The 288,358-nt window shown below is 36.9% G+C and overlaps 3 protein-coding genes and 1 pseudogene across 6 annotated transcripts; all 4 read right to left on the minus strand.

Annotated features, from left to right (window-relative positions):
- Positions 1-39,964: 39,964 nt before the first annotated feature.
- LOC131902645 (vomeronasal type-2 receptor 116-like) lies at positions 39,965-108,563 on the minus strand. Of its 2 annotated transcripts, none has more exons than XM_059253655.1 (6): positions 108,367-108,563; positions 90,659-90,950; positions 89,592-90,389; positions 88,034-88,261; positions 82,299-82,422; positions 39,965-40,653 (listed from the first exon to the last, which is right to left on the minus strand). In XM_059253655.1, the coding sequence occupies exons 1-6, from the start codon at positions 108,561-108,563 to the stop codon at positions 39,965-39,967; spliced, it is 2,328 nt and encodes a 775-aa protein (XP_059109638.1). The 2 variants fall into 2 exon arrangements, with proteins under 2 accessions (XP_059109638.1, XP_059109636.1); XM_059253653.1 differs by lacking the exon at positions 108,367-108,563 and adding an exon at positions 93,348-93,547.
- A 7,482-nt stretch (positions 108,564-116,045) lies between these two features.
- LOC131902646 (vomeronasal type-2 receptor 116-like) lies at positions 116,046-198,013 on the minus strand. Of its 3 annotated transcripts, none has more exons than XM_059253657.1 (6): positions 197,817-198,013; positions 159,910-160,165; positions 158,797-159,594; positions 157,121-157,348; positions 121,705-121,828; positions 116,046-116,950 (listed from the first exon to the last, which is right to left on the minus strand). In XM_059253657.1, exons 1-6 carry the CDS (start codon positions 198,011-198,013, stop codon positions 116,046-116,048), a joined length of 2,508 nt encoding a protein of 835 aa, XP_059109640.1. The 3 variants fall into 3 exon arrangements, with proteins under 3 accessions (XP_059109640.1, XP_059109641.1, XP_059109639.1); XM_059253658.1 differs by having other exon boundaries at positions 116,046-116,800; positions 159,874-160,165; XM_059253656.1 differs by having other exon boundaries at positions 159,874-160,165.
- A 7,382-nt stretch (positions 198,014-205,395) lies between these two features.
- Positions 205,396-260,643, minus strand: LOC131903372 (vomeronasal type-2 receptor 116-like; annotated as a pseudogene).
- A 7,379-nt stretch (positions 260,644-268,022) lies between these two features.
- LOC131903382 (vomeronasal type-2 receptor 116-like) lies at positions 268,023-272,455 on the minus strand. Its single transcript, XM_059253925.1, has 2 exons — positions 272,332-272,455; positions 268,023-268,927 (listed from the first exon to the last, which is right to left on the minus strand). The coding sequence occupies exons 1-2, from the start codon at positions 272,453-272,455 to the stop codon at positions 268,023-268,025; spliced, it is 1,029 nt and encodes a 342-aa protein (XP_059109908.1).
- Positions 272,456-288,358: the final 15,903 nt, after the last annotated feature.

Consider the following 288,358-nt stretch of genomic DNA (forward strand, 5'->3'; position numbering starts at 1 on the left):
TTTGGGTTGTTTATTGATGAGCAGGTTGGGAAAATAGGGGAGAAGATTCAAAGCTTTGGTCTGATCCACTTCTTCTAGCCCTCATAAAATATTCATGGTAACGTTTCAGAGTACATACAAAAGAACATTCAAAACATTGTTGAAATACTCTTTTTCCACTGGCCACGGCACTGCTGCCAGGGAGAAGACACAACCTGCACCACGTCTCCATCCTTCTCTTCTTTCTGCTTTCTTCTCCGGGAGCAACTGCGATGATTGAAATTGGATGCAAGAAGTGGAATTCTCATGAGCAAGAAGAGGAAAGTCAAAATGAACATATTTGTCCAGCTGTATGCCTAAGCAGTACCAAATCTGACATGCCATGCAGATAAGCACATCAAATGGGCAGTCATGTTTGCCCATCTGCTTTTCTTTCTGTGGATGAAGAAGAGACACCTGTGCATTTATGATGCTTTTTGTTTTTGCTTATGTTTCCTCACTGCTTGAGCAATCTCTGACACTCTCTTCTCTTCATCTGATATAGTCAGTCCACGTGATTAAATTTGGTTGATAAATATATATGAGGAGAGTTCATGCAGTTTCATGACATCACTCATCTTTGTGATAATTAATGCCCCTGGCAGGATGCCATCTTGGGAAAATTTGGACCATGACTGCCTCAACAACCCATTAATGTTAATGCCTTAAATGGGTTGTCATGGAATTTAATAGATGATCCACAGTGAGACATGCATTATTAGTTCAGGAGGACTACTCAAAAAGTCAGAATTCGTGGTTACACACTGGGCATTGTATCACAAAGTTCTTGTCAGGGTAAAGCAGCTTCTTATTTGTAGCAATTGAGTTCCACAGAACATGTACAGTGGGGCCTCTGCTACAAAAATGACAGGTACAGAATATTTACTAAATCCTGTGTTTCTACCCTCTTGAGAACCAGTAATCAGGCCACATTCAGAAATTTCCTGAATTCTGCTGTTCCAAAACTATCCAGGTCATCAAAGAATCACAGTTCATTTTACATTAAATGTTGATTTTTAAATATTCAACAAGATCCAGAGAAAACACCAGACCACTCTTGCTCATTTCATGTATTATATAAGACATAGCATTTCTCCTCCTCCCAATCAAACATTATTAATGAAAAGACAAGCTGAATATTTGATTTCTAAAACATGATATTCCTCCACGATCCTCAGTTCTCACAAATGCATACTTTTCAAAAAATCAGTTTCATCTTCTTTATCTTTGATTTCCTACATTGTTTTTGCTCATTTTACAATCCAGTGGTGGCTGCAAAGAAGACTATTTTGAGTATCTGATGAGCAAATAGGAACTGGTATGTGACCTCCTTACACCATTTTCCTAGTCATCTACTAAGTCTGCATTCTAGAACATGTACTGCCCGTGGGAGAGTATTCTGATGAGCATGGAATGATGAGCCTCTTTCAGTGGACATGGACTGCAGGGAAAGTAGGAATATATGGGTCAAGTCTTTGCTGTGTGTGGTGATAGGTCTTATTTAGTACTTGAGATGAGGCAAATGGGACTACTGTCCTCTTCTAGATCTTATTGTACATTCAAATAGAAATATTTAAAATGTACATGACCTCTGGTCCTGGGATGAGCTATTGTCCTAAGATGTGGATATGGAGGAATGTGAAGGGAAGATTCTTTCATATGAAGAGAGAGCAAATTCACCTTTCTTAAAGGGTGCAAATTAAAATTCCAGTGGTCCAGATTCAGGATCGTATCCAATTTTGTTTTTGGTGTAATAATGATTTTTAATTAATATACATCATAAATGCTTTTATTGTGGCCATTAACACATGTGTAGCATGTCGTTTGTTGGTATTTGCCCCTCCGTCACCCACATCTATTGCTCATGTAAATACTGATTTCATTTCTTAGTTAGAACACTTTTTTTCACTTTATGATTATGAGTGCTTGTTTAGTTTGTGAGACGTGTGATATTTTCTTCATACTTACTTCATGTAGTATACCAGTACCAATTTCTTCAGGCCTTTTGTTCTCAAATAATACCTCTCCTACTTTCTTTATGCAGTCATGTGTGTATATATGCACACCCAAATAGAGATGCACACTGACACATCTATAATCTGTGAAAAATCTGAATCTCCAGAGTCTGTCTCTTTAGTTAACACAACATCCTTCTCCATCCTCAATTCCTGCTAATGACATAATCTACTTATTTCAAATTGGGGACAACTACACTATGTATATTTAAATCTTTTGAGACTTTCATCTGAATTTGTGTATGCCTAAGAGTATTCTGCACCCAGTAATCATATTTGTTAATTTTCATCACTGGTTTAATCATTATGAATTGCATATAAGCTATTTATTTAAAGTTCTCTAAAATCAATGTATATGGTATAGCTTAAAATCACTTGGCCAGGTGGTAGTAGCACACTCCTTTAAACCCAACACTCTGGAGGCAGAGGCAAGTAGATCACTGTGAGATCAAGTCCAGCCTGTTCTATAGCATGAGTTTCAGGAGACATAGGACTGTTACACAAAGAAACCCTCTCTCAAAAAGGCAAAAAAGAAATCACTGTGTATATATTTAATTGTGCTAATTAATGAAATGAAACATTTCAAATTCTATGAATGAATTGGAAATAGCAATAATGAATCCTCGTTTATATGAAATAAAAACAAAATTTTATAGGAAGTATTTTCTTTATTTCCTCTTCTGTTAAGGGGCATCAAAGGTTGATTTCATATCTTCTGTATTCTGAATAATGCTGAAATAAACATGGGCAGACAAGTGTCTATGTGCTATGCAGATTTATCTACTTTCAGAATGTTCCATAGAGGGTGTAGATGGACCTTAAGATATTGCTGCATTTACTGACTGAATTAGATGTATGTACTTACCACAATGAGGACCTTAGTTTTTGCTCATACTAAAAACAAAAAAAACATGCTCATTAATTTATTTGGTCTTTTCTTTTTTTTAGTTTTCTGAGACAGCGTTTCTCTGTGTAGCTTTGCACCTTTCCTGGAACTCACCCTGTAGACAAGGCTGGCCTCGAATTCACAGAGATCCACCTGACTCTGCCTCCCGAGTGCTGGGATTAAAGGTGTGCACCACCACTGCCCGGCTTGGTCTTTTTTCAACTATTCATTCTCACTGTAAAGTGGGATATCTTAACTGTGGTTTTCCATTATTATAGCTAAAACATTGAAATGTACTTTCACACTCATGTTGTCTCATATAATTTTAAAAAGGGAAGTAAAAAATACGGTTTTAAAGAAATCAGCATTACTAATTTTAGCGTTGGCCATATACTTGTTGTAAATCGCATTCATCATGTTGAGGAAGATCCCTTACATCCCTATTCTGTTCAGGACTTTTATGATGAAATGGTGTTGGATTTTGTCATCTAATGAGATGATCATGTGTTCTTTCCTTTTTTCATTTTGTTTATATGGTTGATACCTTAGTAGGTTTCCACTTATTGAACCATCCTTGCATCTCTGGGATGATCATTTTGATGAGATATTGAACTAGGTTTACAAGTATTTTATTGAGTATTTCTGCATTGATGTTCACCAGGAAAATTGGTCTGCCATTCTCTCTTTATTAGGCTCACGTGTGGTTTGGTGATCAGGGTAACTCTATCTCATAATATGAATTAGGTAATATTGATTTTGTTTCTGTCTTGTAGAATAATTTTAAAAGAATTTATGTTAACTCATCTTTGAAAATCTAGTTCAATTTTGCTCTAAAACCCTATGACTGTGGCTTCCTCCTCCCCTTGGGAGACATATAATGACTGCTTCTATTTCAGTAGGATTTATATGTCCATTTAAATTGTATATCTGATATTGAGTTAAGTTTGAAAGGGAGATCTACTGAGAAAATTATCCATTTATTTTAGATTTTCCAGTTTGGTGGAGTATATGTTGTAAAAGTATGTTCCTATGATTCTCTAGATTTCCGTGGTGTCTATTGTTGCACCCCTGTCATTTGTCATTTATTTTTTAATCTGATAATTCTCTGTCTTTCTTTTAGTTAGACTAGACCATGATTTGTTTATCCTGCTAACTTTTCCCGAAAATCAGCTCTTCAATACATTTATTTTTTTTTATTTTTTTCACTTTGATGCTATTTTATTGATTTCAAATATAAGTATGATTATATATTTTTTGTCTTCTCCTCTGGGGTAACATTACTTCCTTTTGTGCAAGAGACTTTAGGCATGTTGTAAAGTTGTTAGTGTGAGATCTTTCCAGTATTTTTATGTAGACAATTAGTGCTATGAACTTTCCTCTTAGTACCACTTTTTTCTTGAGTCTCACAATTATGGGTATGTTGTATATTCATTTTAACTGAAGTCTAGGATGTCATATGTTTTATTTGTCCCAATGTACTTTTCATTCACTAGAGAGCTATTCAGTTTCCATGAATTTGTGAGAATTCTGTTGCTGTTTTTTATATCTTGCCTTAATTCGTGATGGTCTGATATGATGCAGAAAATCATTTCAATTTTCCTCTATCTGTTGAGACTTGCTTTGTTTCTGAGAATGTAGTTAATTTTGGAGAAAGTACCATGATGCACATAGAATATATATTCTTTTTTGATTTGTTGCAATGTTCTACAAATATCTGTTAGGCCCCTTTCATTTACAACATTAGTTAATGCAGGTATTTCTCCTTTAAGTTTTTGTCTGGATGACCTATCTATTGGTGAGAATGGGTAATCAATTCTCCCACTATCAATGTGTGTGTTCAATATATGATTTAAGCAGTATTGGTGTTCCTCTGATGAACTTTGGAGACTTTCTCTTGGGGGCATAGATGTAAAAAATTGAAATATCATTTCTGTGGATTTTTCCTTTGATGAGTATGCAGTGGTCTTCCTAACACTTTTGACTAGTTTTGGTTTGAAGTCTTTTTTTGTCAAATATTAAAATGTCTACACAACCTTGTTTCTTAGGTGCATTTACTTGAAATAACTTAATCCAACAACTTATCCAGAGGTAATGACTATCCGTGATGTTGTGGTGTGTTTCTTGAATGCAGTAAAAGGATGAATTCTGTTTTTCCATCCATTCTGTCAGGGGTGTGTCTTTTTATTAGTGAATTGAGACCATTGATAGTGAGAGATATCAATGACCAATGGTTGTTGATTCCTGATATTTTGTTGGTGCTGTGTGTGTGTGTGTGTGTGTGTGTGTGTGTGTGTGTGTTTCTTATTTTATTTCTGGTCTGAGATTATTATACCTTGTGTTTTCATGAACATAATTAAATCCTTTGGTTGGTGGTTTTATTCTAGAAACTTCTTTATGCCTGTATTTGTAGAAACATATTATTTATATTTTGAATTATCATGGAATATCTTATGTTCTCCATCTATAGCAATTGAATCCTTTGCTGGATATGGTAGCCTGACTGCCCTCTCTGGTCTCTTAGAGTCTACAGCACATCAGTCTTGGCCTTTCTGACTTTTAGAGTCTCCCTTTGCAAGTCAGTACTGTCTGTATATGTTATTTGGTATTTTACCCTTTTGCTTTTAATATGCTTTCTTTGTTTTGTATGTTTGGTTTTTTTATTATTATGTGCTTAAGGAAGTTTCTCTTCTGGATCTAATGTTGGTTTTCTATTGGTTTTCTGTATGCTTCTTGTACTTGAGACGCATCTCTTATTGTAGGTTAAAAATTTCTTCTGATTTTGTTGGAAATATTTTTCTGGGCCTTTACTCTGCTTTTTTGCATTTAGATTGGTTTTTTATAGTGTCCCAAATTTACTCAATGTTTTAGTTGGTAGTTTTTTCAGATATAATATTTTCTTTGACCAATGTTTCCATTTCTTCTACCATATCTTCAATGTCTAAGATTCTATTTTTCATCTCTTCTTTTTTTTTTAGAATCTTGCATCTGTAGTTCCTATTCAAATTCCTAAGTTTTTTATTTCCACAATTTCCTCAATGTGTGTTTTCTTTATTATTTCTCTTTTCATTTTCATGTTGTTAACAGTTATATTATTTTCCTTCACCTCTGTATTTGTATATTCTTGATTTGTTTATGGGGTTTCTTCACTTCCTCCAATTTTTCTTTGTGTTTTCCTGGGTTTCTTTGTCATGTTTATTCATTTCCTCTTCATAGATCTCTATCAACTTTATATAGTTTATTTTAAGGTACTTTTCATGGGCTTCATCTATCTTGAAATATTTAGAACCTATTGTGGTAGCATAACTGGGCTCTAGTTGGAGATTTATCTCGCTTGCCTTTATAGATTGTTTTTGTACTTGCTTCTGGGCATCTTGGTCTAGAAGGTTTACAGATATGGGTGCCAATTTCTAGATTTTATCTTTTTAGGTGAGTGTTTTGTTCCTTGGTTTCTCTTTCCACTCTAGATTTTTGAGAAGAAAGATGGCAGTGTGCTAGTTGTTTTTGTGACATGCTCAGTCTGTTATGTTCACATGGAATGACTGCTTGTGTTGGAGGCCAGAATACTGGGATAAATTGGGGAAAAGAAATTTGGACGAGAAAAGTCTTTGTGATCTCTTGGGTAGAGGGCCCAAGAGGAAACTAGAGACAAAAACAAGTTTTCAACAATGTTGCAAGAACTAGACCTAGGTGATTGGATGTCAGGAGCAGTATGAGAGTTGTGGGTCTGCTTTCAACCCACTTATTGCCCTAGGAGAAGCAGCCCTTGGTTATCTGGGGATGCCACACAATGTTGCGGACTGACAAAATGTAACAAGTTAGGGTTTGGAGCTTATAAGTGAAAGATCTTTGGGGCCCCTAGTTAATAAGGGCAGCAGACCAGGGAGCAGGCTCCCAGAAGTGTTCTGTTGCTTGGGCTGAGTCTGGGCAATTGGATTATAAGGAAACTGTGAGAAAAAAAAGCTTTATGGGAAGCCTTACTGGTATTCCTGAAGGTGTGGACCCTGCTGTATTTGGGTGCTGTGATACAGCAGTGTGTGGTGAAAACAATGTTAGAAGGGGACTATCTGTGGGATTCAAAGGAAATGGGAAGAGTCGCGTTGTGAAGGCTGCCAAAGGAAATCTGTTGCAAAGCTTATGACCAGAATTGGGTTGGATCTGGAAGAAAGAAGAGAAGTCTGTAGGTAGTCTAAATTGATTTCTGGCAGCCATGGCCTATTGGTTAATGGAGAATTTCTCTAACCTTCTTTCTATACTTTGGATATTAGCTTCTGTCAGTTGTGGAGTTGATAAAACATTTTCTTTTTTGTAATCTACTTTTTTGTCAGAATAACAGTGCTATTTACCTCAGAGAAGCATTTAAGATTCCTAAGGTCCAATTCATGAATTGTTGATCTTAGTGCCCTCCATATAATCAATCTGTGCAAAAAGTCATCTCTTGTGCCAGTGACTTCAAGGCTATACCCCACTTCTTCCTCTATAAGGTTTAGTGTAGCTGGATTTATTTAGAGGTTTTCATCCATTTGTACTAGACTTTGTAAAGCTTAATAAAGATGGATCTATCTGGCATCTCTGGGATGAAGCCTACTGAACATGATAGTTAATGTCTTGATGTATTCTTGGATTTGGTTTGGATTTATTTTAATGAATATTTTTGTATCAATGTTTACAAGGTAAATTAGTATGTAATTCTCTGTCATTGTTATGTCTTAATTTGGTTTGAGTATCACTGTGATTATAGATTCATAAAGTAAATTGAGCAATGTTCCTTCTTCTCTGTTTTGGTATAATTTAGGAATATTGGCATTAACTCTTTTTGAATGTCTGGTAAAATTCTCTATTAAAATTACTTGGCTCTGCATTTTTTTAGTTACGAGAATTCTAATTCTATTTGCTTCTATTTCACTATTTCTTTGAGTCCTATATAAACTGCTTATCTGACTTTGATTTAAGTCTGGTAAGTGAAACAAATGCATTGAGAACATTATCTATTTATTTTGGATGTTATATTTGGGGGATTGCAAGTTTTTGAAGTATGTCCTTATGATTATCAGGACTTTCTCTTTATCTGTTGTTAAGTCTCCTCCCCTTTTATTTCAGATTTTGTTAATTTGAATATACATGCTTCACATTTTACATAATTTGGAATATGGATGGTCCATACTGATTTTTTCTTTCTTTCATTGACTCTTTCTGTATTATTTTCTTTGATTATGTTTTATTGATTTCATCACTCAGTTTGATTATGCCTTCTGTCTACTACTCTATGGTGTCATTATTTCTTTTTGCTCTAGAGCTTTCTAGTGTGCTGTTAAATAACTAATATGAAAATAATTCTTTTTATGTAGGCACTTAGTGACATAAACTTGGCTCTTAAAAAGGCTATCATTATGTCTAATGTGTTTGTGTACACTGTGTGTTCATTTTCATTGAATTCTAGAATGTCTTCAGTTTCTTTTTTCTATTTTGATCCATTTTTAATTCATTAGAGAACTGTTAAGTTTCCATGATATTGTAAGCTTTATGCTGTTGCTGTTGTTTTATATCCAGCTTTAATCCATAATGATCTGACAGAATATGGTGAGTTTTTTTTAATATTCATGTATGTGTTGTGACTTCATTTTTTCTAAGCATATCATCAATTTTGGAGAAATATCATTGAGGTTCCAAAAAGAGTGTATACTATTTTTTGGTTTTGTGAATGCTCTGTAATATCTGTTATGTCTAATTGGTTTACAAATCCTGTTAGCTCCAGGATTTCCCTGTTTATCTTTTGTGTGACTGACCTGGCCACTGGTAAAAGTGGGGTATAGAAGTCTCCCACCGTAAGTGGGTGAGGGTCAGTATGTGAAACTATAGTAGTAATTATTTTGCAAACTTGGATATCCTTGTTTTGAGGCCAAACATGTTAAGGATTGAAATGTCATCTTGGTAGGTATTTCCTCTGATGAGTATGTTATGCCATTTCTTATTTCTTCAGAATAGTTCTGATTTAAATTCTGTTTTGTTTTATATTGAAGTGAATACACAAAGTTGTTTTTTAGGTCTGTTTTCTAGGAATATCTTTGTCCAAGCTTTTACCCTAGGGTAATGCCAATCCTGGATATTGAGGAGTCTTTATTGGATTCTACAAACACATGGGTCATATTTTCATATCCATTCTGTTATTCTGAGTATCTTTTTAAGGGATTTGAGACCATTCCTTTTGAGAGATATGAATAAGTAGTGAGTGTTGATTTCTGTTATTGTAATTTTGCCATTGTAGTTTTTGGAGGCTGTGTGTTGCCTGGTAGAAAAAAATTTGACATCCTGATAGAACTGTCTAGTGAAGTTCCCATGTAAAATATATTTTTAGATATTGGGAGCTGAAACTGATTAATGAAGATGGGACATGTAGGGGGGATCTGAAGGGATCCATTGAAGCAAAGATATCAGGTTTTCCAATCAGTATTTCTTTGTCCCATAGGAATGCATTATAGAGTCAGGAAAGTGCAGATCAGAATGTCTGTTATAAAACTGAGTTTGGTAATGGGTAATTTGAATGGGAAGAATGGAAGAAGAAGTAAATATCTATGGATAGCCAGTAAGCTTCTCTGGCCACAGTGTCCTGAGTGTTTCCTAGCATTAGTTGTTCAGGTTGCATGACCGGAATAAACCATAGAGTATAGAAAAGGAGGTTTGGTTGGGAAGATCTTTGTGAACCACTAGAGACGTTGATGTGGCTAGCAGAAGAGGGTATTCAGCTACAGAGCTGGGCACATGACATGGCATTGCATTTTTTGAGGAGCTGAAGGAAAGGTGAACATTTACAGTTACCTTTTATATTTCCCTGGCTGGAGTGGGCTGTGAGTATCCAGGAAACGTCTCCTGGAATTTGGGGCTGTGTTAATGCAATGAGTGATAGTAGGGAAGTTATAATTAGAAGATTTCTGTGTTCAACTGGCAAAAGGGCCAAAGGTAGAGAACTGAGTCCACAGCAGGTAGGGTGCTGCTGAGCTGGGGAAAGAATTGTGAGATTGGATTTGGTGGAACAGAAGGAAGGTAAAGACCCACATTTCATCAAATAGCATGCAAGGTTTGATGGAACACATGGTGTAAAATACACTTGATGTGTGTTTATAATAGAGGTTGCAACACAGGCCCATAAAGCAGCTGGGGAAGCAGTATAAGGCGCATCTGAGTACTTTTACTTTTAATTAATTTGTACTTAATTTTTTTCTAATTGACTGTTTACAAAGTCTTGTTGTTGCCACATGTGTTTTGAACATTGTGTGAACATTTCCTGGGCAGATGAACATATGACTATTCACCACAGATAAAGCACCAGTGACAGAACAAGTCAATGATTCAACACAACCCTACACTTGTCAATCAAGTCTCTACCCTTTAATATGCCTGCCAACAAAAATCTATGTAGGCCATTTGCATGGTGAACAAGTTCTTTCATTTTCTTGATGACTGCCTACCCTATTCCCACTTTTCCATTTTTCCCCTTTCAACGATATCACAGGTCCACCAATGTCAGATTCTCCCAGCTCTACCAGAGACCACAGTGGCCCCCAGAATTCCAGGTAGGCCTTCCTTGAATCTCCCCCACTTTCCTTGTCCACAAAATGCTATTGCCCATCCCCAACACTGCAGACCACAGTGCTTCAGTCCAATAACACTGTGGGTGTTTACCTACTCAACCAGAAAACATGCATGATTGTAAAAAGTCCACATTGTTGGCCATCCTCTAAACTATCTCACATTTTGGTGCCCCCACCCATATCATATCCACAATCTCAATCATCTCTGCTTAAAAGTGTTCATGCCCAACTTGGGGAGAGTCCCCCCTCTAGAACAGAAGCCAATCTGGCCACCAGAAGTTTTTCCCACAAGTTGTGTGGAGATGCCTTGAAGAACCTTAGGCCACACTGGCCAGAAGACAAAAGAGAAAACAGAAACAAAGGAACCAAACACATATACAAATAAGAAGAAATTATAAATAAGCATCTAGACCTATAATTACCACAAACTCAGATGACTAGAAACAAAAGTGTAAGTATACTATCAACAACAGCTGAGGCAGTATGTCACTCCCAATGCCAGCTATCTTACTACAGCAAACCATGACTATACCAACATAGATGAAGCATAATAAAAAGACCTTCAAGCCAAATGGTTGAGGATCTTAAAGAGGAAATTAATAAATCACTGAAAGAAATTGAGGAAAAGACAAACAAAAAATGAGTAGGAAATGAGTAAATCCCTTAATGAAAGGAAAGGAAAAACATTCAATTGAAAGAAATGAATAAGACTGTATGAGATTTGAAAAAGGAAACAATCTGTGAAGAAAACACAAACTGATGAACTTTTAGAAAAGAAAAATCTAGGTGGCAAACAGGAATACAAGAGATGGAATAGAGAATCTAAGTCATTGAGATACAAGAGACAAGATAGATACAATTATCAAAGGAAATGTTAAATCTAAAAAATCCTTGACACAAAACTTCCAGGAACACTCAAACACTATGACAAGGTCAAACATAAGAATAATGGGAATAGAGGAATGAGAAGAATCCCATCACAAATGCCCACAATATATTTTTCCCAAAATCATAGAAGAAAGTTTTCCTAATTTAGAAAAGGAAAAACCTACAAAGGTACAAAAAAGTTTACAAAACACCAAATCGATTGTAACAGAAAAAGGATGCCCTCTCAATATAATCAAAACATTAACTACACAGAACAAAGGGAGAATATTAAATGGTATGAGAAAAAAGGTGAAGTAATATGTAAATGTAGACCTATCTGAATATCATCTGATTTTCAATGGAGGCTATAAAAGCCAGAATGATGTGGTCAGTTGTCCTGCAGATGCTAAAAGAGCTCAGATGTCAACCCATACCACTATACGCAGAAAAACTTTCAATCCTTATAGAAAGAGACAACAGGATACTCCATTATAAATCAAATTTAAATGATTTCTATCCACCAATACAGCACCACAGAAGGTAATAGAGGGAAAATCAAACAAGAAAAGTTAACTTCATCCATGAAAACACAAGAAACAAAACAATCTCTTACCAGAAAAATCAAAACAAGGGAAACACTCACAAACATCACCATAACCAACAAAATACAACAACAAAACAGAAATTTACAATAATTTTCATTGATGTCTCAGTAGTATCAGATCCAATATAAAAAGTAACAGACTGCCAGAATGGATGTGAAAAGAGTATCTACTCTGCAAATAATAAATATACCTCAAAAACAAAGATAGTCATACCTCAGAGTTAATGACTAGAAAATTTTTTTAGGTGTATAAATATTTTAATAAATTCTTGCTTCCAAAAAATGCCATTATTTTTCCATCTCACGTTCTTTCCCTGTATGTTTTAAATATTCTAGAATGGACATGATTTACTTTGATAATGAAATTTTCTCCTCTGTCCCACATTTTTTGTCTAGAGACAGTTTAGAAACTTATTATTTATTTGGTTCTCCAGGTGATTCCTTAATCACTTAGAGTTGTTTTATGATATTATGAATGAATTTCTTATTTCTTCAAATTAGCATCCCAATTGCTTAGTATTATTTGTTAAAATGTACCGGTTCGTCAGGTATGACAGCACTGCCCTTAATCCCAAGGCTCAGAAGGCTGAAACACAAGGCCAGCACAATAGAACCCTATTAAAAAACAAACAAACACTCACCCAAAAAACAACAGAACCCAGGGATATGTATAGACTCCCCCCAACTTCATGCTTCTATTGTAAGATAGTGATATGTTACGTGCTTGATTGTGCTTCTCAACTATCACTTCTATGCCCATCATCTCTCCTATTCTTGAATCAATCACACACGGGTATAACCTCTGTAGTGCTATAGTGTATCTTTTAGTGTCTCACTCTTTAAAATAGATAGACAGACAGAGTCAAGTCCTTTTTCTGTCCTGGGTTAAGTTTCTAGTATCATAGAATGTAACAGAGAGACTAATATGACTAGAAAATTTTTTAAGCAAAATGATTTAAAAAACAAGATAGGGAAGCATTTCTAACATCTAACAAAGTACACTTCAAACCCAAATTAATCAAAGAGGATGAGAAAATATACTACATATTTATATAAGAGAAATCCATAGAGATAACATTTCACTTCTCAACATCAATGCTCTAAATGCAAGGTCACTCACATTACTAAAAGAAACATAACTTAAAAAGAAAGAAAAAGAAATGTGACTAAAGCTTAAATCACACATTGACTCTTAGACATTGATAGTAGGAGATTTCAAAATCCCACTCTCTCCTGAGGACTAGTCATCAGGACAAAAGCAAAGCAGAGTAACACTCTTGCTAACAGACGTTATAAACAAAATACCTAACAGATAGCTACAGAACATTGCACTCAAACACGAAAGAGTATTTCTTCTTTTCAGAACTTCATCGAACTTTTTCCAAAATTGACCAAATACTTGGTCACAAAACAAGTCTCAAACAATGTGAGAATATTGAAACAACCCCTTGAATCCTACCAGACTACCACAGATTAAACCTAAACATCAACAATAAGAGAAAAAACAGAGAAGTTTCAAACTCATGGAAAATGAACTGCTCTCTAATGAATGACTAGGAAATTAAGACAATAATAAAGAAATTAAAGACTTCATAGAATTAAATGAATATGAATAGAACATACACCTAAACTTATAGGGCAAAGTGAAAGTGGTGGAAAAATAAGGTTCATTTATGGTGATATTTTATTTGCACTAAAATGTGATTTGTATGTTAATAAATAAAGTTGCCCGGGGGTCATATCTATTAGAGCTATAGCAAAGGCTGGGCAGTGGTGATGCACACCTTTAATCCCAGCACTTGGTAGGCAGAGCTAGGTAGATCTCTGTGTGTTCAAGGATACAGCCAGCATTGGAGACACATACCTATAATCTCAATACCAACCATAGAAGACCTGGAGGTCTGTACAGACAGGCAGTGACGAGGCAGTCATGTGGTTGGATTTACAACCAATGAGAAGGCAGAACAGAAAGTCTTTATAAAGACAAACACACAGGAAGTAGGTCTCTTGGCTGAAGAGGATAGCTGCAGAAGTGACGGGTAAGGCTCTTAGTTCTGACCTCTTGAGCTTTCATCTCTGCATTGGCTCTGTGTTTCTTATTTCATAAGATAGTTACTTCTACATTCATCTAGCTTTTTACAAAATAAATTGGAGAGATCTGATATTAGCAATTTTCAACACACCTGAATGCTCTAGAACAAAATGAAGAAAGCATGTCCATAAGAATAGACTCTAGTATAATCAAACTGATGTCTATAATCAATAAGACAGAAAAAAATAGAACAATAAAAAGATTCAATGAAACAAAGAATTGTTTGATAAAATCAACAAGATAGACAAACCCTTAACCAAGTTAAATAAAAATAGAGTAGTCAAATTAACGTAATCAGAAAAGAAAAAGGAGACATAATAATAGACATTGAGTGAATCTGAATAATCATTAGGTCATATTTTTAAAACTTGTAATTAACAAAATTGGAAAATGAAACAGAAATGGATCATTTTCTCAATAGTTACCTCTTACCAAGTTAAATAAAGAGCAGATAAATAATTGCAACACACCTATAACCCCTAAGGAAATAGAAACAACCTGTAATACTCTCCCAACCAAATAAAACTTAGAGCCAGATGGTTTTAGCACATAGTTTTACCAGGAATTCCAGTCAGAGTTAACACCAATTTTCTTCATATTATTCCACGAAATAAAAACAGAAGGAAGACTGCCAACTTCATTTTATGAGGCCACAGTCACCTGATTCAAAAACCACAAATAATCCAACCATAAAATAAGATTACAAATAAATTCCCCTTATGAACATAGATGTAAAATATTCAATAAAATATTTTCAAGTCGAATCCAAGAAAACATGAAAAAGATCATCCATTATGACTAAATAGGCTTTATCCCAGAGATTGAGATATGGTTCAATATCAGAAAAATCTGTCAATGTAATCCATCATATAAAGAAACTGAAAGAAAAACACCATATAATAATCTCATTAGATGCTTCTAAAAGGCCTTTGAGAAAATCCAACAGCGCATTATGTTAAAAGTCTTGGGGAATGTTTTATTTTTCTTTTAAAATATAAGTATTAAAATGGGTGTGAATAAATAAATAAGTAAATCAAACTTGGTGTCCAACAACAGAGAATTGAATGAGAAAAATATAGTATACAAGCATGAAGTTTTTCAGTAGTAAAAAAATGAAGATAATTTTTGTGGGGTTTTTTTTGGTAGGAAATTAAATGCAATTGGAATATTTGTATTAATTATATTAAGCAAATAACAGAATAAAAAACACATTTTTTTCTCAAAAAGAAGTCTTGGGGGAAGTAGGAATACAGGGAACATACTTCAACATAATAAAGGCAATTTACATCAGTCCCATAGCCAACAGCAAAGTAAATAGAAAGAAAGGAAAACAAAGTAATCCCAATAAAATCAGGAAGAAGACAAAGCTGTCTATTCTCTTTCTATTTATTCAAGATAGTATTTGAAGATTTAGCAAGAACAGTAAAATTACTGAAGGAGATCATGATGTTACAAACACACACACACACACACACACACACACACACACACACACACACAAACACTGCTACATACAGACATACTGGCATCCATACAGAGATACATAAATAATACAAGCATATACTCATTTCTACATACTCAGGTACATGCCCAGACAAACAGATAAACATACTGGCACACACAGACAGAGAGACATACACATTCAAACAGACACTCAGAAAATTAAACACCCAAAATACATCCACAGGCCGACACAAACATGCATAATCGCCGAAATACACAGAGTGAGAGATATGCAAATAGAAACAACTACACAGAGAGACATTGACACAGACAAATTTATGCCAACTTCCAAAGACATACCCACAGACACACACATGCACAGCAACACAGAATAGTGGGATAACTTGGTATTAAGAAAGTTGGAGGAGAAAGCCTTTGTTATATGTTGAGGGTGAGGTCCAAAAGAAAAACAGAGACCAAAGCAAGTTTTCAGCTCTATTGCAGGAACAAGTCCTGGGTGATTGGATCTCAGCAGTAGTAGGAGAGTTATGAGTCTGCTTTCAGCCTACTCACCCTGGGAGAAGCAGACTTTGGGTTATCTGGGGATACCACATGAGGTTGGGGGCTGATGAAGAACAACAAGTGGGGTTACAGAGATTATAAGTGAAAGATCTCTGGCTTGCATAGTTGGCAGGAGCAGAAGGTCAGTGAGCAGGCTCCTGGGGATGTTCTGCTGCAGATCTTAGGCTGAGTTGGGGTAATTGGATATGGGGGAAGTATGGGAGGAAAAAGATTTATGGGAAACCTTGCTGATATTTGGGGAGGTGTGGACTTTGTTCAAGCAATATATGCCTGCTGTATTTGGGTGCTCTCATACAGCAATGAGCTGTAAAAGGAATGTTAGAAAGGGAAGATCTGTGGGATTCACAGGAAATGAAAACAGTGAGGCTGTGAAGTCTGCCACAGGAGATCTGTTGCAAAGCTTATGACCAGAATTTGAGGGTTGGATCTGGGGCAAAAAAGGAGAAAAATAAGGACTGCAGGTAATCTACCTTGATTTCTGGTAGGCATGGACTGTTGGTTACCTGGGAATTTGTAGGCTTCTTTCTACACTTTGGACACTAGCTTCTGTCAGATGTGGAGTTGATACAACCTTTTCCCCATTCTGTAAGCTACTGTTTTGTCTGAATAACAGTGTTATTTACCTCAGAGATGCTTTTATTTTCCTAACGTTACATTTATGAATTGTTGATCTTAGTGCCTGCCATATCATTATTCTGTTTCAAAACTCATCTCCTGTGTTAGTGAGTTCAAGGCTATACCCCACTTTCTCCTCTATCGGGTTTATTGTATCTGGTTTTATTTTGAAGTTTTAATTCATTTATTCTTAGACTATGTGAAGGTTGTTGAAGATGAATCACTATTCATTCTTCTACATACAAATACCCAGGTTGATCAGCACTATTTGTTGAGGATGCTGTCTTTATTTCTGTTGGTATTTCTGACTTCATGATTTGTTTTAAAGAACTATTTTAGCCAACTTGAATTTTCTGTATTTTTTAAAATTTTATTTTATAATTAATTTCATTTTACATATCAGCCACGGATTCCCCTGTCCACCCTTCTCCTACCCCACCACCACCTTCTCCCCCAATACACCCCCCATTCCCACCTCCTCCAAGGCAAGGTCTCCCCGGGGATTTCAGCTCAGCCTGGTAGATTCAATTGAGGCAGGTCTAGTCCCCTCCTCCCTAGACCAAGGATGACAAAGTTTCTCAGCATAGGCTCTAGGTTCCAAAAAGCCAGCTCATGCACTAAGGTCCCAATCCCACTGCCTGGGGGCTTCCTAAATCGTTCAAGCTGATCAACTGTCTCACATATCCAGAGGACCTGATACAGTTCCATGGGGCCTCCTCAGCTACTGGTTTATAGTTCATGAGTTTTCACTACTTTGGCTATTTGTCCCTGTGCTTTTTCCAATCATGGTCTCAATATTTCTTGCTCATAGAATCCCTCCTCTCTCTCACCAATTGGACTCCTGGAGCTCCACCTGGGGACTGGCCATGGATCTCTGCATCTACTTCCATTAGTCACTGGATGAGAGTTCTATCATGACAGTTAGGGTGTTCAGCCATCTGATCACCAGAGAAGGTCAGCTCAGGCTTTCTAAAATCTAAATTTTCCTCTTTAGATCTGGAAACAATTGTGTCAAAATTTTGATGGGCATTGAATTGAATCAGTAGATTGCTTTCTGTAAGCTGTCAATTTTTATGTTAAACTTTTTATTTCATGAGCATGTGAGATCTTTTTAAATTTTGATTCATTCTTCAATTTCTTATTTCAAAGACTTGAAGCTTTTATTATACAAGTCTTTCACTTGCTTCATTAGGGTTACTCCAAGAAATTTCAGGGTTTTTTTTTGCTATTGTGATAGTTATTGTTTCCCTGATTTCTTTCTTAACCCCTCCTGGGACTCATTTGGTATTTGTGTATACAAGGGCTACTGATTGTTGCGAAATTTGTATGTCACCTACTTTGCTGAAATTGTTTGTCAGAGGTAGGAGCTCCCCAGTGAAATTTTCAGGGTCATTAACATATTGTTTCATAGCATTAGCAAATAATTACTTTAATTCTTCTATTTGAATTTTTACCTCTAATCTCATTCAGATCTCCTGTAGGTCTAGGTAAGACTTCAAATACTATTTTGTATGTAGAAATTGGACAACTTTGCCCTCTTTCTGATTTTAGTGGGAATTATTTTATTTTCTTTCCATTTAAATTGATGTAGGTTATTGGCTTGCTGTAAACTATTATTATTGTGTAGAGGTATGTCCCTTGTATCCCTAATTTTTCCAGGACTTTTGTAATGAAGGCGTGTTGGATTTTGCCAAAGGTCTTTTCTACAACTGATGCAATGAACTTCGGTTTTTTTACTTTTGTGGAATACACTTATTGATTTTCATATATTGGAACATCCTGGAAGCTCAGGGAAGAAGCCTACTAAATATAATAGTAAATATTTTTTATGTATTCCTAGACTTGTTATGGTATTTTTGTATCAATGTTCATAAGGTAAATTAGTATGTAATTCCTTTTAGTTGTTAATGTCATAATATAATTTGACTATCACTGTGATGGTGACCTCATAAGGTGAATTGAGCAATGTCCCTTCTTCTCTGCACAGTTTAGGAGTATTGGCAATAACTCATTTTGAAAGTCTGGAAGAATTCTCTACTAAAATTATTTGGCTCAGCCTTTTTTGATTATGAGAATATTAATGACTGCTTCTATTTCACTAGTTCTTTAAGTCCTGTATAAATTTTTTATATGAATGTATTGAAGAAATTATCTATTTTGAATTTGCTCTTTGGTGGTGTACAGATTTTTAAAGATTGCCCATATGATTATCTGGATTTTTCTCATTATCTGTTGTTAACACCCCTCTACTTACATTTCTGATTTTGTTAATTTGAATATACACTCTCTATATTTTACATAATTTGGAATATGTATTGACAATATTGATTTTTCTCTTTCTCTTGATTCCTTTTGTATTATTCTCATTGATTACATTTTACTGATTTCATCTCTCAGTTCGATTATGACTTTCTGTCTACTACACTTTGGTGTCATTATTTCTTTTTGTTCTAGAGCTTTCTAGTGTGTTGTTAAATAACTAATATGAAAATACATATTTTTTAGGTAAGCACATAGTGACATAAACTTGCCTCTTACAAAGTCTATCATTATGTCCAATATGTTTGGGTGTAGTGTGTGTTCAGATTCATTGAATGCTAGAATGTCTTAAATTTCTTCATTTCTATTTTGATCCATTTTTCATTCATTAGAGAATTTTTCAGTTTCCATGATATTGCAAGGTTCAAGTTGTTGCTGTTGGGTTTTTTTTATATCCAGCTTTAATTCATGATGATCCATAGGAATGTAATGAGTTTTTTTTTTTATTTTCTTGTAAGTACTGTGACTTGCTATATGTCTAAGTATATGGCCAATTTTGAAGAAAGATCTCTGAGGTGAAAAGTAGACTTCATATGTTTTGTTTGTGTGAAATGTTCTGTTAATATCTGTTATGTCTATTTAGTATGAAAAGTCTGTTAGTTCCAGTATTTCTCATTTTTTGTGTGACTGACCTGGCCATTGTTGAGAGTGGGGTATTGAAATCTCCCACTATAAATGTGTGAGGGTTAATATGTGAAACTATAGTAGTAATTATTTGGCAAACTTAAATACCCTAGTTTTGGGGGCATACATGTTAAGAATTGAAATGTCACTTTCATGGGTATTTACTCTGATGAGTATATAGCATCCTCCTCTATTTCTTCAGATTAGTTCTGATTTGAATACTATTTTTTATATATTGAAGTGAATAAACTAACATGCTTTTAGGTTCATTTTCAAGGAATATCTTTTTCCAACCTCCTAACCTGAGGTAATGTCTGTCCTTGACATTGAGGAGTCTTTGTTGGATGCTGTAATTAGATGGGTCTATTCTATTATTCTGAGGCTTTTTATTAGGGATTTGAGACCATTACCATTAAGAGATATGAATGAGCATGGTTTTTTTAATTAAAATTTTTTTCCATTCTTTTTACACATGAATCAAAGATCCCCCTCTTCCCTGCTCCAGCCCCCTGGCCTCCCTCTCACAACCCACTCCCCACTCGTCCCCACAAGAAGGCAAGGCTTTTCATGGGGTGGCACATGCAGTAGAAGCAAGTCCAAGCCCCTTCCCCTGGGTCAAGGCTGTGCAATGTCTCCCATCATAGGTATTGGATTCCAAAAAGCCTGCTGATGCCCCAGGAATGTATTTTTTTCCTGTTACTTTGATTTTGTCATTGTTTTTGGTATGTTGCTTGGTAGAAAAATTTCTGCTGTCCTGAGAGGCCTGTTCACAGAGGTTCCCATGTGAAATATATTTTAGGTACCAGGAGGTGAGACTGATTAATGAAGAAGGGCCATGTAGGGGTATGGGAAGGGTTGGTTCCTTCCAAGCAAGGAAATTAGGTTTTACTCCAGTGTGTCTTAGTCCCCTATGAATACAATAGAGACTCAGGAAAGGCCAGAGTAGAAAGTCTGTTATAAAACTGAGGATGGTAATGTGTGATTTGACAGGGGAAGAATGGAAGGAGAGGTGAATATCTGTGGATTGCCAATCTGCTTCTCTGGCCATAGTTTTCTGAGTGTTTCCTAGGTATTGTTGCTCAGGTTGCATGACTAGGATAAAAGCATAGAGTATTGACAAGGAAGTTTGGTGGGGAAGAACTGTGTGATTCACTAGAGAAGTTGATGTGGCTGGGCTGAAGTAGGTGCCTGGCTACATAACTGGGTATATGACATGGCATTGGTATTTTGAGAAACTGAAGGAGAAGTGAACATTTGTGATTAGGTGTTATACTTCCCTTCCTGGGAAGTATAAGTACACCATAAGTATACACCATAAGTATCTAGGGATAGTCTCCTCAAACTTGGGGCTGTGTTAAAGCAATGAATGACAGGAGGAAAGTTAGGAGGGGAAGATTTCTAAGTTCCACTGGCAACAGGGGCAGAGGTAGAGAACTGATTGCCCAACATGTAGCCTGCTGCTGATCTGGGGAATAGATTGTGGGATTGGATTTGTTGGAATGGAGGAAAAGGTAATGATCTGCAGTTAGTCTATTAGCATGCATGATTTAAAGGAGCACATGGTACAAAGTAAACTTGATGTGTGTTTATAACAGAGGTTGTAACATAATCCCAAGATGCAACTTGTGTAGCAGTGTAAGAAGCATCTGAGTAATTTTGCTTTTAATATTTCCTTACTATTTGCTAATTGACTGTTCAGAAAAGTTTTACGGTTTTCACATGTACTTTGAACATTGTGGGTTCCTGGGCAAATGAACGAATGACTGTTAACCACAGATAAAGCACCAGTGACAGAGCAAGTCAATGATTGAACCCAACCATACACTTGTCAATCAAGTCTCTACCCTTTAACACGCCTGCCAGCAAAAATCTATGTAGGTCACTTGCATGTTGAACTCTCCAGGTCTCTCTCTCAGTGACGGCCTAGTCTATTCCCTGCTTTACATATCTGTTTCTACTTTATCCCAGCCCCCAAATGGGGTAGATAACCATCTCTACCAGAGTCAACAAAGGTCACCAGAATTCTAGGTAGGCCACCCATCCTTGAATAACTTCCACTGTTTTTGTCCCCCAAATGCTATCACCCATCCATAACTGTCCAGACCACAATGCCCCAGACTCCAAAGCTCTCCAGACCACAAAGCCCCAGGGACTCACTGTGAGTGAGTATCTGCTCAACTGGAGAACATGAAGGACTATAAGATGTCCATATTGGAGGCTCACCTCTATACTATCTCACATGTTGGTGTCCCACTCTATCCACGATCACAAATCCCTGTGCATCAAAGTTCCCCAGCACCAACTTGGAAAGAGTCCCCCCTGATGGACCAGAGGTCAATTCAGACACCAGAATTTTTTCCTCCAAATCAAGTGGAGATGCCTTGAAGAACCTCAGGCCACACTGGAGGGAAAAAAAGAGAAAACAGAAACAGGAAGAAAACACATGCAAATAAGAACTTATAAATAAGCATCTTGTCTTATATTCACCACAAACTTAGATGCCTAGACACAAGTGTAGTATACAATCAACAACAGCTGAGGCAATATGTCACTAACAATGCCAGCTATCTTAGTACAGCAAGCCCTGACTATTCCAACACAGCTGAAGTAGAATAAAAAAGACCTTAAAACCAACTTTTTGGAGTTGGTTGAAGACCTTAAGGAGGAAATTAATAAATCTCTGAAAGAAATACAAGAAAAGACAAATGAAGCAGTGTAGGAAATGAGTAAATCCTTTAAAGTCAAGCAAAGTCCGAGCTCCAGGAGACTAATTGAAGAATGAGAAGAGGGATTCTATGAGCAAGAGGCATCATGGTCATGATGGGAAATCTACAGAGACTGCCAAACCAAGACAAACTTTAAACCAACACCTGTAGATCCTCCATGGGAATCAACTAGGCCCTCTGCATAAGCAAGGCAGTTGTGTACCTTGATCTGTTTAAGAGGCCCCTTGGCAGTAGGATCAGGATGATCCGTGATGCATGACCAGCTTTATGGAGCCCACTACCTACAGTTGGATACCTTGCACATCCCTGATGAAGGGGTGGGAGAGTAGGACTTGCCTCAATTGAATGTACCAAACTCTGCTGACTTCCCATAGGAAGCCTTACCTTGTCAGAGGAGGGAATGAGAAATGAGAAATGAGAAATGCTGGAGGGCAGAAAGAAGAAAGAGAAGGGAATCAATGGTATGTAAAATGAATAAATAATTTCTTTTAAAAAATCTGAAAAATGAATTAGAAATAATAAAGAAAACACAAACTGAGTTAATTCTGAAAAAGGAAAATCTAGGTAAGCAAACAGAAACTACACACATAAGAATCACCACAGAATACAGGAGATGAGATGAGAATCTGAGGCATTCAGATATGTTGGAAGAAATAGATACAATTATCAAACGAAATGTTAAATCCAAAAAAATTATTGACACAAAACATCCATGAATACTTGAACACTATCAAATAGCCAATCATAAGAATAATAGGAGTAGAAGAATGAGAAGAATCACATTACAAATCTCCACAATAGTTTTTTTTTCAAAATTGGAGAAGAAGATTTTCCTAACTTAGGAAAGGAGAAGCCTATAAAAAATTTAAAAAACACCAAGTAGATTGTAACAGAAAACGGATGCCCTTGCAAAATAATCAAAACATTAAATATACCTAAAAAGAAAGAATACTAAATACTGCAATGAAAAAGATGTAGTAACATATATAGGCAGACCTATCTGAATTTCATCTGACTTTTCAATGGAAACTATAAAATCCAGAATGATGTGGTCAGGTTTCCTTCAAAAGCTAAGACATAACAGATGATAAACCATACCACTATACCCAGCAAAACATTCAATCCTCATAAAAGGAGAAAATGTGATACTCCATAATAAATTCCAATTTAAACAATATCTACCCACATATACAGCACTACAGAAAGTAACAGAAGGTAATAGAAGAACTCAAACTAGAGAAGTTAACTTCACCCATGAAAATACAGGAAATAAGTAATCTCTTACCAGCAAAGCAAAGAATCAAAACACACACAAACACTACCATCAACAATAGCAATTTAAAAATTAGCAAAAAAATTGGTCGTTGATATATCAGTAATATCAACTCCGAAAAAAAATATACAGACTGACAGAATGGATTTGGAAAAAATTATTCATCCTACTTCTGGAAATAATAAGTATACCTCAAAATCAAAACAGTCATACTTCAGAGCTAATCGCTAGCAAAATATTTTAAGCAAAATGACTTAGAGTACAAGATAGTGAAGCCATTCTAACATCTAACAAAATGCACTCCAAACAAAAATTAATGAAAGGATATGAGAAAGGATACTACATATCTATCATATGAGAAATCCACAATGATAACATTTCACTTCTCAACATCTACACTCTAAATGCAAGGGCACTCACATTTGTAAAAGAAACATAACTGAAATTTAAAGCACAAATTCATTGTTAGACATTGATAGTCAGAGATTTCAATATCCCACTCTGTCCAAAGGACAGGTCATCTAGACAAAAGTTAAGCCGAGAAATACTCAAGCTATTAGACATTATAAATCAAAGGACCTAACAGATATCTACAGAACATTGCACTCAAATACAAAAAGTATTTCTTCTTTTCTGGACCTCATGGACCTTTCTCCAAAACTGACCACATGGATGGTCACAAAACAAGTCTTAATTGATGTGTGAAAATTGAAATAAGACACTGCATCCGATCAGACTAACATAGATTAAAACTGAACCTCAACAATAAGAGAAAAAACAGAAAGCTTTCCATGTCATTGTAACTGAAGTCTTAAATGAATGACTAAGGGATCTAAGGCAAGAACAAAGAAATTAATGACTCCTGAGAACCAAATGAATATGAATAGAGCATACACCCAAACTTATGGGACAAACTGGCAGTTCTGGTAAAAAAAAAATTCATTTTTTTTTTTTGCTGTTTACAAAAAAAATGGAGAGAACTGATTCTAGCAATTTATAACAGACTTGAATGCTCTAGAACAAAAAGAATTCAGCCCTGTCCAAGAGGAATAGACACTATTATAATCAAACTAAAGTCTGAAATCAATAAGATAGAAAAAAAGAGAACAATAAAAAGAGTAAATGTAACAAAAATTGGATCTCTAAAAAAATTTAAAAAAATCTTATCAAACTAACAAAAAGATAGACAGCATATCCAAATTAACAAAATCAGAATTTAAAAGGGAGACATAATAATAGACATCAAGGAAATCTGAATAATCATTAGGTCATACTTGAAAACTTGTAATTAAAAAATTGGAAAATATAAAAGAGTTGGATAATTTTCTCAATAGACACATCTTCCCAAATTTAATCAAGATCAGACAAACAGTAGAAATGCACCTAAAAACCCTAAGGAAATAGAAGCAGTCTTTCACAGTCTCCAAAACAAATAAATCCCAGATACAGATGGCTTTAGGATAGATATCTACCAGACATTCCAGTAAGAGCTAACATCAATTCTCTTCAAATTATTCCACAAAATACAAACAGAAGAATGATTGCCAATTTCACTTTATGAAGCCACACTCATCTGATACACAAACCACAAATAATTCCACAATGAAAGAAATTACAAACAAATTCCCCTTATGAACATAGATGTAAAACACTCAATCAAATAAGTGCAAACTGAATCCAAGAACACATCAATATGATCATCCATCATGACCAAATAGACTTTATCCCAGATTTTGAGGAATAGTTCAACATATGAAAATCAATCAATGTAATCCACCATATAAACAAACTGAAAGAAAAACACCACATGGTAATCTCATTAGATGCTGAAATAGCCTTTGACAAAATTCAACAGCCCTTCATGATAAAAGTCTTGGGAAAAGAAGGAATACAGGGAACGTACCTCAACATAATACAGGCAATTCACATCAATCCTGTTGTCAACATCTAATTAAATGGAGAGAAACTCAAACCAATTCCACTAAAATAAGGAAGAAGACAAGGCTGTCTATTCTTTCTATATCAATGCAATACAAAATTTGAAGATTAAGTAAGATCAGTAACACTGTTGAATTAGATCAAGAGGTTACAACTACACACATACACATACACACACATTTCTACACACAGAGATACTCATATCCATACAAAAATTCATACATAATACAGCAATATACTCATTTACACACACTTCCATACATACTAAGACACACAGACAAACGTACTGGCACATGTAGACAGAGAGACATATACACCCAAATAGACACACAAAAAGAGAAACAATCAAAACATACCTAGGCCCACACAAATATGCATGTTCTCAGAAATATACACACAGAGAGAGATACACAGATACAAACAACCACACTTAGAGACACTGACACAGACAGATTTATGCCCACATCCAAAGACATACCAACAGACACGCACATAAACACCCATATACACCAACACAGACATACGTATGTGCAACCACTACACAGAAACATGCAAAATACCTATACAGGTACACGCAGACATATACACTGACAAATACAGATACACAGGTAGACACAAACCTACATATATGTAAAGCAATACAGATACATACACAGACACACAGGAACACACAAACATACATACATACAGTGAGAAGCATCCATTCACATACATGAATATGCATGTACTGAATCACAGCACAATTTCATGCATAATTACTCTCAGAGATCTAAGTGAGATCCCCAAAGCCTAAAAGGGAGTAGAATCAGATAAGGACACTTGTAAAAACCATTTCCTAAACTGATTACAACATATTGGAGAGCATTAATAACTAAGGACTGATATATTTTCAGTATTAGGATAGGCTGATATTATTTGAGGCTTTGTAACATAATCACTAATTTCCATTGATAAATTGTTTCTTCCACTTAATTGGCTTGGCAGTAGAGACTTACAGCACACTGTTGATTTATTTCCTCAGAAAGACAAATGTCCAGAAGTCTTTCTATTTGGTGAATATTTCTTAATACACTAGATTTGAGCATCTGAGAAACTCTTAAGCACAACGACATTGATGAGACCAAATATCACCCAATAGAGGAAACACTACCTTAATACAGTTAATAACAGGTTTTTTGCTGTTGTCCACTGGCTGATTATCTTCTTATTAAAGAAGCATCGCATGCAGGGCAAGGGACACAGCATGAACAGCATTGTATACAGTGTCATTGCCACAACTAAAGGCCATGTCAATAGTCCTGACCATTAGCCATTCCAACTAGGCATTGGATGAGCAGCTTTTCAGTTAGATTTTCAATTAGATTCCAAGACCTCACAGTTAAAATTAATCCACCCAGCCTTTCCAGGTAATCATCTGAGTATTTGAGATGGATCAATATCTTGACTAAATTTTAAAACCAGAAATCTCAGCATAGTGGTGTGCAAAAGCTAGAGTCCCAAGAGATGAGTCAAGTGTGAAACTTCTCTTACTTGTAGTGAGATCCCACTGTGAAGTGGTAGCCCATATTCTTTGTATACCTAGAGATCCAACATTCTAAGGCTCACAGCTAGAAAACTGTTTGTGTCACTATAAATGACAACTGCATTTATGGATATGTTATGATTTGTTTATAACACACTTCAGCTCTTGACATGTAAAATTACTTCTTGCCCGGGATCATGATCACAAAGGTGAAACAGAACATATTTTTCATGTCTGTTCTCAAATGTGAAAGAAATAAAGTAATCTGATCATTTTCTAAGATGGACAGTCAAATCCAGAGCCAGTTGAAGTAAAGCATCAAAGAGATCATGGCCTCTCCTAGAGCTGTGTCTTTGGGAGGCATCTGACACAGACAGGAAAAGTGATCATGATCATTCAGGATAGGACGGAAGGGTCCATAAGTAAGCTAAATGACCTAGGACACAGGAAGCAGCATAAGTATCATGAACACCTAAAAACATGTAAGCACACTTCTGCTGAGTATTCTAGAAAATCCCCTTACTTCTTACTTTTTCCATCATCTGTTTCACACAAGGAATTGTGGAAGCACCATCAAGTCTCTGAATTGTACCCTTGAACTACAAAGTTGGACATGACTGTGAGGTCAGTCTCCTCCTCACGTTCTTCTTGGCATCTGGGAAAGCCACCAGTGAATACAGGGTTTCTTACAAAATCACCCCAAATAAAACTCACCTGCTGAGATTTGTAGATTTCTAGGAATGTCCCAATGATGACAGATGCTGCCCGGTAAGGTTCTTTAAGTACCACTGTACACCTGATGTCTTTGTTAGAGACATAATTAGGGGGAGTTTCACAATTTTGTTCAAAAAAGAAAAAATTGTGTAATTGTGACACAGTATTATACCCCTGTTGGTATGGAAATAATAGAGTCATATTTTATAAAAGCTCAGGGTTCCTGTTGACTTCAACAACAGAAATAGTCAAGGCCAGAACAAACTTATAGTCTACAGTTGGTGCTCTGTAAATGGAACACTGTTTATTTTGGACAGAAATCTAGTGATGATCATTTGTAGTCAGAATGAGGCTTATACTGTACTGGATGGTATTCCCAACCATCTACTATGACTGAAATAAATATATTGTGTTGTGAGATTGCAATGACAGAGAAGCTGGAAGTTTGAAAAATCATTAAAAGTTCATGAGAGTGCATCTATCAAACATAAGATGAGACTTTGCATTTTCCACAGAGAGGGATGCCCATCTCTGGTTTTGCATACTTGCTCAGAAGGTAAATACATGGGCACAGTCTTTGACAAAATGGATAATCTGATCATGAATTCATTTTGAAATTATTGAACAATGTGAAAAATATATATGGTACATGAGCAAACTTTCTGGTAATTTTTATGAAATAAACTCAATTGGATATGGCATCAAAACATGACAGTTTAATGCACAATAGTCTTTCTGAGATATATTTGGCTCAAGTCCTTATAATTTATTATAATTATTTGGTAACATAGTTAACATTTTCCCTCATGTCTATCCCTATCTTGTTCTTTTTTCTTTCTTGTTTGTCGACTGCAAGCACAAAATTTTGAAAAGATTTATTTATTTATTTAAAATAATAATTTTAAATATCAGAGTATGTCTGGTAAATATATGCATCTATGTGTGTGTGGATGTGACAACTACTCATCTAGGCCATAAAGAGGCAACAGATTCCATGCTTTTGAGTGACAATTGGCTTTAGACTGGCCTGGCATCAAATGCACAGGGATACCCCTATTCCATTTCCCAAATGGTGATATTAAGAGCATGTACTCCAGTACTGTTCACCTATTTTATGTTTATACAAGTATGTTCAATGTAATCATACTTGATATATCTGACCAACATAAATTATCTCATAGAGAGCACATTTTGTATACATTTTTAACTTACAAATGCACAACACTGGCATTGTATTGAAAACTAGGGACTTCTGGAAATTGAAGTGAGAATTATTTGTGTCAGCATTACATTTTTGTATACTAAAAGATTATAAAGTGTGCAATGTATGGGAAATATTTACGAATTTTGAAAATAAATATCGTTATAAAGTTAGTAAGCATAGAACAATATCATTTTGTGCTTATGTGTATGGAAGAAGAGTAACACTCTTGTCTTCTAACTCATTTCGTATTATCTGACCAAAAAGCTTCAAACTCAGAAATACTCTTTTATTCAGAATGATTCACTCAGAGATAAATACAATCTGTATCCCACTTAGAAATTGTACCACTGTGGTATCTTTGGGTACAAATACAGACATACATCTATGCATTTTTAAATAAAAACTATCTTATTATATCCTTTATTACTATATGGAAAAATATAATTGAAATTGTCAGTAACACTCAACAAGAATTCGATATTGTGACTTATGAATCTCAAACACTAACTCCTGCACACTAAACACTAAGAAACATCAATTACTTGAACTGTTAGAGCAAACTACTGGACTAAAGTGCTACGTTAAAAAACTATCCGCAGTACACAAAATCAAAATGTGTATATTGCCCAAATTGGTAAACTATGCAGCCAGCTATAACTAGTAAAATTACAGAAAGAGAAACATATGAGTTAAATGTGACATAAGTATCACAGAATAAACAGCTTAGACATAAGGAGAAGAGACACATGCTTCTTAAACAATATCAAAGATGGACTAGTAGGTAACTGTTCTCAAGTGTGGCCAAGTATCACATGCCACTGTTGTCATTCAGGCCAGGGACAAAGAAAGTAAGTAATCACCACTATTACTCACCCTACATTCCAAAGAATGCAAGCATGTCATTTTCAGTCTACACATTCCTTCTTTACCCTAAAGAGAGAGTGAAGAACTAGACTTTGAAATTAAAGGCCTGTAGTTATACATGTATATGGGTGAAGAATGGGGAACAGGAACCCATGTGAAGTTCACAGTGGGCAGGTCTCCTACTTTCATTCTTGATGCAGCTTTAGAAGGCACAATGTGACCACATGCAGAGCATCTTAGAGAGTAACTGAATAGCTATGGAAAAATTCTCTGGAGCTGGGGGTACCACAAATATTAGTTGTCCTAGCACATGCATTAGGAGTGACACGGTGATCAAATGGTCATCACAGACTCTACTTGACAGTCATTTACTTACATTTAGAATAATAGTCATTGAATAGATTGGGGTTTCCTTCAGTAAGACACCACCAGCTACTGTGCTGTGGAAACTGTCAAGAGGAGGGCTACATGTGATGGAACAATTTAGAGAGCCCTTTCAGCCTGTTAAGTAGGAGGATAACTGGGAGAATAACAAAACTCTCTGGACAAATTAAAAGTAGAAAAAGAGTCTCTAAAAGAATCTGGGGTTGTTTCTTGGTTTGCAGATTGAGTAACAGAACAGAGACTCAAAACGTTCTCTGATTCTCATCTTACTACCCACCATGAAATATTCATGATTACGTACATAGAAAATAGAAAGAAACTTACAGTGTATTCAGAATGTGGTTGAAATAATCTTTCTCCACAGGCCACTGCACTCTGAAAAGGAAGAAGATACAGCCTGTCAACAAATCTCCATCCTTGTCATTATTCTGCTTCATTCTCCAAAAGCACTTGGGATAGGTGATACTGGACACAAGAAGTGGATTGTTCAGGAGCAAGAAGAGAAAAATCAAAGTGAACATCTTTGTCCAACTTGAAGCCTGATCAGTGTGTATTGTGAAGTGCTGTTAAGATCAGCACATTATATGGCCACCTGTATATTCCAACCTGTTTTTATTTCTGCAGCAGAGACTATTTACGTGTTCATGATTCCTTTCTTCCAGATGATTCAGCCCCTCTGTAGGAATCTATGACAGTCTCTTCCCTGGGGCTCTGCAGCTGATGTCCATGTGATTAAATTTGGTTTATAAATATATATGAGGAGACCTCAGGTAGTTTTATGACATCACTCATATTTGTAAAATTTCAAGGTCTTTGGAGGATGTCATTTTGAGAAAATTTGGTCCCCGGATTGTCTGAACAATCTGTTTATATTAATTCCTTCAGAAATGATGTCAGTAGATTTTGGCAGATGATCCACATTGAGATAAGTAACAATGTTCAGAGAGAACTCACAAAGTTAGAACTCACAGTTACATAGTGGGAATTGTAGCACAAAAGCCCTGTAGGGAAAAGCAGCTCCATGTTACAGCAAGTGAGTTCCACACAGCTTGCATAGTGGAGCCTATGCTACACCTGTGACAGTCACAGGATAGCTAACGAAATCCTGTTATTCCAATCTTTTGTGAACCAATAATCAGGCCAAATTACAAAATGTCCTGAATCCTACTGTTCTACAACTATCCAGCTCTACATAGAGCCTTTGTTACATTTACAGCATTGTAAAAATATTTTTAAAATATTCAATAAGTTTCATAAGTTCTGTCATATATTTCAAATACAAAATAAAATCTATCACCGATCCTCCAATGCAAACATTATTAAACAGAAGATAAGGCAAATATTTGATTTCTAAACATTATCTTCATCTCAAGCCTCAGTTCTAATAGTTTAATTCCATGTGTTGACCCATTTCTTCTGCTTCATCTTTAATTTCCTACATTCTTTTTGTTCATTTTAAAATCTACTAGTGGCTGCATAGAAGTCTTTTTTGAGTATCTTAGAAGTAAATAGAAACTCTGAAGTGATCCTCAGTTTAATTTGTAAATTGCTCTTATAAAATTTTCCTAGCTTTCTGTTTTTGTTTGCATTCTAGAACCTGAAATGCCAGTGTGAGAGTGTTCTGATGAGTGTGGGCTGATGAAGCTTTTTCAGTGGTTTGGGACTGCACAGAAAGCAGAACAAAGTAGAGCCAGTGTTTACTGGGGTTAGTGATGTGTCTTATTTAGTATGGGAGACAAGGCACACAGGTTTAGTGTTCTATGTGGATCTTATTGTTCATTTAATAATAAACATTTAAACACTGTATGACCTATGTTTCTATGATGAGGCATCCTGGGGGCCTTGGATGTGAAAATACAGAAATGTGACTGGAAGAGTCTTTTGTAGGAAGACAGATAATTCACCTTTCATGGAGAGTGCAAATAAAAATTCCCATGCTACAGTTTTAGCATGGTATCAAATAATTATTATTTTAAAAAAGTAATATACTTTATATTCTGGCAAGCGACACATGTAGCATGTCCTTTTTGTGGTATTTTCCCCTCTTTCACTCACATCTGTTGCTCATCTTACCACTCATTCCATTCCTCAGTCTACATAGTTTCCTTCTGAATTTATGACATGTGTTTGTGTTTATGTGGGTGCATCTTGCATTAATGACACAAATGTGATATTTTCCTTATATTGGATTCACATGGTACCCTATCCCAAGTTCCTTAAGGCCTTCAATTCTCAAAAACTACTTCTCCTTCATTTTTGAGTAAAATATTTGCATATATGTGAACATACACAAAAACATGCACATGTACACATTCAGTTGAGCATTATTAAGTTTCCATGAGATTGTAGGCTTTCTGTAATTTTTGTTGTTGTTGAAATCTGACTTTAAACCAGGGTGGTCTGATAGAACACAGGAGGTTATTCCAATTGTTTTGCATCTGTTGAGATTTGCTTTGTGGCCAAGTATGTGGTCGATTTTAGAGAAGATTCCGTGGGGTGCTGAGAAGAAGGTATATTCTTTTTTGTTAGGATGGAATGTTCTGTAGATATCTACTAAGTCCATTTGAGTCATAACAACAGCTAAGTCCCTTATTTCTCTGTCAAGTTTCAATTTGGCTGATCCGTCCAGTAGTGAGAGTCAGGTGTTGAAGTCTCCCACTATTAATATGTGGGGTTTTATGTGTTATTTCTGCTTTAGTAATGTTTCTTTTACAAATGTGGGTGCCCTTGTGTTTGGAGCATAAATGTTCAGAATTTAAAATTCATCTTGGTGGATCTTTCCTATGATGAGTATGTAATGTTCTTCTTGATGTCTTTTGATTGATTTTAGTGTGAAGTCTATTTTGCTGGATATTAGGATGGCTACAACAGCTTGTTTCTTATGTCTGTTTGATTGGAAAGTCTTTTCCCAGTCTTTTATTCTGAGGTAGTGTCTATCTTTGAATTTGAGGTGTGTTTCTTGTGTGCACCAGAAAAATGGGTCCTGCTTTTGTATCCATTCTGTAAGCCTGTTTCTTTTTATAGGTGAATTAAGTCCATTGATATTAAGGGATATTAATGACCAGTGATTGTTAGTTCTTGTTATCTTTTGGTGGTAGTGTGTGTGTACTTCTCTCCTTTGGGGTTTACTGCTGTGGTGTTATCTATTGCCTGTGTTTACGTGGGTGTATCTGACTTCCTTAGGTTGGAATTTTCCTTCTAGTGCTTTCTGTAGTGCTGGATTTGTGGATGGGTTTAAACAACACCTATCTGCTGTGGGATGGTCTGTATGTCAAGTGTTTTGCTGATTGGTCAGTAAATAAATCATTGATTGGCCATTGGCTAGGCAGGAAGTATAGGCGGGACAAGGAGAAGAATTCTGGGAAGTGGAAGGCTGAGAGAGAGACACTGCCAGCCGCCACCATGACAAGCCGCATGGGAAGATCCCGGTAAGCCACGAGCCATGTGGCATGGTATAGATTAATGGAAATGGATTAATTTAAGATATAAGAATAGTTAGCAAGAAGCCTGCCACGGCCATACAGTTTGTAAGCAATGTAAGTCTCTGTGTTTATTTGGTTGGGTCTGAGCGGCTGTGGGACTGGCGGGTGACAGAGATTTGTCCTGAGGTGGGCCAGGCAGGAAAACTCTAGCTACAAATGGCGTCCAACGTGGTGACAAGAGTTTCCACTTAAAAACGGAGAAAAAAGATTCTAAAACAGAGCTAAAAACAGCTCCTAGTTGTCTCTTTCAAGCTAGTGGCAGCCTGCATGTTTGAGCTACTATGGCGGGTTCCTGGCGTGCATGCTCGACCTGCAGTATGGCGGGAATGAAGCCTCTGCAAGTGGTACATTAAGCTGTGTGGTGGATTTAGCCTTTGCTAGTACAAAACAGAACAACAAAAAAAAAGAGGTTTCTGCGCTACACGCTGCTTTGATAGAAACATAGACCCACTATTTCTGAGAGTTGATGGCTCCCAGAGCTGGTGGAAAATGTAGCGCCGCCATGTTGGGAAGCTGAAGTGGGCAGAGCCAGCAGCCATAGCGCCAGCACCATTTCAGGCTTAAAAGGCTGCAGTTTAAAGCAATAGGCTCAAGATAATATAAAAAAATAAGCCACGTAAAGATGGCTACCACACAGAGAATCTGGATTATGTTCTCTTTGATATTCGCAACTGAAGAAAAACATTTGATTACAAAAGATGTTGAGTTATGCCAAAATGTATATTTTAAAGGTACCTTGACTTCAAAATTTGGATGTAAGGATATGTTGCTTTGGAAAGGAGGCTCTGATTTTGTTTCCACAGAAAGCCAGAGGCTATGGATTTGTTCAAGATTAAGATACATCAGGTTTGACCAGCCAAGACCCCCTGAAAGGTCTCCGATGACACCATGGCCCTGATGATCCAACATCCAGAATGGTTTCAAGGCAACTGGCTCAGACGACATACCCTCATGGACTATTCCATAATTCTAAAATTTTCTTTGTATCCCCATAAGATACAGCGCCCCCCTCCAGCAGGAAGTAGTAAGAGAAACTACGCCCAAATTCCCAAATATACCAAGTTGACTTTGGAGATATGTAAAGGTTAAAACCTTCCTTTTTAAGAAAAGAAAAGGGGAAGTGCTGTGGGATGGTCTGTATGTCAAGTGTGTTGCTGATTGGTCAGTAAATAAATCACTGATTGGCCATTGGCTAGGCAGGAAGTATAGGCGGGACAAGGAGAAGAATTCTGGGAAGTGGAAGGCTGAGAGAGAGACACTGCCAGCCGCCACCATGACAAGCCGCATGGGAAGATCCCGGTAAGCCACGAGCCATGTGGCATGGTATAGATTAATGGAAATGGATTAATTTAAGATATAAGAATAGTTAGCAAGAAGCCTGCCACGGCCATACAGTTTGTAAGCAATGTAAGTCTCTGTGTTTATTTGGTTGGGTCTGAGCAGCTGTGGGACTGGCGGGTGACAGAGATTTGTCCTGAGGTGGGCCAGGCAGGAAAACTCTAGCTACACCTATCCACAAGTCCAGCACATGTACATACAAACTCACAATCCCATACACACAAACACACAGATTGTCATATAAATTTATATAGAGTCTGTGAAAAGACTGAAATTCTAGAGTCTGTCTGTTTAGATAACATGGTGACTTCCCAATTCTGCCCCATTTCTTGCTAATGACATCATTTAATATTTCCAGGCTGAGGATAAGTCCATTGTGTGTAAATAAATCCTGTGAGATTTTCCTCTGAATTCCAATGTGTCTAAAAGTAGTCTGAACCCAGTAATCTTATTTGTTTAATTTAACTTTGGTTCCAAGCATTTATGAATTATATAGAATCTATTTACTTAAACTTCTGTAAAATCTGTGTATATGGCTTAGTTAAAAATCACCGTTTATATATTTAAGTATAGTAATTGATGGAATAAAACTATCAAAATTCTAAGAAATCATTGCAAATAAAAATAATGAATTTCTGTACAGATTAAAATAAAAATAACAAATTTTTAGCTGAAATCTTCTATTTCCTCATCTTTTGAGTGGCATAAAGATTGATTCCGTATCTAGAATATTCTGAATATTAATGAAATAAACATGATGAGACAAGTATTTATTTGCTATCCTGTTGATACAAATGTAAACTATTTTTATGTTCCTGTTTAAGGTAATTTGTATATTGATATAAAGACAGAACTATATTTGGTATAATGTACATATATTTCTAGTCTTATTTGAAATATATATACATTGATACAAATGTAATTTATATCTGTCATACTGTATGTGTGTTCTACTTCTGTTTAGGATTGATATATATTTAAGATTATTGTCGTATTGCATATCACACTATACATTCCTACCTTTGTTATGAATATCTTGTGTATTGTCACAATTTTGTAGTCATCATCCTTTACTGTGCATTTGCTTATAGACTGTTTACATGGTTTACATGAAGCCTTAGTCTTTAGGTTATTTCGGTAGATAAGACTTACAGATTTATAGTCACCTATGCTTGTCATCTCTATAGTTACATTAGGTTATCCAGATTTATAGATACATAGGTCAGATGGAAAGGTAATCTTCAAACACCTCATAGACCTAGAGGATACGGCATTTAAATAACTTAGAATTCTGTTGACATGAGACACAATTGCTCCTGACAGCACCAATTTGATCCCGAGAGAACATTGAGCTTCTAAGACATTTCCATTTGGAAGTTTGTCTTCTTGGCACAAAATGGCCTATTGAGCAAAGAACTGTCCTTACCTCAACTGCTGATATACGAGTGCTGTCCTTCTGGACAAGGGGGACACAAGGAAAGTGACTTCTGAACTCTGCCAAGACAGGGTAAGATGGTCTTTCAGAATTCCTGCTTCTGAAAATGGTCTGTCAGATACTCTGGGCCTGTAGTCAATTTCAATGCACCAACAATGCTGAGAAACATTAGGTGACTGTCCAGGCTGCCAGCTGTCTACAGTTACAACTTAGTATATATATAATCTTAGATAGAACATATTAAGTATTAGATTCAGGTTCTTTAGGATAGGGACACCTTTTGGAATGATCTTTGTAATATACCATTTACCTACACTCTAGACTTCTCTGGATTATAGTATGTGTTTCTTGCATGATATTGTTCACATTTTTTGCAGTTCCATTTTATGTAGGTCATTATCCCTCATTATTCCTGGACAATATTTGATAACCATTCCTTTGTATATAGTCTTGTATTAGGTTAGAGCCTTCTTATTTAGACAAAAGGAGGAGATGTAGTGGGTAGTGATTCCAACTTTGATCTGGAAGTTCCAACCCCGATTTAGGCTTCGGTAACTGTCAGACCTACAAGGCAGGGCTAAGAGAGGACCCTGAACACCCGAGATCCAGATGCGCCGCCTTGCTTGGTTCCTGGACCCTGGACACTGGAGGTAGATCGAGCAGAATTCTCAAGAGAACACCGCCAGACTGTGCTACATCTTTCCCAGACACTGCAACCTACCTATCCCTTCATTTGTAGGTTATGCCACTAAATAAACCTCCCTTTTAACTATGTGGAGTGGCTTAATAATTTCACTGATACTTCATGGTGGACATTTTATAACACTGAGGAAAGAAACTGACAGACAATGCAAACTATCCTTCATGTTCTGGATTGATATAATTAATAATGTTTGAAAAATACATGCTTATACCATGAACAGTATGCTAATATTTTGTACAATATCTATCAAAATTCCACCATAATATAAAGAAAAATCAGAACTATGACAAAACATCATAAAATTCAAATAGAAAAACAGACTCTGGATGGATCAAGCAATGAAGAATAAAAACAACAAAGCTGGAGTTATTATAATAATTATGTTCGACTACACTCTAGTGTTATAGTTACAGAGGACCATAATATACTGATACTACACTATTTCAATGGATAAGAAAACCCATAATTAGGGTGCACAGATATAGCCAACTTATCTTTGACATAAGTGTAAAACACACCAATGGAAAAGACACAGCAGCTAAACAAATACTTTTGGCACCCTTCGAATGAAAGATTAACATATCTATAATGGAAAAGAATGGAAAATCTCAACAAGAAAAAAATTAGCTCAATTTTGAAAAGGTGCAAACTAAGAATTCCAAAAAGATGAAACACACATGGTTGAGCTAAAGTCTTTAGCCACCAAGGAAGTGCAAATTAAAACAAGATCAAATAGGGAGGGTACTGGGAGGAAGGAGGAGTGAGAAATATATGGAAAGATGGCTAAAATTAAGGGCCACTTGATGAGCATTGTGTAAATCTAAAACAATAGGAGCTTCATAAATTATATACATGCCTAAAGAAGATCTGAATGAATTCACTAAGTAATAAGGGAGACAGAGCCCCAACTGGCCACTTCATCACCAAATGAAGTTTGGTTCACATCTAATCAAACTGTTGCCTAAAAAGATCTCATGGGAGTCACCAGGCAACCCAGGCTGTGGCCAGGATTGTAGATTGTCCTCCACAGACTGATGACAAGGACCCATTAATAAAACCTTCACAACTTCACTTTCACAACAGATTGAACATGCAGATGTTGAAATGGTGTCTTAATTGAGATTTTACCCAGTATTCTAGTGTCTTTGGTACTGAAATGTACTCTGGACATTACCAAATGAGAACTGAAAATGCCAACACATCCAAAAACCCTTTGATCTAAAATAATATCCTGCCTGAAAGATACCTGGGAAAATTGTTGCACCAAATCCCAGACCTGAAAGTAGAAGTGATCACAAGCCTTATCTCTAAATAGAAGCAATCTCCAATTGATAACCACCAGCTAATGAGAATTTACTTTCCATCAAAGGAGTCTCAGTAGGGAATCAAACTACTTTTAAGAGTGGACTGCATGCCCAGAAATAGATGGGAACAGAAAACACAGTTAACTTCATTATTGGAGGACTTTGTCTCATAGTATTGTGTCAGAGTTCCCCCTTCGTCCCCACTTTTACAGGTTTGTCATGAGATGTATAGATAGAGATAGAGATATTTCTACTCACTTTTAACCTATACATTGCTTGCATAAATGGTATGGGTTCAAGGTAAGATTTTAGAGGGATTCCTGGATGTACAAACACATGTGTTTAATTCTCATGCCTTCTCTTGGGCTCTTTTCCTTATGTTTGCCTACTTGGACCAATTCCAATGTGTTAGATTTTCCTTATCATAGCATATTTTTTTATTTTTATCCCCTAGAAACCTGACTGTTTTCCAATGAGAGATAGAAATGAGGTGGATTCAGATAGGAAGTGATGTGAGGAGGATCTTGGAGGAACTTGGAGAGGCTTGGAGGAGAAACCATAATCAGGGGATATTATGGGAAAGAAAATCTATTTCAGTGAATGGGGATGAAAAGGAGAAAGAAAACCAGTGTTCCATTGTAGTGGTATGAAAACTTCAATTTAAAACTTTCATTTAATTCTATTAAGTGTATGTGTGCTTTTTGAGTGTGCTCTTATGTGCACACCTGTATGTAAGTGTTCTTGGAAAACAGAAAAGGCATCTGCTCTATTGGCACTATTGTTAGAGGTGCCTATGAATTATAAGATATTTGGATTTAATAGTGAACTCATCTCCTCTGAAAAAGACATATATGATTTTAAATGCTGATACATCTCTCCATCTTTCACAATATTTTTTCTATATATTTAACAAAATATCTTTCTTTCTCCTAAATTTTACTACTCTAACTCCCAGGATGCAACAGGCTTCTCTTGTCACTTCCACAAAGGGTAATTAGTCTCATCATCTGAAAATATTCATTCCCTCTAAAACAAACTTTCTCTGTTTTCTCTTACATTAAAAGGCACTAAGAAATTCAGTTATTAAAAGAATTCCTTGGAGTTTATTTTAAATACTACTTTGCATTGGAAAAACATAAGAACATATCCCTTATGCACTTATATCCAAGAACCAGGTCTTGTAAAATATGTGTCTGAGTGGAAGACTGTAGAACACAATATACAGTAAAGTAGTATACATGACATTTCAGGGCATTATCATTAGAAGAAACAATGAGAATCACTGGCTAATTCTGCATCTTGCTTTATATCACAACAGGTACCATCACTAGTTTTCAGTAACAATTTATGAAATGAGTATTCAGTAAGATGATTTCTCCCTTAACTTTTGAAGAGAATTTCTCTCTGGTCTTAACAAAATTATGCATCACTTTGGGATAAAGATGCATCCCAGCAGACCTGCACTTGAGGACAAAATGGAGAAGACCTCCACTACCACCATGACCTTGCCCTTGGTGCTATGGTAGACAGGAAGAAAAGTGACCCACACACTGCAGAACAACAACATGCTGAAGGTCAACAACTTGGCTTCATTGAACTTGTCAGGGAGATTCCTGGCCAAGAAAGCCACAATGAAACTCCCTAAGGCAATGGAGCCATGGTATCCCAAGACACAGTAGAATGCAGTAACTGAGCCCTTGTTGCACACAATGATTATTTGGCCATGCTCAGAGTGTGCATCATTGTCAATAAAGGGAGGAGAAATTAGTAGCCAGATTGTACAAAGAATAATTTGGATGAGGGTACAGATGGCAATGATGTAGTTGGGTGCCCTTGAAATCATAAAGAACCTCATCCTTCTTCCAGGGGCCGTGACTGTGAAAGCCAAAAGGACAGTCACTGTTTTGGCCAAGACAGTGGAAACAGCCACAGTGAATACAACTCCAAATGTGATTTGTTGCAGGACACAAGTAGCTGCGTTGGGTTGGCCAATAAAGAGAAAGGAGCACAAGAAACAAAACATGAGTGAGATGAGCAATATATAACTAAGATTCCGGTTATTGGCCTTCACAATGGGTGTGTCATGGTGCTTAACAAAGACCCCAAGAACAAGAACTGTGAATGCAGTGAAGCACAAGGCCATTGAGGCAAGAGTCATCCCCAAGGGATCTTTGTAGTTCAGAAAGATCACAGATTTGTGAATGCACTGCTCCTGCTCTCTGTTGGCATACTGGTCCTCTGGACACCTCACACATTTATCCACATCTGATGGAGAAAGAAAAATATGATTAATGCAGCTTCAGTCATTTCTTGACATATTACAATTAAGTGTGTTGAAGAAGCATTGCAATATCTTCATTTGTTTCTGATGATGTAATTGAAGTACATTGCTGCATACCAATGCTTCCATTTCAAAATACTCATTCATTATTTTATGAGGATTTAAATTAAACAATCATTATGTTGTCTATTTAACTGTGTTGATGATGCCATTTGCTATATTATCAGAAAGCACATGTCATTTCAGTACATTCTGAATGCTATGATGAAAATATTCAACTGGTAAATTGACAGAGAGTAAAATCATTAACCATTATTTTGCACAGTGTGTATTGTAAAGTCTTAGATTCCATGGTTGTAGTGCCTCCTGATGTCTTTCTGTCTGTTTTATGAATGCTGTTCTTGTAATTGATGGAGACTGTGTTTTCTATTTGGACATGTCAGGAGAAGAGTCTAAACAAAAGGAGATTATATTTAAGGTTCTTGTTTGAAAAAAAAAGAGGCTGTAGATAAGATGTGGATTATTGATTCTACTCTGAAAAGAAAAAAGAGAGGATATAGATATGATAGAGATGAAAAGTTAGATTATTGAATGATTTTTTTGAAAGCAACAACTAGTTTTAAGTAGTTTACATTGCCTTGGATTTTTGTATATTGTATACAAATTATGTCTATTGATACAAATTTGAGATTGATATTGTTAGAAAACGCTGTACGTATATTTCTAATCTTGTTCAGGATGTTGTACCTATACAGTTCATTTAACAATGTAATATAATCTGCTAATCCTTGAATGTTATTATTACCATCTATTAGGATATAAATAAATGAAAGTTAGAAGTTAGACATTACAATCAAACTTGTAGTCATACTAGATATGTTTTCAAGGTTAAACAGAGATATATTTCAGATTGACAGGTCATCTTAAAAACCCTTCAGAGATCTACAGAATATGGCATTTATAATGTTTTAATAACATAGATTTTTTTCATTTTTATGACTATGAGACATGTCAGCTCCTGGCAGCACCAATTTACTTCAGAGAAGATATGGGCATTGAAGAAACTGCAAATGGAGTTAACTTTCACTGTGGCAAAATTTAGCAACTGGGCAAGGAAGTACCCTCACATTGACTGCTAACTGTATGCTGTCCAAAATTGACAAACAGGATACAAAACAAAGGACTACCGATCCTGTATGGTTGCAGCTTTGGCAACAGGTGTCATCTGAGGCCAGGACAATATGACACCATCGCTGAAGTGGCTTTGCAATCTGGAAAAGGTACAGTACCCCTTTCTTTGAAGGCAGCTGAACAGGCAATGGACTGATGGCTTCTGGTGTGCAGTGGAACAGTAGCTGAAACATTTACTCTTGAAGGAGTAACTAGGCTGAGGGAGTCTAACCTCTCAATGGTATACTGGTATTTAATAAAGGAGCTGAAACCACCCACAAGCTGAGAAGAATGGGATGCCAAGATGAAGCCACCCACAACCTGAGAAGAATGGGCAGCCAAATTCCAAAAACACCAGCAATTTCCAGAATTTAAAATCCGGAATCATAACAGGACACTGATGGAATTCAGGTTTATCTGGTACATGGAATAACTGCACCAAATGTGAGGTCGAGCTGTAGGCCTTGCGTACATCCTACTTCATAAATGAGTCTGTCAGATATGCTAAGCCTGTAGGCTGAAGATGATGACCCAATGTTGCAGAGAAACCTCGGGTGACTCTCCAAGCAGCTGGCTGTTTCTGCCAACTCATATTTTTTGAGAAGTCTCTTGTTTGCACTTCTTGTTTAACTAGGTAATATTATTTTCTACTTGCATCTCTGAGGGAATTGAAGATTAGATAGTTATAGTTTTAATTTTCATTGTTAAGAAATTTCAGGAAAGAAACTCACTAAGGAGGTATAAAATGTAAAAATTTGAAAGACATTATAAGATAGTTTTCTGTTGGTAATGTAAGTTAGGATAGAAAGTGAATCAGGTACATTTTGGATTCACCAAAATAGGATAGTTAATGGAATATTTTCACTGATTTTACCAAATACAAATAAACTAGATCTTGTAACTGTAATTCTTGCTTGGTAACTATTCTATTATATGTAATTTTATTATGCCAAAGTTAAACCTTCCTTTTATATTAGTCAGAAAAGGGACAATGCAGTGGGATAAAGCTCTTGCACATTGGTTTAATAAAATGCTGATTGGCCAGTAGCCAGGCAGGATGTACAGGCAGGGAGAGAAGACTAAAAGAATTCTGGGAAGAGGAAGGTCAGAGTCAGGCGTCACCAGCCAGACACAGAGGAAGCAAGATGTCAAGGCAGAACTGAGAAAAGGTACCAATCCACCTGGCTAAACATAAATAACAATTTTTATGGGTTAATTTAAATGTAAGAGTAAGTAATAAGCCTAAGCTGGTAGCCAAGTGGTTATAATTAGTATAAGCCTGTGATTACTTGGAGGATGTGAGTTGGAGAGATTTGTTCCAAATGCTGGCCAGCTGGGACACAGGAAAACTTCTAACTACAGACTCTGAAAGCTAAAATGTCCTGGGCAGACATAATGCAGACACTAAGAGACCATGGATGCCAACCTAGACTATTATACACATCAAAACTCTAAATTGCCATAGACGGATTAAACAAAATATTCCGTAATAAAACCAAATTTAAACAATACCTATTCGCTAATCCATCCCTACAGAAAGCACTAGAAGGAAAAATCCAACCTAAATAAGTTAGATACAAACATGAAAACATAGGTAATAGATAATCGCACACTAACAAATACCAAAAAAGAGAAACACACAATACCACCACCAAAAAAAACAGGAATTAATAGTCACTGGTCATTAATATTCCTTATTATCAATGGACTCAATTCAGCTATAAAAAGACACAGGCTAGCAGAATGGATACAAAAACAGGATCCATCATTCTGCATACAAGAAACACACCTCAATTTCAATGACAGACAATAACTGAGAGTAAAAGCCTGGGAAAATACTTTCCAACCAAATGGAATTAAGAAGCTAGCTGGTGTGCGTATCCTAATATTTAATAACATAGACTTTAAACTAAAATCAATCAAAAGAGATCGGTCAGGCCATTACATATTTATCACAAGAAAAATCCACCATGATGAAGTTTCATTTATGCCCCAAATTTATTTATTTACCATAGAAGTTCATCTGAACATTTATGTCCCAAATACAAGGGCACACACATTTTAAAAAGAAACATCAATAAAGCTTAAATCACACATGAAATCCTACACACTAGTAGTGAGAGAGTTCAACATCCTACTCTCACCGATGGACAGGTCTGCCAGACAGAAACTTGACAGAGAAATGAGTGAACTAACAGATGTTATGACTCAAATGGACTTAATAGATATCTACAGAACATTCCACCCTAAGAAAAAAGAATATACCTTCTTCTCAGCACCTCATGGAAACTTCTCTACAATTGACCACATGCTTAAACAAAAAGAAAATCTCAACAGATAAACAAAAATTGGAATAACCTCCTGTATTTTATCTGACCACCATGCCTTAAAGTTAGATTTCAACAACAAAATTACAGAAAGTCTACAATAACATGGAAACTGAATTATGCCCAAGTCAATCACCATTGGGACAAGGAAGAAATAAAAAAAGAAATTAAAGATTCTCTAGAATTCAACTTAAATGAATATACAACATAGCCCAACTTATGGGACACTACAAAAGAAGTGCTAAGAGCTTGGCTGAAATTCTTGGCCTCTATGGCATGAAGTTCCTAAGTGAAAAACTAATGTGGCATGTAATCTCTCAGATTGTGGAGCTGAAGAAGCTGGTAGTGGAAAACATGGATATACTGGTTCAGATCAGATCCAACTTCAGCAAGCCAGACTTAATGGCATCTCTGCTGCCCCAGCTGATGGGGGCTGAAAATGTGCTGAAATGAATGACCATCATTGGAGTGATTCTCAATTTTAGGGCCATGTCCCAAGAGGGACTTCAGGAGGTTTTTTCTTCCCACTGCCCCATTCTCATGGGCTCTATTGAGTGCCTGAAGGAGTGTGTCACTCCAGATACAGACATCAAGGTCACCCTGAGTGTCTTTGAGCTGGCATCTGCTGCAGGGGTGAGCTGTGACATTGATCCAGCCCTGGTAGCTGCCACTGCCAATCTGAAAGCTAATAACTCATCTCCTGAAGAAAAGTGCAACGTGGCATGCCTACTCTTGATCTTTCTTGCTGTTTCCCTCCCACTCCTTGCCACTGACCCTTCTTCCTTCTATAGCATTGAGAAGGATGGCTACAACAACAACAACATCCACTGTTTGACCAAAGCCATCATACAGGTGTCTGCTGCACTCTTCACTCTGTACAGCATTGAAATCCACCTCAAGGAGTTTCTGGTGGTGGCTTCTGTCAGCCTCTTGCAGCTGGGACAGGAGATTGACAAGCTCAAAACCAGAAACTGTGAATCCATTTCTCTGCTCATGCGATTGGTGGTGGAGGAGTCACCCTTCTTGACTCTGGACATGCTGGAGTCCTGTTTCCCTTACGTCTTGCTATGCAATGCCTATCAGGAGGTTTCTTGGGCCTTCTACCTGAACTGTCTGCCAGCCAGTACCCACTGAAGGGCCGTTTGGAGGTGCCAAGAGCCACACCACAGTGAAAGTGGTAGCCATTTCTTCAAAAGGGGAGACAAGTGGGAGGGTACCCAGGGAGAGACAGGGTCAGACCCTACAGCTGATGACAGGGATATGGAAGAGTGTCTAGGACTGAGGAATCATGGAGAAGTAGAATAGGCTGGGGCCATGGCAGACAGTTTATGGACAAGGGTGTGGAACCACATGTATGAATTTTTAACAATAAAAAAAGCCAGTGACCTATAAAAAAGAAGTGCTAAGAGAAAAATTCATAGCACTAAATGCCCACATAAATAAGATGGAGAAATCTCACACTAGCAACTTAACAGCACATGTGAAAGCTCCAGAACAAAAAGAAGCAAATTCAACCAGGAGTAATAAATTCTAGGAAACAATAAAATTGAGGGTCAAATCAATAAAATAGAAACCAAGAGAACAATACAAAGAATCAATAAAGCAAATAGTTGGTTCTATGAGAAAATCAAGATAGACTAGACGTTATTGAAACCTTTTGAGGCAGAGAGAGAAAGAACATCCAAATTAATAAAATCAGAAATGAAAAGGGAAACATAACAACAGACAACAAAGAAATCCAGAGAACCATCAGGTCACTTCAAAAACATATACTCCACAAAAATGGAAAATCTAAAAGAAATGGACAATTTTCTGGATAGGTACCACATACCAAAGTTAAATCAAGACCAGATAAACAATTTAAATAAACCAATAACCCCTAAGGAAATAGAAACAGTCATTAAAAGTCTCCAAATCAAAAAGAGACCAGTACCAGATAGTTTCAGTGCAGAATTCTACTAGACTTTCAAAGAAGAGCTAGTGCCAATATTCTTCAAATTTTTCCACACAATAGAAATAGAAGGAATGTTATCAGACTCTTTTTGTGAGGGTACAGTTACCCTGATACCCAAAACACATAAATATGCAACAAAACAAGAGAATTACACACCAATCTCCCTCATGAACATGGATGCAAAAATACTCATTAAAATATTGGCAGACTGAATTCAAGAACACATCAAAAAAATAATCTACCATGACCATGTAGGCTTCATTCCAGGGATGCAAGGATGGTTCAACACACAGAAATCTGTCAATGTAACACACCATATAAACAAACTGAAAGAAAAAATATACATGATCATGTCATTAATACTGAAAAACCCTTTGACAAAAACCAACACCCCTTCATGATAAAGGTACTGGGGAGATTAAGAATACAAAAAAACATACCTAAACATAGTGAAGGCAATTCACAGCAACCTGACAGCCAACATCAAATTAAGTGGAGAGAAATGCAAAGCAATTCCACTAAAATCAGGAACAAGACAAGGCTGTCCATTCTCCTCATATTTATTTAATATAGTACTTGAAGTTCTAGCTAGAACAATAAGACAACAAAAGGAGATCAAGGGGATATAAATTGGAAAGGAAGAAGTCAAACTTTCACTATTAGCAGATGATATGATAGTATACATAAGTGACCAAAAAATCTTACCAGGGAACTCCTACAGCTGATAAACACCTTCAGTAATGTGGCAGGATACAGGATTAACTCAAAAAAATCAGTAGCCCTCCTATATACAAATGATAAATGGGCTGAGAAAGAAATCAGAGAAATATCACCCTTTAAAATAGCCACAAGTATTATAAAGTACCTTGGGTAACTCTTGCTAAGCAAGTGAAGGATCTGTATGACAAGAACTTTAAGTCTTTGAAGAAGATATCAAAAATGGAAAGATCTCCCATGCTTATGGATAGGTAGGAAAAACATGGTAAAAATGGCAATCATACCAAAATCAATCTGCAGATTCAATGCAGTCCCCATCAAAATCCCAACACAATTCTTCACAAACCTGGAAAGAACAATACTCAATTTCATATGAAAAAAAAACCCAAGATAGTTAAAAGAATCCTGTAGAATAAAGCAACATCTGGATGTTCACCATCCCTGACCTCCAGCTCTACTATAGAGCTATAGTAATAAAAACATTTTGGTATTGGCATAAAAACTGACATCTGGACCAATGGAATGGAATTGGAAACCCTTACATTAATCTGCACACCTATGAACACCTGATTTTTGACAAAAAATCCAAAAATATACAATGGAAAAAAGAAAGCATCTTCAACAAATGATGCCAGCATAACTGGATGTCAACATGTAGAAGATTGCAAATAGATCCATAATTATTGTCATGCACAAAACTCAAGTCCAAGTGGATCAAATACTTCAACGTAAATCCAGCTATACTGAACTTGATGATAGAAGAGAAAGTAGAAAGTAATATTGAATGCATTTGGCACACTAGACCACTTCCTAAATGTAACATCAGTAGCACAGACACTGACAGCAACAATTAATAAATGGGACCTCTTGAAACTGAGAAGCTTTTGTAGGGCAAAGGACATGGTCAATAAGACAAAAATGACATCCTACAGAATGGGAAAAGATCTTCACCAACCCCACATGAGACAGAGGTCTGATACCCAGAATGTATAAAGAATTCAAGAAACTAAACATCAAAATATTGAACAATCCAATTAAAAAATGGGCTACAGAGATAAACAGAGAATTCTCAACAGAAGAATCACAAATGACTGAAAGATATTTAAGGATTTGCTCAGCATTCTTAGTCATCAGGGAAATGCAAATCAAAACAACTCTGAGATACCATCGTACACCTTTCAGAATTGCTATGATCAAAAACACTGATGACATCTTATGTTGGAGAGGATGTGGAGCAAGGGGCACACTCCTTCACGGTTAGTGGAAGTACAAATCTGCACAGCTACTTTGAAAATTAATATGGTAATTTCTCAAAAATCGGGAATCAATCTTCCTCAAGACCCCGCTATACCATTCTTGAGCATATTCTCAAGGAATACTCAAACATACCATAAGGACACATGCTCAACGATGTTCATATCAGCATTATTTGTAAGAGCCAGAATCTGGAAGCAACCTAGCTGCCCCTCAACTGAAGAATGGATAAAGAAAATGTGGTACATATACACAATGAAGTATTACTTAGTAGTAAAGAACAATGGCATCATGAGGTTTGCAGGCAAACAGATGAAACTAGAAAATATCATCCTGAGTGTGGTAACCCAGACTCAGAAGGACAAACATGGTATGTACTCACTCATAAGCAGATATTAGATGTAAAGCGAAGGATAACCATACTACAACCCACAGCTCCAGAGAAGCTAGCAAACAAGGAGGACCCAAATAGGCATGCATGGATCACCCTGGGAAGGTGAAATAGATGAGATCTTCATGAGCACACTGGGCATGAGTGGGGAGGGCAATGGAGGGTGTGGATGGGGGATGAGAATGTAAGGGAATGTGAAGTTTGAGCTGGAAGAGGGACAGAGTGGGAGAGTAAGGAGAGAGATACCATGATAGATGGAGACATCATAAGAATAGGGAGAAACAGAGTGCTAAGGAATTTCCCAGGAATCCATAAGGATGACCCCACCTTAAACTACTAGAAATAGTGGAGGGAGTGCCTGAACTGACCTACTCTGGTAATTAGATTGGTGTATACCCTAACTGTCATCATAGAGCCTTCATCCAGTAACCTATGGAATCAGATCCAAAGATTGGATCTCAGCCAAGCACCAGGCTGAGCTTCAGGAGTCTGTTTAATGAGAGAAAAGAGGAATTCTGTGAGCAAGGGGCATCAAGATCATGATGGGGAAACGTACAGAGACAACAAACCAAACTAGTGGGAACTCATGAATTATGGACCAAAGGCTATGGAGCCCCCATAGGACTGGACTAGGTCCTCTACATAGGCCAGACTGTTGTTTAGCTCGAACTATTTAAGGAGCCTCCTGAAAGTGGGATTAGGATCTGTCCCAGGTGCATGAGCTGGCTTTTTGGAGCCCAGTGCCTATGGTAGAACACCTTATACAGCCTTGATGTAGGAGGAGGGGCTTGGACCTGCCTCAAATGAATGCAGCAGTCTCTGCTGACTCCCCATGGGAGGCCTTGCCTTGGAGGAGGTGTGAATGGGGTGTGGTTGGGAAGGGAAGCCTAAGTGTTGGGAGGAGGGAGGAGAGGGGGACCTGTGGTTTGTTTGTAAAATGAATAGAAATTTTTAATAATAAAAAGAGGAAATACAAACCAAACAATGCAAAAATAAAAAATAAGAATACTTTGTATACCTAACAAATCTCCCTTAGAGAAAACTAGTTTTCTGTTTCCCACTGGGTTAAGGATGGGGACTTGTGATAGCCTTGCGATATTTTCTGAATTAAAAATGGGAGCTTGTGTCTACTTCCCTGCTCAGCACAGGCACTGCATCTGTCTTATACTGGTACAGGTCCTGGGCAAGTTTCTGTTTATCTGAGTTCACATGTGCAGCAGTCCTGCTATGTTGAGATGGCTTTGTTTCCTCAGTGTTGTCCATCTTCTCTGGCTCTTACAATCTTTCCACCTCCTCTTCTGCAGCATTCTCTGAGACACAAGGGAATGGGTTTTATGAATACATCCCATTAGGACTGACTGTGCTACTCTCGCAGGTAACTTCTCTGATGATGGCTGAGTAAAACATGTATCTATGTATATAGCAGAATGCCCTATGGAGTCATTTTATTTCTAAATTCCTATAGCAAAACAATAGTATTTGGCTTCTCCCTAGGTCTGTGGCCTATCATGTCTCATGTTCTTGGCCACCTGAACAGTGTTGCATTCCATCTCATTGAGTGAACTTTAAATCCAATCAGATGTTGGTTGGTTGTTCCCACAAGCTTTGTGTTGCTATTGTACCAATGTATCTTGCAGTCAGGGAACCATTGACAATCAGAGCAGTCATAGCTAGGTTGGTATTTACCTTTCTCCTTTGGTAGCATGTAGAGAGTCCTTTCCAGTACCTCGAACGCTAGTCCATAGGAGTAAATACTCTAGGTTGGCACCAGCTCAACTTCTGTGTTCAATATGTCATGTCAATGTTGTCTTCAGCATTAGGGCCTAACCTACATTTTGTGTAGAGTAACCAATAGCCTTGGCAGTACCTGGGGTGTTTGAGCATTTCCATAGGACACATTTGGCCAACAATTCAATTAACCTATTCCCAGATCTATAAGTTTCATTTTGTGTTAAGAAATGTCTAGTTGTGACTGTGTCTCCCCTTTTATTTGTATGTATGTATGTTTTAAGAAGCTTCTACTGTGTTGTTTCCATATGACTAAAATGGCCCTTTGTTTCATTTCTTTAGGATGTTGTAGAACCCTAGGCTCTTAATAACTTGAGCTCCAAGAGGGAGTAATGTTGCTTTGTTTCTGTGATAAATTCTGACCAAAAATTGAGATGAGATCTTCAAATATCCTGATATTCAACTTGCAATCTTCTCAACTACAAGAAATAAATGTTTCTTTGTCAAGCCACCAGTTACTAAGGCACTGCTCAATTCAAGAACATCAGATTATTCAACATGACTGAACAACAGTTGACATTTCTATAACAGTTCATTTTTATATGAGTGTTTGTGTAATATTTATACTTATTACTCTGTGTGGTGTGTGTACACAAATGGATGCTAGATCAAAAACAACTTGATATGAGCATCATCATCATGCACCTTATTTAATACTATGTCTTTTTGTAGCTCATGGGATGGCAGGAAATCTCCTGCCTCTGTCGCTCATTTTACCAAAAGAGCAACAGGTTTACACAAGTTCACTGCAATGCCCTCCTCCCCATTTGCAATCTGCAGATGTAAACTCAGTTCTCACATTTGGAATGCCAGAGTGTTACCTTCTGATCTATTTACTCATTCTCTTAATATAGTCACTAGGAAAGAAAAGAACTTGCACTCTGTAATGACCAAATTTCCACACACATGGGGGAATATTATGGCATTTCATATTAAAAATGTAATAGTCATAAAGTTTTGTTTTATTGGGGTTGTATTTTGTAAATAATTCTTTGATTTGTGTGCCAAAGTTCATTCCCATACTTTTATATACTTTTAGTGATTCATGAATATGCAATGCTATTTTCTTCATGTTGGTAGACTCTGTAGAAAAGGAGATGAATAACTTCTTAAACTCATGAGACAAGAAAGCAGGCATGGCATCTGTGTGTACAGAATGATTCAGGAGGAGGAGGAGGAGGAGGAGGAGGAGGAGGAGGAGGAGGAGTAAATGTCAACTGTGTCAGCTGGACCAAGTACTTTCTTCCATGTGATTATGGGGCAACTAGACCATAACAGACAAAGTTGAAATTTATCCCTAGTTTCTCACCCCATGGTAAAAATCAACTCAAAATATGTCAAAAACATGAACATAAAAGTGGGAAACATGCCTAGACATATTTTGTTCACTTTTGTAAAATTAAAAGTCACAGGAAACAAAACAGGACTTGACAATGGTTTTCCAGTAATCTCAAAAAGTCTTTGGAGTTGAGTGAGAAGGTACTTAGACAAGTGAACACTTGCAGAAAAGGAAGTGCTTTGCAAACTCTTCCTCAATTAAAGAATCGTATCAGAGTCCCTAACACAGTTAAAATACCCAGTAACTAGAATCCCCAAATAGTTTAATTGAGAAGATGTTATGTGAAAGAAAAGTTACCAAAGTAGAAACTCAATTGTTGCACCAGTTTTCAATCCCACCAGCAGTGAATAAGTTTCCCCTTTCCCCAAATCTGTGGTCCTGTGTCCTCATTTGTTTTTAGGAGTGTGCAAAGCAACTTTTAGCATTATGAAAGCTAGCCAGCAACGTTGCAGCTTCCTGTTCCTCTCAGTTTGATTTTTCTATATTCATTCACTCAAGTATGTTTTCTTCAGAAATGGGGCCTTACCGTTAAGTTCTTGATGGTAAACAAGAGCAATAGTAATACCCTGGAATAGTTGGGTCTTATGTTGAGGTCCCTGATACACAGAATTTTAGTTTGCATAGGTGCAAATACAGGAATAAATTTTCCTTATTCTACTCAGTAGTGATTCAGTATGGCTGGCACTTCTTAAAAAAATTTCCATGTTTTGACCAGTAGTATTATTCTCTCTTTGACAAAAATCAGGTGACTGTATGAGTGTGGGTATATATGTCTTTATGTATTCTCAATTCTATTCCATTGGTCAATGAGTCAGTTTTTATGCCGTTCCCACTCTGTTTTTATTGGTATAGCTCTAAAATATAACATGAAATCTGGGATTTTGACTCCTTCTGCAGTGTTGTTGATGGTCAGGATTGCTTTTGTCTATATTTAGTCTTTTGAGCTTCCACAGGAAAATTAAAATTATTCCTCAATTTTGTGATAACTGACACTGGAAATTTTGATGAGGTTTTCCTTGAATCTGGAGATTGGTTTTGGTAGGATGGGCATGTCACAATAATTAATGTTACCAATCTATGAGTTTAGTAGGTCTTTCATCATCTGGTATTGTAACAGGGCCCCAGAATTTAGTAGGCCTCCAGACCTTAAAACAACTGACTCCATGATGGAAGTGCCATTCAGATCGTAAAACTCACCATGTAGACAACACCACCCACCAAAACTAAAGCAAAGGCCTCATCCATCAAATCCATAAAGTCCTGAGAAAGTCTCAAAATTTACTAACCTTGTTTTTTTGCCCCTGTGGTTCTGCTTCTGACAAATTGTTCTTGTTACTTAAGTGTGTCAATTGAAAACATGGTTTTGTGCTTAAAAGTTCACCAGGAGAAGGCTTGGGGCTGCACTGTGATCCCCAATACCTGGTGCAGTCCTGTCCAGCTAATAAAGACTTCATTTGGCTTAAACCCGTGTCTGAGAAGACTTCTCTAGTGAATACCACACAACAGTATCTTTTTTAAAAGTCTTTCATTGTATTGAAGATTTTATTGCATCTGTCTTTCACTGCCTTGGTTACACTTATCCACTGATAGTTTATTTGGGGAGTTATTTTTAGAGGGATTGGTTTCTTGATTTCTTTCTCAGTATGTTTAGCATTTGTCCATCACATTTTCTGTGAGGCTTTTGTATCCTGCTGTGCTACTGAATGTCTGCATGAAGTGTGTAGATTTCTGAGACAGTCTTCAGGATCTTTTCTTGTATTTCACTACATCATCTGCAAGTAAAGATGCTTTGATTCTTTTCCTATCTGTAACCTCTCTGTTTCTATTATTTCTCTTCTTTCTCTTGGTAGGAATACAAGTCCTATGTTAAACAGAAGTGGTGGGGATGGACATCCTTGTCTTTTTCAGAAGTTTATTGAAACATAATCAGTTGTTTTTTATTTCTGTTTATGCTGGCTATGGGTTTATTATATGTTACTTTTATAGTGCTAAGGTACATTCTCTGTATCTCTCTTTTCTCCTGGACTTTTATCATGAAATGGTGTTGGATTTTATCAGAGGCCTTTAACCCATTTAATCAGCTGATCAATTTTTCCTGTACTTTAGTCTGTTCATATGGTGGATTACATTAATTAATTTAGGGATGTTCAACCAGTCTAACATGTCTGGGATGAGACAAGATTATGGCATATAACCATTATGGTGTGTTCTCGAATTTAGTTTTCAAGCATTTTATTTGTGTCTATGTTCTTCAGATATTAATCTATTAATTTTCCTTTTTTGGTAGGGTCTTCGTATGTTTTTGAAATCAGAGTAATATTGCCTTCATAAAGTGTAAGTTCCTTCTACTTTTTTGATATATTAGTGTAAGATCTTCTTTGAAAGCTTTGTACAATTTTGCACTGACTCCATCTGATCTTGGGTTTTTTTTCTTAGAAAATTTTTAATTAATGTTTTGATCACACTGGATGTTATGGGTCTATTTAACTTAATAATGTCATCTTGATTTAATGTTGGTAGAAAATATGTATATCTGGAAGTTTATCTATTTCTTTAAACTTATCAAATTCAGAGGAACATATACGCTTTTAAATGTCTCTTTACAATTCTCCAAATATCCTCAGTGTCTGTTATAATGTTTCCCTTTCCATCTCCAATTTTATTAATTGTGGTTCTTATTATGCTATTATTATTATAATTATTATAATATGTAAAATAATACAGTTATTATTATAAAATTCATTAATTTTGATTGTTTATGTTTTTGTTAATTGGCTCAAGTTTTGTCAGTCTTTTATCTCTAGTTTCATTCATTCTTAGTATTGATTTTTTCATTTGTAGGTCATTCATTTCTGCCCTGATTTTGATGATCTCTTCCCACTTGCCTTTATAAGTTGCTATTTGTTCTTATATTTTCAAGGCTTTCAGGTGTCTCATCAAGTTATTAATTTGTGATTTCTCAAACTTTCTGATGTGGGTTCACAGTGCCATAAAACTTTCCTCTTATGACCATTTTCAGTTTTCCCACAGGTTTTGGTATGTTGTGATTTAATTTTCACTCAACTCTTAGAATTTTACAAGTTCCTTTTTTATTTCTTCCTTCAATTGAGTTTGCTTCAGTTTTTATAACTTAACTTCCATAAATTTGTTTTCATTCACCTTTTCTTTTGTTGTTTCTATCCTGATCTAGTCCATGGAGGACTGATAGAATGCAGGATGTGATTTTAATTTTTCTGTATTTCAGAGACTTCCTTTTATCTTAATATGTGCTCTATTTTGCAGAAAGTCTCATGAACTGCAAGAAAGAATGTGTATTATTTAGCTTTTCATTGTAATATTCTACAGGCATATGTTGCATCTATTTGATTTTGCAGAACTCCAAATATAGAGGACCACAAAAAAGCTTTACAATGTAATAAAATAGTAGTGACAGTATACAGGGCCACAAAAGGATGCAGAAAGCTGCAAATGAGAAAGATGAAGTCACATTTAAAGGGAGACCCATCAGAATATCAGCAGATTCTTTCAGTAGAGACTAGAAAGCCAGAAGAGATGAATGTACTACAAGTCATGAAACAGCACCAGTGCTCCACCAGACTAATATAAACAGCAAAACTGTCAGTCATATTAAAAGGGAAAGGTAATTTTTTCATGATAAAAGAGGTTGAAGGAAATTATCACCACTAAACCAGTTCTGCAAAGGAAACAGGAAGGAATAGTTAGGTCTGAAGAAAAGGCTAAATATATGCAAGACGGCAGAGAACAATGAACAACTCTAGAACACTGAATAATACACATCTAATAGAACAATTAAAAACAACAACAAAAAAATGACAGGAAGTAATACATACCATCCAATAGTAATTCAATATTTATGATAGCATGGACAACACAAATAGATTGAATGAGAAAACAATACTCAGGATTTTTCTGTCTCCAAGAAACACAATTCACAACCATGATAGACCTCAAATTAGAGTTAAGGGTGAAAAAAGGATCCCAAGCAAATGCAAGTAAAAACTTAGCGTGCATAACTCTCTTAAGGTGTGACAACTAAGACATCAAGCAAAACCTACTCAGAAAAAAACAGTGAAGCATACTTTCTCCTCATTAAAGGAAAAAATCCAACAATAGGGCATTACATTCTAATCATGTACACATTACACATAGGAGTCCCCAACTTCCTCAATGAAGTATTACATTCAAAAGCACAGATCAACCCCAAAACAGAGATGGTGAGTGACTTCAATTCCCCATTTTCAGAAATAGACAAGTAATGGAACAAAAGACCTAAATATAGAAATTCTAAAATCGAACATCATAATTCAACTCCACCTTTATATTGAACACACCTAGTGCATTTCTAATCCTCTAGATAGCTGATGAGTTTACAGAAATTACTGTTTGTCCACTATGCATATAGCAGCCTTCAATAGCACACCCACATGAAACAATACCTTCAGAATGTCCTCAAAATGTCAGCGTTCTGTCCCAGAAACTTTATTTTATACAAACCAATGGCCTTTGATTCTCAAAATCTTGAGAAGATAGTTTCAACACAAAACATATTAGTTTAAAAGCTTTAAAAAACTATAGAGATCAGATGATGTAAATAAGGACTCCTTTATGATTCTATGCATTATGTACACATCACTGCAAAATATGGGAGAACGTTTCTCTGTTCCACTGTAAGCACACAGATGTGGAGCTTTACATTATGTTCTCCTTGAAAACAAGATACAAATACACTGTGAGCAACTACATAGGAATTTATATCTTCCCCCCAAATTATTAAAAATAAAATTTTTATTAAAAGGTATTCACAAACTGTGTTGTTTAATTAGGTCTACTTACAAAGTATTTTTTGTACTTAAGAGTATCAAGAAAGATTTTTCTAAAAGAATGCTATTGTTAAATATATAAGTATTTCTTTGGGTTTTCTTAAACTTTCGCTATAAACCAAGCATGCCTTGAAAATTTGTCTGTGCCAAACAAATGATCAGATTATAGGTGTGTACCACCACAAAAATCCAGCAACATACTTGGTTTGGATAGTACATGGTTCATAGCTTGCCAGAAAATGTATAATTATTATGATTAAATTTGAAAGGAGGACATATTAAACTCCATAATTTAATCATTGTACATGTTTACATATGATGAATTATCATCCTTTACCCCATAAATAGATATTGATGTCATGATTATAAATATATTCAAAAGTTGCTTAAATTTTTATGAGCTTGTATAAGATTACTGAGAACTATGGCAATTCAAAGCTTAAAGAAACCTGTGCAAATAACTGAGGATTAAACAGAAAAGATGTGTCATTACTGAAAATATAGTTTTGAAAATTGATAAATATTAATATTTTAAGAAATGTGACAATGGTGTCAGAATTCATAGACTGGTCAGCAGGAAAAGTGGGAAAGGATCGACATCCTGTGTGGGTTGCTAAGTGTTTCCAGCCTCACATCACTTGCACTCTATAGCAAAAGAGATTCAATAAATATTCATTCTTCTGGATGAAGGTAACTCAGTGTACAACTTGATATTCACCTAATCTTTTTATTTTTAGAGAAAACCCAATCGTTAAGAGTATGAATTATTATGGAAGGAAAATGTTGTAATTTAGTTAACATGATTTTCCCCCTGTTATTTTAGATGACGGATTCATGATCAAAGATGAACAAGAATAAAAGATAAGCAAATTGGTGAATACCCTAACTGTCATCAAAGAGCCTTCATCCAGTAACTGATGGAAGCAGATGCAGAGATACAGAGCCAAGCACCAGCTGAGCTCCAGAAGTCCATTCGAAGAGAGAAGAGGGATTCTATGAACAAGGGGCATCAAGATCATGATAGGGAAACCTACAGAGACAAACAAGCAGAACTGGTAGGGACTCATGAACTTTAGACCAACAGCTGTGAAGCCTCCATGGGACTGGACTAGGCTCTCTGCATAAGCTAAACAGTTGTGTAGCTTGATCTGCTTAAGGGGCCCCTTGGCAGTAGGATCAGGATCCATCCATGGTGCATGAGCTGGCTTTTGGGAACATACTACCTATGGTGGGACACCTTGCACAGCCTTGATGCAGGGGAAGGGTCTTAGACCTCACTCTATTGAATGTACCAGGCTCTGCTGAATTCCTATGGGAGGCCTTACCTTGTTGGAGGAGGGAATGGGGCGTAGGTAGGAAGGTGGAAGGCTGAAGGAAAAGAGGGGAATTTGTGGTTGGTATGTAAAATGAATTAAAAATTCCTTAATAAAAAAGATAAATAGACTTTGTAGAATTAAAAGTTCTTGTTTTTTATACCTTCAGAATGAAATATTGTAAATATTTAAAATAAACTTTAAATTCTAAAATATTTTCAAATAATCTGTAACCAGATATTTATGTCCTTTGATTTGAAAAAGACTGAAAAATGGTGAATATCCACAGTAAACTAGAAAAAAAATCTTAAAATCTGACTTTTCATATTCATCTAGTACATGAATTGTTTCAAGTTATTAATACATAAATGCACATATAACTGATGCAATGCACCTTGGGCATACTAAGTCAGCCTTATTTCTAAGTTAGTGTTAAAGAAAAGCACAATCATACACAGGGAGAGAAACTGTCTGTAATTATTAATTTGCAGGGAAATTAACCACCATGCATTAAAAATTCTATAATGTGCATCAACATGTGCTTATGTAGATTAATCTGCTTTAATCAGATGGTAGACATGTTTTTACCTATTAGACATTATTCTGTACCTATCAAATATTTATTTATGATCTTTCAACAAGAAAGTAAAATCCAGTTAGATAATTAGTCCACACAAAGACTAGTAAAATAGAAAATAATGCTAGCCCCAAAACTCATGATCTTTTTTAGTTATGGCAATGTAGACAAATACAGTGCTACCATCAGAACATGAGGAAATTAAACTGGAGAAGGACAAAACAATACTCTTTTCTAATTACATACATACTTTCCCATACTTGTGTAAAAAGTTTATCAAAAGCATGAAAGCAGTTGTGATCCTTGCAGTGTATATAGTTGCCTGTGCCTCACTCTCCATGAAAAGCATAATTTGAAAATGTGTTGTCTAAATCAAACATATTGGTTTTTGTAGCTTTTAAAATTGCAAGTTTATTTTAGTTTTATTTTTTTAACATCATAAGATATTAAATCAACCCTGTCTCAAAAAAACAAAACAAAACAAAACAAAAAACGTAAGATATTAAATCAAACGTACACAACACTCTCTTAATTTACATATTAGACAACCCAGCCACCAAGAACACACATTTTTACAGTCCCTTTGCAGGTATGGGGTTGCTGCTATGTAAGCTGAAGAGAGACTTAGGCTGATAAACAGTGGTGCCTGAGATGCTGAGATTGGAGAGCAGAGGAGAAGGGGGGAACAGGGAAGAATAGGGACATCATCTGATGTAAAGCAGATGCATCTCCTTCCAGCACACGAGGTCAAATGTCTGGTAGACCATAGAGATTCTTAACCTTACTTGAAATAAGCAATGATCCCTGGAGCCAGTACACTCTTCCACAGAATATTTTATCTAGATGCCAATTTTTAAATTTCCCCTGCTGCCTTTATGGTATCAATTTCGAATTAACCTATTACAATACCCTTCATGTAAAGTGATATTCCATGCTTGAACATTTTTTCCTCTTCCACGTTGATTTGATTACTTTCTCCACAGCCACAGCTCAGCAGAAACAGTATCGCCACACTGATAATTATCCATCCTGTCTCATGTTTATTTTAGGTGACTTTCCACCCATTGCCTCCAACCTAACTCTTGAATATGTATTTTCATGTTGCCATTGTTGAGTTCAGACTTGAGAGCAAGCTGCCCTTTTCATTTTCAGACACTTATTGTGTGGTTACCTATAGCTATGAACATGTCAATCTGGGATAAAACACACTTGACTTCATTTAAACCCTAACACACATGATTGTTTCTCTCTAGCGGGACCTAAGATACTCAATTAGACTTGTCTGACACTATGTCTTAATCTTGTGTCTTTGAGAATAACTTAAAGCAGTAATCAGAGGTCTCATCACAATTAAGGGACACACAGAAACACATTCATAACAATGAAGAAGTATACACTGTATTTTCATGGAGCAAACAGTTAAGTATCTAAGTTATCAGATAATACAAATATGAGAGGTCAGATAAAATAATCTGAGACAGATGAAGGCATTTCTAAAGCAGAAAGTTGGTCTGCATGTCTATTTCTGACATCCCTACTCCCAAATCTTGAGCAGCAAAACCAGATAATGCTTGTCACTCACACACAGCAAAATCGTTAATCATTAACTTCAGTGGCATTCATTTCTTCTCACAGGAGCACAGCCAGACTTCTAGAATCCCACCAAATACTCTATCACACATTTATTATCTAATCCATCTATAGTAGAGCTAATATTGAAAACATACAAATCCTGAGGAGTTAGAGGCTTAGCTGAGAATATGGGGGATATTCACAGTGTCTACTGTGGAAAAGAAAATGAATAAAACCAAAATTACCATTACCCCCTTGAAAGCACAAGATGAGTCACTAAGAAGACAGCACCACTAAAGAGATCTAGGAATGGAAAAGAGGAATAATGATGTTGGAATCCATACTTCCCCAAAGCATATGAATGCCAAATTTAGGTAATGAATAAATGAAAAAAAGACGTACTCAACCATAAAATCTCTGTTAAATTTAGTCATCCACCAATCAATTGTTTTGTTGAGTGGATAGATAGCATATACAGGAAAAAAAACAGTAATAACCACATTTCCTCCACCAGTTAAACTGTAATTCATTCTGACTAAGCACTCACTGCTGTAGTAGGAGCACACAAGAATAGGAATCTGCAGAAAACAAGAGATAAAAATCCAACAGAACAGCATATTAACAATGTATCTGGCCAGACATGAGCATTTTAGCATGAGCTCCAAGCATCCAGTGTAGATGTGCACAGCTCATATGTGAGTGCATGTTTGTTTAGAATTACCTTGGTGACTGGAGCTATCCCTTGAATCATCCCAAGTTCTTCCTGACAAGACTCTTCCCTCCCCTGTGGAATTATCCAGTAATTTCCTCCCTTGGGCTTTCAATCTCAGGCCCCACATTAACAATCACAAGGCAGATGATAAATTTTTTTTTTATGATCTTCTCCAGCCACAGGCAGTATGACTTCATTCAAGATCATAGAGAACTGTCCCAAGGCATGAAATTCTCTTGTTGGATTTGGTCCCCAATGTGAACCAAGAAACTTCTTTTGAGAAAGCCATTTATGATGATACAAACATGTGAAACCAGATGAAGCAATAGTAGATGAAAGGGAAAAGGATCAAAAAAGGCCCATGACAGGCCTGACCTAGTCACAGGTGTGATGCTCTGTAGACTAGAGACTGTAGCACGAATCTTAAAAGTTCCTATTAATGAAAACAAACCTGGGGCCAGGTATTGGGGTGAACACTGGAACATCAGAGAAGCAAAACAAGCTACAGCCACCTCACCTCACCAATACCTCAGCTGATGCTGTTTCCTCACACTGGAAGCCTCTGTGTCCTCATCCAAATGAATCTCTGCTGAACTGCTGTTCAAAAGCCTAAAAGCTTAACCAGGATCTAGTTCCTGGTTTTCACACCTTATATACCTTTCTGCTTTCTGCTATCACTTCCTGGGATTAAAGTCTCTTGTTACCACACCTTGCTGTTTCCAGTGTGGCTTTGAACTCACAGAGATCCAGACGGATCTCTGCCTCTGTAATGCTAGGATTAAAGGCATGCATGTCACCATTTTCTAGCCTCTATATCTAGTGGCTGTTCTGTTCTTTGACCCCAGATAAGTTTGTTAGGGTTCATAATATTTTGGGGAACACAAGAGACTATCAATTGTTTTGCCTTCCAGGGTTCCATGAGTCACCGCATATTCTTGATTCCACAAATGTATGTCTGAATGAATATATTATGTCCATGGATGACTCTAAATACTTTCTGTCTTTTTCTGATTAAAATAATGGTTCTGTTGAATTGATTTCTAAATGATTAACTTTATGTCAATGAAGAAATCAAGTTTCCTGATGGAATCTGAACTTTGACTTTCTGCAATATTCTTTTATCCACTATGAATCACTGAATCAACATACTGTCATGAAACACTTTATTCCTTGAACATTGGTTCCACTGTGGTGATGTATTGTGTCCCTCAATATACAGTGTCTCCCAATAAAACATGTGGAGATCACAGGAAAAAGCCAGTCACTATATAGAAGTTAGGTAATGAAAGCACAGGCCTTCAATCCTATCACTTGGGAGGCAGGGCTCTGTCTGGTTCTCTGTGAATACAAGGACACACTGGGAACAGAGCCCAGCATGGTGATACATGCCTTTAATCCCAGCACTAACCATAGAGGTCTGGACATCTGTACAGACAGACAGGAAGTGATGTATCTGGGCTGAGAGAGCAAATGAGAGAACAGAACAGAAAAGCATATAGGGCCGGGCGGTGGTGGCGCACGCCTTTAATCCCAGCACTCGGGAGGCAGAGCCAGGCGGATCTCTGTGAGTTCGAGGCCAGCCTGGGCTACCAAGTGAGTTCCAGGAAAGGCGCAAAGCTACACAGAGAAACCCTGTCTCGAAAAAAAAAAAAAGAAAAGCATATAGGTATGGGTAGACAGAAAGTAGCTTGCTTTGGAAGTTGTAGAGTTGGTGAGGTGAGGTTAGCTGTGGCTTTTCCTATTACTCTGACCTCTCTCAGGCTTTAACCCCAATTTCTGGCTCCAAGTTTTTATTAATAAGACCATTTAGCAATTCATCTACAACTGGTGCTAAAACAATTGTGGCAAGAATTCAATAAAAAGTTGCTGTGGCCTCACAAGCCCTGTGGCTCAGGCCCATGCTGCACCTGCTCAGACTGGAGCTGCATGTAGCTGGATCTTCATCCCACATGGGCCAGAGGAGTCTCTTTCACTTTCTTTTCTCCTGGTTGGTGGTGGGCTCTGTCTGAATTTCCATCTTGGACTGCTGTCACACTAAGTAGCTGCCTTGAAATTTCCTCAGACTTCTACTGTTGTATGCAGGCAACAGACTTGGTAAGTCAATTAAGATATCTAAAAGGGAAACATCAGTGAAAAGAGTTTTTTTTCTTCCACATTAAAAAGTGGAAAACATTTGTACAATGGTAGGAATTTAGTCTCTGTTTGAAAACCCATTAGGCAGTCTGAAAAAGGAACAATTAAATGAGAGAATAGTTAATGTTGATGGGATATATGTAAAAATAATTATGAGTATTATTTGTTTGCTCATTTTTATTATAACATTAAAAATGTTGGTAATTTGAGTGCCAAAACAAAAGCTTCATAAAACCTGTTCAAATGAATTATAAAGAAATTCAGGCCCAGATAGAAGAATTTAAAGGTGAACCTATCTCAGGAGTGAGTTTTTAAAAACTTGTTCAAATGAATTATAGAGAAATTCAAACCCAGACAGAAGAATTTGAAGGTGAACCTATCACATGATTGCATTATACAGTTACAGAGAAATATCCTGTTTTCAAACAACCAAACTTAATCTATCCACTAACCTGACAGGAACTCTCAAATGTACAAGGGTGTATATGAGTTTACTGGACACCAGTGGAAATGTTAGATTTAAGGAGATTTAAAGAAGCTACAGTATCATGGCATGCATTCTCCATTTGTAAAGCAGATGTTAAATTCATGGTCAACTTGTAATAGAATTATGCCTCAAAACTTGAAAGAATTAGTTATAGCCATCCTAGAGGCCAGACCACAATTACAGTGGAGAACATGGTAGAAAGAGGAGGCTAAAACTATAGAACAATGATGTAGGACTGGAGGTGTGGAAATTTTCCAGGATCAACCTCTTGAAGTAGGTGATTATGCTGATATACAAAGAGAATGTTTACATAATAACCAAACCCCCATTCTATGCTGCATGGCAGTCATGAATGTGTGGGTCAGAATTAAGGAAGCAGGGAAGAAAATTAAATTATTTACAAAAGTTATACAGGACCTCAAAGACTCCTTCATGGTTTTCTTGCAGAGGCTCTCTTCAGCAGTAAATAGAATAGTACCAAATTCAGAAGCTAGACAAGTAATAATTGAATCTTTGGCTTTTGAGAACATGAATGCAGTATGCAAGAGTGTAATCAGGCCGTTAAAGGCATGATCAGCCTCCTTGTAGGATTGGGTCAGGGACACAATTAATATTGAGTCTCATGACCATGACTATATGTGCATAGGAGAAGTGATTTCAAAAGCTTTGAAGAAAAATAATGTCAGATGCTTTAATTGTGATAAATAAGGTAACCTGAAAAGGAATTGTAAACAGGGCATTCATAGAGACAATGTTTATTTAAGGAACAATGGCAAAAGAATAACCCTCCCTTCTGGATTATGCAGAAGGTGTGGTAAAAGTAAACATTGGAGTAATGAATGTATATCAACAAGGAACAGACAAGGTAATCCTTTGCCTCTGCCATCTGAAAACTCCCTGAGGGGCCTCATCCATTAACCACTACAGATTCAGTTCAGTCCTTTCCTGCCATCATAGAAGAAACCCCTTCTAGGAACAATTAATTAACCAAATGCCTATTGTAAAAACCCATACTTCTCAGGGTGATAGAACAGCTATATCGGAAAGAACAGGAAATTCAGGAGAAACCATAAAGCGAATTTTTGTCAAAATTCTACTAATGAACAAAGACCAAAATTAAAAATACCAATAAAGGACATTCTCTTGGAAGGTCTTGTAGACACAGGTGCAGACATCACAATAATTGCAACAAATTTTGACATTACCTCTTCAGGAGGTAAGTGTTCAGCTGTGAGGGGTTGGAACATTATCTCAAATAAAACAGAGCACAAGATGGGTCCAATGTATGGAGCCAGAAGCACAGAGAGGAAAATTAAAGCCATATGTGGCTAATATAGCTATGAATTTATGGGGCTGTGAACTATTAAACAGTGGAATACACAGATTACCATTCCTCTGACCTCACATACAAACCACAAACTAACACATGTTTCTGAGAGATATATTAGGAGGTATTATTATAAAAAAACAGTCATTGACCATCCAGATTGTACAAGACTGGGCACAACAACTGCTGATCTTTGAAAGACACCAACACCAGAAACCTCTTTGTTTTGTCTGTATTAGTAATGGCTAAATCCACCATGCACTACACTGTGCAGTATGGAGATGCCTCTGTGTTCTGTGGCAGGAATCCACAGCCAGCAGCCATGCTGCTTAGCTCATGGTGAATGGCAGCCAGCTCCATCTTGTAGGCAGCTGCTGGGAGATGAGTCTGCACTGCTGCTAGCATGAGACTATGAGACTAGAAAACCAAGTATGACTCCATTTCTGAGCATTCAGAATCTTTAAGCTTTCTTAGGTCTATGTGAATCAATGCCCAAAAGTGAGGCACCAATTGTAGCTGGAAGTTTTCCTGTGTCTCAGCTGGCTGGTTGTCAGGAAAAATCTCTCCCACTTGCACCCCCCAAGTAAGCACACAGAGGCTTATATTAATTATAACTGCTTGGTCATTAGCTCAGAATTATTGCTGACTAGCTCTTATGTTTAATTTAACCCGTAATTCTTATCTATTTCAGCCATGTCACTTGATACATTTTCTCAGTTCTGCCATGATTTCTTGCTGCCTCTGTGTCTGCCTGGCTGCTGTAGATATCTTTTGCTCTGTATGCTGTGAATATGTTGCTCTGATTGGTTAATAAATAAAACACTGATTGGCCAATAGCCAGGCAGGAAGTATAGTATATGTGAGATAAACGGAGAGGAGAATTCTGAAAGTGGAAGGCTGAGTCAGGAGATGCTGACAGCCACTGCTGCCATGAGAAGTAAGATATAAAGATACTGGTAAGCCATGAGCCATGTGGCAAGGTATAGATTTATAGAAATGGGTTAATTTAAGATATAAAAACTAGATAACAAGAAGCCTGCTACAGTCATACAGTTTATAAGTAACATAAGTCTCCATGTGTTTACTTGGGTCTGAGCAGCTGCAGGAGCTGGGTGGACACAGGAAAACTCCAGCTACAGCTGGCAATTCCTGACTCAGCCTTCCTCTCCCTAGAATTCTTCTTGGCTGCTTATCTTGCCTATACTTCCTGCCTGGCTACAGGCCATTCCACATTTTATTTATCAATCAATCAGAGCAACACACATTCACAGCATACAGAATGACATTTCATACCATCCTCTAAAGCTAAGAGAAAATTGGCCTTGGTGGAAAAGAAATTACAGAAAGGACATGTGAATCATGTGGATCCAAAGCTTGATAGCATTTTGATTAATCCACTTTATAAGCATTCTCCTACAGGAATTTTAATACAGAGGGAAGATATTATGTTGGAATGGATATTTCTAAATAAACAGAGTAAAAAATTAAAAACTTATGTGGAATAGATCTTTGACTTGATTTTAAAAGGAAAATTGAGACTTAATAAATTAGCAGGAATAGACCCAGCAGAAATTGTAGTAACTTTAACTAAGGATGACATTGACAAATTATGGGCAGAAAGTGAACCTTGGTAAAGAGTTTGCAGTAAATTTTTTTGAGAGATTAACAGCAAATATCTCAAAAGTGATAGAATTCAACTTATAAAGAGAGATGATTGGATTCTGCCTCGTATTGTTCAGTAAAAACCCATATCTGGAGCCCATATATTTTATACAGATGCATACAAACAAGAAAGGCAGGTTACAAATTAGGAAATTTAAGTAAAGTGGTTCAAAGTTTTTATAATTTGGTTGAAAAATCAGAATTGTATGTTATTCTGATGGCATTAATAGATATTTTGGAAACTCTCAAAATAGTTACTGACTCTCAGTATGCTGAAAGAGTGGTCTTACATATTGAGACTGCAGATTTTATCCCTGATGAGTCAGAATTAACATTGTTATTTATTCAGTTACAAGTTAATCATAAATAGGAAGCATCCCTTATATATAACTCACATCTATTCCCATATGTCTCTGCCAGGCCCTCTGTTATAAGGTAAGATTGATAAACTATTGATAAAAACTGTGCTGGAGGCTTCAGAATTTCATAAAAACATCATATCAATAGTAAGGGTTTAAAAAAAGATTTTCATAACCTGGCAACAAGCCAAGGAAATTATAAGGTAATGTCCTACTTGTTCTTTTTATAATCAGACTCTACTACTAGCAGGATGTAACCCAAAGGGTACTCAGAGGAATGAAATCAGGCAGATGGATGGGTTTCACTTTGCAGAGTTTGGAAAATTGAAATATGTATGCCAAACTATTGATACTTATTCAGGATTTCAATGGGCAACTGCTCTGAGTTCAGAAAAAGCTGATTTTATAATTACACATTTGCTAGAATTTATGGATGTCATGGGTAAACCTGCACAAATTAAAACTGACAATGCTCCAGCATATGTCTCTGGTAAAATAAAGCTGTTTTTTGCTCCTTACAATATAAGGAATATTACAGGTATACACCATAATCCTACAGGTCAAGCAGTCATTGAAAGGTCAAATTGAACTCTAAAGGATATGCTAAATAAACAGAAAGGGATAACAAAAACCCCCAGAGATGGGTTACATAATGTTCTATTAACTTTGAATTTTCCAAATGCTAATGGAAAAGGAAAAACAGTTGTGGAGAGACATTGGATAATAGAAAAACCTATAGAATTAAATCAGCCTATATACTTTAAAGATGTGCTGACCTCAGAACAGAAACCAGGATATGACTTAGGTTGGATATAAGGTTTTCCTTTTGTTTCTACAGGAGAAGAAAAACTATGGACACCATCAATATTGATAAAGGTTTGATTTGAACAAGAGAGACCTCTTGATTAGAAGAGGTGATAGTTCATCAACCAGCATGACAATCAATTTTAAATTAACTTATACAACTAACAAATGATTTTCATTTAATCAGATATAACTTGCCAAAAGGGAACTTCCCCAAAGTTAGGGTTGGGGAAGAATTTTTTGCTTTGTCTTTCAGAAGTATGAAGGCTAAGAAATTTGAAGAACACTGGACAAATGAGACATTTAATAAAAAAAGGACAAATCATCCAGAATAAATGTCCCAAAAATGAGTAAATTGACCTATTGGTATATCACATATCGAACCGAACAATATTTTATAAGTCTTCCTAAATGTTTGTTTCTGTTCTTCTCTACAGTCACATAACACAAATGGTCTTCATATAGTCCCAGTTCAATTAAAAATTAAAGCTGGCTTTGGAGTTGGAGAATAGCTCTCTCCTCTAAACCCAAGTATGTTTGTGAAAATGAAAATACAAAATCTCTGTGTTACGAGAGAAGAGCCATCTGATATGGGATAGAAGAAAACCAAAATTAAGGGACTATTCTATTGCCACTAATGTCATAACTCTTTGGTTCTATTTTGCTTCTTTAAAACTTTTCTTAAGGTATAAATTATATATCAAAATTTATAATATATATATATTATTTATATTTATATTTATATTTATATATATATAAATTTATATTTATATATATATAAACTTTCATCATGATGATTAACTTAATGGTCCTATAGAGTACTAACTCATTTTAGAAAAAAGTCTTTATTTAGCTGCCTATACAAGTTTTGTGTGGGAGTCTCTATCAGTTTTATGTAGAGAATCATGACCACACCTAACAGCAAATTTGAAGTCTCCAGAAAGATGATGGGGCCCCAAAATGATGATTCCACATGGACAATAATAATAATACCACTAAGCTGACAAACATCACCCAAAGATCAGCTTTAGACTACAAACTGCTCAGGACAATTTCAAGATGGCTAGCTGTGATGATCAAGCCTCACAGATTACTCGAGCAAGGACTTGAGAAAAGCCCTACACTTTTGTATTATGTAGAGACTGGACAACAAATGATATAGCTACCTCTCCCAGGACTTGACAATTAACCCAAATTTTTTTCTTTTCAGGATCCCCTAAAGATGCCTAAACCCCCAACCAGCAGGAAGTAATTTAAGAACATGATACCCACATTTCCAAGAGTTGGAGTGGGTGGTTTTTGTTCTTTCAATGGGTTTTGGATAATTGTCATTGTTTAGGATGTTTGGTTACAAGTTGTTATTATTAATGGTCAGGAAAAAGTCTAAACAAAGGAGATCAGATTTAAAGTTCTTGTTTGAAAAAAAGAAAAAGGAGGATATAGATAAGAGGTACATTATTGATTCTACTCTGAAAAAATATAGAAATGATAGAATAAAGGATAGATTATTGAATCTACTCTAAACGAAAGAGGTGCATATAGATATGATATAGATAAAAAGGTAGATTATTGAATCTACTTTTAAAAGGCAATAACTAGTTTTAAATATTTTCCATTGGATTGGATTTTTGTATATTATATATAAATTATGTATATTGCTACATATTTGAGATTGATTTATATACACATGATAAGATAAAAAGGAAGATTATTGAATCTACTTTCATAAAACAACTACTAGTTTAAAATATTTTGCATTGCATTGAACTTTTGTATATTGTATATAAATTATGTATATTGATACAAATTTGAGATTGAGTTTGTTAGAAAATACTGTATGCATATTTTTAATTTTGCTCAAGGTATTGTAACATGGAAGCAAATGTAGAACAATTCTTGATAAAAAAAAAAAAAAACAGAAATAGTTCTACTTAAAATATCCCAAGTCTCTAAAAATCCAAATTTTTGTTTTGATTGCAGATTCACATAGGTGAATTCACATAGGTATCCCTTTGTTTAAAATGCTTTTTGTTTATGTGCTTGTCTCTGTTAAAATATGGAATAGTTGGTCCCAGTGAGAGTCAATGCAATGGTTTTGCTTATGTACAGTGTCTCCTCCTCTTGACTTCAGAGTAGCAGACCTGGCCATTGCTTCACAGAAAACTCACAAAGCTGTAGCTGTTTATATATTACCTTTATCTATATGTAAGACTTTCTTATTCTTCTCTCATATATTACATCTGACTATAATTTTTGATCCCTCCACTCCCTCTGTCTCTCCACTCCAGTGCCCCTCTTCCCCAGATCTGCTCCCCCTCTGTCTTTCCTCAGAAAAGAGCAGGTTTCCCAGGGACATCAACCAAACATGGTTATACATGTTACAATAAGATCAGACATGTACCATCACATTAAGTCCAGATGAGGCAATCCAGTAGGAGAAAAATGGTCCCACGAGTAGGCAAAAGAATCACTGACAGTCTCTGCAACTACTGTTAGGAATCCCATAAGAACACCATGCTACTCAGCCATAACAAATATGTGGAGATCTAGGTTAGACTTGTACAGGTTCCCTGATCCCTGTGAGCCTATGTGAGTTCAGGTCAATTGATTCTGTGGGCCACGTTTCCTTGGTGTCCCAGATTCCTTGATTTCTCCCATTCTTCCTCCCCCTTTTTCACAGGACTCCTCAAGTTCTGCCTAATGTTCTGCTTTGGGATTCTGCATATGCTCCCATAACTTGCAGAATGAAGTCTCTCTTATCTCTTGATGATGATTTTGTTAGGCTCTGGTCCCAGAAAATTCTGGATGCAGGTCCAACTGTAGGTTGAATGTTTTGCAGGTGTGTTCATGTCCCAATCCCTCCACTTGAGGCCTTTATCTAGATGCAAAACCAGAAAGATACACAGTGAAAAGAAAATTGTGGATTTATTTTTCTGGTGAACATAGGCAAATAATATAGTAAAACACCTTTTAACATATTTCAATAACACATCAAAAATGTAACTCATCCTTGTCAAGTCAATTTTAATTGAACATGCGGGAATGCTTCAACATGGATCAATCAATAAATATAATTCACCACACAATGATCTCATGATTAAAAATTTCATGATTGTGTCAATAGGTATGGAAATCCAGCATCCATTTGTATTTAAAGCCCAAGAGGGATTACAGATTAAGATTGGAACATATCTCAATATATTGAAGGCTATGTATGGCAGACCTATAGTCAAACGTCATGCTAATGGAGAAAAATATTCCTAAAGGCATCATAACCAAGACAATGGTAATCAAAAAACCTTTCACCATGCCAAGTAACCAAGGGTTGGAATTTCTGGTAGATAAACAAGGCAAGTGAAGGACAAATACAAGTAAATAAGAGAAAGTCAGAATATTCATCTTTGCAGGTAATCTGAATAAATACTTAAGATATTCAGATTTCGTGGAACACTTCCTAGAGCTGATAAACAATTTCATGTAGGCAGAGTTTTCCTGTCCCAACTGCCTGGTTGCAAATAACCACTCAGAGGCTTGTGACTAGCTCTTACATTTAAATTAACCCATTTCTATTAATCTATGTTTTACCACATGGCTTGTGCTTGTGGCTTTACCTGTCCTCTAGTATCTCTTGTTCCCTTGGTGGCTGGCTGGTTTCTCCCCAGACATCACTGTTCTTCCAGGTCCTTAGTTTGGTTTTTCCACCTAACCTTACTCTGCTCAGATATTTGCCAATCAGGTGGTGAGAGCAGGGAAGAGGTGAGATCTGTGGGTGATATGTGAAGTGAGTAGAAAATTTCTTAATAAAGAAAAATGAAAATAATGAAGTTTACTTTAAAAAAACACAATAATTTATAAATAGGTTCCCATGACACTGAAAATCTTCTCTAAGAAAAGCACACCATCATTCAGAGAATGTAGAAGCTTACATAATGGGAAAAGATAATTATTAACTCCTAGTTTGATAGAGGATTGTCTTATTTAGAGTTTCTATTGGTATGAAGAGACACCATTACCATGGCAATTCTTATAAAGGAAAACATTTAAATGGAGCTGACTTACAAGTTCATAAGTTTAGTCCAGTATCATCATGGGGGTGTGCAGATAGAAATGGTACTGGAGAAGGAACTGAGAATTCTATATCTTGATCTGAGGGCAGCAGAAAAAGCTGTGTCACTGTGCATGACTTGAGTGTATATGAGACTTCAAAGCCTTCCTCCATAGTGACACATGCCTCCCGCTTCTCCAAAAAGACCATACCTGCTCATAGTGCCACTCCTTATGGCCAAGTATTCAAACACATGAGTCCACTGAGGGGGAATCATTCCTATTCAAATTACCACATTCCTCTCCATGGCCCCACAAATGATTGTAACCATAATACAATGCAATATGCACTTAGTCCAACTTCAAAAGTCCCCATCATAGTTTCAACAATGTTTTAAAGTCCAAAGTTCCAAGTCTTTTGAGAGACTAATGCATTCTCTTAACTGTAATTCTATATAAAATAAAATAAAAAAGGCAGGTCATATTCTTCCATCTTATAATGATTCAGGATATATGTTAGCATTGCAAAAATGGAGGAAATGGGGGATACTGAAGAAATACTGGACCAAAGCAAGACCAAAACCCAGCTAGGCAAACTTGAAACTCTTCATCTCTCAGTTCCTTCTCCAGCACCATTTCTACTGCATACTACCATGTCCTGTCATGATAATAATGGACTAATCCTCTGAAATTGTAAGCTAGTCCCAATTAAATGCTTTCATTTTTAAGAGTTGCTATGTTAATTGTGTCTCTTCCTATCAATAGAAACCCCAACTAACACACTTTGGCAGCAAAAAAAAAAGTTGTACCATACATAAATCAGTGAGTATAATAAATTGCTTTAATAGATAAGGGCAGAAATTATTCTTCATCACACTAGATGAAGAAAATACTTCTGGAAATCTTCAGTATCCCTAAAACACTCAGTATAAAAGGAAAATAATGTAACAGGATGGAGGAAAATATCAAAAAAAATGGCAAGAATTAAATCAAAGGAGAAAAACTGAGAACCTTTCCTTTGAAACAACAAAGGATGGAAGATAATCATTTCCCTGGAATAAGAGCAGGACACTTTGGATACTTCTAGAGTTTCAAGTCAGTAGAAAGGAATGGGAGTCAAATTATGTCTATGTGCTAATGATGTTGTACTTGTAAATGAGATCCTAAATATTCATTGTGAAAATTCTTCAATATAATGAATACTATCTAGAAAGTAGCAGCATGTAAAATCAGCACACAACATGAATTGCTCCTCTATGTACCAGGAAGAGCAAGACTTGCTGCAAGTCACAATTACATGAAGTAGTATTTCAGCTGATTATGACAAGCTAATACCTGGATGAAGCCAATGGCATTCCAGAGGTCAAGCCAAGGGTCAAGGAGTCTTGGTGATACTAGTCTTTGATTATTAGCTGTTTCCTGCCATGAATTTCTCATGTGCTATTGTAGATATTCTGACATTCATTGGTCACAACTTACCTTCTACTAATTGAATATTTAGAAAAACTTCTGTGCAGTAACACAGCCAGGATCGCTAATCTCAGGCCTTTCTGTAATTATTGTCATTAGAAGCATCCAGCCGGGACCATTCCTGAATGGACAAAAATGCCTTATCTGAGATACTTCACAGATTCTCTAAAAACAGACTTAAGCATCCAGACTATCTGTTTGAGAAGGCCTGGTGTGTTGAGAGCCCGTTCTCGGGTTCCTCGTGGATTTACCCAGCAGGTCCGAATAGAGGATGATTAGACCACGGGCCTGAGTGAGTGCAGGTGTCTGGGATGGTCTGCACTTGGCTGTGCTGGGAGAGGAGGTCTTTTGCTCCACCCCTTGGCGCCTCTACAAAAACCCTGGGGCAGAGACAGTCGGAGCCCGTTGGAATAGGTTCCAGGCCCTCTCGAGGCTATCCTTTATTTTCTATCTGTTTATCTCCACAAGATTCTCCACAATAAATCCTTCTATCTAATATTTCCTGCTGCTTGCACTCAAGAAAACTCTGGGGAACTGTGGGGGTGGTGGGTAAACGCCCCACACTGGTGGATATGCTAATTAAGCTTAATGTTCTCCTTTCCAAAGTTGTATTTCTAGGTTTAACTCCACCCTTAGCAATTAACTCAGAACTGAAGGGTTCCTACTTACAGGTACATCTAGCTGTGATGGAAGTTACCTAGCCAAGTTGCCTAGTGACTAAGCACACTTGCCCCGCCCTGCCAGAAATGGCAGTAGCAGAGATAGCTTGGAGGGATAAGGGCCAAAGGGATAAAAGGCAGCTTTATTTTCAGAGCAAAAACAGAGAAGAAAATAGAGAATGGAAGAACTAGATGGGCAAGAACTGGAGGGGAACAAACAGATTGGGAAGAACTAAATTGGAAGAGAATTAGATTGGAGGAGAAGTACATTAGAAAACTAGACGGACTAGATGGAAGATGAGGATGAGCCAGATGGAAAAGAACTAGATGGATAAGAACAAGATGAAAAAGACCAAGATGGGGAAGAACTAAGATGAGGGAATTAAGGTAGTCTTAGAGGTAACAGCAGAAAGAGATATGTAGCTAGAGTTTTCCTGTGCCCTAGCCTTCTGGTGGTAAGGACAAATCTCTCTCATCTGCCAGTCCTGGAGCCACTAGGGAGGGCCCAAGTAAACACACAGAGGCTTATATTATTTGAGAACTGTATGGCCATTTGCTCAAGCTTATTACTGACTAATTCTTACAGTTAAATTAACCCATAATTCTTATTTATGTTTAGCCCCATGGCTTGGTACCTTTTCCCAGTTCTGCCTTCACATCTTGCTTCTCATGGTGGCTGCTGGCAGTGTCTCCTGACTCAGCCCTCCTTTTCCCAGAATTCTCCTCTCTCTTTGTCCAGATTATACTTCCTACCTGGCTACTAGCCAATCAGCACTTTATTTACTAACCAATCAGAGCAACACGTTCACAGCATGCAGATATCCACAACAGAGTTAGAGAGTATTAGTCAAGAAAGGAGCTAAGTAAGAGAGCAAATAGAAGGCATGTAGAGAGAGAATTGACTCAGAAGAATAAAGTGTATAGACTAAAGAGTTTCAAGTACATAGATTTATTAGAGAATCCCTCAGATTAATCCACCACCAGTAGCTTCTCTTCTGAAACTCTGGGTGAAGGCTATTGAGGGGCTGGACCCCAGTAGCTTTCATTACAGGCTGAGAAAAATATCAAATAATGAACTCAATTGAAGTAACCTTTAAAACATGACATATCTGGGATTAAATGACACCAAGGAAGTTAGACATCTTCACAGTGAATATTTTATAACACTGAGGAAAGAAATTTATAGACAATGCAAGAGGGAAACTATCCTGCATGCTTCTGGATTGATAAAATTAATATTGTTTTAAAAATACATGTCTATACTGTGAACACCATTCTAATATGCTCAATATTCATCAAAATCCCATCATAGTATAAAGAAAAGTCAGAACTATAAAAAAATTATAAAATTCAAATAGAAAAACAGACTCTGGATGGATCAAGCAATGGAGAAGAAAAATAACAAAGCTGGAGTTATCATAATAATTATGTTCCACTACACTCTAGTACTATAGTTACAGAAGACCATAATATACTGATACTACACTATTTCAATGGATAAGAAAACCCATAATTAGATTGCACAGCTATAGTCAACTTATCTTTGACATAAGTTTAAAAAACACCAATGGAAAAAAAGACACTGCAACTAAACAAGTACTTTTGGGACCCTGGGAATAAAGGATTAGTATATCTAGAATGCAGAATCTGAACAAAAAAAATAGCTCAATTTTGAAAAGGTACAAAACTAAGAGTTCTCAGAGGATGAAACATACACGGCTGAGCAACACTTAAGAATGTTCAACATCATGACCACACTAGTGGAAGCCCATGAACTGTGGACTGGTGGCTGTGGAGCCCCCATGGGACTGGACTAGGCCCTCTGGATACAGAAGACAGTTGTTTGGCTCAAACTCTTTGGGGGGCACCCAGGCAGGGCGATCAGAATCTGTCCCTGGTCTATGGGCAGGCTTTTGGGAATCTGGTGCCTGTGGTGTGACACCTTGCACAGCCTTAGTGCAGTGGGAAGGGGCTTTGACCTGCCTAGGCTCAGTGTGCTGGGCTCTGCTGACTCCCCATGGGAGACCTTAATTGAGATTTCACTCAGTATTCTAGTGTCCTTGGTACTGAAATGTTCTCTGGCAATTGCCAACTGAACTGAAAATGTGAACACATCCAAAAACCCTTTGATCTACAATAATATCCTGCCTGCAAAATAGCTAGGAAAATAGTGGCATAAAATCTGTGAGAATAAGCAACAAATATCTGATTTGATTGAATCCAACCAGACACTGCTTGAGTAACAAGAATCAGAAACTAGATAGCCCAGCTACCTACAGTAAAATCAAATGCTATTGTTCTTTAAAAAAGCAATAAAATGTTTTGTAATTGCATTGTGTTATATTCAAGATCAATGCCTTGCTCAGTTATTTTCAGGGAATCATCATTCTGCAGCAGACAGGAACAAATAGCAAACAGAAATCAACAGCCAGACATTATGGTGAGAGGAAGAAAACTAAGTTTAAAAGGCTTGCCTCCTTCACATATCTCCCTACAAGCCACAGAAAATAGCATGGAAGCGTACGTAGAAAGAGGATAAGAGGCAGAGGTAATGGAGAACTGTTAAGGTCAATACATATGAGTCTATTTAAAGTATAATATGGATTTATTAAGATTTAAATTTAAAAATATACTCACTAATTCAGAAACGAGTAAACAGCTGAAGTCATCTTCTGTTCTGTAAGTGAGAAAAAAAATGTACCTGACCAATGGGAAAAACCAGTAAGAAGAAGAATGTGACCCCTCTCCCTTTCCTTTTAAGAGGTTACATATGATGGCAAGAAGCACAGCCTATATTGAGCTGTATAGCCCAAGTTCATGGGTGGAACAAATACCATTACAGAGGACACCAAAATAAATGCCTTCTAATTAAACAGGATTGATAAATAAAGGAAAACACAGAACCTGAGGAAACAGGAACAGTGCATACATGTGTTTTTCCCAGTTGGGGTCCCAGACCTGAAAGTAGAAGTGATCACAAGCCTCATCTGTAACACCAGAAGCAATCTCCAATTGATAATCACCAGCTAATGAGAATTTACTTTCCTTCAAAGGAGTCTCAATAGGAAATCAAACTACTTTTAAGTGTAGACTGCATGCCCACGTATAGATGGGAGCACAAAATTTAATCAACCACATTTGTGGGGGCCTATGTCCATAGTATTGTGTCAGAGTTCCCCATTTTCCTCACTTTTGTAGGTTTTTCATGATATATATTTCTACTCACTTTTTAACCTACACATTGATTGCATATATGTTATGGGTTCAAGGTAAGAATTTTTTGGGGATTCCTGAATGTACAAACACATGTGTTAAATTCTCATGCCTTCTCTTGGGCTTTTTTCCTTATGTTTGCCTACTTTGACCAATTCCAATGTGTTAGATTTTCTTTATCGTAGTATGTATTTTATTATTATTCCATAGAAACCTGAATTTTTCCAATGAGAGATAGAAAAATGAGGTGGATTCAGATAGGAAGCGATGTGGGGCGGATCTTGGAGGAACTTGAAGAGGCTTGCAGGAGAAACCATAATCAGGGGATAGTATATGAAAGAAAATCTATTTCAATGAATGGGAAAAAAAGAAAACCAGTGTTCCATTGTAGTGCTATGTAAACTTCACTTTAAAAATTTCATTTAATTTCAATAACGTGTATGTGTGCTTTTTGAGTGTGCTCATATGTGCACATCTGTGAGTGGGTGTTCTTGGAAGACAGAAAAGGCATCCATTGGCACTATTAGAAGAGGTGGCTATAAATTGTAAGATGCATGGATTTGATAGTAAACTCATCTCCCATGAAAAAGCTATATATGATTTTAAATGCTGAGACAACTTACCATCTTTCACAATATTCGTTCAATCTATTTAACAAAACATCTTTCTTTCTACTAAGTTTTACTCCTCTAACTCCCAGGATGCAACAGGATTGTCTTGTCACTTCCACAAGGATTAAATTAGTTTCATAATCTGAAAACATTCATTCCCTCTACTACAACTTTCTCTGTTTTCTCTTACATTAAAAAACACAGAGTAATTCAGTTGTTAAAAGAATTGCTTGGAGTTTATTTTAAATATTACTTTGCATTACAGAAATATAAGAACACATATCCAAGAACCAGGTCTTGTAAAATATGTGTCTGAGTGGAAGATTATAGACCACAATGTACAGAAAAGTAGTATACATGATATTTCTGGGCATTATCATTAGAAGAAACAATGAGAATCACTAGCTGATGCATACGTCTTGTATTATATCATAACAGGTGTCTCTGTACCATCACCACAGTTTTCAGTAACCATTTATTAAATGAGTGTTCAGTAAGAGGTTTTCTCCCTTAACTTTTGAAGAGAATTGCTCTCTGGTCGGAACAAAATTATGTAGCACTTGGGGATAAAAATGCATCCCAGCAGACCTGCACTTGAGGACAAAATGGAGAAGACCTCCACTACCACCATGACCTTGCCCTTGGTGCTATGGTAGACAGGGAGGAAGGTGACCCACACACTGCAGAACAACAGCATACTGAAGGTCAGCAACTTGGCTTCATTGAAATTGTCAGGGAGATTCCTGGCCAAGAAAGCCACAATGAAGCTCCCTAAGGCAAGGGAGCCATGGTATCCCAAGACATAGTAGAATGCAGTAACTGAGCCCTTGTTGCACACAATGATGATTTGGCCATGCTCAGAGTGTGCATCAGTGTCAATAAAGGGAGGAGAAACTAGCAGCCAGATTGCACAGAGAATAATTTGGATGAGAGTACATATGGCAATGATGTAGTTGGGTGCCCTTGAAATCATGAAGAACCTCATCCTTCTTCCAGGGGCTGTGACTATGAAAGCCAAAAGGACAGTCACTGTTTTGGCCAACACAGTGGAAACAGCCACAGTGAATACAACTCCAAATGTGATTTGTTGCAGGACACAGGTAGTTGCGTTGGGTTGGCCAATGAAGAGCAAGGAGCACAAGAAACAAAACATGAGTGAGATGAGCAATATATAACTAAGATTCCGGTTATTGGCCTTCACAATGGGTGTGTCATGGTGCTTAACAAACCCCAAGAACAAGAATTGTGAATGCAGTGAAGCACAAGGCCATTAGGCAAGAGTCATCCCCAAGGGATCTTTGTATTTCAGAAAGATCACAGATTTGTGAACGCACTGGTTCTGCTCTCTGTTGGCATACTGGTCCTCTGGACACCTCACACATTTTTCCACATCTGGTGGAGTAAGAAAAGTATGATAAATGCAGCTTTAGCCATTTAGTGACTGAATATTTCAATTTAGTGTGTTGAAGAAGCATTGCACTACCTGCATTTGTTTCTGAGGATGGAGTTGAAAGACATTCATAATAGTCATTCATTGTCTTTATGGGAACTGAAACTAAACAATCAGTATGTTATCTAATTTACTGTGTGTTGATGATGCTATTTGTGATGTTATCAGAAAGTACAGATATTTTCAGTACATGACTTAAACTGGTGAATTGACAGAGGGTAAAATCATTAACCATTATTTTGCACAGGGTGTATTTTAAAGTCTCCAATTCCATGGTTGTAGTGCCTCCTGATGTCTTTCTGTCTTTTTTATGAATGTAGTCCTTGTAATATTTGAAGACTGTTTCTTCTAATGGGACACTTCCTGTGGTATGTTTTCTAGTTTGAATTTATTACCCCAAATCCAATGATATAGAAGAAATACCAAACATAATCTCTAGTGACACTTAGAATTCACACATGACATGCCAAGACCAAGTTCTCAATAAAAAAGTAGATTGATTTGACCCAGAGAACAATAGGCAGGGAATAGGAGACAAAAATAGGAAATAGAGAATGAAGGAGAAGATAAAAGCAACAAGAGAGGGGGAAGAGGTTTTTGGCCATGAAGGAAAAAGAACTGCTCTGGATAGAGAGGATACAGATGTGGCCTCTTAGAAAATGGTAGCTTATAAAGATGAAAGGGAAAACCCAGGTTAGGACAAAGTGTTTAATTTTGATTGGACAGTTTAATTAGGACAGACACAACAGAGTTTTTGGTAGCCGGACCTCAATACTTTGATAGCTGGAACTTGATAGTCAGCCTCAGGAGGAGGAAGTGGCCAAATAAGGGAACAGATATTGATGGCTAGCTTTAGGAATGTAATAGCCTTGGTTAGCATTTCTTAGAACCGTGACCACAGTAGCGCTTATAAGGAAAACATTTGATAAAGTGGCATATAGTTCAAAGGCTCAGTCCATTATCATCATGGTGGGACATGGTGCTATGCATGCAGACATAGTGCTGGGAAAGCATCTGGATATTTTTTGTCTTTGATCCATAGGCAACAGGAAGAAAACTGTCTCACTTGGTATGGCTTAAGCATGTAAGAAGCCTCCAAGTCTGCATTCACAATGACACAAATCCTCCAATAAGATCACACCTTCTCCAACTCGACCATGCCTTCTAATAAGGCCAATTTTGTTCAAACTATTACTGCAATGTCATAGTTTTAGCAAGGCAAAGGAATGGTGAAGAAGGGCACTACTTGCTACAGCCATATTTCCATGCTCATTCTTGCTAGAGTTCCTTCATAATGAGTAAGCTGTATGTATGTGTGTATATATAAGCGTATATATGTACATGCAAAAGTAACAACAGAGCTCTAATATGAGAGTGATTGGGTTTGTATGGGGGAAGTAGGAGGGTGAGAGTAAAAGAAGAATATTACGTAAATATAATTTTTATGTTTATAAATGCAAAAAAGTAATTAATTAAAAAATATCCCCAGTTATGTCCTTATCTGGCAGTAGGATGGTTTGTCCCTGAGTCTTGTTCAAAAGAAGCAGTAACTCACAACTGGAGGTAGAGACCTCTGTACATATTTACCATCAAAAAGCCCTTCTTCTTGATTCTATCACCTTTGGGAACAGACAACCACCTTTCTTCCTCTTTCACTAATTTCCATCTATGTGAGTCTCAGACTATTTGAGTGTACTCAAGTGTGAAGTAGATATTGATATAACATCATGATCACAATTAAAGAAGAACTCTCAAGCAAGAGTGATAGCACAGAACGTTTGCTTGGAGAATAATATCCCATCCATAAGTTGCAGTCTCCACCATGGAAAATTTAAGAAACTTGAGTGCAATTGCTCTGAATCATTGGATAATTGCATAGAGACATGATGTGCTTCTAGGTTTCAAGTCTTTTTATCTAGAACAATGCATTTATGGTCACATGTAACTCAATACTTTGTTTAGGGGAATGGAAAGTTGTCTCACTTGTGAAGAGAATATACTGCACTTGCAGAAGAACTGAGTTCAGTTTAAGGAACAATGTTGGGGTTCTCACAACTTTCTGTAACTCTAAATACAGAAGCGTTGGATGACTCTCACATGCACATTCAATTGTGTACACACAACCACCAATTTCATATATATGCACATAATTAAGGAAATGATAAAATTATTTTTCTTTAACTTTTGCTGTATTTCTTGTTGTAAATACCCTTTATTCTTATTTTCATATTTAAAACAATTTCATTAGAGTTTGTTTAAGTAAATTGCAGTAGGTTGTATGTGTAAGTGCTTAGAGATCAGAACACAACCTCTAAGAGCTGGCAATACCTATCTATTACATGGGTCCTAGGGATTAACTCATCATCAGCTGTAGTAGAAAGGGATTTAACTTTTGAACTGTTTTACTGGCCATAAATGTCCTTTAAGTCTTTCATTATATAGGATGAAAGCCACCATGAGAGAAAAATCTATGTATCTGCCATTTTTGTGAAACAAACTCTAAATAAATAATCATTTGACTAACATGGACTGAGGGGGGCCAACACCATTGGTATAACTGTAGCTACTTGTTATCATACAAAACCATTGTATCTACTATTTTTGAATTTATTAACTGTGTATATATAAAAATATTGATTATAGTACTCCATATTTTCTACTTTTTTTGGCAACACTTCTCCACACTTCTTTAGATATCAAATCACAATGATACTTTGAAGGGGGGTCTCTTGATATTGCTTGAACTTCTTTGTATCATACTGAACAACTTCTTATAATTTCACAAGAATTTATTTCTACTCTTCATTAATCTTAAAGAGACAGAGGACTTATATTTGGTTTCTAGAATGTACATAACAGACTTCAATGGATCAGAATCTCTAGTCTATACTCCATTGATTCCCTGCATATACATGGTGCTTATAAATTTATGTAGTGACAAATACAGACATGTAAATATAAAATATAAATATTATTCAAGATTCATGATTAGAATCTAATCTACATATTGTTTCCAAGGACATCAGTCACTAGTAAAGACTGTACAAAATTCCCTTACATTGTAGTTTCATTATCAAAACTTTCTTTGAGAAAAGGCCACCTGCCATGTATTTTCAATGAGTCATAGATGGATGTCATGACATAACATGTTACTTAAAGTGACATTGATAATGATCGTAGTTCTACAAAAACTAACTTGGGAAAGTGATATGGTTTATTTGTGCCTTTTAGAACCTTTTATCATCCCAATGTGTTTGGGAGAAGATGATCTATGTGAAGGATTTATCTCAGCAGCAAACACTCACTTGTCTCATTAGAAACTTCATTTTCTGGGCAGGGGATGCAATCAAAACAGCAGGCTGCCATTCCCTCCTGCAATAATTTTCTGAATCCAGGACCACAATCAGCACTGCACACAGAGGGTGGCATCTGAGGAAAATTAGACATACTCTGATATCAGGAGTTTTACCTTCTTCTTCCATAACAAAATTATGTTAGCATGTTGAAATATCAATAAGTTTATTTTATATACAACAAATGAGTGACCACATTAAACTTAGTATATTTTGAAATGCCAAATATGTAAATGTATGAAAACAATCTGAAATAATTTGAGTAGCTTCCCAATCTTAGAAATTTAGGAATAAGAATGGGTTGTTTGCTGTGGGCAAACACCATAGAGATTGCAAAAAGATTTTTCTAGTTAATTTTCACCACCTTGACAGAAAGTACATTAAGAAGTTAGAGGGGCCGGGCGGTGGTGGCGCATGCCTTTAATCCCAGCACTCGGGAGGCAGAGCCAGGCGGATCTCTGTGAGTTCGAGGCCAGCCTGGGCTACCAAGTGAGTTCCAGGAAAAGGCGCAAAGCTACACAGAGAAACCCTGTCTCGAAAAACCAAAAAAAAAAAAAAAGAAGAAGAAGTTAGAGGGAAGCTTAACTAAAATATTTCTCTCCTTCTCTCCATTGAACTAGCCGGCTGTCATATTATTTATGCATTTTATTACTGCATAATTGATGTATGAGTCCCCAGTCTACTGTGGGCAGTGCTGTCCCTAAGCAGGGCTGTAGAAGAAATCAAGCAGAGCAAAGCAGTAGACAATGTTCCTTCAGGGTCTATACTTTAGTTGAAGGATACAGATTCCTGCCTTGTCTTCCCTTTACTGTAACCCATGAGCCTAATCAACCCTTCCTCCTCACTTTACTTATGGTCAGTGTTTAATCACAGCAACAGTGCAGCAAACTAGGATAAATGGATATTGGAAACATGGGAAATATCTCTTCAAACCTCTGACAGCAAACATGAACTCCAATAAATAGCACTCCAAAGCATGACAAACAGAGAGTAAAGAGAATAACAGCTAAGTAGGCAGAGCCTGGTGTATTTCTGGAGACAAAGTGATGAACTGATAAGTATTGAACTGGAATGTTTCCTGAGGTAAAAGTGCCTTACAATGGCTGCAAGTATATGGAGAACTGGAATAAAAGTGAGATTATTTAAAGTTGATTATAGGATTTCTTAAAGCTAAAAACATAAAAATTTTGCATAATCAAAATCCTGGTGATAGGGGTCTATATACTGGTTAACACAGCTGCTGATGGCCAGGTGCTCACTTTAGGTTCTTTCTTAACTATGGAGTTCTGAGTCAGAACCACAGTGTCTCCTATTCATGGGCTATTTCATATTCTCTACAATGTGATTAACTACAAGTATTGTTTTTGTTGTGGTTTTCTTTAAACATGGTTTCACAATGTATTGTTGGTATATCTCAACTAACTATATATAGTAGGTTAACTAAGATCATACAGAGATCCTCCTCTCCTGCCTCCCGAATGCTGGAATTAAAGGTGTAAGCTACCAGTGGGCACATTTCTTCCCTTATTTCTGTATTTCATGTTTACCATTTCTTTTTGTACTTGCTATGATATTAAGGACTATTTTGAAGATGAGTGGAGAAAATGTATCTGCTCATCCAATTTCTTTTGTATTTTTCATTAAATTATTTAACTTACCAATGACAGTTTCCCCTCTCTCCTCTTACCCAGTTCCCTCTGCATCATTCCTCTCTACTACCACATCCACTCCTCAGAAATGGTAAGGCCTTCCATGGGAGTCAAAATAGCATGGCAAACCAAGTTTAGGAAGGACCAAGCTCCTCCCTCCTGCATCAAGGTTGGGTGATTAATTCCACCATAGGGAATAGGTTCCAAAAAGACAGCTCATGTGCCAGTGACAGATCTTAGTCCCACTGTTAGGGGTTACAAACAGACCAAGCTACACGTTTATCACCCACATGCAGGGGTCTTAAGTAGGTCCCATGCAGGCTTTCTACCTGTTGGTATATACTGACTGAGTTCCCAAAGGTCAGCTGTCTCTGTGGGTTGCCTTGTCACGATCTAGACCCCACCTGCTCATATAATCCCTCCTCCCTCCCTCTGTTCAACTGGACTCCCAGAGCTTGTCCCAGTGTTTGGCTATGCATCTATTCATCTGCTTCCAGAGTTACTGGATGAAGTTCCTGTGAAACAATTAGGGAACTCACCTTTATGATTACTGGAAAAGGCTAGTTCAGGCACCCCCTCTAGGAATCTTAGTGGGGTCATTCCTGTGGAATCCTAGGATTTTTGCTGGTACCAGGTTTCTCCCTACGTCCATAATGCCATAATTACCCCCTCAATCAAGGTACTTCTTTAATTGCTCTTCCTCTCCATCCCTCTCCCAACTGGGCCACCTCAATTCCTCATGTCTCCATCACTCAGTCTACCCAGGAGGTTCCAGCAATTTTCCCTTCCTAGGGTGATCCATATGTCCCTCTTAGTGTCCTCCTTATTAACTAGCATCTTTGGGGCTCTGGAATGTAGCCTGGTTATCATTTGCTTTCTATCTTATGTCCAGTTTATGAGTGAGCACATACCATGATTCTATATCTAGGTCTTGGTTAACTCAATCAGGATGATGGCATTCATCCAAAGAATGGATAAAACAAATGTGATACATTTACACAATTGAGTATTACTCAGCTGCAAAAAAAAACAATGACATCATGAAATTTGAAGGCAAGTGGATGGAACTAGAGAAAATCATCACTGTCCAATTTTTGCTCATTTCTTTTGAGGCAGGGTCTCTATATGCAGCCCTAGCTCACTTGGACTCATTATGTACACCACACTGGCCATTAACTGAGAAGGTTTTGCCTGCCTCTGATCTAAGAGTTTGATTACAGATATGTACCACCACATACACGTGGGCTCACTGGGACTTTAATGGAAATTCTTTGAGTTTCTCTTCCTGCAGTACAATGTTGTCAATAAGATTGCCATAGAAAAAACTTTTAATGGGATCAGGCTGGGAAAAATTATTAATTAATAAAAAAGAAAACTTTAATAAGTCAAGATGTGTTCCTTCTGTTGTGTTAGGAACAAGTCCTATGCTTGAATCTATTTATATGCCCCATTTACTTAACTGACCTGCATATGCTGAACCATCCCTGTATCCCTGGAATGAAGCTATGTTTGTCACAGGGACAGAACTTTCTGTTGTGTTGTTGATTTATATTAATCAGTGTTTATTTGAGAATTTTTCCACCATGTCTATCAAAGTGTTTAGTCTCTCATTTACTTTATTATGTTCCACTTCCTCAAAATTCTTTCCCTCCATATTTATTGAAGTGGTCTCTCTACATTTGTAAGTGAGGTTTGTTTTTAGAAGAACAAATGAATGTTGGTTTACAAAACAATCTTGTTTGTGTATTATGATTAGAGAATGTGAAGATTGACATGGAATTGTTATTGATAATTATTTGCTAATTATTGTCCATTTTTGTTATTGCAATATTTGATAGAGTATATAACACTTGTTTTTCTAACTGGTGTTTAATGCTTGCTGTCTTTCTCTTCTTTGACCACACATATTTATCTTACTTTTCAGTGTGTAGGAGCTCTTCAGGTGTCTTCCATAGAAATGTTAGAGTGGTTATGAATTCCTATAACTCATATACATCACTGAACATTGGTCTGTCTGGGTATTTGTTAGGGTCCTTAAAGAACATACAGAATGAATCTCTCTGTCTCTCTGTCTCCCGCACTCTGTTTCTCTGACTTTCTCTCTCATATATATGTATATATGGATTCACACAATTTATTAGAATGTCTTCTAGGACGCGGTGTAGCTAATCTAGCAATCACTAGGTATAAATGGCAATCCAAAAATGTAGAATCTTCTCATTCTATGATGTGTTATGTGTCTGTTGATCTTCAGTAAACACTTATGTACCATAGACATAGGTTCTAATGCCAGTTAAGAAATAGACTTTCTAGCAAGGTGAGGGAAAGCAGACAAAGAACACGTTTCCTTTTTCAGTGTCCCTATATAGGCTTCCAGCACAGAGTGGGATTTTCAAAATCAAATGAGGTAATTCAAAGTTGTGTCTTCCCAGCTTAAGATCCAGATAAGGGATGTGTCTTTTCCCAGGTTAAAAGATGTCAATTAAAGGCATGACATCTTTTTCCTTCTTTTTTGGGGTTTTGTTTTAGAGACATGGTTTCTTGTTGTAGTCCTGGCTTTACTGGCACTTGCTCTGTAGAAGAGGCTGGCCTAGAACACAAAGATCCCTCTGCCTCTGCCTCTCAAGTAAAGACATGTACCACCATCACCTGCTATAAGGCATATCTCCCTATCTCAAAGATCTGGGTAACAAATGGATCTTCCTACTTCATGTTAAGTGAAAATATCTCTCAAATATGCCCTCCATTTTGGGGTTTTGATAAATTCCAGATGTACTCAAGTTTATATCCATGAAGAGTCCTCACAGCTTTCTTTGACTATGAATAACTTTGTTGGGTACAGTAACTGGGTTTGACAGTTATATCTCTAACTGCTTGCATTGCATCACTGTTACTCTCCCATTTTAAGAGAGTTCATGAAGGAATTTGCTGTTATTAAGAAGGGGCCTTTCTATGAAATGGGTTTCTCTTTTTGAAGCCTTCAAATTGTTTTCTTTATATGTATAAATCAAACATTAAATAAGATATGTGACAGGAAGGTTCTTTTCTGACATTAAGTGTCCTGTCTCAAGACGCTCATATGTCTCCCATTTATAAATTTCCAAAGCCATTTCTTTTACTACCAACAATACTTCTTCCCCACACAGATAATGAAAACAGGCACACCCTTGTTTGTTTGATAGACCTATGAAAGAACTAATGGGAACAATAAATGTTCCTCTACTGAGTAAATTTTTTTTACAGAACATGCTTCAAGGCTGGAGAATTGGTTCAACTGTCTATAAAAACTACTGCTCATATACAGGGTTTGAGTTTGATTTTCAGCATCCACTGTGAAGCACTAAACTGTCTCCACATCCCAGAGATCCAAGTCATTGTTTTGGCATCTATATGTACTACAAATACCAGGGTTGCACAGACATACATGAAGATAAGAACCCATAGACATTTAAAAGAAAAAAGAAAGTAAGAAAAAACAAAATTATAATTCATAGGGTATCCAAATGGGCCATGGAAACACTATCGTCATATTTGGTTAGAGATGTTGGCAATTTAGGACCTGTTAGTAAAAAGGCTTAAGGTAAATTATTTAATAATAATTAATGGTTTGTGTGTGTTTACTTTATTCCTCCTTACATTTAGCCTCATGGTACAGCATATATGTCAAAGGTTCAGCAGTAAAAAGGACAATCACTGTGTAATAATCAGAATGGTATCAAGAAGACATTGCTCACTTTACTGGAAATAATAAATACAGTGGTAACTATTAATTTTCTTTTTGTAATAAAAACAAGAAACATGTTCTGGAATGATAAAAAAAAATCACTGTATGCATGGTATGCATGTCAGAGACCCTTGAAGAATTAACAAAATGTCACATCAAAAACTGAAAAGAAGAAACATAAACTAGGAGGCTAGAAAATGCTTCTTAGTGGAGACAGTCTAGTTCATTTCACCAGTTAAAAGGCAGCACAAATGGACCCACTTGAAAGTGTTACTGCTGTGTGACAGAAATGATTATAGTTAGGTCAAACTCACCTGTCTACTTCCTGTGGACCACTCTATCACATCATCATATAAATGGAGCTGATGACCAATTGGAGAATATGGACTAAACTCTCCTATCTTCACCTTAAACCTAAATCTATTTGGAAAATTCCAAATCTGGAGAATGTCATACTCTGCCTGCAGGTTTTCTCTCTGGTTCATATTCACTTTTTCTCCAACAGGATTAGTAAAGTGAGTCTTCCTCAGAAAGGAGTGCAGCTGAAAGAGAGGCAGCATTCTATATTGTGTGTGTCCTTCCTTGATGTCAGAAAACATATACTAATTTCTTCTTAAAAGCAACGTTAATGAAGTTGTCCAGGGGAGAAACACAATAAAAATAACCGGATAAATAAAAGTATTATAACATTCCTAGTATTTAAGTTCTTTCAGAGGAAACTACCAAACAGAAACACAGACATATATGCAGACACAAAACATTGGTGAGAAAAATGCATACATACAGAGTGAGAGAGACACACACACACACACAGAGACTCACATCCATACAGACAAACATATATAATACAAATACATACAATATGCACACACATACATATATCAAACACACACATCAAAATGCAATCAGAAACAGACAGCCATACTAACCCAAACAGACACACAGAAACAGAAACCTGAAAAACACAGAGGCTCACACATAAATGCACATTTATAGACATACACCGGGAAACATACACATATTGAAACCCCTACACAGAAAAATATTGAGATATATACAAATTTATTCTCACAATCAAAGACAGATTGACACACACACACACACACAGACACACAGAAACATAGATATTCATATGTGCAAGCACATACACAAAACAAACAGTACTGACATATATACACACATACTGAAAAACACACAGGAAGATATACACAGAAAGGAACACACATACACAAAGACATTGACAGAAAACAAATGTACGCTCAGTTCCACAGATAGATATGCAGATAGGCAGAAACACAATATACACAGCAACCCAGATATACACAGATACACAGAAAATAAGTACATGCTCCCATACACAGTGAGAACCAATCATTCACACACATGGACTCATGTGTGTTCTGAAATAAATAACACCACCACTGTTTCCTGTGTAGTTACTCACAGAGTGCCAAAGGAGGTCCCTTGAGCCTACAGTAGGGTACAACCAGTTGAGAACACTTCTGAAAACCATCTCAATTCACTGATTACCATATATTTGACAATTGATGAACAAGGGTTCATATTCTCATCATGGAGAGGATTAATGAGGAAGGACCATTATGCTTCCAGTATTAGAAGAGGTGAAATGATATTCAGGTGTTCTGTAAGATGTTCACTGATATTCCTTGAAAAATTGTGTCCTCCACTACATTGCATTTGCATTAAGATTTATATCACACTCTGGCTTTAAGTCCATACAAGGAAAAATTTTCAGAAATATTTCTAGATGTTTAATATTTGCTAATCCAGTAAATTTTGGGGGCATCTGACAGACTCTTACGGGCTATAGTATTGATAACACATAATTTCATCTAATAGAAGAAACACTACCTTCAAGCAGTTACCATACTGTTCATTTCCATTATGCACATGTTGAAGAAGCATCTCATGGACAGCATGGGCTGTAGTATACACAGCATTATATATGTCATAACTGTCACCACTAAAAGCCATGTCAAAAGTGTGTCCCATTAGCCATTGTAATGAGGCATTGGATGAACAATTCTTCAGTGTCTTATACTTGGAAGCTGAGACTTCACAGTTAAAGTTCATCCATCCCAGCCTTGCGAGGTATTCATCTGTGTATTTCAGAGGGTTTAATGTCTGGACAAAATTTTTAAAACCGGAAATCTCAGAATGATGGTGTGCAAAAACTAGTGTCCCATGGGATGAGCCAACTGTGGAGACTCTCTTACTTGTAGTGACATCCCACTGTGAGGTGGTCACCCATATTCTCTGTATACCTAGGGATTCCCACATTCTAAAGCTCACAGCTAGAGTACTGTCTGTGTCACCATAAATGATAACTACATTTGCAGATGATGTTATGATTTGGTTATAATACATTTCAGCTCTTGACATGTATAAATGCATATTGACTGGGATTAAGCTCACAAAGGCAAAGCAGACTGCATTTCTTTCCATCTCTGTCCTCAAATAGGAGAGAAACTGGGTACCCTGATCACTGTCAGAGACGCCCAGTCCAATCCAGTTCCAGTTGAAGTGAAGCATCAAAGAGACCATTGCCAGTGGTAGAGCTGTGTCCTTGGTGGCCATCTGATATAGATAGGGAAATTTTTCACGATCACTGAGGATGGTGTGGAAAGGTCCATAGGTAAGTTGAAGGATCTAGAACACAAGGAGCAGCATGAGGTAATATGCACTTCTAAGAACTTGGAAACACACATTTCAGCAAAGAATTCTATAAAGAAATATCCTCCTACCTATTATTTTTTTCCCTCACCTCAACTTCAAAAAAGGAAATGAACCTGAATCAAGTCTCTGAATAGTATCTTGAACCACACTGTTTCACATAATTCCACACACTCTTCTTAGCATCTTGGTATTGTACCAACAGAGACACAATTTCTTGCAAACCTACACCACAAAAGTCTCACCTGTTGAGATCTGTAGGGATCCAGCAATGTCCCAATCATCGCAGATGTTTCCCAGTTTGGTCCTGTCAGTACCATTATACACATAATCTCTTCATTAAAATCATAATTGGGGGGAGTGTATTGATTTTCTTCAGATAAAGGCATGAGACTGTATAATTTTGACACAGTCTTACAACCACCTTTGGGCCAAAGAAATACTAATGACACATTTGGCAAAAGATCAGGGTTCCTATTGACTTCATCCATGGAAAAAGTTAAAGCCAAAGGAAACTGGTTGTTTTCAGTTGATGTTCTGTAAGAAGGTATAATATTTATTATGGACAAAGATCTAAAGATAATCCTTTGTGGTAAATAGAAGAGGCATCCTGAACTGGATGGTATTCTCAACCAGCCCCAAATACTGAAACAACTGCCCTGTGCTGTGAAGGTGGAATGACATAATAAGCTGGATGTGGTGATATTTTATTGTGCTAAAATGTGGTAGTATTTTATTTGTATGTTAACAAAGTTTGCCTGCAAATCAGAGAAAATATCAAGCCATTTTAAGTAAACACAAAAGTCAGGCAGTGGTAGCACATGCTTAAACTGATCACTTGGCAGGAAGGTTCTCTCCGTGTTCAAAGTCCATACTAGGGAACTGAATCGAGCATGGTGACACATGTCTTTAATCCCAGTACCAACCATACAGACATGGATGTCTGAACAGACAGGCAGTGACAAGGAAGCAACATAACTGGGCTAAGAGCCAATGAGAGGGCAGAACAGCAAGGCAATAAAGGCACAGCTAGACAGGAAGTAGCACACAATTTGGAAGTTGTGACATAGTGAGGTAAGGTTAGCTTGCAGCCCTTCCTATTTCCCTGATCTGTAAGGCTTTCACCACTATATTTGGCTCAATATTTTGTATTTAATAAGCCTGCTTAAGAATTCAGCTACATTTGATGACCAACTGTGGGGCAGGAATTCAAAAAAACAGCAACTTGGCTGTGGCCTTGCAGGTCCCACCTTGGCTAGATCAGGTTGACAGAGCTGCAAGGGGACAGAGCTGCAAGTGGCTGGACTGCTTGTGGGGAGAGTCTATTAATTATTTAGGATATAAAATAGGTCTACAAAAATGAAGACCACAAATTAGTAGAGATCGATTATGGACTCTTAATGACTTTCAAAGATTATTTGGAAATATTTCTCATCTATGAACTCTTGCTGGGGTAAAAAATGATGAACTGAGTAATTTGTTCAAAACATTAGAAGGTGACAAGGACTTAAGTAGTCCAAGGGAATTATCAGCTGAAGCTGAGAGAGTTGGCCTTGGTGGAAAAGAAAGTACAGGAAGGACATGTGGATCTTGTAGATCCAAAGCTTGATTGCATTTTAGATATTTTACTCTCTAAGCATTCTCCTACAGGAATTTTCATGCTGAGGAAAGATATATTGGAATGGATATTTCTACTGAATATACCGAGTAAAAATTTAAAACCTTATGTGGAAAGATCTCTGACTTGAGTTTAAAAGGAAAATTGAGACTTCATCAATTAAAACGAATAGTCTTGGCAATAATAGACTTACCTTTAACTAAGGAGAACATTGACAAATCATGGGCAGAAAGTGAACCTTGATAAAGAGCTTGCAATATTTTTTGGGAGAGATTAAGATTAAATATCCCATGGGGCAGTGGTGGCACACGCCTTTAATCCCAGCACTCAGGAGGCAGAGTCAGACAGATCTTTGTGAGTTCGAGGCCAGCCTGGTCTACAAAGCGAGTTCCAGGAAAGGCACAAAGCTACACAGAGAAACCCTGTCTCGAAAAAACAAAACAAAATAAAACAACAAAAAAAAAAGATTAAATATCCCAAAAGTGATAGAATTCAACTTATAGAGAGAGCTGATTGGATTTTGTCTCATATAGTATGGGAAATACCCATATATGGAGCTAGTACATTTTATACAAATGCAAAGAAACAAGGAAGCCTCACATTTCAAAGAATGCAAACCTATCATATACAGTCCACACATTCTTCCTTTACTGAAGAGAGAATAAAGAACTGGACTTTGATATTAAAGGACAGTGATTATAAATATATGTAAATGATGTGTGGAGAAACAGGAAGACTTAAGATGTTCACAAGGGTCAAGTCTCCTACTTCCACTTTTGAAGCGTCTTTGGAAGGCACAGTATGAGTACATGGAGAGCATCTAAAATAGTAACTACATATCTACGTGAAAACTTTCTGAGACTAGGTATGCCACAAATATTAGTTGCCCTAGCATATGCATTAAGACCTATACACTAATGAAAGGACCATCAGCTGACTCTACTCTATGGCTATTACTTATACCCACTTAGAATGATACTAATTGATATAGAATGTGGTTTCATTTGACTAGTCATCACCTGCTCCTGTGCTATAGAAACTGTGAAGAGGAGAGCTATATGTGATGGAACAAGGTAGAGTCCTTTCTTAACTCAGGTTCCAGCCTTGTAAGTTAAAGTTGTAACTGGGAGAAAAACACAACATCTGGACAAATTAAAATTAGATAAATAGCATTGAGTCTGTAAAATAATTTTGGGTGTTTGTTGATGTGGTGGGTTGGGAAAATGGGGGAGAAGATTCAAAGCTTTGTGCTGATCCTCTTCCTCTAGCCCTCATGAAATATTCATGATGATATTTCATAGAACATATAAAGGAACTTATGTATATTCAAAACGTTGTTAAAATACTCTTTTTTCACTGGCCACTGCATTGCTGCAAGGGAGAAGACATAACCTGTCACCAAGTCTACATCCTTGTCTTCATTCCGCTTTCTTCTCCAGGAGCATCCGCGATAAATGAAACTGGACACAAGAAGTGGAATGCTCACAATCGAGAAGAGGAAAGTCAAAGTGAACATATTTGTCCAGCTGTATGGCTGAGCAGTATCCATTGTGACCAGCCATGCAGATAAGCACATATATCAACAGCCATGCATCCCCATCTGCTTTTATTTCTGTAGACAAAGAAGAGATACTTGTGCATTCATGATTCTTTTTGTCTTTGATGGTGTTTCTTCACCCCTTGTGAAATCTCTGACACTTTCTACTCTGTGGCTCTGCATCTGATATCTGCAGTTCATGTGATGAAATTTGCTTGATACATATATAGGAGGAGAGTTCAGGTAGATTTATTTCCACTCATCTACAACATTTCTATTCATGCTACAACAATGACAGGTACAGAATATTTACCAAATCCTGTGCTTCCATTGTCTTGAGATCCAGTAATCAGTGCACATACAGAAATGTCCTGAATTCTGCTTTTCCAAAACTATCCAGCTCCTAATAGAACCGCAGTTCATTTACATGCTAAATGTTGATTTTTAAATATTTCACAAGATCCAGAGAGAATACCAGACCACTGTTCCTCTTTTCATATACTATGTATGATATATCACTTCTCGTCCTCCCAACCAATCATTATTAATGAAAAGACAAGCTGAATATTTGATTTCTAAAACATGATATTCCTCCATGATCCTCAGTTCACATAGATCAATACATTGTGATGATGCATTTCTTCTGGTTTATCTACATTTCCTGCATTTTCTTGCTCATTTTACAATCCAATAGTGGCTGGAAAGAAGACTATTTTAAATATCACAGAAGCAAATAGAAACTGTGATATGGCCTTCTTATACCATTTTCCTAGTCATCTATTAGTTTGTATTCTAGAACATTTACTGCCAGTGTGAGAGTGTTCCAATGAGTATGGAATGATGAGCCTCTTTTAGTGAATTTGTAATGCAGAGAAAGTAGGAATATATTTGGCAACTCTTTGCTTTGGGTCATGATAGGCCAGTGTGAGAATGTTCTGATGAGCCTCTTTCAGTGGATATGGACTTCTGAGAAAGTAGGTATATATGGACAAAGTTTTTCTGTGGGTGTGATATGTCTTGTTTAGTATTTGAGATGGGGCACACAGGACTACTGCTCTCCCTTAGATTTTACTGTACATTTAAAAAGAAACATTTAAAAGGTACATGACCTCTGGTCCTGTGATGAGATAATGCTGGGGACTTAAGATGTGGATATAGAGGAATGTGAAAGGAAGATTCTTTCGTATGAAGACAGAAAAAATTCACGTTTCTCACACAGTGAAAATGAAAATTCCAGTGGTCCAGACTCAAGATGGTATCCAGATGTTTTTTTGTATAATAATTATTTTTAATTAACACACAGTATAAGTGGTTTTATTATGGCAATTAACACGTATTTGTTGTTGGTATTTTACCCTCTGTCACCTACTCATTATACTCATATAACTACTGATTTAATTTCTTAGTTCAAACACCTTCATTATCACTTTATGATGTTCGTGTGCTTGAGACCTGTGTGATGTTTTCTTCTGCTGCCTTCACATAGTATACCAGTCCCAATTCCTTCAGGCCTATTGTTCTCAAATAAAGCCTCTCCTACTTTCTTCATGTAAAAAGGTACCTATATATACATATACATATACATCATATACATATATACATGCATGCACTCTCAGATACACACACACACACACACACACACACACACACACACGCACACATGCACACACACACAGAGTGACATGCTAAGAAATCTAGAGTCTGTGAAAAAATCTGAATTTCCAAAGTCTGTCTCTTTTCTGTCTCTTTACCTAACATGACATTCTACTCCATTCCCAATTCCTGCTAATGACATCATTTACTTCATACTGGTTGGGTTTGACTTGATAATTTGTATATAAATCCTGTGAGGCTTTCATCTGAATTTGAATATGCCTAAGAGCAGTCTGTACCCAGTTATCATATTTGTTTAATTTCATCACTGGTTTCAATCCTTTATAACTTGCATACAAGCTATGTATTTAAACTTTTCTAAAACCAATGTATATGGTATAGTTAAAAATCACTTGGCCGGATGGTACTGGCACATGTTTTTAATCCCAGCACTCTGGAGGCAGAAGCAAGTGGATCTCTGTGAGCTCTGGGCCAGCCTGTTCTACAGAGGGAATTGGAGGACACCCAGGAGTGTTACACAAGAAACCCTCTCTTGAAAAGGAAAAGAGAAATCACTGTGTGTATATTTAACTGTGCTAATTAGTGAAATGAAACTTTCAAAGTTTGAAGAATGCATTGTAAATAGCAATAATGAGTCTTTGTTTATACAAAATAACAACAAAAATTTTATAGGAAGTCGTTTCTTTATTTCGTCTTCTGTTGAGGGGCATCAAGGTTGATTCCATATATTGGATATTCTGAATAATGCTGAAATAATCATGAGCAGAAAATGTCTATGTGCTATTCTGAATTGTCTATTTTCAGAAAATCCCATAGGGATTCTGGATGGACCTTAAGGTACTGCTGCATTTACTGACTGAATTAAACATATGTGTTTATCACAATGGAGACCTTAGTTTCTACTCACACTAAAAACAATGATGGGAATTCCCACAACTCCTACATGCTCATTAATTTATTTGGTCATGTTTTAGCTATTCATTCTCACTGTGAAGTTGTACTCTTGAGTGAGATATAGTTATCATTTTTGCAGCTTAAACCTTTGACTGTACTTTCACACTCATGTTGTTTTACGTAATTAAAAAATGGAAGTAAACAGTTATGAAGAAGTCAGCATGACAATTTTTAATTTTGGTCATTTACTTACCATAAACTGCATTCATCATGTTGAATTAAGTCCCTTACATGCCTATTCTGTTCAGAACTTTTATGAATTAGTCTTTGATTTTTTCATCTAATGAGATGACCATCTTTTTTTTTCATTTGTTTATATCTTTGATAGCTTAATTGATTTCCATATATTGAACCATTCTTGCATCTCTGGGATGATCATTTTGAAGAGTTATTAGACTAGGCTTAGAAGTATTTTATTGAATATTTCTGCATTGATGTACACCTGGGAAATTGTTCTGCTATTCTTTCTTTATTTGGCTCACCTGTGGTTTGGATATCAGGGTAAGTCTATTTCATAATATTAACTAGACAATTTCATTTTGTTTCTGTATTATAAAATTATTTGAGAAGATTTGGTGTTAACTCATCTTTGAAAGTCTATTTAAATTCTGCACTAAAACCATATGAGTGTGGGCTTCTCCCAACTTTTGGGGGACTTATAATGACAGCTTCTATTTCCAAAGGATTTAGAGGTCTATTTAAATTGCATATCTGATACTGAGTTAAGTTTGGTAGGTAGACCTATCAAGAAAATTACCCATTTATTCTAGATTTTCCAGTTTGGTGGAGTATATGTTGTAAAAGTATGTTCTTATGATTCTCTGGCTATCCTTGGTGTCTTTGTTTGTACTCCTCTCATTTTTCATTTAGTTTTTAATCTGGATATTCCCTCTGTTTCTTTTAGTTAGTACAGATAAAGATTTGTTTATTGTGCTGTTTCCCAATAATCAGCCATTTAGCTTAGTTCACTTGTTTCTATTTTATTGATTTCAACCATAAATTTGACTATATCTTTCTACTCCTCAGGGGTGACATTATTCCTTTTTTTGCAAGAAACTTCAGGCATGCTGTAGAGTTGTTAATGTGAGATCTCACCAGTAATTGTATGTAGGCACTTAGAACTGTGAACTTTCCTCTTAGCACCACTTTTTTCTTTAGTCCCATAATTTCGGGTATACAGTGTATTTAATTGTCACTGAAGTCTAGGTTGTCATTATTTTTTTTTGTTTCTGTCCCAACCTGCTTTTCATTCATTAAAATGTGTTCAGTTTCCATAAATTTATAAGATTTCTGTTTTTGTTGTTGTTTATATCTTGCTTTAATTCATGATGGTCCTGATATGATGCAGGTAATTGTTTTAATTTTCCTGTACCTGCTGAGACGTTCTTTTTTTCTGAGAATATAGTTCATTTTGGAGAAAGTACCATTTTGCACAGAGAAGAAGGTATATTCTTTTTTGTTTCAATGAAATGTTCTGTAAATGTCAGTTAGGACTATTTTATTTACAACCTTTGTTAGTTCCAGTATTTCTCCATTAAATTTTTGTCTGGATGATGTGTCTATTGGTGAGAACTGGTAATTAATACTCCCACTATCAATGTGTGTGTTCTATATATAATTTAAGCAGTATTGGTTTTTCTTTTACAAACATGGGTGACCTTGTCTTGGGGGCTTAAATGTTAAGAATTGAAACATTATTTCTGTGGATTTTTCCTTTGATGAATATGCAGTGGCCTTCCTTACACTTTGTACTCATTTTCAATTGAATACTTTTTCGTCAAATATTAAAATGTCTACACACCCTTGATTCTTAGGTGCATGTACTTGAAATATCTTAATCCAAACTTTTATCCTGATGTAATGCCTATACTTGATGTTGATGTGAATTTCTTGTATGCAAAAAAGGATGAATCCTGTTTTCCCATCCATTCTGTTAGTCTGTTTCTTTTTATTAGTGAATGAGACTATTGATAGTGAGAGATATCAATGGCCAATTGTTTTTGATTCCTGATATTTTGTTGGTGTGTTTGTGTGTCACATATTTTATTTGCTCTGCTGAGATTATTTATACCTTGTGTTTTCATGGCTGTAGTTAAACTCCTTTGGTTGGTAGTTTCCTTCTAGTAACTTGTATAGGCCTGGTATTGTAGTTAAATATTATGTATATTTGGCAGTATCAGAATACATTATTTTCTCCGTTTATGGTGACTGAATCCTTTGGTGTATATAGTAGCCGACCTGCCATCTCTGTTCTCTTAGAGTCAGTCTAGGCCTTTCTGACTTTTAGAGTCTCACTTTACAAGTCAGCACTGCATTTGTATTTCACTTGATCTTTTTCTTCTTGCATTTAATATGCTTCCTTTGTTTAGTATGTTTGGTTTTCTGATTATCATGTTCTTAGGGAAGATTCTCTTCTGGTTCAATCTATTGGTTTTCTGTATGCTTCTTTACTTCATAGTCATATCCTATTGTAAGTTAAAATGTCTTCTATGATTTTGGTGAAAATACTTTTCTTGGCCTCTTGCCTTGTGTTTTGCTTTTAGACATTTTTTGTAGTGTCCCAGATTTACTCATTATTTAATTCTGTAGTCTTTATCAGATAAAAAATTTAAAAAAAAACACTGAAGACACCTTATGCTGGAGACGATGTGGAGCTAGGGGAACTCTCCTCCACTGCTGGTGGAAATGCAAGCTTGTACAACCACTTTGGAAATCAATACGGTGCTTTCTTAGAAAATTGGGAATCAATCTCCCCAAGACCCAGCTTTACCACTCTTGGGCATATACCCAAGGAATGATTAATCATACCACAAGGGCACTTACTCAGCTATGTTCATATCAGCATTGTTTTTAATAACCAGAACATGGAAACAACCTAGATGCTCTTCAACTGAAGAATGGATAAATAAAATGTGGTAATATATACAATGGAATACTACACAGCAGAGAAAAACAATGACATCATGAGGTTTTCAGGCAAATGGATGGATCTAGAAAAAATCATTCTGAGTGAAGTAACCAAGAATCAGAAAGACAAACATGGTATGTACTCACCCATAGGAGGATACTAGATGTAAAACAAAGATGACTAGACTACTACTCACAACTCCAGAGAAGCTACCTAGAAAACAGGACCCCAGGAAAGACACAGGGGTTGCCCAATGACGGAGAATGGATGAGATTTATTTGAACAACCTGGACGTGAGTGGGGATTTGAAGGGCAAGGTTTGAGGGAAAGAGAGCTTAGGGGAGTAGGAGATCTCAGCTGGATCAAGAACAGAGAGGAAGAACAAGGAATAAAAGACCATAATAAATGAAGATCACATGGGAATAGGAAGAAACAAAGTGCTAGAGAGGTCCACAGAAATCGACAAAGATACCTCCACAATACTCTACTGGCAATGGTCAAGAGACAGCCCGAACTGACCTACTCTGGTGATAGGATGGCCAAACACCCTAATTGTCATGCTAGAAACCTCATCCAATGACTAGGGGAACTGGATGCAGAGATTTACGGCCAAGCCCCAGGTGGAGCTATGGGAGGCCAGCTAGTGAGAAAGAGGGGCTTTTGTATGAGTGAGAATTGTTGAGACCAAGGTTGGAAAAAGCACAGGGACAAATAGCCAAATGAATGGAAACACATCAATTATGAACCAATAGCTGAGGAGCCCCCAACTGGATCAGGCCCTCTGGATAAGTGAGACAGATGATTAGCTTGAACTGTGTGGGAGGCATCCAGGCAGTGGGACCAGGACCTGTCCTCAGTGCATGTGCTGGCTGTTTGGAACCTGGGCCTTATATAGGGACACTTACTCAGCCTGGGAGGATGGGACTGGACCTGCCTGGACTGAATCTACCAAGTTGAACTCAATCCTCAGGGGAGTCTTTGCCATGGAGGAGATTGGAATGGGAGGTATGCTGGGGGGAAAGGCGCGGGGGGCGGGAGCGGGGAGAACAAGGGAATCTGTGGCTGATATGTAAAATTAAATTAAATTATAAAATAAAATTTAAAATAAATCAATCAATCAAAGGACCTAACAGATATCTACAGAACATTGCACTCAAACATAAAAAGTATTTCTTCTTTTCTGGACCTCATGGATCTTTCTCCAAAACTGACCACATAGTTGGTCACAAAACAAGTCTTAGTTGATGCGTGAAATCTGACATAAGACACTGGATCCTATCGGACTACTGCAGATTAAAACGGAACATCAACAATAAGCAAAAAACCAGAAAGCTTTTCAAGTCATTGTAACTGAACTCTTTAATGAATTACTAAGGGATCTAAGGCAAGAACAAAGAACTTAAAGACTTCTGAGAATGAAATGAATATGAATACAGCATACACCCAAACTTATGGGACATAGTGGCAGTGTTGGTAAAAGAAAAGTTAATTTTTCTAGCTTTTTACAAAAAAAATGGAGAGAACTGATTCTAGCAATATACAACACATTTGAATGTTCTAGAACAAAAAAAAATAAACCCCATTCAAGAGGAATAGACACTATTACAATCAAACTGAATTCTGAAATCAATAAGATAGAAAAGAGAACAATTAAAAAGAGTAAATGTAACAAAAATTGGATTTCTGAGAAAATAAAAAAAAATCTTGTCTAAACTAACAAAAAGATAGACAACATATCCAAATAGACAAAATCAGAATTTAAAAGGGAGACATAATAATAGACATCAAGGAAATCTGAATAATCATTAGGTCATACTTGAAAACTTGTAATTAAAAAATTGGAAAATATAAAAGAATTGCATAATTATCTCAATAAATACATCTTACCAAGTTAAATCAAGATCAAACAATTGAAATGCACCTACAAACCCTAAGGAAATAGCAACAGTCTTGCACAGTCTCCAAAACAAATAAATCCCATAGCCAGATGGCTTTAGGATAGACTTCTACCAGACATTCCAGGAAGAGCTAACATCAATTCTCTTCAAATTATCCCACAAAATACAAACAGAAGAATGATTGCCAATATCACTTTATGAAGCCACAATCATCTGATACACAAACCACAAATAATTCCACAATGAGAAAAAATTACAAATTCCCCTTATGAACATAGATGTAAAACACTCAATCAAATAAGTGCAAACTGAATCCAAAAACACATCAATATGATCATCCGTCATGATCAAATAGACTTTATCCCAGATTTTGAGGGATAGTTCAACATATAAAAATCAATCAATGTAATCCACCATATAAACAATCTGAAAGAAAAACACCACACGGTAATCTCATTAGATGCTGAAATAGCCTTTGACAAAATCCAACAGCCCTTCAGGATAAAAGTCTTGAGGAAAGAGGGAATACAGGAAACATACCTCAACATAATACAGGCAATTTACAACAATCCTAAAGTCAACATCTAATTAAATGGAGAGAAACTCAAACCAATCCCACTAAAATAAGGAAGAAGAAAAGGCTGTCTATTCTTTCTGTATCTACTCAATATAAAGTTTGAAGATTAAGTAAGACCAGTAACACTGTTGAAATAGATCAAGAGATTACAACTACACACATACACACACATTGCTACACACAGAGATACTCATATCCATACAAAAGTATATACATAATACAGCAATATACTCATTTACACACACTCCCATACATACTAAGACACACAGAAAAACGGACTGGCACATATAGACAGAGAGACATATACACCCAATTAGACACACAAAAAGAGAAACAATCAAAATATACCCAGGCCCATACAAACATGCATGTTCTCAGAAATATACAAACAGGGAGAGATACACAGATGCAAGCAACCACACTGAGAGTCATTGACACAGACAGATTTATGCCCACATCCAAAGACATACCAATAGACACACACATACACACCCATGTACACCAACACAGACATATGTATGTACAACCACTACACAGAAACATGCAAAATACCCACATAGGCACATGCAGACACATACACTGACAAATACAGATACACAGGTAGACACAAACCTACATATATGTAAAGCAATAGAGATACATACACAGATACACAGGAACACACAAACATACATCCATACACAGTGAGATGCATCCATTCACATATGTGAATATGCATGTGTGCACTGTACTAAATCACAGCACAATTTCTAGCATAATTATTCTGAGTTCTAAGTGAGGTCCCCAAAGCCTAGAGTGGGGGTAGAATCTGCTAAGGACACTTGTGAAAACCATCTCCTACACGATTACAACATATTTGAGAATTAATAAATGAGGGCTCATTGTGGTGGTATTTTACTTGTACTGAAATGTGATTTTAATTGTTTGTTGATAAATAAAGTTGTCCGGGGGTCAGAGCTATTAGAGCCATAGCAAGTGTGTGGCGGTGGTGGCGCACGCCTATAATCTCAATACCATAGAGGACCTGGAGGGCTGTACATATAGCCAGTGACGAGGCAGTCACGTGTTTGGGTTTGCAACCAATGAGAAGAAAGAACAGCTAGATTATATAAAGACATACACACAGGAAGTAGGCTCCCTGTTTGGAGAGCTCTCTTGGCTGAAGCAGGAAGGGTAAGGCTCTTAGTTCTGACCTCTTGGCTTTCTTCTCGGAATCGACTCTGTGTTTCTTATTTAATAAGATGGTTGGTTACATCTACAGTTCATCTTTTCAACATAGAGAGCATTAATAACTAAGGACTGATATATTTTCAGTATTAGGATGGGCTGATATTATTTGGGACTTTGTAACATAATCACTAATTTCCATTGATAAATTGTTTTTTCCACTTAATTGGCTTTGAAGTAGAGACTTACAGCACACTTTTGATTTATTTCTTCAGAAAGAAAAATGTTCAGAAGTCTTTCTATTTGGTGAACATTTCTTAATACACTAGATTTGAGCATCAGAGAAACTCTTAAGCACAATGACATTGATGAGACCAAATATCACCCAATAGAGGAAACACTACCTTAACGCAGTTAATAACAGGTTTTTTGCTATTGTCCATTGGCTGATTATCTTCTTGTTAAAGAAGCATCTCATGCAGGGCAAGGGACACAGCATATACAGCATTGTATACAGTGTCATTGCCACAACTAAAGGCCATGTCAATAGTCCTGACCATTAGCCATTCCAACTAGGCATTGGATGAGCAGCTTTTCAGTTAGATTTTCAATCAGATTCCAAGACCTCACAGTTAAAATTAATCCACCCAGCCTTTCTAGGTAATCATCTGAGTATTTGAGATGGATCAATGTCTTGTCTAAATTTTAAAACCAGAAATCTCAGCATAGTGGTGTGCAAAAGCTAGAGTCCCAAGAGATGAGTAGCCCATATTCTCTGTATACCTAGAGATTCAACATTCTAAGGCTCACAGCTTGAATACTGTTTGTGTCACTATAAATGACATGTTGGATATGTATGGATATGTTATGATTTGTTTATAACACGCATCAGCTCTTGACATGTAAAAATACTTCTTGCCTGGAATCATGATCACAAAGGTGAAACAGAATTTTTTTATTTCTGTTCTCAAATGTGAAAGAAATAAAGTAGTCTGATCATTTTCTAAGATGTACAGTCCAATCCAGAGCCAGTTGAAGTGAAGCATCAAAGAGAACATGGCCTCTCTTATAGATGTGTCTTTGGGAGGCATCTGATACAGACAGGGAAAGTGATCATGATCGTTCAGGATAGGATGGAAGGGTCCATAGGTAAGGTAAACGACCTAGGACACAGGAAGCAGCATGAGTATCATGCACTCTTAAAATCTTGTAAGCACACTTCTGGTGAGTATTCTAGAAAATCCTCTTACTTGTTACTTTTTCCATCATCTGTTTCAACAAGGAATTGTGGAAGCACCATCAAGTCTCTGAATTGTACCCTTGAACTACGCAATTGGACATGACTGTGAAGCCAGTCTCCTCCTCACAAACTTCTTGGCATCTGGGAAAGATACCAGTGAATACAGGGTTTCTTGCAAAATCACAGCAAATAAAACTCACCTACTGACACCTGTCAGAATGGCTAAGATCAAAAACACTGAAGACACCTTATGCTGGAGAGGATGTGGAGCTAGGGGAACTCTCCTCCACTGCTGGTGGGAATGCAAGCTTGTACAACCACTTTGGAAATCAATATGGCGATTTCTTAGAAAATTGGGAATCCATCTCCCCCAAGATCCAGCTATACCACTCTTGGGCATATACCCAAATAATGCTCAACCACACCACAAGAGCACTTGTTCAGCTATGTTCATATCAGCGTTGTTTGTAATAGCCAGAACATGGAAACAACCTAGATGCCCTTCAACTGAAGAATGGATAAACAAAATGTGGTACATATACACAATGGAATACTACTCAGCAGAGAAAAACAATGACATCATGAGGTTTGCAGACAAATGGATGGATCTAGAAAAAATCATCCTGAGTGAGGTATCCCAGACTCAGAAAGACAAACATGGTATGTACTCACTCATAACAGGATACTAGATGTGGAACAAGGATGACTGGACTGCTACTCACATCACCAGGCAGGCTACCTGGAAAACAGGACCCCAAAAAAGACACAGGGATCGCCCAACGACAGAGAAATGGAATGAGATCTACATGAACAGCCTGGACATGAGTGGGGGTAGTGAAGGGCGAGGGTCGAGGGAAAGAGAGCTTGGGTGAGTGGGAGATCCCAGCTGGATCAACAACAGAGAGGGAGAACAAGGAATAGGAGACCATGGTAAATGAAGACCACATGAGAATAGGAAGAAACAAAGTGTTAGAGAGGCCCACAGAAATCCACAAAGATACCCCCACAACAGACTGCTGGCAATGGTCGAGAGACAGTCCGAACTAACCTACTCTGGTGATGGGATGGCCAAAAACCCTAATTGTCGTGCTAGAAACCTCATCCAACTACTGAGGGATCTGGATGCAGAGATCCTTGACTAGGCCCCAGGTGGATCTCTGGGAGTCCAATTAGCGAGAATGAGGAGGGTTTATATGAGCGAGAATTGTTGAGACCAAGGTCGGATAAAGCACAGAGACAAATAGCCAAACAAACGGAAACACATGAAATATGAACCAATGGCTGAGGGGTCACCAACTGGATCAGGCCCTCTGAGTGGGTGAGACAGTTGATTGGCCTGATCTGTTTGGGAGGCATCCAGGCAGTGGGACCGGGTCCTGTGCTCATTGCATGAGTTGGCTGTTTGAAACCTGGGGCCTATGCAGGGTCCCTTGGCTCGGCATGGGAGGAGGGGACTGGACCTACCTGGACTGAGTCCACCAGGTTGATCCCAGTCTGTGGGGAAGGCTTTGCCCTGGAGGAGATTGGAATGGGGGGTGGGCTGGGGGGAAGGTGAGGGGGGCGGGAGGGGGGAGAACAAGGGAATCTGTGGCTGATATGTAGAACTGAATTGTATTGCAAAATAAAAATTAAAAAAAAAACTCACCTACTGAGATTTGTAGATGTCTAGGAATGTCCCAATGATGACAGATGCTGCACAGTAACGTTCTGTACGCACCACTGTACACCTGATGTCTTTGTTAGAGACATAATTAGAAGGAGTTTCATGATTTTGTTCAAAAAATAAAAAAGGATTGTGTAAGTGTGACACAGTATTATAACCCCTGTTGGTATGGAAATAGTAGAGTCATATTTTATAAAAGATCAGGGTTCCTGTTGACTTCAACAACAGAAATAGCCAAGGCCAGAACAAAATGATAGTCTACAGTTGGTGCTCTGTAAATGGAACACTGTTTATGTTGCACAGAAATCTAGAGATGATCATTTGTAGTCAGGATGAGGCTTATCCTGTACGGGATGATATTCCCAACAATCTACTATGATTGAAACAAATATACTGTGTTGTGAGATTGCAATGACAGAGAAGCTGGAAACTTGAAAAATCTTTAAAAGTTGATGAGAGTGCTTCTAACATACATAAGATGAGACTTTGCATTTTCCACAGAGAGGGCTGTCCATCTCTGGTTTTGCATACTTGTTCAGAAGGTAAATACAAGGGCACAGTCTTTGACAAAAAGGAAAACCTGATCAGGAATTAATTTTGAAATTATTGAACAATGTGAAAAATACATATGGTGCATGAGCAAACTTTCTGGTAATTTTTATGAAATAAACTCAATTGGATACGGCATTCAGAGCGTGACAGTTTAATGCACAGTAGTCTTTCTGGGACAATATTTGGCTCAAGTACTTATAATTCATTATAATTATTTGGTAATATAGTTAACATATTACCTCATGTCTATCCCTATCTTGTTCTTTTTTTTCTCGTTTATCTATTGCAGGCACAAAGTTATTAAAAGTTTTATTTATTTATTTAAAATAATAATTTTAAATATCAGAGTATGTCTGTTAAATATATGCATCTGTGTGTGTGGATATGACAACTACTCATTTAGGCCATAAAGAGGCAACGGATTCCATGGTTTTGAGTGACAATTGGCTTTAGACTGGCCTGGCATCAAATGCACAGGGATAACCCTATTCCATTTCCCAAATGGTGATATTAAGAGCATGTACTCCAGTATTGTTCAACTATTTTATGTTTATACAAGTATGTTCAATGTAATCATATTTGATATATCTGACCAACATAAATTTTCTCATAGAGAGCACATTTTGCATACATTTTCACTTACAAATTCACAACACTGGCATTGTATTGAAAACTGGGGACTTCTGGAAAGTGAAGTGAGAATTATTTGTGTCAGCGTTACATTTTTGTATGCTAAAAGTTTATGAAGTGTGCAATGTATGGGAAATATAAATGAATTTTGAAAATAAATATAGTTAGAATGTTAGTAAGCACAGAACAATATAATTTTGTGCTTATGGGTATGGAAGAAGAATAACACTCTTGTCTTCTAACTCATTTCGTATTATCTGACCAATAAGCTTCAAACTCTTTTATTCAGAATGATTCACTCAGAGATAAATACAATTTGTATCCCACTTAGAAATTGTACCACTGTGGTATCTTTAGGTAGAAATACAGATATACATCTATGCATTTTTAAATAAAAACCATCTTATTATATTCTTTATTACCATATGGATAAAATGTCATTGAAATTGTCAGTAACTCTCAACAGGAATTCGATATTGTAACTTATGAATCTCAAACACTAACTCCTGCACACTAAAGAATAAGAAGCATCAATTACTTGAACTGTTAGAGTAAACGACTGGACTAAAGTGCTACATTTGAAAACAACTATTAACAGTACACAAAATCAAAATGTGTATATTGCCCAAATTGGTAAAATATGCAGCCAGCTATAATTAGTAAAATTACAGAAAGAGAAACATATAAGTTAAATGTGTTGTAAGTGTCAGAGAATAAACAGCTTAGACATAAGGAGAAGAGACATGTGCTTCTTAAATAATAGCAAAGATGGGCTAGTAGGTAACTGTTCTCAAGTGTGGCCAAGTATCACATGCCACTGCTGTCACTCAGGAAAAGGACAAGGAAAGTAAGTAATCACCACTATTACTGACCCTACATTTCAAAGAATGCAAGCATGTCGTTTTCAGTCTACACATTCCTTCTTTACTCTAAAGAGAGAGTGAAGAACTAGACTTTGAAATTAAAGGCCTGTAGTTATACATGGATATGGGTAAAGAATGGGGAAACAGGAACCCATGTGAAGTTCACAGTGGGCAGGTCTCCTCACTTTCATTCTTGATGCAGCTTTAGAAGGCACAATGTGACCACATGCAGAGCATCTGAGACAGTAACTGAAGAGCTATGTGAAAATTCTCTGGAGCTTGAGGTACCACAAATATTAGTTGTCCTAGCACATGCATTAGGAGTGACATGGTGATCAAAGGGTCATCACAGGCTCTACTTGACAGTCATTTACTTATACACATTTAGAATGATAGTCATTGAATAGATTGGGGTTTTCTTCAGTAAGACCAGCTACTGTGCTGTGGAAACTGTCAAGAGGATGGCTATATGTGATGGAACAAATTAGAGAGCCCTTTCTTCACTCAGCTTTCAGCCTGTTAAGTAGGAGGATAACTGGGAGAATAACAAAACTCTCTGGACAAATTAAAAGTAGAAAAAGAGCATTGAGTCTCTAAAAGAATCTGGGGTTGTTTCTTGGTTTGCAGATTGAGTAACAGAACAGAGACTCAAAACATTCTCCGATTCTCATCTTACAACCCACCATGAAATATTCATGATTACATTTACATAGAAAATAGAAAGAAACTTACTGTGTATTCAGAATGTAGTTGAAATAATCTTTCTCCACAGGCCACTGCACTCTTAAAAGGAAGAAGATACAACCTGTCAACAAATCTCCATCCTTGTCATTATTCTGCTTCATTCTCCAAAAGCACTTGGGATGGGTGATACTGGATACAAGAAGTGGAATGTTCAGGAGCAAGAAGAGAAAAATCAAAGGGAACATCTTTGTCCAACTTGAAGCCTGATCAGTGTGTATTGTGAAGTGCTGTTAAGATCAGCACATTATATGGGCACCTGTGTATTCCAATCTGCTTTTATTTCTGTAGGAGAGGCTACCCGTGTGTTCATGATTCCTTTCTTCCAGATGATTCAGACCCTCTGTAGGAATCTATGACAGTCTCTTCCATGGGGCTCTGCAGCTGATGTCCATGTGATTAAATTTGGTTTATAAATAGATATGAGGAGACCTCAGGTAGTGTTATGACATCACTCATATTTGTGAAAATTAAAGGTCTTTGGAGGATGTCATTTTGAGAAAATTTGGTCACAGGATTGCCTGAACAATCTGTTTATATTAATTCCTTCAGAAATGATGTCAGTAGATTTTGGCAGATGTTCCACATTGAGATATGTAACATTGGCTCAGGGAGAACTAATAAAGTTAGAGTTCATGGGTACATACTGGGAATTGTATCACAAAATCCCTGGAGGGAAAAGTAGCTCTGTGATTACAGCAAGTGAGTTCCACACAGCTTGCATAGTGGAGCCTATGCTACACCTGTGACAGTCACAGGATAGCTAACCAAATCCTGTGCTTCCAATGTTTTGTGAACCAATAATCAGGCCAAATTCCAAAATGTCCTGAATGCTGCTGTTCTACAACTAATCAGCTCTACATAGAGCCTTTGTTACATTTGCAGCATTGCAAAAATATTTTTAAAATATTCAATAAGTTCCATAAATTCTGTAATATATTTCAAATACAAAATAAGATCTCTCACTGATCCTCCAACCCAAATGTTGTTAAACAGAATATAAGGCAAATATTTTATTTCTAAAACATCATCTACATCCCCAAGCCTCAGTTCTAATAGTTTAACTCCATGTGTTGACCCATTTCTTCTGCTTCATCTTTAATTTCCGACATTCTTTTTGTTCATTTTACAATCTACTAGTGGCTGCATAGAAGTCTTTTTGAGTATCGTAGAAGCAAATAGAAACTCTGAAGTGATCCTCAGTTTAATGTGTAAATTGCTCTTAAACAATTTTCTTAGCTTTCTGTTTTTGTTTGCATTCTAGAACCTGCAATGCCAGTGTGAGAGTGTTCTGATGAGTGTGGGCTGATGAACCTTTCAGTGGTTTGGGACTGCAGAAAAAGCAAAGCTATGTAGGGACATTGTTTACTGAGGTTAGTGATGTGTTTTATATAGTATTGGAGACAAGGCACACAGGTTTAGTGTTCTCATGTGGATCTTATGGTACATTTAATAATAAACATTTAAAAACTGTATGACCTATGGTTCTATGATGAGCCACCCTGGGGGCCTTGGATGTGAAAATACAGAAATGTGACAGGAAGAGTCTTTCATAGGAAGACAGAGATCATTCACCTTTCATGGAGAGTGCAAATAAAAATTCCCATGCTACAGTTTCAGCATGGTATCCAGTTTTGTTTTGTATGGTATAATTATTATTTTTTAAAGGTAATATACTTTATATTCTGGCAAATGACACATGTAGCATGTCCTTTTTGTGGTATTTTCCCCTCTCTCACTCACATCTGTTGCTAAACTTACTACTCATTCTATTCCTCAGTCTACATAGTTTCCTTCTGAATTTATGACGCGTGTTTGTGTTTGTGTGTGTGCATGTTGAATTAATGACACAAATGTGAAATTTTCCTTATATTGGATTCACATGGTACCCTATCCCAAGTTCCTTAAGGCCTTCAATTCTCAAAAACTACCTCTCCTACATTTTTTAGTAAAATATTTGCATATATGTGAACATACACAAAAATATGCACATGTACACATTCAGTTGAGCATTATTAAGTTTCCATGAGATTGTAGGCTTTCTGTAATTTTTGTTGTTGTTGAAATCTGACTTTAAACCAGGGTGGCCTGATAGAAGACAGGAGGTTATTCCAATTTTTTTGTATCTGTTGAGATTTGCTTTGTGGCCAAGTATGTGGTCAATTTTAGAGAAGGTTCCATGGGGTGCTGAGAAGAATGTTTATTCTTTTTTGTTAGGATGGAATGTTCTGTAGATATCAATTAAGTCCATTTGAGTCATAACAACAGCTAAGTCCCTTATTTCTCTGTTAAGTTTCAATTTGGCAGATCTGTCCAGTAGTGAGAGTCAGGTGTTGAAGTCTCCCACTATTAATGTGTGGAGTTTTATGTGTTATTTCTGCTTCAGTAATGTTTCTTTTACATATGTGGGTGCCCTTGTGTTTGGGGCATAAATATTCAGAATTGAAACTTCATCTTGGTGGATGTTTCCTGTGATGAGTATGTAATGTTCTTCTTGATCTCTTTTGATTGTTTTTAGTGTGAAGTCTATTTTGCTGGATATTAGGATGGCTACACCAGCTTGCCTCTTAAGACCATTTGATTGGAAAGACTTTTCCCAGCCTTTTATTGTTAGGTAGTGTCTATCTTTGAAATTGAGGTGTGTTTCTTGTGTGCAGCAGAAAGATGGGTCCTGCTTTCGTATCCATTCTGTAAGCCTGTTTCTTTTTATAGATGAATTAAGTCCATTGATATTAAAGGATATTAATGACCAGTGATTGTTAGCTCCTGTTATCTTTTGGTGGTAGTGTGTGTGTGCTTCTCTCCTTTGGGGTTTACTGCTGTGGTGTTATCTATTGCCTGTGTTTATGTGGGTGTATCTGACTTCCTCAGGTTGGAATTTTCCTTCTAGTGCTTGCTTTCTGTAGTGCTGGATTTGTGGATGGGTTTAAACAATACCTATCCACAAATCCAGCACATGTACACACAAACTCACAATCATATACACACAATCACACAGATTGTCATAAATTTATATGGAGTCTGTGAAAAGACTGAATTTCTAGAGTCTGTCTGTTTAGGTAACATGGTGACTTCCCAATTCTGCCCCATTTCTTGCTAATGACATCATTTAATATTTCCAGACTGAGGACAAGTCCATTGTGTATAAATAAATCCTGTGAGATTTTCCTCTGAATTTCAATGTGTCTAAAAGTCTGGACCCAGTAATCTTATTTGTTTAATTTATCTTTGATTCTAAGCATTTATGAATTATATAGAATCTATTTACTTAAACTTCTCTAAAATCTGTGTATATGGCTTAGTTAAAAATCACTGTTTATATATTTAAGTATAATAATTGATGAAATAAAACTATCAAAATTCTAAGAAATCATTGCAAATAAAAATAATGAATTTCTGTCCAGATGAAAATAAAAATAACAAAATTTTAGCTGAAATCTTTTATTTCCTCATCTTTTGAGTGGCATAAAGATTGATTCCATATCCAGTATATTCTGAATGTTAATGAAATAAACATGATGAGACAAGTATGTATTTGCTATCCTGTTGATACAAATGTAAACTATTTTTATATTCCTGTTTAAGATAATTTGTATATTGATACAAATACAGAACTATATTTGTTATTATATACATATATTTCTACTCTTATTTGAAATATTTATATATTGATATAAATGTAAATTTATATCTGTCATACTGTATGTATGTTCTACTTCTGTTTAGGATTGATATATATTTAAGATTATTGTCATATTGCATATCACACTATATGTTCCAAACTTTGTTATGAATATCTTGTTTATTGTCACAATTTTGAAGTCATCGTCCTTTACTGTACATTTGCTTATAGACTGTTTACCTTGTTTACATGAAGTCTTAGTCTTTTGGTTATTTTGGTAGGTAAGACTTACAGATTTATAGTCACCTATGCTTGTCATCTCTATAGTTACAATAGTTAGGTTATTCAGATTCACAGATACATAGGTCAGATGGGCAGGTAATCTTCAAACACTTCATAGACCTAGAGAAAATGGCATTTAAATAACTTAGAATTCTGTTTACGTGAGACACAACTGCTCCTGACAGCACGAATTTGATCCTGAGAGAACATTGGGCTTCTAAGACATTTCCATTTGGAAGTTTGTCTTCTTGGCATAAAATGGCCAAGAACTGCCCTTACCTCAACTGCTGATATATGAGTGCTGTCTTTCTGGACAACCTGGATACAAGAAAGTGACTTCTGAACTCTGATAAGACAGGGTAAGATGGTCTTTCAGAATTCCTGCTTCTGAAAATGGTCTGTCAGATACGGTAGGCCTGTAGTCAATTTGAATGCACCAACAATGCTGAGAAACATCAGGTGACTGTCCAGGCTGCCAGCTGTCTATAGTTACAACTTAGTATATATATATATAAAATAAAATTTTATTTTATTATATATATATATAAAATAAAATTTTATATATATATAAAATTTATATATATATATATATATATATATATATATAAAATCTTAGATAGAACATATTAAGTATTAGATTCAGGTTCATTAGAATAGGACACCTTTTGGAATGATCTTTGTAATATGCCATTTACCTACACTCTAGACTTCTCTGGATTTTAGTATGTGTTTCTTGCCTGATGTTGTTCACATTTTTTGTAGTTCCATCTTATCTAGGTCATAATCCCTCATTATTCCTGGACAATATTTGATAACCATTCCTTTGTATATAGTCTTGTATTAGGTTAGAGCCTTCTTATTTAGACAAAAGGGGGAGATGTAGTGGGTAGCCATTCCACCTTTGATCTGGAAGTTCCAACCCCCATTAAGGCTTCTGTAACTGTCATGCCTACCAGGCAGGGCCAAAAGAGGACCCTGAACACCGAGATCCAGATGCGCCGCCTTGTTTGTTTCCTGGACCCTGGACACTGGAGGTAGACTGAGCAGAGTTCTCAAGAGAACACCACCGGACTGTGCTACATCTTTCCAGACACTGCAACCTACCTATCCCTTCATTTGTAAGTTACACCACTAAACAAACCTCCCTTTTAACTATGTGGAGTGGCCTTAATAATTACACCGATACTTCATGGTGGACATTTTATAACACTGAGGAAAGAAACTGACAGACAATGCAAGATGGAACCTATCCTTCATGGTTTCTGGATTGATATAATTAATAATGTTTGAAAAATACATGCATATACCATGAACAGGATGCTAATATTCTGTACAATATCCATCAAAATTACATCATAATATAAAGAAAAATCAGAACTATGACAAAACATCATAAAATTCAAATAGAAAAACAGACTCTGGATGGATCAATCAATGGAGAATAAAAACAACAAAGCTGGAGTTATTGTAATAATTATGCTCCACTACACTCTAGTGTTATAGTTACAGAGGACCATAATATACTGATACTACACTATTTCAATGGATAAGAAAAACCATAATTAGGGTGCACAGCTATAGCCAACTTATCTTTGACATAAGTTTAAAACACACCAATGGAAAAGACACAGCAGCTAAACAAATACTTTTGGCACCCTGCGAATGAAGGATTAACATATCTATAATGTAAAAGAATGGAAAATCTCAACAAGAAAAAAGTTAGCTCAATTTTGAAAAGGTGCAAACTAAGAATTTCAAAAAGATGAAACACACATGGTTGAGCTAACATCTTTAGCCACCAAGGAAGGGCAAATTAAAACAAGATCAAGTAGGGAGGGGACTGGGAGGAAGGAGGAGTGAGAAATATATGGAAAGATGGCTAAAATTAAGGGCCACTTGATGAGCACTGTGTAAATCTAATACAATAGGAGCTTCATAAATTATATACATGCCTAAAGAACATCTGAATGAATTCACTAAGTAATAAGGGAGACAGAGCCCCAACTGGCCACTTCATCACCAAATGAGGTTTGGTTCACATCTAATCAAATTGTTGCCTAAAAATATCCCATGGGAGTCACCAGGCAACCCAGGCTGTGGCCAGGATTGTAGATTGTCCTCCACAGACTGATGACAAGGACCCATTAATAAGACCTTCACAACTTCACTTCACAACAGATTGAACATGCAGATGTTGAAATGGTGTCATAATTGAGATTTTACCCAGTATTCTAGTGTATTTGGTACTGAAATTTACTCTGGACATTACCAAATGAGAACTGAAAATGCCAACACATCAAAAAACCTTTGATCTAAAATAATATCCTGCCTGAAAGATACCTGGGGAAATGGTTGCACCAAATCCCAGACCTGAAAGTAGAAGTGATCACAAGCCTTATCCCTAAACAGAAGCAATCTCCAATTGATAACCACCAGCTAATGAGAATTTATTTTCTGTCACAAGAGTCTCAGTAGGGAATTAAACTACTTTTAAGGGTGGACTGCATGCCCAGAAATAGATGGGAACAGAAAATTCAGTTAACTTCATTATTGGAGGACTTTGTCTCATAGTAGTGTGTCAGAGTTCCCCCTTTGTCTCCACTTTTACAGGTTTGTCATGACATGTATAGATAGAGATAGACATATTTCTACTCACTTTTAACCTACACAATGCTTGCATAAATGGTATGGGTTCAAGTTAAGTTTTAGGGGGGATTCCTGAATGTACAAACCCATGTGTTTAATTCTCATGCCTTCTCTTGGGCTCTTTTTCTTATGTTTGCCTACTTTGACCAATTCCAATGTGTTAGATTTTCTTTATCATAGCATATTTTTTTATTTTTATCCCCTAGAAACCTGACTGTTTTCCAATAAGAGATAGAAATAAGGTGGATTCAGATAGGAAGTGATGTGGGGAGGATCTTGGAGGAACTTGGAGAGGCTTGGAGGAGAAACCATAATCAGGGGATATTATGTGAAAGAAAATCTATTTCAGTGAATGGGGGTGAAAAGGAGAAAGAAAACCAGTGTTCCATTGTAGTGCTATGTAAACTTCAATTTAAAATTTTCATTTAACTCTATTATGTGTATGTGTGCTTTTTGAGTGTGCTCTTATGTGCATACCTGTGTGTAAGTATTCTTGGAAGACAGAAAAGGCATCTGATCCATTGGCACTATTGTTAGAGGTGCCTATGAATTGTAAGATATGTGGATTTGATAGTGAACTCATCTCCTCTGAAAAAGCCATATATGATTTTAAATGCTGATACATGTCTCCATCTTTCACAATATTTTTTCTATCTATTTAACAAAATATCTTCCTTTCTCCTAAATTTTACTCCTCTAACTCCCAGGATGCAACAGGCTTCTCTTGTCACTTCCACAAGGGGTAATTAGTCTCATCATCTGAAAACATTCATTCCCTCTAAAACAAACTTTCTCTGTTTTCTCTTACATTAAAAGGCACTAAGAAATTCAGTTATTAAAAGAATTTCTTGGAGTTTATTTTAAATACTACTTTGTATTGGAAAAATATAAGAACACACCAGTTATGCACTAATATCCAAGAACCAGGTCTTGTAAAATATGTGTCTGAGTGGAAAATTATAGAACACAATATACAGTAAAGTAGTATAAATGACATTACAGGGCAGGGCATTATCATTAGAAGAAACAATGATAATCACTGGATAATGCATACATCTTGCTTTATATCACAACAGGTACCATCACTACAGTTTTCAGTAACAATTTATGAAATGAGTGTTCAGTAAGATGATTTCTCCCTTAACTTTTGAAGAGAATTTCTCTCTGGTCGGAACAAAATTATGTAGCTCTTGGGGATAAAGATGCATCCCAGCAGACCTGCACTTGAGGACAAAATGGAGAAGACCTCCACTACCACCATGACCTTGCCCTTGGTGCTATGGTAGACAGGGAGGAAGGTGACCCACACACTGCAGAACAACAACATGCTGAAGGTCAGCAACTTGGCTTCATTGAATTTGTCAGGGAGATTCCTGGCCAAGAAAGCCACAATGAAGCTCCCTAAGGCAAGGGAGCCATGGTATCCCAAGACACAGTAGAATGCAGTAACTGAGCCCTTGTTGCACACAATGATGATTTGGCCATGCTCAGAATGTGCATCAGTGTCAATAAAGGGAGGAGAAACTAGCAGCCAGATTGCACAAAGAATAATTTGGATGAGAGTACATATGGCAATGATGTAGTTGGGTGCCCTTGAAATCATGAAGAACCTCATTCTTCTTCCAGGGGCTGTGACTGTGAAAGCCAAAAGCACAGTCACTGTTTTGGCCAAGACAGTGGAAACAGCCACAGTGAATACAACTCCAAATGTGATTTGTTGCAGGACACAGGTAGCTGTGTTGGGTTGGCCAATAAAGAGAAAGGAGCACAAGAAACAAAACATGAGTGAGATGAGCAATATATAACTAAGATTCTGGTTATTGGCCTTCACAATGGGAGTGTCATGGTGCTTAACAAAGACCCCAAGAATAAGAACTGTGAATGTAGTGAAGCACAAGGCCATTGAGGCAAGAGTCATCCCCAAGGGATCTTTGTAGTTCAGAAAGATCACAGATTTGTGAATGCACTGCTCCTGCTCTCTGTTGGCATACTGGTCCTCTGGACACCTCACACATTTATCCACATCTGATGGAGAGATAAAAATATGATTAATGCAGCTTCAGTCATTTCTTGACATATTACAATTAAGTGTGTTGAAGAAGCATTGCAATATCTTCATTTGTTTCTGATGATGTAATTGAAGTACATTGCTGCATACCAATGCTTCCATTTCAAAATACTTATTCATTATTTTATGAGGATTTAAATTAAACTATCATTATGTTGTCTATTTAACTGTGTTGATGATGCCATTTGCTATATTATCAGAAAGCACATGTCATTTCAGTACCTTCTGAATGCTATGATGAAAAAACTTCAACTGGTAAACTGACAGAGAGTAAAATCATTAACCATTATTTTGCACAGTGTGTATTGTAAAGTCTTAGATTCGATGGTTGTAGTGCCTCCTGATGTCTTTCTGTCTGTTTTATGAATGCTGTTCTTGTAATTGATGGAGACTGTGTTTTCTATTGGACATGTCCTCTAGTACACTTTCTAGTATCAATTTAGCAGCCCAAACCCATCCACATAGAGGGAATACTAGACAGAATCAGTAGGGACCCTTGGCATCTGCACATGACATGTCAAGACCAAGTTCTCAACACAAAGTATATTTGTTTGCACCAGATGTCAATGGTCAGGAAATAGGAAGCAAAATCATGAGATAGAGAATGAAAGAGAAGGATAAAGCAACAAGAGAGTTGGGGAAGGGGTTTTTGGACAGGGAGGACAAAGAACTGCCTCTGAATAGAGAGGACAGAGATATAGCCTTTAGGAAAAAGGCAGTGTATAAAGGAAAAATGGGAACCCCATGTTATGATGAAGTGTTTAATTCTGATTGGTATATTAATTAGGAGATCCACAAGGGAGTTTTTGCTAATTGTACTTCAATACTTTAGTAGCTAGACCTTGATAGTCAGTCTCAGGAGGAGAAAGCACCAAATAAGGGAATAGACCCTGGTGGCTATCTTTAGGAATGTAGCCTCATTTCTCTTGCTATAAAGTGAACCATGACCACAGTTGCTATGGGCCAGAGAAATATATTATAAGAACTCAGCTGGTTATGGCAAAGCCGCCACCTGAAGGGATCAATGAATTTCTTCAGAGGAAGCCAAATTCCAAGGAGCATTTGGTATTATTTGGATTGTTATAAATCAGCTGTCTTCTGTTATGAGAATCATATGTGCTTTCATAGTTTTCCCAATTGATTTTTCCCTAAGAATTGCTAACAGTGTGAACTGATCACTCTTTGGACATATACATTCAAGGTATCTGGAGATCATTCCCAGAAAAGACTTCCTTCCCCCCAGCCCATCCATTTCTTCCCTTTCTGCACTAGAATCAGATATTCCCCCTTAACCACATTAAAGGACTAACAGGAACAACAGTCCAAACCACCACAAAGTAAGTCTCCTAAATTAAGGTCATTTCTACACAGAGACACTGCCTAGGTCTGGTGGATCTTAAGTAATACCTTCACACAATTTAGCTCAGACCTTCCTTTTCTTACAGCCTTCCTAACTTTATAAACCTCTAACTCCTTACCTAATCACTTCTAGGAATATTTAGATAACATTATGTGCTGACAGCAATGCACAGTCAGAACCCCAGTTGAAGCCTCCCTGTAATTGTCATCATTGGCAGCATCCAGCCAGGTCCATCCACAGATCAAGGAAAGTACCTTATCAGAGATACCTCTGTACTCTCTAAGAACAGACTTAAGCATCCAGAGTAGCCGTTTGAGAAGGCCTGGCAGATGTGCCAAATAAGCTTCACTACCTGCTTTCCCAAATCTTACCTCTAGTTCCAGATCTCCCTTTAACTATCATCAGAGGCATCTAGCTGTACATAGGTTGCCTAGCAACTGATCACACTTTCCCGGACCCTGCAGAAAAACAGCAGATAGCTTGGACAGACAGGAGCCACAGGAAAAAAGGAAGTAGTTTTATTTTCTCCCATTGACCTAGTAACTTATAAATTCTTAACATTTTCTACCAATCAAGTTTAAGATTATAGTTGAGCATATAAGATCCCTCTTCTTAGGTATTACCTGAACTTAGCCTTTAGTTAAGTCATTTCCCCATTAGTCACTCCCCTTTTGGGTTGCAAATGATAATTAACAATTTCTGCCCCCCTACATGATTCTTATCACCCCTCCATTTGACCCTGGAAGCCTGGAAGGCAAGGGACTACTGCTTGTAAGTATACTGGGATTCCCAGGACATGGAAGATGGAGAAGAAGATTGGGAAGAATAAACCTGGACTAAGAGCTCAGTGTACTGAGATTCTGTTTCCCAAAAATAGTTCTCGCTGTTCCTAGTTCTCTCTCCTGAGTCCCTGGGATGTATAATAGTAAGGCTAGTCCTTCTAATATTATACAAGACACAATAGTTCTTATGAAGGAAAACATTTAAATGAGTGGCTTACAGTTCAGAGGCTCAGTCTGTTACCATAATGGTGGGGCATTTTGCTATGCAGACATGGTGCTGGAGAAGAAGCTGAGCATTTTACATATTTTGATCCATAGGTAATATAAAGTAAGCTGTCTCATTGTGTATGGCTTAAGATTTTAAGGAGCCTTGAAGTCTGAATCCATAGTGACACACTTCCTCCAATAAGACTACACCTTCTCTAACAAGACCACACCCTCTGATGGGGCCAATTTCATTCAAACTATCACTGGAATCTAATGGATATTAGCAAGGAAAAAGGAATGGAGGAGAAGTGCAGACCTTGCTAGAACCATATTTGCCATAATCAGTCTCACTAGAGTTCCTTCAAAATCAGTAAGATGTGTGTGTGTGTGTGTGTGTGTGTTTGTATATGTATATGTGTATCTACATGTAAAAGTAACAACAGAGCTCAAATATGAGAGTAATCGATTGGATTTATATGAGGAAAACAGGAGGATGAGAATGAGAGACAAATGTTACATAAATATAATTTTTATGTTTTAAAGTGAAAATAAATAAATAAATAAATATGTCCTCAGTTGGTGTTCTCACCTGGCATTAGGAATGCTTTATCCCTGAGTCTTGTTCATAAGAAGGAGTAACCCTATCTTGAAGGTAGAAACCTCTGTATATACTTATTTAAAAGCCTTACCTCTTGATTCCATCACCTTTGGGAATAGACAACCACTTTCATCCTTCACTAATTTCTGTCTATATAAGACCCAGACTATGTGAGTGTACTCAAGTGTGAAGAAGATATTGATATAACACCATGATATGATAGCACAGAAGGTTTGTTTTGAGGAATAGTTCCCCATCCATAAGTTGTAATTTCTACCATGGAAATTTTTTGAAATGAGACTATATTTGCTCTGAATCATCAAATAATTGAATAGATTGATGACATGCTTCTAGGTTTTAAGTCTTTTTTTCTTGAACAATGCATTTATGGACCCATGTAATTAGTTAATTTGTTTAGTGGAATGAAAAGTTGTCTCAGTTGTGAGGAGAATGTACTGCTCTTGCAGGAGAACTGTATTCAGTTCCAAGAACATATCTTGGGTGTCTCACAACTGGCTGTAACTCTAACTAAGGGGGCCTTGGATGCCACTCACATGCACCTGCAATTGTGTACACATAACCACCCATCTCACATACATTTACATAATTAAAGAAATAATTAAATTTTTGGTTAATTGTTGTATTTATTGTTGTAAATACCCTTTACTCTTATATGGTTTTATATTTAAAACAGTTTCATTATAGTGTGTAATTAAATTGGGGTATGTTGTACGTATGAGTCCATAAAGATCAGAACACAGCCTCTAGGGGTTGGAAACCTCTTCCTGCTACATGTGTCCTAGGAATGAACTCATTATCAGATTTAGGAGCAAGGGATATTATTTCTGAAGCACCTTAATGGCCATAAATGTCCTTTAAGGTCGTTCACTATATAGGATAACAGGCAAAATGAGAGAAAAATCTATGTATCTGCCATTTTTATGTAACCAACTCTAAACAAATAATCATTTGACAAGTATGGGCTGTGTAGATGACAACACCATTTGACATAACTGTGGCTTGTTGCTTTCATACAAAACCATTTTAATCTACTTTTTGGCATTATTAACTGTGTGCTGTATATAAACAAATTGACTATAGGACTCAATACTTCTACATTATGTGCCAACACTTATCCACAATTCCCTAGATTACAAATGACATTGAACCTTTGAAAAGGGGACTCTCTGGATATTGCTTGAAATCTTCTTTATCATACTGAATAGTTTCTTATAATATTACAAGTAATTATTTCCACTCTTCATTAATTTTACGGAGGGACTTAGATTTTGTCTCTAGTACCCACATGAAAGAGCTCAATGTATCTGATACACTAGTCTGTTCTCCATTGATTTCCTGCATGTACATGGGACCTATAATCTTATGTAAGGACACATACAGATATAGAAATAGAAAAAGTATTATTGAAGATTTATGACTGGAAACTAATCTACATGTAGTTCCAGAAAAGATTAGTCACTAGTTAAGACATTGTGCAGAATTCCCTCACATTATAGTTTTATTATCAAAACTGTTTCTTTGAGAAAGATCATCTACAATGGATTTTCAATGAGTCAAAGATATATGTCATGGCATAACATGTTATTTAAAGTGACATTGTTAATGATCATAGTCCCATAAAAACTAACTTGAGAAAGTGATATGGTTTATTTTTACAGATGTCTTTTAGAACCTTTGATCATCCCAATGTGTTTGGGAGAAGATGATCTATGTGAAGGATTTATCTCAGCAGCAAACACTCACTTGTCTCATTAGAAACTTCATTTTCTGGGCAGGGGATGCAATCAAAACAGCAGGCTGCATTTCCCTCCTGCAAGAATTTTCTGAAACCAGGACCACAATCAGCACTGCACACAGAGGGTGGCATCTGAGGAAAATTAGACACATGGTGATATCAGGAGTTTTACCTACTCCTTCCGTAACTATATTATATTAGCATTTTTAAATATTGATAAGCTTATTTTACATACACCAAATGAGTGACCACATTAAACTTAGTATGTTTTATAATGCCCAACAAGTAAATGTATGAAAATAATCTGATGTGAAGTTGAGTAGCTTCTGAATCTTAGAAATTTAGGGAAAAAATGGGTTGTTGCTGTGAGCAAACATCATGGAGTATAAACTTATTTTTTTAGTTAATTTGCACCACCTTGACAGAACAAACATAGAAATGTTAGAGGGAAACCTAACTAAAATATTTCTCTCCAAGGAACTAGCTGCTGTCATATTATTTATGCATTTTTACTAATGGGTGATTGATGTAGGAGTGCCCAGTCCACTGTGGGGAGTGCTGTCCCTAGGCAGGGCTGTAGGAGAAATCTAGCAGAGCAAGCCAGTAAACAGTGTTCCTTCAGAGGTTAGTTGCAGTCTCCAGATTTCTACTTTGTCTTCCCTTTATTGTAACCCACGAGCCTAACTAATCCTTCCTCCTCAGTTTGCTTATGGTCAGCGAAGCAAGCTGGGATAAATGAAGATCTGCAACATGGGAAATATCTCTTCAAGTCTCTGATAGGAAACATAAACTCCAGTAAATACCACTGCAAAGCATGATAAACAAAATATAAAAGAGAAAAACAGCTAAATAGGCAGAGCCTGGGGCATTTGGGGTGAGGAAGTGCTGGATTGATATGTATGGAGCTTTAGGTGGAATGTTTCCTGTGGGGCGTTTACCCACCACCCCCACAGTTCCCCAGAGTTTTCTTAAGTGCAAGCAGCAGGTAATATTAGATAGAAGGATTTATTGCAGAGAATCTTGTGGAGATAAACAGATAGAAAATAAAGAATAGCCTCGAGAGGGCCTGGAACCTATTCCAATGGGCCCTGACTGTCTCTGCCCCAGGGATTTTATAGAGGCGCCAAGGGGTGGAGCAAAAAACCTCCTCCCCCAGCACAGCCAAGTGCAGACCATCTCAGAGATCTGCACTCAGGCCCGTGGTCCTAATCATCCTCTATGCGGACCTGCTGGGTAAATCCATGAGGAACCCGAGAACGGGCTCCCACAGGTCCCCCTTTCTTAATATATAAAAAATAACTATTAATGGCTTACAGCAATCTCCAAGCTGTTACACCTCCCAGTATGGGAGTAGAGGATGATAAAGATGGCATTTCTCTTTTGAATTAGGTCCAAGGTGACTACACCAGTCTTAGCTGCCTCAAGCCCTTTCTAAACCAAAAACTCTTAAGGTGACTACAAACTTAAAGAATCCCTTAGCTTCATCATTACCATTAACAGGTTAACATAAATATTGCTATACATAGTCACAATTCTCTGTCTTACAACTCAAAGCAAACTCAACAGAACCATTTGAATTAGCATATATGGTGCTATATATAGTTAACAATTTTCTCTGTCTTACAACTTTAACTCAATCATTTGAATTTTCTTGCTAACACAACACAGGAAAAACTTCGATGTATTCACATCAAGCTTAAATATTTCCTTAAATCCACAAAATCAGGGTGCATTAATATCAATAGGTTAAACATAATTTCTGCAAACATAATTCAACCTTAATTCCACACATAACTCCTCCTTTTCTTTATAATTTAAAACAAAATCTCAAACCTAGTTAGAGGAACCCAAACTCATACAATTCCTACAAACCCATCTTGAAAAGCAATCTTCTCAATCTAACCATTAACACTTTGAAAACTTAGCAAAACATCCAAAAGCAGTTTCTTAAAAAAACTCTTTACACTTTAAAAGTAGTCTCTTATTATACCCCATTTGCATTTCTTACTAACAAAACATGACATTAATCCACTCAATTTTTGAAATTAGACTAAGGAATATTAACTCTCCCCTTTATAATTTAAGCAAAATCTCAAGCCTAGTTATAAAACCCAAACTTTTATTTAAACACTTCCATTTGTAACACAAAACCAGTTCCATAAGTAATTCCATTTTTACATAAACAGTTCCACAAAACAATTCATGAATCACCAGTTAATAAAGCATATATGCATACACAAAACTGCATCTTGATTCTAGGTAGAAATAAATTTCTTCATTTAAACAGTTCCATTTTTAACCCAATTCCAGCAAACAGTTCCTAGGTCATTACTATGAATAAACTCAAAATTGTCCCATTGCAATGAAATCTCTATTTATTTCATTAGTCCCAAAATTCAAATGATAAATTCTGGTACTAGCCTTCCAAATATGAAGAAATCCATAACAAAAACCTTTTTGTAGTTTTATCTCATTATTTTAAGTTCAAAAATTTCAAAAAAGTAAATTCTGGTATCAGGCTTTCACTTCCAAATATGAAGAGATGTTTTACAACCAAAACTTTTTGCTGTTAACAATTTTAGTTCAAACAAGCATCTCTGCAACTTTTATCCTCACAGAGACCTTTTTAGGCACAGTAATATTCTAAACCGCACCGTTTTTTAAGCTAGCTCAGGTTTTTCTGTTGTGTCAATTTTCCACGGATCTCAGCTGCAGATGGTTTGTGCTGGTTCTGGCGTCTGCCATTCTTTGCTTCTTAGCGGCTTCTGGAACGATTTTTTTTTCTTTTCTTTTCTTTTTTTTTTTTTTTGAGACAGAGTTTCTCTGTGTAGCTTTGCGCCTTTTCCTGGATCTCGCTCTGTAGACCAGGCTGGCTTCGAACTCACAAAGATCCACCTGCCTCTGCCTCCTGAGTGCTGGTATTAAAGGCGTACGCCACCACCACCCGGTGGCTTCTGGAACTTTTTTAAAAGCGCTCCGACTGCCTGCTTTGCAGTCTGCTAGGACACTACCTTCTGTGTCTCAGGCTCTTTCACCATATACATTAATAGACTCACACTTAACATTTACACTTTTTCACAAACTCACATATAACATTTTTTGCCTTGCAAAGCATTTAGACTCACATTCAACATTTACACTTTTTTACACACTCACATATAACGTATTAATATCTACTTATTTATACTCCTTAAGGAAACTATAGAACTACTTTAGCAAATATATTTCTTATTACTTCTTATGTATTTCTTATGTTCATTCCATCTTATTTCTTATTTACAACTAGCATCTTTACTTCTTACAAGCTTATTACTACATGTCTTAGGACTACCTTAGATTCTTCTTGCAAGCTTATATTCTTAAAGGAACTCTATAGATCTATTTTACAAACTTATATAGGGCTACCATTAGCATGTATTTAACTTAGCAAACACCTAAAGATTTCTTAACAGAGATCTAACAAGAGAATTTTTACAAACTCACATATCTTATTTTCATCTTTTTCTACTTCTTACTCTTAATTATTATCACTATGTCTATTAGAAAGATTCTCTTAACTAGACAGGAAGTACATACATCATTTCTAAAGTTTAGAGTTTATAGTCAGCTTTGTTATAAAGCACTGGAATTTAGTGAGTGCTGTTGTTAGAATTGTGATAGTTGTTGCTAGGGGACTGTAACTTTCCCAGAATGAAGCCACACTCCAAAGTTGCCGAGTTCTCTCAGCCTTTCCGAACTGGCAGAGATGCACTGTCAGTGGTAAATGGTTTTTAACTAGAGGCTGTCCCTTCACCCAAATTCATAATAGCTCCCCTAAGTACTTCAATTCAGACAAACGTTTCTATTATAGCAGTACTTTTGGTTTGTTCTACAGAAAAACTTCACTTCAAGCTGAGGGTGAACTTACCATATTTAGCTGCTGGAAAGCTCTTCACCAAATACTGCACAGGTATTAGGTGATATAAAGTATTTTTCTAAAGGAGCTAGTAAAGCCACAAGTGGCACAGCTCCAAACTGTATTTAGTATTTTCACTTCATTAGCTTTAACTCCTGATATTAGCAGCTGTGATATTTAACACTGATTTCTAATAAGGAACTTTCAGGTGAAGCAACACTTTTTAAGACAGCTAGATTTTCTGAAGATTGTTTCCCACCTATAAAGCAGTCATTTCTTTTTGAATGCTTGTGTCCTTGTCTCCTTATTAGATTTGCAAAGGAATTACTCATTGCAGGCTGTTTGTCCAAAAGGCAAAGAACGTTTTTTAATTTCAACATAAGTTTCTTCATATCTAAGACAACATTCAGTGTATAAACTGCTTTCTCAAGGATATTAAAGGGGCTTGTTTGCTCTTAAAGGTAGCTTTTTGTCTGATCTGAGTTTTCAAGAGATAAGATTAAGCTTTCTAGCATTGCTTTGAGAAGAAACTTCATTCTGAGATGAAAAGTTTTTGAACAGTATCACCATCTTTAGCTGAAATACTACATTTCCCAGAATGCATTTCCCTTATATCAGTCCCTTATTGCAAGCTAGTTTTTGGACTTCATTTCCCATAGTTCTTTTTGGGTCTGAGAGACAACTTCTAAGTTCTTTTTTACCAGACTTGCTTACAAATTCTTGCCCAGAAGGTTTGAACAAAGTCTTTTGCTTTTGCAACAGGAGATTTGAACAAGCATTTTACATTTTCAGCTACGTCACATTGGGAGATTTCTAATCTCTCCTCACCTGGCTTCAACAGGTGTCTCTCCTTCATTTTGAAAGGACCAAGCAGATGCCATAACAGGCTGCTCAGTCTTCTCTCAGAGATCAGGCCTCAATTTCAGTTTCCTGAGACTTGAGCAAGCAGTTTCTGGGAGGGCCATGAACAGTGAAGTAGCTCCCTTTATGCACATACTCTGACTGCTCAAAGTTCAGCCAGATGTTTACTCTCTAGGGCCCCTCACCAACTTAGAGTTTTGTGCAGTATGTGCTTGGCCAGCCAGCCCCCATGGTGGCTCAAGGACAAAGCCTGGGACTTGTGCTGGACTGCCCCCAAAGTAATAAATTGTAACCACCAACCAGTAAATTCAAAGGTTACATACCCTCACCCAATTAAAAAAGAACAGAGATAAAAATAAACCAATCTGAGTTGTACCCGTGCAAAACTCCCCCAACCCCCCTGAAGGGCTTGTGGATTTTGCCTTTAAAAAGCTAGCCACACAAAGAAATAGCAAGTTCCTCCTGTCCTCAGGGTTACTATGAGTGAGTGCTTTGAATCCAGCTTCCCTGCCTGTGGCTTGTAAACAGAAATAAACCATGCTATTGCATTCTGTACCTAAGGTCTGTGGTGGAATCTTTGGGGTCCCAATCTGGGCATAATATTTGATGCGTTGGCCGGGAACCCCAGAGACCCCACCAGGACCCTCAAGTGTCCAAAGGTTTATTGACATCTACCAGTAAGAGCGCTCTCTGTCTTGTCTGTGTCTGTCATGTTACTTTTTTTTTTTGTACTGGACGATCGATTTGTACTTTGCAGGCTTGATTTGTACTTTGCAGGCTCTCACTGGGGCAGATGTGTCTGGACAGTGAACCTGGTGGTGAAGGGAGATGTCCCAAAGCCCTAAGGCCACCTCAGAGGTGACCATTTGGTTTAGGAGCATCTTTGGATATCTTCCCCCACGGTGGGAGGAAGTGCCACTTTGTATTTTATCCTGGGAATTTGTCAGAGACATTTTGTGGGGTTTTTTTTGTATGTTTTGTTGTGATCATTGTTACTTTACTCTCTCTTTCTCTTCCAAGAAAAAAAGGTGCATGTCTGACTGACAGGGATGTGGAAGCCCCTGATGTCTGTTTGATCAAGGACAGAGATCCTCAAGTCTGGATTGTTTTTGGTGTGATTGTGCATGGAGGGTCACTCCCCCCAGATCACATCAGGCTGTCATTGTTCTTGGAGATTTGTTGGTTGTCTTGTTGGGGCAAAGTTTTTTCGTGTGCCCTTGGTCTTGTGTGTAATGTGTTAATTGTTCTCATTGTTGACTTGATTGTGATGGACGCTATGGGACAGTTCCCTTCTTCTCCACTATACCTTTGCCTAGCCCACTGGAAGGATGTGCGAGCCACAATAGAGGGAAGTGGGTCGCCCACCCCCACTCCCCGACTGAACTGAGATAAACAGGTAGCTCCTGCCAGGTGGGGCTTGCATACTGCAAGAGGGGCTCACTAGCTGTGAATGAGGCTGTCGTCATCTCAGTGCTGATGTCTGTACTTGGATTGTCTGTGTAAATGTTATTTGTTTCTGTCTACTAACCTCCCTTATTTTCCTAGAGGAAGAGGAGGAGAGAGAGGCATAACAAAGGCCACCTCCCTTCCTCTGTAGCTCTCTTGCTATCAGGACTGCAGCCAGCTGGCTGCTCTCATGAGGGTGGGGGTGCGTGCTCCAGGTACAGGTGGGCAAAGACAGGAGCTCTGGACAGGACAATGGGGACTGCCTGCAATTGACAAAAACTGTGTGAACACTGAGCAGAGAATCTGACTTTAGTCAGAGGAGTTAACAAAACCTATTTTTTAGGAACACTGACAGCCAAGGACATGCTCTATGCCCACTGCTCCCCCTCCCTTCCTTTACTGTGATAACTTCAAGGTCTCTTCTGCTGGCCAGCAGCTTCTCTTGTTAATGCTTCTCTGTCCTTGTATTGCTTAAAAAGAAATGTTAAATTGTCAGTTCAAGATACTGGGAAAATTATGCTTTTGTTTCCACAGGAAAAATAAAAATTTACATGGGTTTTGGTCATTTGAGTTCAATGGGTTACAGATATTTGCCATCATTTAAGAGAATTGGTTTCAAATTATTGTTGGTTAAGATTAAAAAAAATGTTTTAAAATATAATGTTTTTATGAAAATACGAAGACTTGAGATATGAGGATAAAAGTTTAAATAAATGATTTTTTGGTTTGAGAAAGCAGTTTAAGATATAAAAATTTAAAGGCTTAAGCGTGTCATGAGGGTTTAAATATATGATATTTTGGGTCTAAATAAATAGTTTGAGATATAAAAACATAGAACTTTAAAGTTTAACTTTAAAGTTTGAATAAATTATGAGATTTAAATAAAATTTATATAGGGTATAAGATATAAAAATAAAAAAGGTTTTAAAAAATATGTAAAATGCAAGTTATTAGAATATGTAAAAGCAAGGTATAAAGGTCTGAGGATAAAAAGGCTTAAGTAATGATTTAAAAAAATGACTTGAGATATATATAAAAAAAACATGTTTCAGATTTCTTTGTCTTGCTTTTCTGCTGTTACGTTGAGACTCCAAAGGGTCATAGTTGTAAAAATGTCTGTCTACTCTACAGGTATGAATGAAAAATGTGGCCACATGTATGTTTGGTTTTGAATGTCTGAGTTTGCATGTCCTTTGTGTTAAGGAATACAAGTTAATACTAGTCATCTGGCTATTCAGATACTAGTTTAAAGCATAAACTGTTCTATTAAAATAAAAAAAAAATACCCTGAGAGGTATATTTGACTAATTTATCTATAGGAGAACAAATTGGCATGGTTATTGTTACCAAACTTAGAGATAGTTTCAAGATTAGGCCTAGATTTGTTTGGCACAGATACATTTAATAGATAATGGTCCTCAAACCTGTCAAAGATCTGGTGAATATGGCATTTACATTATTTGATAAAAAGATTAGTATAGCAAACAAAGACTCCAAGTTCCCAGCTCCTAGCAATGACTCCCAAGGTCTCCAAAGAAGATATGGAACAACGACAAGAAGATGCCACCTGATTTGCGGACAACACCAACCACTGGGCAAGATACTCTGACTCAACACCTGCTGCCAGGGATCCAGCATAGAAAAATGGACAAATGAGACACTGACAAGATAAGGTCAGTCTTTCTCCTCCACAGGGAGAATTTCACATTATGGGCCCAGCAGCCAAGACTGATGCTATCCTGACACCTGTCCTGCCAACACTATGAAGACTATAGGAGCTTGGAATGATGGCAGTCTGGGTAATGGATAGTATCTGTTGTTTTTTAAATAGATTTAAAAGTCTGCACTCAGGTAAAGTTTATCCTTCTCAGATCTTTGATAGCATTGATGACTGGGCTAGCTATACCTTTCTCAGCTTAGTAATTGATTGATCAATGAATTAAATAGTTAAAGCTAATAAATCTCTTTAAAAAAGATAAACAGGTTCTAAATATAGAATTACAGATGCTTTTCATTGGGCCAAAGAAATTTCAGTCCAATCTATACTTGGCTCTCTAGATAGAAAAGACACTATGGATTTCAGGGCAAATTGATAATACTACAATTACTAAGACTATGGGTCTAAAAGTTCCAAATAAGTTTGTAAGTTTAACTCCTGTTCCTAGTTTATATCTGTCTCAACAGGTTTCCACTTGGCTGACAGATACATCCAAGCATCATTTGCTGGTGACAACCTACTGCAAATGACTGTGAGCCCTGAACTTGCTGAAAGCTGATATGGACCAATTCAGCTGATATGCATACCATCTCTTCACCTGGTCAATATAACGTTCCCTCTTGCTTTGACTAACATTCTGTCTTTCCAGGGCCCTAAAAACAACGTCAGCAGGAAGTAATTACAGAAGACAAAACATCGCCCTTGTTTCCCCCACCCCCCGGAATGTTAGATCAAAAGGGAATTTCTTGTCATAGGGAACCTGAGATAAAGTTCCAAGTTCCTTGAGGATAAGGAACTCTGTCAGCCATCACAAGGCTTTTGGCCCTTGTGCTTCTGCTAATTATTGTTGGCTCTTATATCACTGACGTCTTATTTGTGTCTCGGTACCACTAAACTGAGGATGCTAGAATTTCAGTATCCACCTCTAAACACATGACACACTTGCAGATGGCAAAAACTTAATAAAGGGAAGCTTGCTTTGACATTGATAATAGAAAAACTCTTATGTTCTGGTCCAATTAGTCTCTGATATGATCTACTACCCTGGTGATAAAGTCTTTTACCAAAAAGCAACATCTCCATGATTGGAGATGATATACAACTCAAGGTGGGAATGAAAGGACCAAGCAGATGCCATAACTGGCTGCTCAGTCTTCTCTCAGAGATCAGGCCTCAATTTCAGTTTCCTGAGACTTGAGCAAGCAGATTCTGGGAGGGCCATGAACAAAAGACATAGTCCTTGTAGTACCTCCCTTTCTGCACGTACTCTGACTGCTCAAAGTTCAGCCAGATGTTTACTCTCTGGGGCCCCTCACCAACTTAGAGTTTTGTGCAGTATGTGCTTGGCCAGCCAGCCCCCATGGTGGCTCAAGGACAAAGCCTAGGACTTGTGCTGGACTGCCTCCAAAGTAATAAATTGTAACAACCAACCAGTAAATTCAAAGGTTACATACCCTCACCCAATTAAAAGAGAACAGAGATAAAAATAAACAAATCTGAGTTGAACCCGTGCAAAACTCCCCAACCCCCCTGAAGGGCTTGTGGATTTTGCCTTTAAAAAGCTAGCCACACAAAGGAAAAGCAAGTTCCTCCAGGCCTCAGGGTTACTATGAGTGAGTGCTTTGGATCCAGCTTCCCTGCCCGTGGCTTGTAAACAGAAATAAACTATGCTATTGCATTCTGTACCTAAGGTCTGTGGTGGAATCTTTGGGGTCCCAATCTGGGCATAACAATTTGATACTGGCCCCCAAATCAGAACTGCACCTGCCTCATTAGTGTGCACTGAGGCTGGCATTTCTGATAGCAACTTTCCTCTGGGCTTGTGTTTGTCTTAGCCAGTCAGTGAAAAATAAAAGCATTTACAACAGCTTTTCCATAGCTCCTTCAGAGAGATTTTCTCCCACTGATTTTATTCTAATTTTGCTTGTTCCTTGCCCCCCAGATGCAGAGCTTCAGATATCTGTCTGCAGCTCTGTACCTCTGCTAGCTGCTTTTGGAGGTAGGAACTTTTTTTTCTCCCAGAAAATCTGCCTCAAATTCTAGCAGCTTTTTCAGGTCATGCATTTTCTGGGGAGAATTATGTCCCTTCTGTTTCTTCAGAGTCTTTCTCCCAAAAGTTCCCAGTTTGGTCTCAGTTTGTCCCCTCTACCCCAGAAACAGTTTCCAACACTACAGTGGCGGCTTTCCCTGCTACTGAAGGTAGGGGCTTTTTGTCTCTTTCTGTTTTCAGGGTCTGGTTTTCATACAGACTGAAAATCTAACAAGGAAGGTTTTTGCCATCTCTAAGCTCACATTAAGACAGTTGTTTTGTTTCATCAGGCCTTCACCTGGCCTAGTCCCCCAGTGGGTTGCATTTGCTTGTCTGGGTGCTCAAGGACAGAGCTTATGCCAGAGGCAATCACCCCTTAGGGCTACAATCCCTCATCTCAGGGAGTCAATTGAATCAAAGCTTTTCTCAAAGAGATGCTTTCTCTAACAGAAAAGAAAGCTTTACTCCTGGATAGTTCTGTTCTGCCCTGGCTGGGATCTTTCCGCAGACAGCGTTCTGACTCAGCAGCACAACTGCTTCAGATACAGTTCAGCTTTACTGTTTTCACAGAAAGGTCCTTACTCTGATAGGAAATGTTTTTCTCAGATTTCCTTTTTGCAGCTGTGGACCTATCAACCTGGGACTTGTAGGAAAATGGACAACTGTGCCGTTTCCACCAGCTTTAGATTTGGTTGTTCATTAGCAATCTTTCCCTGAGTCCTGCACCTTCCTGCCTCAGCACTGTGCTCCAGGAAGTTTACCACTTCAGGAACCCTAGTATACCCGAAATGCACTCCAACTCAGAGTCGCTGGCCAGTCGCCTCTGAGTTTTTGCTCAGAAGCTAGGATACAATGTTAACAGTTTGCATTGCTTCAGGGGATCTTTGCATTAGGACGATTAGGAGCACCTTGTCATTCTGAAATGCTCACTAAGAAACAAAACACTTGATGCCTCAACTGGGCTGTAACTAAAAACCTTGGCTTTTTTGCTTTTCTCAGGTAAAGTTTCCTGCCCTTTTGGGCTCTCTGTAGCTTTTTACCCACACTTTCCCAAGCGTTTCCCTCAGGGGACTCTGACCCACTGTTTTTTACTAGTTTGAAGAGACAGAGCTTAGAAGAGGTTTTTAGGAACTTGTCCCTGCCTCCTGCATTGCAGGGAGAATTTTTAAAGCTTGAAAGAATTTAGGTTTTGCTGTCTTAAGAGGTTTGTTGTTTTCCCTTAGAGCTAACCACAGGTGGTTCCCATACTAATATCTTCAGGTGATTCTAATTTTTGTCCTTCTGAGACAGAAAGTTAAAGGCTTTAGTTTTTAAGTTTGAGAGCTTTTAGTTTGAGAAAAATTAAGGCTTTTTAGAGAGATTTTTCCCCCAAGTTTTCAAAGAAAAGCTTTATAGTTTAGGAGAAAGGTTTTTTTTTCTCCTGGAGAAAGAAAGACCAACTTTCCCCAAAACTTCCCAACTTTAAACTTTGACTTCTTGCACCCCCATTTTTGCTTCAGGGAGAAATTACTTTCTCCTGTCGCTTGGACTTTGCATTTCAGCTGTCCCCAGGACAAAAACTTCCTTAGGAAACTTATTCTTCCCCATAAGCTCAAAGAAGAGCTTTTTTACTACCCAAAAAGCTCAAAAAATATTTTTTTTCCCAGTTTGAGTTTATAGCTCCCAAAGTTAGAAAATTGTAGAGTGTTTCTGTCTAGTTGCCTTATTTTTTCTACATGATCTTATACATCTAAGTTTTTCCTACACTATATTACTATGCTATACCTTATACTCATTTTTCACAGATAGAAATTGAGAAAAGGATAGAAGATAGAAAATTTTGACAGAAGAGAATTTCACTGCAGCTTTGAACATCCTTCCAGTCCGCGTTCCTTTTCTCTCGAGGATAAAACACCTGCCTCTCAATAATATATATATATTTTTTTCCATAACACTGGCATGCCTTTCCCCTGGCAGGGCTGACCCACACTTTTGCCAAAAACTCTGTTATAAAACTATTATTTTCCTTTATCTTTAGTCCCTATTACTTTATCTTTAGTCCCTGTTCATTTGTCTTTGGTCCCTCCTTTTTTTAGTCCCAACTTTTTTTTCTTTAGTCCCTTTTTTTCTTTTTCTTTAGTCCCTGTTCATGGCACCATTCTGTGGGGTGGTTACCCACCACCCCCACAGTTTCCCAGAGTTTTCTTGAGTGCAAGCAGCAGGAAATATTAGATAGAAGAATTTATTGCAGAGAATCTTGTGGAGATAAACAGATAGAAAATAAAGGATAGCCTCAAGAGAGCCTGGAACCTATTCCAACGGGCCCTTACTGTCTCTGCCCCAGGGTTTTTATAGAGATGCCAAGATGTGGAGCAAAAGACCTCCTCCCCCAGCACAGCCAAGTGCAGACCATCTCAGACACCTGCACTCAGGCCCGTGGTCCTAATCATCCTCTATGAGGACCTGCTGGGTGAAGCCGCGAGGAACCCAAGATCGGGCTCCCACTGTTTCCTGAGATCAAAATGTCTTATAAAGGCTGCAAGTATTTGGGGAACTCGAATAAAAGCTAAATAGTTTAAGTTAATTAAAGGATTTCTTAAAGTTTATAATAAAAAAAACTTTGTATAATCAAAACCTGGTGATAGCAATCTATATACTTCTTTAGACAGCTGCTGATTGTTGCATTCTCACTTTGCATCCTTTGTTCAGTATTGAGTTCTGTGTCAAAAAGCAGTGTGTCCTATGCATGGCCTCTTTCACTTTCTACACAATATGATTACCTATAAATATTCCTCTTTTGTTGTGGTTTTCTTGAAACATGGTCTCACAATATATTGATGGCATACCTCAACTACATGTATAGAGTAGGTTAACTTAGATCACACAGATATCTTCCTCTCCTGCCTCCTGGATGCTGGTATTAAATGTGTATGCTACCAGTGGGCATATTTCTTCCCTTATTTCTGTATTTCATATTTAACATTTCTTCTTGTACTTGCTAAGATTAAGGACAATTTTCAAGAAGAGTGGAGAATATATATATACTTGTCCAATTTCTTTTTTATGAAATGATTTATTTTACTTACCAAACACAATTGCCTCTCCCTCCACTCCTCCTGTTTCCTTTCCACACATCATTTCTAAAACCCCAGCCACTCCTCAGAAAGAGTAATGCCTCCTAAAGGAGTCACCAAAGCATGGCATACTAAGTTGAGGAAGGACCAAATTCTTCCCCCCCCCCCCCGTATCAAGGCTGGGTGATTAATCCCACCATAGGGAATAGGTTCCAAATGGCATCTCATGTACCAGGGACAGATCTTGGTCTCACTGCTAGGGGCTACAAAAAGATTCAGCTACATAATTATCACCCATATGCAAGTGGCTTAGTTAGGTACCATGGAGGCCCCCTAGCTGTAGGTTTAGAGACCCTAAGCTCCTACTACTCAGGTCAGCTTTCTCTGTGTGTTGCCCTGTCTTTGTCTTGACCCCACTTGCTGAAATAATCCCTCTACTTTTATTCAACTGGACTGCCAGAGCTTGGCCCAGTGCTTGGCTATGAATCTCTGCATCTGCTTCCATAGTAATTGGATGAAGATTCTATGAAAGAATTAGGGTAGTCACCAATCTGATTACAGGAGAAGGCTAGTTCAGGCACCCTCTCTAGGTGTCACAGCTGGGGTCATTCTTGGGAAATCATGGGAGTTTCTCTGGCAGCAGGTTTTTCCCTAACCATGTAATGCCATAATAACCCATTCTATCAAGATGTCTCTTTTATTGCTCTCTCTCTCCATCCTTCCCCAAACTGGACCATCTAAACCCCTCATGTCTCCATTCCCCGTTCCTTCTTTTCTACAACCTACCACTAGTTTACCCAGGAGATCTCATCAACTTCCACTTCCTAGGGTGATCCAAGTGTCCCTATTAAGGTCTTCCTTGTTACCTTGCTTCTCTGAGGCTGTGGAGTGTAGCCTGGTTATCATTTGCTTTTACTTTAATATCCACTAATGAATGAGGACATACCATGTTTAATATCAGGGTCTAAGTTACATTACTCAGGATGACACCCCTCATCCATAGAATAGATAAAGAAAATGTGGTACATTTACACAAATGAGTATTACTCATCAGCAGAAATTTAAAAAAAAATGACATCATGAAATTTTCAGGTAAGTGGATGGAAATAAAAAAAAATCATCCTTGTCTAATTTCTGCTCATTTCTTTAGAGGACCTGGAGATCTGTACAGACAGGCAGTGACAAAGCGGTCATGTGGTTGGGTTTACAACCAATGAGAAGGCAGAACAGAAAGTCTATATAAAGACAAACACACAGGAAGTAGGTCTCTCTTGGCTGAAGAGGATCACTGAAGCAAAAAGTGTAAGGCTCTTAGTTCTGATCTCTTGGGCTTTTATCTTTACATTGGCTCGGTGTTTCTTATTCAATAAGACGGTTGGTTACTTCTACATTTGGCACCCAACGTGACAAAAATCCATTATAAAACCTCTTGGCTTGGCTTAGCAGCAGGTCCAGTTTCCCATCTGGGTGGCCCGGCACCCTAGCTCGGGCCCAGGTCGGCTTATTTTCAGACCGGATTGACCATAGCCTCAAGTGGTTACATGCAGCTGGAGCTACTTGCTCAAAGCCGATGCTACAAACAACTCAGGCCTGCCCTGCCAAACAGGGCCCGTGCCTGTAAAGCCAGCCACATGGTTGGAGCTTAAGGAAACCAGAGCCCAGGCTTGACTCAGCTCAAGCGGGAACACGTGGCTGGATTTAAGATTTTAGCCAGAACTTTTGGCTACACTCTCTCTCTCTCTCTCTCTCTCTCTCTCTCTCTCTCTCTCTCTCTCTCTCTCTCTCTGGATTCACACCTCGGACACTAGGTGACTGTTTTGAAATTTCCTCAGATTTCTGCTCTTCTACGCAGACTTGGTAAGTAAATTAACATATCAGATATTTTAAAGAAAACTATTTAAAAGAGAAATTTTTTTCCACATTAAAAAAATGGATTTCATGTGTACATTGGAAGAAAATTGGGGTTTGTTTGAAATTTTAGACAGTCTGACAATGGAACAACTATATGAGAAGATTAATTTTGATTGAATTATGCAGTTTATTACTTTTCTTATCCTCATTTTACTATTTAAAAAGATAGTTAATTTAAGTGCCAGGATAAAAGTTTAAAAAAAAAACCTGTTAAACCTGTAAAATGAATCATAGAGAAATTCAAATTCAGACAGAAGAAATTAACAGTGAAGTTGTTTCAAAATTGGATCATAAGGTTACAGAAAGAAAACCTGTTTTCACACAGTCACCTTTAATTTGTCCAGTAACCATACAGCAGTTGCCTAATCAAATGACTACACAAATTATTTGGGCTCCAATTGAAATTTTAGATTTACGAAGGTTTAAGGAGGCAATAGTATCTTATGGTATGCATTCCCCATATGTAATGCAAATGTTACACTCTTGGTCAACATATAATAGAATTAAACCACAGGACTGGTGGGAGCTGGCACAGGCTGTTCTGGAAGCCAGTCAAAGGCTCCAGTGACAAATGTGGTTCAAGGATGAGGCTAGCAACATAGAAAAACAATGGAGAGATAAAGGAATACAAGTCTTCCAGGATCAACTTATTGGAGAAGGCCAATATGCTTCAGTACAAAGGCAATGTTTATATGATGTCCAAACCCTAATTCTATGTCGAACAGCAGCCTTGAATGCATGGGACAGAGTTGAGGAACCAGGAAAAAAAACTGAGTCATTTACAAAGGTTATTCAAGGCCCAAAAGAATCTTTCACAGATTTTTTTTTACAAAGACTGGCTTCAGCAGTAAAGAGAATGGTCCCGGATTCAGAAACTAGTCAGATAATAATTGAATCTTTGGCCTTTGAGAACACGAATGCAGCATGCAAAAGATTAATCAGGCCATTAAAGGCAAGATCTGCACCTTTGGAAGATTGGATTAGAGATACAGTTAATGTTGAGGCTCATGATCATGATGCTATGTGGGTAGATAAGTAATTTCAAAAGGTTTGAGGAATGTTACATGTTTTGGATGTGGAAAGCAAGGCCATTTGAAAAGGGACTTTAAACAGGTCATTCTTAGAAACAATGTTTCTTCAAGGAACAATAGCAACAGAATGCCCCTTCCTTCTGGAGTATGCAGAAGGTGTGGTAAGGGAAAACACTGGACCAACGAAGGTAGATCAACAAGGGACAAACAAGGTAATCATTTGCCTCAGCTTCAGGAAACTCCCAGAGGGCCTCAGGCAGGCCCCCACGGTAAATCCAGTTCAAACCTTTCCTACAGTTGTAGAGGAAATCCCTACTCAGAGCAATTAAATAACCAAATGCCTATTGGAATAAATCATGCTGGTCAGGATGATAAAACAGAGAGAACAGAAAATTCAGGAGAAAACATAAAGAAAAATTTTGGGCAAACTTCTATAAATGAACAACGACCAAAATTAACAATAAAAATAAATGGTGTTTTGTTGTCTGGTCTGGTAGACACAGGTGCGGACGTTATCATAATTGCACCAGAATTTTGGCATTCAACTTGGCCTCTTCAGGAGGTAAGCTTTCAACTGTTAGGAATTGGGACAGTATCTCAAGTGAAACAGAGTGCAAGATGCCTCGAATATATAGGTCCAGAAGGACAGAGAGGAAAATTAAAACCATATATGGCTAACATAGCTGTGAACCTGTTGCAACAATGGAATACTCAGATTAACATCCCTCCAATCTCAGAAACAAATCATAAACTAGCACATGTTTCTGAGAGAAATATTAGAAGATATTATACTAATGAGTGGTCACCAGCCAACCATATTATACAAGAACAGGGCACAACAACTGATGAGCTTCCAAAGACACCAACAGCTCTACCTTTAAAATGGTTAACAGACAAGCCTGTATGGGTTCAGCAATGGCTTTTAACAACAGAGAAACTCCAGGCTTTAGAAGAGCTGGTAGAAGAACAGTTAAATGCTCAGCATATTGAAGAATCAACCAGCCCTTGGAATTCTCCTGTATTTGTTATTAAAAAGAAATCTGGTAAATGGAGTGTGGTAACAGACCTTAGAGCAATTAACAAAGTAATTCAGCCAATGGGCTCTCTACAATCTGGAATTCCTTTGCCTACTCTGTTACCAAAAAAATGGCCTCTCATAGTTACTGATTTAAAGACTGTTCCTTTTCAATACCCTTACAAGAAAAAGACAGAGAAAGGTTTGCTTTCACAGTGCCTACTTATAATAATTCTCAACCGGTTAAAAGATTTCAATGGAGGGTTCTCCCACAGGGAATGTTGAATAGCCCAACTCTGTGCCAATATTTTGTACAACAGCCATTGGAAGTGATACGTAAAAAATTTCCTAAATCTATAATTTACCATTATATGGATGATATTTTACTAGCTGAGTCAAGTGCAGATACTTTAGAAAGAATGTTTGAAGAAGTAAAGAAAATTTTGCCTTGCTGGGGATTACAAATTGCTCCTGAAAAGATACAAAGAGGAGATTCTATTAATTATTTAGGATATAAAATAGAGCTACAAAAAATTAGACCCCAAAAGGTGCAAATTTGGAGAGATAGACTACAGACACTTAACGACTTTCAAAGATTATTTGGAGATATTTCTCATCTACAAACTATTGTTGGGGTAAAAAATGATGAACTGCATAATTTGTTCAAAACCTTTGATGGTGACAAGGACTTAAATAGTCCAAGAGAATTATCACCTGAAGCTGAGAAAGAATTGGCCTTGGTAGAAAAGAAAGTACATGAAGGGCACGTGTATTATATTGATCCAAAGCTGAATTGCACTTTGGTTATTTTACCTTATAGGCATTCTCCTACAGGAATATTAATGCAGAGGGAAGATATCAAATAAACCAAATAAAAATTTAAAAACCTATGTGGAACAAATCTCTGAATTGATTTGGAAACGAAAATTGAGACTTTGACAATTAGCAGAAATAGACACAGCAGAAATTGTTGTACCTTTAACTAAGGAGGACATTGAAAAATTATGGACAGAAAGTGAACCTTGGCAAAGAGCTTGCAGTAACTATTTGGGAGAAATTAACAGCAAATACCCCAAAAGCGATAGAATTGATCTTATAAAGAGAGCTGATTGGATCTTGCCTCACTGTACGGGAAAAAAAAAAACATATCTGGAGTTTGCACATTTTATACAGATGCCAATAAACAAGGAAAGGCAGGTTGCATATCAGAAAATTTAAGTAAAGTGTGGTTCCTTATAATTCAGTTCAAAAATCAGAGTTGTGTGCTATTCTGTTGGTATTAATGGATTTTTCAGAACCTCTCAACATAGGAACTGACTCTCAGTATACTGAAAGAGTAGTATTACATATTGAGACTGCAGAATTTATCCCCAATGCTTCAGAATTAACTTCACTATTTATTCAATTACAAGATACAATCAGGAAAAGGAGTCATTCTTTACATATAACTCACATTAGATCCCATGCTGGTCTGCCAGGCCCTCTAGCACAAGGCAATGATGAGATTAATAAATTATTGATAGGAAATTGCTGGAGGCCTCAGAATTTCATAAAAAAACATCATGTCAATAGTAAAGGTTTAAAAAAGGATTTTTCCATAAGCTGGGAACAAGCCGAAGAAATAGGAAAGAAATGTCCTACGTGTTCCTTCTACAATCAAACACCATTACCAGCAGGATGTAATCCAAAGGGTACTTAAAGGAATGAAATCTGGCAGATGGACGTGTTTCACTTTGCAGAATTTGGAAAATTGAAATATGTACACCATACCATTGATACTTATTCAGGATTTCATTGGGCAACTGCTTCGAGTTCTGAAAAAGCTGATTCTGTAATCATTCGTTTGCTAGAAGTTTATGGCAATCATGGGTATGCCTGCACAAATCAAAACTGATAATGCTCAATCATATATCTCTGTTAAAATTAAACAGTTTTTTGCTTATTACAATATGAAGCATATTATAGGCATACCACATAATCCTACAGGTCAAGGAGTTATAGAAAGATCAAACAGAACTCTAAAGGATATGCTAAATAAACAGAAAGGGGTAAAAAAAAAAACCCAGAAATAGACTGCATAATGTTCTGTTAACTTTGAATTTTCTTAATGCCAATGAGAAAGAAGCAACAGCTGCAGAGAGACATTGGATAACAGAAAAAACTACAGAATTAAATCAGCCTATATACTTTAAGGATGTGCTGACCTCAGAATGGAAACCAGGGTATGTGTTACGTTGGGGACAAGGTTTTGCTTTTCTTTCTACAGGAGAAGATAAACTGTGGGTACCATCAAAAGTGATAAAGGTTCGATTTGAACAAGAGGGACCTCATAATTAGAGGAGGTGATAGTTCATCAACCAGCATGAACATCCAATTTGAACTTATACCAGTAACACATGCCTTTTCATTTAATCAGATAATAACTTGCCAAAAAGGAACATCCCCAAAATTAGTCTTGGGGAAAGATTCTTGTTTTTGTCTTTTAGGAGAATGAAGATTGAGGAATATGAAGAACACTGGACAAATGAGACAAATGAAGAAAAGCTACATATCATCTATCCCAGGAAACAGAGTGAAATGGCGTATGGGTATATCATTTAAAAAGTTTTATAAGTCTTCCTAAATGTTTGTTTCTGCTCTTCTCTAAAGAAATTTAACACTACTGGTCTTTCAATAGTCCCAATTCAATTAAAATTTAAAGCTGTCTTTGGAGTTGGGGAATGGCTCTCTCCTTCCTTAAAATCAAGCATGCTGTTAAAAGGAAAATGCAAACTCCCTGTATCATGCCAGAAGAAAAGAGTCATCTTCTGCTATGGGACAGAAAAAAAAATTAATTAAGGGACAATTCTATTACTAATCTCAACTCTTTGATTCCATTCTGATTCTGTAAACTTTTCTTAAAGTATGAATTTTATATCAAAATTTACAAGATATATATATATATACAATATATTTATATATATTGTATATATATATATATCTTGTTTTTTATTTATATATTATTTATATATATATTGTATATATATATATATACATTTTAAACTTTGTTAAGATATGAGCGGTCATATAGAGTACTAATTAATTCTATAAAAAAGGTTTCAATTAGCTGCATATATATGTCATTGTGTTCGAGTCTCTTATCAGTTTTCTGCAGGAAATCACGGCCAGGCATAACATCAACTGAAGTCTCCAGGAAGAAGATGGGGCCCCACAACAACAACAATTCCACATGGACAATAATAATATCACTATGCTGACAAACATCATCTACAGATCAGCTTTGAACTACAAGGTGCTCAGAGCAATTTTGAGATGACTAACTGAGATGATCCAGTCTCAAAGACTACTTGAATAAGGACTTGAGATAAACCCTGAACTTTGGCATTATACACAGACTGGATAATGAAGGATATAGTTACCTTTCCTAGAATTTGACAATTAACCTAATTTTTTTTCTTTTCAGGATAAAGATACCTTCGCCCACATTCCCAAAGAGGTGGTGTGGGGCAGGTGATTTTTTGGACTTTTTAATGAGTTTTGGGTCGGGGATAATTTTCATTGTTTAGGGTGGTTGGTGACAAGTTGTAGTCAAGTGTTAGGAAAAAGGCTAAGCAAAGGTTCTTGTTTAAAAAAAAGAGAGAAAGAAAGAAAAGAAGAAAAAGACAATTACTAGTTTTAAATACTTTACAATGGATTGTATTGTTTTATATTGTATACAAATTATATATATTGAAATTGATATTGTTAGAAAATGCTATATGTATATTTCTAATTGTACTTATACTATTCATTTAACAATGCAATTTTCTGATCCTTGAATGTTATTATTACCAACTATTAGGATATAAAGAAATGAAAGTTAGTAGTTAGACATTATAATAGAACTTGTAGTTATATTAGATATGTTTTCAAAATTGAGCAGATATATTTTAGACAGGTCATCTTCAAACCCTTCAGAGATCTACAGAATATGGCATTTAAAATGTTTTAATAACTTAGAAAATTTTTCTTTTTTGAGACATGTCACCTCCTGGCAGTACCAATCTACTTCAGAGAAAATATGGGCATTGAAGAAACTGCATATGGAGTTAACTTTCATTGTGGCAAAAGTTAGCCACTGGACAACAAAGTATCCTCAAATCAACAGGACCAAATGGACAGACAGGACATGAAACAAAGGACTACTGATTCTTGCCAAAACAAGTGTGGTTATGGCTTTATCAAAAGGCATCTTCTGAGGCCAAGACAATATGGCACGATCCCTGAAGTGGCCTTCACAATTCGGAAAAGGTACAGTGCCCTTTTCTTCAAAAGCAGCTGAACAGGCAGTGGGCCGATGACTTCTGATGTGCTATGGAACAGCAGCTGAAACAGTTATTCTTGAAGAGTAACTAAGCTCATGCCTCTCAATAGTAGAATGGCATTTAATAGAGGGATGTGGAGAAGAATGGGATGCTGAGATGAAGCCATATATACACAGCCAAGAAGAATGGAGAGCTGAATTAAAAAACCATCAACAATTTCCAGAATTTAAAATCCTGAATCATGACATGACACTAGTGGAATTCAGGTGTTTCTGGTACATGGACTGCTCTCACCCAATGTGAGGTTGAACTGTTGACCTTGTGTACATCCTACTTCACAAATGAGTCTGTCAGATATGCTAAGCCTGTAGGCTGAAGATGATGCCCCAGCACTGCGGAGAACCTGAGGTGACTGTCCAGGCAGCTGGCTGTTTCTGTCAACTCACAAATTTTTTGGAAGTTGCTTGCATGCACTTCCTGTTTTTATTTTTGTTAGCTAATATTATTTCCTTCTTGGGTCTCTGAGGGAGTTGAAGATTAGTTAGTTATAGTTGAAGGTTAGTTAGTTATAGTTGAAGATTAATTAGGATAGAAAGTGAATTAGATACATTTTGGACTTACCAAAATAGGATAGATAATGAAATTATTTTCTCTGAATTTGTCCAATACAAATGGACTAGACATTGTTTAGGTATTTATTACTTGTATATATTGTATATAGTTATTGTACTTTTGTATATAGTTTTTCTTATATTAGTTATAACCTTTTTCCTTTTCATTTTTATTAAAATAGAAAAGGGGAAATATGGTGATATTTTATTTGTACTGAAATGTGATTTTATTTGTATGTTAATAAATAAAGTTGCCTGGGTCAAAGCTAATAGCACACCTTTAATCCCAGCACTTGGTAGGCAGAGCTAGGTAGATCTCTGTGTGGTCAAGGATACAGCCAGCATTGGAGACACTCGCCTTTAATCTCAATACCAACCATTGAAGACCTGGAGGTCTGAACAGACAGGCACTGATGAGGCGGTCATGTGGTTGGGTTTACAATCAATGAGAAGGCAGAACAGAAGGCCTATAAAAAGACAAACACACAGGAAGTAGGTCTCTCTTGGCTGAAGAGGATCACTGAAGCAGGAAGGGTAAGTTTCTTAGCTCTGACCTCTTGGGCTTTTATCTTTACATTGGCTCTGTATTTCTTATTCAATAAGATGGTTGGTTACTTCTACAGGAGGGTCTCCATATGTAACCCTACCTCATTTGGTCTTACTATCCATGCCAGAATGGCCAAAAACTGGGAAGGTTGTACCTGCCTCTCCTTCTGAGAGTTTTGATTAAAGATATGCACCACCAAGAATAACTGGCCTCCCTGAAGATTTTAATGGAAATTCTTTCAGTTTCTCTCCCTGTAGTACAATGTTGTCAATAGGATTGCCATAGAAAATAATTTCAATGTGATCACGCTGGAATAATAAAAAGAAAACCTTATTAATGAAGATATCTTCCTTCTATTTTGTCAGGTTTTTGTTTGACTTAAATATTAAATCTGAATTGACGCTGGACCTTGGTAAGAGCCCTATCTGCACATATTTGGATAATCATATAGTCCTATGCTTGAGTCTATTTTTGTGCAGCATTTACTTAGCAGATAGATCTGCATATGTTGAACCACTGTGTATTCCTGGAATGAAGTCATGTTTGTCACAGGGACAGATCTTTCTGGTGTTTTGTTTAGTTACATTAGTCAGTGTTTAGTTGAGAATTTTTTCCATCCATGTCCAACAAAGAGTTTAGTCTCTCATTTTCTTTACTATGTTCCATTTCCTCAAAATTATTTCCCTCCATATTTACAGAAGGGTTCTCTCCATGTTTGTACGTGAGCTTTGTTTTTGGAAGCAAAAATAAATGTTGGTTTTTACAAAACAATGTTTTCATTTGTGCATTATGGATAGAGAATGTGAAGATAAACATTGAATTGTTATTGAGAATTATCTGCTAATTATTGACCATTTTGTTGTTGCAATATTTGTTATAGTTTGATAACAGTTGTTTTTCTGTCTGGTGTTCTAATGTTGTCTTTGTCTTCCATGACCACTTGTATTTATCTTACTTTTCCATGTGTATGAGTTCTTCATGTGGCTTCCTTAGAAATGTTATCATTGTTACGAATTCTTATAACTTACGTACATCACTAAACATTGTTCTGTCTCTGTATTAGGTAGGGTTCTCTAGAGTAACAGAAATTATAAAATGAATCTTTCTATGTCTTTTTGTCTCTCTTACTATGTTCTTCTGATTCTCTCTTTTCATGTGCGCATATATATATATATATATATATATATATATATATATATATATATACAGAAAATGAATTAGGATGTCTTTTAGGAAGTGGTCTAGTTAATCTAACAATTGATGAGTATAAATAGCAAAAACAGGGAAGGAGAAACTTCTTATTCTTTGATACTGAAAGTCTCAGTTGATCTTTATTAAACACTTAAGTCCCATAGATTTAGCTTCTAATGCCAGTGAAGAAATGAACTCACTAGCAAGGTGAGAGCAAGCAGTCAAATAGCACATATTTCCTTTTCAGTGTCCTTATATAGGCTTCCAGAAGAGGGTGTAGCCCAGACTAGAGGTGAATTTTCAAGATTAAATGATGTAATTTAAAGTTGTGTCTTCCCAACTTAAGATCCAGATAAAAATATGTTTTTCCTCACCTTAATAGATATCAATTATTTTTGGTTGTGAGCCTAGCCTTCAACTGCTGAGCCATCTCTCCAGCCCTGACATTAATCCGCTCACCGATGAACATATAATTTTTGACAAAGAAGCCAAAAAAGTACAATGGAAAACAGAAAGCATCTTCAACAAATGGTGCTGGCATAACTGGATATCAACATGTACAAGACTGCAAATCGATCCATATCTATCACCGTGCACAAAACTTAAGTCCAAGTGGATTAAGGACCTCAACATAAATCCAGATACTCTGAACCTGCTAGAAGAAAAAGTAGGAAGTAGTCTTGAATGCATTGGCATAGGAAATCACTTCCTAAATAGAACACCAGTAGCACAGACACTGAGAGGAACAATCAATCAATAGGGCCTCTTGAAACTGAGATGCTTTTGTAGAGCAAAGGATACGGTCAACAAGGCAAAGCAACAGCCTACAGAATGGGACAAGGTCTTCACCAACCCCACAACTGACAGAGGACTGATATTCAAAATATATAAGGAACTCAAGAAATTAGACATCAAAATGCCCAACAGTCCAACTAAGAAATGGGCTGTAGAAACAAACAGAGAATTCTCAACAGAGGAAGCTCAAATGGCTGAAAGACATTTAAGGAATTGCTCAACATCCCTAATCATCAGGGAAATGCAAACTAAAATGACTCTGAGATACCACCTTACGCCTGTCAGAATGGCTAAGATCAAAAACACTGAAGACACCTTATGCTGGAGAGGATGTGGAGCTAGGGGAACTCTCCTCCACTGCTGGTGGGAATGCAAGCTTGTACAACCACTTTGGAAATCAATATGGTGCTTTCTTAGAAAATTGGGAATCAATCTCCCCCAAGATCCAGCTATACCACACTTGGGTATATACCCAAGGAATGCCCAATCATACCACAAGAGCACTTGTTCAGCTATGTTCATATCAGGAATGTTTGTAATAGCCAAAACCTGGAAACACCCTAGATGCCCTTCAGCTGAAGAATGGATAAATAAAATGTGGTACATATATACAATGGAATACTACTCAGCAGAGAAAAACAATGACATCATGAGGTTTGCACGCAAATGGATAGATCTAGAAAAAAATCATCCTGAGTGAGGTAACCCAGACTCAGAAAGATAAACATGGTATGTACTCACTCATAGGAGGATACTAGATGTGAAACAAGGATGACTGGACTGCTGCTCACATCACCAGGGAGGCTACCTGGAAAATAGGACCCCAAGAAAGACACAAGGATCACCCAATTATGTAGAAATGGATGAGATCTACATGAACAGCCTGGACATGAGTGGGTGTAATGAAGGGTGAGGGTGGAGGAAAAGAGAGCTTGGGGGAGTGGGAGATCCCAGCTGGATCAACAACAGAGAGGGAGAACAGGAAATAGGAGACCATAGTAAACAAAGACCACATGAGAATAGGAAGAAGCAAAGTACTAGAGAGGCCCACAGAGATCCACAAAGATACCCCCACAATAGACTGCTGGCAATGGTCGAGAGACAGCCCGAACTGATGTACTCTGGTGATGGGATGGCCAAACATCCTAATTGTCATGCTAGAAACCCCATCCAATGACTGAGGGAACTGGGTGCAGAGATCCACGGCTAGGCCCCAGGTGGAGCTCTGGGAGTCCAATTAACGAGAAAGAGGAGGGTTTAATGAGCAAGAATTGTTGAAATCAAGGTTGGATAAAGCACAGGGACAAATAGCCAAACAAATGGAAACACATGAACTATGAACCAATGGCTGAGAGGCCCCCAACTGGATCAAGCCCTCTGAATGGGTGAGATAGTTGATTGGCTTGATCTGTTTGGGAGGCATCCAGGCAGTGGGACTGGGTCCTGTGCTCATTACATGAGTTGGCTGTTTGAAACCTGGGGCTTATACAGGGTCGCTTGGCTCGGCCTGGGCGGAGGGGACTGGACCTGCCTGGACTGAGTCTACAAGATTGATCTCAGTCCTTGGGGGAGGCTTTGCCCTGGAGGAGGTGGGTATGGGGGGTGGGCTGGGGGGGAAGGAGAGGTGGTCGGGAGGGGGGAGAACAAAGGAATCCCTGGCTGACATATAGAACTGAATTGTATTGTAAAATAAAACTTAAAAAAATATATAAATTATAGGTATGACTTCCTTTTCTTTCTTTCCTTTTTTTTGGTTTTGTTTCACAGAAGAATACTCTTTGTAGCCTTGGCTGTCCTGGAACTCGATTTGTAAAAGGGGCTGGCCTGGAACTCAAAGATGCACCTTCCTCTGCCTTCTGAGCGCTGGGATTAAAGGCATGTACCACCATCACACGATATAAGGCATGTCTTCCTATCTTAAAGATCTGAATATTTTTCAAAACTGTATTTTCCTACTTGAAATTAAGTAATAAAAAAAAAACACCTCTCAAGTATGCCTTCCATTTTTGAGGTTTAATAAATTTGAGATGAGCCAGTTGGCAGTGGCATGCACCTTTAATGCCAGCACTAGGGAGGCAGAGCCAGGCAGCCTACACTACAGAGCAAGATGCTGGACAGGCCTCATAACTACACAGACAAACCCTGTCTCAAAAAAACCCGATAATAGTAAATTCCAGATGTAGTCAAGTTTATACCCATGAGGAGCCTCCTTTGATTATAAAGGATAACTTTGTTGAGTATACTAAGAGGGTTTGGCAGCTATATCTCTACCTGCTTGAATTGCATCATTCATACTCTCCCTTTTTAAGAGAGTTCATGAAGGAATCTGCTGTTATCTAGAAGGGACCTTTCTAAGAAATGGGTTTCTCTCTCTGCAGCCTTCAGTTTTCTTTCTTTATCTTTATAATTCAAATTTTAAGTAAAATATGTCATGAGGAGGTTTCTATCTGATATGTGTTTAGAAATTAAATGCCTCCTGTCTCTAGATGTCCACATGTCTCCCTATATTGTGGAAAATTCCCATTGTATTTTACTGGATATACTGTAGATGTCTTGGTAAGTCCTTCTTCTCTTCTGTTCATTGTTTGTAAACTTGATCCTTTAATCCTATCCCCCCCGGTCCCATATATCTTTCACTTGTCCTTATTTTTACCTTTGTCACATTATCAGTTTTCTATTTCTTTTGCCTTTTTTTTCAAGTATGCCATATTATCTTCAACTTGAAATATTCTGTTAGTGAGAATTTTTACTAGAATTTTTTTGATTTATTTTCTTTCCTTTACATATTTTAGTTTGAATTTTTCATCATTTTATACCTTTTCAAATGTGTCAGTCACTTACTCACTCATTTCCTTATTTTATGCAAGGTTTTGTGATCTCATTGCATTCTGCTGGAGGTGATTTGTGTCCTGCTTGATATTCTGGAATACTGCTTTAATCATTCTTTGGATTCTTTTTTAGTATGTCTTTGAACATATTCACATTTAAGCCTATGAGTCTGGCATTTGGATTTGTATTGATTTGATTTCTTTATATTTTTGTTCCTCTTTTCTGCATTGAAAATTTAATATCTGTGAGTAGAGCACTGCTTGCATTGTTCCTAATCTTCTATATGCCTCCAGTGTGGGGCGTTTACCCAACCACCCCCACAGTTCCCCAGAGTTTTCTTGAGTGCGAGCAGCAGGAAATATTAGATAGAAGGATTTATTGCGGAGAATATCGCGGAGATAAACAGATAGAAAATAAAGGATAGCCTCGAGAGGGCCTGGAACCTATTCCAACGGGCCCCGACTGTCTCTGCCCCAGGGTTTTTATAGAGACGCCAAGGGGTGGAGCAAAAGACCTCCTCCCCCAGCATAGCCAAGTGCAGACCATCTCAGACACCTGCACTCAGGCCCGTGGTCTAATCATCCTCTATGCGGACCTGCTGGGGAAAGCCACGAGGAACCCGAGAACGGGCTCCCACAGGTCCCCCTTTCTTAATATATAAAAAAATAACTATTAATAGCTTACAGCAATCTCCATAGCTGTTACACCTCCCAGTATGGGAGTAGAGGATGATATAGATGGCATTTCTCTTTTGAATTAGGTCCAAGGTGACTACAGCAGTCTTAGCTGCCTCAAGCCCTTTCTAAGCCAAAAACTCTTAAGGCAACTACAAACTTAAAGAATCCCTTAGCTTCATCATTACCATTAACAGGTTAACATAAACATTGCTATACATAGCCACAATTCTCTGTCTTACAACTCAAAGCAAACTCTTAACAGAACCATTTGAATTAGCATATATGGTGCTATATATAGTTAACAATTTTCTCCGTCTTACAACTTTAACTCAATCATTTGAATTTTCTTGTTAACAGAACATAGGAAAAACTTCGATGTATTCACATCAAACTTAAATATTTCCTTAACTCCACAAAACCAGGGTGCATTAATATCAATAGGTTTCTGCAAACATAATTCAATCTCATAACTCCTCCTTTTCTTTATAATTTTTTAAACAAAATCTCAAACCTAGTTAGAGGAACCCAAACATATATAATTCCTACAAACCCATATTGAAAAGCAATCTTCTCAATCTAACCATTAACACTTTGAAAACTTAGCAAAACATCCAAAAGCAGTTTCTTAATAAAACTCTTTACACTTTAAAAGTAGTCTCTTTAATATACCCCATTTGCATTTCTTACTAACAAAACATGACATTAATCCACTCAAACAACTTTTGAAATTAGGCTAAAGAATATTAACTCTCCCCCTTTTCTTATAATTTTTTAAGCAAAATCTCAAGCCTACTTATAAAACCCAAACTTTTGTTTAAACAGTTCCATTTTTAACACAAAACCAGTTCCATAAGTAATTCCATTTTTACATAAATAGTTCCACAAAACAATTCATGAATCACCAGTTAATAAAGCATATATGCATACACAAAACTGCATCTTGATTCTAGGTAGAAATAAATTTCTTCATTTAAACAGTTCCATTTTTAACCCAATTCCAGCAAACAGTTCCTAGGTCATTACTATGAATAAACTCAAAATTGTCCCATTGCAATGAAATCTCATGTTTACTTCATTTTCTTAAGTCTTAAAATTCAAATGATAAATTCTGGTACTAGCCTTCCAAATAAGAGAAATCCATAACCAAAATCTTTTTGTAATTTTATCTCATTTTAAGTTCAAAAAGTTCAAACAAGAAATAAATTCTAGTATCAGGCTTTCACTTCCAAATATGAAGAGATGGTTTTCAACCAAAACTATTTGCCGTTAACAATTTTACTTCAAACAAGCGTCTCTGCAACTTTTGTTCTCACAGACAGACCTTTTTAGGTACAGTAGTAGTCTAAACCGCACCGTTTTTGATGTTAGCTCAGGTTTTTCTGTGTTGCGTTGATTTTCCATGAATCTCAGCTGCGGATGCCTTGTGCTAGTTCTGGCGTCCGCCGTTCTTAGCTTCTTAGTGGCTTCTGGAGCTTTTGAAAAACCACTCAGACTGCCTGCTTTGCAGTCTCCTAGGACACTAACTCTGTATCTCAGGTTTTTTCATCATATACATTAAGCATAGACTCACTTAGCATTTACACTTTTTCACAAACTCACATATAACCTTTTGCCTTGCAAAGCATTTAGACTCACATTCAACATCTACATTTTACAAACTCACATAACGTATTAACATCTACTTATTTATACTCCTTAAGGAAACTATAGAACTACTTTAGCAAATATATTTCTTATTACTTATATATTTCTTATATTCATTCCATCTTATTCTTATTTAAACTTACATTTACTGCTAACATCTTTACTTCTTACAAGCTTATCACTACATGTCTTAAGACTACCTTAGATACTTCTTGCAAGCTTATATTCTTAAAGGATCTATAGATCTATTTTACAAACTTATATAGGGCTACCATTAGCATATATTTAACTTAGCAAACACCTAACGATTTTTTAACAGATCTAACAAGAGAATTTTTATAAACTTACATATCTTATTTTCATCTTTTTCTATTTCTTACTCTTAATTATTATCACTATCTCTATTAGAAAGATTCTTAACTAGACAGGAAGTACATACATCATTGCTAACGTTTAGAGTTTATAGTCAGCTTTGTTATAAAACACTGGGATTTAGTGAGTGTTGTTATAGAATTGTGATAGTTGTTGCTAGGGGACTGTAACCTTCCCAGGATGATGCCACACTCCAAAGTTGCCAGTTCTCTCAGCCGTTCCGGACCCAGCAGAGATGCACTGTCAGCGGTAGACGGTGTTTAACTAGAGGCTGTCCCTTCACCCAAATTCATAATAGTTCCCCTAAGTGCTTCAATTCAGACAAATGTTTCTATTACAGCAGTACTCTTGGTTTGTTCTACCGAAAAACTTCCCTTCACGCTGATGGTGAAATTACCGTATTTAGCTGCTGTAAGCTCTTTGCCAAATATCGCAGTTATTAGGTGATATAAAGTATTTTTCCAAAGGAGCTAGTAAAGACAAAAGCGGCACAGCTCCGAACTCTATTTCCTCACTGTTTGCATTAACCAGTGACAAAACCTCAGAAACACTAATTGAGCCACTTTCATTCTGGTTCCATTGTAGGAACATCATTGGAGCTGACCTTTCTTAGTTCCAAGCTCCTTACGAAACGCTCCGGTAATCACCGAGCTTCATTCTCCTCTTGTGAAAAAACACAAACATGTCCTCGACCCCATATTAACACAGGATCGGGACCCTTCCACAATCCCGAGCAGGGATCTTTCCATTTCGCATTACCTTCAGCTAAAGGACCAAGAAGATTGGAGTGAACTCTAATATGGCCCACAAAGCATGGCAGCTTTCTTTTGTAGATAGCATAAGTTTCCTTCATATCTAAGACAACGTTCAGTGTATAAACTGCTCTCTTGCTTTAAGGATTTTAAAGTAGCTTGTTTGATCTTATAGGTAGCTTTCTGTCATCCAACTACCGTTAAAACTTTGCACCGCTATTAGGGTAAATAAGTCATTTTACCAATGGAGCCCCAAACCGTGAAGCGCCTAGTTCCGTATCCTTTCAATGTTTCATTGGAACTGACACTTAAACTCTTAGATGATTTTCCTCCTTTTTTTTTTTTTTAAGCTGTATTTTAAATTTACCATGAACGTATTTTCGAGCTGACAAACGTGTTTCAGGGCAATGTCGCCATCTTTAGTGGAAAAACTACCTTTCCCAGAATGCATTTCCCTTATATCAATCCATAATAGTATCAGTCCCTTATATCAGTCCTTTATATCATTTTTCCATCAGTCATTTCCCATAGTTCTTTTCGGGTCTGAGAGTCAACTTCTAAGTTCTTTTTTACCAGACTTGCTTACAAATTCTTGCCTGGGAGGTTTGAACAAAGTTTTTTGCTTTTGCAACGGGAGATTTGAACAAGCATTTTACATTTTCAATTATGGCACATTGGGAGATTTCTATTCTCTCCTCAGCTGACTTCAACAGGTGTCTCTCCTTCATTTGACACTGGCCCCCAAATCAGAACTGCACCTGCCTCATTAGCATTGAGGCTGGCATTTCTGATAGCAACTTTCCTCGGGGCTTGTGTTTGTCTTAGCCAGTCAGTGAAAAACATTCACAACAACTTTCCCATAGCTCTTTCAGAGAGATTTTCTCCCACTGATCTATATCATTTTGCTTGTTCCTTCCTTCCCCAGATGCAGAGCTTCAAGTATCTGCAGCTCTGTTCCTCTGCTAGCTGCCTTTGGAGGTAGGGGCTTTTTTCTCCCCCCAAATCTGCCTCAATTTCTAGCAGCTTTTTCAGGTCATATAGTTTTCTGGGGAGGATTATGTCCCTTCTCTGTTTCTTCAGAGTCTTTCTCCCAGACAGTTCCCAGTTTGGTCTCAGTTTATCCCCTCTACCCCAGAAACAGTTTCCGACACTACAGTGGCGGCTTTCCCTGCTACTGAAGGTAGGGCTTTTTGTCTGTTTTCGGGGTCTGTGTGGTTTGCGTACAGACTGAAAATCTAACAAAGAGGTTTTTGCCATTTCTAAACTCCCATTAGGACAGGTGTTTTGCTTCATCAGGCCTTCACCTGGCCCAGTCCCCCAGTGGGTTGTGTTTGCTTGTCTGGGTGCTCAAGGACAGAGCTTATGCCAGAGGCAATCACCCCTCAGGGCTACACTCCCCCTCATCTCACGGGAGTCAGTTGAAACAAAGCTTTTCTCAAAGAGGTGCTTTCTCTGACAGAAAAGAAAGCTTTACTCCTGGATAGTTCTGTTCTGCCCTGGCTGGGCTCTTTCCCCAGACAGCATTCTGACTCAGCAGCACAACTGCTTCAAACACAGTTCAGCTTTACTGTTTTCCCAGAAAGGTCCTTACTTTGATAGAAAAGCTTTTTTCTCAGATTTCTTTTTTTCAGCTGTGGACCTATCAACCCGGGACTTGTAGGAAAGTGGACAACTGTGCCGTTCCCACTGGCTTTAGTTTTATTCATTGGCAATCTTCCCCTGGGTCCTGCACCTTCCTGCCTCAGCTCTGTGCTCCAGGAAGTTTACCACTGCAGGAACCCTAGTATCCCCGAAATGCACCCCAACTCAGAGACGCTGGCCAGTCGCCTCCGGGTTTTTGCTCAGAAGCGAGGATACAATGCTTCAGGGGATCTTTGCGTTAGGACGATTAGGAGCACCTTTTCAAAGATGCTCACTCAGAAACAAAACCCTTGATGCCTCAGCTCGGCTGTAACTGAAAAGCTTGGCTTTTTTTTTCTCAGGTAAAGTTTCCTGCCCTTTTGGGCTCTCTGTAGCTCTTTACCCACACTCTCCCAAGCGTTTCCCTCGGGGTACTCTGACCCACTGTCTTTTACTGGCTTGAAGAGACAGAGCTTAGAAGAGGTTTTTAGAACTTGTCCCTGCCTCCTGCATTGCAGGGAGGATTTTTAAAGCTTGAAAGAACTTAGAGGTTTTGCTGTCTTAAGTTTGTTTTCCCTTTGAGCTAATCACAGGTGGTCCCCATATTAATATCTTCAGGTGATTCTAATTTTTGCCCTTTTGAGAAAGTTAAAGTCTTTAGTTTTTAAGTTTAAGAGCTTTTGAGAAAGATTAAGGCTTTTTTAAAGAGATTTTTTTTCCCCCAAGTTTTCCAAGAAAAGCTTTATAGTTTAAGAGAAAGATTTTTTCCCCCCAGGAGAAAGACCAACTTTTCCCAAAACTTCCCAACTTTAAGCTTTTTGGCTTTTTACATCCCCATTTTTGCCTCAGGGAGAAATCACTTTCTCCTGCCGCTTGGACTTAGCATTTCAGCTGTCCCCAGGTCAAAAGCTTCCATTGGAAACTTTTTCTTCCCCATAAGCTCAAAGAGCTTTTTTACTACCCGTAAAGCCCAAAGAAAGATTTTTTCCCCCAGTTTGCGTTCATAGCCCCCAAAGTTAGAAAATTGAAGAGTTTTTCTGTCTAGTTGCCTTACTTATTTTTTTCTACAATATCTTACATTTCTAAGTTTTTCTTACACTATATTACTACCCTATACCTTATACTTATTTTTCACAGATAGAAATTGAGAAAGGGATAGAAGATAGAAAATTTTGACAGAAGAGAATTTCGCTGCAGCATCGGACATCCTTCCAGTCCGCTTTCCTTTTCTCTCGAGGATAAAACCCCTGCCTCTCAAAAATATATATAAAAAATATATATTTTCCATAACACCGGCATGCCTCATCCACTGGCAGGGCTGAACTCAGCACTTTCGCCAAAAACTCTGTAATAAAACTATTATTTTCCTTTATCTTTAGTCCCTATTACTTTGTCTTTAGTCCCCCCTTTTTTTTAGTCCCCCCTTTTTTTCTTTAGTCCCTTTTTTCTTTTTTCTTTAGTCCCTGTTCAGGCGCCATTCTGTGGGGCGTTTACCCAACCACCCCCACAGTTCCCCAGAGTTTTCTTGAGTGCGAGCAGCAGGAAATATTAGATAGAAGGATTTATTGCGGAGAATATCGCGGAGATAAACAGATAGAATATAAAGGATAGCCTCGAGAGGGCCTGGAACCTATTCCAACGGGCCCCGACTGTCTCTGCCCCAGGGTTTTTATAGAGACGCCAAGGGGTGGAGCAAAAGACCTCCTCCCCCAGCATAGCCAAGTGCAGACCATCTCAGACACCTGCACTCAGGCCCGTGGTCTAATCATCCTCTATGCGGACCTGCTGGGGAAAGCCACGAGGAACCCGAGAACGGGCTCCCACACTCCAGTGGATGTTTTTTTGTAATGCTCAAGTGAGCTTGGTTAGAGCACACTTGACATTTCATTGCTGCTCTCTGAATAGATAGAAAGTTCAGTTTCTGTACCTTCAGCTCATATGTCCTCTTCCCTGATAGTATCTTTCCTTGTTAATCTGAAAAAAGAATATTTTGTAGATTTTATACTATCTGGTCTCTATGAGATACAACTTTATATCAAACTTGAGGATTTCTTTAAAGTTTACTCCTTTAAATTTCAAGCTACTTTATAGTCAGGAATTTGGAATTGAATACCATGAAACTACCCACATCAGAATTCATACCTATAACATACCTTAGACTTATAGTAGAATAAATCATTTATAAATTTTAAGAAGTCATTTATTTTTCTTCTACTACCTTCTCCCCACACACATAAGAAAATTAGATACACTCTTGTTTAGATGAACTGTGAAAGAATTAGTGGGATCAAGAAATATTCTAATGAGAAATTTCTTTTACACAGGACATGCTTCATGGCTGGAGAATTGGCTCAGTTATCTATAACAATTCCTGATCAGATAAAAGGCCCAAGTTTGATTTTTAGTACCCACTGTGTGGCCCTGAACTATTTCCAATTCCCAGGGATCCAAATCATTGTTTTGACATTTATATGCACCAGGCATACCAGTGTTGCAGAGGCATACATGCAGACAAGACATCCATAGACATTTAATAGGAAAAAGAAGGAAAAAAGAAAGAACAAAGTTATCATTTATAGGGTATTTAAATGGGTTATGAAAATATTATCTTAATGTGTGGTTAGAGATGTTGACCATTTAGGAACCTGTTGGTAAAAAGTCTCAAGGCAAATTATATAATAATAATTAATGGTTTGCAAATGTTTACTTTAATCCTCCTTACATTTAGCTTCAGTATTTCAGCATCTATGTCAAATTTTCAGCAGAAAAAAAGGAGAAGCATTGTGTAATAATCAGAATGGCATCAAGAGTATATTGCTCACTTTCCTGGAAATAATATAGTACAGTGGTAACGATCAATTTTCTTTTTATATTAAATACCAGAAACATTTTCTGCAAGGAGAAAAATTCACTGTATGGGTAGCATGCATGTCTGAGACCTTCAAAGAATTAATAAAATGTCACATCAAAGCTGAAAAGAAAAAAAACATAAAGAGGGAGGCTAGAAAGACCATCCTATTGTGGCAGTCTGTTTCCTTTCACTAGTTACAAGGCAGGAGATATGGGCCCACATGACTGTGTTACCACTGTGTATCAGAAATGATTACAGTTAGGTCAGACCCACCTGTCTACTTCCTGTGGCCCACTCTATCACGTCTTCATATAAATGGAGCTGTTGACCATGTGGAAAATATGGACTAAATTCTCCTATTTTCACCTTAAGTCCCAATCCGTTTGGGAAATTCCAAACCAGGAAAATGTCATACTCTGCCTGTTGATTTTCTCTCTGGTTCATATTCACTTTTTGTCCAACAGGGTTAGTGAAGTGAGTCTTCCTCAGAAAGGAGTGCAGCTGAAAGAGAGGCAGCATTCTACAGTGAATGTGCCTGTTCTTGAAGTTAGAAAATATACTGATTTCTTTTTAAAAACAATGTTATTGAAGGTGCCCAGAGGATAAATGTAATAAAAGTAAGTGGATAAATAAAAGTATCATAACCTTCCTAGAATTTAAATTCTTTCAGAGGAAACTACCAAAAAGAAACACAGACATACATATAGATATCAAACATTGATATGAAAAATGCACACACAAAGAGTGAGAGAGAGACACATGGACAAAGAGAGAGACTCACATCCATAGAGACATGCGTACATCACACAGCTACATACAATATACACATACTTATATATGCATGTCAGACACACACATGAAAATACAGTCATAATCAGGCACATGAATCCAAATAGACACACAGAAACAGAAACCTGCCAATCACACAGGCTCACACACAAATGCACACTTTTATAGAAAAATACACACAAGGAGACAACACAGATTGAAACACCCATAGAGAGAGACATTCTCATAGACAAATTTATCCTCACATCCAGAGACAAATTGACAGACAAAGAGACAGAGAGACACAAAGAAACACAGATACACATTTGTGCAAGCAATATGCAAAATAGACAAATAGTCACATGCAAGCACATATAATGTAAAACACACACACACAGGAAGTTATGCATAGAAACAAACTCCCATACAGAAAGACACTGACATGAGACAAAATTATGCTCAGTTCCACAGACAGATAGATATGCAGATATATGTGCAAGAAACACATATATACACAGCAACACAGATATACACATAGATACAGAAAGACACTGACATGAGACAAAATTATGCTCAGTTCCACAGACAGATAGATATGCAGATATATGTGCAAGAAACACATATGTACACAGCAACACAGATATACACATAGATACAGAAACATACTCCCATCCACAATGAGAACAATCCATTCACACACATGTATACAAATGTATGTTCTGAAATGAATTATAGCACTGTTTCCTGTGAAATTACTCTCAAAGTGCCAAAGACGTTCCCCAGAGCCTACAGTGGGGCAGAATCTATTGAGAACACTTGTAAAAACCATCTGATACACTGATTACCACATATTTCACAATTGATGAAGTAGGACTCTTCTTCTCATGGAGAGGATTAATGAGGAAGGACTGTTATGTTTCCAGTGATAGAGCAGGGGCGATGATATTCAGATACTCTGTAAGATAATCACTGATATTCCTTGAAAAACTGTTTTGTACTCCACTGTTTTGCATTAAGATTTATACCAACTTATAGATTACATCCTTACCAGGAAAATATTTCAGAAGTATTTCTATTTTATTAAATATTTATAATATTTATAAAGTAAATCAGGGCATCTGACAGACTGTAAGGCGATGGTATTGATAACACAACATTTCATCCAATAGAAGACACACTACCTTCAAGCAGTTAGCATAGTGTCCTTTCCCATAATCCACTTGTTGAAGAAGCATCTCATGAACAGCGTGGGCCACAGTATATATGGCATTATATATGTCATAACTGTCATCACTAAAAGCCATGTCAAAAGTCTGTCCCATTAGCCATTGCAATGAGGCATTGGATGAACAATTCTTCAGTGTCTTACACTTAGAAGCTGAGACCTCACAGTTAAAGTTCATCCATCCCAGCCTTGTGAGGTATTCATCTGAGCATTTCAGAGGGTTCAGTGTCTGGACAAAAGTTTTAAAACCAGAAATCTCAGAATGGTGGTGTGCAAAAGCTAGTGTTCCATGGGATGAGTCAAGGATGAAGTCTTTCTTGCTTGTAGTGACATCCCACTGTGAGGTGGTCACCCATATTCTCTGTATACCTAGAGATTCCCACATTCTAAAGCACACAGCTAGAGTACTGTCTGTGTCACCATAAATGATAACAACATTTGTGGATGATGTCATGACTTGGTTATAATATACTTCAGCTCTTGACATGTATAAATCCATCTTGACTGGGATCATGCTCACAAAGGCAAAGCAGACTATATTTTTTTCCATCTCTCTTCTCAAATGTGATAGAAATTGGGTACCCTGATCATTGTCTAAGATGGCCAGTCCTATCCAGTTCCAATTGAAGTGAAGCATCAAAGAAACTATGGCGAGGGGTAGAGCTGTGTCCTTGGGGGCCATCTGATACAGATAGGGAAATTTTTCATGATCACTCAGGATGGTATGGAAAGGTCCATAGGTAAGCTGGAGGACCTGGGACACAGTGGGAAGCATGAGGTAGCATGTACTCCTAAGAACTTGTAAACAAACTATCCACAAAGAGTTCCATAAAATCCTCTTACCTATTACCTCTTTCCTCATCTCAATTTCAAAAAAGGAAATGAAGCCCCATCAAGTCTCTGAAAAGCACCCTTGAACCACATTGTCTGACATAAGTGTGAGGCTAGTATCCTCCTCACACTCTTCTTAGCATCTGGGAGTGGTACCAACAGAGTCACGATTTCTGACAAACCCACACCAAAAATGTCTCACCTGTTGAGATCTGTAAGGGTCCAGGCTTGTCCCAACCATCGCAGATGTTTCCCAGATTGGTCCTGTCAGCATCACTATACACGTAGTCTCTTCATTACAATTATAATTAGGGGGAAGATCTTCCTTTTCTTCAAATAAAGGCATGAGACTGTATAATTCTGACACAGTCTTACAACCACTTTCAGAGAATTCAAATATGAATGACATATTTGGCAAAAGATCAGGGTTCCTATTGACTTCATCCAGGGAAAAAGCCAAGGCCAATGGAAAGTGTTTGTTTTCAGTTGGTGTTCTGTAAAAGGGTATGGTGTTTATTACAGACAGAGATTTACAGATTATCCTTTTAGTCAATAGAAGGACCAACCTGAACTGGATGGTATTCCCAACCACCCCTTAATAATACTGAAACAACTGTCCTGTGCTTTGAGGATTGCTGTGGGATGTTCTGTATGGCAAATGTGTTGCTCTGATTGGTCAATAAATTAAACACTGATTGGCCAGTGGCTAGGCAGGAAGTATAGGTGGGACTAACAGAGAGGAGAAAAGAAAGAACAGGAAGGCAGAAGGAGACACTGCCAGCCACCACAATGACAAAGAACATGTGAAGATGTCGGTAAGCCATGAGCCATGTGGCAAGGTATAGATTTATAGAAATGGATTAATTTAAGCTGTAAGTAAGAAAAGTTAGCAAAAAGCCTGCCACGGCCATACAGTTTGTAAGCAATATAAGTCTCTGTGTTTACTTGGTTGGGTCTGACAGCTATGGGACTGCGGGTGACAAAGATTTGTCCTGACTGTAAGCCAGTCAGGAAAACTCTAGCTACAGAGGATGGAATGACATAAGAAGCTGGAAGCTTACAAAAGCTTTTAAATTCATGAAGGTGTATCTCCCATAAATAGCATGAGCCATTGGCATCTTCCACAAGATTAGTGTCCATTTCTGCTTTGGGAGTGCTTACATAGCAGATAAAGACAAAGACACAGACTTAATCAAACAGCAATACTGATCGTGTCTTCATTTTGGAATTATCAAGCAATATGAAAAACACATGTAAAGTGTGAATCCATGAGACTATGATATTTTCTTATGATAGTCACTAAATTGGCTAAGGCAGTCAAATAATGTCTTATGAACACATAATAGTTTGCACAGCATGTGGCTCTTGTGCTTATAATTTTAATAATCAGTGGGCAATCTAGTTAACATATACCCTCATATCCACTTTGTCTTGTTCTTTTGTTTTTCTGGTTTATTTAGTGCAGATGTAAAATCTTTCCTTTAGAGATTTATTTTTAATTTAATCTAACTACCAGAGATGTATTTGGTAAAGATATATGTCACTATTCACCTGTATGTATGGACAGGACTAATGCTTACATAGGCCATAGTGAAGAATGCATTATATGCTTTTGAATGATACTTTGTTCTAGAGCAGACTGGCCTCAAAAGTACAGGGATAAACCTTTCTCTAGGTCCTGAGTGCAGAGATTAAGGACATTTACTACCTCCCCAGTATTGTTCACCTATTTTATGTTTACCTAGGCAAGCCATATATTCACACTTGTTATATTTGATCAACATAGTGTTTTTTTCTAGAAAACATCTCATGACTGACTTTCCACTTACACTAACACAGAATCAGCATCCTACTGAAATTTGTATATGCCAGTATTAAATCTTTGTAAAATAGAAGACTATAAAGTGTAAAATGTATGAAAAATGTTTATGAGGGTATTTTTGTAATACAAAATGAGTTATAAGTCAGTTGTGAGTGAACAATACCAATTTGTGTTTCTGTTATGTGGGAAGAATAATAACTTATGTTTCTTTATAGTCATTTCATATCAACTGACCAATAAATATCAAACATACTCCTTCATTCTGAATGATTCACTCAGAGTTAAATACAATCTCATTTCCACTTCAAAGCTGTACCACTGTGTTTTTATGTATAAAAATAGAAATTTACCTGTACATTTTAAAAATAAAAATAATTTTAGTATATTCTTTATTGTAACACAGAAAAATTGAAAATTTCAGTATCATACAACAGGAATTTGAGACTAGAACTTGTGAAGCTCAAACACTAACTCCTGCACACTAAACATTCAGAAACACCAAGTACCTGAGCCGTCAGAGTGGCCCAGTGAACTGAAGTGCTGTGTTTGATAACAGCCATCAACAATCTACAAAATGAAATGTGTATTACGCCAAGTTTGGCAAAATACACAGATATATTTAGCAAAATTACCAAAAGCAAACATAGGAGGTAATTGGAATGTAAGTGTCAGAGAATAAAAAACTTAGATACAATGAGAGAAGACACATGCTTCTTAAATAATGGCAAAGATGTGCAAGTAGGTACCTTCTCTAACCCTGTTCTTGAGTGTTGCCAAGTATCCCATGCCACAGCTGTCACTCAGGCAAGTGACAAGAGAAGTGACAGACTCACTTTTCAAAGAATGCAAACATATCATATACAGTTCACACATTCCTCCTTTACTAAAGAGAGAATGAAGAACTGGACTTTGAAATTAAAGGCCAGGGGTTGTTCATGTATGTAAGTGAAGCATGGAGGAATAGGAAAACATGATGTTCACAATGAACATGTCTCCTACTTCTGTTCTCAATGAGGCTTCAGAAGACATAGTGTAACCACATTCAGAGCATCAGAAATAGGAACTGTATATCTGGGTGAAAATTCTCTGCAGCTAAATGTGCCACAAATATTAGTTGTCCTAGCACATGTATTAGGCCCTACACACTGATGGAAGGACCATCAGCTGACTCTACTCTATGGCTGTTTACTTGTATCCACTTAGGATGATACTAATTGATATAAAATGGTGATCCATTTGATTAGTCATCACTTGCTCCTGTGCTATGGAAACTTTGAAGAGGAGGGCTATATGTGATAGAACAAGGCAGAGCATTTGTTCTTAACTCAGCTTCCAGCCATGTAAGTTGGAGCTGTAACTGGGAGAAAAACAAGAAACACTCTGGACAAAATAAAATTAGAAAAATAGCATTGAGTCTCTAAAAGAATTTTGGGTTGTTTATTGATGGGCAAGTTTGGAAAAATAGGGGAGAAGATTCAAAGCTTTGCTCTGATCCACTTCTTTTAGCCCTCATAAAATATTCATGGTAACATTTCAGAGTACATACAAAAGAATATTCAAAACATTGTTGAAATACTCTTTTTCCACTGGCCAAGGCACTGCTGCCAGGGAGAAGACACAACCTGCACCACGTCTCCATCTTTCTCTTCTTTCTGCTTTCTTCTCCAGGAGCATCTGTGATGAATGAAACTGGACACAAGAAGTGGAATGCTCATGAGCAAGAAGAGGAAAGTCAAAATGAACATATATGTCCAGCTGTATGCCTGAGCAGTATCAATTCTGACATGCCATGCAGATAAGCACATCAAATGGGCAGTCATGTATGCCCATCTGCTTTTCTTTCTGCGGACGAAGAGGAGACACCTGTGCATTTATGATGCTTTTTGTTTTTGCTGGTGTTTCCTCACTGCTTGAGCAATCTCTGACACTCTCTTCTCTTCATCTGATATCGTCAGTCCACGTGATTAAATTTGGTTGATAAATATATATGAGGAGAGTTCACGCAGTGTCATGACATCACTCATCTTTGTGATAATTAATGCCCCTGGCAGGATGCCATCTTGGGAAAATTTGGACCATGACTGCCTCAACAACCCATTAATGTTAATGCCTTAAATGGGTTGTCATGGAATTTAATAGATGATCCACAGTGAGACATGCATTATTAGTTCAGGAGGACTACTCAAAAAGTCAGAATCCGTGGTTACACATTGGGCATTGTATCACAAAGTTCTTGTCAGGGTAAAGCAACTTCTTATTTGTAGCAATTGAGTTCCACAGAACATGTACAGTGGGGCCTATGCTACAAAAATGACAGGTACAGAATATTTACTAAATCCTGTCTTTCTACTCTCTTGAGAACCAGTAATCAGGCCACATTCAGAAATTTCCTAAATTCTGCTGTTCCAAAACTATCCAGCTCATCAAAGAATCACAGTTCATTTTTACATTAAATGTTGATTTTTTAAATATTCAACAAGATCCAGAGAAAACACCAGACCACTCTTCCTCATTTCATATATTATGTAAGACATAGCATTTCTCCTCCTCTCAATCAAACATTATTAATGAAAAGACAAGCTGAATATTTGATTTCTAAAACATGATATTCCTCCAAGATCCTCAGTTCTCACAAATCAATACATTTCAAAAAATCAGTTTCATCTTCTTTATCTTTGATTTCCTAATTTGTTTTTGCTCATTTTACAATCCAGTAGTGGCTGCAAAGAAGACTATTTTCAGTATCTGATGAGCAAATAGAAACTGGGATGTGACCTCCTTACACCATTTTCCTAGTCATCTACTAAGTCTGCATTCTAGAACATGTACTGCCCATGTGAGAGTATTCTGATGAGCATGGAATGATGAGCCTCTTTCAGTGGACATGGACTGCAGGAAAAGTAGGAAAATATGGGTCAAGTCTTTGCTGTGTGTGGTGATAGGTCTTATTTAGTACTTGAGATGAGGCAAATGGGACTACTGTCCTCTTCTAGATCTTATTGTACATTCAAATAGAAATATTTAAAATGTACATGACCTCTGGTCCTGGGATGAGCTATCGTCCTAAGATGTGGATATGGAGGAATGTGAAGGGAAGATTCTTCCATATGAAGAGAGAGCAAATTCACCTTTCTTAAAGGGTGCAAATTAAAATTCCAGTGGTCCAGATTCAGGATTGTATCCAATTTTGTTTTTGGTGTAATAATGATTTTTAATTAATATACATCATAAATGCTTTTATTGTGGCCATTAACACATGTGTAGCATGTCATTTGTTGGTATTTGCCCCTCCGTAACCCACATCTATTGCTCATGTAAATACTGATTTCATTTCTTAGTTAGAACACTTTTTTTCACTTTATGATTATGAGTGCTTGTTTAATTTGTGAGACGTGTGATATTTTCTTCATACTTACTTCATGTAGTATACCAGTACCAATTTCTTCAGGCCTTTTGTTCTCAAATAATACCTCTCCTACTTTCTTTATGCAGTCATGTGTGTATATATGCACACCCAAATAGAGATGCACACTGACACATCTATAATCTGTGAAAAATCTGAATCTCCAGAGTCTGTCTCTTTAGTTAACACAACATCCTTCTCCATCCTCAATTCCTGCTAATGACATAATCTACTTATTTCAAATTGGGGACAACTCCACTATGTATATATAAATCTTTTGAGGCTTTCTTCTGAATTTGTGTATGCCTAAGAGCATTCTGTACCCAGTAATCATATTTGTTAATTTTCATCACTGGTTTAATTATTTATGAATTTCATATAAGCTATTTATTTAAAGTTCTCTAAAATCAATGTATGTGGTATAGTTTAAAATCACTTGGCCAAATGGTAGTAGCACACTCCTTTAAACCCAGCACTCTGGAGGCAGAGGCACTGTGGATCTCTGTGAGATCAAGGCCAGCCTGTTCTATAGCATGAGTTTCAGGACAGATAGGACTGTTACACAAAGAAACCCTCTCTCAAAAAGGCAAAAAAAGAAATCACTGTGTATATATTTAATTGTGCTAATTAATGAAATGAAACATTTCAAATTCTATGAATGAACTGGAAATAGCAATAATGAATCCTTGTTTATATGAAATAAAAACAAAATTTTATAGGAGGTATTTTCTTTATTTCCTCTTCTGTTAAGGGGCATAAAAGGTTTATTCCATATCTTCTGTATTCTGAATAATGCTGAAATAAACATGGGCAGACAAGTGTCTATGTGCTATGCAGATTTATCTACTTTCAGAATGTTCCATAGAGGGTGTAGATGGACCTTAAGATATTGCTGCATTTACTGACTGAATTAGATGTATGTACTTACCACAATGAGGACCTTAGTTTTTGCTCATACTAAAAACAAAAAAAAAACATGCTCATTAATTTATTTGGGCTTTTTTTTTTTTTTTTGGTTTTCTGAGACAACGTTTCTCTGTGTAGCTTTGCACCTTTCCTGGAACTCACCCTGTAGACAAGGCTGGCCTCGAACTCACAGAAATCCACCTGACTCTGCCTCCCGAGTGCTGGGATTAAAGGTGTGCACCACCACTGCCCGGCTTGGTCTTTTTTCAACTATTCATTCTCACTGTAAAGTGGGATATCTTAACTGTGGTTTTCCATTATTATAGCTAAAACATTCAAATGTATTTTCACACTCATGTTGTCTTATATAATTTTAAAAAGGGAAGTAAAAAATACGGGTTTTAAAGAAATCAGCATTACTAATTTTAGCGTTGGCCATATGCTTGTTGAAAATCACATTCATCATGTTGAGGCAGATCCCTTACATCCCTATTCTGTTCAGGACTTTTATGATGAAATGGTGTTGGATTTTGTCATCTAATGAGATGATCATGTTTTCTTTCCTTTTTTCATTTTGTTTATATGGTTGATACCTTAGTAGGTTTCCACCTATTGAACCATCCCTGCATCTCTGTGATGATCATTTTGATGAGATATGGAACTAGGTTTACAAGTATTTTATTGAGTATTTCTGCATTGATGTTCATCAGGAAAATTGGTCTGTCATTCACTCTTTATTAGGCTCACCTGTGGTTTGGTGATCAGGGTAACTCTATCTCATAATATGAATTAGGTAATATTGATTTTGTTTCTGTGTTATAGAATAATTTTAAAAGAATTTATCTTAACTCATCTTTGAACATCTAGTTCAATTTTGCACTAAAACCCTATGACTGTGGGCTTCCTCCTCCCCTTGTGAGACATATAATGACTGCTTCCATTTCACTAGGATTTATAGGTCCATTTAAATTGTATATCTGATATTGAGTTAAGTTTGAAAGGGAGATCTACCAAGAAAATTATCCATTTATTTTAGATTTTCCAGTTTGGTGGAGTATATGTTGTAAAAGTATGTTCCTACGATTCTCTAGATTTTCTTGGTGTCTATTGTTTGCACCCCTGTCATTTGTCATTTATTTATTTATTTATTTATTTATTTATTTATTTGGTTTTTCGAGACAGGGTTTCTCTGTATAGCTTTGCGCCTTTTCCTGGAACTCTCTTTGTAGCCCAGGCTGGCCTCGAACTCACAGAGATCCACCTGGCTCTGCCTCCCGAGTGCTGGGATTAAAGGCGTGTGCCACCAACGCCCGGCTGTCATTTATTTTTTAATCTGATAATTCTCTGTCTTTCTTTTAGTTAGACTAGACAAGGATTTGTTTATCCTGCTAACTTTTCCCGAAAATCAGGTCTTCAATACATTTATTTTTTTTATTTTTTTCACTTTGATGCTATTTTATTGATTTCAAACATAAATATGATTATATATTTTTTCTCTTCTCCTCTGGGGTAACATTACTTCCTTTTTTGCAAGAGACTTTAGGCATGTTGTAAAGTTGTTAGTGTGAGATCTTTCCAGTATTTTTATGTAGACAATTAGTGCTATGAACTTTCCTCTTAGTACCACTTTCTTCTTGAGTCTCACAATTATGGGTATGCAGTATATTCATTTTCACTGAAGTCTAGGATGTCATATGTTTTATTTGTCCCAATGTACTTTTCATTCACTAGAGAGTTATTCAGTTTCCATGAATTTGTGAGAATTCTGTTGCTGTTTTTTATATCTCACCTTAACTCATGATGGTCTGATATAATGCAGAAAGTTATTTCAATTTTTCTCTATCTGTTGAGACTTGCTTTGTTTCTGAGAATGTAGTTAATTTTGGAGAAAGTACCATGATGCACATAGAAGATATATTCTTTTGTGATTTGGTGCAATGTTCTACAAATATCTCTTAGGCCCATTTCATTTACAACATTAGTTAATGCAGGTATTTCTCCTTTAAGTTTTTGTCTGAATGACCTATCTATTGGTGAGAATGGGTAATCAATTCTCCCACTATCAATGTGTGTGTTCAATATATGATTTAAGCAGTATTGGTGTTCCTCTAATGAACTTTGGAGACCTTGTCTTGGGGGCATAGATGTAGAAAATTTAAATATCATTTCTGTGGATTTTTCCTTTGATGAGTATGCAGTGGCCTTCCTAACACTTTTGACTAGTTTTGGTTTGAAGTCTTTTTTTGTCAAATATTACACAACCTTGCTTCTTAGGTGCATTTACAGGAAATAACTTAATCCATCAATTTATCCAGAAGTAATGACTGTCCTTGATGTTGTGGTGTGTTTCTTGTATGCAGTAAAAGGATGAATTCTGGTTTTCCATCCATTCTGTCAGGGTGTGTCTTTTTATTAGTGAATTGAGACCATTGATAGTGAGAGATATCAATGACCAATGGTTGTTGATTCCTGATATTTTGTTGGTGCTCTGTGTGTGTGTGTGTGTGTGTGTGTGTGTGTGTGTGTTTCTTATTTTATTTCTGGTCTGAGATTATTTATACCTTGTGTTTTCATGAAAGTAATTAAATCCTTTGGTTGGTGGTTTTATTCTAGAAACTTCTTTATGCCTGTATTTGTAGAAACATATTATTTTTATTTTGAATTATCATGGAATATCTTATGTTCTCCATCTATAGCAATTGAATCCTTTGCTGGATATAGTAGCCTGACTGCCTTCTCTGGTCTCTTAGAGTCTACAGCATATCAGTCTTGGCCTTTCTGACTTTTAGAGTCTCCCTTTGCAAGTCAGTACTGTCTGTATATATTATATGGTATTTTTTTTTTGGTTTTTTCGAGGCAGGGTTTCCCTTTGTAGCTTTGCGCCTTTCCTGGAACTCACTTGGTAGACCAGGCTTGCCTCAAACTCACAGAGATCCTCCTGGCTCTGCCTCCCGAGTGCTGGGATTAATGGCATGCACCACCACCACCCAGCATTATTTGGTATTTTCCCCTTTTGCTTTTAATATGCTTTCTTTGTTTTGTATGTTTGTTTTTTTTATTATTATGTGTTTAGAGAAGTTTCTCTTCTGGTTCTAATGTTTGTTTTCTATTGGTTTTCTGTATGCTTCTTGTACTTGAGAGACATCTCTTATTGTAGGTTAAAAATTTCTTCTGATTTTGTTGGAAATATTTTTCTGGGCCTTTACTCTGTTTTTTTGCATTTAATTGGTTTTTTATAGTGTCCCAAATTTACTCAATGTTTTATTTGGCAGTTTTTTTCAGATATAATATTTTCTTTGACCAATGTTTCCATTTCTGCTACCATATCTTCAATGCCTAAGATTTTATTTTTCATCTCTTCTTTTTTTTGTAGAATCTTGCATCAGTAGTTCCTATTCAAATTCCTAAGTTTTTTATTTCCACAAGTTCCTCAATGTGTGTTTTCTTTATTATTTCTCTTTTCATTTTCATGTTGTTAACAGTTATATTATTTTCCTTCACCTCTGTATTTGTATATTCTTGATTTGTTTATGGGGTTTCTTCACTTCCTCCAATTTCTCTTTGTGTTTTCCTGGGTTTCTTTGTCATGTTTATTCATTTCCTCTTCATAGATCTGTATCAACTTTATATAGTTTGTTTTAAGGTACTTTTCATGGGCTTCATCTATCTTGAAATATTTAGAACCTATTGTGATAGCATAACTGGGCTCTAGTTGGAGATTTATCTCGCTTGCCTTTATAGATTGTTTTTATGCTTGCTTCTGGGTGTCTTGGTCTAGAAGGTTTATAGATATGGGTGCCAATTTCTAGATTTTATCTTTTGAGGTGAGTGTTTTGTTCCTTGGTTTCTCTTTCCACTCTAGATTTTTGGGAAGAAAGATGTCAGTGTGCTAGTTGTTTTTCTGACATGCTCAGTCTGTTATGTTCACATGGAATGACTGCTTGTGTTGGAGGCCAGAATACTGGGATAATTTGGGGGAAAGAAATTTGGACGAGAATAGTCTTTGTGATCTCTTGGGTAGAGGGCCCAATAGGAAACTAGAGACAAAAACAAGTTTTCAACAATGTTGCAAGAAACAGACCTGGGTGATTGGATGTCAAGAGCAGTATGAGAGTTGTGGGTCTGCTTTCAACCCACTTGTTGCCCTAGGAGAAGCAGTCCTTGGTTATCTGGGGATGCCACATAATGTTGGGGACTGATAAAATGTAACAAGTTAGGTTTTGGAGCTTATAAGTGAAAGATCTTTGGGGTCCCTAGTTAATAAAGGCAGCAGACCAGGGAGCAGGCTCCCACAGGTGTTCTGTTGCTTGGGCTGAGTCTGGGCAATTGGATATAAGGAAACTGTGAGAAAAAAAGTTTATGGGAAGCCTTGCTGGTATTCCTGAAGGTGTGGACCCTGCTGTATTTGGGTGCTGTGATACAGCAGTGTGTGGTGAAAACAATGTTAGAAGGGGACTGTCTGTGGGATTCAAAGGAAATGGGAAGAGTCGGGTTGTGAAGGCTGCCACAGGAGACCTGTTGCAAAGCTTATGACCAGAATTGGGTTGGATCTGGAAGAAAGAAGAGAAGTCTGTAGGTAGTCTACATTGATTTCTGGCAGCCATGGCCTATTGGTTAATGGAGAATTTTTCTAACCTTCTTTCTATACTTTGGATATTAGCTTCTGTCAGTTGTGGAGTTGATAAAACATTTTCTTTTTTGTAATCTACTTTTTTGTCAGAATAACAGTGCTATTTACCTCAGAGAACCTTTTAAGATTCCTAAGGTCCAATTCATGAATTGTTGATCTTAGTGCCCTCCATATAATCATTCTGTGCAAAAAGTCATCTCTTGTGCCAGTGACTTCAAGGCTATACCCCACTTCTTCCTCTATAAGGTTTAGTGTAGCTGGATTTATTTAGAGGTTTTAATCCATTTGTACTAGACTTTGTAAAGCTTAATAAAGATGGATCTATCTGCCTTCTTCTACATATAGACATTCAGCTTGATCAGCACTATTTGTTGAAGATGTTAAATTTTATTCCTGTTTGTATTCTGACACTGTAGATGAAGTTTTCCTGTGGCCTTCCTGGTCTGCAGCTGATCAAACCCAAGTAAACACACAGTGGTGTATATTAATTAAAACTCCTCCGCTATTATCTCAGCCCTCCACTGACTAGTTTTAACACTTAAACTCAGCCCATTTCTGTTCATCTATATGTGGCTACATTTTCCATGGCTTTACCTATGTGCCATTACATGCTGCTCCCTGGACTGTGGGCTTGTCTTCTGACTCAGCCTTTCTCTTCCCAGAATTCTCATCTTTTCCTCACCCCACCTATATTTCCTGCCAGGCTATTGGTCAATTGGCATTTTATTTATCAACCAATCAGAGCAACACATAATTCACAGCATAGAGAACAACATTCCACAGCACTTCCCCTTTACTGTCTAATCAAAAATGAAGGTTTTTAACTTTAATATAGTAAAATCACATATAACAAAACAATTATTGAGCAAGAATTACAGTTATAATATCTAGTTTATTTGTATTTGCAAAATTAAAGAAAATATTCTATTTATTCTATATTTGTGAGTCTAAGGTTTCATATCTAACTTATCTTTTGTCATAAACAAGGAAAATTATAATTGTAACTATCAAGTCTTCAACTACATCAAAGAACTCAGAAGGATATAATATTACCTAAGTAAACAGGAAAAGCATTGTAAGCAACTTCCAAAATCTAGAATGACAGAGACAGTCAGATGCCTGGACAGTCATCCAAAGTTCCTGTGCAACTTTAGGGTATCCTTCTTTGACCCATAGCCTAGAGTCTCTCAGTCACTTCTCTCTGTGTCCTGTAGAATTTTTGGCAGTTTCTTCTGTGAAGCAGGAACCTGAAGGACCATCTTGCCTTGCAAAGTTTAGTGGTCACCTTTCCATGGATCTTGCATGTCCAGTTATTCTTTTCCTCAAGCAGTCCAGGCAAGAGCAATTTCTTGCCCAAATGGCTATTTTTGCCAAGAAGAAGATAAACTTCGTATGGAATGTCTTCAATGCCCATCTTCCTCTTTGAAATAAATCAGTATTGTCAGGAGCACACTTGTCTCATTGTCCAGAAAGTCTAAGTTTTTAAAACTTTTAAATGCCATATTCTGTAGGCCTTTGAAATGTTTGGAGATTACCCACATAATTGAATTATATCCATGTATACCTAGAAAACTTAACATGACTATAAATTTGGCTATCATAAAAAAACTAATTATTAATCTGTAGTTTTAATTATCCATTACAATTTTAAATGAGCTGTGCAAACCTAATACCTTAAAGAAAAGTAAAAATATATGTACAGTATAACAAAATTAACTTTAAATTTGTATCAATAAACTAAAATCTATAGCAATTTAAAACAAGTTGCTCTCTAAAAGTAAGTTTAATAATCTATCCTTTCATCCTATCACATCTATATCAAATCCCTCTTTTTACTTTTAGAAAGATATTGACTATGACCAATAACAATATGTAACCAATCTCTAGCAAAGACAAATATCCATGATCCATTTTGGGTGAATGTGGGCATAGTGATCGAGGCTACTTCCTGCTGTTTGAGGGAACTGTATTCTTATGGTGATCCTGAGAAAATTAAGAATTACGGTCAAGTACTGACTGGAATAGTCTGTGACATTTTATTTTCTGAGCCAGTTGTCTTGAAGCTGATCTGGATGTTGGAACATCTGGAGACCTTTCAGGGGGTCTTCCTTGATCAAACTATATTAGGCTGAAAGCAATCCATAGGTACTCATCTTCTGTGAAAACTAAAACAGAACTTCTTTTCCAAAGCAACATATCCTTAAACACAAATTTTGAAATAAAGGCACCTTTGAAATATACATATTGATTTAACTGAGAAGCATTTATAATCAAATGTCTTTCTGCAGTTAAAAATCCCAAAGACAATACACTCCACACTCTCTGTGTGATTAATATCCATCTTTACATGCTTTATTTTTATACTAGCTTTACTATCTCTTTAAAGACTTTAATTTTTAAAACTATTTCTTTGTTTAACTGTCTATATTCATTTTCTTTTCTCTTCCAAGCCTGTGTACATTTTTACACACATTTTTAACAGTTTAGAGTTCTAGTTCATCTGAATCTGTCTTATTGTGAATCTATAATCTTTCTCTAACCAGGAGGGATTTTAAATTTTTAAACTGCATGGCTAGTACAGAAAGCATCAGCCTTGGTTACTGACTCCACCCACCTCAGCTTCCAAATATGCCCTGGATGCCATGTTCTCTGCTGACTCTGTGAGGCAGTGGGTCCATGTCTCCATCCAGCAGCATATATCCCAGAAAACTCTTCTTTTTTCTGTACTAGCAAAAGCTAAATCCCCATGCAGCATACTGCTTGGATTGGAGATGCTTCTGTGTACCACAATGGGAATCTGCCATACTGTTTCAACCCTCAAGTATTGTGTGATTAGAAGTTCTTTTTAAACTCTTTTAGGCCTTATGGAAATTGAGGGTCCTATGTTGGTATGTCAAATGCAGTTGGACGATTTCTCCAGTCTTGTTAGGTTTCCTGTAGTCCTGTGGCCCACTGATAAAATAGTCACTCAGAAATTTGTATTAACTAAAACTGTTTGGCCATTAGCTCAGGCTTACTACTGACTAGTTTTTACACTTAAACTCAGCCCATTTCTGTTCATCTATATATTGCCATGCTTTCCATGGCTTTACCTCTGTGCCATTACATGCTCTCCCTGGAAGACAGGATGGCGTCTCCAGACTCAGCCTTCTTCTTCCCAGAATTCTCCTCTTTTCCTCACCCTGCCTATACTTCCTGCCTGGCTACTGGTCAATTAGCATTTTATTTATTAGCCAATCAGAGCAACACATATTCACTGCATAGAGAACAACATTCCACAGCATGACTTCATTATGTATTTTTCAAGACTGTTTTAGCTATCATAATATTTCTATATTTTCAATGATACTTAGAATTTTCCTTTTTAGATCTGGAAATAATTGTGTCCAAATTTTGATGGGGATTAAGTTAAATTTGTAGATTATTTCTGTAAACTGTCAGTGTTTACTATGTTAATCCTTACAATTCATGAGTATGTGAGATCTTTTGACCTTTTGATACCTTCTTCAATTTCTTATTTCAATTACTTGAAGTTTTTATTATAGAAGTCTTTAACTTGCTTAGGGTTACCCTAGGAAATTTTATACCTTTGGCTATTGTAATAGTTAGTGTTTCCCTGGTTTCTTTCTTAGCCCATTTGACATTTGTATATAGAAAAACTACTGATTGTTGTGAGTTGATTATATCTCCTTCTTCTTTGCTGAAAGTATTTAGCAAATGTAGGAGATTCCCAGTGGAATTTTTAGGGTCATTTATGTATTATTTCATATCATCAGCAAATATTTGTTTTTAAATTCTTCATTTAGAATTTCTATCCCCTAATCTCATTCAGTTTACCAGTAATACTAGGTAAGACATCAAATGCTACATTGAAAAAAGTATGCAACTTTGTCCTCTTTCTGATTTTAGTGGGATTAATTTGAGTTTCTTTCCATTTAAATTGTTATGGGCTATAGGCCTGCTGTAAAGTACCATCATTATGTAGATGTATATCCCATGTAACCCCAGTTTTTCCAGGACTTTTATCATGAAGGTATGTTGAAAGCTTGTCAAGTGTCCTTTTTGTAGCTGAGGCAATGATGATTTGTTTTTATTTTTCTGAGATTTATGGAATACATTTGTTGATTTTCATATATTGAAACATTCTGGCATCTCTGGGATGAAGCCTACTGAACATGATAGTTAATGTCTTGATGTATTCTTGGATTTGGTTTGGATTTATTTTAATGAATATTTTTGTATCAATGTTTACAAGGTAAATTAGTATGTAATTCTCTGTCATTGTTATGTCTTAATTTGGTTTGAGTATCACTGTGATTATATATTCATAAAGTAAATTGAGCAATGTTCCTTCTCTGTTTTGGTATAATTTAGGAATATTGGCATTAACTCTTTTTGAATGTCTGGTAAAATTCTCTATTAAAATTACTTGGCTCTGCATTTTTTTAGTTAGGAGAATTTTAATGACTGCTTCTATTTCACTATTTCTTTGAGTCCTATATAAACTGCTTATCTGACTTTGATTTAAGTCTGGTAAGTGAAACAAATGCATTGAGGACATTATCCATTTATTTTTGATGTTATATTTGGGGGATTGCAAGTTTTTGAAGTATGTCCTTATGATTATCAGGACTTTCTCTTTATCTGTTGTTAAGTCTCCTCCCCTTATATTTCAGATTTTGTTAATTTTTTATATACATGCTTCACATTTTACATAATTTGGAATATGGATTGTCCATACTGATTTTTTCTTTCTTTCATTGACTCTTTCTGTATTATTTCCTTTGATTATGTTTTATTGATTTCATCACTCAGTTTGATTATGTCTTCTGTCTACTACTCTGTGGTGTCATTATTTCTTTTTGTTCTAGAACTTTCTAGTGTGCTGTTAAATAACTAATATGAAAATAATTCTTTTTATGTAGGTACTTAGTGACATAAACTTGGCTCTTACAAAGGCTATCATTATTTCTAATGTGTTTGTGTACACTGTGTGTTCATTTTCATTGAATTCTAGAATGTCTTCAGTTTCTTTTTTCTATTTTGATCCATTTTTAATTCATTAGAGAACTGTTAAGTTTCCATGATATTGTAAGCTTTATGTTGTTGTTGTTGTTGTTTTATATCCAGCTTTAATCCATAATGATCTGACAGAATATGGTGAGGTTTTTTTTTAATATTCATGTATGTGTTGTGACTTCATTTTTTTCTAAGCATATCATCAATTTTAGAGAAAGATCATTGAGGTTCCAAAAAGAGTGTACACTATTTTTTGGTTTTGTGAATGCTCTGTAATATCTGTTATGTCTAATTGGTTTACAAATTCTGTTAGCTCCAGGATTTCCCTGTTTATCTTTTGTGTGACTGACCTGGCCACTCATAAAAGTGGGGTATAGAAGTCTCCCACCGTAAGTGTGTGAGGGTCAGTATGTGAAACTATAGTAGTAATTATTTTGCAAACTTGGATACCCTTGTTTTGAGGCCAAACATGTTAAGGTTAGAAATGTCATCTTGGTAGGTATTTCCTCTGATGAGTATGTTATGCCATTTCCTATTTCTTCAGAATAGTTCTGATTTAAATTCTGTTTTGTTTTATATTGAAGTGAATACACAGTTGTTTTTTAGGTCCATTTTCTAGGAATATCTTTGTCCAAGCTTTTTCCCTAGGGTAATGCCAATCCTGGATATTGAGGATTCTTTATTAGATTCTACAAACAGATGGGTCATATTTTCACATCCATTCTGTTATTCTGAGTATCTTTTTAAGGGATTTGAGACCATTCCTTTTGAGAGATATGAATAAGCAGTGAGTGTTGATTTCTGTTATTGTGATTTTTGTCATTGTAGTTTTTGGAGGCTGTGTGTTGCCTGGTAGAAAAAATTTTGACATCCTGATAGAATTGTCCAGTGAAGTTCCCATGTAAAATATATTTTTAGATATTGGGAGCTGAAACTGATTAATGAAGATGGGACATGTAGGGGGGATCTGAAGGGATCCATTGAAGCAAAGAAATCAGGTTTCCCGATCAGTATTTTTTTGTCCCATAGGAATGCATTATAGAGTCAGGAAAGTGCAGCTCAGAATGTCTGTTATAAAACTGAGTTTTGTAATGGGTAATTTGAATGGGAAGAATGGAAGGAGAAGTAAATATCTATGGATAGCCAGTAAGCTTCTCTGGCCACAGTGTCCTGAGTGTTTCCTAGGTTTAGTTGTTCAGGTTGCATGACCGGAATAAACCATAGAGTATAGAAAAGGAGGTTTGGTTGGGAAGATCTTTGTGAACCACTGGAGACGTTGATGTGGCTAGCAGAAGAGGTTATACAGCTACAGAGCTGGGCACATGACATGGCATTGCATTTTTTGAGGAGCTGAAGGAAAGGTGAACATTTACAGTTACCTTTTATGTTTCCCTGGCTGGAGTGGGCTGTGAGTATCCAGGAAACGTCTCCTGGAATTTGGGGCTGTGTTAATGCAATGAGTGATAGTAGGGAAGTTATAATTAGAAGATTTCTGTGTTCCACTGGCAAAAGGGCCAAAGGTAGAGAATTGAGTCCACAGCAGGTAGGGTGCTGCTGAGCTGGAGAAGGAATTGTGAGATTGGATTTGGTGGAACAGAAGGAAGGTAAAGACCCACATTTCGTTTAATAGCATGCAAGGTTTGATGGAACACATGGTGCAAAATACACTTGATGTGTGTTTATAACAGAGGTTGCAACACAGGCCCATAAAGCAGCTTGGGAAGCACTATAAGGCACATCTGAGTACTTTTACTTTTAATTAATTTGTACTTAATTTTTTTCTAATTGACTGTTTACAAAGCCTTGTTATTGCCACATGTGTTTTGAATATTGTGTGAAGATTTCCTGGGCAGATGAACATATGACTATTCACCACAGATAAAGCACCAGTGACAGAACAAGTCAATGATTCAACACAACCATACACTTGTCAATCAAGTCTCTACCTTTTAACATGCCTGCCAACAAAAATCTATGTAGGCCATTTGCATGGTGAACCCCCCAAGTTCTTTCGTTCTCTTGATGACAGCCTACCCTATTCCCACTTTTCCATTTTTCCCCTTTCAACGATATCACAGGTCCACCGATGTCAGATTCTCCCAGCTCTACCAGAGACGACAGTGGCCCCCAGAATTCCAGGTAGGCCATCCTTGAATCTCCCCTACTTTCCTTGTCCACAAAATGCTATTGGCCATCCCCAACACTGCAGACCACAGTGCTTCAGACCAATAACACTGTGGGTGTTTACCTACTCAACCAGAGAACATGCATGATTGTAAAAAGTCCACGTTGTTGGCCATCCTCTTTACTATCTCACATTTTGGTGCCCCCACCCGTATCATATCCACAATCTCAATCATCTCTGCTTCAAAGTGTTCATGCCCAACTTGGGGAGAGTTCCTCCTCTAGAACAGAAGCCAATCTGGCCACCAGAAGTTTTTCCCACAAGTTGTGTGGAGATGCCTTGAAGAACCTCAGGTCACACTGGCCAGAAGACAAAAGAGAAAACAGAAACAAAGGAACCAAACACATATACAAATAAGAAGAAATTATAAATAAGCATCTAGACCTATAATTACCACAAACTCAGATGCCTAGAAACAAAAGTGTAAGTACACTATCAACAACAGCAGAGGCATTATGTCACTCCCAATGCCAGCTATCTTACTACAGCAAACCATGACTATTCTAACACAGCTGAAGCATAATAAATAGACCTTAAAGCCAAATTGTTAGAAATGGTTGAGGATGTTAAAGAGGGAATTAATAAATCACTGAAAGAAATTGAGGAAAAGACAAACAAAAATGAGTAGGAAATGAGTAAATCCCTTAACGAAAGGAAAGGAAAAACATTCAATTGAAAGAAATGAATAAGACTGTATGAGATCTGAAAAAGGAAACAATCTGTGAAGAAAACACAAACTGAGGAACTTTTGGAAAAGAAAAATCCAGGTGGCAAACAGGAATACAAGAGATGGAATAGAGAATCTAAATCATTGAGATACAAGAGACAAAATAGATACAATTATCAAAGGAAATGTTAAATCTAAAAATCCTTGACACAAAACTTCCAGGAACACTCAAACACTATGACAAGGTCAAACATAAGAATATCGGGAATAGAGGAATGAGAAGAATCCCATCACAAATGCCCACAATATATTTTTCCCAAAATCATAGAAGAAAGTTTTCCTAATTTAGAAAAGGAAAAACCTACAAAGGTACAAAAAAGTTTACAAAACACCAAATAGATTGTAACAGAAAAAGGATGCCCTCTCAATATAATCAAAACATTAACTACACAGAACAAAGGGAGAATATTAAATGGTATGAGGAAAAAGGTGAAGTAATATATAAATGTAGACCTATCTGAATATCATCTGATTTTCAATGGAGGCTATAAAAGCCAGAATGATGTGGTCAGTTGTCCTGCAGATGCTAAAAGAGCTCAGATGTCAACCCATACCACTACATGCAGAAAAACTTTCAGTCCTTATAGAAGGAGACAACAGGATACTCCATTATAAATCAAATTTAAATGATTTCTATCAACAAATGCAGTACCACAGAAGGTAATAGAGGGAAAATTCAAACAAGAGAAGTTAACTTCATCCATGAAAACACAAGAAACAAAACAATCTCTTACCAAAAAAATCAAAACAAGGGAAACATGCACAAACATCACCATCACCAACAAAATACAACAACAAAACAGAAATTTACAATAATTTTCATTGATATGTCAGTAGTATCAGATCCAATATAAAAACTAACAGACTGCCAGAATGGATGTGAAAAGAGTATCTATTCTGCAAATAATAAATATACCTCAAAAACAAAGATAGTCATACCTCAGAGTTAATAACTAGAAAATTTTTTTAGGTGTATAAATATTTTAATAAAAAATTCTTGCTTCCAAAAAATGCCATTATTTTTTCCATCACACCTTCTTTCCCTGTATGTTTTAAATATTCTAGAATGGACACGATTTACTTTGATAATGAAATTTTCTCCTCTGTCCCACATTTTTTGTCTAGAGACAGTTTAGAAACTTATTATTTATTTGGTTCTCCAGGTGATTCCTTAATCACTTAGAGTTGTTTTATGATATTATGAATGAATTTCTTATTTCTTCAAATTAGCGTCCCAATTGCTTAGTATTATTTGTTAAAATGTACCGGTTCCTCAGGTGTGACAGCACTGCCCTTAATCCCAAGGCTCAGAAGGCTGAAACACAAGGCCAGCACAATAGGACCCTATTAAAAAACAAACACTCACCCAAAAAACAACAGAACCCAGGGATATGTATAGACTCCCCCCAACTTCATGCTTCCATTGTAAGATAGTGATATGTTACGTGCTTGATTGTGCTTCTCAACTATAACTTCTATGCCCATCATCTCTCCTATTCTTGAATCAATCACACACGGGTATAACCTCTGTAGTGCTATAGCGTATCTTTTAGTGTCTCACTCTTTAAAATAGACAGACAGAGTCAAGTTCTTTTTCTGTCCTGGGTTAAGTTTCTAGTATCGTAGAATGTAACAGATAGACTAATATGACTAGAAATATTTTTAAGCAAAATGATTTAAAACACAAGATAGGGAAGCATTTCTAACATCTAACAAAGTACACTTCAAACCCAAATTAATCAAAGAGGATGAGAATATATACTACATATTTATATAAGAGAAATCCATAGAGATAACATTTCACTTCTCAACATCAATGCTCTAAATGCAAGGTCACTCACATTACTAAAAGAAACATAACTTAAAAAGAAAGAAAAAGAAATGTGACTAAAGCTTAAATCACACATTGACTCTTAGACATTGATAGTATGAGATTTCAAAATCCCACTCTCTCCTGAGGACTAGTCATCAGGACAAAAGCAAAGCAGAGTAACACTCTTGCTAACAGACATTATAAACAAAATACCTAACAGATAGCTACAGAACATTGCACTCAAACACGAAAGAGTATTTCTTCTTTTCAGAACTTCATCGAACTTTTTCCAAAATTGACCAAATACTTGGTCACAAAACAAGTCTCAAACAATGTAAGAACATTGAAACAACCCCTTGAATCCTACCAGACTACCACAGATTAAACCTAAACATCAACAATAAGAGAAAAAACAGAGAAGTTTCAAACTCATGGAAAATGAACTGCTCTCTAATGAATGACTAGGAAATTAAGACAATAATAAAGAAATTAAAGACTTCATAGAACTAAATGAATATGAATAGAACATACACCCAAACTTATAGGACAAAGTGAAAGTGGTGGAAAAATAAGGTTCATTTATGGTGATATTTTATTTGCACTAAAATGTGATTTGTATGTTAATAAATAAAGTTGCCCGGGGGTCATATCTATTAGAGCTATAGCAAAGGCTGGGCAGTGGTGATGCACACCTTTAATCCCAGCACTTGGTAGGCAGAGCTAGGTAGATCTCTGTGTGTTCAAGGATACAGCCAGCATTGGAGACACATACCTATAATCTCAATACCAACCATAGAAGACCTGGAGGTCTGTACAGACAGGCAGTGACGAGGCAGTCATGTGGTTGGGTTTACAACCAATGAGAAGGCAGAACAGAAAGTCTTTATAAAGACAAACACACAGGAAGTAGGTCTCTTGGCTGAAGAGGATAGCTGCAGAAGTGACGGGTAAGGCTCTTAGTTCTGACCTCTTGAGCTTTCATCTCTGCATTGTCTCTGTGTTTCTTATTTCATAAGATAGTTACTTCTACATTCATCTAGCTTTTTACAAAATAAATTGGAGAGATCTGATATTAGCAATTTGCAACACACCTGAATGCTCTAGAACAAAATGAAGAAAGCATGTCCATAAGAATAGACTCTAGTATAATCAAACTGAAGTCTATAATCAATAAGACAGAAAAAATAGAACAATAAAAAGATTCAATGAAACAAAGAATTGTTTGATAAAATCAACAAGATAGACAAACCCTTAACCAAGTTAAATAAAAATAGAGTAGTCAAATTAACGTAATCAGAAAAGAAAAAGGAGACATAATAATAGACATCAAGTGAATCTGAATAATCATTAGGTCATATTTTTAAAACTTGTAATTAACAAAATTGGAAAATCAAACAGAAATGGATCATTTTCTCAATAGTTACCTCTTACCAAGTTAAATAAAGATCAGATAAATAATTGCAACACACCTATAACCCCTAAGGAAATAGAAACAATCTGTAATACTCTCCCAACCAAATAAAACTTAGAGCCAGATGGTTTTAGCACATAGTTTTACCAGGAATTCCAGTCAGAGCTAACACCAATTTTCTTCATATTATTCCACGAAATAAAAACAGAAGGAAGACTGCCAACTTCATTTTATGAGGCCACAGTCACCTGATTCAAAAACCACAAATAATCCAACCATAAAATAAGATTACAAATAAATTCCCCTTATGAACATAGATGTAAAATATTCAATAAAATATTTTCAAGTCGAATCCAAGAAAACATGAAAAAGATCATCCATTATGACTAAATAGGCTTTATCCCAGAGATTGAGATATGGTTCAATATCAGAAAAATCTGTCAATGTAATCCATCATATAAAGAAACTGAAAGAAAAACACCATATAATAATCTCATTAGATGCTTCTAAAAGGCCTTTGAGAAAATCCAACAGCGCATTATGTTAAAAGTCTTGGGGAATGTTTTATTTTTCTTTTAAAATATAAGTATTAAAATGGGTGTGAATAAATAAATAAGTAAATCAAACTTGGTGTCCAACAACAGAGAATTGAATGAGAAAAATATAGTATACAAGCATGAAGTTTTTCAGTAGTAAAAAATGAAGATAATTTTTGTGGGGTTTTTTTTGGTAGGAAATTAAATGCAATTGGAATATTTGTATTAATTATATTAAGCAAATAACAGAATAAAAAACACATTTTTTTCTCAAAAAGAAGTCTTGGGGGAAGTAGGAATACAGGGAACATACTTCAACATAATAAAGGCAATTTACATCAGTCCCATAGCCAACAGCAAATTAAATAGAAAGAAAGGAAAACAAAGTAATCCCAATAAAATCAGGAAGAAGACAAAGCTGTCTATTCTCTTTCTATTTATTCAAGATAGTATTTGAAGATTTAGCAAGAATAGTAAAATTACTGAAGGAGATCATGATGTTACAACCACACACACACACACACACACACACACACACACACACACACACACTGCTACATACAGACATACTGGCATCCATACAGAGATACATAAATAATACAAGCATATACTCATTTCTACATACTCAGGTACATGCCCAGACAAACAGATAAACATACTGGCACACACAGACAGAGAGACATACACATTCAAACAGACACTCAGAAAATTAAACACCCAAAATACATCCACAGGCCGACACAAACATGCATAATCGCCGAAATACACAGAGTGAGAGATATGCAAATAGAAACAACTACACAGAGAGACATTGACACAGACAAATTTATGCCAACTTCCAAAGACATACCAACAGACACACACATGCACAGCAACACAGAATAGTGGGATAACTTGGTATTAAGAAAGTTGGAGGAGAAAGCCTTTGTTATATGTTGAGGGTGAGGTCCAAAAGAAAAACAGAGACCAAAGCAAGTTTTCAGCTCTATTGCAGGAACAAGTCCTGGGTGATTGGATCTCAGCAGTAGTAGGAGAGTTATGAGTCTGCTTTCAGCCTACTCACCCTGGGAGAAGCAGACTTTGGGTTATCTGGGGATACCACATGAGGTTGGGGGCTGATGAAGAACAACAAGTGGGGTTACAGAGATTATAAGTGAAAGATCTCTGGCTTGCATAGTTGGCAGGAGCAGAAGGTCAGTGAGCAGGCTCCTGGGGATGTTCTGCTGCAGATCTTAGGCTGAGTTGGGGTAATTGGATATGGGGTAGTATGGGAGGAAAAAGATTTATGGGAAACCTTGCTGATATTTGGGGAGGTGTGGACTTTGGTTAAGCAATATATGCCTGCTGTATTTGGGTGCTCTCATACAGCAATGAGCTGTAAAAGGAATGTTAGAAAGGGAAGATCTGTGGGACTCACAGGAAATGAAAACAGTGAGGCTGTGAAGTCTGCCACAGGAGATCTGTTGCAAAGCTTATGACTTTGGGGGTTGGATCTGGGGCAAAAAAGGAGAAAAATAAGGACTGCAGGTATTCTACCTTGATTTCTGGTAGGCATGGCCTGTTGGTTACCTGGGAATTTTTGTAGGCTTCTTTCTATACTTTGGACACTAGCTTCTGTCAGATGTGGAGTTGATACAACCTTTTCCCCATTCTGTAAGCTACTGTTTTGCATGAATAACAGTGTTACTTATCTCAGAGATGCTTTTATTTTCCTAACGTTACATTTATGAATTGTTGATCTTAGTGCCTGCCATATCATTATTCTGTTTCAAAACTCATCTCCTGTGTTAGTGAGTTCAAGGCTATACCCCACTTTCTCCTCTATCAGGTTTATTGTACGTGGTTTTATTTTGAATTTTTAATTCATTTATTCTTAGACTTTGTGAAGGTTATTGAAGATGAATCACTATTCATTCTTCTACATACAAATATCCAGGTTGATCAGCACTATTTGTTGAGGATGCTGTCTTTATTTCTGTTGGTATTTCTGACTTCATGATTTGTTTTAAAGAACTATTTTAGCTAACTTGAATTTTCTGTATTTTTTAAAATTTTGTTTTATAATTAATTTCATTTTACATATCAGCCACGGATTCCCTTGTCCACCCTTCTCCCACCCTACCACCACCTTCTCCCCCAATACACCCCCCATTCCCACCTCCTCCAAGGCAAGGTCTCCCCTAGGATTTCAGCTCAGCCTGGTAGATTCAGTTGAGGCAGGTCTAGTCCCCTCCTCCCTAGACCAAGGATGAGCAAAGTTTCTCAGCATAGGCCCTAGGTTCCAAAAAGCCAGCTCATGCACTAAGGTCCCAATCCCACTGCCTGGGGGCTTCCTAAATCGTTCAAGCTAATCAACTGTCTCACATATCCAGAGGACCTGATACAGTTCCATGGGGCCTCCTCAGCTATTGGTTTATAGTTCATGAGTTTTCACTACTTTGGCTATTTGTCCCTGTGCTTTTTCCAATCATGGTCTCAATATCTCTTGCTCATAGAATCCCTCCTCTCTCTCATCAATTGGACTCCTGGAGCTCCACCTGGGGACTGGCCATGGATCTCTGCATCTACTTCCATTAGTCACTGGATGAGAGTTTTATCATGACAGTTAGGGTGTTCAGCCATCTGATCACCAGAGAAGGTCAGCTCAGGCTTTCTAAAACCTAAATTTTCCTCTTTAGATCTGGAAACAATTGCATCAAAATTTTGATGGGCATTTAATTGAATCAGTAGATTGCTTTCTGTAAGCTGTCAATTTTTATGTTAATCTTTTTATTTCATGAGCATGTGAGATCTTTTTAAATTTTGATTCCTTCTTCTATTTTTTATTTCAAAGACTTGAAGCTTTTATTATACAAGTTTTTCACTTGCTTCATTAGGGTTACTCCAAGAAATTTCGGGTGTTTTTTTGTTTTGTTTTGTTTTGTTTTGTTTTGTTTTGTTTTGTTTTGTTTTGTTTTTGCTATTGTGATAGTTATTGTTTCCCTGATTTCTTTCTTAATCCCTCCTGGGACTCATTTGGCATTTGTGTATACAAGGGCTACTGATTGTTGCGAATTGCGTATGTCTCCTACTTTGCTGAAAGTGTTTGTCAGATGTAGGAGTTCCCCACTGAAATTTTCAGGGTCATTAACGTATTGTTTCATAGCATTAGCAAATAATTACTTTAATTCTTCTATTTGAATTTTTCCCCCTAATCTCATTTAGATCTCCTGTAGTTCTAGGTAAGTCTTCAAATACTATTTTGTATGTAGAGATTGGACAACTTTGCCCTCTTTCTGATTTTAGTGGGAATTATTTTATTTTCTTTCCATTTAAATTGATGTAGGTTATTGGCTTGCTGTAAACTACTATTATCGTGTAGAGGTATGTCCCCTGTATCCCTAATTTTTCCAGGACATTTTAATGAAGGCATGTTGGATTTTGCCAAAGGTCTTTTCTGCAACTGATGCAATGAACTTCACTTTTTTTAGTATTGTGGAATACACTTATTGATTTTCATATATTGGAACATCCTGGAAGCTCAGGGAAGAAGCCTACTAAATATAATAGTAAATATTTTTTTATGTATTCCTAGACTTGTTATGGTATTTTTGTATCAATGTTCATGAGGTAAATTAGTATGTAATTCCTTTTAGTTGCTAATGTCATAATGTAATTTGACTATCACTGTGATGGTGACCTCATAAGGTGAATTGAGCAATGTCCCTTCTCTGCACAATTTAGGAGTATTGGCAATAACTCATTTTGAAAGTCTGGAAGAATTCTCTACTAAAATTATTTGGCTCAGCCTTTTTTGATTATGAGAATATTAATGACTGCTTCTATTTCACTAGTTCTTTAAGTCCTGTATGAATTTTTTATATTAATGTATTGAAGAAATTATCTATTTTGAATTTGCTCTTTGGTGGTGTACAGATTTTTAAAGGATGGCCATATAATTATCTGGATTTTTCTCATTATCTGTTGTTAACACCCCTCTACTTACATTTCTGATTTTGTTAATTTGAATATACACTCTCTATATTTTACATAATTTGGAATGTGTATTGACCATATTGATTTATCTCTTTCTGTTGATTCCTTTTGTATTATTCTCATTGATTATATTTTACTGATTTCATCTCTCAGTTTGATTATGACTTTCTGTCTACTACACTTTGGTGTCATTATTTCTTTTTGTTCTAGAGCTTTCTAGTGTGTTGTTAAATAACTAATATGAAAATACATATTTTTTAGGTTAGCACATAGTGACATAAACTTGCCTCTTACAAAGTCTATCATAATGTCCAATATGTTTGGGTGTAGTGTGTGTTCAGATTCATTGAATGTTAGAATGTCTTAAATTTCTTCATTTCTATTTTGATCCATTTTTCATTCATTAGAGAATTTTTCAGTTTCCATGATATTGCAAGGTTCAAGTTGTTGCGGTTGGGTTTTTTTTTTTTTTTATATCCAGCTTTACTTCATGATGATCCGTAGGAATGTAATGAGTTTTTTTTAATTTTCTTGTAAGTACTGTGACTTGCTATATGTCTAAGTATATGGCCAATTTTGAAGAAAAATCTCTGAGGTGAAAAGTAGACTTCATATTTTTTTGTTGGTGTGAAATGTTCTGCTAATATCTATTATGTCTATTTAGTATAAAAAGTCGGTTAGTTCCAGTATTTCTCATTTTTTTGTGTGACTGACCTGGCCATTATTGAGAGTGGGGTATTGAAATCTCCCACTATAAATGTGTGAGGGTCAATATGTGAAACTATAGTAGTAATTATTTGGCAAACTTAAATACCCTAGTTTTGGGGGCATATATGTTAAGAATTGAAATGTCACCTTCATGGGTATTTACTCTGATGAGTATATAGCATCCTCCTCTATTTCTTCAGATTAGTTCTGATTTGAATACTATTTTTTATATATTGAAGTGAATAAACAAACATGTTTTTAGTTCATTTTCAAGGAATATCTTTTTCCAACCTCCTAACCTGAGGTAATGTCTGTCCTTGACATTGAGGCGTCTTTGTTGTATGCTGTAATTAGATGGGTCTATTCTATTATTCTGAGGCTTTTTATTAGGGATTTGAGACCATTACCATTAAGAGATATGAATGAGCATGGTTTTTTTTAATTAAAAATTTTTTCCATTCTTTTTACACATAAATCAAAGATCCCCCTCTTCCCTGCTCCAGCCCCCTGGCCTCCCTCTCACAACCCACTCCCCACTCGCCCCCACAAGAAGGCAAGGCTTTTCATGGAGTGGCACATGCAGTAGAAGCAAGTCCAAGCCCCTTCCCCTGGGTCAAGGCTGTGCAATGTCTCCCATCATAGGTATTGGATTCCAAAAAGCCTGCTGATGCCCCAGGAATGTATTTTTTTCCTGTTACTTTGATTTTGTCATTGTTTTTGGTATGTTGCTTGGTAGAAAAATTTCTGCTGTCCTGAGAGGCCTGTTCACAGAGGTTCCCATGTGAAATATATTTTAGGTACCAGGAGGTAAGACTGATTAATGAAGAAGGGCCATGTAGGGGTATGGGAAGGGTTGGTTCCTTTCAAGCAAGGAAATTAGGTTTTACTCCAGTGTGTCTTAGTCCCCTATGAATACAATAGAGACTCAGGAAAGGCCAGAGCAGAAAGTCTGTTATAAAACTGAGGATGGTAATGTGTGATTTGACAGGGGAAGAATGGAAGGAGAGGTGAATACCTGTGGATTGCCAATCTGCTTCTCTGGCCATAGTTTTCTGAGTGTTTCCTAGGTATTGTTGCTCAGGTTGCATGACTAGGATAAAAGCATAGAGTATTGACAAGGAAGTTTGGTGGGGAAGATCTGTGTGATTCACTGGAGAAGTTGATGTGGCTGGGCTGAAGTAGGTGCCTGGCTACAGAACCGGGTATATGACATGGCATTGGTTTTTTGAGAAACTGAAGGAGAAGTGAACATTTGTGATTAAGTGTTATACTTCACTTCCTGGGAAGTATAAGTACACCATAAGTATACACCATAAGTATCTAGGGATAGTCTCCTCAAACTTGGGGCTGTGTTAAAGCAATGAATGCCAGGAGAAAAGTTAGGAGGGGAAGATTTCTAAGTTCCACTGGCAACAGGGGCAAAGGTAGAGAACTGATTGCCCAAAATGTAGCCTGCTGCTGATCTGGGGAATGGATTGTGGGATTGGATTTGTTGGAATGGAGGAAAAGTTAATGATCTGCAGTTAGTCTATTAGCATGCATGAATTAAAGGAACACATGGTGCAAAGTAAACTTGATGTGTGTTTATAACAGAGGTTGTAACATAATCCCAAGATGCAACTTGTGTAGCAGTGTAAGAAGCATCTGAGTAATTTTGCTTTTAATATTTCCTTACTATTTGCTAATTGACTGTTCAGAAAAGTTTTACAGTTTTCACATGTACTTTGAACATTGTGGGTTCCTGGGCAAATGAACAAATGACTGTTAACCACAGACAAAGCACCAGTGATAGAGCAAGTCAATGATTGAACCCAACCATACACTTGTCAATCAAGTCTCTACCCTTTAACACGCCTGCCAACAAAAATCTATGTAGGTCACTTGCATGTTGAACTCTCCAAGTCTCTCTCTTAGGGCCAGCCTAGTCTATTCCCTGCTTTCCATACCTGTTTCTACTTTATCCCAGCCCCCAAATGGGGCAGATAACTATCTCTAACAGAGTCAACAAAGGCCACCAGAATTCTAGGTAGGCCACCCATCCTTGAATAACTTCCACTGTTTTTGTCCCCCAAATGCTATCACCCATCCATAACTGTCCAGACCACAATGCCCCAGACTCCAAAGCTCTCCAGACCACAAAGCCCCAGGGACTCACTGTGAGTGAGTATCTGCTCAACTGGAGAACATGAAGGACTATAAGATGTCCATATTGGAGGCTCACCTCTATACTATCTCACATGTTGGTGTCCCACACTATCCACAATCACAAATCCCTGTGCATCAAAGTTCCCCAGCACCAACTTGGAAAGAGTCCCCCCTGATGGACCAGAGGTCAATTCAGACACCAGAATTTTTTCCTCCAAATCAAGTGGAGATGCCTTGAAGAACCTCAGACCAAACTGGAGGGAAAAAAAGAGAAAACAGAAACAGGAACAAAACACATCCAAATAAGAACTTATAAATAAGCATCTCGGCTTATATTCACCACAAACTTAGACTCCTAGACACAAGTGTAGTATACAATCAACAACAGCTGAGGCAATATGCCACTAACAATGCCAGCTATCTTACTACAGCAAGCCCTGACTATTCCAACACAGCTGAAGTAGAATAAAAAAGACCTTAAAACCAACTTCTTGGAATTGGTTGAGGACCTTACGGAGGAAGTTAATAAATCTCTGAAAGAAATACAAGAAAAGACAAATGAAGCAGTGTAGGAAATGAGTAAATCCTTTAAAGTCAAGCAAAGGCCGAGCTCCAGGAGACTAATTGAGGAATGAGAAGAGGGATTCTATGAGCAAGAGGCATCATGGTCATGATGGGAAATCTACAGAGACCGCCAAACCAAGATAAACTTTAAACCAACACCTGTAGATCCTCCATGGGAATCAACTAGGCCCTCTGCATAAACAAGGCAGTTGTGTACCTTGATCTGTTTAAGAGGCCCTTTGGCAGTAGGATCAGGATGATCCCTGATGCATGACCAGCTTTATGGAGCCCACTACCTACAGTTGGATACCTTGCACATCCCTGATGAGGGGGTGGGGGAGTAGGACTTTCCTCAATTGAATGTACCAAACTCTGCTGACTTCCCATAGGAAGCCTTACCTTGTTAGAGGAGGGAATGAGGAATGGGTTAGGGAGAAATGCTGGAGGGCAGGAAGAATGAAGAGAGGGGAATCAGTGGTATGTAAAATGAATAAATAATTTCTTTTAAAAAATCTGAAAAATGAATTAGAAATAATAAAGAAAACACAAATTGAGTTAATTCTGGAAAAGGAAAATCTAGGTAAGCAAACAGAAACTACACACATAAGAATCACCACAGAATACAGGAGATGAAATGAGAATCTGAGGCATTCAGATATGTTGGAAGAAATAGATACAATTATCAAACGAAATGTTAAATCCAAAAAAATTATTGACACAAAACATCCATGAATACTTGAACACTATCAAATAGCCAATCATAAGAATAATAGGACTAGAAGAATGAGAAGAATCACATTACAAATCTCCACAATAGTTTTTTTTCAAAATTGGAAAAGAAAATTTTCCTAACCTAGGAAAGGAGAAACCTATAAAAGTACAAAAAAGTTTAAAAAACACCAAATAGATTGTAACAGAAAATGGATGCCCTTGTAAAATAATCAAAATATTAAATATACCTAAAAAGAAAGAATACTAAATACTGCAATGAAAAAGATGTAGTAACATATATAGGCAGACCTATCTGAATTTCATCTGACTTTTTAATGGAAACTATAAAATCCAGAATGATGTGGTCAGATTTCCTTCAAAAGCTAAGACATAACAGATGATAAATCATACCACTATACCCAGCAAAACATTCAATCCTCATAAAAGGAGAAAATGTGATACTCCATAATAAATTCCAATTTAAACAATATCTACCCACATATACAGCACTACAGAAAGTAACAGAAGGTAATAGAAGAACTCAAACTAGAGAAGTTAACTTCACCCATGAAAATACAGGAAGTAAATAATCTCTTACCAGCAAAGCAAAGAAGCAAAACACACACAAACACTACTATCAACAATAGCAATTAAAAAATTAGCAAAAAAATTGGTCATTGATATATCAGTAATATCAGCTCCAAAAAAAATATACAGACTGACAGAATGGATTTGGAAAAAATTATTCATCCTTCTTCTGGAAATAATAAGTATACCTCAAAATTAAAACAGTCATACTTCAGAGCTAATCGCTAGCAAAAATATTTTAAGCAAAATGACTTAGAGTACAAGATAGTGAAGCCATTCTAACATCTAACAAAATTCACTCCAAACAAAAATTAATGAAAGGATATGAGAAAGGATACTACATATCTATCATATGAGAAATCCACAATGATAACATTTCACTTCTCAACATCTACACTCTAAATGCAAGGGCACTCACATTTGTAAAAGAAACATAACTGAAGTGTAAAGCACAAATTGATTATCAGACATTGATAGTCAGAGATTTCAATATCCCACTCTGTCCAAAGGACAGGTCATCTAGACAAAAGTTAAGCAGAGAAATACTCAAGCTATTACACATTATAAATCAAAAGACCTAACAGGTATCTACAGAACATTGCACGTAAATACAAAAAGTATTTCTTCTTTTCTGGACCTCATGGAACTTTCTCCAAAACTGACCACATGGATGGTCACAAAACAAGTCTCAATTGATGTGTGAAAATTGAAATAAGACACTGCATTCGATCAGACTAACACAGATTAAAACTGAACCTCAACAATAAGAGAAAAAACAGAAAGCTTTTCATGTCTTTGTAACTGAACTCTTAAATGAATGACTAAGGGATCTAAGGCAAGAACAAAGAAATTAATAACTCCTGAGAACCAAATGAATATGAATAGAGCATACACCCAAACTTATGGGACAAAGTGGCAGTTCTGGTAAAAAAAAAAATTCATTTTCTTGCTGTTTACAAAAAAAATGGAGAGAACTGATTCTAGCAATTTACAACACACTTGAATGCTCTAGAACAAAAAGAATTCAGCCCTGTCCAAGATGAATAGACACTATTATAATCAAACTAAAGTCTGAAATCAATAAGATAGAAAAAAGAGAACAATAAAAAGAGTAAATGTAACAAAAATTGGATTTCTAAAAAAATTTTTTAAAAATCTTATCAAACTAACAAAAAGATAGACAGCATATCCAAATTAACAAAATCAGAATTTAAAAGGGAGACATAATAATAGACATCAAGGAAATCTGAATAATTATTAGGTCATACTTGAAAACTTGTAATTAAAAAATTGGAAAATATAAAAGAGTTGGATAATTTTCTCAATAGATACATCTTCCCAAATTTAATCAAGATCAGACAAACAGTAGAAATGCACCTAAAAACCCTAAGGAAATAGAAGCAGTCTTTCACAGTCTCCAAAACAAATAAATCCTAGATCCAGATGGCTTTAGGATAGATATCTACCAGACATTCCAGTAATAGCTAACATCAATTCTCTTCAAATTATTCCACAAAGTACAAACAGAAGAATGATTGCCAATTTCACTTTATGAAGCCACAATCATCTGATACACAAACCACAAATAATTCCACAATGAAAGAAATTACAAACAAATTCTCCTTATGAACATAGATGTAAAACACTCAATCAAATAAGTGCAAACTGAATCCAAGAACACATCAATATGATCATCAATCATGACCAAATGGACTTTATCCCAGATTTTGAGGGATAGTTCAATATATGAAAATGAATCAATGTAGTCCACCATATAAACAAACTGAAAGAAAAACACCACATGGTAATCTCATTAGATACTGAAATAGCCTTTGGCAAAATCCAACAGCCCTTCATGATAAAAGTCTTGGGAAAAGAAGGAATACAGGGAACATACCTCAACATAATACAGGCAATTCACATCAATCCTGTAGTCAACATCTAATTAAATGGAGAGAAACTCAAACCAATCCCATTAAAATAAGGAAGAAGACAAGGCTGTCTATTCTTTCTATATCTACACAATACAAAATTTGAAGATTAAGTAAGATCAGTAACACTGTTGAATTAGATCAAGAGATTACAACTACACACACGCACACACACATATTCGTACACACAGAGATACTCATATCCATACAAAAATTCATACATAATACAGCAATATACTCATTTACACACACTTCCATACATACTAAGACACACAGACAAACGTACTGGCACATGTAGACAGAGATACATATACACCCAAATAGACACACAAAAAGAGAAACAATCAAAACATACCTAGGTCCACACAAATATGCAAGTTCTCAGAAATATACACACAGAGAGAGATACACAGATACAAACAACCACACTTAGAGACACTGACACAGACCAATTTATGCCCACATCCAAAGACATACCAACAGACACACACATACACACCCATATACACCAACATAGACATATGTATGTGCAACCACTACACAGAAACATGCAAAATACCCATATAGGCACATGCAGACATATACACTGACAAATACAGATACACAGCTAGACACAAACCCACATATATATAAAGCAATACAGATACATACACAGACACACAGGAACACACAAACATACATCCATACAGTGAGAAGCATCCATTCACATACATGAATATGCATGTATGCACTGTACTGAATCACAGCACAATTTCATGCATAATTACTCTCAGAGATCTAAGTGAGGTCCCCAAAGCCTAGAAGGGGGTAGAATAAGCTAAGGACACTTGTGAAAACCATCTCCTAAACTGATTACAACATATTTGAGAAATAATATATGAGGGCTCATCTTTTCAACATGGAGAGCATTAATAACTAAGGACTGATATATTTCAGTATTAGGATAGGCTGATATTATTTGAGGCTTTGTAACATAATCACTAATTTCCATTGATAAATTGTTTCTTCCACTTAATTGGCTTTGCAGTAGAGACTTACAGCACACTTTTGATTTATTTCCTCAGAAAGACAAATGTTCAGATGTTTCTATTTGGTGAATATTTCTTAATACACTAGATTTGAGCATCTGATAATCTCTTAAGCACAATGACATTGATGAGACCAAATATCACCCAATAGAGGAAACACTACCTTAATGCAGTTAATAACAGGTTTTTTGCTGTTGTCCATTGGCTGACTATCTTCTTGTTAAAGAAGCATCGCATGCAGGGCAAGGGACACAGCATGAACAGCATTGTATACAGTGTCATTGCCACAACTAAAAGCCATGTCAATAGTCCTGACCATTAGCCGTTCGAACTAGGCATTGGATGAGCAGCTTTTTAGTTAGATTTTCAATCAGATTCCAAGATCTCACAGTTAAAATTAATCCACCCAGCCTTTCCATGTAATCATCTGAGTATTTGAGATGGATCAATGTCTTGACTAAATTTTAAACCCAGAAATCTCAGCATAGTGGTGTGCTAAATCTAGAGTCCCAAGAGATGAGTCAAGTGTGAAACTTCTCTTACTTGTAGTGACATCCCATGGTGAAGTGGTAGCCCATATTCTCTGTATACCTGGCGATCCAACATTCTAAGGCTCACAGCTTGAAAACTGTTTGTGTCACTATAAATGACAACTGCATTTATGGATATGTTATGATTTGTTCATAACACACATCAGCTCTTGACATGTAAAAATACTTCTTGCCTGGGATCATGATCACAAAGTTGAAACAGAACATATTTTTCATGTCTGTTCTCAAATGTGAAAGAAATAAAGTAATCTGATCATTTTCTAAGATGGACAGTCAAATCCAGGGCCAGTTGAAGTAAAGCATCAAAGAGATCATGGCCTCTCCTAGAGCTGTGTCTTTGTGAGGCATCTGAAACAGACAGGGAAAGTGATCATGATCATTCAGGATAGGACGGAAGGGTCCATAAGTAAGCTAAATGACCTAGGACACAGGAAGCAGCATGAGTATCATGAACACCTAAAACCATGTAAGCACACTTCTGCTGAGTATTCTAGAAAATCCCCTTAATTCTTACTTTTTCCATCATCTGTTTCACACAAGGAATTGTGGAAGCACCATTAAGTCTCTGAATTATACCCTTGAACTACAAAGTTGGACATGACTGTGAGGCCAGTCTCCTTCTCATGTTCTTCTTGGCATCTGGGAAAGCTACCAGTGAATACAGGGTTTCTTACAAAATCACCCCAAATAAAACTCACCTGCTGAGATTTGTAGATTTCTAGGAATGTCCCAATGATGACAGATGCTGCCCAGTAAGGTTCTGTAAGCACAACTGTACACCTGATGTCTTTGTTAGAGACATAATTAGGGGGAGTTTCACTATTTTGTTCAAAAAAATAAAAAAATTGTGTAATTGTGACACAGTATTTTACCCCCTGTTGGTATGGAAATAATAGAGTCATATTTTATGAAAGCTCATCGTTCCTGTTGACTTCAACAACAGAAATAGCCAAGGCCAGAATAAACTGACAGTCTACAGTTGGTGCTCTATAAATGGAACACTGTTTATTTTGGACAGAAATCTAGAGATGATCATTTGTAGTCCGAATGAGGCTTATCCTGTACTGGATGGTATTCCCAACCATCTACTATGATTGAAATAAATATATTGTGTTGTAAGATTACAATGACAGAGAAGCTCGAAGCTTGAAAAATCATTAAAGTTGATGAGAGTGAATCTACGAAACATAAGATGAGACTTTGCATTTTCCACAGAGAGGGCTGTCCATCTCTGGTTTTGCATGCTTGCTCACAAGGTAAATACAAGGGCACAGTCTTTGACAAAATGGATAATCTGATCATGAATTCATTTTGAAATTATTGAACAATGTGAAAAATATATATGGTGCATGAGCAAACTTTCTGATAATTTTTATGAAATAAACTCAATTGGATATGGCATCAAAACATGACAGTTTAATTCACAATAGTCTTTCTGAGATATATTTGGCTCAAGTCCTTATAATTTTTTATAATTATTTGGTAATATAGTTAACATATACCCTCATGTCTATCCCTATCTGGTTCTTTTTTCTTTCTTGTTTATCGACTGCAAGCACAAAATTTTGAAAAGATTTATTTATTTATTTAAAATAATAATTTTAAATATCAGAGTATGTCTGGGAAATATATGCATCTATGTGTGTGTAGATATGACAACTACTCATCTAGGCCATAAAGAGGCAACAGATTCCATGCTTTTGAGTGACAATTGGCTTTAGACTGGCCTGGCATCAAATGCACAGGGATACCCCTATTCCATTTCCCAAATGGTGATATTAAGAGCATGTACTCCAGTACTGTTCACCTATTTTATGTTTATACAAGTATGTTCAATGTAATCATACTTGATATATCCGAACAACATAAATTTTCTCGTAGAGAGCACATTTTGCATACATTTTAACTTACAAATGCACAACACTGGCATCGTATTGAAAACTAGGGATTTCTGGAAATTGAAGTGAGAATTATTTGTGTCAGCATTACATTTTTGTATACTAAAAGATTATAAAGTGTGCAATGTATGGGAAATATTTACAAATTTTGAAAATAAATATAGTCAGAATGTTAGTAAGCATAGAACAATATCATTTTGTGCTTATGGGTATGGAGGAAGAGTAACACTCTTGTCTTCTAACTCATTTTGTATTATCTGACCAAAAAGCTTCAAACTCAGAAATACTCTTTTATTCAGAATGATTCACTCACAGATAAATACAATCTGTATTCCACTTAGAAATTGTACCACTGTGGTATCTTTGGGTACAAATACAGACATACATCTAAGCATTTTTAAATAAAAACTATCTTATTATATTCTTTATTACCATATGGAATAAAATGTCATTGAAATTATCAGTAACATTCAATAGGAATTCGATACTGTGACTTATGAATCTCAAACCCTAACTCCTGCACACTAAACAATAAGAAACATCAATTACTTGAACTGTTAGAGCAAACGACTGGACTAAAGTGCTACGTTAAAAAAACTATCCGCAGTACACAAAATCAAAATCTGTACATTGTCCAAATTGGTAAAATATGCAGCCAGCTATCACTAGTAAAATTACAGAAAGAGAAGCAATGAGTTAAATGTGACATAAGTGTCAGAGAATAAACAGCTTAGACATAAGGAAAAGAGACATGAGCTTCTTAAATAATAGCAAAGATGGGCTAGTAGGTAACTGTTCTCAAGTGTGGCTTGATGATCACATGCCACTGCTGTCACTCAGGAAAGGGATGAGGAAAGTAAGTAATCACCACTCTTATTGACCTTACATTTCAAAGAATGCAAGCATGTCGTTTTCAGTCTACACATTCCTTCTTTACCCTAAAGAGAGAGTGAAGAACTAGACTTTCAAATTAAAGGCCTGTAGTTATACATGGATATGGGTGAAGAATGGGGAAACAGGAACCCATGTGAAGTTCACAGTGGGCAGGTCTCCTACTTTTTTTTTTGATGCAGCTTTAGAAGGCACAATGTGACCACATGCAGAGCATCTGAGAGAGTAACTGAATAGCTATGGAAAAATTCTCTGGAGCTTGGGGTACCACAAATATTAGTTTTCCTAGCACATGCATTAGGAGTGACACGGTGATCAAAGGGTCATCCCAGACTCTGCTTGATAGTCATTTACTTACACTCATTTAGAATGATAGTCATTGAATAGATTGGGGTTTCCTTCAGTAAAACACCACAAGCTACTGTGCTGTGGAAACTGTCAAGAGGAGGGCTATATGTGATGGAACAAATTAGAGAGCGCTTTCAGCCTGTTAAGTAGGAGGATAACTGGGAGAATAACAAAACTCTCTGGACAAATTAAAAGTAGAAAAAGAGCATTGAGTCTCTAAAAGAATCTGGGGTTGTTTCTTGGTTTGCAGATTGAGTAACAGAACAGAGACTCAAAACGTTCTCTGATTCTCATCTTACTACCCACCATGAAATATTCATGATTATATTTTCATAGAAAATAGAAAGAAACTTACTCTGTATTCAGAATGTGGTTGAAATAATCTTTCTCCACAGGCCTCTGCACTGTGAAAAGGAAGAAGATACAGCCTGTCAACAAATCTCCATCCTTGTAATTATTCTGCTTCATTCTCCAAAAGCACTTGGGATGGGTGATACTGGACACAAGAAGTGGAATGTTCAGGAACAAGAAGAGAAAAATCAAAGTGAACATCTTTGTCCAACTTGAAGCCTGATCAGTGTGTATTGTGAAGTGCTGTTAAGATCAGCACATTATATGGGCACCTGTATATTCCAACCTGCTTTTATTTCTGTAGGAGAGGCTACTTGTGTGTTCATGATTCCTTTCTTCCAGATTATTCAACCCCTCTGTAGTAATCTATGACAGTCTCTTCCCTGGGGCTCTGCAGCTGATGTCCATGTGATTAAATTTGGTTTATAAATATATATGAGGAGACGTCAGGTAGTTTTATGACATCACTCATATTTGTGAAAATTAAAGGTCTTTGGAGGATGTCATTTTGAGAAAATTTGGTCCCAGGATAGCCTGTACAATCTGTTTATATTAATTCCTTCAGAAATGATGTCAGTAAATTTTGGCAGATGATCCACATTGAGATATGCAACAATGTTCAGAGAGATCTCACAAATTTAGAACTCACATAGTGGGAATTGTAGCACAAAAGCCCTGTAGGGAAAAAGCAGCTCCATGTTTACATCAAGTGAGTTCCACACAGCTTGCATAGTGGAGCCTATGCTACACCCGTGACAGTCACAGGATAACTAACCAAATCCTGTGATTCCAATGTTTTGTGAACCAATAATCAAGCCAAATTACAAAATGTCCTGAATCCTACTGTTCTACAACTATCCAGCTCTTCATATAGCCTTTGTTACATTTGCAGCATTGCAAAAATATTTTTAAAATATTCAATAAGTTCCATAAGTTCAGTCATATATTTCAAATACAAAATAAGATATATCACCGATCCTCCAATGCAAATATTATTAAACAGAAGATAAGGCAAATATTTGATTTCTAAATCATTATCTTCATCTCAAGCCTCAGTTCCAAGAATTAATTCCATGTGTTGACCCATTTCTTCTGCTTCATCTTTAATTTCCTACATTCTTTTTGTTCATTTTACAATCTACTAGTGACTGCATAGAAGTCTTTTTTGAGTATATTAGAAGCAAATAGAAACTCTGAAGTGATCCTCAGTTTAATGTGTAAATTGCTCTTATACAATTTTCCTAGCTTTCTATTTTTGTTTGCATTCTAGAACCTGCAATGCCAGTGTGAGAGTGTTCTGATGAGTGTGGGCTGATGAAGCTTTTTCAGTGGTTTGGGACTGCACAGAAATCAGAGCAATGTAGGGCCATTGTTTACTGGGGTTAGTGATGTGTCTTATTTAGTATGGGAGACAAGGCACACAGGTTTAGTGTTCTCATGTGGATCTTATTGTTCCTTTAATAATAAACATTTAAACACTGTATGACCTATGGTTTTATGATGAGCCATCCTGGGGCCTTGGATGTGAAAACACAGAAATGTGAAAGGAAGAGTCATTTGTCAGAAGACAGATAATTCACCTTTCATGGAGAGTGCAAATAAAAATTCCCATGCTACAGTTTCAGGTTGGTATCAAATAATTATTATTTTAAAAAGTAATATACTTTATATTCTGGCAAGCGACACATGTAGCATGTCCTTTTTGTGGTATTTTCCCCTCTCTCACTCACATCTGTTGCTCATCTTACTACTCATTCCATTCCTCAGTCTACATAGTTTCCTTCTGAATTTATGACGTGTGTTTGTGTTTGTGTGGGTGCATCTTGCATTTTTGACACAAATGTGATATTTTCCTTATATTGGATTCACATGGTACCCTATCCCAAGTTTCTTAAGGCCTTCAATTCTCAAAAACTACTTCTCCTATATTTTTGAGTAAAATATTTGCATATATGTGAGCATACACAAAAACATGTACATGTACACATTCAGTTGAGCATTATTCAGTTTCCATGAGATTGTAGGCTTTCTGTAATTTTTGTTGTTGTTGAAATCTGACTTTAAAACAGGGTGGTCTGATAGAACATAGGAGGTTATTACAATTGTTTTGTATCTGTTGAGATTTGCTTTGTTGCCAAGTATGTGGTCGATTTTAGAGAAGATTCCATGGGGTGCTGAGAAGAAGGTATATTCTTTTTTGTTAGGATGGAATGTTCTGTAGATAACTACTAAGTCCATTTGAGTCAAAACAACAGCTAAGTCCCTTATTTCTCTGTTAAGTTTCAATTTGGCTGATCAGTCCAGTAGTGAGAGTCAGGTGTTGAAGTCTCCCACTATTAATGTGTGGGTATTTATGTGTTATTTCTGCTTTAGTAATGTTTCTTTTAAAAATGTGGGTACCCTTGTGTTTGGAGCATATATGTTCAGAATTGAAACTTCATCTTGGTGGATCTTTCCTATGATGAGTATGTAATGTTCTTCTTGATCTCTTTTGATTGATTTTAGTGTGAAGTCTATTTTGCTGGATATTAGGATGGCTACACCAGCTTGTTTCTTAAGTCTGTTTGATTGGAAAGTCTTTTCCCAGTCTTTTATTCTGAGGTAGTGTCTATCTTTGAATTTGAGGTGTGTTTCTTGTGTGCACCAGAAAAATGGGTCCTGCTTTCATATCTATTCTGTAAGCCTGTTTCTTTTTATAGGTGAATTAAGTCCATTGATATTAAGGGATATTAATGACCAGTGATTGTTAGTTCCTGTTATCTTTTGGTGGTAGTGTGTGTGTACTTCTCTCCTTTGGGATTTACTGCTGTGGTGTTATCTATTGCCTGTGTTTACGTGGGTGTATCTGACTTCCTTAGGTTGGAATTTTCCTTCTAGTGCTTTCTGTAGTGCTGGATTTGTGGATGGGTTTAAACAACACCTATCCACAAGTCCAGCACATGTACATACAAACTCACAATCCCATACACACAAACACACAGATTGTCATATAAATTTATATAGAGTCTGTGAAAAGACTGAAATTCTAGAGTCTGTCTGTTTAGGTAACATGGTGACTTCCCAATTCTGCCCCATTTCTTGCTAATGACATCATTTAATATTTCCAGACTGAGGACAAGTCCATTGTGAGTAAATAAATCCTGTGTGATTTTCCTCTGAATTCCAATGTGTCTAAAAGTAGTCTGGACCCAGTAATCTTATTTTTTTTAATTTAACTTTGGTTCTAAGCATTTATGAATTATATAGAATCTATTTACTTAAACTTCTCTAAAATCTGTGTATATGGCTTAGTTAAAAATCACCGTTTATATATTTAAGTATAGTAATTGATGGAATAAAACTATCAAAATTCTAAGAAATAATTGCAAATAAAAATAATGAATTTCTGTACAAATGAAAATAAAAATAACAAAATTTTAGCTGAAATCTTTTATTTCCTCATCTTTTGGGTGGCATAAAGATTGATTCCATATCTACTATATTCTGAATATTAATGAAATAAACATGATGAGACAAGTATTTATTTGCTATCCTGTTGATACAAATGTAAACTACTTTTATATTCCTGTTTAAGGTAATTTGTATATTGATATAAAGACAGAACTATATTTGTTATAATGTACATATATTTCTACTCTTATTTGAAATATTTGTACATTGATACAAATGTAATTTATATCTGTCATACTGTATGTGTGTTCTACTCCTGTTTAGGATTGATATATATTTAAGATTATTGTCATATTGCATATCACACTATACATTCCTACCTTTGTTATGAATATCTTGTGTATTGTCACAATTTTGAAGTCATCGTCCTTTACCATGCATTTGCTTATAGACTGTTTACATGGTTTACATGAAGCCTTAGTCTTTAGGTAATTTCGGTAAATAAGACTTACAGATTTATAGTCACCTATGTGTGTCATCTCTATAGTTACGTTATTTAGGTTATCCAGAGTTATAGATACATAGGTCAGATGGACAGGTAATCTTCAAACACTTCATAGACCTAGAGGATATGGCATTTAAATAACTTAGAATTCTTTTGACATGAGACACAATTGCTTCTGACAGCACCAATTTGATCCCGAGAGTACATTGAGCTTCTTAGACATTTCCATTTGGAAGTTTGTCTTCTTGGCACAAAATGGCCTATTGAGCAAAGAACTGCCCTTACCTCACCTGCTGATATATGAATGCTGTCCTTCTGGACAAGGGGGACACAAGGAAAGTGACTTCTGAACTCTGCCCAGACAGGGTAAGATGGTCTTTCAGAATTCCTGCTTCTGAAAATGGTCTGTCAGATATTCCAGGCCTGTAGTCAATTTGAATGCACCAACAATGCTGAGAAACATTAGGTGACTGTCCAGGCTGCCAGCTGTCTACAGTTACAACTTAGTATATATATAATCTTAGATAGAACATATTAAGCATTAGATTCAGGTTCTTTAGGATAGGACACCTTTTGGAATGATCTTTGTAACATGCCATTTACTTACACTCTAGACTTCTCTGGATTTTAGTATGTGTTTCTTGCCTGATATTGTTCACATTTTTTGTAGTTCCATCTTATCTAGGTCATTATCCCTCATTATTCCTGGACAATATTTGATAACCATTCCTTTGTATATAGTCTTGTATTAGGTTAGAGCCTTCTTATTTAGACAAAAGGGGGAGATGTAGTGGGTAGCCATTCCAGCTTTGATCTGGAAATTCCAACTCCCATTTAGGCTTCGGTAACTGTCAGACCTACAAGGCAGGGCTAAGAGCGGACCCTGAACACCCGAGATCCGGATGCGCTGCCTTGCTTGGTTCCTGGACCCTGGACACTGGAGGCAGATCGAGCAGAGTTCTCAAGAGAACACCGCCAGACTGTGCTACATCTTTCACAGACACTGCAACCTACCTATTCCTTCATTTGTATGTTATGCCACTAAATAAACCTCCCTTTTAACTACGTGGAGTGGCTTAATAATTTCACCAATACTTCATGGTGGACATTTTATAACACTGAGGAAAGAAACTGACAGACAATGCAAGATGGAAACTATTCTTCATGTTTCTGGATTGATATAATTAATAATGTTTGAAAAATACATGCTTATACCATGAACAGTATGCTAATATTCTGTACAATATCCATCAAAATTCCACCATAATATAAAGAAAAATCAGAACTATGACAAAACATCATAAAATTCAAATAGAAAAAAAGACTCTGGATGGATCAAGCAATGGAGAATAAAAACAACAAAGCTGGAGTTATTATAATAATTATGTTCCACTACACTCTAGTGCTATAGTTACAGAGGACCATAATATACTGATACTACACTATTTCATTAGATAAGAAAACCCATAATTAGGCACAGCTATAGCCAACTTATCTTTGACATAAGTTTAAAACACACCAATGGAAAGACACAACAGCTAAACAAATACTTTTGACACCCTGTGAATGAAGGATTAATATATCTATAATGTAAAAGAATGGAAAATCTCAACAAGGAAAAAGTTAGCTCAATTTTGAAAAGGTGCAAACTAAGAATTCCAAAAAGATGAAACACACATGGCTGAGCAACACTTAAGAATGTTCAATATCTTTAGCCACCAAGGAAGTGCAAATTAAAACAAGATCAAGTAGGGAGGGGACTTGGAGGAAGGAGGAGTGAGAAATGTGTGGAGAGATGGCTAAAATTAAGGGCCACTTGATGAGCACTGTGTAAATCTAATACAATAGGAGCTTCATAAATTATATACATGCCTAAAGAAGATCTGAATGAATTCACTAAGTAATAAGGGAGACAGAGCCCCAACTGGCCACTTCATCACCAAATGAAGTTTGGTTCACATCTAATCAAGTTGTTGCCTAAAAAGATCCCATGGGAGTCACCAGGCAACCCAGGCTGTAGCCAGGACTGTAGGTTGTCCTCCACAGACTGATGACAAGGACCCCTTAATAAGACCTTCATAACTTCACTATCACAACAGATTGCACATGCAGATGTTGAAATGGTGCCTTAATTGAGATTTTACCCAGTATTCTAGTGTCTTTGGTACTGAAATGTACTCTGGACATTACCAAATGAGAACTGAAAATGCCAACACATCCAAAAACCCTTTGATCTACAATAATATCCTGCCTGAAAGATAGCTGGGGAAATGGTTGCACAAAATCCCAGACCTGAAAGTAGAAGTGATCACAAGCCTTATCCCTAAACAGAAGCAATCTCCAATTGATAACCACCAGCTAATGAGAATTTACTTTCCGTCAAAGGAGTCTCAATAGGGAATCAAACTACTTTTAAGGGTGGACTGCACGCCCAGAAATAGATGGGAACAGAAAATTCAGTTAACTTCATTATTGGAGGACTTTGTCTCATAGCATTGTATCAGAGTTCCCCCTTTGTCCCCACTTTTACAGGTTTGTCATGAGATGTATAGATAGAGATAGAGATAGAGATATTTCTACTCACTTTTAACCTACACATTGCTTGCATGAATGGTATGGGTTCAAGATAAGTTTTAGGGGGGATTCCTGAATGTACAAACACATGTGTTTAATTCTCATGCCTTCTCTTGGGTTCTTTTCCTTATGTTTGCATACTTTGACCAATTCCAATGTGTTAGATTTTCTTTATCATAGCATATTTTTTATTTTTATCCCCTAGAAACCTGACTGTTTTCCAATGAGAGATAGAAATGAGGTGGATTCAGATAGGAAGTGATGTGGGGAGGATCTTGGAGGAACTTGGAGAGGCTTGGAGGAGAAACCATAATCAGGGGATATAATGTGAAAGAAAATCTATTTCAGTGAATGGGGGTGAAAAGGAGAAAGAAAACCAGTGTTCCATTGTAGTACTATGTAAACTTCAATTTAAAATTTTCATTTAATTCTATTATGTGTATGTGTGCTTTTTGAGTGTGCTCTTATGTGCACACCTGTGTGTAAGTGTTCTTGGAAGACAGAAAAGGCATCTGATCCATTGGCACTATTGTTAGAGGTGCCTATGAATTGTAAGATATGTGGATTTGATAGTGAACTCATCTCCTCTGAAAAAGACATATATGATTTTAAATGCTGATACATGTCTCCATCTTTCACAATATTTTTTCTATCTATTTAACAAAATAGCTTTCTTTCTCCTAAATTTTACTCCTCTAACTCCCAGGATGCAACAGGCTTCTCTTGTCACTTCCACAAGGGGTAATTAGTCTCATCGTCTGAAAACATTCATTCCCTCTAAAACAAAATTTCTCTGTTTTCTCTTACATTAAAAGGCACTAAGAAATTCAGTTATTAAAAGAATTCCTTGGAGTTTATTTTAAATACTACTTTGCATTGGAAAAATATAGGAACACACCGGTTATGCACTAATATCCAAGAACCAGGTCTTGTAAAATATGTGTCTGAGTGGAAGATTATAGAACACAATATACAGTAAAGTAGTATACATGACATTTTGGGGCATTATCATTAGAAGAAACAATGGTAATCACTGGCTAATGCATACATCTTGCTTTATATCACAACAGGTACCATCACTACAGTTTTCAGTAACAATTTATGAAATGAGTATTCAGTAAGATGATTTCTCCCTTAACTTTTAAAGAGAATTTCTCTCTGGTCTTAACAAAATTATGTAGCACTTGGGGATAAAGATGCATCCCAGCAGACCTGCACTTGAAGACAAAATGGAGAAGACCTCCACTACCACCTTGACCTTGCCCTTGGTGCTATGGTAGACAGGAAGAAAGGTGACCCACACACTGCAGAACAACAACATGCTGAAGGTCAACAACTTGGCTTCATTGAACTTGTCAGGGAGATTCCTGGCCAAGAAAGCCACAATGAAACTCCCTAAGGCAAGGGAGCCATGGTATCCCAAGACACAGTAGAATGCACTAATTGAGCCCTTGTTGCACATAATGATGATTTGGCCATGCTCAGAGTGTGTATCAGTGTCAATAAAGGGAGGAGAAACTAGCAGCCAGATTGCAGAAAGAATAATTTGGATGAGGGTACATATGGCAATGATGTAGTTGGGTGCCCTTGAAATCATGAAGAACCTCATTCTTCTTCCAGGGGCTGTGACTGTGAAAGCCAAAAGCACAGTCACTGTTTTGGCCAAGACAGTGGAAACAGCCACAGTGAATACAACTCCAAATGTGATTTGTTGCAGGACACAGGTAGCTGCATTGGGTTGGCCAATAAAGAGAAAGGAGCACAAGAAACAAAACATGAGTGAGATGAGCAATATATAACTAAGATTCCAGTTATTGGCCTTCACAATGGGTGTGTCATGGTGCTTAACAAAGACCCCAAGAACAAGAACTGTGAATGCAGTGAAGCACAAGGCCATTGAGGCAAGAGTCATCCCCAAGGGATCTTTGTAGTTCAGAAAAATCACAGAATTGTTGTTGCACCGCTCCTGCTCTCTGTTGGCATACTGGTCCTCTGGACACCTCACACATTTATCCACATCTGATGGAGAAAGAAAAATATGATTAATGCAGCTTCAGTCATTTCTTGACATATTACAATTAAGTGTGTTGAAGAAGCATTGCAATATCTTCATTTGTTTCTGATGATGTAATTGAAGTACATTGCTGCATACCAATGCTTCCATTTCAAAATACTCATTCATTATTTTATGAGGATTTAAATTAAACAATCATTATGTTGTCTATTTAACTGTGTTGATGATGCCATTTGCTATATTATCAGAAAGCACATGTCATTTCAGTACATTCTGAATGCTATGATGAAAATCTTCAACTGGTAAATTGACAGAGAGTAAAATCATTAACCGTTATTTTGCACAGTGTGTATTGTAAAGTCTTAGATTCGATGGTTGTAGTGCCTCCTGATGTCTTTCTGTCTGTTTTATGAATGCTGTTCTTGTAATTGATGGAGACTGTGATTTCTATTTGGACATGTCCTATAGTACACTTTCTAGTATCAATTTACCAGCCCAAACCCATCGACATAGAGGAGATACTAGACAGAATCAGTAGAGACCCTTGGCACATGACATGTCAAGCCAAGTTCTCAACACAAAGTATATTTGTTTGCACCAGATGTCAATGGTCAGGAAATAGGAAGCAAAATCATGAGATAGAGAATGAAAGAGAAGGATAAAGCAACAAGAGAGTTGGGGAAGGGGTTTTTGGACAGAGAGGACAAAGAACTGCCTCTGAATAGAGAGGACAGAGATGTTGCCTTTAGGAAAAAGGCAGTGTATAAAGGAAAAATGGGAACCCCATGTTATGATGAAGTGTTTAATTCTGATTGGATATGTTAATTAGGAGAGCCACAAGGCAGTTTTTGCTAATTGTACTTCAATACTTTAGTAGCTAGACCTTGATAGTCAGTCTCAGGAGGAGAAAGCACCAAATAAGGGAATAGACCCTGGTGGCTATCTTTAGGAATGTAGCCTCATTTCTCTTGCTATAAAGTGAACCATGACCACAGTTGCTATGGGCCAGAGGAATATATTATAAGAACTCAGCTGGTTATGGCAAAGCCACCACCTGAACGAATCAATGAATTCCTTCAGAGGAAGCCAAACTCCAAGGAGCATTTGGTATTATTTGGCTTGTTATATATCAGCTGTCTTCTGTTATGAGAATCATGTGTGCTTTCATAGTTTTCCCAATTGATTTTTCCCTAAGAATTGCTAACAGTGTGAACTGATCACTCTTTGGACTTATACATTCAAGGTATCTGAAGAACATCCCCAGAAAAGGCTTCCTTCCCCCCAGCCCATCCATTTCTTCCCTTTCTGCACTAGAACCAGATATTCCCCCTTAACCACATTAAAAAACTAACAGGAACAACAGTCCAAACCACCACACAATTAGTGTCCTAAATTAAGGTCATTTCTACACAGAGACACCACCTAGGTCTGGTGGATCTTAAATAATAGCTTCACACAATTTAGCTCAGACCTTCCTTTTCTTACAGCCTTCCTAAATTTATAGACCTCTATCTCCTTATCTAATCACTTCTAGGAATATTTAGATAACCTTATGTGCTGACAGCTATGCACAGTCAGAACCCCAGTTGAAGCTTCCCTGTAATTATCATCATTGGCAGCATCCGGCCATGTCCATCCACAGATCAAGGAAAGTACCTTATCAGAGATACCTCTGTACTCTCTAAGAACAGACTTAAGCCTCCAGAGTAGCTGTTTGAGAAGGCCTGGCAGATGTGCCAAATAAGCTTCACTACCTGCTTTCCCAAATCTTACCTCTAGTTCCAAATCTCCCTTTAACTATCTTCAGAGGCATCTAGCTGTACACAGGTTGCCTAGCAACTGATCACACTTTCCTGGACCCTGCAGAAAAACGGCAGATAGCTTGGACAGACAGGAGCCACAGGAAAAAAGGAAGTAGTTTTATTTTCTCCCATTGACCTAGTAACTTATAAATTCTTAACATTTTCTACCAATCAAGTTTAAGATTATAGTTGAGCACATAAGATCCCTCTTCTTAGATATTACCTAAACTTAGCCTTTAGTTAATTCATTTCCCCATTAGTCACTTCCCTTTAGGGTTGCAAATGATAATTAACAATTTCTGCCCCCCTATATGATTCTTATCACCCCTCCATTTGACCCTGGAAGCCTGGAAGCCAAGGGACTACTGCTTGTAAGTGTACTGGGACTCCCAGGACATGGAAGATGGAGAAGAAGATTGGGAAGAATAAACCTGGACTAAGAGCTCAGTGTACTGAGATTCTATTTCCCGAAAATAGTTCGCGCTGTTCCTAGTTCTCTCTCCTGAGTCCCTGGGATGTATAATATTAAGGCTAGTCCTCCTAATATTATACAAGACACAATAGTTCTTATGAAGGAAAACATTTAAATGAGTGGCTTATAGTTCAGAGGCTCACTCTGTTACCATAATGGTGGGGCATGTTGCTATGCAGACATGGTGCTGGAGAAGAAGCTGAACATTTTACATATTTTGATCCATAGGTAATATAAAGTAAGCTGTCTCATTGTGTATGGTTTAAGATTTTAAAGAGCCTTGAAGTCTGCATCCATAGTGACACACTTCCTCCAATAAGACTACACCTTCTCTAACAAGACCACACCCTCTGATGGGGCCAATTTCATTCAAACTATCACTGGAATCTAATGGATCTTAGCAAGAAAAAAGGAATGGAGGAGAAGGGCAGAACTTGCTAGAACCATATTTTCCATAATCAGCCTCAATAGAGTTCCTTCAAAATCAGTAAGATGTGTGTGTGTGTGTTTGTATATGTATATGTGTATCTACCTGTATAAGTAACAACAGAGCTCAAATATGAGAGTGATTGGGCTTATATGAGGAAAACAGGAGGATGAGAATGAGAGACAAATGTCACATAAATATAATTTTATGTTTTAAAATGAAAAAATTTAAACAAATAAATATGTCCTCAATTGGTGTCCTCACCTGCATTAGGAATGCTTTATCCCTGAGTCTTGTTCATAAGAAGGAGTAACCCTATCTTGAAGGTAGAAACCTCTGTATATACTTATTTAAAAGCCTTACCTCTTGATTCCATCACCTTTGGGAATAGACAACCACTTTCATCCTTCACTAATTTCTGTCTATATGAGACCCAGACTATGTGAGTGTACTCAAGTGTGAAGTAGATATTGATATAACACCATGATCATAATAAAAGAAGAACACTCAAGCAAGAGTGATAGCACAGAAGGTTTGTCTTGAGGAATAGTACCCGATCCATAAGTTGTAATTTCTACCATGGAAATTTTTTGAAATGAGACTATATTTGCTCTGAATCATCAAATAATTGAATAGATTGATGACATGCTTCTAGGTTTTAAGTCTTTTTTTCTTGAACAATGCATTTATGGACCCATGTAATTGGTTAATTTGTTTAGTGGAATGGAAAATTGTCTCAGTTGTGAGGATAATGTACTGCTCTTGCAGAAGAACTGTATTCAGTTCCAAGAACATATCTTGGGTGTCTCACAACTGGCTGTAACTCTAAATAAGGGGCCCTTGGATGCCTCTCACATGCACTTGCAATTGTGTACACATAACCACCCATCTCACATACATATAAATAATTAAAGAAATAATTAAATTTTTGGTTAATTGTTGTTGTATTTATTGTTGTAAATACCCTTTACTCTTATATGGTTTTATATTTAAAACAGTTTCATTATAGTGTGTAATAAAATTGGAGTATGTTGTATGTGTGAGTCCATAAAGATCAGAACACAGCCTCTAGGGGTTGGAAACCTCTTTCTGCTACATGTGTCCTAGGAATGAACTCATTATCAGATTTAGGAGCAAGGGATATTATTTCTGAAGCACATTAATGGCCATAAATGTCCTTTAAGGTCGTTCACTATATAGGATAACAGGCAAAATGAGAGAAAATCTATATATCTGCCATTTTTATGTAACCAACTCTAAACAAATAATCATTTGACAAGTACGGGCTGTGTAGGTGACAACATCATTTGAAATAACTGTGGCTTGTTGCTTTCATACAAAACCATTTTAATCTTCTACTTTTTGGCATTATTAACTGTGTGCTGTATATAAACAAATTGACTATAGGACTCAATACTTCTACATTATGTGCCAACACTTATCCACAATTCCCTAGATTACAAATGACATTGAACCTTTGAAAAGGGGGCTCTCTGGATATTGCTTGAAATCTTCTTTATCATAGAGAAAAGTTTCTTATAATATTACAAGTAATTATTTCCACTCTTCATTAATCTTACAGAGGACTTAGATTTTGTCTCTAGTACCCACATGAAAGAGCTCAATGTATCTGATACACTAGTCTTTAACTCAATCATTTGAATTTTCTTGCTAACAGAACACAGGAAAAACTTCGATGTATTCACATCAAGCTTAAATATTTCCTTAACTCCACAAAACCAGGGTGCATTAATATCAATAGGTTAAACATAATTTCTGCAAACATAATTCAACCTTAATTCCACTCATAACTCCTCCCTTTCTTTATAATTTAAAACAAAATCTCAAACCTAGTTAGAGGAACCCAAACTCATACAATTCCTACAAACCCATCTTGAAAAGCAATCTTCTCAATCTAACCATTAACACTTTGAAAACTTAGCAAAACATCCAAAAGCAGTTTCTTAAAAAAGCTTTTTACACTTTAAAAGTAGTCTCTTAATATACCCCATTTGCATTTCTTACTAACAAAACATGACATTAATCCACTCAATTTTTGAAATTAGACTAAGGAATATTAACTCTCCCCTTTATAATTTAAGCAAAATCTCAAACCTAGTTATAAAACCCAAACTTTTATTTAAACACTTCCATTTGTAACACAAAACCAGTTCCATAAGTAATTCCATTTTTACATAAACAGTTCCACAAAACAATTCATGAATCACCAGTTAATAAAGCATATATGCATACACAAAACTGCATCTTGATTCTAGGTAGAAATAAATTTCTTCATTTAAACAGTTCCATTTTTAACCCAATTCCAGCAAACAGTTCCTAGGTCATTACTATGAATAAACTCAAAATTGTCCCATTGCAATGAAATCTCTATTTATTTCATTAAGTCCCAAAATTCAAATGATAAATTCTGATACTAGCCTTCCAAATATGAAGAAATTCATAACAAAAATCTTTTTGTAGTTTTATCTCATTATTTTAAGTTCAAAATGTTTAAAAAAGTAAATTCTGGTATCAGGCTTTCACTTCCAAATATGAAGAGATGTTTTACAACCAAAACTTTTTGCTGTTAACAATTTTAGTTCAAACAAGCGTCTCTGCAACTTTTATCCTCACAGAGACCTTTTTAGGCACAGTAATATTCTAAACCGCACAGTTTTTGATGTTAGCTCAGGTTTTTCTGTGTTGCCTCGGTTTTCCACGGATCTCAGCTGCGGATGCCTTGTGCTGGTTCTGGCGTCTGCCATTCTTAGCTTCTTAGCGGCTTCTGGAACTTTTTTAAAACCGCTCAGACTGCCTGCTTTGCAGTCTGCTAGGACACTACCTTCTGTGTCCCAGGTTCTTTCACCATATACATTAACAGACTCATACTTAACATTTACACTTTTTCACAAACTCACATATAACATTTTTTTTGCCTTCCAAAGCATTTAGACTCACATTCAACATTTACACTTTTTTTACAAACTCACATATAACGTATTAATATCTACTTATTTATACTCCTTAAGGAAACTATAGAACAACTTTAGCAAATATATTTCTTATTACTTCTTATGTATTTCTTATGTTCATTCCATCTTATTTCCTATTTAAACTTACATTTACAACTAGCATCTTTACTTCTTACAAGCTTATTACTACATGTCTTAGGACTACCTTAGATTCTTCTTGCAAGCTTATATTATTAAAGGAACTCTATAGATCTATTTTACAAACTTATATAGGGCTACCATTGGCATATATTTAACTTTGCAAACACCTAAAGATTTCTTAACAGAGATCTAACAAGAGAATTTTTACAAACTCACATATCTTATTTTCATCTTTTTTCTACTTCTTACTCTTAATTATTATCACTATCTGTATTAGAAAGATTCTCTTAACTAGACAGGAAGTACATACATCATTTCTAAAGTTTAGAGTTTATAGTCAGCTTTGTTATAAAGCACTGGAATTTAGTGAGTGCTGTTGTTAGAAATGTGATAGTTGTTGCTAGGGGACTGTAACTTTCCCAGAATGAAGCCACACTCCAAAGTTGCCGAGTTCTCTCAGCCTTTCTGAATTGGCAGAGATGCACTGTCAGCAGTAAATGGTTTTTAACTAGAGGCTGTCCCTTCACCCAAATTCATAATAGCTCCCCTAAGTACTTCAATTCAGACAAACGTTTCTATTACAGCAGTACTTTTGGTTTGTTCTACAGAAAAACGTCACTTCACGCTGAGGGTGAAATTACTGTATTTAACTGCTGGAAAGCTCTTCACCAAATACTGCACAGGTATTAGGTGATATAAAGTATTTTTCTAAAGGAGCTAGTAAAGCCACAAGTGGCACAGCTCCAAACTGTATTTAGTATTTTCACTTCATTAGCTTTAACTCCTGATATTAGCAGCTGTGATATTTAGCACTGATTTCTAATAAGGAACTTTCAGATGAAGCAACTCTTTTTAAGACAGCTACATTTTCTGAAGTTTGTTTCCCACCTATAAAGCAGTCATTTCTTTTTGAATGCTTGTGTCCTTGTCTCCTTATTAGATTTGCAAAGGAATTACTCATTGCAGGCAGTTTTTTCAAAAGGCAAAGAACTTTTTTTAATTTCAACATAAGTTTCTTCATATCTAAGACAACTTTCAGTGTATAAACTGCTTTCTCAAGAATTTTAAAGGGGCTTGTTTGCTGGTAAAGGTAGCTTTTTGTCTGATCTGAGTTCTCAAGAGGTAAGATTAAGCTTTCTAGCATTGCTTTGAGAAGAAACTTCATTCTGAGATGAAAAGTTTTTGAACAGTATCACCATCTTTAGCTGAAATACTACATTTCCCAGAATGCATTTCCCTTATATCAGTCCCTTATTGCAAGCTAGCTTTTGGACTTCATTTCCCATAGTTCTTTTTGGGTCTGAGAGTCAACTTCTAAGTTCTTTTTTACCAGACTTGCTTACAAATTCTTGCCTGGGAGGTTTGAACAAAGTTTTTTCCTTTTGAAACAGGAGATTGGAACAAGCATTTTACATTTTCAGCTATTGCACATTGGGAGATTTCTAATCTCTCCTCAGCTGGCTTCAACAGGTGTCTCTCCTTCATTTGACACTGGCCCCCAAATCAGAACTGCACCTGCCTAGTTAGCACACATTGAGGCTGGCATTTCTGATAGCAACTTTCCTCAGGGCTTGTGCTTGTCTTAGCCAGTCAGTGAAAAACAAAAGCATTTACAACAGCTTTTCCATACCTCCTTCAGAGAGATTTTCTCCCACTGATTTTATTCTAATTTTACTTGTTCCTTGCCCTACAGATGCAGAGCTTCAGATATCTGTCTGCAGTTGTGTACCTCTGCTAGCTGCTTTTGGAGGTAGGGGCTTTTTTTTTCTCCCCACAAATCTGCCTCAAATTCTAGCAGCTTTTTAAGGTCATGCATTTTCTGGGGAGGATTATGTCCCTTTTCTGTTTCTTCAGAGTCTTTCTCCCAGACACATCCCAGTTTGGTCTCAGTTTATCCCCTCTACCCCAGAAACAGTTTCCGACACTACAGTGGCGGCTTTCCCTGCTACTGAAGGTAGGGACTTTTTGTCTGTTTCTGTTTTTGGGGTCTGGTTTGCATACAAACTGAAAATCTAACAAGGGAGGTTTTTGCCACCTCTAAACTCACATTAAGACAGGTGTTTTGTTTCATTAGGCCTTCACCTGGCCCAGTCCCCCAGTGGGTTGTGTTTGTCTGGGTGCTCAAGGACAGAGCTTATGCCAGAGGCAATCACCCCTTAGGGCTACACTCACTCATCTCAGGGAGTCAGTTGAAACAAAGCTTTTCTCAAAGAGATGCTTTCTCTGACAGAAAAGAAAGCTTTACTCCTGGATAGTTCTGTTCTGCCCTGGCTGGGCTCTTTCCCCAGTAAGCATTCTGACTCAGCAGCACAACTGCTTCAGATACAGTTCAGCTTTACTGTTTTCCCAGGAAGGTCCTTACTCTGATAGGAAAGGTTTTTCTCAGATTTCCGTTTTGCAGCTGTGGACCTATCAACCCAGGACTTGTAGGAAAGTGGACAACTGTGCCATTCCCACCGGCTTTAGCTTTGGTTGTTCATTAGCAATCTTTCCCTGGGTCCTCCACCTTCCTGCCTCAGCTCTGTGCTCCGGGAAGTTTACCACTGCAGGAACCCTAGTATCCCCGAAATGCACTCCAACTCAGAGACACTGGCCAGTCTCCTCTGGGTTTTTGCTCAGAAGCAAGGATACAATGTTAACAGTTTGCATTGCTTCAGGGGATCTTTGCATTAGGACCATTAGGAGCACCTTGTTTGTCATTCTGAAATGCTCACTCAGAAACAAAACCCTTGATGCCTCAGCTCAGCTGTAACTGAAAAGCTTGGCTTTTTTGCTTTTCTCAGGTAAAGTTTCCTGCCCTTTTGGGCTCTCTGTAGCTTTTTACCCACACTCTCCCAAGCGTTTCCCTCAGGGTACTCTGACCCACTGTCTTTTACTAGTTTGAAGAGACAGGGCTTAGAAGAGGTTTTTAGGAACTTGTCCCTGCCTCCTGCATTGCAGGGAGAATTTTTAAAGCTTGAAAGAATTTAGGTTTTGCTGTCTTAAGAGGTTTGTTGTTTTCCTTTAGAGCTAATCACAGGTGGTCCCCATACTAATATCTTCAAGTGATTCTGATTTTTGTCCTTCTGAGAGAGAAAGTTAAAGGCTTTAGTTTTTAAGTTTGAGAGCTTTTAGTTTGAGAAAGATTAAGGCTTTTAGAGAGATTTTTCCCCCAAGTTCTCCAAGAAGAGCTTTATAGTTTAGGAGAAAGATTTTTTTTCCCCTGTAGAAAGAAAGACCAACTTTTCCCAAAACTTCCCAACTTTAAACTTTGACTTCTTGCACCCCCATTTTTGCCTCAGGAAGAAATTACTTTCTCTTGCTGCTTGGACTTTGCATTTCAGCTGTCCCCAGGTCAAAAGCTTCCATAGGAAACTTATTCTTCCCCATAAGCTCAAAGAAGATCTTTTTTACTACCCAAAAAGCCCAAAGAAAGATTTTTTCTGTTTGCGTTTATAGCCCCCAAAGTTAGTAAATTGTAGAGTTTTTCTGTCTAGTTGCCTTATTTTTTTTTCTACATGATCTTATACTTCTAAGTTTTTCCTACACTATATTACTATGCTATGCCTTATACTTATTTTTCACAGATAGAAATTGAGAAAGGGATAGAATATAGAAAATTTTGACAGAAGAGAATTTTACTGCAGCATTGGACATCCTTCCAGTCTGCTTTCCTTTTCTTACGAGGATAAAACCACTGCCTCTCAATAATATATATATATAGAGAGAGATAGATATATATAATATATATTTTCCATAACACCGGCATGCCTTTCCACTGGCAGGGCTGACCCACACTTTCGCCAAAAACACTGTATTAAAACTATTATTTTCCTTTATCTTTAGTCCCTATTACTTTGTCTTTAGTCCCTGTTCATTTGTCTTTGTTCCCCCCTTTTTTTAGTCCCCCCTTTCTTTTCTTTAGTCTCTTTTTTTCTTTTCTTTAGTCCCTGTTCATGGCGCCATTCTGTGGGGTGTTTACCCACCACCCCCACAGTTCCCCAGAGTTTTCTTGAGTGCAAGCAGCAGGAAATATTAGATAGAAGGATTTATTGCAGAGAATCTTGTGGAGATAAACAGATAGAAAATAAAGGATATCCTTGAGAGGGCCTGGAACTTATTCCAATGGGCCCTGACTGTCTCTGCCCCAGGGTTTTTATAGAGAAGCCAAGGGGTGGAGCAAAAGACCTCCTCCCCCAGCACAGCCAAGTGCAGACCATCTCAGAGACCTGTACTCAGACCCGTGGTCCTAATCATCCTCTATGCGGACCTGCTGCATAAAGCCACGAGGAACCCGAGATCGGGCTCCCACAGTTTCCTGAGATCAAAATGTCTTATAAAGGCTGCAAGTATTTGGGAAACTCGAATAAAGGTTAGATAGTTTAAGTTAATTAAAGGATTTCTTAAAGTTTATAATAAAAAAAGACTTTGTATAATCAAAACCTGGTGATAGGGATCTATATACTTCTGAAGACAGTTGCTAATTGTTGCACTCTCACTCTGCATCCTTTGTTCAGTATTGAGTTCTGTGTCAAAAATCACAGTGTCTCCTATGCATGGCCTCTTTCACTTTCTACACAATATAATTACCTATAAATATTCCTTTTATGTTGTGGTTTTCTTTTCTTTTTTTTTCTCTTTATAAATTACTGTTAATTTTTATTTATTTATTTATTTATTTTTATTTTTATTTTGCAATACAATTCAGTTCTACATATCAGCCACAGATTCCCTTGTTCTCCCCCCTCCCGCCCCCCTCACCTTCCCCCCAGCCCACCCCCCATTCCCACCTCCTCCAGGGCAAAGCCTTCCCCACAGACTGAGATCAACCTGGTAGACTCAGTCCAGGTAGGTCCAGTCCCCTCCTCCCAGGCTGAGCCAAGCGATCCTGCATAGGCCCCAGGTTTCAAACGGCCAACTCATGCAATGAGCACAGGACCCGGTCCCACTGCCTGGATGCCTCCCAAACAGATCAAGCCAATCAACTGTCTCACCCATTCAGAGGGCCTGATCCAGTTGGTGACACCTCAGCCATTGTTTCATAGTTCATGTGTTTCCATTCGTTTGGCTATTTGTCCCTGTGCTTTATCCAACCTTGGTCTCAACAATTCCAGGGGCTGCCCTGGAACTCAAAGATGCACCTTCCTCTGCCTTCTGAGCGCTGGGATTAAAGGCATGTACCACCATCACTCGATATAAGGCATGTCTTCCTATCTTAAAGATCTGAATATTTTTCAAAAGTGTATTTTCCTACTTGAAATTAAGTAATAAAAAAACACCTCTCAAGTATGCCTTCCATTTTTGAGGTTTAATAAATTTGAGATGAGCCGATTGGCAGTGGCACATGCCTTTCATACCAGCACTAGGGAGGCAGAGCCAGGCAGAAATCTGTGAGTTTGAGGCTAGCCTGGACTAGAGAACAAGATGCAGGACAGGCATCATAACTACACAGAGAAACCCTGTCTCAAAAAAACCCGATAATAGTAAATTCCAGATGTAGTCAAGTTTATACCCATGAGGAGCCTCCTTTGATTATAAAGGATAACTTTGTTGAGTATAGTAAGAGGGTTTGGCAGCTATATCTCTACCTACTTGAATTGCATCATTCATACTCTCCCTTTTTAACAGAGTTCATGAAGGAATCTGCTGTTATCTAGAAGGGACCTTTCTAAGAAATGGGTTTCTCTCTCTGCAGCCTTCAGTTTTCTTTCTTTATCTTTATAATTCAAATTTTAAGTAAAATATGTCATGGGGAGGTTTCTATCTGATATGTGTTTAGAATTTAAATGCCTCCTGTCTCTAGATGTCCACATGTCTTCATATATTGTGGAAAATTCCCATTGTATTTTACTGGATATACTGTAGATGTCTTGGTAAGTCCTTCTTCTCTTCTGCTCATTGTTTATAAATTTGATCCTTTAATCCTATCCCCCCAGTCCCATATATCTTTCACTTGTCCTTATTTTTACCTTTGTCACATTATCAGTTTTCTAATTCTTTTGCCTTTTTTTCAAGTATGCCATATTATCTTCAACTTGAAATATTTTGTTAGTGAGAATTTTTACTAGAATTTTTTTGATTTATTTTCTTTCCTTTACATATTTTAGTTTGAATTTTTCATCATTTTATACCTTTTCAAAGGTGTTAGTCACATGCTCACTCATTTCCTTATTTTATGCAAGGTTTTGTGATCTCATTGCATTCTGCTGGAGGTGATTTGTGTCCTGCTTGATATTCTGGAATACTGTTATAATCATTCTTTGGATTCTTTTTTTAGTATGTCTTTGAACATATTCACATTTAAGCCTATGAGTCTGACATTTGGATTTGTATTGATTTGATTTCTTTATATTTTTGTTCCTTTTTCTGCATTGAAAATTTAATATCTGGGAGTAGAGCACTGCTTGCATTGTTCCTAATCTTCTGTATGCCTCCACTGGATGTTTTTTGTAATGCTCAAGTGAGCTTGGTTAGAGCACACTTGAAATTTCATTGCTGCTCTCTGAATGGATAGAAAGTTCAGTTTCTGTACCTTCAGCTCATATGTCCTCTTCCCTGATAGTAACTTTCCTTGTTAATCTGAAAAAAAAGAATATTTTGTAGAATTTAAACTATCTGGTCTCTATGAGATACAACTTTATTTCAAACTTGAGAACTTTTCTGAAGTTTACTCCTTTAAGTTTCATGCTACTTTATACTCAGAAATTTGGAATTGAATACCATGAAACTACCCACATCAGAATTCATACCTATAACATACCTTAGACTTTTAGTAGAATAAATCATTTATAAATTTTAAGAAGTCATTTATTTTTCTTCTACTACCTCCTCCCCACACACATAAGAAAATTAGATACACTCTTGTTTAGATGAACTGTGAAAGAATAAGTGGGATCAAGAAATATTCCTCTAATGAGTAATTTCTTTTACACAGGACATGCTTCATGGCTGGAGAATTGGCTCAGTTATCTATAACAATTCCTGATCAGATAAAAGGCCCAAGTTTGATTTTTAGCACCCACTGTGTGGCCCTGAACTATTTCCAATTCCCAGGGATCCAAATCATTGTTTTGACATTTATATGCACCAGGCATACCAGTGTTGCAGAGGGATACATGCAGACAAGACATCCATAGATATTTAATAGGAAAAAGAAGGAAAAAAAGAAAGAACAAAGTTATCATTTATAGGGTATTTAAATGGGTTATGAAAATATTATCTTAATGTGTGGTTAGAGATGTTGACCATTTAGGAACCTGTTGGTAAAAAGTCTCAAGGCAAATTATATAATAATAATTAATGGTTTGCAAATGTTTACTTTAATCCTCCTCACATTTAGCCTCAGTATTTCAGCATCTATGTCAAATTTTCAGCAGAAAAAAAGGAGAAGCATTGTGTAATAATCAGAATGGCATCAAGAGGATATTGCTCACTTTACTGGAAATAATATAATACAGTGGTAACAATCAATTTTCTTTTTATATTAAATACCAGAAACATTTTCTGCAAGGAGAAAAATTCACTGTATGGGTAGCATGCATGTCTGAGACCTTCAAAGAATTAATAAAATGTCACATCAAAAACTGAAAAGAAAAAACATAAAGAGGGAGGCTAGAAAGACCATCCTATTGTGGCAGTCTGTTTCCTTTCACTAGTTACAAGGCAGGAGATATGGGCCCACATGACTGTGTTACCGCTGTGTATCAGAAATGATTACAGTTAGGTCAGACCCACCTGTCTACTTCCTGTGGTCCACTCTATCACGTCTTCATATAAATAGAGCTGTTGACCATGTGGAAAATATGGACTAAATTCTCCTATTTTCACCTTAAGTCCCAATCCGTTTGGGAAATTCCAAACCTGGAAAATGTCATACTCTGCCTGTAGATTTTCTCTCTGGTTCATATTCACTTTTTCTCCAACAGGATTAGTGAAGTGAGTCTTCCTCAGAAAGGAGTGCAACTGAAAGAGAGACAGCATTCTACAGTGAATGTGCCTGTTCTTGAAGTTAGAAAATATACTGATTTCTTCTTAAAAGCAATGTTATTGAAGGTGCCCAGAGGATAAATGTAATAAAAGTAAGTGGATAAATAAAAGTATCATAACCTTCCTAGAATTTAAATTCTTTCAGAGGAAACTACCAAAAAGAAACACAGCCATACATAAAGATGCCAAACATTGATATGAAAAATGCACACACACAGAGTGAGAGAGAGACACATGGACCGAGAGAAAGACTCACATCCAAAGAGACATACGTATATCACACGGCTATATACAATATACACATACTTATATATGCATGTCAGACACACACATGAAAATACAGTCATAAACAGGCACATGAATCCAAATAGACACACAGAATCAGAAACCTGCCAAACACACAGGCTCACACACAAATGCACACTTTTATAGAAAAATACACACAAGGAGACATACACAGACTGAAACACCCATAGAGAGAGACATTCTCATACACAAATTTATCCTCACATCCAAACACAAATTGACAAAGAGAAAGACAGACACAAAGAAACACAGATACACATATGTGCAAGCAATATGCAAAATAGACAAATAGTCGCATGCAGACACATATAATGTAAAACACACACACAAACACAGGAAGTTATACATAGAAGCAAACTCCCATACAGAAAGACACTGACATGAGACAAAATTATGCTCAGTTCCACAGACAGATAGATATGCAGATATATGTGCAAGAAACACATATATACACAGCAACACAGATATACACATAGATACAGAAACATACTCCCATCCACAATGAGAACAATCCATTCACACACATGTATACAAATGTATGTTCTGAAATGAATTATAGCACTGTTTCCTGTGAAATTACTCTCAAAGTGCCAAAGACGTTCCCCAGAGCCTACAGTGGGGCAGAATCTATTGAGAACACTTGTAAAAACCATCTGATACACTGATTACCACATATTTCACAATTGATGAAGTAGGGCTCTTCTTCTCATGGAGAGGATTAATGAGGAAGGACTGTTATGTTTCCAGTGATAGAGCAGGGGTGATGATATTCAGATGCTCTGTAAGATAATCACTGATATTCCTTGATAAACTGTGTTTTCCACTCCATTGTTTTGCATTAAGATTTATATCAACTTATGGATTACATCCTTACCAGGAAAATATTTCAGAAGTATTTCTATTTTATTAAATATTTATAAAGTAAATCAGGGCATCTGACAGACTGTAAGGCGATGGTATTGATGACACAGCATTTAATCCAATAGAAGACACACTACCTTCAAGCAGTTAGCATAGTGTCCTTTCCCATCATCCACTTGTTGAAGAAGCATCTCATGAACAGCATGGGCCACAGTATATACAGCATTATATATGTCATAACTGTCATCACTAAAAGCCATGTCAAAAGTCTGTCCCACTAGCCATTGCAATGAGGCATTGGATGAACAATTCTTCAGTGTCTCACACTTAGAAGCTGAGACCTCACAGTTAAAGTTCATCCATCCCAGCCTTGTGAGGTATTCATCTGAGCATTTCAGAGGGTTCAGTGTCTGGACAAAAGTTTTAAAACCAGAAATCTCAGAATGGTGGTGTGCAAAAGCTAGTGTTCCATGGGATGAGTCAAAGGTGAAGTCTTTCTTACTTGTAGTGACATCCCACTGTGAGGTGGTCACCCATATTCTCTGTATACCTAGAGATTCCCACATTCTAAAGCACACAGCTAGAGTACTGTCTGTGTCACCATAAATGATAACAACATTTGTGGATGATGTCATGACTTGGTTATAATATACTTCAGCTCTTGACATGTATAAATCCATCTTGACTGGGATCATGCTCACAAAGGCAAAGCAGACTATATTTTTTTCCATCTCTCTTCTCAAATGTGATAGAAATTGGGTACCCTGATCATTGTCTAAGATGGCCAGTCCTACCAGTTCCAATTGAAGTGAAGCATCAAAGAAACCATGGCCAGGGGTAGGGCTGTGTCCTTGGGGGCCATCTGATACAGATAGGGAAATTTTTAATGATCACTCAGGATGGTATGGAAAGGTCCATAGGTAAGCTGGAGGACCTGGGACACAGTGGGAAGCATGAGGTAGCATGTACTCCTAAGAACTTGTAAACAACTTTCCACAAAGAGTTCCATAAAATCCTCTTACCTGTTATTTCTTTCCTCATCTCAATTTCAAAAAAGGAAATGAAGCCCCATCAAGTCTCTGAAAAGCCCTTGAGCCACATTGTCTGACATAAGTGTGAGGCTAGTATCCTCCTCACACTCTTCTTAGCATCTGGGAGTGGTACCAACAGAGTCACGATTTCTTTCAAACCCACAGCACAAATGTCTCACCTCTTGAGATCTGTAGGGGTCCAGGCTTGTCCCAACCATCGCAGATGTTTCCCAGATTGGTCCTGTCAGCATCACTATACACGTAGTCTCTTCATTACAATTATAATTAGGGGGAAGATCTTCCTTTTCTTCAAATAAAGGCATGAGACTGTATAATTCTGACACAGTCTTAAAACCACTTTCAGAGAATTCAAATACGAATGACATATTTGGCAAAAGATCAGGGTTCCTATTGACTTCATCCAGGGAAAAAGCCAAGGCCAATGGAAAGTGTTTGTTTTCAGTTGGTGTTCTGTAAAAGGGTATGGTGTTTATTACAGACAGAGATTTACAGATAATCTTTTGTAGTCAATAGAAGGACCAACCCGAACTGGATGGTATTCCCAACCACCCCTTAATAATACTGAAACAACTGTCCTGTGCTTTGAGGATTGCTGTGGGATGTTCTGTATGGCAAATGTGTTGCTCTGATTGGTCAATAAATTAAACACTGATTGGCCAGTGGCTAGGCAGGAAGTATAGGTGGGACTAACAGAGAGGAGAAAAGAAAGAACAGGAAGGCAGAAGGAGACACTGCCAGCCGCCACGATGACAAAGAACATGTGAAGATGCTGGTAAGCCACGAGCCACGTGGCAAGCTATAGATTTATAGAAATGGATTAATTTAAGCTGTAAGAACAGTTAGCAAAAAGCCTGCCACGGCCATACAGTTTGTAAGCAATATAAGTCTCTGTGTTTACTTGGTTGGGTCTGACAGCTATGGGACTGGCAGGTGACAAAGATTTGTCCTGACTGTGGGCCAGGCAGGAAAACTCTAGCTACAGAGGATGGAATGACATAAGAAGCTGGAAGCTTACAAAAGCTTTTAAATTCATGAGGGTGTATCTCCCATAAATAGCATGAGCCATTGGCATCTTCCACAAGAGTAGTGTCCATTTCTGCTTTGGGAGTGCTTACATAGCAGATAAAGTCAAAGACACAGACTTAATCAAACAGCAATCCTGATCGTGTCTTCATTTTGGAATTATCAAGCAATATGAAAAACACATGTAATGTGTGAATCCATGAGACTATGATATTTTCTTATGATAGTCACTAAATTGGCTAAGGCAGTCAAATAATGTCTTTTAAACACATAATAGTTTGCACAGCATGTGGCTCTTGTGCTTATAATTTTTTATAATCAGTGGGCAATCTAGTTAACATATACCCTCATATCCACTTTGCGTTGTTCTTTTGTTTTTCTGGTTTATTTAGTGCAGATGTAAAATCTTTCCTTTAGAGATTTATTTTTAATTTAATCTAACTACCAGAGATGTATTTGGTAAAGACATATGTCACTATTCACCTGTATGTATGGACAGGACTAATGCTTACATAGGCCATAGTGAGGAATGGATTATATGCTTTTGAATGATACTTTGTTCTAGAGCAGACTGGCCTCAAATGTACAGGGATAAACCTTCTCTAGGTCCTGAGTGCAGAGATTAAGGACATTTACTACCTCCCCAGTATTGTTCACCTATTTTATGTTTACCTAGGCATGCCATATATTCACACTTGTTATATTTGATCAACATAATGTTTTTTTCTAGAAAACATCTCATGACTGTCTTTCCACTTACACTAACACAGAATCAGCATCCTACTGAAATTTGTATATGCCAGTATTAAATCTTTGTAAAATAGAAGACTATAAAGTGTAAAATGTATGAAAAATGTTTATGAGGGTATTTTTGTAATACAAAATGAGTTACAAGTCAGTTGTGAGTGAACAATATCAATTTGTGTTTCTGTTATGTGGGAAGAATAATAACTTATGTTTCTTTATAGTCATTTCATATCAACTGACCAATAAATATCAAACATACTCCTTCATTCTGAATGATTCACTCAGAGTTAAATACAATCTCATTTCCACTTCAAAGCTGTACCACCGTGTTTTTATGTATAAAAATAGAAATTTACCTGTACATTTTAAAAATAAAAATAATTTTAATATATTCTTTATTGTAACACAAAAAAATTGAAAATTTCAGTATCACACAACAGGAATTTGAGACTAGAACTTGTGAAGCTCAAACACTAACTCCTACACACTAAACATTCAGAAACACCAAGTACCTGAGCCGTCAGAGTGGCCCAGTGAACTGAAGTGCTGTGTTTGATAACAGCCATCAACAATCTACAAAATGAAATGTGTATTACGCCAAGTTTGGCAAAATACGCAGATATATTTAGCAAAATTACCAAAAGCAAACATAGGAGGTAATTGGAATGTAAGTGTCAGAGAATAAAAAACTTAGATACAAAGAGAGAAGACACATGCATCTTAAATAATGGCAAAGATGTGCAAGTAGGTACCTTCTCTAACCCTGTTCTCGAGTGTTGCCAAGTACCTCATGCCACAGCTGTCACTCAGGCAAGTGACAAGAGAAGTGACAGACTCACTTTTCAAAGAATGCAAACATATCATATACAGTTCACACATTCCTCCTTTACTAAAGAGAGAGTGAAGAACTGGACTTTGAAATTAAAGGCCAGGGGTTGTTCATGTATGCAAGTGAAGCATGGAGGAATAGGAAAACATGATGTTCACAATGAGCATGTCTCCTACTTCTGTTCTCAATGAGGCTTCAGAAGACATAGTGTAACCACATTCAGAGCATCAGAAATAGGAACTGTATATCTGTGTGAAAATTCTCTGCAGCTAAATGTGCCACAAATATTAGTTGTCCTAGCATATGTATTAGGCCCTACACACTGATGGAAGGACCATCAGCTGACTCTACTCTATGGCTGTTTACTTGTATCCACTTAGGATGATACTAATTGATATAAAATGGTGATCCATTTGATTAGTCATCACTTGCTCCTGTGCTATGGAAACTTTGAAGAGGAGGGCTATATGTGATAGAACAAGGCAGAGCATTTGTTCTTAACTCAGCTTCCAGCCGTGTAAGTTGGAGCTGTAACTGGGAGAAAAACAAGAAACACTCTGGACAAAATAAAATTAGAAAAATAGCATTGAGTCTCTAAAAGAATTTTGGGTTGTTTATTGATGGGCAAGTTTGGAAAAATAGGGGAGAAGATTCAAAGCTTTGCTCTGATCCACTTCTTCTAGCCCTCATAAAATATTCATGATAACGTTTCAGAGTACATACAAAAGAATATTCAAAACATTGTTGAAATACTCTTTTTCCACTGCCCAAGGCACTGCTGCCAGGGAGAAGACACAACCTGCACCACGTCTCCATCCTTCTCTTCTTTCTGCTTTCTTCTCCAGGAGCATCTGCGATGAATGAAACTGGACACAAGAAGTGGAATGCTCATGAGCAAGAAGAGGAAAGTCAAAATGAACATATATGTCCAGCTGTATGCCTGAGCAGTACCAATTCTGACATGCCATGCAGATAAGCACATCAAATGGGCAGTCATGTATCCCCATCTGCTTTTCTTTCTGAGGACGAAGAGGAGACACCTGTGCATTTATGATGCTTTTTGTTTTTGCTGGTGTTTCCTCACTGCTTGAGCAATCTCTGATACTCTCTTCTCTTCATCTGATATCGTCAGTCCCCGTGATTAAATTTGGTTGATAAATATATATGAGGAGAGTTCACGCAGAGTCATGACATCACTCATCTTTGTGATAATTAATGCCCCTGGCAGGATGCCATCTTGGGAAAATTTGGACCATGACTGCCTCAACAACCCATTAATGTTAATGCCTTAAATGGGTTGTCATGGAATTTAATAGATGATCCACAGTGAGACATGCATTATTAGTTCAGGAGGACTACTCAAAAAGTCAGAATCCGTGGTTACACACTGGGCATTGTATCACAAAGTTCTTGTCAGGGTAAAGCAACTTCTTATTTGTAGCAATTGAGTTCCACAGAACATGTACAGTGGGGCCTATGCTACAAAAATGACAGGTACAGAATATTTACTAAATCCTGTCTTTCTACTCTCTTGAGAACCAGTAATCAGGCCACATTCAGAAATTTCCTGAATTCTGCTGTTCCAAAACTATCCAGCTCATCAAAGAATCACAGTTCATTTTTACATTAAATGTTGATTTTTAAATATTCAACAAGATCCAGAGAAAACACCAGACCACTCTTCCTCATTTCATATATTATGTAAGACATAGCATTTCTCCTCCTCGCAATCAAACATTATTAATGAAAAGACAAGCTGAATATTTGATTTCTAAAACATGATATTCCTCCAAGATCCTCAGTTCTCACAAATCAATACATTTCAAAAAATCAGTTTCATCTTCTTTATCTTTGATTTCCTAATTTGTTTTTGCTCATTTTACAATCCAGTAGTGGCTGCAAAGAAGACTATTTTCAGTATCTGATGAGCAAATAGAAACTGGGATGTGACCTCCTTACACCATTTTCCTAGTCATCTACTTAGTCTGCATTCTAGAACATGTACTGCCCGTGTGAGAGTATTCTGATGAGCATGGAATGATGAGCCTCTTTCAGTGGACATGGACTGCAGGAAGAGTAGGAAAATATGGGTAAAGTCTTTGCTGTGTGTGGTGATAGGTCTTATTTAGTACTTGAGATGAGGCAAATGGGACTACTGTCCTCTTCTACATCTTATTGTACATTCAAATAGAAATATTTAAAATGTACATGACCTCTGGTCCTGGGATGAGCTATCATCCTAAGATGTGGATATGGAGGAATGTGAAGGGAAGATTCTTCCATATGAAGAGAGAGCAAATTCACCTTTCTTAAAGGGTGCAAATTAAAATTCCAGTGGTCCAGATTCAGGATTGTATCCAATTTTGTTTTTGGTGTAATAATGATTTTTAATTAATACACATCGTAAATGCTTTTATTGTGGCCATTAACACATGTGTAGCATGTCATTTGTTGGTGTTTGCCCCTCCATCACTCACATCTATTGCTCATGTAAATACTGATTTCATTTCTTAGTTAGAACACTTTTTTCACTTTATGATTATGAGTGCTTGTTTAATTTATGAGATGTGTGATATTTTCTTCATACTTACTTCATGTAGTATACCAGTACCAATTTCTTCAGGCCTTTTGTTCTCAAATAATACCTCTCCTACTTTCTTTATGCAGTCATGTGTGTATATATGCACACCCAAAGAGATGCACACTGACACATCTATAATCTGTGAAAAATCTGAATCTCCAGAGTCTGTCTCTTTAGTTAACACAACATCCTTCTCCATCCTCAATTCCTGCTAATGACATAATCTACTTATTTCAAATTGGGGACAACTCCACTATGTATATATAAATCTTTTGAGGCTTTCTTCTGAATTTGTGTATGCCTAAAAGCATTCTGTACCCAGTAATCATATTTGTTAATTTTCATCACTGGTTTAATCATTTATGAATTTCATATAAGCTATTTATTTAAAGTTCTCTAAAATCAATGTATATGGTATAGTTTAAAATCACTTGGCCAGATGGTAGTAGTACACTCCTTTAAACCCAGCACTCTGGAGGCAGAGGCAAGTGGATCTCTGTGAGATCAAGGCTAGCCTGTTCTATAGCATGAGTTTCAGGACAGATAGGACTGTTACACAAAGAAACCCTCTCTCAAAAAGGCAAAAAAAGAAATCACTGTGTATATATTTAATTGTGCTAATTAATGAAATGAAACATTTCAAATTCTATGAATGAATTGGAAATAGCAATAATGAATCCTTGTTTATATGAAATAAAAACAAAATTTTATAGGAGGTATTTTCTTTATTTCCTCTTCTGTTAAGGAGCATCAAAGGTTGATTCCATATCTTCTGTATTCTGAATAATGCTGAAATAAACATGGGCAGACAAGTGTCTATGTGCTATGCAGATTTATCTACTTTCAGAATGTTCCATAGAGGGTGTAGATGGACCTTAAGATATTGCTGCATTTACTGACTAAATTAGATGTATGTACTTACCACAATGAGGACCTTAGTTTTTGCTCATACTAAAAACAAAAAAACATGCTCATTAATTTATTTGGGCTTTTTTTTTTTTTTTTGGTTTTCTGAGACAACGTTACTCTGTGTAGCTTTGCACCTTTCCTGGAACTCACCCTGTAGACAAGGCTGGCCTCAAACTCACAGAGATCCACCTGACTCTGCCTCCCGAGTGCTGGGATTAAAGGTGTGCACCACCACTGCCCGGCTTGGTCTTTTTTCAACTATTCATTCTCACTGTAAAGTGGGATATCTTAACTGTGGTTTTTCATTATTATAGCTAAAACATTCAAATGTACTTTCACACTCATGCTGTCTTATATAATTTTAAAAAGGAAAGTAAAAAATACGGGTTTTAAAGAAATCAGCATTACTAATTTTAGCGTTGGCCATATACTTGTTGAAAATCACTTTCATCATGTTGAGGCAGATCCCTTACATCCCTATTCTGTTCAGGACTTTTATGATGAAATGGTGTTGGATTTTGTCATCTAATGAGATGATCATGTGTTCTTTCCTTTTTTCATTTTGTTTATATGGTTGATACCTTAGTAGGTTTCCACCTATTGAACCATCCCTGCATCTCTGGGATGATCATTTTGATGAGATATGGAACTAGGTTTACAAGTATTTTATTGAGTATTTCTGCATTGATGTTCATCAGGAAAATTGGTCTGCCATTCTCTCTTTATTAGGCTCACCTGTGGTTTGGTGATCAGGTTAACTCTATCTCATAATATGAATTAGGTAATATTGATTTTGTTTCTGTCTTGTAGAATAATTTTAAAAGAATTTATGTTAACTCATCTTTGAACATCTAGTTCAATTTTGCACTAAAACCCTATGACTGTGGGCTTCCTCCTCCCCTTGGGAGACATATAATGACTGCTTCCATTTCACTAGGATTTATAGGTCCATTTGAATTGTATATCTGATATTGAGTTAAGTTTGAAAGGGAGATCTACTGAGAAAATTATCCATTTATTTTAGATTTTCCAGTTTGGTGGAGTATATGTTGTAAAAGTATGTTCCTACGATTCTCTAGATTTCCTTGGTGTCTATTGTTTGCACCCTGTCATTTGTCATTTATTTATTTATTTATTTATTTATTTATTTATTTATTTATTTATATTGATTGGTTTTTCGAGACAGGGTTTCTCTGTATAGCTTTGCGCCTTTTCCTGGAACTCACTTGGTAGCCCAGGCTGGCCTTGAAATCACAGAGATCCACCTGGCTCTGCCTCCCGAGTGCTGGGATTTAAGGCGTGTGCCACCAATGCCCGGCTGTCATTTATTTTTTAATCTGATAATTCTCTCTCTTTCTTTTAGTTAGACTAGACAAGGATTTGTTTATCCTGCTAACTTTTCCTGAAAATCAGCTCTTCAATACATTTATTTTTTTTTATTTTTTTCACTTTGATGCTATTTTATTGATTTCAAACATAAATATGATTATATATTTTTTCTCTTCTCCTCTGGGGTAACATTACTTCCTTTTTTGCAAGAGACTTTAGCCATGTTGTAAAGTTGTTAGTGTGAGATCTTTCCAGTATTTTTATGTAGACAATTAGTGCTATGAACTTTCCTCTTAGTACCACTTTCTTCTTGAGTCTCACAATTATGGGTATGCGGTATATTCATTTTCACTGAAGTCTAGGATGTCATATGTTTTATTTGTCCCAATGTACTTTTCATTCACTAGAGAGTTATTCAGTTTCCATGAATTTGTGAGAATTCTGTTGCTGTTTTTTATATCTTACCTTAATTCATGATGGTCTGATATAATGCAGAAAGTTATTTCAATTTTCCTCTATCTGTTGAGACTTGCTTTGTTTCTGAGAATGTAGTTAATTTTGGAGAAAGTACCATGATGCACATAGAAGATATATTCTTTTGTGATTTGGTGTAATGTTCTACAAATATCTCTTAGGCCCATTTCATTTACAACATTAGTTAATGCAGGTATTTCTCCTTTAAGTTTTTGTCTGGATGACCTATCTATTGGTGAGAATGGGTAATCAATTCTCACACTATCAATGTGTGTGTTCAATACATGATTTAAGCAGTATTGGTGTTCCTCTGATGAACTTTGGAGACCTTGTCTTGGGGGCATAGATGTAAAAAATTGAAATATCATTTCTGTGGATTTTTCCTTTGATGAGTATGCAGTGGCCTTCCTAACACTTGTGACTAGTTTTGGTTTGAAGTCTTTTTTTGTCAAATATTAAAATGTCTACACAACCTTGCTTCTTAGGTGCATTTACTTGAAATAACTTAATCCAACAATTTATCCAGAGGTAATGACTATCCTTGATGTTGTGGTGTGTTTCTTGTATGCAGTAAAAGGGTGAATTCTGTTTTTCCATCCATTCTGTCAGGGTGTGTCTTTTTATTAGTGAATTGAGACCATTGATAGTGAGAGATACCAATGACCAATGGTTGTTGAATCCTGATATTTTGTTGGTGCTGTGTGTGTGTGTGTGTGTGTGTGTGTGTGTGTGTGTGTTTCTTATTTTATTTCTGGTCTGAGATTATTTATACCTTGTGTTTTCATGAACGTAATTAAATCCTTTGGTTGGCGGTTTTATTCTAGAAACTTCTTTATGCCTGTATTTGTAGAAACATATTATTTTTATTTTGAATTATCATGGAATATCTTATGTTCTCCATCTATAGCAATTGAATCCTTTGCTGGATATAGTAGCCTGACTGCCCTCTCTGGTCTTTTAGAGTCTACAGCACATCAGTCTTGGCCTTTCTGACTTTTAGAGTCTCCCTTTGCAAGTCAGTACTGTCTGTATATGTTATTTGGTTTTTTGTTTTTTTTTTTTTTTTGGTTTTTTTCGAGACAGGGTTTCCCTGTGTAGCTTTGCGCCTTTCCTGGAACTCACTTGGTAGACCAGGCTTGCCTCAAACTCACAGAGATCCTCCTGGCTCTGCCTCCAGAGTGCTGGGATTAATGGCGTGCGCCACTACCGCCCAGCATTATTTGGTATTTTCCCCTTTTGCTTTTAATATGCTTTCTTTGTTTTGTATGTTTGGTTTTTTTTATTATTATGTGCTTAGGGAAGTTTCTCTTCTGGTTCTAATGTTGGTTTTCTATTGGTTTTCTGTATGCTTCTTGTACTTGAGAGGCATCTCTTATTGTAGGTTAAAATTTTCTTCTGATTTTGTTGGAAATATCTTTCTGGGCTTTTACTCTGCTTTTTTGCATTTAATTGTTTTTTTTATAGTGTCCCAAATTTACTCAATGTTTTATTTGGCAGTTTTTTTCAGATATAATATTTTCTTTGACCAATGTTTCCATTTCTTCTACCATATCTTCAATGCCTAAGATTTTATTTTTCATCTCTTCTTTTTTTTTGTAGAATCTTGCATCAGTAGTTCCTATTCAAATTCCTAAGTTTTTTATTTCCACAATTTCCTCAATGTGTGTTTTCTTTATTATTGCTCTTTTCATTTTCATGTTGTTAACAGTTATATTATTTTCCTTCACCGCTGTATTTGTATATTCTTGATTTGTTTATGGGGTTTCTTCACTTCCTCCAATTTCTCTTTGTGTTTTCCTGGGTTTCTTTGTCATGTTTATTCATTTCCTCTTCATAGATCTGTATCAACTTTATATAGTTTGTTTTAAGGTACTTTTCATGGGCTTCATCTATCTTGAAATATTTAGAACCTATTGTGATAGCATAACTGGGCTCTAGTTGGAGATTTATCTCGCTTGCCTTTATAGATTGTTTTTATGCTTGCTTCTGGGCGTCTTGGTCTAGAAAGTTTATAGATATGGGTGCCAATTTCTAGATTTTATCTTTTTAGGTGAGTGTTTTGTTCCTTGGTTTCTCTTTCCACTCTAGATTTTTGGGAAGAAAGATGTCAGTGTGCTAGTTGTTTTTCTGACATGCTCAGTCTGTTATGTTCACATGGAATGACTGCTTGTGTTGGAGGTCAGAATACTGGGATAATTTGGGGGAAAGAAATTTGGACGAGAAAAGTCTTTGTGATCTCTTGGGTAGAGGGCCCAAGAGGAAACTAGAGACAAAAACAAGTTTTCAACAATGTTGCAAGAACCAGACCTGGGTGATTGGAAGTCAGGAGCAGTATGAGAGTTGTGGGTCTGCTTTCAACCCACTTGTTGCCCTAGGAGAAGCAGCCCTTGGTTATCTGGGGATGCCACATAATGTTGGGGACTGATAAAATGTAACAAGTTAGGGTTTGGAGCTTATAAGTGAAAGATCTTTGGGGTCCCTAGTTAATAAGGGCAGCAGACCAGGGAGCAGGCCCCCACAGGTGTTCTGTTGCTTGGGCTGAGTCTGGGCAATTGGATATAAGGAAACTGTGAGAAAAAAAAGGTTTACGGGAAGCCTTGCTGGTATTCCTGAAGGTGTGGACACTGCTGTATCACTGAAAACAATGTTAGAAGGGGACTGTCTGTGGGATTCAAAGGAAATGGGAAGAGTCGGGTTGTGAAGGCTGCCACAGGAGATCTGTTGCAAAGCTTATGACCAGAATTGGGTTGGATCTGGAAGAAAGAAGAGAAGTCTGTAGGTAGTCTACATTGATTACTGGCAGCCATGGCCTATTGGTTAATGGAGAATTTTTCTAACCTTCTTTCTATACTTTGGATATTAGCTTCTGTCAGTTGTGGAGTTGATAAAATATTTTCTTTTTTGTAATCTACTTTTTTGTCAGAATAACAGTGCTATTTACCTCAGAGAAGCTTTTAAGATTCCTAAGCTCCAATTCATGAATTGTTGATCTTAGTGCCCTCCATATAATCATTCTGTGCAAAAAGTCATCTCTTGTGCCAGTGATTTCAAGGCTATATCCCACTTCTTCCTCTATAAGGTTTAGTGTATCTGGATTTATTTAGAGGTTTTCATCCATTTGTACTAGACTTTGTAAGCTTATTAAAGATGGATCTATCTGCCTTCTTCTACATATAGACATTCAGCTTGATCAGCACTATTTGTTGAAGATGCTAAATTTTATTCCTGTTTGTATTCTGACTCTGTAGCTGAAGTTTTCTTGTGTCCTTCCTGGTCTGTAGCTGATCAAACCCAAGTAAACACACAGTGGTGTATATTAATTAAAACTCCTCAGCTATTATCTCAGCCCTCCACTGACTAGGTTTAACACTTAAACTCAGCCCATTTCTGTTCATCTATATGTGGCTACATTTTCCATGGCTTTACCCATGTGCCATTACATGCTGCTCCCTGGACTGTGGGCTTGTCTTCTGACTCAGCCTTTCTCTTCCCAGAATTCTCATCTTTTCCTCACCTCACCTATATTTCCTGCCAGGCTATTGGTCAATCAGCATTTTATTTATCAACCAATCAGAGCAACACATAATTCACAGCACAGAGAACAACATTCCACAGCACTTCCCCTTTACTGTCTAATCAAAAATGAAGGTTTTAACTTTAATATAGTAAAATCACATATAACAAAACAATTATTGAGCAAGAATTACAGTTATAATATCTAGTTTATTTGTATTTGCAAAATTAAAGAAAATATTCTATTTATTTTATATTTGTGAGTCTAAGGTTTCATATCTAACTTATCTTTTATCATAAACAAGGAAAATTATAATTATAACTATCAAGTCTTCAACTACATCAAAGAACTCAGAAGGATATAATATTACCTAAGTAAACAGGAAAAGCATTGTAAGCAACTTCCAAAAATCTAGAATGACAGAGACACCCAGATGCCTGGACAGTCATCCAAAGTTCCTGTGCAACTTTAGGGCATCCTTCTTTGACCCATAGCCTAGAGTCTCTCAGTCACTTCTCTCTGTGTCCTGTAGAATTTCTGGCAGTTTCTTCTGTGAAGCAGGAACCTGAAGGACCATCTTGCCTTGCAAAGTTTAATGGTCACCTTTCCATGGATCTTGCATGTCCAGTTATTCATTTCCTCAAGCAGTCCAGGTAAGAGCAATTTCTTGCCCAAATGGCTATTTTTGCCAAGAAGAAGATAAACTTCATATGGAATGTCTTCAATGCCCATCTTCTTCTTTGAAATAAATCAGTATTGTCAGGAGCAGACTGAAAGTAAACAGGAAAAGTATTGTAAGCAACTTCCAAAAATCTAGAATGACAGAGACACCCAGATGCCTGGACAGTCATCCAAAGTTCCTGTGCAACTTTAGGGCATCCATTGTCCAGAAAGTCTAAGTTTTTAAAACTTTTAAATGCCATATTCTGTAGGCCTTTGAAATGTTTGGAGATTACCCACATAATTGAATTATATCCATGTATACCTAGAAAACTTAACATGACTATATATTTGGCTATCATAAAACACTAATTATTAATCTGTATTTTTTAATTATCCATTACAATTTTAAATGAGCTGTGCAAACCTAATACCTTAAACAAAAATAAAAATATATGTACAGTATAACAAAATTAACTTTAAATTTGTATCAATAAACTAAAATCTATAGCAATTTAAAACAAGTTGCTCTCTAAAAGTAAGTTTAATAATCTACCCTTTCATCCTATCACATCTGTATCAAATCCCTCTTTTTACTTTTAGAAAGATATTGACTATGACCAATAACAATATGTAACCAATCTCTAGCAAAGACAAATATCCATGATCCATTTTGGGTGAATGTGGGCATAGTGATCGAGGCTACTTCCTGCTGTTTGAGGGAACTGTATTCTTATGGTGATTCTGAGAAAATTAAAAATTACAGTCAAGTACTGACTGGAATAGTCTGTGACATTTTATTTTCTGAGCCAGTTGTCTTGAAGCTGATCTGGATGTTGGAACATCTGGAGACCTTTCAGGGGGTCTTCCTTGATCAAACTATATTAGGCTGAAAGCAATCCATAGGTACTCATCTTCTGTGAAAACTAAAACAGAACTTCTTTTCCAAAGCAACATATCCTTAAACACAAATTTTGAAATAAAGGCACCTTTGAAATATACATATTGATTTAACTGAGAAGCATTTATAATCAAATGTCTTTCTGCAGTTAAAAATCCCAAAGACAATACACTCCACATTCTCTGTGTAATTAATATCCATCTTTACATGCTTTATTTTTATACTAGCTTTACTATCTCTTTAAAGACTTTAATTTTTAAAACTATTTCTTTGTTTAACTGTCTATATTCATTTTCTTTTCTCTTCCAAGCCTGTGTACATTTTTACACACATTTTTAACAGTTTAGAGTTCTAGTTCATCTGAATCTGTCTTATTGTGAATCTATAATCTTTCTCTAACCAGGAGGGATTTTAAATTTTTAAACTGCATGGCTAGTACAGAAAGCATCAGCCTTGGTTACTGACTCCACCCACCTCAGCTTCCAAATATGCCCTGGATGCCATGTTCTCTGCTGACTCTGTGAGGCAGTGGGTCCATGTCTCCATCCAGCAGCATATATCCCAGAAAACTCTTCTTTTTTCTGTACTAGCAAAAGCTAAATCCCCATGCAGCATACTGCTTGGATTGGAGATGCTTCTGTGTACCACAATGGGAATCTGCCATACTGTTTCAACCCTCAAGTATTGTGTGATTAGAAGTTCTTTTTAAACTCTTTTAGGCCTTATGGAAATTGAGGGTCCTATGTTGGTATGTCAAATGCAGTTGGACGATTTCTCCAGTCTTGTTAGGTTTCCTGTAGTCCTGTGGCCCACTGATAAAATAGTCACTCAGAAATTTGTATTAACTAAAACTGTTTGGCCATTAACTCAGGCTTACTACTGACTAGTTTTTACACTTAAACTCAGCCCATTTCTGTTCATCTATATATTGCCATGCTTTCCATGGCTTTACCTCTGTGCCATTACATGCTCTCCCTGGAAGACAGGATGGCGTCTCCAGACTCAGCCTTCTTCTTCCCAGAATTCTCCTCTTTTCCTCACCCTGCCTATACTTCCTGCCTGGCTACTGGTCAATTAGCATTTTATTTATTAGCCAATCAGAGCAACACATATTCACTGCATAGAGAACAACATTCCACAGCATGACTTCATTATGTATTTTTCAAGACTGTTTTAGCTATCATAATATTTCTATATTTTCAATGATACTTAGAATTTTCCTTTTTAGATCTGGAAATAATTGTGTCCAAATTTTGATGGGGATTAAGTTAAATTTGTAGATTATTTCTGTAAACTGTCAGTGTTTACTATGTTAATCCTTACAATTCATGAGTATGTGAGATCTTTTGACCTTTTGATACCTTCTTCAATTTCTTATTTCAATTACTTGAAGTTTTTATTATAGAAGTCTTTAACTTGCTTAGGGTTACCCTAGGAAATTTTATACCTTTGGCTATTGTAATAGTTAGTGTTTCCCTGGTTTCTTTCTTAGCCCATTTGACATTTGTATATAGAAAAACTACTGATTGTTGTGAGTTGATTATATCTCCTTCTTCTTTGCTGAAAGTATTTAGCAAATGTAGGAGATTCCCAGTGGAATTTTTAGGGTCATTTATGTATTATTTCATATCATCAGCAAATATTTGTTTTTAAATTCTTCATTTAGAATTTCTATCCCCTAATCTCATTCAGTTTACCAGTAATACTAGGTAAGACATCAAATGCTACATTGAAAAAAGTATGCAACTTTGTCCTCTTTCTGATTTTAGTGGGATTAATTTGAGTTTCTTTCCATTTAAATTGTTATGGGCTATAGGCCTGCTGTAAAGTACCATCATTATGTAGATGTATATCCCATGTAACCCCAATTTTTCCAGGACTTTTATCATGAAGGTATGTTGAAAGCTTGTCAAGTGTCCTTTTTGTAGCTGAGGCAATGATGCTTTGTTTTTATTTTTCTGAGATTTATGGAATACATTTGTTGATTTTCATATATTGAAACATTCTGGCATCTCTGGGATGAAGCCTACTGAACATGATAGTTAATGTCTTGATGTATTCTTGGATTTGGTTTGGATTTATTTTAATGAATATTTTTGTATCAATGTTTACAAGGTAAATTAGTATGTAATTCTCTGTCATTGTTATGTCTTAATTTGGTTTGAGTATCACTGTGATTATATATTCATAAAGTAAATTGAGCAATGTTCCTTCTCTGTTTTGGTATAATTTAGGAATATTGGCATTAACTCTTTTTGAATGTCTGGTAAAATTCTCTATTAAAATTACTTGGCTCTGCATTTTTTTAGTTAGGAGAATTTTAATGACTGCTTCTATTTCACTATTTCTTTGAGTCCTATATAAACTGCTTATCTGACTTTGATTTAAGTCTGGTAAGTGAAACAAATGCATTGAGGACATTATCCATTTATTTTTGATGTTATATTTGGGGGATTGCAAGTTTTTGAAGTATGTCCTTATGATTATCAGGACTTTCTCTTTATCTGTTGTTAAGTCTCCTCCCCTTATATTTCAGATTTTGTTAATTTTTTATATACATGCTTCACATTTTACATAATTTGGAATATGGATTGTCCATACTGATTTTTTCTTTCTTTCATTGACTCTTTCTGCATTATTTCCTTTGATTATGTTTTATTGATTTCATCACTCAGTTTGATTATGTCTTCTGTCTACTACTCTGTGGTGTCATTATTTCTTTTTGTTCTAGAGCTTTCTAGTGTGCTGTTAAATAACTAATATGAAAATAATTCTTTTTATGTAGGTACTTAGTGACATAAACTTGGCTCTTACAAAGGCTATCATTATTTCTAATGTGTTTGTGTACACTGTGTGTTCATTTTCATTGAATTCTAGAATGTCTTCAGTTTCATTTTTCTATTTTGATCCATTTTTAATTCATTAGAGAACTGTTAAGTTTCCATGATATTGTAAGCTTTATGTTGTTGCTGTTGTTTTATATCCAGCTTTAATCCATAATGATCTGACAGAATATGGTGAGGTTTTTTTTAATATTCATGTATGTGTTGTGACTTCATTTTTTTCTAAGCATATCATCAATTTTAGAGAAAGATCGTTGAGGTTCCAAAAAGAGTGTACACTATTTTTTGGTTTTGTGAATGCTCTGTAATATCTGTTATGTCTAATTGGTTTACAAATTCTGTTAGCTCCAGGATTTCCCTGTTTATCTTTTGTGTGACTGACCTGGCCACTCGTAAAAGTGGGGTATAGAAGTCTCCCACCGTAAGTGTGTGAGGGTCAGTATGTGAAACTATAGTAGTAATTATTTTGCAAACTTGGATACCCTTGTTTTGAGGCCAAACATGTTAAGGTTAGAAATGTCATCTTGGTATGTATTTCCTATGATGACTATGTTATGCCATTTCCTATTTCTTCAGAATAGTTCTGATTTAAATTCTGTTTTGTTTTATATTGAAGTGAATACACAGTTGTTTTTTAGGTCCATTTTCTAGGAATATCTTTGTCCAAGCTTTTACCCTAGGGTAATGCCAATCCTGGATATTGAGGATTCTTTATTAGATTCTACAAACAGATGGGTCATATTTTCACATCCATTCTGTTATTCTGAGTATCTTTTTAAGGGATTTGAGACCGTTCCTTTTGAGAGATATGAATAAGCAGTGAGTGTTGATTTCTGTTATTGTGATTTTGTCATTGTAGTTTTTGGAGGCTGTGTGTTGCCTGGTAGAAAAAATTTTGACATCCTGATAGAATTGTCCAGTGAAGTTCCCATGTAAAATATATTTTTAGATATTGGGAGCTGAAACTGATTAATGAAGATGGGACATGTAGGGGGGAATCTGAAGGGATCCATTGAAGCAAAGAAATCAGGTTTCCCAATCAGTATTTCTTTGTCCCATAGGAATGCATTATAGAGTCAGGAAAGTGCAGCTCAGAATGTCTGTTATAAAACTGAGTTTTGTAATGGGTAATTTGAATGGGAAGAATGGAAGGAGAAGTAAATATCTATGGATAGCCAGTAAGCTTCTCTGGCCACAGTGTCCTGAGTGTTTCCTAGGTTTAGTTGTTCAGGTTGCATGACCGGAATAAACCATAGAGTATAGAAAAGGAGGTTTGGTTGGGAAGATCTTTGTGAACCACTGGAGACGTTGATGTGGCTAGCAGAAGAGGTTATACAGCTACAGACCTGGGCACATGACATGGCATTGCATTTTTTGAGGAGCTGAAGGAAAGGTGAACATTTACAGTTACCTTTTATGTTTCCCTGGCTGGAGTGGGCTGTGAGTATCCAGGAAACGTCTCCTGGAATTTGGGGCTGTGTTAATGCAATGAGTGATAGTAGGGAAGTTATAATTAGAAGATTTCTGTGTTCCACTGGCAAAAGGGCCAAAGGTAGAGAATTGAGTCCACAGCAGGTAGGGTGCTGCTGAGCTGGGGAAGGAATTGTGAGATTGGATTTGGTGGAACAGAAGGAAGGTAAAGACCCACATTTCGTCAAATAGCATGCAAGGTTTGATGGAACACATGGTGCAAAAAACACTTGATGTGTGTTTATAACAGAGGTTGCAACACAGGCCCATAAAGCAGCTTGGGAAGCACTATAAGGCACATCTGAGTACTTTTACTTTTAATTAATTTGTACTTAATTTTTTTCTAATTGACTGTTTACAAAGCCTTGTTATTGCCACATGTGTTTTGAATATTGTGTGAAGATTTCCTGGGCAGATGAACATATGACTATTCACCACAGATAAAGCACCAGTGACAGAACAAGTCAATGATTCAACACAACCATACACTTGTCAATCAAGTCTCTACCTTTTAACATGCCTGCCAACAAAAATCTATGTAGGCCATTTGCATGGTGAACCCCCCAAGTTCTTTCATTCTCTTGATGACAGCCTACCCTATTCCCACTTTTCCATTTTTCCCCTTTCAACGATATCACAGGTCCACCGATGTCAGATTCTCCCAGCTCTACCAGAGACTACAGTGGCCCCCAGAATTCCAGGTAGGCCATCCTTGAATCTCCCCCACTTTCCTTGTCCACAAAATGCTATTGGCTGTCCCCAACACTGCAGACCACAGTGCTTCAGACCAATAACACTGTGGGTGTTTGCCTACTCAACCAGAGAACATGCATGATTGTAAAAAGTCCACGTTGTTGGCCATCCTCTTTACTATCTCACATTTTGGTGCCCCCACCCGTATCATATCCACAATCTCAATCATCTCTGCTTCAAAGTGTTCATGCCCAACTTGGGGAGAGTTCCTCCTCTAGAACAGAAGCCAATCTGGCCACCAGAAGTTTTTCCCACAAGTTGTGTGGAGATGCCTTGAAGAACCTCAGGCCACACTGGCCAGAAGACAAAAGAGAAAACAGAAACAAAGGAACCAAACACATATACAAATAAGAAGAAATTATAAATAAGCATCTAGACCTATAATTACCACAAACTCAGATGCCTAGAAACAAAAGTGTAAGTATACTATCAACAACAGCAGAGGCATTATGTCACTCCCAATGCCAGCTATCTTACTACAGCAAACCATGACTATTCTAACACAGCTGAAGCATAATAAAAAGACCTTAAAGCCAAATTGTTAGAAATGGTTGAGGATGTTAAAGAGGGAATTAATAAATCACTGAAAGAAATTGAGGAAAAGACAAACAAAAATGAGTAGGAAATGAGTAAATCCCTTAATGAAAGGAAAGGAAAACCTTCAATTGAAAGAAATGAATAAGACTGTATGAGATCTGAAAAAGGAAACAATCTGTGAAGAAAACACAAACTGAGGAACTTTTGGAAAAGAAAAATCCAGGTGGCAAACAGGAATACAAGAGATGGAATAGAGAATCTAAATCATTGAGATACAAGAGACAAAATAGATACAATTATCAAAGGAAATGTTAAATCTAAAAATCCTTGACACAAAACTTCCAGGAACACTCAAACACTATGACAAGGTCAAACATAAGAATAACGGGAATAGAGGAATGAGAAGAATCCCATCACAAATGCCCACAATATATTTTTCCCAAAATCATAGAAGAAAGTTTTCCTAATTTAGAAAAGGAAAAACCTACAAAGGTACAAAAAAGTTTACAAAACACCAAATAGATTGTAACAGAAAAAGGATGCCCTCTCAATATAATCAAAACATTAAATACACAGAACAAAGGAAGAATATTAAATGGTATGAGGAAAAAGGTGAAGTAATATATAAATGTAGACCTATCTGAATATCATCTGATTTTCAATGGAGGCTATAAAAGCCAGAATGATGTGGTCAGTTGTCCTGCAGATGCTAAAAGAGCTCAGATGTCAACCCATACCACTACATGCAGAAAAACTTTCAGTCCTTATAGAAGGAGACAACAGGATACTCCATTATAAATCAAATTTAAATGATTTCTATCAACAAATGCAGCACCACAGAAGGTAATAGAGGGAAAATTCAAACAAGAGAAGTTAACTTCATCCATGAAAACACAAGAAACAAAACAATCTCTTACCAAAAATATCAAAACAAGGGAAACACTCACAAACATCACCATCACCAACAAAATACAACAACAAAACAGAAATTTACAATAATTTTCATTGATATGTCAGTAGTATCAGATCCAATATAAAAAGTAACAGACTGCCAGAATGGATGTGAAAAGAGTATCTATTCTGCAAATAATAAATATACCTCAAAAACAAAGATAGTCATACCTCAGAGTTAATAACTAGAAAATTTTTTTAGGTGTATAAATATTTTAATAAAAAATTCTTGCTTCCAAAAAATGCCATTATTTTTTCCATCACACCTTCTTTCCCTGTATGTTTTAAATATTCTAGAATGGACACGATTTACTTTGATAATGAAATTTTCTCCTCTGTCCCACATTTTTTGTCTAGAGACAGTTTAGAAACTTATTATTTATTTGGTTCTCCAGGTGATTCCTTAATCACTTAGAGTTGTTTTATGATATTATGAATGAATTTCTTATTTCTTCAAATTGCGTCCCAATTGCTTAGTATTATTTGTTAAAATGTACCGGTTCCTCAGGTGTGATAGCACTGCCCTTAATCCCAAGGCTCAGAAGGCTGAAACACAAGGCCAGCACAATAGGACCCTATTAAAAAAACAAACAAACACTCACCCAAAAAACAACAGAACCCAGGGATATGTATAGACTCCCCCCAACTTCATGCTTCCATTGTAAGATAGTGATATGTTACGTGCTTGATTGTGCTTCTCAACTATAACTTCTATGCTCATCATCTCTCCTATTCTTGAATCAATCACACACGGGTATAACCTCTGTAGTGCTATAGCGTATCTTTTAGTGTCTCACTCTTTAAAATAGACAGACAGAGTCAAGTTCTTTTTCTGTCCTGGGTTAAGTTTCTAGTATCGTAGAATGTAACAGATAGACTAATATGACTAGAAAATTTTTTAAGCAAAATGATTTAAAAAACAAGATAGGGAAGCATTTCTAACATCTAACAAAGTACACTTCAAACCCAAATTAATCAAAGAGGATGAGAATATATACTACATATTTATATAAGAGAAATCCATAGAGATAACATTTCACTTCTCAACATCAATGCTCTAAATGCAAGGTCACTCACATTACTAAAAGAAACATAACTTAAAAAGAAAGAAAAAGAAATGTGACTAAAGCTTAAATCACACATTGACTCTTAGACATTGATAGTATGAGATTTCAAAATCCCACTCTCTCCTGAGGACTAGTCATCAGGACAAAAGCAAAGCAGAGTAACACTCTTGCTAACAGACATTATAAACAAAATACCTAACAGATAGCTACAGAACATTGCACTCAAACACGAAAGAGTATTTCTTCTTTTCAGAACTTCATCGAACTTTTTCCAAAATTGACCAAATACTTGGTCACAAAACAAGTCTCAAACAATGTAAGAACATTGAAACAACCCCTTGAATCCTACCAGACTACCACAGATTAAACCTAAACATCAACAATAAGAGAAAAAACAGAGAAGTTTCAAACTCATGGAAAATGAACTGCTCTCTAATGAATGACTAGGAAATTAAGACAATAATAAAGAAATTAAAGACTTCATAGAATTAAATGAATATGAATAGAACATACACCCAAACTTATAGGGCAAAGTGAGAGTGGTGGAAAAATAAGGTTCATTTATGGTGATATTTTATTTGCACTAAAATGTGATTTGTATGTTAATAAATAAAGTTGCCTGGGGGTCAGACCTATTAGAGCTATAGCAAAGGCTGGGCGGTGGTGATGCACGCCTTTAATCCCAGCACTTGGTAGGTAGAGCTAGGTAGATCTCTGTGTGTTCAAGGATACTGCCAGCATTGGAGACACATACCTGTAATCTCAATACCAACCATAGAAGAACTGGAGGTCTGTACAGACAGGCAGTGATGAGGCAGTCATGTGGTTGGGTTTACAGCCAATGAGAAGGCAGAACAGAAAGTCTATACAAAGACAAACACACAGGAAGTAGGTCTCTGGGCTGAAGAGGATAGCTGCAGAAGTGATGGGTAAGGCTCTTAGTTCTGACCTCTTGAGCTTTCATCTCTGCATTGGCTCTGTTTTTCTTATTTAATAAGATGATTACTTCTACATTCACCTAGCTTTTTACAAAATAAATTGGAGAGATCTGATATTAGGAATTTTCAACACACCTGAATGCTCTAGAACAAAATGAAGAAAGCATGTCCATAAGAATAGACTCTAGTATAATCAAACTGAAGTCTATAATCAATAAGACAGAAAAAAAGAGAACAATAAAAAGAGTCAATGAAACAAAGAATTGTTTGATAAAATCAACAAGATAGACAAACCCTTATCCAAGTTAAATAAAAATAGAATAGTCAAATTAACGTAATCAGAAAAGAAAAAGGAGACATAATATTAGACATCAAGTGAATCTGAATAATCATTAGGTCATATTTTTAAAACTTGTAATTAACAAAATTGGAAAATCAAACAGAAATGGATCATTTTCTCAATAGTTACCTCTTACCAAGTTAAATAAAGAGATAAATAATTGCAACACACCTATAACTCCTAAGGAAATAGAAACAATCTGTAATACTCTCCCAACCAAATAAAACTTAGAGCCAGATGGTTTTAGCACAAAGTTTTACCAGAAATTCCAGTCAGAGCTAACACCAGTTTTCTGCAAATTATTCCACAAAATAAAAACAGAAGAAAGACTGCCAACTTCATTTTATGAGGCCACAGTCACCTGATTCAAAAACCACAAATAATCCAACCATAAAATAAGATTACAAATAAATTCCCCTTATGAACATAGATGTAAAATATTCAATAAAATATTTTCAAGTAGAATCCAAGAAAACATGAAAAAGATCATCCATTATGACTAAATAGGCTTTATCCCAGAGATTGAGATATGGTTCAATATCCGAAAAATCTGTCAATGTAATCCATCATGTAAAGAAACTGAAAGAAAAACACCATGTAATATCTCATTAGATGCTTCTCAAAGGCCTTTGAGAAAATCCAACAGCGCATTATGTTAAAAGTCTTGGGGAATGTTTTATTTTCCTTTTAAAATCTAAGTATTAAAATGGGTGTGAATAAATAAATAAGTAAATCAAACTTGGTGTCCAACAACAGAGAATTGAATGAGAAAAATATAGTATACAAGCATGAAGTTTTTCAGTAGTAAAAAAATGAAGATAATTTTTGTGGATTTTTTTTGGTAGGAAATTAAATGCAATTGGAATATTTGTCTTAATCATATTAAGCAAATAACAGAATAAAAAACACATTTTTTCTCAAAAAGAAGTCTTGGGGGAAGTAGGAATACAGGGAACATACTTCAACATAATAAAGGCAATTTACATCAGTTCCATAGCCAACAGCAAATTAAATAGAAAGAAAGAAAACCAAAGTAATCCCAATAAAATCAGGAAGAAGACAAAGCTGTCTATTCTCTTTCTATTTATTCAAGATAGTATTTGAAGATTTAGCAAGAACAGTAAAATTACTGAAGGAGATCATGATGTTACAACCACACACACACACACACACACACACACACACACACACACACACACACACACAAACTGCTACATACAGACATACTGGCATCCATACAGAGATACATAAATAATACAAGCATATACTCATTTCTACATACTCAGGTACATGCCCAGACAAACAGATAAACATACTGGCACACACAGAGAGACATACACATTCAAACAGACACTCAGAAAATTAAACACCCAAAATACATCCACAGGCCAACACAAACATGCATAATCGCCGAAATACACAGAGTGAGAGATATGCAAATAGAAACAACTACACAGAGAGACATTGACACAGACAAATTTATGCCAACTTCCAAAGACATACCCACAGACACACACATGCACAGCAACACAGAATAGTGGGATAACTTGGTATTAAGAAAGTTGGAGGAGAAAGACTTTGTTATATGTTGAGGGTGAGGTCCAAAAGAAAAACAGAGACCAAAGCAAGTTTTCCGCTCTATTGCAGGAACAAGTCCTGGGTGATTGGATCTCAGCAGTAGTAGGAGAGTTATGAGTCTGCTTTCAGCCTACTCACCCTGGGAGAAGCAGACTTTGGGTTATCTGGGGATACCACATGAGGTTGGAGGCTGATGAAGAACTACAAGTGGGGTTACACAGATTATAAGTGAAAGATCTCTGGCTTGCATAGTTGGCAGGAGCAGAAGGTCAGTGAGCAGGCTCCTGGGGATGTTCTGCTGTAGATCTTAGGCTGAGTTGGGGTAATTGGATATGGGGTAGTATGGGAGGAAAAAGATTTATGGGAAACCTTGCTGATATTTGGGGAGGTGTGGACTTTGGTTAAGCAACACATGCCTGCTGTATTTGGGTGCTCTCATACAGCAATGAGTTGTAAAAGGAATGTTAGAAAGGGAAGATCTGTGGGATTCACAGGAAATGAAAACAGTGAGGCTGTGAAGTCTGCCACAGGAGATCTGTTGCAAAGCTTATGACCAGAATTTGAGGGTTGGATCTGGGGCAAAAAAAGAGAAAAATAAGGACTGCAGGTATTCTACCTTGATTTCTGGTAGGCATGGACTGTTGGTTACCTGGGAATTTTTGTAGGCTTCTTTCTATACTTTGGACACTAGCTTCTGTCAGATGTGGAGTTGATACAACCTTTTCCCCATTCTGTAAGCTACTGTTTTGTCTGAATAACAATGTTATTTACCTCAGAGATGCTTTTATTTTCCTAATGTTACATTTATGAATTGTTGATCTTAGTGCCTGCCATATCATTATTCTGTTTCAAAACTCATCTCCTGTGTTAGTGAGTTCAAGGCTATACCCCACTTTCTCCTCTATCAGCTTTATTGTATCTGGTTTTATTTTGAATTTTTAATTCATTTATTCTTAGACTTTGTGAAGGTTATTAAAGATGAATCACTATTCATTCTTCTACATACAAATATCCAGGTTGATCAGCACTATTTGTTGAGGATGCTGTCTTTATTTCTGTTGGTATTTCTGACTTCATGATTTGTTTTAAAGAACTATTTTAGCTAACTTGAATTTTCTGTATTTTTTAAAATTTTATTTTATAATTAATTTCATTTTACATATCAGCCACGGATTCCCCTGTCCACCCTTCTCCCACCCCACCACCACCTTCTCCCCCAATACACCCCCCATTCCCACCTCCTCCAAGGCAAGGTCTCCCCTGGGATTTCAGCTCAGCCTGGTAGATTCAGTTGAGGCAGGTCTAGTGCCCTCCTCCCTAGACCAAGGATGAGCAAAGTTTCTCAGCATAGGCCCTAGGTTCCAAAAAGCCAGCTCATGCACTAAGGTCCCAGTCCCACTGCCTGGGGCCTTCCTAAATCATTCAAGCTAATCAACTGTCTCACATATCCAGAGGACCTGATACAGTTCCATGGGGGCTCCTCAGCTATTGGTTTATAGTTCATGAGTTTTCACTACTTTGGCTATTTGTCCCTGTGCTTTTTCCAATCATGATCTCAGTATCTCTTGCTCATAGAATCCCTCCTCTCTCTCACCAATTGGACTCCTGGAGCTCCACCTGGGGACTGGCCATGGATCTCTGCATCTACTTCTATTAGTCACTGGATGAGAGTTCTATCATGACAGTTAGGGTGTTCAGCCATCTGATCACCAGAGAAGGTCAGCTCAGGCTTTCTAAAACCTAAATTTTCCTCTTTAGATCTGGAAACAATTGTGTCAAAATTTTGATGGGCATTGAATTGAATCAGTAGATTGCTTTCTGTAAGCTGTCAATTTTTATGTTAATCTTTTTATTTCATGAGCATGTGAGATCTTTTTAAATTTTGATTCCTTCTTCAATTTCTTATTTCAAAGACTTGAAGCTTTTATTATACAAGTCTTTCACTTGCTTCATTAGGGTTACTCCGAGTAATTTCAGGTGTTATTATTTTTTTTTTTTTGCTATTGTGATAGTTATTGTTTCCCTGATTTCTTTCTTAATCCCTCCTGGAACTCATTTTGCATTTGTGTATACAAGGGCTACTGATTGTTGCAAATTGTGTATGTCTCCTACTTTGCTGAAAGTGTTTGTCAGATGTAGGAGTTCCCCAGTGAAATTTTCAGGGTCATTAACGTATTGTTTCATAGCATTAGCAAATAATTACTTTAATTCTTCTATTTGAATTTTTCCCCCTAATCTCATTTAGATCTCCTGTAGTTCTAGGTAAGACTTCAAATACTATTTTGTATGTAGAGATTGGACAACTTTGCCCACTTTCTGATTTTATTTGGAATTATTTTATTTTCTTTCCATTTAAATTGATGTAGGTTATTGGCTTGCTGTAAACTACTATTATTGTGTAGAGGTATGTCCCCTGTATCCCTAATTTTTCCAGGACTTTTGTAATGAAGGCATGTTGGATTTTGCCAAAGGTCTTTTCTGCAACTGATGTAATGAACTTCGTTTTTTTTAGTTTTGTGGAATACACTTATTGATTTTCATATATTGGAACATCCTGGAAGCTCAAGGAAGAAGCCTACTAAATATAATAGTAAATATTTTATATGTATTCCTAGACTTGTTATGGTATTTTTGTATCAATGTTCATAAGGTAAATTAGTATGTAATTCCATTTAGTTGTTAATGTCATAATGTAATTTGACTATCACTGTGATCGTGACCTCATAAGGTGAATTGAGCAATGTCCCTTCTTCTTGGCCCAATTTAGGAGTATTAGCAATAACTCATTTTGAAAGTCTGGAAGAATTCTCTACTAAAATTATTTGGCTCAGCCTTTTTTGATTATGAGTATATTAATGACTGCTTCTATTTCACTAGTTCTTTAAGTCCTGTATAAATTTTTTATATGAATGTATTGAAGAAATTATCTATTTTGAATTTGCTCTTTGGTGGTGTACAGATTTTTAAAGGATGCCCATATGATTATCTGGATTTTTCTCATTATCTGTTGTTAACACCCCTCTACTTAAATTTCTGATTTTGTTAATTTGAATATACACTCTCTATATTTTACATAATTTGGAATATGTATTGACCATATTGATTTTTCTCTTTCTGTTGATTCCTTTTGTATTATTCTCATTGATTATATTTTACTGATTTCATCTCTCAGTTTGATTATGACTTTCTGTCTACTACACTTTGGTGTCATTATTTCTTTTTGTTCTAGAGCTTTCTAGTGTGTTGTTAAATAACTAATATGAAAATACATATTTTTTAGGTAAGCACATAGTGACATAAACTTGCCTCTTACAAAGTCTATCCTTATGTCCAATATGTTTGGGTGTAGTGTGTGTTCAGATTCATTGAATGCTAGAATGTCTTAAATTTCTTCATTTCTATTTTGATCCATTTTTCATTCATTAGAGAATTTTTCAGTTTCCATGATATTGCAAGGTTCAAGTTGTTGCTGTTGTTTTTTTTTTATATCCAGCTTTAATTCATGATGATCTGTAGGAATGTAATGAGTTTTTTTTTTAAATTTTCTTGTAAGTACTGTGACTTGCTATATGTCTAAGTATATGGGCAATTTTGAAGAAAGATCTCTGAGGTGAAAAGTAGACTTCATATTTTTTTTGTTGGTGTGAAATGTTCTATTAATATCTGTTATGTCTATTTAGTATAAAAAGTCTGTTAGTTCCAGTATTTCTCATTTTTTGTGTGACTGACCTGGCCATTGTTGAGAGTGGGGTATTGAAATCTCCCACTATAAATGTGTGAGGGTCAATATGTGAAACTATAGTAGTAATTATTTGGCAAACTTAAATACCCTAGTTTTGGGGGCATATATGTTAAGAATTGAAATGTCACCTTCATGGGTATTTACTCTGATGAGTATATAGCATCCTCCTCTATTTCTTCAGATTAGTTCTGATTTGAATACTATTTGTTTTATATTGAAGTGAATAAACAAACATGTTTTTAGGTTCATTTTCAAGGAATATCTTTTTCCAACCTTCTAACCTGAGGTAATGTCTGTCCTTGACATTGAGGAGTCTTTGTAGGATGCTGTAATTAGATGGGTCTATTCTATTATTCTGAGGCTTTTTATTAGGGATTTGAGACCATTACCATTAAGAGATATGAATGAGCATGGTTTTTTTAATTAAAAAATTTTTCTATTCATTTTACACATGAATCAAAGATTCCCCCTCTTCCCTGCTCCAGCCCCCTGGACTCCCCCTCACAACCCACTCCCCACTCCTCCCCACAAGAAGGCAAGGCCTTTCATGAGGTGGCACATGCAGTAGAAGCAAGTCCAAGCCCCTTCCCCTGGGTCAAGGCTGTGCAATGTCTCCCATCATAGGTATTGGATTCCAAAAAGCCTGCTGATGCACCAGGAATGTATTTTTTTCCTGTTACTTTGATTTTGTCATTGTTTTTGGTATGTTGCTTGGTAGAAAAATTTCTGCTGTCCTAAGAGGCCTGTTCACAGAGGTTCCCATGTGAAATATATTTTGAGTACCAGGAGGTGTGACTGATTAATGAAGAAGGGCCATGTAAGGGTATGGGAAGGGTTGGTTCCTTTCAAGCAAGGAAATTAGGTTTTACTCCAGTGTGTCTTAGTCCCCTATGAATACAACAGAGACTCAGGAAAGGCCAGAGCAGAAAGTCTGTTATAAAACTGAGGATGGTAATGTGTGATTTGACAGTGGAAGGAGAGGTGAATATCTGTGGATTGCCAATCTGCTTCTCTGGCCATAGTTTTCTGAGTGTTTCCTACGTATTGTTGCTCAGGTTGCATGACTAGGATAAAAGCATAGAGTATTGACAAGGAAGTTTGGTGGGGAAGATCTGTGTGATTCACTGGAGAAGTTGATGTGGCTGGGCTGAAGTAGGTGCCTGGCTACATAACTGGGTATATGACATGGCATTGGTTTTTTGAGAAACTGAAGGAGAGCTGAACATTTGTGATTAGGTGTTATACTTCCCTTCCTGGGAAGTATAAGTACAGCACAAGTATACACCATAAGTATCTAGGGATAGTCCCCTCAAACTTGGGGCTGTGTTAAAGCAATGAATGACAGGAGGAAAGTTAGGAGAGGAAGATTTCTAAGTTCCACTGGCAACAGGGGCAGAGGTAGAGAACTGATAGCCCAACATGTAGCCTACTGCTGATCTGGGGAATGGATTGTGGGATTGGATTTGTTGGAATGGAGGAAAAGGTAATGATCTGCACTTAGTCTATTAGCATGCATGATTTAAAGGAACACATGGTGCAAAGTAAACTTGATGTGTGTTTATAACAGAGGTTGTAACATAATCCCATGATGCAACTTGTGTAGCAGTGTAACAAGCATCTGAGAAATTTTGCTTTTAATATTTCCTTACTATTTGCTAATTGACTGTTTAGAAAAGTTTTACGGTTTTCACATGTACTTTGAACATTGTGGGTTCCTGGGCAAATGAACAAATGACTGTTAACCACAGATAAAGCACCAGTGATAGAGCAAGTCAATGATTAAACCCAACCATACACTTGTCAATCAAGTCTCTACCCTTTAACACGCCTGCCAACAAAAATCTATGTAGGTAACTTGCATGTTGAACTCTCTAGGTCTCTCTCTTAGTGCCAGCCTAGTCTATTCCCTGCTTTCCATACCTGTTTCTACTTTATCCCAGCCCCCAAATGGGGAAGATAACCATCTCTACCAGAGTCAACAAAGGCCACCAGAATTCTAGGTAGGCCACCCATCCTTGAATAACTTCCACTGTTTTTGTCCCCCAAATGCTATCACCCATCCATAACTGTCCAGACCACAATGCCCCAGACTCCAAAGCTCTCCAGACCACAAAGACCCAGGGACTCACTGTGAGTGAGTATCTGCTCAAGTGGAGAACATGAAGGACTATAAGATGTCCGTATTGGAGGCTCACCTCTATACTATTTCATATGTTGGTGTCCCACTCTATCCACAATCACAAATCCCTGTGCATCAAAGTTCCCAAACACCAACTTGGAAAGAGTCTCCCCTGATGGACCAGAGGTCAATTCAGACACCAGAATTTTTTCCTCCAAATCAAGTGGAAATGCCTTGAAGAACCTCAGGCCACACTGGAGGGAAAAAAAGAGAAAACAGAAACAGGAACAAAACACATCCAAATAAGAACTTATAAATAAGCATCTCGGCTTATATTCACCACAAACTTAGATGCCTAGACACAAGACACAATCAACAACAGCTGAGGCAATATGTCACTAACAATGCCATCTATCTTACTAGAGCAAGCCCTGACTATTCCAACACAGCTGAAGTAGAATAAAAAAGACCTTAAAACCAACTTCTTGGAGTTGGTTGAGGACCTTAGGGAGGAAATTAATAAATCTCTGAAAGAAATACAAGAAAAGACAAATGAAGCAGTGTAGGAAATGAGTAAATCCTTTAAAGTCAAGCAAAGGCCGAGCTCCAGGAGACTAAATGAAGAATGAGAAGAGGGATTCTATGAGCAAGAGGCATCATGGTCATGATGGGAAATCTACAGAGACCACCAAACCAAGATAAACTTTAAACCAACACCTGTAGAACCTCCATGGGAATCAACTAGGCCCTCTGCATAAGCAAGGCAGTTGTGTACCTTGATCTGTTTAAGGGGCCCCTTGGCAGTAGGATCAGGATGATCCCTGATGCATGACCAGCTTTATGGAGCCCACTACCTACAGTTGGATACCTTGCACATCCCTGATGAGGGGGTGGGGGAGTAGGACTTGCCTCAATTGAATGTACCAAACTCTGCTGACTTACCTTATCAGAGGAGGGAATGAGGAATGGGTTAGGGAGAAATGTTGGAGTGCAGGAAGAAGGAAGAGAGGGAAATCAGTGGTATGTAAAATGAATATATAATTTCTTTGAAAAAATCTGAAAAATGAATTAGAAATAATAAAGAAAACACAAACTGAGTTAATTCTGGAAAAGGAAAATCTAGGTAAGCAAACAGAAACTACACACATAAGAATCACCACAGAATACAGGAGATGAAATGAGAATCTGAGGCATTCAGATATGTTGGAAGAAATAGATACAATTATCAAATGAAATGTTAAATCCAAAAAATGATTGACACAAAACATCTATGAATACTTGAACACTATCAAATAGCCAATCATAAGAATAATAGGACTAGAAGAATGAGAAGAATCACATTACAAATCTCCATAATAGTTTTTTTTTTCAAAATTGGAGAAGAAAATTTTCCTAACCTAGGAAAGGAGAAGCCTATAAAAGTACAAAAAAATTTAAAAAACATCAAATAGATTGTAACAGAAAACGGATGCCCTTGCAAAATAATCAAAACATTAAATATACCTAAGAAGAAAGAATACTAAATACTGCAATGAAAAAGATGTAGTAACATATATAGGCAGACCTATCTGAATTTCATCTGACTTTTCAATGGAAACTACAAAATCCAGAATGATGTGGTCAGGTTTCCTTCAAAAGCTAAGACATAACAGATGATAAACCATACCACTATATCCAGCAAAACATTCAATCCTCATAAAAGAAGAAAATGTGATACTCCATAATAAATTCCAATTTAAACAATATCTACTCACATGTCCAGCACTACAGAAAGTAACAGAAGGTAATAGAAGAACTCAAACTAGAGAAGTTAACTTCACCCATGAAAATACAGGAAATAAATAATCTCTTACCAGCAAAGCAAAGAAGCAAAACACACACAAACACTACTATCAACAATAGCAATTAAAAAATTAGCAAAAAAAATTGGTCATTGATATATCAGTAATATCAGCTCCAAAACAAATATACAGACTGACAGAATGGATATGGAAAAAATTATTCATCCTTCTTCTGGAAATAATAAGTATACCTCAAAATCAAAACAGTCATACTTCAGAGCTAATCTCTAGCAAAATATTTTAAGCAAAATGATTTAGAATACAAGATAGTGAAGCCATTCTAACATCTAACAAAATGCACTCCAAACAAAAATTAATGAAAGGATATGAGAAAGGATACTACATATCTATCATATGAGAAATCCACAATGATAACATTTCACTTCTCAACATCTACACTCTAAATGCAAGGGCACTCACATTTGTAAAAGAAACATAACTAAAGTTTAAAGCACAAACTGATTATCAGACATTGATAGTCAGAGATTTCAATATCCCACTCTGTCCAAAGGACAGGTCATCTAGACAAAAGTTAAGCAGAGAAATACTCAAGCTATTAGACATTATAAATCAAAGGACCTAACAGATATCTACAGAACATTGCATGCAAATACAAAAAGTATTTCTTCCTTTCTGGACCTCATGGAACTTTCTCCAAAACTGACCACATGGATGGTCACAAAACAAGTCTCAATTGATGTGTGAAAATTGAAATAAGAAATAAGACACTGCATCTGATCAGACTAACACAGATTAAAACTGAACCTCAACGGTTAGAGAAAAAACAGAAAGCTTTTCATGTCATTGTAACTGAAGTCTTAAATGAATGACTAAGGGATCTAAGGCAAGAACAAAGACATTAATGACTCCTGAGAACCAAATGAATATGAATAGAGCATACACCCAAACTTATAGGACAAAGTGGCAGTTCTGGTAAAAAAAAAAATTCATTTTTTTGCTGTTTACAAAAAAAAAAATGGAGAGAACTGATTCTAGCAATTTACAACACACTTGAATGCTCTAGAACAAAAAGAATTCAGCCCTGTCCAAGAGGAATAGACGCTGTTATAATCAAACTAAGGTCTGAAATCAATAAGATAGAAAAAAGAGAAAAATAAAAAGAGTAAATGTAACAAAAATTGGATCTCTAAAAAAATTTTAAAAAAATCTTATCAAACTAACAAAAAGATAGACAGCATATCCAAATTAACAAAATCAGAATTTAAAAGGGAGACATAATAATAGACATCAAGGAAATCTGAATAATTATTAGGTCATACTTGAAAACTTGTAATTAAAAAATTGGAAAATATAAAAGAGTTGGATAATTTTCTCAATAGATACATCTTCCCAAATTTAATCAAGATCAGACAAACAGTAGAAATGCACCTAAAAACCCTAAGGAAATAGAAGCAGTCTTTCACAGTCTCCAAAACAAATAAATCCCAGATCCAGATGGCTTTAGGATAGATATCTACCAGACATTCCAGTAAGAGTTAACATCAATTCTCTTCAAATTATTCCACAAAATACAAACAGAAGAATGATTGCCAATTTCACTTTATGAAGCCACAATCATCTGATACACAAACCACAAATAATTCCACAATGAAAGAAATTACAAACAAATTCCCCGTATGAACATAGATGTAAAACACTCAATCAAATAAGTGCAAACTGAATCCAAGAACACATCAATATGATCATCCATCATGACCAAATAGACTTTACCCCAGATTTTGAGGGATAATTCAACATATGAAAATCAATCAATGTAATCCACCATATAAACAAACTGAAAGAAAAACACCACATGGTAATCTCATTAGATGCTAAAATAGCCTTTGGCAAAATCCAACAGCCCTTCATGATAAAAGTCTTGGGAAAAGAAGGAATACAGGGAACATACCTCAACGTAATACAGGCAATTTACATCAATACTCTAGTCAACATCTAATTAAATGGAGAGAAACTCAAACCAATTCCACTAAAATAAGGAAGAAGACAAGGCTGTCTATTCTTTCTATATCTATGCAATACAAAATTTGAAGATTAAGTAAGATCAGTAACACTGTTGAATTAGATCAAGAGATTACAACTACACACATACACACACACACACATTCCTACACACAGAGATACTCATATCCATACAAAAATTCATACATAATACAGCAATATACTCATTTACACACACTTCCATACATACTAAGACACACAGAAAAATGTACTGGCACATGTAGACAGAGAGACATATACACCCAAATAGACACACAAAAAGAGAAACATTCAAAACATACCTAGGCCCACACAAATATGCATGTTCTCAGAAATATACACACACAGAGAGATACACAGATACAAACAACCACACTTAGAGACACTGACACAGACAGATTTATGCCCACATCAAAAGACATACCAATAGACACACACATACACACCCATATACACCAACACAGACATATGTATGTGCAACCACTACACAGAAACATGCAAAATTCCCATATAGGCACATGCAGACATATACACTGACAAATACAGATACACAGGTAGACACAAACCCACATATATGTAAAGCAATACAGGTACATACACAGATACACAGGAACACACAAACATACATCCATACAGTGAGAAGCATCCATTCACATACATGAATATGCATATATGCACTGTAATGAATCACAGCACAATTTCATGCATAATTACTCTCAGAGATCTAAATGAGTTCCCCAAAGCCTAGAAGGGGGTAGAATCAGATAAGGACACTTGTGAAAACCATCTCCTAAACTGATTAAAACATATTTGAGAATTAATATATGAGGGCTCATCTTTTCAACATGGAGAGCATTAATAACTAAGGACTGATATATTTTCAGTATTAGGACAGGCTGATATTATTTGAGACTTTGTAACATAATCACTAATTTCCATTGATAAATTGTTTCTTCCACTTAATTGGCTTGGCAGTAGAGACTTACAGCACACTGTTGATTTATTTCCTCAGAAAGACAAATGTTCAGAAGTTTCTATTTGGTGAATATTTCTTAATACACTAGATTTGAGCATCTGAGAATCTCTTAAGCACAATGACATTGATGAGACCAAATATCACCCAATAGAGGAAACACTACCTTAATACAGTTAATAACAGATTTTTTGCTGTTGTCCATTGGCTGATTATCTTCTTGTTAAAGAAGCATCTCATGCAGGGCAAGGGACACAGCATGAACAGCATTGTATACAGTGTCATTGCCACAACTAAAGGCCATGTCAATAGTCCTGACCATTAGCCATTCCAACTAGGCATTGGATGAGCAGCTTTTCAGTTAGATTTTCAATTAGATTCCAAGACCTCACAGTTAAAATTAATCTACCCAGCCTTTCCAGGTAATGATCTGAGTATTTGAGATGGATCAATGTCTTGACTAAATTTTAAAACCAGAAATCTCAGCATAGTGGTGTGCTAAAGCTAGAGTCCCAAGAGATGAGTCATGTGAGTCTTCTCTTTCTTGTAGTGACATCCCACTGTGAAGTGGTAGCCCATACTCTGTATACCTAGAGATCCAACATTCTAAGGCTCACAGCTTGAAAACTGTTTGTGTCACTATAAATGACAACTACATTTATGGATATGTTATGATTTGTTTATAACACACATCAGCTCTTGACATGTAAAAATACTTCTTGCCTGGGATCATGATCACAAAGGTGAAACAGAACATATTTTTCATGTCTGTTCTCAAATGTGAAAGAAATAAAGTAATCTGATCATTTTCTAAGATGGACAGTCAAATCCAGGGCCAGTTGAAGTAAAGCATCAAAGAGATCATGGCCTTTCCTAGAGCTGTATCTTTGGGAGGCATCTGACACAGACAGGGAAAGTGATCATGATCATTCAGGATAGGACGGAAGGGTCCATAAGTAAGCTAAATGACCTAGGACACAGGAAGCAGCATGAGTATCATGCACACCTAAAAACATGTAAGCACACTTCTGCTGAGTATTCTAGAAAATCCCCTTACTTCTTACTTTTTCCATCATCTGTTTCACACAAGGAATTGTGGAAGCACCATCAAGTCTCTGAATTGTACCCTTGAACTACAAAGTTGGACATGACTGTGAGGTCAGTCTCCTCCTCACGTTCTTCTTGGCATCTGGGAAAGCCACCAGTGAATACAGGGTTTCTTACAAAATCACCCCAAATAAAACTCACCTGCTGAGATTTGTAGATTTCTAGGAATGTCCCAATGATGACAGATGCTGCCCAGTAAGGTTCTGTAAGCACCACTGTACACCTGATGCCTTTGTTAGAGACATAATTAGGGGGAGTTTCACAATTTTGTTCAAAAAAATAAAAAAGATTGTGTAATTGTGACACAGTATTATACCCCCTGTTGGTATGGAAATAATAGAGTCATATTTTATAAAAGCTCAGGGTTCCTGTTGACTTCAACAATAGAAATAGCCAAGGCCAGAACAAACTGACAGTCTACAGTTGGTGCTTTATAAATGGAACACTGTTTATTTTGGACAGAAATCTAGAGATGATCATTTGTAGTCCGAATGAGGCTTATCCTTTACTGGATGGTATTCCCAACAATCTACTATGATTGAAATAAATATATTGTGTTGTAAGATTGCAATGACAGAGAAGCTGGAAGCTTGAAAAAATCATTAAAAGTTGATGAGAGTGCATCTACCAAACATAAGATGAGACTTTGCATTTTCCACAGAGAGGGCTGTCCATCTCTGGTTTTGCATGCTTGCTCAGAAGGTAAATACAAGGGCACAGTCTTTGACAAAATGGATAATCTGATCATGAATTCATTTTGAAATTGTTGAACAATGTGAAAAATATATATGGTGCATGAGCAAACTTTCTGGTAATTTTTATGAAATAAACTCAATTGGATACGGCATCAAAACATGTCAGTTTAATGCACAGTAGTCTTTCTGAGATATATTTGGCTCAAGTCCTTATAATTCATTATAATTATTTGGTAATACAGTTAACATATTCCCTCATGTCTATCCCTATCTTGTTCTTTTTTCTTTCTTGTTTATCGACTGCAAGCACAAAATTTTGAAAAGATTTATTTATTTATTTAAAATAATAATTTTAAATATCAGAGTATGTCTGGTAAATATATGCATCTGTGTGTGTTTGGATATGACAACTACTCATTTAGGCCATAAAGACGCAACGGATTCCATGCTTTTGAGTGACAATTGGCTTTAGACTGGCCTGGCATCAAATGCACAGGGATAACCCTATTCCATTTCCCAAATGGTGATATTAAGAGCATGTACTCCAGTACTGTTCACCTATTTTATGTTTATAAAAGTATGTTCAATGTAATCATACTTGATATATCGGACTAACACAAATTTTCTCATTAGAGCACATTTTGCATACATTTTAACTTACAAATGCACAACACTGGCATTGTATTGAAAACTAGGAACTTCTGGAAATTGAAGTGAGAATTATTTGTGTCAGCATTACATTTTGTATACTAAAAGATTATAAAGTATGCAATGTATGGGAAATATTTATGAATTTTGAAAATAAATATAGTCAGAATGTTAGTAAGCATAGAACAATATCATTTTGTGCTTATGGGTATGGAAGAAGAGTAACACTCTTGTCTTCTAACTCATTTCGTATTATCTGACCAAAAAGCTTCAAACTCAGAAATACTCTTTTATTCAGAATGATTCACTCAGAGATAAATACAATCTGTATCCCACTTAGAAACTGTACCACTGTGGTATCTTTGGGTACAAATACAGATATACATCTATGCATTTTTAAATAAAAACTATCTTATTATATTCTTAATTACCATATGGAATAAAATGTCATTGAAATTGTCAGTAACATTCAACAGGAATTCGATATTGTAACTTATGAATCTCAAACACTAACTCCTGCACACTAAACAATAAGAAACATCAATTACTTAAACTTTCAGAGCAAACTACTGGACTAAAGAGCTACGTTAAAAAAACTATCCGCAGTACACAAAATCAAAATGTGTACATTGCCCAAACTGGTAAAATATGCAGCCAGCTATAACTAGTGAAATTACAGAAAGAGAAACATATGAGTTAAATGTGACATAAGTGTCAGAGAATAAACAGCTTAGACATAAGGAGAAGAGACACATGCTCCTTAAACAATAGCAAAGATGGACTAGTAGGTAACTGTTCTCAAGTGTGGCCAAGTATCACATGCCACTGTTGTCACTCAGGCCAGGGACAAAGAAAGTAACTGATCACCACTATTACTCACCCTGCATTCCAAAGAATGCAAGCATGTCATTTTCAGTTTACACATTCCTTCTTTACTCTAAAGAGAGAGTGAAGAACTAGACTTTGAAATTATAGGCCTGTAGTTATACATGGATATGGGTGAAGAATGGGGAACAGGAACCCATGTGAAGTTCACAGTGGGCAGGTCTCCTATTTTCATTCTTGATGCAGCTTTAGAAGGCACAATGTGACCACATGCAGAGCATATGAGAGAGTAACTGAATAGCTATGGAAAAATTCTCTGGGGCTGGGGGTACCACAAATATTAGTTGTCCTAGCACATGCATTAGGAGTGACACGGTGATCAAATGGTCATCACAGACTCTACTTGACAGTCATTTACTTACATTTAGAATGATAGTCCTTGAATAGATTGGGGTTTCCTTCAGTAAGACACCACCAGCTACTGTGCTGTGGAAACTGTCAAGAGGGGGGCTACATGTGATGGAAAAATTTAGAGAGCCCTTTCAGCCTGTTAAGTAGGAGGATAACTGGGAGAATAACAAAACTCTCTGGACAAATTAAAAGTAGAAAAAGAGCATTGAGTCTCTAAAAGAATCTGGGGTTGTTTCTTGGTTTGCAGATTGAGTAACAGAACAGAGACTCAAAACGTTCTCTGATTCTCACCTTACTCCCCACCATGAAATATTCATGATTACATACATAGAAAATAGAAAGAAACTTACAGTGTATTCAGAATGTGGTTGAAATAATCTTTCTCCACAGGCCACTGCACTCTGAAAAGGAAGAAGATACAGCCTGTCAACAAATCTCCATCCTTGTCATTGTTCTGCTTCATTCTCCAAAAGCACTTGGGATGGGTGATACTGGACACAAGAAGTGGAATGTTCAGGAGCAAGAAGATAAAAATCAAAGTGAACATCTTTGTCCAACTTAAAGCCTGATCAGTGTGTATTGTGAAGTGCTGTTAAGAACAGCACATTATATGGCCACCTGTATATTTCAACCTGTTTTTATATTTGCAGCAGAGGCTACTTGTGTGTTCATGATTCCTTTCTTCCAGATGATTCAGCCCCTCTGTAGGAATCTATGACAATCTCTTCCCTGGGGCTCTGCAGCTGATGTCCATGTGATTAAATTTGGTTTATAAATATATATGAGGAGAACTCAGGTAGTTTTATGACATCACTCATATTTGTAAAAATTAAAGGTCTTTGGAGGATGTCATTTTGAGAAAATTTGGTCACAGGATTGCCTGAACAATCTGTTTATATTAATTCCTTCAGAAATGATGTCAGTAGATTTTGGCAGATGATCCACATTGAGATAAGTAACAATGTTCAGAGAGAACTCACAAAGTTAGAACTCACAGTTACATAGTGGGAATTGTAGCACAAAAGCCCTATGGGGAAAAGCAGCTCCATGTTTACAGCAAGTGAGTTCCACACAGCTTGCATAGTGGAGCCTATGCTACGCCTGTGACAGTCACAGGATAGCTAACGAAATCCTGTTATTCCAATCTTTTGTGAACCAATAATCAGGCCAAATTACAAAATGTCCTGAATCCTACTGTTCTACAACTAATCAGCTCTACATAGAGCCTTTGTTACATTTGCAGCATTGCAAAAATATTTTTAAAATATTCAATAAGTTTCATAAGTTCTGTCATATATTTCAAATACAAAATAAGATCTATCACCGATCCTCCAATGCAAACATTATTAAACAGAAGATAAGGTAAATATTTGATTTCTAAACATTATCTTCATCTCAAGCCTCAGTTCTAATAGTTTAATTCCATGTGTTGACCCATTTCTTCTGCTTCATATTTAATTTCCTACATTCTTTTTGTTCATTTTAAAATCTACTAGTGGCTGCATAGAAGTCTTTTTTGAGTACCTTAGAAGTAAATAGAAACTCTGAAGTGATCCTCAGTTTAATTTGTAAATTGCTCTTATACAATTTTCCTAGCTTTCTATTTTTGTTTGCATTCTAGAACCTGAAATGCCAGTGTGAGAGTGTTCTGATGAGTGTGGGCTGATGAAGCTTTTTCAGTGGTTTGGGACTGCACAGAAAGCAGAACAAAGTAGGGCCAGTGTTTACTGGGGTTAGTGATGTGTCTTATTTAGTATGGGAGACAAGGCACACAGGTTTAGTGTTCTCATGTGGATCTTATTGTTCATTTAATAATAAACATTTAAACACTGTATAACCTATGGTTCTATGATGAGGCATCCTGGGGGCATTGGATGTGAAAATACAGAAATGTGACTGGAAGAGTCTTTGTAGGAAGACAGATAATTCACCTTTCATGGAGAGTGCAAATAAAAATTCCCATGCTACAGTTTTAGCATGGTATCAAATAATTATTATTTTAAAAAAGTAATATACTTTATATTCTGGCAAGCGACACATGTAGCATGTCCTTTTTGTGGTATTTTCCCCTCTCTCAATCACATCTGTTGCTCATCTTACTACTCATTCCATTCCTCAGTCTACATAGTTTCCTTCTGAATTTGTGACATGTGTTTGTGTTTATGTGGGTGCATCTTGCATTAATGACACAAATGTGATATTTTCCTTATATTGGATTCACATGGTACCCTATCCCAAGTTCCTTAAGGCCTTCAATTCTCAAAAACTACTTCTCCTTCATTTTTGAGTAAAATATTTGCATATATGTGAACATACACAAAAACATGCACATGTACACATTCAGTTGAGCATTATTCAGTTTCCATGAGATTGTAGGCTTTCTGTAATTTTTGTTGTTGTTGAAATCTGACTTTAAACCAGGGTGGTCTGATAGAACACAGGAGGTTATTCCAATTGTTTTGCATCAGTTGAGATTTGCTTTGTGGCCAAGTATGTGGTCGATTTTAGAGAAGATTCCATGGGGTGTTGAGAAAAAGATATATTCTTTTTTGTTAGGATGGAATGTTCTGTAGATATCTACTAAGTCCATTTGAGTCATAACAACAGCTAAGTCCCTTATTTCTCTGTTAAGTTTCAATTTGGCTGATCCGTCCAGTAGTGAGAGTCAGGTGTTGAAGTCTCCCACTATTAATATGTGGGGTTTTATGTGTTATTTCTGCTTTAGTAATGTTTCTTTTACAAATGTGGGTGCCCTTGTGTTTGGAGCATAAATGTTCAGAATTTAAAATTCATCTTGGTGGATCTTTCCTATGATGAGTATGCAATGTTCTTCTTGATCTCTTTTGATTGATTTTAGTGTGAAGTCTATTTTGCTGGATATTAGGATGGCTACACCAGCTTGTTTCTTAAGTCTGTTTGATTGGAAAGTCTTTTCCCAGTCTTTTATTCTGAGGTAGTGTCTATCTTTGAATTTGAGATGTGTTTCTTGTGTGCACCAGAAAAATGGGTCCTGCTTTCGTATCCATTCTGTAAGCCTGTTTCTTTTTATAGGTGAATTAAGTCCATTGATATTAAGGGATATTAATGACCAGTCATTGTTAGTTCCTGTTATCTTTTGGTGGTAGTGTGTGTGTACTTCTCTCCTTTGGGGTTTACTGCTGTGGTGTTATCTATTGCTTGTGTTTACGTGGGTGTATCTGACTTCCTTAGGTTGGAATTTTCCTTCTAGTGCTTTCTATAGTGCTAGATTTGTGGATGGGTTTAAACAATACCTAGCCACAAATCCAGCACATGTACATACAAACTCACAATCCCATACACACAAACACAAAGATTGTCATATAAATTTATATAGAGTCTGTGTAAAGACTGAAATTCTAGAGTCTGTCTGTTTAGGTAACATGGTGACATCCCAATTCTGCCCCATTTCTTGCTAATGACATCATTTAATATTTCCAGGCTGAGGATAAGTCCACTGTGTGTAAATAAATCCTGTGAGATTTTCCTCTGAATTCCAATGTGTCTAAAAGTAGTCTGGACCCAGTAATCTTATTTGTTTAATTTAACTTTGGTTCCAAGCATTTATGAATTATATAGAATCTATTTACTTAAACTTCTGTAAAATCTGTGTATATGGCTTAGTTAAAAATCACCGTTTATATATTTAAGTATAGTAATTGATGGAATAAAACTATCAAAATTCTAAGAAATCATTGCAAATAAAAATAATGAATTTCTGTACAGATCAAAATAAAAATAACAAACTTTTAGCTGAAATCTTTAATTTCCTCATCTTTTGCGTGGCATAAAGATTGATTCCATATCTAGAATATTCTGAATATTAATGCAATAAACATGATGAGACAAGAATTTATTTGCTATCCTGTTGATACAAATGTAAACTATTTTTATGTTCCTGTTTAAGGTAATTTGTATATTGATATAAAGACAGAACTATATTTGTTATAATGTACATATATTTCTACTCTTATTTGAAATATTTGTACATTGATACAAATGTAATTTATATCTGTCATACTGTGTGTGTGTTCTACTTCTGTTTAGGATTGATATATATTTAAGATTATTGTCGTATTGCATATCACACTATACATTCCTAACTTTGTTATGAATATCTTGTGTATTGTCACAATTTTGAAGTCATCGTCCTTTACTGTGCATTTGCTTATAGACTGTTTACATGGTTTACATGAAGCCTTAGTCTTTAGGTTATTTCGGTAGATAAGACTTACAGATTTATAGTCACCTATGCTTGTCATCTCTATAGTTACGTTAGATTATCCAGAGTTATAGATACATAGGTCAGATGGAAAGGTAATCTTCAAACACTTCATAGACCTAGAGGATACAGCATTTAAATAACTTAGAATTTTGTTGACATGAGACACAATTGCTCCTGACAGCACCAATTTGATCCCGAGAGAACATTGAGCTTCTAAGACGTTTCCATTTGGAAGTTTGTCTTCTTGGCACAAAATGGCCTATTGAGCAAAGAACTGTCCTTACCTCAACTGCTGATATATGAGTGCTGTCCTTCTGGACAAGGGGGACACAAGGAAAGTGACTTCTGAACTCTGCCAAGACAGGGTAAGATGGTCTTTCAGAATTCCTGCTTCTGAAAATGGTCTGTCAGATACTCTGGGCCTCTAGTCAATTTGAATGCACCAACAATGCTGAGAAACATTAGGTGATTGTCCAGGCTGCCAGCTGTCTACAGTTACAACTTAGTATATATATAATCTTAGATAGAACATATTAAGTATTAGATTCAGGTTCCTTAGGATAGGGACACCTTTTGGAATGATCTTTGTAACATGCCATTTACTTACACTCTAGACTTCTCTGGATTTTAGTATGTGTTTCTTGCCTGATATTGTTCACATTTTTCATAGTTCCATCTTATCTAGGTCATTATCCCTCATTATTCCTGGACAATATTTGATAACCATTCCTTTGTATATAGTCTTGTATTAGGTTAGAGCCTTCTTATTTAGACAAAAGGAGGAGATGTAGTGGGTAGCGATTCCAGCTTTGATCTGGAAGTTCCAACCCCCATTTAGGCTTCAGTAACTGTCAGACCTACAAGGCAGGGCTAAGAGCGGACCCTGAACACCCGAGATTCAGATGCGCCGCCTTGCTTGGTTCCTGGACCCTGGACACTGGAGGTAGATCGAGCAGAGTTCTCAAGAGAACACCGCCAGACTGTGCTACATCTTTCCCAGACACTGCAACCTACCTATCCCTTCATTTGTAGGTTATGCCACTAAATAAACCTCCCTTTTAACTACATGGAGTGGCTTAATAATTTTACTGATACTTCATGGTGGACATTTTATAACACTGAGGAAAGAAACTGACAGACAATGCAAACTATCCTTCATGTTCTGGATTGATATAATTAATAATGTTTGAAAAATACATGCTTATACCATGAACAGTATGCTAATATTTTGTACAATATCTATCAAAATTCCACCATAATATAAAGAAAAATCAGAGCTATGACAAAACATCATAAAATTCAAATAGAAAAACAGACTCTGGATGGATCAAGCAATGGAGAATAAAAACAACAAAGCTGGAGTTATTATAATAATTATGTTCCACTACACTCTAGTGTTATAGTTACAGAGGACCATAATATACTGATACTACACTATTTCAATGGATAAGAAAACCCATAATTAGGGTGCACAGCTATAGCCAACTTATCTTTGACATAAGTGTAAAACACACCAATGGAAAAAACACAGCAGCTAAACAAATACTTTTGGCACCCTGCGAATGAAAATTAACATATCTATAATGTAAAAGAATGGAAAATCTCAACAAGAAAAAAGTTAGCTCAATTTTGAAAAGGTGCAAACTAAGAGTTCCAAAAAGATGAAATACACATGGCTGAGTAACACTTAAGAATGTTCAACATCTTTAGCCACCAAGGAAGTGCAAATTAAAACAAGATCAAGTAGGGAGGGGACTGGGAGGAAGGAGGAGTGAGAAATGTGTGGAGAGATGGCTAAAATTAAGGGCCACTTGATGAGCACTGTGTAAATCTAATACAATAGGAGCTTTATAAATTGTATATATGCCTAAAGAAGATCTAAATGAATTCACTAAGTAATAAGGGAGACAGAGCCCCAACTGGCCACTTCATCACCAAATGAAGTTTGGTTCACATCTAATCAAGTTGTTGACTAAAAAGATTCCATGGGAGTCACCAGGCATCCCAGGCTCTGGCCAGGATTGAAGGTTGTCCTCCACAGACTGATGACAAGGACCCATTAATAAGACCTTCACAACTTCACTATCACAACAGATTGAACATGCGGATGTGGAAATGGTGCCTTAATTGAGATTTTACCCTGTATTCTAGTGTCTTTGGTACTGAAATGTACTCTGGACATTACCAAATGAGAACTGAAAATGCCAACACATTCAAAAACCATTTGATCTACAATAATATCCTGCCTGAAAGATAGCTGGGGAAATGGTTGCACAAAATCCCAGACCTGAAAGTAGAAGTGATCACAAGCCTTATCCCTAAACAGAAGCAATCTCCAATTGATAACCACCAGCTAATGAGAATTTACTTTCTGTCAAAGGAGTCTCAATAGGGAATCAAACTACTTTTAAGGGTGGATTACATGCCCAGAAATAGATGGGAACAGAAAACTCAGTTAACTTCATTATTGGAGGACTTTGTCTCATAGCATTGTGTCAGAGTTCCCCCTTTGTCCCCACTTTTACAGGTTTGTCATGAGATGTATAGATAAAGATAGAGATAGAGATATTTCTACTCACTTTTAACCTACACATTGCCTGCATAAATGGTATGGGTTCAAGGTAAGATTTTAAGGGGGATTCCTGAATGTACAAACACATGTGTTTAATTCTCATGCCTTCTCTTGGGCTCTTTTCCTTATGTTTGCCTACTTGGACCAATTCCAATGTGTTAGATTTTCCTTATCATAGCATATTTTTTATTTTTATCCCCTAGAAATCTGACTGTTTTCCAATGAGAGATAGAACTGAGGTGGATTCAGACAGGAAGTGATGTTAGGAGGATCTTGGAGGAACTTGGAGAGGCTTGGAGGAGAAACCATAATCAGGGGATATTATGGGAAAGAAAATCTATTTCAGTGAATGGGGGTGAAAAGGAGAAAGAAAACCAGTGTTCCATTGTAGTGCTATGTAAACTTCAATTTAAAATTTTCATTTAATTCTATTATGTGTATGTGTGCTTTTTGAGTGTGCTCTTATGTGCACACCTGTGTGTAAGTATTCTTGGAAGACAGAAAAGGCATTTGATCCATGGCACTATTGTTAGAGGTGCCTATGAATTGTAAGATATGTGGATTTGATAGTGAACTCTTCTCCTCTGAAAAAGCCATATATGATTTTAAATGCTGATACATCTCTCCATCTTTCACAATGTTTTTTCTAACTATTTAACAAACTATCTTTCTTTCTCCTAAATTTTACTCCTCTAACTCCCAGGATGCAACAGGCTTCTCTTGTCACTTCCACAAGGGGTAATTAGTCTCTTCATCTGAAAACATTCATTCCCTCTAAAACAAACTTTCTCTGTTTTCTCTTACATTAAAAGGCACTAAGAAATTCAGTTATTAAAAGAATTCCTTGGAGTTTATTTTAAATACTACTTTGCATTGGAAAAATATAAGAACACACCGGTTATGCACTAATATCCAAGAACCAGGTCTTGTAAAATATGTGTCTGAGTGGAAGATTATAGAACACAATATACAGTAAAGTAGTATACATGACATTTCTGGGCATTATCATTAGAAGAAACAATGATAATCACTGGCTAATGCATACATCTTGCTTTATATCATAACAGGTACCATCACTACAGTTTTCAGTAACAATTTATGAAATGAGTGTTCAGTAAGATGATTTCTCCTTTAACTTTTGAAGAGAATTTCTCTCTGGTCTTAACAAAATTATGTAGCACTTGGGGATAAAGATGCATCCCAGCAGACCTGCACTTGAGGACAAAATGGAGAAGACCTCCAATACCATCATGACCTTGCCCTTGGTGCTGTGGTAGACAGGGAGAAAGGTCACCCACACACTGCAGAACAACAACATGCTGAAGGTCAGCAACTTGGCTTCATTGAATTTGCCAGGGAGATTCCTGGCCAAGAAAGCCACAATGAAACTCCCTAAGGCAAGGGAGCCATGGTATCCCAAGACACAGTAGAATGCAGTAACTGAGCCCTTGTTGCACACAATGATGATTTGGCCATGTTCAGAGTGTGCATCAGTGTCAATAAAGGGAGTAGAAACTAGCAGCCAGATTGCACAAAGAATAATTTGGATGAGAGTACATATGGCAATGATGTAGTTGGGTGCCCTTGAAATCAAGAAGAACCTCATCCTTCTTCCAGGGGCTGTGACTGTGAAAGCCAAAAGCACAGTCACTGTTTTGGCCAAGACAGTGGAAACAGCCACAGTGAATACAACTCCAAATGTGATTTGTTGCAGGACACAGGTAGCTGCGTTGGGTTGGCCAATAAAGAGAAAGGAGCACAAGAAACAAATCATGAGTGAGATGAGCAATATATAACTAAGATTCCGGTTATTGGCCTTCACAATGGGAGTGTCATGGTGCTTAACAAAGACCCCAAGAATAAGAACTGTGAATGCAGTGAAGCACAAGGCCATTGAGGCAAGAGTCATCCCCAAGGGATCTTTGTAGTTCAGAAAGATCACAGATTTCTGAATGCACTGGTTCTGCTCTCTGTTGGCATACTGATCCTCAGGACACCTCACACATTTTTCCACATCTAGTGGAGAAAGAAAATTATGGTGAATGCAGCTTTAGCCATTTATTGACTGAATATTTCAATTTAATGTATTGAAGAAGCATTGCACTATCTGCATTTGTTTCTGAGGATGGAGTTGAAAGATATTCATAATATTCATTATCTTTATGGAAACTGAAACTAAACAATCAGTAGTTGTCTAATTTCCTATGTGTTGATGATGCCATTTGTTATGTTATCAGAAAACACAGATATTTTCAGTACATGACTTAAACTGGTGAATTGACAGAGGGTAAAATCATTAATCATTATTTTGCACTGAGTGTATTTCAAAGTCTCTGATCCATGGTTATAGTGCTTCCTGATATCTTTCTGTCTGTTTTATGAATGCTGTCCCTGTAATAGTTAGGGACTGTGTCTTCTATTGGGACACTTCCAGTGATATGTTTTCTAGTTTGAATTTTAGCCCAAACTCAGTGACATAGAAGAAGTACTAAACATAATCTGTAGGGACACTTAGAATTCACACATGACATGCCAAGACCAAGTTCTCAAAACAAAGTAGATTGATTTGACACAGAGAACAATCAACAGGGAATAGGAGACAAAAACAGGAGATAGAGAATGAAGAAGATGAAAGCAACAAGAGAGAGAGGAAGAGGTTTCTGAACATGAAGGACTAGGAACTCCTCTGGATAGAGAGGATACAGATGTGGCCTTTTAGGAAATGGCAGCTTATAAAGATGAAAGGGAAACCCTACATTAGGACAAAGTGTTTAATTTTGATTGAACAGCTTAAGTAGGACAGACACAATAAAGTTTTTGGAAGCTGGACTTCAACACTTTAATAGCTGGACCTAGATAGTCAGCCTCAGGAGGGGAAGTGGCCAAATAAGGGAACAGACATCAGTGGCTAGCTTTAGGAATGTAATAGCTTTTGTTAGCATTTCTATTGCTGTAAAGAGAACCATGATACCAGTAGCTCTTATAAATGAAAACATTTGATTGAGTGGCTTATAGTTCATAGGCTCAGTCCATTATCATCATGGTGGGACATGGTGCTTTGTATGCAGACATAGTGCTGGAGAAGAAGCTGAATATTTGACATCTTTGATCCATAGGCAACAGGAAGAAAACTGTCTCACTTGGTATGGCTTAAGCATATAAGAGGCCTAAAAGTCTGCATCCTCAGTGCCACAAATCCTCCAATAACACCACACCTTCCCCAACTAGACCACACCCTCTAAAAGGGTCAATTTTGTTCAAACAATCACTGCAATGTCATGGTTTTAGCAAGGCAAAGGGAATGAAGAAGAAGGGCCCGACTTGCTAGAGCCATATTTCCATGCTCATTCTGACTAAAGTTCCTTCATAATGAGTAAGTTGTATGTATGTGTGTGTGCGTGTGTGTATGTGTACGTATGTATGTATGTATGTATGTACATGCAAAAGTAACAACAGAGCTCTAATATGAGAGTAATAGGGTTTGTATGGTGAAAGTAGGAGGGTGAGAATGAAAGAATAATGTTACATAAATATATTTTTTATGTTTATAAATGCAAAAAATAATTAATTAAAAAAATCCCCAGTTGTGTCCTTATCTGGCAATAGGAATGATTTGTCCCTGAGTCTTGTTCAAAACAAACAGTAACCCCCTCCTGAAGGCAGAAACCTCTGTACATATTTACCACCAAAAAGCCCTTCTTCTTGATTCTATCACCTTTGGGAACAGACAACCACCTTTCTTCCTCTTTCACTAATTTCCATCTATGTGAGTCTCAGACTATGTTAGTGTACTCAAGTGTGAAGTAGATATTGATATAACATCATGATCACAACAAAAAAAAGAACATTCAAGCAAGAGTGAGAGCACAGAAGGTTTGTTTGGAGGAATAATATCCCATCCATAAGTTGCAGTCTCCACCATGGAAAGTTTAAGAGACTTGAGTATAATTGCTCTGAATCATTGGATAATTGCATAGAGACATGATGTGCTTCTAGGTTTCAAGTCTTTTTATCTAGAACAATACATTTATGGACACATGTAACTAGTTAATTTGTTTAGGAGAATGAAAAGTTGTCTCCATTGTGAAGAGAATATGCCACACTTGCAGAAGAACTGAGTTCAGTTCTAAGGACCAATGTCAGGTTTCTCATAACTGTCTGTCGCTCTAACTACAGGGGCCTTGGATGCCTCTCACATGCACATTCAATTGTGTACACAAACCACCCATTTCACATATATGTACATAATTAAATAATAAAAATATTTTTCTTTAACTTTTGTTTTATTTATTATTGTAAATACCCTTTGTTCTTATGTTTCATATTTAAAACAATTTTATTACAGTTTATTTAAGTAAATTGCAGTAAGTAGTATGTGCAAGTACATAGAGATCAGAACACAACCTCCTCTAAGAGTTGACAACACCTTCCTATTACAATGGTCCTACGGAAGAACACATCATTAGCTTTAGTAGAATAGGGTTTAACTTCTGAATCACCTTACTGGCCATAAACATCCTTTAAGTACTTTCATTATGTAGGATGACAGGCACCATGAGAGAAAAATCTGTGTATCTGCCATTTTTATGTAACCAACTCTAAATAAATGATCATTTGACTAACATGGGTTGTGTAGGTGACAACACCATTTGGATAACTGTAGCTAGGTGATATCATGCAAAACAGTTGTATCTTCTGCTTTCTGACATTATTAACTGTGCTATATACAAAACTATTGATTACAGTACTCCATATTTTCTACTTTATGTGGCAACACTTCTCCACACATCTGTAGATTTCAAATCACAATGATACTTTGAAAGGGGGAGTTTCTGGATATAGCTTGAAATCCTTTGTATCATACTGAACAGTTTCTCATAATTTACCAAGGATTTATTTACACTGTTCATTAATCTTAAGGAAACAGAGACTTATATTTGGTTGGTTTCTAGAACCCACATAACAGAGTTAAATGAATCAGAAGCTCTACTCTGGTCTCTATTGATTCCCTGCAAATACATAGTGCCTACAAACTTATGTAGTGACACACACAGACATGTAAATATAAAAAATAAATGTTATTAAAGAATCATGATTGGAATCTAATCTACATGTAGTTTCACAGGAGATTAGTCACTAGTAAAGAACTTTTATGGAATTCTCTCACATTGCAGATTGCTTATCAAAGTTTTCTTTGAATAAAGGCCACCTACCGTGGATTTTCAATGAGTCAAAGATATATGTCATGGTATAACACGTTACTTAAAGTGACATTGTTAATGATCATAGTCCTATCAAAACTAACTTGGGAAAGTGATATGATTTATTTGTGCAGTGGCTCTTTAGAACCTTTGATTATCCCAGTGTGTTTGGGAGAAGATGATCTATGTGAAGGATTTATCTCAGCAGCAAACACTCACTTGTCTCATTAGAAACTTCATTTTCTGGGCAGGGGATGCAATCAAAACAGCAGGCTGCAATTCCCTCCTGCAAGAATTTCCTCAGTCCAGGACCACAATCAGCACTGCACACAGAGGGTGGCATCTGAGGAAAATTAGACATACACTGATATCAGGAGTTTTACCTACTTCTTCCATAACAAAATTATGTTAGCATGTTGAAATATCAATAAGCTGATTTTATATCTACCAAATGAGTGACCACATTAAACTCAGTATGTTTTATAATGCCAAACAAGCAAATGTATGAAAACAATCTGATGTAATTTGAGTAGCTTCTCAATCTTAGAAACTTAGGAAAATTTAGAAAAATGGGTTGTTTGCTGTAGGCAAACACCATAGAGCAAGTGCCTGGTCTCAGACCCAAAGAGGTCTGCCCCTAGATCCCATCCTTGGGCACCAGCCATTCTGGGGAAGACCTGCCCAACTTGGCTCCAGGTTCTGGCCATCGTGCAGGAACCCTTCCATCACCACTGGGAAGGCTCCCCTTCTCCAAGACCACCAGCAGACACTGCAATCTCCACGTCCTGCACCCACGCCCATCTGCCCAAGACCCCAGCCACTTCCTGAGATTTAGAGAACAGCCCCCAGCTCCCTTACTGCCCCGGACCTCCCATCTGAACAAGAGGAGAGTGTCTTGGCTGATCTCCAGAGAGGCCTTCCCCTAGATCCCATCCCTGAGCACCAGCCATTCCGGGGAAGACTTGCCCAACTTGGCCCCAGGTTCTGGCCATTGGGCAGGATACCCTCCACCCACACTGAGAAGGCTCCTCTTCTCCAGGACCCTCAGCAGATCCTGCAATCTCTATGCCCTGCCCCTATGCCCATCCACCCGAGACCCCAGCCACGTCCTGAGACATAGAGACGAGCCTCCAGCTCTCATCCTGCCCTTGACCTCCCATCAGTACAAGAGGTGAGTGCCTGCGCTCATACCCAGAGAGGCCTGCCCCTAGATCCCATCCCTGGGCACCAGCCATTCCTGGGAAGACCTGCCCAACTTGGCCCCAGGTTTTGGCCATCGGGCAGTATCCCCCTATCCCCACCGGCAAGTTTCCCCCTTACCAAGATCCCCGGCAGACCCTGCAATCTCCAAGCCCTGCCACTACCATCTGCCCAAGAACCCAGTCACTTCCTGAGAATTAGAGACCAGCCTTCAGCTCCCATCCTGCCCCAGAGCTCCCATCTGGATAAGAGAGAGAGGCTTCCTGAATCTGTCAATTCTGTCTGGACCAAGAGCACTGATAAGACCAAGAACAAATCTACAAGGAGATGGGCAGACGTCAAGGCAGAAGTACATACAACAAATGAAAAGTAATACGGCATCACCAGGACCTAGCCCTCCTCCAACAGCTAGACCTGAACATCACAAAATCGAAGAAGCAGAAGAAAGCAACCTTATGAATAACATCATGAAGAGGGTAGAGGCTTATATAGAAGAAATCACAAAAGAAACTGAGGAAAGAAAAACAAAAAAATGTGAAGAACGCTATAAAAAACTAGAGGAAAGGACAAATACAGCAGAAGAAAACAATAAATAACTGAAAGAAAATCATGAAAATGCAATGAAACAGATGAAGGAAACAGTCCAAGACCTGAAAAGAGAAATAGAAAAAAAATGAAGAAGACACAAACAGAGAGAATGCTGGAAAAAGATAATCTGAGCAAACAAACGGGAAGTTCAGATGCAAGTATAACCAACAGAGTGCAAAGAGATGGAAGAGAGGATCTCTGGCATTGAAGATACAGTAGAAGAAAAAAATCATCAGTCAAAGAAAACATGAAGCCAACAAAGTCATGATGCAAAATGACCAAAATATTTGGGACACCATGAAAAGACCAAACCTACGAAAAATAGGGATAGAGGAAGGAGAAGAATACCAACTCAAAGGCACAGAAAATATATTCAACAGGATGATAGAAGAAAACTTTCCCAACTTAAAGAAGGAAATGCCTATGAAGATACAAGAAGCCTATAGAACACCAAACAGACTTGACCCCCCAAAAAAGTCTTGTCACCACATAATAATTAAACAACTAAATTTACAGAATAAAAAAAGAATACTAAGAGCAGCAAAGGAAAAAGGCCAAGTGACTTATAAAGGCAAACCCATCAGAATAATACCCGATTTCTCAATGGAGACTTGAAAGCCAGAAGGATCTGGACAGATGTAATGCAGACACTAAGAGACCATGGATGCCAGCCTAGACTAATATACCAACAAAACTTTCAATCATCATAGACAAAGTGAACAAGACATTCCAAGACAAAGCCAGATTTAAACAATACTTATCCAAAAACCCAGCCCCACAGAAAGCACTAGAAGGAAAATTCCAACCTAAGGAAGTCAAATACACCCTCGAAAACACAGGCAATAGATAACGCCACAGCAGTAAACCCCAAAGAAGAGAAGTACACACACACTACCACCAAAAAATAACAGGAATGAACAATCACTGGACATTAATATCCATCAATATCAATGGACTTATTTCACCTATAAAAAGAAACAGGCTTAGAGAATGGCTATGAAAACAGGACCCACCTTTCTGCTGCATACAAGAAACACACCTCTAATTCAAAGATAGACACTACCTAAGAATAAAAGGCTGGGGAAAGACTTTCCAATCAAATGGTCTTAAGAAGCAAGCAGGTGTAGCAATCCTAATATCCAGCAAAATAGACTTCAAACTAAAATCAATCCAAAGAGATCAAGAAGGGCATTACATACTCATCATAGGAAAGATCCACCAAGATGAAGTTTCAATTCTGAACATTTATGCCCCAAACACAAGGGCACACACATAAGTAAAAGTAATATTAATGAAGCAGAAATAACACATAAAACCCTACACATTAATAGTGGGAGACTTTGACACCCCACTTTCACCACTGGACAGATCTGCAAAATCAAAATATAACAGAGAAATAAAGGACGTAACTGATGTTATGATTCAAATGGACTTAATTGATATCTACAGAACATTCTATCCTAACAAAACAGAATATACCTTCTCAACACCCCATGGAACCTTCTCTAAAATCGACCATATACTTGGCCACAAAAAAAAATCTCAACAGATACAAAACAATTGGAATAACCTCCTGTGTTCTATCAGACCACCCTGGTTTAAAGTTAGATTTCAACAACAACAAAAATTACAGAAAACCTACAATCTCATCGAAATTGAATAATGCTCCACTGAATCACTAATGGGTTAAGGAAGAAATAAAGAAAGAAATTAAAGACATCCTAGAGATCAATGAAAATGAAGACACCACATACCCAAACTTATGGGACACCATGAAAGCAGTGCTAAGAGGGAAATTCATAGCACTAAATGCCCACATAAAGAAGTTGGAAAAATCTCACACTAGTGACTTAACAGCACACCTGAAAGCTCTAAAACAAGAAGAATCAAAGTCTCCCAGGAAGAAAAGACACCAGGAAATTATCAAAGTGAGAGCTGAAATCAGTAAAATAGAAACAAAGAGAACAATACAAAAAGAAACAAAGAGTTGGTTCTTTAAGAAAATCAATAAGATAGACAAGCCCTTATCCAAACTAACCAAAAGATAGGAGAGAGCATCCAAATTAACAAAATCAGAAATGAAAAGGGGACATAACAACAGACAATGAGGAAATCCAGAGAATCATCAGGTCATACTTCAAAAACCTCTACTCCACAAAACTGGAACATTTAAAAGAAATGGATAATTTTCTGGATATGTACCACATACCTAAGTTAAATCAAGACCAGAAAAACTATTTAAATAGTCCAATAACCCCTAAAGAAATAAAATCAGTCATTAAAATTCTCTCAACCAAAAAAAGCCCAGGACCTAATGGTTTCAGTGCAGAATTCTACCAGATCTTCAAAGAATACTTAATACCAATACTCTTTAAATTGTTCCACACAATAGAAACAGAAGGAACACTACCAAACTCCTTCTATGAGGCTCCAATTACCCTGATTCCTAAACAAAACAAGGATACAACAAAGAAAGAGAACTACAGACCGATCTCCCTCATAAAAATTGATGCAAAAATACTCAATAAAATAGTGGCAAACAGACTCCAAGAAACATCAAAACAATTATCCACTATAATCAAGTAGGCTTCATCCCAGGGATGCAAGGTTTGTTCAATATACGAAAGTCCGTCAATGTAATACACCATATAAACAAACTCAAAGAAAAATACCATATGATCATCTCACTAGATGCAGAAAATGCATTTGACAAAATCCAACACCCCTTCATGAAAAAGGTCTTGGAGTGATCAGGAATACAGGGAACATACCTAAACATAATAAAGGCAATTTACAGCAAGCCAACAGCCAACATCAATTTAAATGGAGAGAAACTCCAAGCAATTCTACTAAAGTCAGGAATGAGGCAAGACTGTCTGCTCTCTCCATACTTATTCAATATAGTACTTGAAGTTCTAGCCAGAGCAATAAGACAACATAAGGAGATGCAAATTAAGGGGATGCAAATTGGAAAGGAAGAAGTCAAGCTTTCCCTCTTTGCAGATGACATATAGTATACTTGAGTGACCACAAAGATTCAACCAAGGAGCTGATAAAGCTTATAAATACCTTCAGCAACATAGCAGGATACAAGACCCACTCAAAAGAATCAGTAGCCCTCCTATTTACAATGGACAAAGAAGCTGAGAAGGAAATCAGAGATACATCACCCTTTACAATAGCCACAAATGACATAAAATACCTTGGTGTAACACTAACCAAGAAGTGAAGGACCTATATGACAAGAACTTTAAGTCCTTGAAAAAAAATTTAAGATGTCAGAAAATGGAAAGATCTCCCATGCTCATGGATAGGCAGGATTAATGTAGTAAAACTGGCAATCTTACCAAAAGCAATCTACAGATTCAATGCAATCCCCATCAAAATACCAACACAATTCTTCACAGACCTGGAAAGAATAATACTCATCTTCATGTGGAAAAAACAAAACACCCAGGATAGCTAAAGTATTCTGTACAATAAAATAACCTCTGGAGGCATCATGATCCCTGACCTCAAGCTCTACAATAGAGCTACAGTAATCAAACCAGCTTGGTACTGGCACAAAAACCGACATGTTGACCAATGGAATCAAATTGAAGATGCTGACATTAATCCGCACACCTATGAACGTATAATTTTTGACAAGGAAGCCAAAACTATACAATTTAAAAGAGAAAGCATCTTCAACAAATGGTCCTGGCATAACTGGATATCATCGTGTAGAAGGATGCAAATAGATCCATATCTGTCACTGTGCACAAAACTTAAGTCCAAGTGGATCAAAGACCTCAACATAAGTCCAGCTACTCTGAACCTGCTAGAAGAGAAAGTAGAAAGTAGTCTTGAATACTTTTGCATAGGAGATCACTTCCTAAATATAATTCCAGTAGCACAGACACTGAGAGGAACAATCAATCAATGGGACCTCTTGAAACTGAGAAGCTTTTGTAGAGCAAAGGATACGGTCAACATACAAAGTGACAGCCTACAGAATGGGAAAACCTCTTCACCAGCCCCATATCTGACAGAGGACTGATATCCAGAATATATAAGGAACTCAAGAAATTAGACATCAAAATGCCCAACAGTCCAATTAAGAAATGGCCTATAGAACTAAACAGAGAATTCTCAACAGAGGAAACTCAAGTGGCTGAAAGACATTGAAGGAATTACTCAACATCCATAATCATCAGGGAAATGCAAATCAAAAAGACTGTGAGATACCACCTTACACCTGTCAGAATGGCTAAGATCAAAAACACTGAAGACAGCTTGTGCTGGAAAGGATGTGGAGCTAGGGGAACTCTCCTCCACTGCTGGTGGGAATGCAAGCTTGTACAACCACTTTGGAAATCAATATGGAGCTTTCTTAGAAAATTGGGAATCAATCTCCCCCAAGATCCAGCTATACCACTCTTGGGTATATACCCAAGGAATGCTCAATCATACCACAAGAGCACTTGCTCAGCTATGTTCATATCAGCATTGTTTGTAATAGCCAGAACCTGGAAACAACCTAGATGCCCTTCAACTGAAGAATGGATAAATAAAATGTGGTACATATACACAATGGAATACTACTCAGCAGAGAAAAACAATGACATCATGAGGTTTGCAGGCAAATGGATGGATCTAGAAAAAATCATCCTGAGTGAGGTAACCCAGACTCAGAAATACAAACATGGTATGTACTCACTCATAGGAGAATACTAGATGTAAAACAAAGATGATTAGACTGTTACTCACAACTCCAGGGAGGCTACCTAGAAAACAGGACCCCAAGAAAGACACAGGGATCACCCAATGACAGAGAAATGGATGAGGTCTACATGAACAACCTGGATGTGACTGGGGGTAATGAAGGGCAAGGATCGAGGGAAAGAGAGCTTAGGGGAGTAGGAGATCCCAGCTGGGTCAAGGACAGAGAGGGAGAACAAGGAATAAAAGACCATGATGGATGAAGACCACATGAGAATAGGAAGAAGCAGAGTGCTGAAGAGGTCCATAGAAATCCACAAAGATACCTCCACAATAGACTACTGGCAATGGTCGAGAGACAGCCCAAACTGACCTACTCTGGTGATAGGATGGCCACACACCCTAATTGACATGCTAGAAACCGCATCCAATGACTGAGGGAACCGGATGCAGAGATACACGGCCAGGCTCCAGGTGGAGCTCCAGGAGTCCATTTGGCAAGAAAGAGGAGGGTTTGTATGAGTGAGAATTGTTGAGACCAAGCTTGGAAAAAGCACAGAAACAAATAGCCAAACAAATGGAAACAGATGAATTATGAACCAATAGCTGAGGAGCCCCCAACTGGATCAGGCCCTCTGAATAAGTGAGACAGTTGATTAGCTTGATCTGTTTGGGAGGCACCCAGGCAGTGGGACCAGGACTTGTCCTCAGTGCATGTGCTGGCTGTTTGGAACCTGGGGCTTATACAGGGACACTTTGCTCAGCCTGGGAGGAGGGGACTTGACTTGCCTGAACTGAATCTACCAAGTTGAACTCAATCCTCAGGGGAGTCTTTGCCATGGAGGAGATGGGAATGGGGGTGTGCTAGGGGGGAGACGGGGAGTGGGACACGCGAGAGGGGGAAAAACAAGGGAATCCGTGGCTGATATGCAAAATTAAATTAAATTATAAAATAAAGTTTAAAGAATAAAATAAAATAAAACCTTAAAGGTGGAAAATTTTTAAAAAAAACCATAGATCTTGCAAACTGATTTTTCTAGTTAAATTTCATCACCTTGACAGAAAGTACATTAAAAAGTTAGAGAGAACCTTAACTAAAATACTTCTCTTCATCGAACTAGCCTGCTGTCATATTATTTATGCATTTTATTAATGCATAATTGATGTAGGAGTGCCCAGTCCACTATGGGTAGTGCTGTCCCTAGGCAGGGCTGTAGAAGAAATCAAGCAGAGCAAAGCAGGGTCTATACTTTAGTTGAAGGATCCAGATTCCTGCCTTGTCTTCCCTTTACTGTAACCCATGAGCCTAATCAACCCTTCCTCCTCACTTTACTTATGGTCAGTGTTTAATCACAGCAACAGTGCAGCAAACTAGGACAAATGGATATAGGAAAGATGGGAAATATCTCTTCAAACCTCTGACAGCAAACATGAACTCCAATAAATAGCACTGCAAAGCTTGACAAACAGAGTGTAAAGAGAAAAACAGCTACGTGGGCAGAGCCTGGTGTATTTCTGGTGACAAAGTGCTGAACTGATAAGTACTGAACTGGAAGTTGGAATATTTGCTGAGGTGAAAGTGCCTTACAATGGCTGCAAATATTTGGGGAACTGGAATAAGAGTGAGATTGTTTAAAGTTGATTATAGAATTTCTTAAAGTTTAAAATATAAAAATTTTACATAAAAAAATCCTGGCCGGGCGGTGGTGGCACACGCCTTTAATCCCAGCACTTGGGAGGCAGAGCCAGGTGGATCACTGTGAGTGCGAGGCCAGCCTGGGCTACCAAGTGAGTTCCAGGAAAGGCACAAAGCTACACAGAGAAACCATGTCTCAAAAAAACAAAAAAAAATCCTGAAGATAGGGGTCTATATACTGGTTAACACAGCTGCTGATGGTCAGGTGTTCATTTTAGGTTCTTTGTTGACTATTGAGTTCTGTGTCAGAACCACAGTGTCTCCTATGCATGGACTCTTTCACGTTCTCCACAATATGATCAACTACAAATATTCCTTTTTGTTGTGGTTTTCTTTAAACATGGTTTCACAATGTATTGTTGGTATATCTCAACTAACTATATATAATAGGTTAACTAAGATCACATAGAGATCCGGCTCTCCTGCCTCCCAAATGCTGGAATTAAAGGTGTTTGCCACGAGTGGGCACATTTCTTCCCTTATTTCTGTATTTCATATTTACCATTTCTTTTTTTGCTTGCTATGATATTAAGGACTATTTTGAAGATGAGTGAAGAAAATGTATCTGCTCATCCAATATCTTTTTTATGTTTCATTAAATTATTTATTTTACTTACCAACAACAATTTCCCCTCTCTCCTCTTACCCAGTTTCCTCTCCACCATTCCTCTCTACTACCCCATCCACTCCTCAGAAATGGTAAGGCCTTCCATGGGAGTCAAAATAGCATGGCATACCAAGTTGAAGAAGGACCAAGCTCCTCCCTCCTGCATCAAGGCTGGGTGATTAATCCCACCACAGGGAATACGTTCCAGAAAGACAGCTCATGTGCCAGTGACAGATCTTAGTCCCACTGTTAGGGGTGACAAACAGACCAAGCTACACATTTATCACCCACATGCAGGGGTCTTAAGTAGGTCCCATGCAAGCTTTCTACCTGTTGGTCTACACTGACTGAGTTCCCCAAGGTCAGTTGTCTCTGTGGGTTGCCTTTTCACGATCTAGACCCCACTTTCTCATATGATCCCTCCTCCCTCCCTCTATTCAACTGGAATCCCAGAGCTTGTCCCAGTGTTTTGGCTGTGCATCTTTTCATCTGTTTCCAGAGTTACTGGATGAAGTTCCTATGAAACAATTAGGGAACTCACCTTTGTGATTACTGGAGAAGGCTAGTTCAGGCACACCCTCTAAGAATCTTAGCAGGGTCATTCCTGTGGAAACCTAGGATTTTTGCTGGCACCAGGTTTCTCCCTATCCCCATAATGCCATAATTACACCCTCTATCAAGGTATTTCTTTTATTGCTCTCCCTCTCCATCCATCCCCCAACTGGAAGACACCAATCCCTCATGTCCACATCACTAAGTCTATCCAGGAGATTCCAGCAATTTCCCCTTCCTAGGGTGATCCATATGTCCCTCTAGTGTCCTCCTTTTAACAGCATCTCTGGGGCTGTGGAATGTAGCCTGGTTATCATTTGCTTTCTATCTTATGTCCAGTTTATGAGTGAGCACATACCACGTTTCTGTATCTGGGTCTTGGTTAACCCACTCAGGAGGATGGCCTTCATCCAAAGATTGGATAAAAGAAATGTGATACATTTACGTAACTGAGTATTACTCAGCAGCAAAAACAATGACTTCATGAAATTTGAAGGCAAGTGGATGGAACTTGAGAAAATCATCACTGTCCAATTTTTGCTCATTTCTTTTGAGGCAGGGTCTCTATATGCAACTCTAGCTCACTTGGACTCACTATGTACACCATACTGGCCATAAACTGAGAAAATTTGCCTGCCTCTGATCCAAGAGTTTGATTACAGATGTGTACCACAACATACACTCACTGGGACTTTAATGGAAATTCTTTGAGTTTCTTTTCCTGTAGTACAATGTTGTCAATAAGATTGCCGTAGAAAAAAACTTTTAATGAGATCAGGCTGGGAAAAATTATTAATTAATAAAAAAGAAAACTTTAATAAGTCAAGATGTGTTCCTTCTATTGTGTTAGGTTTCTGGTTTTTTTTTTTTACTTTAAAATCTTAATGGATGCTGGACTGTGTTAAGAGAACTTTATGCACATATTTGGATTATCATGTAGTCCTATGCTTGAATCTATTTATGTGCCCCATTTACTTAACTGACGTGCATATGCTTAAACATCCCTGTATCCCTGGAATGAAGCTATGTTTGTCACAGGGACAGACTTTCTGTTGTGTTATTGACTTATATTAGTCAGTGTTTATTTGAGAATTTTTCTACCATGTCCATCAAAGTGTTTAGTCTCTCATTTACTTTATTATGTTCTACTTCCTCAAAATTCTTTCCCTCCTTATTTACAGAGGGGATCTCTCTACATTTGTAAGTGAGGTTTATTTTCAGAAGAAAATATGAATGTTGGTTTTACAAAACAATCCTGTTTGTATGTTATGATTAGAGAATGTAAAGATTGACATGGAATTTTATTTATAATTATCTGCTAATTATTGTCCATTTTTGTTATTGCAATATTTGATAGAGTATATAACACTTGTTTTTCTATCTGGTGTTCAATGCTTGCTGTCTTTCTCTTCCTTGACCACTCATATTTATCTTACTTTTCAGTGTGTAGGAGCTCTTCAGGTGTCTTCCATAGAAATGTTAGAGTGGTTATGAATTCCTATAACTCATATTCATCACTGAACATTGGTCTGTCTGGGTATTTGTTAGGGTCCTTAAAGAACTTACAGAATGAATCTGTCTCTGTCTCCCACACTCTGTTTTTCTGACTTTCTCTCTCATATATATGTATATATGGATTCACACAATTTATTAGAATGTCTTCTAGGATGTGGTCTAGCTAATCTAGCAATCACTAGGTATAAATGCCAATCCAAAAATGGAGAATCTTCTCATTCTATGATGTGTAATGTGTCAGTTGATCTTCAGTAAACACTTATGTACCATAGACATAGGTTCTAATGCCAGTGAAGAAATGGACTTGCCAGCAAGGTGAGAGAAAGCAGACAAAGAACACGTTCACCCTATTCTGTCATGTTCTCATCCTCCATATCCACCCCTCAATCGACCTTCCATATCCCGAGTTCACTCCTTGAGATCTCTGTTTCCCCTTCCCAAGGTGATTCTTATGTCCCTCTTTGGGTCTGCCTTGTGTCCTAGCTTCTGTGGAGATGTGGGTTGTAGTCAGATTATCCCCTGCTTTACATCTAGTATCCAGTTACCATGTTTGTGTTTCTGAGTCTGTGTTACCTCACTCAGGATATTTTCTAGTTCCATCTATTTATCTACAAATTTCATGATGTCATTTTTTTCTCTACTGAGTAGTACTCCATTGTGAATATGTACCACATTTCCTTTATCCATTTTTCAGTCGAGATACATAGATTGTTTCCAGGTTCTGGCTATTATGAATAATGCTGCTATGAACTTAGTTGAGCAAGTTTCCTTGTGGTATGATTGAGCATCCATTGGGTATATGTCCAAGAGTGGTGTAGCTAGGTCTTGATGTAGATTGATTTCCAGTTTTCTGAGAAGTCCCCTTACTGATTTTTAGAGTGGCTCTTCAAATTAGCACTCCCATCAGCATGTCCTTTCCTTACAGAAGGTTCTCAGTTTCAGGAGGTATCATTTATTAACTGTTGCTCTCTGTGTCTGTGCTACTGGTGTTATATTTAAGAAGTGATTTCCTGTGTCAGTGCAATCTATGCTACTTCCTAATTTCGCCTCTTTCAGGTTCAGTGTAGCTGGATTTATTTGAGGTTTTTTTTATTTTATAATTTAATTTAATTTTACATAGCAGCCGTGGATTTTTCTGTCCTCAATCCTCCTGCCCCCCCCCTGCCCTTCCCCCCAGCCTACCCCCCATTTCTAGCTCCTTCAGGGCAAGGACTCCCCTGGGGATTCAGCTCAGCCTGGTAGATTCAGTCCAGGCAGGTCCAGTCCCCTCCTCCCTTCACCCAGGCTGAGCAAAGTGTTCCCGCATAGGCCCCAGGTTCCAAACAGCCAGTTCACACACTAAGGACAGGTCCCAGTCCCACTCCCTGGGGGCCTCCTAAACAGTTCAAGCTAATCAAATGTCTCACTTATCCAGAGGGCCTGATCCAGTTGAGGCTTTTGATACACATGGATTTGAGTTTTGTGCATAGTGAAAAATACAGATTTGTTTGCAGTCTTCTACATGTTGACACACAGTTATGCCAGCACCATTTGTTGAAGATGCTTTATTTTTTCCCTTGAACAATTTTTGTTTCTTTGTAAACAAAAAATTAGGTGTGCATAGGTGTGTGGAATAATGTCAGTATCTTCACTTTGATTCCATTTGTCCACATGTTCGTTTTTATGTCAATATCAAGCTTATTTTATTACAATAGCTCTATAGTAGAGCTTGAAGTCAGGGATGATAATGCCTCCAGAAGTTGCTGTATTGTACAGGATTGTTTTGGCTATGTTAGGTTTTCTCTTTGTCCATATGAAGTTAAGTAATGTTCTATTGAGGTCTGTGAAGAGTTGTGTTGGGATTTTGGTGGGGATTGAATTGAATATGTAAATTTATTTTGTAAAGATTTCCATTTTTATTATGTTGATTATACCTGTCCATGAGCATGGGAGATCTTTTTTATTTTCTGATATCTTCTTCAATATCCTTCTTCAAGGACTTCAAGTTCTTGTCATACAGGTGTTTCATTTGTTTGGTTAGAGTTACCCCAGGGTATTTTATATTATTTGTGGCTATTGGAAAGGGTAATGTTTTTCTGATTCCTTTCTCAGCCTGTTTATCATTTGTGTATAGGAGAGCTATTGATTTTTTAAATTAACGTTTTATCCAGCCACATTCCTGATGGTACTTCTCAGTTGTAGAAGTTCCCTGGTAGAATTTTGGGGGTCACATATGTAGACTATCCTATCATTTCCAAATAAAGTTTGACTTCTTCCTGTCCAATTTGTATGCGTTTCCTATCCTTTTGTTGTCTTATTGCTCTAGCTAGGACTTTGAGTACTATATTGAATAGATATGGGGAGAGTGTGCAGTATTGTCTTGTTCCTGAATTAAGAGGCATCACCTTGAATTTCTGTCCATTAATTTTATGTTTGCTACCAGCTTCCTGTAAATTGCCTTTATTATGTTTACGTATATTTCTTGTATTCCTGATTTCTCCAAGAACTTTATAATGAAAGGATGTTAGATTTTGTCAAATGCTTTTTCAGCATCTATTGTGATGATCATGTAGGGTTTTTTTCTTTCAGTTTGTTTATATGATGGATTATATTGATAGATTTTCATATGTTGAACCATCCCTGTATCTCTGGTATGAAGCTTACTTCGTCATGGTAGATGATTTATTGATATGTTGTTGGATTTGGTTTGCCTGTTTCCTTGATTCTTTGTACTGTTCTCTTTATTTCTATTTTATTGATTTCAGACCTCAATTTCATTATTTCCTGGCATCTGTTCCTCCTGGGTGATTTTGCTTCTTTTTCTTCTCTAGCTTTCAGGTATGCTGGTAAGTCGCTAGTATGAGATATCTCCAACTTCTTTATGTAGGCATTTAGATCTATGAATTTTTTCTTAGTACTGCTTTCCTAGTGTCCCATAAGTTTGGTATGTAGTACATTCATTTCTGTTGTAATCTAGGGAGTCTTTAATTTCTTTCTTTATTTCTTCCTTGATGCAGTGGTGATTTGGTTGAGCATTATTCAGTTTGCATTAGTTTGTAGGCTTTCTGTAATTTGTGTTTCTGTTGAATTCTAACTTTAAGACATGGTGGTTTGACAAAATAGAGGAGATTATTCCATTTATTTTTGTAACTGCTGAGATTCGCTTTGTGATCAAGTTTGTGGACACATACTTAGAGAAGGTTCCATAGGGTGCTGAGAAGAAGGTATATTCTCTTGTGTTTGGTTTGAATGTTCTGTAGATGTTTATTAAGTCCATTTGAGTCATAACATCTTTTAGTTCCATTATTTCTCCACTAAGTTTCTGTCTGGCAGACCTGTCCACTGGAGATAGGGCAGTGTTGAAGTTTCTCACTATTAGCATGTGGTGTTTTATGTGTGATTTAAGATTTAGTAATGCTTCTTTTACATCTGTGGGTGCCCTTGTATTTGAGGCAAAAATGTTCAGAATTGAGACCTCATATTGATAAATTTTTCCTGTGATGAATATGTAATGTCCTTCTTAGCCTCCTTTGATTAATTTTAGTTTGAAATCTATTTTTTTAGATATTATAATAACTTCACCACCTAGCTTCTTAAATTTGTTTGAATGGAAAGGCTTTTCCTAGCCTTTTACTCTGATACAGTACCTGTCTTTGAAGTTGTGATGTATTTCTTGTATGCAGCAGAATGGATCCTGTTTTCGTATCCATTCTGTCAGCCTGTGTCTTTTTATAGGCAAATTGAGTCCATTGATATTAAAGGATATTAATGACCATTGATTGTTAATTCCTGTTATTTTTTGGTGGTAGTGTTGTGTGTTTCCCTTTTTGGGGATTTGTTGGTGTAGGATTATCTATTTCCCGTGTTCCTGGATGTTTCTAAATTCCTTAGGTTGGATTTTTCTTCTAGTGCTTTCTGTAGGGCTGGATTTGTGGATAGGTATTGTTTAAATCTGATTTTATAATGAGAAAGTTTTCTTCTATGATTTTGTAGAATATATTCTCTGCGTCTTTGAGCTGCTATTCTTCTCCTTCTTGTATCCCCATTATTGTTAGGTTTCGTCTTTTCAAGGTGTCCCAGATTTCCTGAAGGTTTTGTGTTATGACTTTGTTGGCTTTAATGTCTTCTTTGACTGCTGAATCTATTTCCTCTATCATATCTTCAGTGCCAGAGAGTCTCTCTTCCATTTCTTGCATTCTTTTGGTTATGCTTGCATCTATAATTCCTGTACATATGCTCAGATTTTAATTTCCAGCATTCTGTCCGTTTACATCTTCTTTTTGGCCTCTATTTTAGTTTTCAATTCTTGCACTGATTCTTTTGCCTGTTTTATTGCTTTTTCTTGGTTATCTTGCCTTTCTTTAGGGGATTTATTGATTTCTTCCAATTTTTTGTTTCTCTTTGCTTCGATTCCTAAAGAGAATTTTTCATTTCCTCTTTAAAAGATACTGTCATTTTAAAATCATTTTTATGGTCATTTTCTTCTATGTCTTCTATTTTGGGATGTTCTGGTCTTGCTGATGTAGAACCAAATGGTGGTGCCACATTGGTCTTTATGGTGTTGAATGTGTTCTTACACTGGCATCTACCCATCTTTTGCTCCAATCAGTGCCAAAGGTTTCTGTGTGTCAGGGAGCCACACTTGGTCTAATCAGCATTCTTGGTCCAGTTGGAGCTCTTGGTCCAATTGCAGCTGGTGTAGTGTGTTTGAGGGAACAGTCGTGGTCTTGGGGGATGAGTGGGTTTTGGCAGTGGAGTGGGGCTTATTGTTTACAGTGTCTGATGAGGGGGTGGTAGTAAGCCCTGCCTGCAGGAGTCCTGCCTGCTGGCCTGCAACTTGGGCTGCAATGGGTGAGGGTATAGGGTTACAGGTTGTATTCCTGGTCCTAAAGCTTAGAGGTTAGGGTCATCATGTAGGAGAACAGACTCCAAATTGAGATCTTTTAAGATGGAAAAAACTATATCTTTTATTTGGGGCTTAATTTGAGAAGATACAACATTAATCAGATTATTTGATTTTGGAAAGCAAATATTTATCTAGGGCTACACCCTCTGTTGGAAGTCAATACAGGGACATTGAAAAGTAAGCTTTTGCTGTTTATCTACTTGCTGTCACCATTCTAGCAATTCTGTTTTTTCACTGGCATAAAAACTATTTATTTGGGATTCTAGTGTATACTGAAGATCAGCAGAATCCTTCAGCCTCATAGACTAAGAAGTTTCTGAATTCTTGGTCTGTTCATTTGTTTACAACAATTGTTGGAATAGCTAAACCATATATATATATATATATATATATATATATATATATATATCCATATATATGTATATATACACATATATGTCTATATGTATATGTATATATATATACATAAATATATGTATAGAGAGTGAGTGAGTGAGAGAGA

This window comes from Peromyscus eremicus, chromosome 1, assembly GCF_949786415.1.
Source record: "Peromyscus eremicus chromosome 1, PerEre_H2_v1, whole genome shotgun sequence".
Taxonomy (NCBI): Eukaryota; Metazoa; Chordata; class Mammalia; order Rodentia; family Cricetidae; genus Peromyscus; species Peromyscus eremicus.

What these genes read in the sequence shown, in the direction of transcription:
- LOC131902645 (XM_059253653.1), bottom strand. Translation starts at nt 93,547, where the DNA reads ATGTTCACTTTGACTTTCCTCTTCTCGATTGTGAGCATTCCACTTCTT. An exon ending in ATCCCTACAGATCTCAACAG is followed by an intron (nt 90,390 to 90,658) that starts GTGAGACTTTTG and finishes CTTGTGTTCTAG; the next exon opens with ATCCTTCAACTTACCTATGG. An exon ending in TGAAGTTTCTAATGAGACAA is followed by an intron (nt 40,654 to 82,298) that starts GTGAGTGTTTGC and finishes CTGCATTCACAG; the next exon opens with TTCTTGTTCTTGGGGTCTTT.
- LOC131902646 (XM_059253656.1), bottom strand. Translation starts at nt 198,013, where the DNA reads ATGTTCACTTTGATTTTTCTCTTCTTGTTCCTGAACATTCCACTTCTT. An exon ending in ACCCTTACAGATCTCAACAG is followed by an intron (nt 159,595 to 159,873) that starts GTGAGACATTTT and finishes ACTGTGTCCCAG; the next exon opens with GTCCTCCAGCTTACCTATGG. An exon ending in TGAAGTTTCTAATGAGACAA is followed by an intron (nt 116,951 to 121,704) that starts GTGAGTGTTTGC and finishes TCTCTCCATCAG; the next exon opens with ATGTGGATAAATGTGTGAGG.
- LOC131903382 (XM_059253925.1), bottom strand. Translation starts at nt 272,455, where the DNA reads ATGCCACCCTCTGTGTGCAGTGCTGATTGTGGTCCTGGACTGAGGAAA. An exon ending in TGAAGTTTCTAATGAGACAA is followed by an intron (nt 268,928 to 272,331) that starts GTGAGTGTTTGC and finishes TTTCTCCACTAG; the next exon opens with ATGTGGAAAAATGTGTGAGG.